At 42.0% G+C, this 288,358-nt stretch overlaps 4 protein-coding genes and 1 long non-coding RNA gene across 14 annotated transcripts; 3 read left to right on the top strand and 2 right to left on the bottom strand.

The window, feature by feature from the left end:
* Positions 1-19,551: 19,551 nt before the first annotated feature.
* Positions 19,552-38,780, top strand: NRBF2 (nuclear receptor binding factor 2). Of its 3 annotated transcripts, none has more exons than XM_084753344.1 (4): positions 19,552-19,850; positions 30,159-30,243; positions 35,128-35,168; positions 37,302-38,780. In XM_084753344.1, the coding sequence occupies exons 1-4, from the start codon at positions 19,722-19,724 to the stop codon at positions 38,007-38,009; spliced, it is 963 nt and encodes a 320-aa protein (XP_084609470.1). In that variant the 5' UTR covers positions 19,552-19,721; the 3' UTR covers positions 38,010-38,780. The 3 variants fall into 3 exon arrangements, with proteins under 3 accessions (XP_084609470.1, XP_084609471.1, XP_084609472.1); XM_084753345.1 differs by having other exon boundaries at positions 19,553-19,803; XM_084753346.1 differs by lacking the exon at positions 19,552-19,850 and adding an exon at positions 20,892-21,181.
* Positions 38,781-45,618: 6,838 nt separating this feature from the next.
* Positions 45,619-205,998, bottom strand: JMJD1C (jumonji domain containing 1C; the record flags this gene model as incomplete). Of its 8 annotated transcripts, none has more annotated exons than XM_084753330.1 (26): positions 45,619-46,503; positions 47,086-47,217; positions 53,106-53,282; positions 54,811-54,950; positions 58,223-58,345; positions 58,690-58,820; positions 59,452-59,542; positions 60,414-60,582; positions 64,049-64,321; positions 64,856-65,070; positions 65,509-65,719; positions 66,036-66,163; positions 66,807-66,896; positions 69,669-69,821; positions 70,776-70,990; positions 72,827-73,028; positions 77,650-79,799; positions 80,170-80,342; positions 83,576-85,254; positions 85,487-85,679; positions 85,773-85,916; positions 86,532-86,656; positions 88,351-88,456; positions 112,977-113,090; positions 142,854-143,018; positions 205,732-205,998. In XM_084753330.1, 23 exons carry the CDS (start codon positions 88,355-88,357, stop codon positions 46,414-46,416), a joined length of 7,011 nt encoding a protein of 2,336 aa, XP_084609456.1. In that variant the 3' UTR covers positions 45,619-46,413. The 8 variants fall into 8 exon arrangements, with proteins under 8 accessions (XP_084609456.1, XP_084609457.1, XP_084609453.1 ...); XM_084753331.1 differs by lacking the exon at positions 205,732-205,998 and adding an exon at positions 205,332-205,445; XM_084753327.1 differs by lacking the exon at positions 205,732-205,998 and adding an exon at positions 167,861-168,025.
* LOC311581243 (uncharacterized protein) lies at positions 168,024-183,809 on the top strand (the record flags this gene model as incomplete). The annotated part of the gene is made up of 2 exons (XM_084753349.1): positions 168,024-168,929; positions 180,655-183,809. One exon carries the CDS (start codon positions 168,024-168,026, stop codon positions 168,600-168,602), a length of 579 nt encoding a protein of 192 aa, XP_084609475.1. The 3' UTR covers positions 168,603-168,929; positions 180,655-183,809.
* Positions 205,483-284,692, top strand: REEP3 (receptor accessory protein 3). The gene is made up of 8 exons (XM_084753347.1): positions 205,483-205,645; positions 239,308-239,380; positions 260,653-260,729; positions 263,649-263,769; positions 264,446-264,559; positions 275,078-275,222; positions 281,553-281,698; positions 282,818-284,692. The coding sequence occupies exons 1-8, from the start codon at positions 205,614-205,616 to the stop codon at positions 282,872-282,874; spliced, it is 765 nt and encodes a 254-aa protein (XP_084609473.1). The 5' UTR covers positions 205,483-205,613; the 3' UTR covers positions 282,875-284,692.
* A 791-nt stretch (positions 284,693-285,483) lies between these two features.
* Positions 285,484-287,701, bottom strand: LOC311581244. Its single transcript, XR_014773706.1, has 2 exons — positions 285,947-287,701; positions 285,484-285,761 (listed from the first exon to the last, which is right to left on the bottom strand). It is a non-coding gene; the product is annotated as an uncharacterized lncRNA (long non-coding RNA).
* Positions 287,702-288,358: the final 657 nt, after the last annotated feature.

The raw sequence follows: 288,358 nt of genomic DNA, 5'->3' as shown, positions 1-288,358 counted from the left end.
ATCCTGTAATCCCAACTACCTGGGAGACCAAGACAAAAAGATCACAAGTTCACAGGCCTGCCTGGGTAAACATAGGGCTATAGACCAGCCTAGGTAATTTAATGAGATGCTTTTTCAAAATAAACGGGGCGGGGGGGGGGGGGAAGGCTAGGATGCAGCTCAGTGGTAGAGTATGTGCCTACCATTCACAAAGCCCTGGGCCCAATCCCTAGTCCAAAAGAAAGAAGAGTTGTTTAGCAAAGGAAAGGAAAGCTCATCATTTTAACTATGGTAGTTATATAGCTGTGAAAAGCAAATGGTGAGAGGCAATGGAGTCAGGTACTTGGGGGTGAGGGGCAGGGGGGGTGGGGAAGAGCATGGTCCCTGAAGGAGGAAAAAAAGTGATGTCTTAATTTCATTTCTGTTGCCGTAATGGAATACCCACCCCGACAAAAAGCAACTTAAGGGAGAAGGGTCTATTTTATCTAAAAATTCCAGATTATATTCTATCACAGCATAGAAGTCACAGTGGTGGAAGCTTGAGAGAACTGGTCACAGCACATCTATAAACAAGAGTAGAGAGAAGCTAATACACTGATGCACACTTGACTGCTTGCAGTCCACTTGATTTCTCCACTCTAGTATGGTTCAGGACCTCCTGCATAGGGAATGGTGTTGCCCATGGTAGGCTGGGTCTTCTCACATTGATCAGCTTAATTAAGACAATCCCTCACAGACCCAAAATAGACAATCTATCACCAAGACTCTTCCCAGGAGATTCTAGGTTGTGTTGGAGTTGACAAAATTGACATTGCATGTAGCTCCAAGAATAAATTGGGGAGAAGGGATGGCAGGGTCAGTAATGGTCTGGAATGAGTGTGGGACAGGACGTCAACAAAGAAGAGAATGATAATGGACTTAGATTTGCTTTTATTGAAAAGGAATAGAAATTTCTTTTTCACAGTTCTGGGGGTTGGGTAGGCCAAGGTCAAGGTGCCAGCACACTCAGTGTCTAGTGACAGGCCATCATCATCTGTTTTGACATTAACACTTGTGCAATTGTTGGTACTAGTTCCTATATTACTAAATGGGGACATTTGTGTTTTCTTTGATGCTTGCTTGCTTGCTTCAGTGAGTATCAAGACCCTTGTTTAGAATTTACTCCACTTGAGATATCTTTCAAGTATCCGTGTAACTTTGGATAAGCTACTGGAGCCAGGCAGGTGATGCAGGCCTGTAGTTTCAGGAGAATTACCAGTCAGTTCAAGGTTAGCCTGATCAGCATAGTGAAACCTGTCTCAAAAAAAAAAATTAAAAATAAATAAAAAAGCAGACTTTCTCTCTCTCTTCCCATCTCTCTCTCTCTCTCTCTCTCTCTCTCTCCACACACACACACACACACACACACACACACACACACACACACACACGTATATAACATTGTTTTAAGATTTATTTATCTTTATGTGTATGAGTATGTGCACCATGTGTGTGCAAGGCCTATCGAGGCTGGAAGAAGACATCTGATTTCCGCTGGTTCTGGTTCTGAGAACCAAACTTAGGTCTTCTAGAAGAAAAGCAAGAGCTCTTGACTGCTGAGCAAACTCTCCACCCCCTGAGTTTGTTTCGAAGTTCTAGAAAGTAGTTCTAGAAAGACCGGGAGCTAGCGAGGCAGACCGGGTGATGGGAAAGTGTTCAGTGGTGTCCTCTCTCTTAAGGTGGCCTTTGCACTGTCAGCAGATGAGAGGAAAGGAGGGGGTCATCGTGGGAGTCATGTCCTTGAAGTGAAGCAGAAAACAAACCCCGCTGGCCTGAGTAAGTGGTCACCACTGGTGAGACAAGGCTGAGCTTATTTCTCCCTGTGGCAAGGCGTGCCCTATCTTTACAATCAGAATCTCTGTGCGGGGAGTACAAAGTCACAGATTTTAGAGTCTGGTTTCAGGCAGCTCTTCCAACGAGGGGGCAGAATGGGGACTGGATTAGAAATACACAAAGACTATGAGAGAACAGCTGGGATCTGAGCACGGCACGGATGCCCGAGAGGGAGGAGGAGACAGCTGTGGGCATGCTGGCACAGCTGGTCAAAAAAGAAAAGGCAATTCCCAAGTGATTGGAGCAGTTTTCCTGTATTTTCATGGTTACAAGCAAGGCCACCAAGAGTGATCAAGGCTGCGTGGTGTACAGGATGTGTATGCACTACCATTCTGACAAGCAAACACGAGACTAAGAGAACACGCAAAGAAAGTGCAATAGGAATGCTGGTGTCCTTCAACTCACCAGCTAAGTGAAAGTCAAAGGCAGCTCATCTGCCAGAGAGGAAGTGTTGTAAACCTGCAAGAGAACAGAGTTTCTCAAAGTAAATCTCTGTGTCAACAGGGCCATTAGGCTCCCACTGGAGGCAAGCCATTGAAAACACTGAGATTAGAGACAACAGAGTACATTTGGGTCCCTGTGACTTTGAAAATGGAGAGTCACTCAAAACTTTTAAGCTGTGTTTCTTTCTCTCTCTCTCTCTCTCTCTCTCTCTCTCTCTCTCTCTCTCTCTCTCTCTCTCTCTCTCTCTCTCTCTCTCTCTCTCTCTTTCTCCCCAAGACCGGCCTCCAAACTTCATGTCTTATTTTTGGCTTTTAAAAAATGTTTTTCAATGTATTTTATATGTATGAGTATTTTGACTGCATGTATGTATGTGCATCATGTGTCCACAGAGATCTGAAGGAAGCATTGTAAGGGTCTGAAAATCGCTGAAGGAAGACCCCAGACTCAAACAGTATGTAAAAACAAAGAGCGTCTATTTTCCTGTGCGTGCTTGCGTCGGCCAACCATAGAAAATGGTGGCCACCCCATCAAAGGCTACCAGGTCTTTGTATAAGGAACTTCTAAAAGGGTGTGCTATCTTCTAATTTGATTGGGCGGACTAAGGAGCAATCACAGGGGGGCATAAGCTGATAGGCTGGGGCTGAATAGCCAGCCGGCACCACGCCCTATATGGTCCCTTAGAGGCTGATTGGCTCAGAGCCCCACCCTGTCCCACCCCCACGCAGTCTTTCCTGGACCAGGAACATCCTGTTCCAGGACTCTACTTAGAATTGGCTGGTGCTGGCCGGTGCCTGAGGGCTAAGTGACTTCCTCTACTGTGCCATGGGTCCCAGGCTACATGACTCTAGCCATGGGCCTTGTAGCAATGTCTAACCCTCTCAGTAAAGACTTGGATTAGGCGTCTTTGTTTCTCCCCCCTCTCCATCGGATTTGGTCTTGCTGGGAGCTCACCACTGAGCTTTCTCTAGCGCTAAGCTCCATAGTCGCCTGGGTGGGATTTAATGACCTTCCAGGTCACTGAACACATAAGGGTGTTCGGGCAGCAGCTCTGTGACCTCCCACACACCTTGGCCTCGTGTATTGCTCCCCCCCCCCCCCCGGTTCAGTCAGCAGCGTTTTATAACGCAACAACGAGCATGTTTACCTGAATCCTGTGTGCCTAACAAATAAGCAAACCAGAGTCCATTTCCAGTCAGTCCACAACATGGACCGCAGCCTGGTTTGTGTACCTGCTGTCTCCAGTGTAGCAGGCTTAGAGGACTAAGCGCTTTACCTGAGCGGTCTCACGGTTGTCACAACTGAACTAAGTTATAGAGCAACCAGTTGGTATCGGCTGGAGAATTACTCAGAAAACCCTCCCGTATCCGCTCACAGAAGTACTCTATCCCCGAGTATAAATTGAGTGTGGCGATCTATCTTCGTTGTCATTGACCGAGTGTGACTCACCTAGGAAATAGACCGCTGGGTGCATTTGTAAGGACCTTTCTGGAGAGGTTTAGCTGGAGGGGAAGATACAATCTGAATGCAGATGGCAGCACCCAATCAATGGTCTGAAGACCTGGACTGATTTTTAAGAAAGAGAAAAGGAGAAAGCAAGCAAGCAAGCAAGCAAGCAGAGCAGGGGAATTCACCTGCCCTGCTTTGCCGACTGGGTACAATGTGGTCATCCGGTATGCCCCCTGCCTCCTGTCATGATAGGCAGTGCCGAAAACTGTGAGGTCAGATAAACCCTTTCCTCCTCAATGGTGTTTGCCAAGCATTCTGTTGCAGGATAAGAAAAATAGCTAATACAGAGAGGGGGGAAAAAACCAATTGTGGATTTTCTGTGTAAGGTACTAGCTACCATGCTTGGTAGAGAATGAGGAAGACAAGTCCTTGCTTTTGGACAACTGCTGGTCTAAAATTAGACAGCGGGGAAAACAGGCACAAGAGTTCCCCTTACCCACAGCTACATTTCCCAAAGTTCCAGGGGTCTTTGCCAATGGTTAACCACAGTCTGAAAATACCGAGTGGAGAATTCCAGAAATAAGTAATTGATATGTTGTATTTTACTTGCCTTTCTGAGAAACATGATGAAATCTCGAGCCGTCCCAGTACACCCCTTGTCCAAGTACCCCCTTATGCAAGATTTTCACTCTCAGTTTCCAACCCACCAATGAGCAATCTGCTCAGATCTGCTGCCAGAGTGTTATGTCCCAGTGGAGCTTCTGTAGTAGCCTAATGCCACGTCACAGTGGCCATAGCGTTCCTTTCCTTCATCTTGCATTGGCGTTACACTATCTAGCATCATCACAAAAGGAAGGTGAGTGCGATACCATTCAAAGGAAGAGAAATCATACATAACTTTCTATCACAATATCTTCTTACAATTATGCTATTTCATTTTTTTAAAGATTTTTTTGGCATATACATTTATGTTATTACAAGTAAGTAGAAAAATTACATACAGCAAGAAGAACCACAAAACAACCAGAGATCATATGAATGTTACATTCAAGGTGTCTAGGCTCATTGCATTTGGCCACCTTGTAGAAAACATCTTTCCTATCTTGGTGAGTCTAAAATTCTGAATGAGAATCAGTATCTATCATATCTCATCTCTGTCAACTCAAAACCTCTGTCTAGACCTAAAAACATCTTAACCCCTAACCAGCTTAGGTTAAATTGTAAGACTAAACTATCTGGTCTTCAACCCCATCAGAGACTTGAGAAGGAATGAAATCTTAATTACTTGAGTGAACGGGAAGTGCAGGTTAGCAGCTTCTAAAATGAGAAGGGGGAAAAAAAAAGACAGAGACAATTTGCTCCCTGAAGAGTCACACAAAATTCTCTATAACATTGGAGCATCATCTTCAGCCTTCTGGCCCAATATAGCTGACAGACATATTTGTGAGGCAGGAACTACAGAGGACTTGCTTACCCTGTCTTGGCAATTATGCTATTTTCTTATACATTATTCTTGCCAATCTCTTACTGTGCTTTTTATAAACTTTATCATAGACACATGTGTATATAACATAAATGGAGATCAACACTAAGCATGGTTTTGGGCACATATAGTAGGAGTGTTAGATAACAGAGACTTACCGTAACTACAAAACCATGTGGTGCTGGGTCTAGTGGAGGTCCAGCCTTCTGTGAGAGCACAGACATGACTGTGCTGTGTGATCTGCACATAAGGCCGCAGCAGGAATGAAGGGAATATGAGTATGCTCTGTGTTGCCCTGCCTAGTGGTCCTTTATGGGTCCTAGTGGTGGGAATGGAGGTACGCTTTATTGCGACTGGCCATTGTTAGCACATTCTCAGCTGAACCAATGAGAAAGATGATCCTATGCTGTTCATCCAATCAGGGGACTAGTCACATGGTACATGACTATCTTAATGATCAAACATGGACCACGCCCTTACTTTCTGTAGGGAGTTAACTCCCATCTCAGGGCAAATGCCCAGAACTACAAAGAGAGAGGATGGGCAGAGAGACAGACAGAGTGAGATCCTGAATGTACAAGTGAGGGCAAGAGAAGGAGTGCACACTTTAGGTTGATAGAACGCCTAATGGCCCGGGAATAAATTGAGGCCGCTGCTTAGGCTTCTGAATCCAGCATATATGCATGGGTTGGAAGTTGGTGCCATGCCCTGAGTGTACATGCATACATGGAGGCAAAACACTCATATAAATAAGGTAAAAAAAATCAATCTAAAAAGATATTTTAAAGAAGAAGATGAAGAAAAGTTAAAAGAGGGCTGGGAGTATGATGGAGTGACTGCCTAGCAGGTATGAGTCCTTAGTAACACCAAAAAAAGAAAGAAAGTATCAAAAAGGAGATGACATGGATCATATCTATTCTCTCTCTCTCTCTCTCTCTCTCTCTCTCTCTCTCTCTCTCTCTCTCACACACACACACACACACACACACACACACACCACACCCAGAGATAGTGAAGCTACCCTCTGTACTTCAAAAGGTGGGGCGGGCTAGAGGGACTTCTCAGCACTTAAGAACATGTGCTAATCTTGCAGAAGATCCAGATTTGGGTCCCAGCACCCACAAAGCCACTCACGGCTTCCTGTATCTCAAGTCCCAGGTGATTTGATGCTCTTCTCTGGCTTCCAGGGATACCAGGCCCTCGTGTGGCACATATGTATCAATCAGGCAAGCAAAATACTCATACACAACTTTTTAAAAGTCGAGTTCCCCCAGTTTTCCTCAAAACTTGGTTAAATGTAGCACAGCCATTCCTAGAGTTTTCTTCAGCCAGTACTGAAGAAAGGCCTGGGTCACTATGCAAATGCTCTACCACTGAGCTGGAGCCCCAGGCCCTTCTGGATTCTAAAAAGCTAATGTGGTACCTGAGTTAGCAGCATATAACCCCAGCTTTCAGCCAGCAGCCACCCAAGTTACTCTCAGAAGTCTGTACTTGGGTAAAGCCGGGATTCTTGGTCTCAGAAAAGAACTTCAGGAAAAGCCAGTAGGAAGCAGAGTTGGGATTTATTTTATTTTTATTTTTTGGTTTTTGTTTCTTCTCATTTTTTTTCAAGACAGGGTTTCTCTGTGTAGCCTTGGCTGTCCTGGACTTGCTTTGTAGACAAAGCTGGCCTGGAACTCACAGAGATCCGCCTGCTTCTGCCTCCCTGAGTGCTGGGATTACAGCTGTGCACCACTTTGCCCTGCAGAGTTGGAATCTACTAGGAAGACAATTATTTAAACATAGGGGTTAATAGAACATTTTATATGGAAAAAGGTTCTCGGAGAAAGAAGACACAGCCAATGGGCTTCTCTAAGGACAGCCATGTTATAGTGTCTTTACATCCCAAAGGGTATCTAAGGAGCCTTTGGAGAAATTTGGTCATTGGGTGTTTGCTGATGTACTTAAAATGTATCTATACCTATAAAATTAAAAGCCAGGTCTCTAGAGCTGCAAGGGAGGTTAACTTTTTTTTTTCTGTAAGTTTATACAGTTGTTTATGAGGTTTCTAGGGAGTGTATTTGGAAAAGAATAAAGCTACTGCTAGGTCCAATGCAAGCCTCCAAAATGGCTGGTGACATTGTCCTAAACAGAAAACCAGATAAACACAGAGATTGTTACTGGGTAAACAGAAACCTAAATTCATCGTTCCTCGGGAATCATGTAAGATGAGGAAATCAGGAAAATTAATACTTCTCCATCTGTCCCAAAAGCCAGCTACCCCAGGCAAGGGCAGCAAGTTCACGGTTAACCTGAAGAGCCCGTATCAGCTCAAAGACCCTCACCTTGCTGCCTCTCATATAAAATCTGCTTGTGCTCCCGGCATGTTGCTGTTCTCTCTGCCCACAAGAGACAGGCTACCCTATTCCATCCACCTGATAAAACTTTTCTTTCTGCCCACAAAGCAGTCTAGTCTGTAGTTTCACTGAGCTCGTTTGCACCTCAGTTTTCCCTGTCTTTCTGTTCTGGTAGCATTGAAAACCCATTTATGTAAAGTTGTTTCCTTCTGGTCAAGAGAATAAAAGAGTATCTGGCCTGGTCAGAGACTGAGCTGGCTGGTTTTTGTTTTTTTGTTTTCTCAACTTGATAACAAGTGAGTGTCAAATGGAAACAGGGAAATAGGGGGTAGGGGTGGGGGTTGGTGGACTTAACTGTCTTGATTGCTGTGGGAGAGTTCAGCTCACTGTGGGTGGTACCACTCCTGGGCAGGTAGTCAGGAATCCACTGGGAGCAAGCCAGGAAACATTCCCACTGCCAGGTCTTCTTCAGTTCCTGCCTACAGGTTCTTGCTTTGAGTTCCTGGCCTAACATCCGGCGCTAATGGGTTATGATGGGGATGTGAAACCCTCCTCCGCCCCAAGTTGCTTTTGGTCATGGTGTTTATTGGACAACAGAAAACTTACTAAACTGAAACCTACCATTCTGCTGGGCTAATCACCCGACTGAGGTACCACTTGCAAGGAAAGCGGGACTGCCCATCAGGGAGGCGAGTCCATTTTAATCTATGCTAAAAAAGATAGGAGGAATAATTACCCCTTTTAATGAGATAGTGTTCTTTTCCATCCCAGAATCCCTGCTGTCCGCTGTTTGCTTAGCTGATAGCTGCAGCCACGCAGCGGCTTCCCTGCTTTTCTGAATTACAAAAGGAGACCTTCTTTCTTTCTGTTCTAAGTATGCCTTCCCTCTTTCTCTGAAGCTCTCTGTGGTTGCTTGTCCACCATGGTGCTGCAACACCACCACCCCCCCCCCCATGCCAGCTTAACTCAGACCACACGTCCTTTTCTCTTCTCTCCATCTTCCTCCTTTGGGCAGCTGCAGAGACCTAGCCTTTGCTTCCTGGGATTTTTCTTTAAACTGTAATACAATTTCCCTTGAGCTCCCTTTTGAATCTTTTCTTAATTCACTTTGTCAGTGAGACTAAGACCCCCAAGAAAGTCCTGGCTTCCCCACCACCACCACCACCAACATGGGGTGACTCTGGGAGGACTCCCAAGAATCTCTAGTAACATCTCTGACCTCCCTCACTTGTACTCTGTGGTACAGAGCAGAATGTCATAATCAAACACATTGATAAATTCTCCAGGGAATCCTTTGAGCACGTACACCGGGGCAAGAGGAGTTTATGAATGAACTAACTGTTTCATGACAGTTCAGGACAGGATTTGCCACTAAGTAAGTTAGAGAAAAAGTCAGCTTTTAGGATATATTGATTGTTATATGATAAAGGTCATGCTGCAACATATATGCTATAGGGAAGTTTATTTGGGGGAGGGGGAGGGGAGAGAGAAATTAGGGCCTGGAGAAGGAGTAGAGGAAAATTGAACGTGTGGACAGGCAGGCAGACAAGGACAGAGCCATGAGGGCAGAGGAAGGAGGAGACAGTGAGAGATTGGGGTGGGGCAGGATGGTGGTGGTGGTGGTGGTGGGTGGCTGGTGGGTCCTTTTTATCCAACATGTACCTGGCCTTGGCAGCGGCAGGTGATGACATCAGAGGTTATTAGGTCCCTAGAGGCAAGCTAGCGGAGCTACCTGTATGCTACCATTGAGTTTGGGAATTGTGAATAAAGGCCTACCTTCTGAAAGAATACAACACTAAGGGATTGATCAAAATTACAATTAATTAAAGGTAGTGATTTGCTTTGCTGTCTATGTTATAGAGTACGTATTCTAGTGACCCAAGCAGAGAAGGTTTTATAGGCAGAGAAAATCTAAAGATAATGAAAGCAAAGGCCAGATATCTGACTGGTCATTGCAAAGTTCAAGTCGTCTGAAGCCAGGACAGAGACAGAGCAATAAAGAAACGAGTCTTGGTTAACATCTTACCTCAGGTTATCTTTAATGATTAAGGAAGAAGAAATTTCACTGTCTGACCAACTGAAAGGAACCTACTTAGACTCTGAAAAACGAATATCTCTCTGATAAAATATCCATCCAGATTCGAATGTGTGACTATCTACCTATCTATCTATCTATCTGTCATTGATCTGTCTGTCTATTATCTATCTATCCTAAAAGTGTTTATTCGTCTGATACAGTTGTCATCTCAGAGGATTCCTGCCTCTGTCTGCTAACCTAGGCCCAGTCCTGGAAGCTTCTAGCCTCCACACAACCTAATCTATCCCTACAATGTTTTCAGCCTCTAAGACTTACTACTGAAAAAACTCACTCTTTCTAGTTCTTTCTGAACTCTGGCTAACTGGTTCAACTCAGCTGTTCTGGCTCAAACTCTCCCAAGCTGGCTGACTCAATCTGGCTTCTCTCAGCTTCTGACTGAATTGCTCAGCTTGGCCTCATACTAGCTTTGGCAAAATAGTCTAATCTTCTGGCTCCTTCTCATTCTCTGGCTTGATCTGTCATCACCTGTGTCTCTTCAACTTTCTCTGTTAACCTGCCTCTTCTCTTCCTCATTATCTGCGCTGCTCCCTTAAGTAACTTCCCTTTCCTTTCTCTTCTCCTGAGAGTTGGGCATATCCTACCCTGTCAAATCTTTCTTTGACTTGACACTGTCACTTTGTCTACCACTCAATGAGATTTCCCTTTCAAACATGGGTGCTTCCCTTCTACAAACTAGCTTTACCCTCATTTGCTCTATACCAGGCTGGCCTTGAACTCGGGGATCTGTTTGCCTCTGTCTCATGGGATTAAAGGTGTGTGCCACCGCCAGCCGGTCTCTGGATGTGATCTCTCCCAGAGCAGCGTGTTCTAAATTATAATTCCTCTACAATCAATCTGACTGCCTGCTTGCTTGTCTGTCTGTCTACGTGACATGCAGAAGACATGATATGAATGCAGGAGCAGATATTTGAAGGGAGGAAGGGGACCATCATGGGGACAAAGAAATAGGAGAATGAATACGAACAAAATATATGATATACACAAAAAAGGGGGTGTATCGGAAACCCACTATTTTGTACACTAATTTTGAAAATGGAAAGAAAGAACTTATCTATTTGGAAAATATGAGTGCTATTTCTTCTGACTCCCAGGAGGGAGAGACAACCATTCTGGTTCGGTGACACAGTATGCAAAGGAGTGCAACTCTCTCCATACCCAACTCTTAATCCGGTTTATTGGAGTTCAGTGCACAGCCCAGTCCAAAGCAAAAGGGACTCCTGGACTTTTAATTTGGTAAGGGAGTACAATTTCAAGAAGGAAAGATATGGGGCGAGGGTGCAGCTCAGTGGCTTAGAGCACTTGTTGTTCTTTGTTTTTTGTTTTTTTATGGTTTTTTTTTTTGTTTTTTGTTTTTGTTTTTGTTTTTTCGAGACAGGGTTTCTCTGTGTAGCCTTGACTGTCCTGGACTCACTTTGTAGACCAGGCTGGCCTCGAACTCACAGCGATCCACCTGCCTCTGCCTCCCTGAGTACTGGGATTAAAGGTGTGCGCCACCACGCCCGGCCTGCACTTGTTCTTACAGAGAACCTAGGTTCAATTCCTAGCACCCACATGGTGGCCCCCATATCTTCAGTTTCAGGTGGTCCAATGCTCTCATCCACCAGTCATTTATGTAGTGCCCATAAATACATGCAGGCAAAACATTCATACACACAAAATAAATATTTTTAATTTTTTTTTAAAGGAGCAAGATGCTCTGGTATTACTGAGAGATGAATAACCAGAATTGAGCTGGGTGCAGTGGTGCACGCCTGTAATCCCAGCACCCAGGGAGGCAGGCGGATCTCTGTGAGTTCGAGGCCAGCCTGGTCTACAAAAGTGAGTCCAGGACAGACAGCCGGGGCTACACAGAGAAACTCAGTCTCGGGGTCAGGGTGGGGGGAAGAAAACAAGAATTGAAGTAATTCAAGCCAGGCTAGGTAGCTCAGGAGTGAGGGGTGTCTACCTTAGCTTTCCTTTGGTGCTGTGGAAGCCAAGGCTTTTGCAGCTTTGGGAGGCATCCCCTTGTGTATCTTTTACCATCCTCACTAATAGCCAACACTCTCCTTTTAAAAATGAAACTCGTTGCACAGATCTGAATGAATGACTACTTTTCTCTTAGGCCCCCCCTTTCCCTCCCTCTGCCCCTCTCCCCCCCCTCCACAAAAAGCTAAAATCAGGATGAAAACCAGGCACCAGGTACCTCTGCCTTGATTTTCGCTCTGCCTTCTGCTTGACTCTACACTGGCTATGTTAATGCCCCCTCTCCCTTAAAGGCTGAAGGCAAGAGAGATAAGAGATTGTCCTAACGGTGCCTGCGTGTCCCTTGGAATCCAGGAACAGCACAGCCTAGCAGGACAGGCTGCCCCCTCGATGGAGAGGCTGGGCCCTGGGTCAGAAGTGATCCTGGCCTGGGATCTCTTATGGAGGGGTCACAGCTTGTTCCTTCAAGCAGTAAATATTTCTTTAGGCCACCGAGCAGAGGAAAGCAGAGTCGACCATCAGGGAGATAACGTGTTGGCTTAGACTAGATAATTACGCAGGCCTCTTGCCCTTTACCTCAATTCGTCCTTTGTTTAAACCTAATGCTCATGTCAATCCCTAAAGATGGACTTGGGGTCCCTGGACCCTGTTAACTATTCTCCATGTGGTCACCTTAATGAAATCTCCTTCCCTTGCCTTTTCATCATATGCATCTCCTTAATTGGTTATCGGGTCAGGAGATGAGGCCAGTTCCTTCTAGAGCTGGGGCTTCTGTCCTAAAATGCCAATTATGAATGGTTCATAAGCATTCATTATGTTGTAAATAAAATTAATTAAAAAATAAATGCAATGTGCCAGTCGTGGGTTGTGATAGGAGCCTGCCAGAGAATCAAGGATTGTTTTGTGGCTTGTTTACATTTGTGCACTGATATCATTAGGAAGGGCACATACATAACTTGGTAATGAATGCCGGGCGTGGTGGTGCACGCCTTTAATTCCAGCACTCAGGAGGCAGAGGCAGGTGGATCGCTGTGAATTCCAGGCCAGCCTGGTCTACAAAGTGAGTCTAGGAGAGCCAAGGCTACACAGAGAAGCCCTGTCTCGAAAAACAAAAAAAGAAAAAACAAAAAACAAATAACTTGGTAATAAGCATGGTAAGAGTTGTCAAAATACTCCTAATTATTTATACATTTACAAAATTCTTTTCCTATAAAATTAATCCAGTAATTACAATATCACTGAATCGAATATTTGCTCTGAGATCATGAGAAACTCAAAAGAGTTCTGCGGGAAAAAATCACATTAATATTGTGATTTTTAAAACTGCAGTGAGCCTCTCACTCCAATTACTTTACTTTCTTTCCCACACTGTGGATTGGAAGAGAAAAAGAGAGATCCCAGTAGACTGAGGAAGAGGTGAGAGAGAACTGAGCATGGAAAAACTCATGGCTCCCAGAGCCAGTTCTGGCCAGGCTCCATGTATGTCTGAACATCCTTGGCTACAACCCTGATGTCCTAATGCCTGAGGTTGCATCATACTTCCCACTGATGCCCCTGGAACAAACGTCAGCAGCAGATGACAGAAGCTCAGCATGGTAGAGGCCACAATGCCAGTCACCCCTCTCCCTGCCCCACCCTGCTGCCCTCTATGTTGTGTTTTTTGAACCACATGTCAACCCAATTCTGGACTCATGGGCCTGAAGACAAGTCCTTGAAGGATTTTTTTTCATTCCCTGGAGAGTTGAGGGAATATTTTATTTGACCATCTCAGAAGTGAGGCATGTAAGCCAGAGGTGGTGATGCCGGCCCATGATGCCTAAGAGATGGAGGTAGGGGGATCAGGAGTTCAAAAACATCCTCTGTTATACAATGAATGTGCAGTTAGCCTGGGTTACAAAAGAAGAGGGAGAGGAGAGTTTAGTGAATGTGAAAGTGCAAGGTAAAAACTGTCAGGTCAGATGAAGTCTGACATGTTCAATTGCAGAACAATTGTGGTACTTCTGTCTTTATGACCACCACCACCACTTCCTGGCCATTCTGTTTCTAAGTATTTTCTCATCTGTCTTTTAAAAACAAATTTATTTATTATGTACACAATGTTCAGCCTGCATGTACACCTGCATGCTAGAAGAGGGCACCAGATCTCATTATAGATGGTTATGAGCCACCATGTGGTTGATGGGAATTGAACTCAGGACCTCTAGATGAACAGTCAGTGCTCTTAACCTCTGAGCCATCTCTCCAGCCCATTTTCTCATCTCTTAAGGGTTATCATCTTACAATATCTTGTGGTTCTCTTCATGCTCACCCGGTATGTGACCAGTCGGCTTGAGATAGTCCCGATCCATCAACATTTACTCAAAGACCAGAGCAAGAGGTAGAGCTGGGAGGTTGGACTGTAATTGAGGGTGGTCCTCATAAAGGCTGACATGTCCTCTAATCCCAGTACTCAGGGGGCTAAAGGACTATGATGGTCCTAAAGTTAGGGACATCAGGGCTACTTGGTAAGACTTGGTATCAAGAAAACAAATGAACAAACATATGATGGCTACAGAGAGGGGTGTGTGTGTGAGTGTGTTTGTGCATGTGTGCTATGTATGTGTTCACATGGGTGCATGTGTAAGTGCATGCCTGAGCTAACGGTGGCTATCAGGTGTCTTCCTCAACGGCTTTCAACTTTATTTTTTGTTCTTGAGAGATGGAGAGTGAGCTCTGGGGAACTACCGTACTGTGACCCTCCTCCACCCCAGCACTGGGGTTGCAAATGCAGGCCACTGCATCCCGGTTTTGTGTGGAAGCTGGGGATCTGAACTCAGGCCCTCAGTCTTTTGTGGTGGGCACTTTCCACACTGAGCCATCTCCCCACTGTGAGTTCGAGGGCAGCCTGGTCTACAAAGCAAGTCCAGGACAGCCAAGGCTACACAGAGAAACCCTGTCTTGAAGAAAAAAAAAAAGAAAGAAAAGAGGTGTTACTGAAAGGACTCCCCATGTGCATGATCCAATGTCAAATCAACAGGTGAATTATTTACAGATGGGAACCGGTAAGCCCTCTGGTCCTCCACTAGCTAGGAGGTCCAAAGACACTATGATTTCTTAGTGACTGTTTCCACTTCTCTGTTTGAGAAACATTAAGCTAAGTCCAAACTGATGGACTCAGACTTAGCTACCTTTATTCGCCCGACTTTCCCGGGTTTCAGCTTACTGGATACAAGTATGAAATTCTACTTTCAGTGGCTTCCCCTCTGTTGAACTTTGTGGAACACAATGCCTGGCTGCTGTTTAACTTGGCTTTGTCCATCCTGGCTCTTGCTGGAACAACTGGACCACTTGGCTCAGAGTCCAAGGAGCTGCAGCCTGCTGGCTTCCCCACTGACCCCTGCCCCCGCCCCCCTGCATGCTGGGTCCTGCCCAGTCTAGTTTGTAAATAGTTCCTGGCGTATACCCTGGGGGAGAGAACACAGTGACTAACAATAGCAACTCTCATAGCACTTGCAAAAGCCAAAAATAACCTAAGTAACTGCACTGGGTTATCCTAACAGTCTATTTTCACTAGTGCCAGCATCATATGCTATTTCCAGCCAATGCCACTGGAAAGAGAACCAACCCTACAGCTATAGCTAGCCAGACCTAAAGTTAAGACCTAGCTAGGCGATTGAATTTTATGACATCAGGCCAGTCACTAAGCTAAGCGTACTGGGATTGAACGAGTGGGCATATAAGCAAGTGTTTAGGAACCTTACAAGGCACACTACATGGTGAAGCCATTCATGGCAGGAAATGAAGACAGTAGGAAAGGTTCGGGAAGTTACTTTAAGTCTCCGAGAAGCACTTGAATCAGTCTGAAGGGAGACGACGGCGGAGGCTATTCTCTGGTCTGCACATCAACGCGTGTAGTTTCAGAAAACCAGCTAGAACTATATAGCCTATTTCAGTCTAAAGACTGCATTTTCTTTCGTCTGTGGTGAATGTAGCAGTAATGACTGAGCAGAGCTTTTGCATCAGGGAGTAGCAGGATAGGTGAACTAGCCCTCCTAGCCATTAAGTAGCCATTGCTCATTTAGTGCATCAGTTAGATTAGCTTTTTATTTTTATTTTTTATGAAGGTAAGTTGTTTTTGCCACTTAGAGTTTTAATTTTATTTAGTGTGGCCTAGCTTGTTCTCTCTCTCTCTCCCCCTCCCTCCCTCCCTCCTCTCTCTCTCTCCCCCCTCCATCCCTCCTCTCTCTCTCCCCCTCCCTCCCTCCATCCCTCCCTCCCTCCATCCCTCCTCTCTCCCTCTCTCCCTCCCTCCCTCTCTCCCTCCCTCTCCCTCTCCCTCTCTTAGGATCTTGTATACCCAGGCTGATGGCCTCTAACTTGCTATGTAGCCAAAGAAGATCCTCTTGCCTCCACCTCCTTACTGGTAGGATTTCCAAGAGTGTGCCATCACACCTGGGTCAGAGGTGCCCTACCTGCTCCTACGTCATGGTGCTGCTTCTCTCTAGGCCCTGGCACCATCTGCTGTCTCTGTGATAGCCATAGTCTCTCACATGGTCCTAGTCACAATGTTAATCCACCCCCCCCCCCAATCTCTTTTAATCTAATAGGCCCTTACATTTGGTAGCAAGAATGAGTCTGGAGCCACTTCACAAAGAGCCCGATGTGTTGTGTCTTGCTTGCAGAAAGTAAACTAGTTGTAGGGCAGCTTTTCAGCTTCACTGTGACACATCCTAAGAACCTTTAAGATGAGACTGTGACTGAGGACTTTGTCAACAGAGGCATTGAGTCTATTGCCTTCCGAGCTACACCAGCCTCTTTTCTTTCTTTCTTTCTTTCTTTCTTTCTTTCTTTCTTTCTTTCTTTCTTTCTTTCCTTGTTTCTTTCTTCTCTCATTTGTAATGATCTTGTGGCTGACTAATGACTGGCAGGAAGGTTATTTTCATGCTGCCATATTCATTTGTCTCACTGCCACCCTCCCTTAGGCACGGTGGAGTAGGCTCTAATTTAGAGTTCTGTGCTGTGTGCTTTTCCCTTCCTTCCTATCTTTCCATGTGGGTTTTGGCACCACCCTGGGAAACTTTCTAAATATGTTCCATTTGCTCTGCCATCTCTCCAGCCCCAGGTTCACTGCTCTTGACTATTATTTATTTTTAAAAGTTCTGCTTTTCAGTTTTATAATCTTGAAAGGAGCTGAAACGCTACACCACCGCTCTCATTTCCTCTCTGTGGCTGTGATTAAAAAAAAAAAACGAAAAAACATATATATATATGCCGACAAAAGCAATATTGGGGAGAGAGATTTATTTGGTTTGCAATTCCAGGTTGCAGTCCATCACTGAGGAGGAAAAGACTCCGAACTCAGGCCAGGAACTTAGAGACAGGACGGGTTGCTGTTCCATGCAGCGATATCTCTGACCAAGGAACTCATTTCATAGCTGAAGATGCACAGTGGGGAACCACGGAGGAAGCTGTTTACTACTTGGCTCCCAAGCCTGAGTATAGTAATAAACTCATGTAGCTTTTTTATATCCACAGTGGGCTGTGGCCTCCTACACTGATTAACAAAACAACCCCCACGGACACGCAAGCAGGCCAGTCCCATCTCGGAATTTCCTTCACTGAGGATCTCCACGTAGGTGACTCCAGGCAGTGCCAAGTTGACAGTTAAAAGCTAATCTGGACAGCATAACAAATTACCAGAAGTAAAAGGAATTTTATTTGCCTGTTTTAATTGTTGTCTGGGAGGCTTACTGCCTCTGTCTGTTAACCTAGGCCTAGTTCTGGAAGCTTCTAGCCTCCATACAATCTAACCTAGACCTAAAATGTTTTCAGCCTCTAAGACTTACTGCTAAATAAGTTCACCCTTTCTTGTTCTTTCTGGGCTCTGGGCTGGCTGGTTCAACTCAGCTGTTCTGGTTTAAACTCTTCTGCCAGGTGAATGATTTAATCTGGCTTCTCTCTCGACCTCTGAGTTGCTCTGCTTGGCCTCATACTAACCCCAGCAATCTGCTCTAATCTCCTGGCTCCATCTCATTTCTCTGGCTCATTCTGCCTTCACCTGTGTTTAGATGGTTCTTTGTAAAACTCTCCTGGTATAAAACTGCCTCCTCTCTTTCTGCATTGCCCCTTAAGTAGCTTCCCTGTTCTCTCTCTTCTCAGTGAGAGTTGGGAAAATCCTACTCTGTCGAATCTTCTCTGATTTTCTGCCACTCAATTAGACCTCACTTGGGTGCTTCCTTTAACAAACGGTCTTTATCTTTATTGCTTGGGATTAAAGGAGTATACCACCACACCTGGACCTAAGCTTTTCTTTACCTGATACTTGCTCTATACCAGGCTGACCTTGAACTCAGATTTGCTTGCCTCTGCCTCCTGGATTAAAGGTGTGTTTGTATTCCAGCCGGATTACACAGTCCTGGAAGGTCTTTGGATGTGATCTTTTGCCAGAGCAGCCATGTTCTGAATTAACATTCCTCTACAACCAGACACAGTGGCTTGAACAACACACACACACACACACACACACACACACACACACACACACACACGTGCCATAGGTCAGGGGTTTGGCCATGGTTTGAATGGTTCCCCATCTGGATCTTCCAAGCTACAATCAAGATCATAGGTTGGGGGCTTGTGTATTACCTGAAACTTGGGGGCCCATTTCACAGCTTTCATGGCTTTTAAGATCATTTAAGTTTATACAGCTCACAGTGGGTCATTTCTTCCTCCCCATCCTTTTAGAGACAGGGTCTCACATACTTCAGGCTGGCTTCAAACGCGATATGTGGCTGAGGATGACCCTGAACGTCTGATCCTCTTGCCTCCATCTTCTGAGAACCAACCATTATCCCTTTTATGAGATACTGGGAATTAAATCCAGGGATTCCTTGTACCTGGGAAAGTTCATGGATTACTTCTTCAAGGCTCCCTTCCAAGCCATCACAAAGTTCTTTCAATTCACTATCCTGAAGTAAATGTCACACACACACACAAACACACAGTGCAGTATAGGGAAGAAACAAGATATTTTGAAGGATATATGCCTGAACCCTACCTGCTAAACCATTCCAGTCTAAGATGCTACTGTCAGTGAGTGAAGAAGTGTATCTTGGCCCTTCTGTCTGAATTTCTCTACAATCTGTCCTCCACACTGAATAAAAAGCATGCCTTAAGAGCTTTCCTTTAACACCCAATTATGCCCCCCTCCTCCAGTGTGACAAATTCTTAGAGGTACGTTCATGCAGTTCTTTGAATTTTCTCTTTACTGAATTTCAGGTAAGCCCGGTTTCCTTCATCCAGCTGTATTTCGCTTATTTTCTTTCTCAGCTCCTCTTCACTCCCTTTCCCCATAAACCGTATCTATTTGTGAGTGGATTCTGGAACAGAAAGAACCTGGCACAGTGATTTAGTACATAGTTGTTGAGGAAGTTATTGGCAGCTTGGAATCCTTCTCGGTACAGTATTTGTGAGCAACTTTAAATCTGAGCCTGGGGTCAGTTAGCTGTCCATCTCCCTTGCTTGTACTCACAGCCGCTGGGAGGCTGAGGTACGAGAGCTGCCACATGGTCAAGCGGACTCTTTCTCAAAAAAGTAAAAATGTGGAAACCTCCTAAAAGGCAACCTAGAGCAGAACATTAACTTGGCCGAAGTTTGCTTCTTGAAAAAGCAGAAGTTAGAGAGAGAACAGAAATGGAAAAAGAGGCGTGGAGGTGAGAAGAGAGGACCTGAGAAAGCCTACGGGGAAGGAAGAAAGGAGAAGTGTTCGAGGAGACCAAATTAAACTACTAATCCCCAGACCGGACTCCTGAAGCAGACGCAGAGGTCAAAGTACTCTAAGCTTTGCCTCTTGGGAGGAGAGGGGGCTGGTGTCAATTAGCTGGCGCCCCGCCCCTGGACCCGCCCACCTCTTGTCTTCACTCCCACCCGGAGCCGCGCCCCCACTTCCCCGCCGGCGCGTGACGTCACGACGCAGTGCGCGGCGACGCAGGCACGGCCCCGCGGCGCGACGTCGGAGGCGGAAGTGGCGCGGCCGTCGCTCTTGGGCTCTCACTGCCGGCTCCGGGTTCTGTGAAGAGCCTCCCCGCCAGCCGCCGCGTCTCTTTTCCCTCGCTGCCCCTCCATGTGCCCAGGCGCCGCCGCTCCGCCTCGGGCCGCCGCTCACCCCGGGGTCTATGGAAGTGATGGAAGGACCCCTCAACCTTGTGAGTGGTCGCGGGTTGAGGGGGAACGCGCGGCTATGGAGGGACGGGTACGCTGAAGGGGAACGCGGGCTGAGGGGCAACCCGGACTGAAGGGGGAACCGCGAGCTGAGGGGGGACCTCGATCCCGGGGCCCAGGCCTCTCCCTCTGGGCTCGTCGCATCACATCTGTCCCGCTGGGACCGCGTCCCAACGCCACGTAGCCGCCTGCAGGCCGCGGGCAGAGTCGGGGTGTCCGGGTCGCGCCTCTCAACCCCGCACACCACCCCGAGGCTGCCCTCACAGCTGCGCCAACAGAGGCCCCTTCGAAACAGCTGCATAAGAACCACAATCCCCGCCCCGCAGCCCGGTCCCATAGCTTTAGACCTCTTGAAAGTACCAGTCATGTTTGCCTTTCTAAAAAAAAAACCCCAAAACAAAAAAACGGGGTGGGGGGGGCACCGGGAAGCCTTCCACAAAAAGTCCCACCAAACCCCAAACCTCCCGCAGAGTTCTTTTCCAGAGTGGTCACAGGGCATCTTTGGGTCCCCCGATGGAATTTAGAAGCGGACGTTCTGATGTCTTAGCAGCAGCGTTGCAGACTAGAACTCCGAAGTCCCGAGTTTGTCGGTGGTTTGTGATGTGGTGGGGTTGGGAGCGGGACCGCGGAGGATTGATTCCTCCCTTTGGAACTCAGCCCTGCTGCCTTGGAAGAGCCCGGTGTGTGCTCTGCGGAGAAGCCAGAGCCTGTGGTTTTGAGAGTATGGCTTTCTGGACAGAGCCAGACTTCTGGATTTGAACTCTGCCTTAGTCACCTAATAGCTTCGGGACCTTGAGCAAAAATTTTCACCTTTTTATTTTTTTAAAGTTTGTTGTGAGGATTCAAGGAGTAAACATGAAAAGGTCACAAAGAACTGCGCTTTACAGATAGAACGCTGGAGGAGTTAGCTGCTCTTATAATGAGACCATAAGGCCTCATGTCACTCAGTGAGATTTGGGCTTGAGCTTGACCGCCTGAAAGTGATCACCCACAGCTGCTGTGCCCTCCTTGAAGCCAGGTTCAGGGCTCCCAGGAGCCTATGCCAGAGTTACCTAGTTAGGCCTGGGTCCATTTCTGAGTGAGTGCTTGAAAAGCCAGGGAAGCGCGGGTAGCTCAGTAGGGAAACTCCACAGGCATATTATTAGTCGTGGCTGGCTGTTTACAAAGTGCTTCAAAGTTCAAGTGTCCTTGCAGAACGGTCACTGATTCAGTTCCAGTTAGCTTCACTTTTTTTGGCAGTAGGGTGTAGTATAACCGTAGCTAACTGCTCCAGTAGTGTGTTGTGTTGTGGCTCATGAAAACACTGAAGCCAGATTTCAGTGGTACTTGGAGCACCAAATCTTCTGTCTTGGAAAAAATTAGGTAAGCGGTGGGTAACAGTACTCTTTTTTTTTCCCTTTCTTTTTAATATTTTATTTTATTTTAACTTTATGTGCATTGGTGTGAGGGTGTCAAATCTTGGAGTTACCAACAGTTGTGAGCTGCCATGTGGGCGCTGGGAATTGAACCCTGGTCCTTTGGAAGAACAGGAGTGCTCTTAATTACTGAGCCAACTCTCCAGCCTGAGTAACAGTGCTCATAATCATCTGCCGTTTGTTTGAGCCATGCTAGCTTCAGGCTCACTGTGTTGCCTAGGCTGGTCTTGAGCTGGAGCATCAGCCTGCTTCAGATTTCTAAATGCTGGGCTTCCAGGTGTGGGCCTCCATGCCCTGGTGAGTTGGGTTTCCCCCCCCCCCCTTCTTCTTAAGTAGGTAAATTAGGAGGCTAGCACAGTTCCAGTATCCAGTCTTCAAATGTTTGATTTTGCTTGTTTGAAGACAGGGTTTCTCTTTGTAGCTTTGGCTGTCCTGGACTCGATTTGTAGACCAGGCTGGTCTCGAACTCACATCTATTGGCCTGACTGTGCCTACCTGAGTGCTGGGATTAAAGGCGTTTAACACCATGCCTGGCTTGACAGTTTGAATTTTTAAGCCATTTGAGATTTTGAAGAGTTCCGACTTCTAGCCGAGGTGTTTATTGAAGATAGCAATGTGATGTTTACTTGAGTGATTTAAGTGTGTTGCAAAGTAGCAGTGTCGAGCCTCTGTTAGAAAGCTGTAGAAGCCTGGCGTCTGTGTGTACATTTGTGTGTGTCTGGGTGTGTGTGACGTGTGGAAGTCAAGACAACTTTGGAGTGTCTGTTCTCTCCACCATGCGGGGTTGGAGATTGAACTCATGTAACTAGGTTGGTGGCAAGTGTCTTTAGCTCCTAAGCCCTACAGTAATGTTTTTTGAAGATGCTCTCATTTTTTTTTTTTTTTGAATGCAGTGAATACACCAGAGTATCTTTACTCAGTATAAAAGGTCACTCTTAAAGCCGGGTGTGGTGGTGCACGCCTTTAATTCCAGCACTCGGGAGGCAGAGGTGGGTGGACCGCTGTGAGTTCGAGGCCAGCCTGGTCTACAAAGTGAGTCCAGGACAGCCAAGGCTACACAGAGAAACCCTGTCTCGAAAAACCAAAAAAAAAAAAAAAAAGGGGGGGGGGTCACTCTAGATTCTATGACTTAATGAGTATCTTTAAAACTTATAGTAAAATATGGAAGTTTGCCACTAAAGTGTACTCCAAATCATGATATAAGGGCTTAAGTACAGTACATGGTTTTAGAATCCTGTGTCCTCAAAGCGTCTGCAGACTTCAGTGAGAACTGTTTGTGAGATTTGCTGGTGAACAAGCTCAAGCTGAGGGAATTAAATAATTACTTAGGTCAGTGACTTAATGCGTTCCAACTCATTACCACCTGCTTCTAACAATGTTCCATATTAACGCACTTGTCATTTTTCATTTCAGTGTGGTTTATATATTGGACTGTATGTCACTGCTGCCTCTGCTGTGAAGTCTTATGGTTTGTTAGGGTTCTAGCAAGCCTAATTCCCTCACAGTGAGTTCTCAGGATATGGGAGAGACTAGTTTGAATTATTACTGTATTTTAATATGTAGCTAGTACAGCTTGCTAGCGCTCAGATTTCCAGAGTTGGTCAAGAGAAATTATACTTCCTCTGGAGGAAAAATAGACTTTCAATTCTGAATGAATTTGTTCTGTCAAGTCTTTTTCCTTTGTGTTTGCTTATTTGAGGCAGGGTCATAAGACCAGGCCTTGCCGGGCATGGTGGTGCACGCCTTTAATCCCAGCACTTGAGAGGCAGAGGCAGGTAGATCTCTGAGTTTGAGGCCAGCCTGGTCTACTGAGTGAGTCTAGGACAGCCAAGTCTACACAGAGAAACCCTGTCTCGAAAAAAAAGACCAGGCCTTGGTGTGTAGTTCAGCCTTCAAACTTGTGATCCTCCTGCCTCAGCTTACTGAGTGTTTTGATGACAAGCCTACACCACCACACCCAACTTGTTAATTTTTAATATGGAAAAAGTATAACTTATAAAAATCACATAGTGTGTATTAGGTATTTCTTTCCATGCATTAAAATTTTGGCATTCAGTTGGTAGCAAGTCAATGTCAAAACTTCTGTAAGATAATTTCTAGTGCTGCCAACTTGGGTAGTGATGTCAGATCTTATTGTACATGACTGTTGTTTATGCTTTGTTTGGCGAGGCTGCTGCAGGCAATGCTCGTGACTGCACAGTCACACTTGTTTTTTATGTGTTCGTCCTTCGGTCACACCTGTTTTTGCTCTGTTTGGCCTTAAGACTGCTGAGACTGTTGAATAACTGAGCTTCTCTCTGGAGCATTTAGTTCTTATTTTGCCTGAAGTGATTAATGCTTTTGAGCTTCTCATCCAAGAAAAAAAGATTCATATCATGGGCCAAGGAACGGTCTTTTATGTAGCTGAAGTCTTTGTCACCACCTCATGCTAGTCCTATTGGAATTAAAATCTTTAAAGAAAAAAGGCATTATTTCAGATCCCTTTTTGTTGCCCTGAAAATAACCTACGGAAAATAAATCCTGTTCCATAGGCAGGGCTGGACTTGGAATTGTTCTAGGGGCTTGGAGAATGGGGGGAGTAACGGAGTGCTAATTTATACCAACAATTGGTAAGTGGTAGGGCTTTATTTTTGTTTTTAGTTTGTTTTTGGTTTTTCAAGGCAGGGTTTATCTGTGTAATAGCCCTGGCGCTGTCCTAGACTCACTTTGTAGATCAGGCTGGCCTTGGAACTCACAACAGTCCGTCTGCCTCTGCCCTCCAAGTGCTGGGATTAAAGGCATGTGCCACCACTCCCTGGCTGGCTTTGTTATTCATTTAACTATCTTGCCTTAATAGCTAGATGAGCTAGCTATTCTACCAGTTTTATAGATTATGACATTGAAATGCAGAGTAAGTTGATATAGTGGGGTTTGAAAGTGGGGATCCAAAATAAATCATTGAGCTTTGTATTAGGGCATTATTTACCAATCTGCCTTACCTGTGACCTGCTCTGAGAAATCCTTACAGACTGATAAATGGGTTTTGTGAGTAGTACTGCCAAGCTGCTACATTAGAAAGATGCTTCTTGGGCTTCTGCAGAGACACAGGGCCTCTCACATTACACCTAAAATAAAGCCAAATATAACTTTCTGTTCTATATAAGGTGCTGTGATACTTACTGTTGGATAGTTTTATATATGTTTGACATTTTTGCCTCCATGTATGTTTGTGCACCGCATATGTGCCTAATGCGCTTGGGGTGGAAGAGGTCATTGGGTCCCCTGGGAGTGGGACCTTACTGAGCCCACCATCTGAGTGCTGGGAATCAAACTCAGGTCCTCTGGAAGAGTTGCTACTGCTTAGCCATCTCTCCAGCCTCTGGATTTAAAAAATCCTATCAGAATTCACCAAATTGAGTTCATAATTTGTTAATGGGTTACATCCTGTAATTTGAAAGGTCCTATACTAGATTCTCACTGCCTAAGAGCAGATGATGACAGTTTTCAAAAAACACACAAGCCAAGCTAGAAGCTGATGGAAGGGAAAAGATTATAGACGAACAGCACAAGGGGAAACTTGGTCTTCAGAGTAGAGATGAGGTCCTCAGGTCCACTCCTTCAATAGTGTCTTAAATTTAATTGCTCTGTTGATTAGACAGTTGACTCAGTGCATGTATTTGGAGATATTGCTTGATACTTGTTTGTGGGAGACTCTGGTGAACTTACTGGGACAGGGGCATAGGATTAACATTTTTCCTTTGGTTGCAACTGAAGGCCATACCAGTCACGAGTATAAGGTGCCCTCTGCCTTCTTCCTAATATGTAGGATGGTGTTTTCTTATCCTCGATACAGCACTTCCTTCAGGTCATAGAAATTAATAGATTGAAAGATATAGGAGGGGATGGTATTTGGGTGTTTTGTTTTGTTTTTTTTGTTTTTGAGGCAAGATTTCTCTGTTCTGGAACTTGCTATGTAGACCAGGCCGGCTCCAGCTCACAGAGGTCTGCCTGTCTCTGCCTTCTGGATGCTGGTATTAAAGGCAAGTACCACTGTGCTAAGGAAGGTAGCCTTGGACTTTATTTTTTAAAGCAGCTCAGAGAAGCAAAAAGCCCTTTACAGTAAATCCATTCACTTAGCACCCTAATTGTAGTTGCTAGGACTTTTGTTGGCTTTAGATGATGGAAACCCATTTAATTAGTTTAAGCTCAAAGAGATATCGGGACTCCAAAGAAAGGGGCAGAAAGAGCAGTGGTGCAGTGTTGAGGGCATGTGGGATCTGGACCTCGGGAGTAGAATTCCTTTGATAGGCTTTGAGCTGATTCACTTTCTTCAGGCCTGTGTTTCTGCCTGGCTGCCCTCAGAATGTCTTGTATTTACAACCACTTGAAGTTTTATTTCTGTACTTGTTTTCTGATCCCAGGTTTGAAATCTGGGGTTTAATGTTCTTCTTAGGTGTCCAGAAAGCCAGGCGGTATAAGAATGTGGTACCTACCATGGAAATCATGGTTGCCAAGGAAAAGCAGTGTACAGAAAGAGGTAGATTGTTTTCATTATCGAGTTTTTACTTTGAATTTCTAAAGGAACACTTTTGTGACTTATTTTAATGGCTGTAATTGTACCACGAACAGTGTCTAAACAGAGTAGTTTAAAATGGAAATCCTCTAAAGATTCTTTAGAAAATAACAGTAACTGTCAAAATAGGTTTTTATAGTATCGTTGACCTTTTTAGAGACAGGGTCTCATGTAGCTCAGGCTAGTCTTAAACTCATGATGTTGCAAAGGATGGCTTTGAACTCCTTGTCCTCGTTCACCGTCTCCCAAGTACTAGGATTTTAAGTGTGTGCCGCCATGCCTGGAAAACATGAAGCTGAGAGTTACAGGCTGGCCTCAAACTTGGGATCCTGCTTCAGCCTCCGTAGGGTTGGGATTCAAGGTGTGAGCCGTCATCATCTGTTAAATCAGAAATTGCACTTTGTCCTAGCTCTTTCCCCCCCCCCCCTTTTGTTTTTGTTTGCTTTGCTTTGTGGAGACAGGGTTTCTCTGTAGCCCTGCTATCCTCAAACTTGTAGACCAGGCAGGACTTGAACTCTGAAATCCACCTGCCTCTGCCTCCCAAGCAATATGATTAAAGGCTGTGCTGTCACACCTGGCTTGTTCTTGATTCTTTTTTTTTTTTTATGTGCATTGGCGTTCTGCCTGCATGCCTGCATGTATGTGTGAGGGTGGCAGAGATTCTGAAACTGGAATTACAGACAGTTGTGAGCTGCCGTGTGGGTGCTGGGAATTGAACTCAGGTCTTTTGGAAGAGTAGATGATGATCTTAATAGCTAAGCCATCTCTCCAGCCTCTTGATTCTTTCTTAAGATGTTAGTTGCAGCCACAGCTTCACTTGAGTAGATTTGTGCTACTGCAAAACCAGCTTGAAATTCTGCATTTTAAACAGATGCCCAAGTGGTTTGAACTTTCTTTACCTAAACAATGATCGGGTTCAAACTCCAAATTGTACCACAAAGTGAGGAAATAGCTCCTGCAGATTGGAACAATTTAGCTGGTTTAGTGTGAGAGTCAGAACTTGATCCTAGAGCCCCTTGGCCCTTGGCTCTTGGCAGGATTGGGTCTGTGCTGTCTTATCCTTGTTATGAGGTGTTGTGGGGTTTCAAAGTTTTCTTTAAGCTTAAGAAAGGTGAAGGCACCCGCATATGAAACCTTCATTTTCCTGTTTCTGATCTCTGCCTAAGACCTTGTTCATTGCAGATCTGTGCCAGCTTACATTGTTTATACTGTTTTCTCAAAAGCTCTGCTTCTTGATCTGAGAGTGGTGGTATAATTTATACTTCTAGCGTGTAGGAGGTGGTAGAAGTAAGAGAATCAGGATTTCAAGGCCAGACGTGGGGTTCTATCTCAAAAGTCTGACACCTCCCCCCACCATGTTTAATTGTGTTACTAGAAAGTACTTAGCTATTCAGTCTAAGCCTCCATGGTTAAAATTAACCTGTTATTTTAAGCTATTATTTATAACAGATTTAGGGAAAAGTTTGTATAATTGCTATTTGAAGAATATAAGCTCTTTGAAACAATGGAAAGGGATGGTGGGAGAAATACAAGCAAAAGTGCTGTTTTCTTCTCCTGCCTATCTTTACATTTGCTTTGTATTGAGGATAACTCAATAAACACAATGCATCTATAATTTCGGTTCCAAGAGTGCTTTTTATGAAGCACTTATGGTACATTTCTTGAAAAGCCTTCACAGATTGGTGTTTTCACTTAAAAAAAAAATCAAAACCAAGCTGAAAACCATAAAGTTTGTCATCATAACCATTTCTATGGGCATAGTTCAGTAGGGTTGATATACTCATGTTGTTGTGAAATTGCCTTTTAAGACTGGGTAGATTCCATGGAGCAAACACGCTGTACTTGATTTGTCTATTCTTCTGTTATGAACGTTTGCATTGGTCCCACTTTGGTTATTGTAAATAATGCTGTTTTGAACAAGGGTTACTAGTACTGTTCACTTTTTTTTTTTAATAAGTTGTCTGTACCTCAGAACTTCTGATTTTTTTCCCCCTTCCACCTCCTAAGGGCTGGGACTAAGGCTGTGAGCCACTCTTGGTTTCACCGTGATGAGCAATGTGCTTTGAATGAGAATGGTCCCCATAGACTTGTATATTTGCTTACTTAGTCCACAGTTGATGACCTGCTTGGGAAGGATTAGGAAGTGTGACCTTCTGGAGTAGGTGTGGCCTTGGTAGAGGAGGTGTTGGAGTGGGGGTGGGCTTTGATATTTCAGAAGCCCAAGCCCCGCCCAGTCTCTCTGCCTGCTGCCTGTGGATCAGGATGTAAATAAAGTTCTCAGCCACTGCTCCAACACTATGCCTGCCTGCTTCCCACCATGATGGTCATGGACTAACTGTAAGCAAGCCCTTAGATGTTTTCTTTTTATAAGAGTTACCGTGGTCATAGTGTCTCTTCACAGCAGTAGAGCCGTGACTAAGACAATGCCCAAAAGCAATGTAGGGAAGAAAGGGCTTATTAGACTTTCCAGCTTGTAGTTCATTGTCTGGGGAAGGCAGGGCAGGAACTGAAGCGGAGGCCATGGAAGAATGCTCCTTATGTGGTTGGCTCCCTGTGCCTTGCTCAGCCTTACTTTCTTAACCCAAGACCACCTGCCTAGAGGCCCTGCCTATTGTGTGCTGGGCCCTCCAACATCAGTTAATCAATACAGGTTTGCCTACAGGCCAAGCTGATGAGGGCATGTTTTCAGCTGAGGTTTCCTCTTGCCAGATAACACAAGCTTGTGATAAGTTGATTTAAAAACAAACCAAAAAGCCCTCACTATCACAACCAACATGCATGTGCTTACTTGTTGCCTGACTTTTTGTTTGAGAAAAGGTCCCACTATGGCATTGAACTCAATTCTCTTCCCAGACTCCTGAGTGCTGTAATCACAGGTGTGTACCACCTTGCTCAACACCCCCTCTCCCCTTTTCTCTCTTTCAAGAAGCTTTGCTAAATCATCTGTGAGCTTGTTAAGAGAGGAAAGCACCATGCTGGTCAAAAGACGTTGGCCAACAGTGTGTGCCTGGCAGCTGTCTTCTTCCCCTTCTATTGCTTTTTCTTTTTCCTTCCTATCTGATGTTGCAATCTTTTTGTTGTTGTTTATTTTGTTTTTGAGACAGGGTTTCTCTGTGTAGCTTTGGCTGTCCTGGAACCCACTCTGTAGACCAGGTTAGCCTCAAACTCAACAAAGATCCACCTGCCTCTGCCTCTGCCTCCTGAGTGCTGGGATTAAAGGCATGCACCACTACTGCCCGGCTTAATGTTGTAGTTTTAACATAAGTTACTGGCCTTGTTATGTAAGAGAAGGAAACAGGTTGCCAAAGCTGTAAGTGAAATAATGTGTATTCAAGCTCTTTTTTTGTTGTTGCTGCTGTTTGTTGTAGTTGGTGATCTAACAGCCTCATAAGTACTAGGCAGGAGCTCTGTCCTGAGCTATGTGTATGTCTAGCCTGTGTGTGAGGGGGGCGGGTACACAGACAGACAGACAGACAGACAGACAGACAGACACACACACACACACACACACACACACACACACACACACACACCAGCCTCATAACATAAGTACTAGACAAGAGCTCTGCCTTGAGCTGTGTGTATGTCTAGCTTGAATGTGAGGGAGTACCCAGACACGCACGCACGCACGCACGCACGCACGCACTACTAAGCTACACCTTCTCGCTGTGTTTGTTAGTCACACTAACTGAACTAGGAGATGACTTTGCTCTTCCTGCTTCCCCTTTTGGAGTGCCAGCAGTACAGAGACGTGGCTCCATGGCTGGCTTCTTTGGGAAATTTAAGTATCCATGTAAGAAGGTCATCACTTTTTAATCTATGTACCTTTATATAAGGGATTTCTAAGCCATTTGATTTTTACAACCCCTAAGTTTGCCTTTCTTTTTTTTTGATGAATTGTACATGAAAAGTATTAATATTAGATATCAGTATCAGAGTCCCTCAACTGTATATACTGTGTATTTTTAAAAATTTTACTGTAAGTAGTACTTTTAGTGTTTAAAGGGAAAAATGGACAGCTATAAGTGAAGTTTGAATTTTTTATGATACATTTCTTGACCAAATTCTTTAGATTATAGAGACTCTTGAAAATACCTTCAAAATGTCTCTTTGAAATAACTACTTAAATATTTAAAAATGCGTGTTTTGAGTAATAACCTCTGGTAACTCTTTGGGTTACTCTGAGCAGGGGAAGAAAAGGGGCCGTTTAGCAGTTTAAACTGGAGTGGGTTTATGAGCCACAAGGGGTTGCCAGTTCCTGTCAGATGCTGTGGTTCTAGGTTTTGTAGCATAGTGACATCATTTATCTTGGTTGACTTTCAGAAGTCTGATTTTATAATTTGGAGTAATTCAGAATGTGTGTGTCTTCTAGGCTCACCAACAGAGCCGACGAGCAGATCGTTTGTTAGCTGCTGGGAAATACGAAGAGGCGATTTCTTGTCACAAAAAGGCAACAGGTAAGTATTTTTTTCTTAAGAAATACTGAATAGAGCTGTTGGCAGACTGAGCCGGAGGATTGCCATGAGTTGTAGGCCAGCCTGGCTTGCCAAGTGAGATCCTGTCACAGAACAAAATGAGCAAGAGTATTTCATTACTGTCACTGTCATGTAGGTATAAAGCTGTTGGCGTTCAGGGCTACAGATGGAACTTTACGTACACACATAGCATGCATTGGTTTCCTACCAAAAAGTTTCTGAGTTAACATCATAAATAGGTCTGGGGGCCCTGATTTACAAAGCCCTGTCTCTGGTAGCCAAGTAACAAACCCAGAAGCCTGTCAAGGAGGGCTCATGTTTCATCTAGAGTGGGTGTCACCTCTGTTCTAGAACATTCTGCTAGAAAGTACTTTTCCCTTCTGACTAGAGCAGGACTCTTTCCTGTAGAAAAAGAATGTTATTTCACTGTTGAAATACAAGCTTATAATGGGCATCACTTTGGATAAATCTGTGTGCATTTTGCCTATAAGTAATTATCAAGGGAAAACATTTTTTTTTAAAGTTTAGGATCTTGCTAATATAGCCCTTGATAGCCCAGCACTCATGAGGAGCCTAGACTTACTCCCCAAGCTTGAGCACACCTCCTGCTCAGCTTCCTGAAGTGCTTGGATTGCAGGCTTGTACCAGTCACACACAGTTGAGAAATGTAAATTAGTTGTAGGTAGTGAGAGGGTCACACCTACAAGCCTCACACTTGGTGGGGTGAAAGACAGGAGCATCACAAGATTTGACACCAGCAAGGGACATGTGGCCAAGCATTTTTATAACATTTGGTGGATTTCTACAACACGAACCAGTATTTAAATGTCTCCTCGACCTGATTGTTGATTTGTACTAACTCCCCCGAGATTCACAGTTCACCATGGTTAAGAAAATCGTGATGTGGATGAGTGCTGTGTACTTGAACCACGGACCGTAAGGTTTTGTGTGTGTGTGTCATAGGCTGAGGTGGAGTCATCAGCATATGGTGTAGGATAGTCTGAAGAACATGAGGGAGGAGGGGGAAATCATCGCTAAGCTCATCTTAACAGCTATGGGAGATAGGGAATGTCTGGTCTCCCATAGTGGTGGAGAACTTGCAAACACAGAGTTTCCAGGGCTGAGGTTTCTCATTGTTTACATTATATCTACTGTAAATATTAGCCTTGTGTTGTAGTTAGAAGAAGTAATTGCCAGTGTTAAGATTTTTCTGAACATAGCAGACCAATTGATGTATGAACCCAGAGACTGACAGTGCACATAAAACCTGTACGATTCAAACAAGATAATCGCAGCACAGAGAAGGGAAGTGTGCACGTCCCGCCCTAACCAGGACGCTATTGGCAATTGGCACCTGCTGTGGAGGGAAAGCCCATTTTCTTCAGTGGAGCGTCACTTGACATAACAGCCACAGGTCAGGGTCCTTGCCTAGGAGTAGCTGGCCAGCATGGAACAGATCCCATGGTTCACATTCGTGTGTGTGTGTGTGCGTGCATGCACATATTTTTCTTTGTTTTGGTATTATTTTGCCTTTTTGGTTCTTAATTTTTTTCTTTGAGAGAGAGAAAACATGAAGTTGGATGGGTAGGGAGCTGGGAAGGATCTAGAAGGAGATGCAAAGGGAAAGGATATGATCAAAATAAATTGTATGAAAAACTTTTTAAGTTAATAAAACCATTTTTGTGTGATAGTCTCATAAATTTCAGTATTAGGAGATTATAAAATGTGATGTTGTAAAGGAAACCATGACCATGCACTGAATTTTTCTTTTCTTTTTAAATTTTAAAATAACATTTATTTTGTAATTATGTATACATGCACGCCTGCCTAAGTTTATGTGCACCATACTGGTGCAGGTGCCCATGACAGCAAGAGGACATTGAATCCCTGGAACTGGAGTAGCAAGCCTACATGGTTGCTGGGACCCAACTTTAGCTTCTTTTAAAGAGAAGCAGTGCTCTTAGTGACTGAGCCATGGCTCCAGCCCCTCTTGCTTTTTTATTTCTTTTTCATGCAGTAATCTCTAACGTGGTAGTGTGGTCCTTGCTGAATTCTTTACACTTATTCCGTTATCTGTAGGTGGGTATCCTATCATGTTATATTCAGCTTCAGGGCTCTGCCAATGTTAGCATTTCTAGTTGGTTTAAACTTAGTTTTGTGAAAGTTAATTTAATTGTGGAGACTGGTAGTTGAAAGCAAACTGGTTCAGAGGAGGAGACAAGTGTATGTAGACATTATGAGGGATGTCACAAGAAAACCTCACAGTATGTCTAAGCAACAGCAGAGCATTGCGTAGAATGTCACAAAAGGGTGCAAACAGATTAACAAAAGAGAAAGAAACAGAACACAGGGTAAGGGCCGGGAAAAGTTGAGGGAAGTGTATACATGTGGCAGGTATGCCTGGAGCAAAGATGATAGTTCTTTTTTTTTCTGCAGAAGGAATTTCTGATTTGAATCTCAAGCTTGGTAGAACCTAAATGACAGAAAATTCTAAATTGTGAAACTTAAAAAAAAAAAATCACTTAAGTATTTGGATTAAGACCAAACAGTAATGTCGTAATAACTGCAAAAGGAAGTGTGAAGATCAGATGTTCCCGGAAGTCCATAAGAGCAAGAGCTCAATCCATTATTAGTGATACTAGTTATTTGATTCTGATTATTCCAGAAAGACTGTTAAGGTGCCTTACAGTGGAACATACAGCAGAACGCAGAAGGTATAAACAGGTAGAAGAGGGAAACCACGAAAAGCTACAGTGAGAAAGGGCTGTAGGTGTAGCTAATTCATCAGGTGCACTGCAGGTTCTGGAGTAGTGTAGGGCTTGCTCTTGGTTCTGTATAGTCAGGGATTCATTGTTATGACAGTGTGTTTTTGTCTGAAGCCTTGAGCTTGGCCTTTATTCTCTGTGTTCTGGGCAGCACTTTGATCTAGTCAACAAAATTGCCTGCTAAGCTCCACATGCAGCCTGTTAAGCTGCCTTCTCAAGCCTCCCTTCTCTACTCTTCCAAACTTTTGTAGACCAGTACCAAGACCTTCTGAATAATACAGTCAGCTAGAATCACAGTGACCCTACTTCTGGGTTCTAGTTTTCTGGGTTAAGTTTCCATCACTGTGGCAGAGAATACCTGAGGAAAGCCAGCTATGTTGTTTATTTGTAGGTGTGTGTAGGGTGGGGGGATGTGCACGTGTGTTACCTCATGTGTGTGAAGGTTAGATGATGACTTTTGGGAGTGGGCTCTAAGGATCCAACTTGTCTTGCAAGTGCCTTCAGCTGCTGTACCCTCTGGCAGCTCTAGAAAGTCAACTTTGACAAAGGAAAGACAGGAAGAACAAGTAAGATGCTTGTCACCAAGCTGGTGACTTGTGTTTAGTCCTTGGAACCCACATGGTGGAAGGAGAGAATTCATTCCCATGAGTTGTCCTCTGACCTCCACACATGTGCTGTGGCGTGGAAGCGAAGTCTTTTATCACTGAGCTTTCGAGGACATTCAAGATATATCAAGTTCATCTATTACAGACCGGTGGGTCCCAGCACTCAGGGAGCTCCTGAGTCAGGAAGGCAGCCTGGGCTACATTGTGAGATTTCTTTTTAAGTTTTTATTCATTTTATGGATGTTTTGCTGGCAAGTATGTATCTGTGCACAGTGTTTGTCCTTGGTGCCCAAGGAGGCCAAACAGGGCATTGAATCCCCTGAGATTGCAATTAGAGTTGGGAGCTACCATGTGGGTGCTGTGAATTGAATTGGAGTCCTTGGGATGAACAGCCTGTGCACTTAACCTCTGAGCCATCTCTCCATCTCTCCATCCCCCTGAGACACCGTACATTAAACAAAGATACATCCAAATTATGTCACCTCTCTCTTAGCCCAAAAAGAAAAGGATTTTCAGCATTACCTATTTAAATTGAACAGATGAAGTCACCTAAAATTTGAATAAGATTAAAGAGAAGTTTGACGGTCTTAAATGGTATTTATACTGTCCTCAATAACTTGTACAGTATATATTATCATATTCTGAGGGCTTTTTGTTGTTGTTGTTGTTTTGACAGTCTGTGGCATCTTTTCTTTTCTTTCCTTTTTTTTTTTTTTTTTTTTGGGTGGTGGTGGTGGTTGGGGGTTCAAGACAGGGTTTCTCTTTGCAGGCTTGACTGTCCTAGACTCACTTTGTAGACCAGGCTGGCCTCCAATTCAGTGATCTGTCTGCCTCTGCCTCCCAAGTGCTGGGATTAAAGGTACAGTCTGTGGCTTCTTATGCTGGTTGTGAACTTGAGATCCTCCTATGTTAGCCTTCCAAATGCTGGCATTCCATGTGTGCAACAGTGTCTGTCTTAGGGCTCTTAAGCACCTAATTAATGGTAGGGTGTTGGTATAGCACAGAAACATAGTTCTCCTAGGAGACCACAGTGAAGTGGTGCAGATATTCAAATGGACAAAGAGTCATGAAGATCTTCTGATATTTTTGCTGAGCACAGGCCTCAGTGAATTCTTACTTAATTTGGTTCTCTATAAACAGCTTTTCTAGTTAAATCCGTAGTTCACTTGTCATAAAATCTATAAATCTATTTGTTGTGTGTTGTTGGGCCCAGGCTCATGCTAGGTAGGCTCTTTGCCATGCTAGGTCCACAGCCTCCCCACCTTTAAAGATTTTTAAAGCCCCCAGTTTTTAAGATCGGTTAGGAAATATTTGTTTACCAATGACATTCTTTTGGGAGAAGTTAAAACTGTTTTCAGATTTGTATTTTTAGTACAATTGCTTAGACCAGTTCCCTGTATTATGAGGACTAAACACTTCCTTTTTAACCTATAAATTACAAAATTCTGATACTCATATTAATTTGATGCTTTGTTTTGTTTTGTTTTTTAAACCAGCATATCTCTCTGAAGCCATGAAGCTGACACAGTCTGAGCAGGTGAGACATGCTCATAGCATTTGCAGAAATGTTTTGTGGGGCCTAAGAGATGGCTCAGCAGTTGAACCCACGCACCTTCAGCGCAGGGGATCTGTTGCCCTCTGCTCACCTCCATAGGCACTGCACTCACATGTACCCTCTGTCCCCATTATTTTAAAAAAGTATATAATCTTTTGAATTTTTTCTTCTCTTTTTCTTTCTTTCTCTCTCTTGTTGTTGTTTTTTTGTTTGTTTGTTTTGTTTTGTTTTGTTTTGAGATCATAACCTCACTATATAGTTCTTGATGACCTAGAGCACACTGTGTAGAGCAGGCTAGCCTTAAACTTCAGAGATCCTCCCTAGTATTGGGATTAAAGGTATATGCTACCATGCCTAGCTGAAAAATAAAAACTTTAGGGAAAAAAAGGTTTTCTTGTAGAGATTTGAATTATATAAAAAAACTGAAGTTTCTGTTTTTTCAAGACAGGGTTTCTCTGGGTAGTCTTGGCTGTCCTGGAACTCATTCTGTAGACTGGCCTTGAACTCAGAGAAAACTGCCTGCCTCTGCCTCCTTAGTGCTGAGATTAAAGGCGTGTGCTACCACTGCCTGACAAAACTAAAATTTTGTAACTTTCACAGAACACTGAAAAACATACAGATGTATTGTAGGAAGGAAATTAAAACTCTGAGGCACCATTGGCGTTTGAGACATGCCTTCCTGTATCGCGTTGTTGCTCACAGGTGTTGTTTTAGAGCCCATAAGTAGCTTTCCTAGTGCTCCACTGGCTTTGACACTGGCCCACAGTGAGGAAACAGGAGTGACCCTGGAGAACCAGATGACAATTTGCTTGTCAAGGCAATTTAAATCTGAATAGTCTCCTATTTATCTGGTGAATACTTTGAAGACTCTTGGGTTTTGAACTCTGTTTCAGGATTACTTTATCGTAATCTTTGGGGACGGCCTGTGCCCAAGTCTTAAAAATACTTTCTCCTGGGGTTGGAGCGGTGGCTGAGCCTTTAAAAGTAGTGGCGGCTCTTCTAGAGGACAAGAGATTGGTTCCCAGCACCCGCATGGCAGTTTATACTTAGCAAAGGAAGTTCGGAGTGAGTGGATTATATTATTTACTTAGACACAGCCATGACAAAGACCAAGGCTTCAGACCCATGGGAAGTTGGCAAAACCTTTTCCCATATGGGTCAGGCTCAGAATTGGCAAAGCCTTCTTCCTCTGGTTCAAGTGTGAGTGTGTGCAAAAACAGCTACTGCTGCTTGTTCTCCTGGTGGCTTACAGCTTGAGGCTGCTCTTCTCCAGAGACTAGCCAGCCCTCCCCTCATGTAAGCACGCTGAGACTCCAGGTGGCAGTGGTGGTAGGTGTGGCTCCATCAGTTTCTCTGGACATGTGTCTGTCCTTTTCTTCATTCTCCTGCCACCCCGGGTCAGGGTTCTAGACTCAAGTCCTGTGGGCCACGGCAGGGGCTCACAACAGTCTATGTCTTCAGCTCCAAGAGATTACGGCCTCTTCTAACCTCCGTGTACGTACTCTCATGTACACACATAAAATTAATCATTTAAAAAAAAAAATCTTTATCCAAAATTTAGAGTTTTATTTTTTCAGTAGCCTGGGGTCAAGCCTGGGTCTTTGTACATACTAGTAAACACTATTCCACCGATCTGCATCCCTAGCTGTGAAGGTGATTGTCTCATTATATAATGGTAGGCACTTGAGAGAGGCTTGGTAACTGAGCTAAGGACATAATTCCTACAAGATGTAGCATGGCAGAGTAAAAACACTTCACTCAGACCGAGCCAAGGGAGCATTGAAGCTATAAAGGATAGTGCCGTTCATACAGGTGCACATCAAGTTTTCCAGATACCCTGTGAACCGGAGGGTCACAGAGATAATCTGGGGTACAGTCCATTATGGTAGGGAAAGCCTCACACTTGGAGCTCAGTCCACAGTGACAGTGTGGAGCATGGCTTGTCTATCTCTGTCAAGGAAGCAGAGAACCTTGAGGCTATGGACCTCAAGGCCCACCATAGGCAAGCCACTCCTGTAGGGAACACCTAAAGACACAAACAAGTGTCCAGATGCATGAGCCTGTGAGCTTTTTGATGTGAAGTTCTGTACACTGACCTTTTCTTCTGTGTCACAGGCTCACTTATCACTGGAACTGCAAAGGGACAGCCACATGAAACAGCTTCTCCTCATCCAGGAGAGGTGGAAGCGAGCAAAGCGTGAGGAGCGGTTGAAAGCACAGCAGAGCACAGACAGGGATGGAACCCCCCACCTACAGGCATCTCACAGACCCTCTGAGGACATGGAGGGCCAGAGCCCTCTTCTTTCTCAGACGCACATCCCTTCCACAGAGAAGCGCCTCCCTGAGGTGCAGGGGGTCTTTGACAGGGATCCAGATACACTGCTATTTTTACTTCAGCAAAAGAATGAGCCAAGAGAGCCATGTATTGGAAGCAAAGCCCCGAAAGATGATAAAACAATTATAGAGGAGCAGGCAACCAAAATTGCAGATTTGAAGAGGCATGTGGAATTTCTTGTGGCTGAGAATGAAAGGTTAAGGAAAGAAAATAAACAGCTGAAGGCTGAAAAGGCCAGACTTCTGAAAGGTCCACCTGAGAGGGAGCTGGACGTAGATGCTGACTTTGTAGAGAAGTCGGAGCTGTGGAGCTTGCCTCCACACTCGGAAGCTGCCACAGCCTCTTCAACCTGGCAGAAGTTTGCAGCGAATACTGGGAAGGCCAAGGACATTCCGATCCCCAGTCTTCCCCCTCTGGATTGCCCGTCTCCGGAGCTTCCTCTTATGGAGCTCTCTGAGGACATTCTGAAAGGCTTCATGAATGAGTAGGGGGCAAGCCACTGGAGAGGCCTGTGATATGGCCAGTCCTGAGAACACAAAGGGAAAGCTACGTCCCCAGGGACCCCGGAGACGCCCTTCATCTGTAGACTGGGAGAAGAGGCCGTGCCAGGCCCCGGGAAAGTCACTGTGAAACATCACCTATCTTCTTCACAACGGAAGCTCATGATTCCGACTTGGCAGACACTGAACTCTCGGAAGGTTGCTTTCCTATGATACAAACCAAATGGCTACCTGGAATAATTTTTCAGTTATTTTTCTTATCTTCAGGGTTAAATGTATAAAAGTATGTCATGTGTAATTAATCTATAATGCCATAAATGATAATGCAAAAGCTAAATATGGGGTGGCCTGAGAGGCTCACTTGTATTTGGAACATGCTTTCTATCATGCGTTGACTGTATGCATTTTATGCACATTTTGTTTGTTGAGAAACAGTGTGTAGATACACACTTCCAGATGGAACTGTATGTGCCACAGTTTGCACTACTCGTAACATAATGGTAACCTCAAGACTATCAGGAGAAATATTTAAATTTCCATTTTATGAAGAAAGGAACCAAATTATTAGTTACGCTTTTTAAAAAATTACCAGTTTACATAATTAATCAGGGTGCATTTTAAGTTCTAACTTTGTGTTATATGATGCATCATTTGAAAATACTTAGGAACTCTCCTTTGTTCTAAATGATGCATGTGTGAAAGTAATGCTAGTTAGCAGTATTTGATTGTAAGAACTCAATAAAGTAATTGTGTTTCATACCTTTGTTGAATACGGCTGGTGGTTGACAAACAAGGCACTCACGGCTTCTCCCTGTGCTCTGCCCTTCCACCCCACAGTCCACACTGGCCTGAGACTTGTTACAGTGAACTTTGTTGGCTGGGGTGTAGTGCAGAGTGCTTGCCAAGCCCTGGGGAAGAAGGGAGAGCTTTGTTCTGTACGAGCTGAGTCCTTTCCACATCTGCTGCTCCCTTCTGCTCTTCATTCTCACCACTTTTAGTGATTTCTTATTTGCTTAGACCCTTTTCTGTTGAAGCTCTTGCATCCGCTGTTGAGTGCTGTTGTGGAGCCTGCCCTGTGCTCCAAGTCTTTGCTGTGTCACCATGCTCAACTCAGTGGGTCAGAGAGGTGTGCCACTGTTGCATCCCGCAGTACCTCCTGAGTTTCCTTTTTATAGAACAGGTTTTGTCCACCTGACTTACTCTAACCAAGTCATCGAAGCTGTTCGGAAGCACTGACCTCCAGCTGGCAAGCAGAAGTCAAACCTGGGCCGTGCGCTATGGCCCACGGTGGATGTGCACCCGTGGGATCCAGTACCACATGCAAGTGAGTTTCAGTACGGAATGAAATGGAAGGACATCTGACTGACCAATCTCTACCAGAAAATGAGGTGAGTGGAGAACCCACACACATTTGGTGTCAAAAGTCAGGTGCTGAATGAAGAGGAGCACATCGGCCTTCACTGGTGAAAGAGACGGTTCTTAATAGAATATGCGTGCCCCATGCAAGCAGAATCCAAAATCAGGTGTCTTCCTCAGCTTCCCACCACCTGTCCCTTGAGGCCAGGCCTTTGGCTTGAGCTGGAGCTCAGCAGATGAGCTCACCTGCCCGCCTGAGCTCCAGGCCCTTGTAGCTGGCTTCCCTCAGCCCTGAGTTTACAGGCTCTGCTGTCATGTCTGGCTTGACACTCAAGTGTTCGTGCTTTTTGGTAGGGCGAGACAGTGCGAGCCATCTTAACCTTCAGGAGTAGAGGTCATGGGGTCATTCTAGGATCAGTGGTTCTCAGCCTTCCTAACGTTGTGACCTTTAATACACTTCCTCATGTTGTGGTGACTCCCAACCATAGAATTATTTTGGTGTTACTTATTAACTAACTTTGCTACTGTTATGAACCATAATGTAAATATGTGATATGCAGGATATTTGATATGTGACCCTGACACCCCAAAAGGGTTGAAAACTGCTATTCCAGCTGCTTAGAGGTCTTAAGTGGGAAGTAATAGCACTAGTATGTGTGTGTTAATTTACTTTACATCATAGTCATAGCCCCCTTCCTCATCTCCTCCCATCCTTCCTCCCCCCACCCCCAAATCCCCTACTCCTCAGAAAAGGACTGAGCTAATCCTCTTCCCCTGTGCCTGGCAAGGCAGTCCCATCAGGGGGAAGTGATTGAGAAGCAGGCAGCATAGTCCATGTCGGAGATAGCCCCACTTCCTTACTAGAGGACCCACCCACATGAAGCCTGAGCTGCCTATCAGCTACATCTGTGTAGAGGACCTAGGTCCAGTTCATGTATGGTCCTTGGTACTTCAGTCTCCACAAGCCACTCTGGGCCCTGCTTAGTTGGCTTTGTTGATCTTTTGTGGAGCTCTTGTCACCTCTTCCCCCCACTTTTGCACCATGCTTCACCCAATGTTTGGCTGTGAGTCTCCCCATCTGTTTTGATCTGCTTCTGGGTGGAGCCTCTCAGAGGACAACTCTTCTAGGCTCCTGTCTTTGAGCATAGCAGAGTATTGTTAGTGTCGTGTTGGCTCTCTTCCCTGGGGTGAGTCTTGTGTTGGCACAAGCATTGGTTGGATATTCCCTCAATCTCTGCTGTATCTTTATCCCTGTACATCTTGTAGGTAGGGAAAGTCTTGGATTGAAGTTTCTGTGGGTGAGTTGGTGTTCTTTCCCCTCCACTAGGAGTCTTGTCTAGTCAGAGGGTGTCCTTTTCAGTCTCCATGGCCCCTGCTACTAAGAGTCTCAGCTCAAGTCCCCTGCATATCGTCCCAGAGGCCTGTTCTGACATAGGGCTCCAGCTTGTCAGAGATGCCCCCACCCAGTTTCTCTTTTCTCTGCAGGCCTTCTGTCTTCCTGCCACAGCTCTCCCCAGGTCTGATCTCCACCCTTATTTCTCTCTGTGCCCCCTCTCCTACCTTGTTCTTTTTCTTCAACGACTACCTCTGTCTATCCTATTTTAAGCCTCCTCCTCTCTTGGATCCTCCTTGTTACTTACCTGACTTGGCTCTGTGCATTGTACTATGCTTATCCTGTACTATATAGCTAAAATCCATTTATAATTGAGTACATACCATGTGTGTCTCTGGGTCTGGGTTATCTACCTCACTTAGGATGATCATTTCTAGTTCCATCTATTTGCCTGCAAATTTCAATTTTTCCTTGTTTCTAATAACTGAGTAGTATTCCATTTTGTAAATATACCACACATTTCCTTATCCATTCTTTGGTTGAGGGCCGTCTAGGTTGTTTCCAGATTCTGTCTATTATGAATAAAGGTGCTATGAAGACAGTTGAGCAAATGTCTTTGTATGGTGGGACATCTTTCGGGTATATGTCCAGAAGTGGAATAGCTGGGTCTTGCGGCACTTTTCTAAGAAAGTGCCAGGCTGATTTCCAAAGTGGTTGTACAAGTTTGCACTCTGACCAGCAATACAGGAGTGTTCCCCTTTCCCCGCATGCTCACCAGCATATGCTGTCACTCATTGAGGTTTTGATCTTAACTATTCTGATGGGTGTAAGATGGAATCTCAGTCGTTTTGATTTGCATTTCCCTGATGACTAAGGACATTGAGGTTCCTCTGTTGAGAATTCCCTGCTTAGTTCTGCACCCCGTTTTTAATTGGGTTATTCTGTTTCTTAGTTGGTGGGAAATATATAATAGCACTAGTGTTTGTTCGCTTTTTTGTTTTTTAAAGAAAAGGAGTTGCTTTGTGTTTCAGTTTTCCCCTTTAGAAACCACTGCTGACTAATAGTGCCATCTGCTGGACAATGACAGAAACTAGTTTTGTGTCTTCAGTATGGAAGGATCTAATGGATTGAGGCCTTGTTCCCAATCTGCGGGTGGGACTCAGGGCTAGGCAAGCACTCTGCCACTGACTGTACTCCAGATCCTTTTGCCTAGTGTAGAATAGATAGAAAAACTCAATTTTAAAAGTTTAAGAAAGAAAGCTGGGCGTGGTGGTGCAAACCTTTAATTTCAGCACTCAGGAGGCAGAGGTAGGCGGATCTCTGTGAGTTTTGAGGCCAGCCTGGTCTACAATGTGAGTCCAGGACAGCCAGGGTGACACAGAGAACAACAAAACGCTTAAGAAATGGGGGGCTGGGGGGGGAGTGAGATGGTTCAGTGGGTATAGGCACAAATCCCAAGACTAATAAACGTTGTTCCCCAGGACCCACATGGTAGAGAGACCCAATTGATGCACATTGTTCTCTGACCACACCCACCCACCCACGCCCACACAAATAAGTGAGATACATGGAGTAGTCACAGGAGTGAACTACTGTGCAGGTGCTGGGAATTGAACCTCAGGTCTTCTGGAAGAGCAGCCAGTGCTATTAACCAGAGTCATCTCCCTGGCCACTAGCCTGGACTTTTCTTTAAAAAGTCTTGGTTGCCTTAGTTGAATCTCAGGGTTCCTGGGGGGGGGGGGATCAGAAGTGTGTGTGTGTGTGTGTGTGTGTGTGTGTGTGTGTGTGTGTGTGTGTGTGTGTGACCTTTCACTTAAATATAAGGTCCAGGGGCAACATGATGGTCCAGTGAATAAGGTGAGCACGCCACACCTGATGATCCTAGTTTGATCCCTGGAACTCATGGTGGAAGGGGAGAGCCCACTCCTACAGCGTGTTCTCTGATGTCCACACATGTGCCACAGGAAATGAAGGCCAAGGAAAGTGGTGTTGGACCTAAGATGCAGCTTCAACCTTCCCACACACAGAAAAGCAAACCTCTAGTCTCATCTGCATCCAGGGATGATCTGTAAATGACTGGTTAGTTTTCTGTGGTGCTGGAGTCAAATCAAGGTCTTGTGCATGCTAGTTCCCTACCACCAAATCATACCACACTACTCACTGAGGTCCCAGCTGAGGTCAGCTGTGAAAACCTCCCTAGCTAAGACTGGAAATTCAATTGTTTACACACTATTGACTCGGGGACAGCTAACATTTTCATATTGTTTAAGTCAGCTAAGGGCTTGGGACCTGTGTTGGTAGGGTGCATGCTCAGTAGGGGACCCGGCATACCTTGGGCTCTAGCACTAGGGCTCTAGCACACTACCACTATAACACTCTGGTGGTGCAAGCCTGCAACCCCAGCACTCACAAGTTCAGGGTCGGCCTAGTCAGAACAGCGAGTTAAGAACACATCTCAATATAGACTGCTTATTTTGGGAACCTAAGTACTTTGCATACTCTTCACTCGGGTGGCGTCAAGGGACACTGCTATCTAATTATGTCATCATCAATGTCCTAACTTTTGCAACCAGTCAACATCTGGATCTTACACAAGGTGAGCAACACGTGGCTTTGTACCCCAATGCACAGTGAAGAATGGATTGAATAACCATAGAGCATTAGCTAACTTGTATTACTTTGCCTCCTTCCTAGCTGGCCCGGCGTCCAGATGCATCAATCCCTGCATATCCTATATACTTGTCCAAGTATTTAAGAGAGCTTTTCCTCCAGGCACTGATCTTATCTAGATACACTTAAGCCTGTATTTCATGAGCCAACAGACAGCATATGGCTTGAAAGGGCCACCTCAGAATACAGGGCCGCGAAGAAATAGACACATCAGTACTCACTAGTTGAGAAGACCCATCTGGAGGTCAAAAGGTAAGGACTACCACATGTACTAAGTGACTTTATAAAAAGCCTGACCCTGACCTTTCTCAAACTATCCTACACATTCAGGTAATTCATTTTCTCTCTTGCAGGTATCTGTGTGGTGACGGCACATACTGGGTGCCCACCTCATTGCTCATGTTCCTTTGAGGCAGGGTTCCTACCTGAATATGGAGCATGTTTTTATTTTTAAGATTCACTTTCTTTTTGTGTGTGTGAGTACGGGCATACACAGAATCCAAGATCCCTGGAGCTAGAGGTACAAGTGGTTGTCACCCACCTATGTGGAACCTGGGAACTGACTTTGGATCCTTGGAGGAGCGCTATGTGCTCTTAATCTCAGAGCCCCTGGGAGCCAGCAAGCTCAAGTTACCTTGTCTTCACTCCCTAGGAAGCATTCCTTTGTAGGGAGAGCCCACTCCTTACATGGTGCTGGGGTCATCTGAACCCATTTTCATGGCAGAGCAGGCAGTTTAAGCTGAGCCACATCTCCAGCTTTCAGATCACTTTAATGTTGTAGGCCCCTAGGGAGTGACATTAGGAGGTGTGTCCTGGGGGTGGGCAAAAAGGTCTCACTTTTTGCTGCCTGCAGATCCAGATGTTGAACTCCCAGCTCCTGCTCCAGCACCGTGTCTGCATGAAAGCTGCCATGCCTCCCGCCATGATGGGAATGGACAACTAAACCTCCGAAACTGTAAGCCAACCCCAGTGAAATGTTTTCCTTTCTATGAGCTGCTGTGGTCAGGTCTTTTCATGGCAATAGAACACTAAGACACAATGACAATGGATACAGTAAGACATTTTCATAGGAGGAACAACAGAGTCAACCACAAGGATAGAGCTGAAATGTGGTAACTACTGCTGCAGGGGCTGGGGAGACAGCTCTGTTGGTCAGGTCGCTGGGTGAATATGAGGACCTGAGGAGATGGAAATAGGGAGATCCTTGAGGCTTACTGGTCAGCCAGCCAGCTTGGCCTAAAAAGCCAGACCCAAGTCTCAGTAAGAACATGTCTTTTAAAAAAAATCTTGTCCAGTAGCCAGGTGACCCTACTGCTGAATGCCCAGCCTTCTTCCCAAGTCTGCAGGTGTTTTTGATGATGGAAATGCTGTGTTCTCTCTGGCGAGGTTTAGGAAGCATTAGGTTGCTGCCTTGGAATAGGACCGCTTAGTGAGTTCTGGTTAGAATCAGGTATTTTTGCTCAGAAAGCCACTGTAACCTAGCTTAATGTACCCGCTTCCAGTATGAAGTCTTTGTAGACAGTTAACAGGGGGAGCCTCAAGGAATAGCCAGAAGTAAAGGCTTTTTGAAAGAAAATAGCACAAATATTATACTCCTGCAAGACCTTAGGGAACCAGTGGGTAGAAATATTCAGAACTAATACTTTGGCTTTAAATTAATTTCCTATCAAATGTATTCAGGCAGCATATGATGGCACACTCTTTGACTAGCTCTCAGGAGGCTAAGGCAGCTGCGTCCGAGTTTGAGACAAACCTGACTATACAACACGCTCCAAGGCAGCCAAGACTCTGCTGAGGCACATTTGACAACATACGACATACAAAGCTCACATGTAAAATGGTCTTCGGCACATTTTCCTCCTGGCAAGTGGTTAGCACTTATCATCTCACTACTTGTTGTGTCAGGCCTAGGTTACTAATGTGGAGTGAGTTGATCAGACTCCCGGTGGAACCTTGCCTGGGGGAAAATGTGTGGCATAACAGCCCACAGGAAGCTGAACGATGATAGACAAAAATCAACCGGCAAGGCAGCCAACCTGGGCAGGTGAGCGTGAAGAACTACACGGTCTAGCGTTGAAGGCTAGCCTCAGGCACCAGCCAGGGCAGTGATCAGCTAAACAGACAAACTTGCCAGGACCACACAGTGAGGAGCAAAGCTCCTAGCCAGACTATATGGCTGCAAGCTCCGCTTTATCCTAGCAGTGTCACACCAGACAGGGAGAAGTGTTAACACCCAGCTTCTTGATAAAGTCTTTTAATGGAAAATGTAAAACCCCTTTCAACTGTAATGTACAAAGCCATATGTAACACTTGCACTTTAACAAAAGCAAGCCAATGTTTTAAAAAAATACATCCTTAAATGTATATATGTATATATTTACATAGCATATTAAGTTTAATATTTAGCTTTAAAAGTTCACATAAATTTTACCAAAATGAGACAATTTTAAATAAATTACACCTTTTGAAAATGTTTAATTGTACAGTCAATAGCTTCAACAAAATATTGAAGTGTCTGAGTTTAGTATCTACTTTATATACTTTGTATTTTACACATTTTACAATTATTTGGCAGTAATTTTCTGATTATGACATGACTGCTGTGCAATCCAGCAATTTTCCAAACGCAGGCAACAGCTGGTGTTTGTGTCCTAGTCTCACAGTAACTGTCTCAATGTAGTGAAAAATATCAGTTATTTATTAAACTGTACAAGAGCACATTTACACTTGATCAACAATATAGCATAGATTTTTTTTGTTTTGTTTTTTACCAAAAATAAATACATCATTTTAAATCTGGCATCTTCACAAACATCATATACACTATGATACAGGAGCAGCTATATAGTGCTGCTTTTAAATGTAGCTTGTTTTATAGGTAGCATTGAATCACAGGGGCTGTGACATAATGCTATACTGGTATGGTGTCAGTAGCAAGTAATTACTACAAAGAGAATTTCTTGGCACTGATGGTTTAATGGAGCTCAAGTCAAACCTATTGTCACTCAACAGGCATCCCAGTTCCAACCACACTTAAGTGTCCTGTATGTCCTCTACTTCATCCTCATGCATCTTCAAAGCTCTCACCATTTCTTTGACTGCATGATACAAGATATTCTTCACCTGAAAGAGATGCAATTTGCATCACTGAGTTGGGGAGAAATTCAGAAAGGATGGCTGCTTGGTTAAAAACTGACACACACACACACACACTTCAATGTAGCCCAAATGAGCTTTAAACTCAACAGTAATCCTCTTGCCACAGCCTCCCACGTGCTGGGACTGTAGGGCATGCACTAAGAAATAAAGTGATAGAGCTAGGCGGTGGTGGTGCACACCTGTAATCCCAGCACTCAGGGAGGTAGAGGTGTAGATCTCTGAGTTCCAGGCCAGCATGGTCTACAAAGCGAGTCTTGGATAGCCAAGACTACACAAGAGAAACTCTGTCTCAAAAAACTAAAACAACAACAAGAAAACGGAAAGTGATAGCTTTAATGAGAAGGATTTCTGCACCAGTCAGTGGATTCAGTAAAACCATGCTGTGTTGACTGTGGTTTCCCTAGTGTGCCAAGTTGGCAGCCACTGCCTAAGCTGGAATCTGTACATCCTATTTTCTGAATATAAAAAGCAAGCAAGCAAACAACCACCACCACTACCACCAACACAAAACACCAAAACTCCCTGATGTCCTGGGAGCACTCTTACCTGTAATTTATCATCATAATTGATTTCCTCCTTCAAAAGCCTCAGCTCCTGTGTTAAGTGAAATGACTGTACGAGGTGTTCTGGGGAGACAAAGTCTTCGGTCACCTGAATACAGCTGTGAAAATTTTGTACCTATTCACAAAGAAATGTGAAATGCAAATCTCAGAACAGACAGTTACAGTGGAAGGGGGGGAAAAAAGCCAATCTGTCTAAAATGAATAAATACAAAGGACAATTCCACCAGAGAATTTTCCCAAAACATCAAATGGATTTCAGAGCTGAAGACCACACTTTAATGAGAGTTATGTCACCAAAAAGCTTCATGTGAAGTGACTTTATAAATGAAGTATTTTTAAATGGTAAAAACAAATGACTTTTCCAGGAATCCTTTGGAGAGGCTAATACGATCCTAAATTGTCAATATTGCCTAGACGGGCTTTTAAAAATGTATTATTTTAAAACACTGCTAAGGAGAGAGGCTGTAAGGATCACTTGATCTGTGCTGTTGCTATTCCTTTGTTGGTCTTGTATCAGAGAATGAAGGAAAGGAAATGCAACTCGGTTCATACGCTAGGCACTGGGTGGGAACTTTAGTTCCACATAGTCTACTGAGCTTGCATGAGTTTCAGAATTGTTCCATATTTTTTATTTGTGCCTTTCTTTCAAATTAGCCAATTAAAGAGACCATCCAATCTCATGTGACTTTACTCTAAGTTTTAAAAGACAGTTTCTCTTTGTTAACTAACAGTTTTTCTTTGGGAGCCAGTCAGCATTATGCAATGTGGTTAGCAGTTACACCTTTTATATGTACATCCTTATTCCTAACAACTGCTTTCTCTCAATGCTCTGTATAGCAGAGGAAGGCCCAAGTGGATCTAATGAGATTTTTTTTTTCTTTTATTGTCTTTAGGTTGTCTTCAAATGATGTTTTAGAATGCCATAAAAATTCCTGGGAAAGAAGGAACAACTGAAAAACTAAGCACTTACATTTATTCTAATTTTTAAGTTTGCAAAAACAAATTTAATTGGGAAGAGTGAGATGAAGCAGATAGTACGTGGGAAATGGAGACTGTGGCAAAGAATCTATTGATGACAGGGTGATGGGATTCCAGAGGGGCTAGAGTTCCTCCTCTGGGCATATGACCACCTGGACAGCTGCTGAAGTCGGCAGAGTTGTTTAACTCAAGCACTGTGCCTCTATTGACAAGTTGGTAGCACCATAAAGCAAGCGCTCTGTTTCTGTGTTCTTTAGGCTGCTGGTTCCTCTGGAGAGTAACAGTGGGAGCCTCACATGTGCAGCATTTCTGTACAGTCTCACTGGGTCCTCCTTATTGTCTGTGGAACAGATGCTCTATTCAGAACAGTAGACTATGGATGAGATGCTCAGCTCCTGTCCCAAGACAAATCAGCCAATAAATGGCAAGTCAACAGGAGCCCAACTCCTGTGGTGTCTTGTCTAACAGACGCTTTACACTGCTACATTAACTCTCTCATACCAGCTAATAGTCTCCAATGCCCTGTGTCTCCCATGTCTTATCTGGGCATGCTGTGGGGAGAGTGAGTCCTTCAGGAGTCTTAGCATATTACCTTTTCGTGTGTTTAGCTCTAGCATGACCTAAAATCACTTGTAGCTCCAAAATTCTCACTTAGATCCTTTGGTCAATGTCTTGCTCTTTTTATTCTCTTCATCCATCTCCTTGTGGTTTCCTGTAGAGTTTTTACCCATGAGTTTCCTTGAGCTATTTGTGTGGTCCAGTAAGTGCAAGGTCTGGGCTTCCTTAGGAACAATTCTGTCAGTGCCTTCTCTTCTCAACAACCATCCTTTTCTGTTTCTGTGCACGTGTACACCACTCTGGTCATCTCAACATCATGATGTGAGCTTTGGTAATGTCTTCTTGATTCAGAGTTTGGCATCACGGGTTGCTGAGGGCTGCAGTCCTTCAGTTACTCTGCAGAGAGTTGCTGTGTTTCAAAGAGACCTTCTTCTGAAAAGGCCTCCTGGCTCTTCTGGGCTTTGTGTCATCTCCTAGAACTTGGAGAGGTTGTATCAGCACTGCCGATTTATGGCTGCTTTAAGGTTTTTTGTTTTTTGTTTTTTTCTTTTTTTCCAGACTGCCAACTTGTATTAACGCTCACAGGATGGTATATGTTTCTAACAAACCCTATCTGATATATTTTGCTAAAAGCTTGAGAGTTGAAGAAAGGATTCAGTTTTAAAGCAGAACACCGATAAGCTTTCCACTTCATCTATGCCTTTCCTTTTGCCATCTATGTCATTAACCACACTGGCTGTAGTCAGGAGAGGGGATGGCAGGAAACAGCTTTTCATGTTTATAGTCTGAATGTCATATTTTTTTTTTTAACGGTTCACTATTATACTGATACTGTATTTGGTTGTTTGTGAAAATGTTATATAAGAAGGTTTGGCCACACATTTCTTCTGGTCATTCAAATGTAGCCAATTTGCAACTCTTAAAAAAAAATCCAGTCACTCATTATATATGCTAAACAGTCTAGAGACTTAGGGCAAACTTCTTAGTAAAGACTTTCTGTTTCTTTCCCTGCTGTGGTATGGTGGTGGGGTGGGGTGTTGAGCCTCATAGTCTAGGCCCCTGTTCTTATCTCAGTTTTACAGAGCATTCAAACCCTACAGCACAGAGAAAGCGAGTCACGGTCCAGCTGCTTTGTTTAGGGATGGATGTAACTTCCCATACTTTGTCAGGTTTACAAACACAATGTTAGAATCTAACGGACCCGTGGCTATCACACTTCCAACTGATACAATAAATATTTAAACTGCGCCAAACAGTGTAAATGCCACTGTCTTCCTAGTGTCTGTTCTACTCGCGACTACGCGGCCAGAGCAGCATGTTGCTGCTTTCACAGCGGTGGCCCCATGCTTCCGTAGTTTAAGCGTCTATCAAAGTGTAGTCCCCAGACAGTAACATCAGACTTATTAGAAGTGTGAAAGTTCATTTTCTTCCCAAACCTGACTTCTAAAGATCAGAAATACTTGGGGTGGGGTGTGGTACCATGTGTGTGACTAAGACCTCCAGTAGGAAAGCACTCTGGGAACGGGTCAGGAGATCACTGCACATCTGAAGCCAGCCCAATCTAAACAAAAAACGCCATCTCAACCCTGTCTTTTCCTTCACAGCCCACGTCCACATTCTAAAAAACAAATCTGAAAGTAGCAAGGGCTAGAGAGGAAGTGGAGAAAATAAAATAGACATAACATTGGTGTGGGGGAAAGATACAGCCAGTAAGGAGAACAGTGGGAGTTTCTTGTTATTGTTTTTATTTTTCCAAGACAGGGTTTCTTTCTCTGTGTAACCCTGGCTGTTCTAGAACTAACTCTGTAGACTAGGCTGGCCTCGAACTCAGAGATCTGCCTGCCTCCCAAGTGCTGGGATTAAAGGTGTGCACCACCACCTCACTGTCAGTGGGAGTTTCTTAAAATTTGTCATACACATCATTTGAGCAGGCAAATCCCACTAACCAATATTTATCTAATGAACATGAAAGGCCATATCAGTATAGAAGCCTATATACATAATTATTTACATTTACTTATTGCCCAAACTAGAAAAAACTCAAAACATATTCCAGTTGGAGAGACGAAAAGACTAAAAACTATTCCTGTGCTGACAGAGCTGACTACTAACAAAACGAACCACTTGTTCCACACACTATGGATGACTTTGAAATTCACTGTCCAGAAATTCCAGACTTCATGAACATTTATGGCTGGTTAAGAACATGCACTGCTCTTACAGAGGATGTGAGTCCAGTTCCCAATACCCATGTCACGTGGCAGGCTTACTGTAATCTGCAACCTCAGTTCCAAGAGGATCTGCTGCCTCTGGCTTTGGGGGCACCTGTACTCTTACAGGCACAAATTAAAACAAAACAAAAATGTTTTAAATAACACATTGTATGATTCTATTACTAGTATTTATGTATTTACTGAAAGAGGGTCTGACTATAGTTCAGGCAGGCTGGAAAGTTGACAAAATCCTCCTTTCACTTCCAGAGCACTGGCGTTACAGTCGTGAGTATCACAGCTGGTCTGAGTGCAATGAAATGGCATTCTCATGAAAGCACAAGGGGGAGACCAAAGGAACACAAGTACTACGTCACTCTTAGTGATGCAATAGAGTAAGTTCCAGGTTAGCCTAGGTGGCATGAAACCATGCCCCCTCCCCCCAAAAAAAGGAGGCCAGGGGTGGGGAGGGTGTGGGAGTGGGGCTGTAAAGAAGGCTCAGCAGGTAAGAGCACTTGCTGTTCTTCCAGGGAGTTCAATTTAGGTTCCCAGCACCTCTAGCATTAGCTCACTACAACCACCTATATAACTCAAGCTTCTGCCTCCACAGGCACCTGTTCTCACTTGGTAATACCATACACAGGAATACATACACATATATAATTTAAAAAGTTGGGACATAACTGAGCCTGCAATGTCCACTTTAAGAGGACTTAACACTGAAGTGAGGTGTGGTGACACACAACTGGAAGCCCAGCACTTAGGAGCCTGAGGCTGCAGCACCACTGTGTGCCAGGAAAAGCCTGGTCTGCAAAGCAAGACTCTGCTATATTTCAAACACCCCAGTATTTGGATGGCTGCCAGGGGCCAGCTTGCCTCAGATGCCTCCAACAATAATAACTACCACACTGATAACAAGCTAGACATGTAAACAAGGACCTGCAAGTAAATCTATTCTCTATTATCAAGTAGGCTTATATTTTTCTTCTACCGCAGACGGTTTTCTTAAAAGTCATTTACATTTGTGTACAAGTTAGCTACTTTCTGATAAGGCTAGCACAAATAAGCAGCATATAGGGCACCGAATCCCAACTCAACATAAATGACAGTGACTAACATCTCTAAGTTATCATGAGCCCACGAAAAACAGTCAACCAAAATACTTTCTAGAAGTTACTGTGGAGAATAAAGCGTATCATGTTGACATTTTAGTCGCATAAATGATATTTATGATTTATAAATAATAAATCTGATTACTTAAACAAACACACACCCAATATCAAAAATAAAAATTAGTTGTCACTACTATAAATGCAACAGGCAGTGACAATAATAATAAAATGAAAAACTGTCCTTAATAAACAAATCCTAGCTGGGTGCAGTGGTGCACGCCTTTAATCCCAGAACTTGGGGATGCAGGTGGATAGCTCGCTGTGAGTTCGAGCCCAGCCTGATCTACAAATAGAGTCCAGGACAGCCAAGCCTACACAGAGAAACCCTGTCTTAAAAAACAAAAAAGTAAAAGAATCCTTATCTGATACCTTTCAATTGTTGATGGTGGGTAGAAAATATAGAAACACAAGGAGAAACTCTATTTTTCTTTTCAGGTTTTCCTTACATACTTTATTACCAACTACTTATTCTAGGCCACTCTTTCCGGTACTACTTGTCTACCTATAGACTTCTGTGCTTATTCTGAAAGTCACGCTGTGTAGCCCAGGTGGGCCTTGAACTTGCGATTCTCTTACTTTGGCAGCCCTACTACTACTGAGCTACAGGTGTCCACCACTCCTGTGCTAGGTGCTCATCTAGATTCTAAGTGCTGTGGGTAGATAGCTCTCTATATAAGTTGTACAGTATCTTTCATTAAATACGCTAGACTTATGTTGGCATGTAGTAGAGAAGCAAGATGTTCACTTAAAGGTGAATTCAAACCCTAGCCGCTCTCCACGCTGCTTAACGACTTGGTGAGTATGAGTAGCAGCAGCTTTCTTCTTCCCTGAGAGGTCTTAAAAAAACACTGCAATTTCCTAAACATGGAAAATATGTAAAAGGGCAAATCTAGCTGAGGTTAACAGTTTAAGACCTCAAAGTATTTCATTGCTTTAGGTTTTGAATACTATAAATACCACTTTAACAGAAATACAATGGTGTATTTTCCTACTTTACATTTTTGGTTTTTACCTATACACAGAGTAATTTCTTCCCCAACCAGTTCTTTTCCATACAGGGGTGTCAGAATTATGTAAGTATGTACCTGATGAAGTGTTCCTGCTGGCAGAACAATGGCATCGCCAAGGAACTGAATCAGAGTGCAGGCTCTCACTCCATACTCCTCGTGCAGCCGCTGGCGGAGCCTTCTATTCACATACCAGCTTTGGTCCCGTATTGGATCATGCTCTGGCAGAACTTCCAGGCCTTGTTCTTTTGAAATCTGATACAGGTCAAAATAAAATATGTACACCAACTTAAGGGAATTGAAAAATCTTATTTACTTGTGTTGGACTTTTGCTTCATGCTCTCATAAAACAATGACTGGAGTTAAGAGCACTGGCTGCTTTTGCAGAGAACAGGGGTTTGATTTTCAGCACAAATGTGGCAGCTCACACTCATCTGTAATGCAGTTTCGGGTGTGCCAATGCTCTCGTGTTATCCTTAGGCACTGTATGCACATGGTACAGACATACAAGCAGGCAAAACATCTATACACATAAAAATAAATCTCAAAACAAAAAAGTCAATGACTATTCTTTCCTCCTCCTTCTCTCGTCATCATTACTATTATTTTCATTTTTGAGACAAGGTTTGTCTGTATATCCTTGGCTGTCCTGGACTCACTTTGTTGACCAGGCTGGCCTCAAACTTACAGAGATTCGCTTGCCTCTGCCTCCTTGAGCACTGGGATTACAGGCGTGTGCCACCACGCGGTGCCTATTCTTAATTCTAAGAAAATAAAGCTAGGCTGTGGTAGAGCACATCTTTTATCCCAGGACTCTAGAGGCAGCGGGATCTTTCTGAATTAGAGGCCTACTTGTTCTACCTAGTGGGTTCCAGGCCAGTCAGAGCTACGAAGTGAAAATCTGTCTCAAAACAACAGCAACAGGAATAACATAATATTCTGCAATTATTTTAAAAAGCCAAAGGATAATAAAACACTACCAGTGTTAACAGTGTTCACTGTCCATTTTCACCACCTCTTTGTACTGTGAAACTGTCATTCATTTGGTTTTCTTCCTTATGTTTATTTCCTCATCACACAGATGAGAACAAACTGCCTGCTTTTTTCTCCAAAGCCAAACTTCATGGACTTCATGCCTCATAAAGGTACATACAAAGATAAAGCACTTGTTTTAAACTTAGTGACCTGACATTCCAAGAAACTATTTATAGTTAATAAAAAGCTGGCTTTTAAAAGTACAGTTATTATGTTTTAGGCTAAAACACTTTTAGGTATCCTGGTATAAGGTGATGATTTGCAAGGATCTTCCACATAGATCACAGGAGCATTATTTAAAAACCTTTCAAGATGAACAAAATAAAATGTGCTTTAAAACCAAGAAACAGCAACTCTAAAAATTGTTTATTTACTTATTTTTATAATTTATGTTTTTGGGTGTTTTGCCTACATATGCGTGTGTGTGCGCGCGCCACATATGTGTCTGGTGCTCTTAGAGGACAGAAGAGTATTATCAGGTCCTTTGGAACTGGAGTTACAGACAGTTGGGAGCTGCCACATGGGTGCTGGGAATGATCCTGGGTCCTCTGCAAGAGCAGCAAGTGATCTTAACTACTGAGCTATCTCTCTAGCCCCATATAAAGACCTTTTGAAATTCAATAAAGCACTAAAAAGAATGAAACAATGTTTAAATTAGCTTATATTATAGGATACCTAAAAAAGGTAAATTAAATGATTAGTCCATGCTCAAAAGTAGAAGTAGGATTCTTTGAAATTTTAATTATACCTTTTGAAGAAATTCCCTTATCTTGTCAAGATCTTTTCCAGCATAAATATGCCATAGAGCACCAGGTATTTCACTCGAATCCTTTAATCTTTTCCTTAAAATATCATCCAATTCTTCTTCTTCAAATTTCTTAAGTATTCCTGAAACACAGGAAATTATTTTCAATTGGTCAGTAAAGGCTACCAGAAAGCTGAACCTTCTACGACTGATTATCAGATCAGGAGACCTTTTTGTTTTTTGTTTTGTTTTCTTAGGCATGGTTTCAATTTATAGCCCAGGCTAATCTGGAACTTGCTGTGCAACAAAGTGGATTCTAACTCACTATTTTCTTGTCTTAGCTTCTAGACAAAGACACTCTCAAGGTTAAACCCAGTTATACACTCAAGACTGTTAGAGGAAGCAGGGACCTTATTTTGAAACTCATAGTCCACAGGAAGAGAAACAGTGATTTCCCTTCTGAGACAGAGCATCTAACTGTCAAACTAGAAATTTAGTTTCAAAATAAGCAAGTTTCTGTCTCAGGGATTGTCTAAACAAGGTCATAAACTCAAGGCATTTATTTCTTTTTTTAAAAGGTTTATTTATTATTTATACAGTATTCTGTACCACATGTGTGCCTGCAGGCCAGAAGAAGATACCAAATCTCATTATAGATGGTTGTGAACCACCATGTGGTTGTCGGGAATTGAACTCAGGACCTTTGGAAGAACAGACAGTGCTCTTAACCTCTGAGCCATCTCTCCAGCCCTCAAGGCATTTCTTAACCTACAAAGTTATTTTATTTTAACATTTATTATTTGAGTCGTGTAACTACCAAGTAGGGCCAACAAGAACCATTGCCTTAATTTTATTTTTGAGGGAAAAGGTTTAGTGAAGTGAATAAATAGGCTTAGTTACGTGCCTGGGCTTGTTTAGTACTGGCTACTAATAAGAAGTATTCTGGTTCATTTCAACAGCACCTCAGTCCTTATTATGGAAAATCTGTCATCACATGCAAACTATTTTCTTCATAAAGCTATGTGTGACTTTAAGGAAGTCATACATATTGTCACACTGGCCATCTCCAGATCTATATAAGGAAATTTGAAGAACACAAATAACTTTAGGCATTTCAAGTGCGAAGAGTATAGCAAAATTTTCCATATTGTTTTAAAATGTGTTGATTTAATGTGTATAAGCACGTGTTTGCATGTATGTGTTCCATGTGTGTGCCTGTAGCCTTGGAAATACACAAGGGATCCAGTGTCCTGGATTTGGAGTTACAGGCAATTATGAGCTGCCACGTGGCTGCTGGGAACTGAACTCGGGTTCTCTGGAAGAGCAATGAGTGGCCCTGCCCATCGAGCCATTTCTGTATTTTAAATATAGTGTGTTTTCTATATTTTAAATACTGTCTAATCCAAAGGATGTATCAGATGTTTTCTAACTCAAATCTGGCTGCAATGGTTTCTTATGTAAAGTACTTATTAGATGTTTAGTGGACAAACAATAGGAGGTTTTTTTCTTGGGTGTGTGTGTGAGAGGGTTGTTTTTAAAAGTCAGGACTTCATGGAGTTCCAGAAGGTCTTAATAAACTTACATAAATTAAACACATTTAATAAATGCTGTTGTATGAATATGAAAGCAGTAAGAGACTAGTTTGTCTTTAAATGTTAGCTATGAAAAAGTTTCCTCCTAATTAATGAAAAAAATAACAAAATGAACAATTTTACAAGTTTATTATAAAATTCTATACTTCTTTAGGTTACTTTAAAACTGCATTTTAAGAGGATATATATATTTTAAATGTGTTTGCAATGACAGGTTTGGCCACGTGCTGGTGCATTCCTATAATCCTAGCAGAGGCAGAAGGGCTGACGTGGACTGAATGAGGGCCAGCCTGGGCTATATATATAGCAAGTGCAAAGCTGGAGACCCATGTAAGCCAAACATTACCTCAAAACAAACAAATGACAACAACAGAAAAAAAAATACCCACAATACATTAAATAAAGGTACATTTCTCACTCATGGATTGGTAGTTCCAACTTTCCCAAGTAAATCTATAAAATCAAGAATGAGGGATGGATCACCAGTAAGATGAGCATGGCTGACTAGAGTAGGGTAATGTTCCACTGGTAAACGAAGAGCTGTTACGGGATGAGATAACCATCTAAACTACACTTGAAGAAACAGGAAAGCTACTACAGGAGGAGGCATGAGCTTTACATATGTCAGTATGTTCAAGTACACTCATATTTCTTGAATGTTTAATTATGAACATAATCCACACACATTCCTTTGTGAACATCTATAAAATAATGATTAAAAGCCATGGACTTTTAAAATACAGTTTTCTCAAAAGAGCAAATATGCTAGCAACAGGAAGATGGGAATAAGGGTGAGTCAGAGAGACCCAGTGCCTTAGCACATGAGTAAATAATACCACAAGCAGCAGGTTTTAAGCTCCTCACAGTGAAAAAGGTGCTAAAGGAGACATTTAAGTACAGTAGAGGGGAACCAAAGAAATGGTTCCACAGCTAGAGCTTGCTGCTCTGCAGAGGACCTAGGCTTGCTTAGCTTCCCGGCACTCACAAGGCCATTTTCTAACTCCAGTTCCAGTCGGTCCTATGCTCTCTTCTGGCCTCTATGAGTACTGTATGCATATGTACACTTGTATAAATAAAACAGCACAGTGACATATAGTGCAGCATCACAGATTGAGAAAAGATATGTAATCTGAACTGAAAGTTACTCAGGCTGGAACTACAACTGAAGTGCCATTCTCCAGTTCTTCTGGGCAGGACAGGGTTGGGAGTGTTTCATTATAGTCAGAAATGAAAAGTTAAGGAGCCAAGTAATCAAAGCCTTACTTACAGCAAGGGGAAAGATGAGATCACAGGTTACTGTCAAATGCACACAAAAATACAGGGCAGGTGGCAACAACTCCCTTGTCTCTAACAGCCTAGTCACTCAACTGCAGATCTACTCTAAGCTAGACAAAACTGACAACTGACCTAGACAAAGGCTGGCCATGAAGTATCAGAATTAGGTGGCATTACACCAAAATGTGAAGAGACAGCAGCACTACCACCACCACAGTGGGAGGTGGGTGAAGGATGGTCAGAGAGAGCGAGGGAAACAACCAAGCATCAAGACAAGACTGAGTGAGATGGTGTGACAGGATCAAATCAAAGTATATTTTTTTGTTTTTCAAGACAGGGCTGTCCTGAACTCAGAGATCCAACTGCCTCTGCCTCCAAGTGCTGGGATTAAAGGCATGTGCCACCAGGGCCAGCAAAGTATTTACTTTTAAAATTACTATTTCTTGGACATGAGAAACAGGAAAAGTAATTTCAGGAGCAAAGGATAGAATCCCTCCCATGTACTGTGCCAGCACCTATGGCATGGCTGGCTCTTTAGCTTTCCGTACCTGCTTTTGAGAGAACACCATTTCCTCTTGCTATGCCGACGTAGACAAGAATATTCACAACGTCAGAAGCTTCAACATGAAGGTTTGTGGTTCCTATATCGTGATCCTTAGCAGCAGCAACACCTGGGTAGGAAATCAGAACTTTTATTGCAGAGTATACTAGCCAACTAAAAACATACAGATATTATGCACACAGAACAATTTATCATAATTTAATTAGAATTTTGGTTTATTTGCCTTAAAAATACTTGCTCCTAAAAACTAGCCTCTAAAACTACCAATAGAAATGCCACAAGGAATTAAGAAGTATTACTCAAGCATACAGTTATTTCTTATAATATTACTTGATATTAAAAGAACAGGTTTACTAATGAGTAAAAATCACTGGACAATTTGATTTTGGACATTATAGTCTGTTAAACTCCCATAGAATGCCAACTTAAAGAGAAATATGAACGTAAACTTACCATATGCACTGCACAACCTGGGTCCTAGATCAGGGCGTACAAAGAACCCAGGCAAATGAGAGGCCAAATTGAACTTCCCTTCTGGGTTGCAATATTCTGGCAATGGCAGACTTCTTAAAAAGTCTTCATATCTGAAGATAACAGTACAACTTTCTTTTGAATACAGATTTGCATTTAAAATATTTTGCACAATTTTTTTTTTGGGGGGGGTTGGGGAGTTTGTTTTGAGACAGGGTTTCTCTGTGTAGCCTTGGCTGTCCTTGAACTCACTCTGTAGACCAAGCTGGCTTCGAACTCAGAGATCTGCCTGCCTCTGCCTCCCCAGTACTAGGATGAAAGGCGTGCGCCACCACTGGCAGGAAGTACAAAATTCTTAAGTTTTGAAGAACACTATAATATCCTGTCCTTAAACTAGGCAACACTATTTTAAAATCCCTTCAGTCTAAACTGGATGCAGTATGCAAGGGAGAAATAAAGCATCCACGATACTAACGTTTCAATAGTGCTTCCCTAAACGTAACAAAATAGGCAAAAGGCCCAGAAAGAGGGAGGCCTTCAATAGGACACCACAATGCCCCAAACACAAGTGTTTCTCAGTACAAAGTCTTCCCCTTGATGAGGCTACAGAGTCCTAGTTTTGTTTTTTAGTTAATTATTTTTATTGAGAAAAACAAAACAAATAAACAAAAGCAAAGACCCTTAACGTTTATATTAGTAGTTACTTATGCTGGGAATAAGCAAGCTCAACTTCCCACGATATACCTTGCTGGCATCATGGTTTTGAAGTCTTCTCCAGATGGACAGTCTTTCAACTTTAACACTACTGTTTCTCCACTTTTGTTTTTCTGACGTTCTATAAAGACAGGAGTTAGTTATTTAAAATATAACTTGGCCCTTTTTATTAGTGTTTGAGAAAGAAATGGGAATGATTACATTGTACTACACAGATGATTCACAGGCACTAGTTGATCTTCTTCATGTAGTCAATCATGCGGCATTAACGACATTTTAGATTTAGTCCGTGCCCCCGTGTGCATGCGTTTGTGTATGTGTGCCTGCGCTCGCACGCAGACATTCAAGGAAGTTTGAAGAGAGCGCTACATCTCTTGGAGCTAAAGGTACTTAAAGGGAGCTTGGAGCTACCAAAAGCGGATCCTGAACTCAGCAAGGGTTGCTGAGTTCTCTAGCCCCAAGAGTTTAATCTAGGATACGTGCATTAACTATGTATACTATAAAAAAGAAATTACTCTTCAGAACTTATATTTGTTAATATTAGTCTTAATTTATACATTTTAATTTTCAAAGTATTTAATATAAACTATATAATTTAACTTCAACAATTTTGAGGAGTTACCAAAATTCCAAATTAGAAAATACAGCTTAAATTATGTCAAAGCTAAAGGAAAATCGGACTAGAATTTGGATTATGAACCACTATTTTGCTTCTAAATTATTTTTTTGCCTTTTATAGACAGGGTCTTATTTAGCTCAGCTGGCCTGAAATTCACTAAGTAGCCAAGAGTGACCTAGTACTCTACCACTTCTTGTCTTTGTTTAAGAAAGTGCTGAGGACACAGTTAAGTGTCACTACCTTCAGGTGTGCATGTGTGTCTGTATCTATCTTTCTCTCTTTAGTGAATAACAATGTTAATATGAATGCTTTACAAATAAAGAATTTAAATTGTGTTAGCAATAAGTTAGACAACAGTGAAAACATAACATACTTGAAACTTCTTCAAAACCATCCCAGAACTCCTTAACGTTGGCATTTGAAACAATGCTGTCTTTGCAGTTCAGGAGATCAGCTTGGTGGTCTCCAAAGTCCAGACTAATTGACTCTGCCTTCCACAAGCTAATGTTCATTTTCTTATGCACGCCGGAAACCACTGCAGGCTTACAAATAAAGACAATATATAACAGATAACAGTTAAAAGGTGCCTAGACACTTCAAAGCTTAAGCATACACGCAAATGGACGGCACTGTTACGTGACAGTTGTAAACATACAGGGGGCTACTTAAACAGTTCTGGGCTTGGGAAGATGCTGCCATGTGAATGACAACAATGAGAGAGTGCCGTGGCGACAATGGTGCCATTTATTTATTTGGCCTCTTTTTTATTCTGTTCCGGGGCTTTTGCCACATGGTGTAAGCTCTCCTCCAGCTTCAGGCCCCTCAATACGGAGTACTCTACACCCAACAAAATCACGTTTTTGTACAAAAGTTTCAACAGAGAGAAATTTTCAGAAAAGAAGTCTGAAGATTGCACTTATGGGTGTCAGAAATATTTTGGAGTCTCATATCTATAGGTAAATTTCCTATAGATGCTATATAAACTATTTGTAAATATGCAATATATGCAGTACCAGGAAAAAAAGAAAAGATCAGAACACTGTGGACACTGAATTTACAGCACTAAAAACACACTGTCTTTGCTTCTGCAGGCATGACACCCACTTTAAGCTTAATGTGTGACTGTAAATGAATCCTGCTTCTTAGAGATCATGAAATCAAACTGTGTAGCAATGTTTGACTGAAAACCAAGTAATTAAAGATTTACTACATCTAAAAATTGTAATTATATAAAAATTCCTGTTACCTTTTCAGCTGATAAATTATTCAATTTTTATTCCCAATAATAAAGTTCAGCAATATAAAGAATTTACAAAACTGTGACATATAATAATCTCTAAAAGACATTAATTTTCTAAGACATTTAAAACTTCATCATAAAAGAAAAGCCTCAGGATAAAATTTTTAATTACAAAATAAATTTTTGAAGACCCAACTCGAGCTGGATCACTGTGAACCTGGTCCACACAATGGGTTCCAGGCCAGCTGGGGCTCTATAGTGAGAAGTCTCAAAACAAAACAAAGAGCTGCAGAGATAGCTCAGCAGTTAAGAGCTGGGTGCTCCTGCCAAGGATCTGGGCTTGATTCCCAGGACCTCCTTAGTGGTTCACAACACCTGTAACTCTAGTTTCAAGGGATCCGATGCCCGCTTCTGGCCTTCACAGCACCAGCCATGCGAACGGTGCACAGAAATATGTGCAAGCAAAACACCCACACACGTAAATAAGATGTAAATCAAAACAAAACCCACTGAGAAGTCTAGTTGAGTGGTCCACTAAACACTGTTTCAATCAGTTAATAATATGTAATTATTGCGGGCAATTCATACCCTACAGTTCCTATATAAAAGTCCTTCCATCAAGTCATTTACCAATCTTTAAAAAGACAGTTAATTAGTATATTGAAATAATTCCAAGTAGAATTCTAAAGCTACTGTCGTCATCTTAGTGAAACAGCTCAAGACTTCCTACTCAGACCTCTCACCTCTGGTATTACCCTCCTGTAATTATCTACTGCTCTGTCATTTATTTAAAATTGCCAATTGTAGCTATCACCTTCAATGTAGGTTAAAAATTCCTTGATATATAGAAACTTTCACTGTGAATACCTTAATCTGTGTATATCCTTTCTCTTTTTTTTTTCACAGTACAACAAAAGGTTTAATGCAGCTTTTGAATCTTATAGCAGATATTCAAACTCAACTTCTTTGCTGGTCCAGAAGGTAATACTGATTGGACCAAAGAGAGCCAGAGACAACTGAAATGTGTTCTTAAAGAATCTGGATTTTTGTCTGATACAATTCCTCCTCTTTCTCATTAATTAGTTTACTTACTACTTTACAACCTGTTTGGGACTTCCCGTCTCTCCTCCCCTTCCCCATTACTCCTATACTTTTCACCTCAGAGAAGGGGAGACCATGGATGTCACCCCCCTTGGGATATCAAGTTGTAATAGACTGGGTGCACCTTCTATTGAAGCTAGACAGTGATTTCTTTACCATCCTCTTCCAGGTTCATAAAAAGACAACCGACTCTAGAGTTTTGCAATAACTAGTCTATGTTAACTGCTCCCTTGTTCAACTAGTAAATTTAACTCAAAGCCTAAGAAGTTCATCCTGACTTGTTTGACTTGGTACCTGGCTTAGCCATTCTTGGCTCTTCTTCATAACATTCTTAAAACCTTTAACACGTTCATAAAAATATTCATCTGAGTGTTTCCTATCAAAAGGTCCCAACATAAAATGAAGTGTTCAAAATTTCAATTCAACAGTGGTGGCAGATTCAAGTAGTCTCAAAAGAAAAAAAAGACACATGACATCAGTCCTGTGTATATGCAAAACCTAGCTGGTGTTCAGTGTTGCTGTTTTCGATTGAATGACCATTTTTACCAATGGGATGGGTGACTAAAAGACTAAGAATGGCTGTAGTAAAATGTTCTTAGTCACTTTCACAAATCCTACTAAGTTTTAGGTCCTTAACTAAGTACTCAGTATCTAATAACTGCATACTATGGATGGGAAAGTGGTTCAGCTGGTCAAAGCGCTTATAGCCAAGGCTGATGCTCTGAGCTTAGTCCCTAGAATGCACCAGGAAAGAACTGACTCCCGAAAGGGGTCCACTGACATTCGCATGCACTGGTATGCAGCACACATGAATACAAACATAGAAATAACACACAAAGGTTAAAAAAAAATATATATATATATATAGTAATGTATTTCAAAGAGAAAAAAAACTAACTAAGCAATATAATACCATGAGGCAAGTAATTAAGACTGTTCATAATTTCTGTATTAATGTAGGTACTTTGATATTGGAAGTGCATAGAAAGCATTAAGTCAGACTTTGATCATATGGAAAACCAATTTTATCTGGGCAAAAGGAAATAATAAATCTCGGTATTTAAGATTTGATGAAATGGGGCTTGGTGTGGTGGCACATGTCTTTTATCCCAGCACTTGCGAGGCACAGGTAGGTGGATTTCTGTGGGTTCAAGGCCAGCCTTGTCTACATGGTGAGTACCAGGACAGCCAAAACTACACCGAAGGACCCTGTCTCAAAATTCCAAAACCAGAAAAAAGATCTGACGCAGTTGGGGCATTGCACAGACTGTAGGAAAACCTAAGCCTATTACAGGTTTAAAAAAAAAAAGAAACAAAATATTTTTTAAATGTTTCATTAGCACTAAAATGAAAAGCACCTACATTTTCACCATGACAATTACTATTAATATTAACGTACCAATAAAAGACTTAAAACACAAATCAGAACAAGAGTGAGCTAATTTTGTAGACATATTACTACTGCATGTCTACTCATTAAAACTATCTGATGAATAATTTACTTCCTTGTAAAATTATGTAATCTGGACAAAAACAAAAATCCAGACATAATAATTTTGTTAATCTGATATTTTGGAGGGTCCTTCTTTACCCCATAGGAAAAAAAGTTTTCTATCTACTTCTTTTCAGGTCTGTGGAGAGCGTGTGAGTCAGCGTGACATGGTTACCTGTCCTCGTCGCCAGCACTCTTTGAAAAGCTTCCAGTTATTGCTGTTCTTGTAATCCTTAAGCCATAAAATATGCTGGTCACATATCCAAGAATGTGGAATATCACTGTGTAACTTATTGCTTTCATTCACAGCAGAGTTCCGGCTTTCTTTAGGTTCTTCATTAGGCTCTGATTTTATTTTGGATGTTTTATTTGGTGGAATTTTGTTTTCAACAACTGAAGCAATGATGTCATCAAGAATGTTAGGCATACTCCGTCCACTTTTGCCACTCTGTTAAGAAAACCGAACAACTTCTGAAAACCATGAGGGCCCTGAGATTGGTGACACAGGAAACTCCCAGCTCTGAGGCATTCAGGAGCACAGGGGTGTGCGCCTCAGGCAGAGTGAGGGGATAGGAACCCTCCATATACATTAAAAGTTAACTATAGCATGTTATCTCCTTGGACGCTTATTCTGTTTCCTGTTTTGCAAGCACTCTACAGACATTTCCGTGTAATTTACACACATAACGTTTTTTGCTGTGGAGTTATTTTATCATTCTCCTGCACTCAAGGTGCCTTCTCCAACATCCCATCCTGAAAAACTAAGGAAAACTCCAGGTTTTAAGTTAGAGTTGGACAACAGGCCTAGCAATTTAGCACATTTCACCGTTTTGTTAGAACCATAGTTAACTATCAAATCTCTATACAAATTTAAGGCCCAAATCTCAAAGCAGAGGCTAGACGTATAGCTAGCTAAAAGGTGGGGTACTTGCACAGCATGTGCAAAACCCAAACTAATAAACAGAAGCTGCCCATCACTCACTGAGGCTCCCATTGAATACACTGGCGCAAAGGCGATGCCAGCGTCTGTGGAGCCCACACGAAGCTTGCCAGCTGTTGTGGTCAGCAGATCGCGGAGGGTGGAGCCCTGCTCACTGTTCTGGGATGCTGGAGGTGATGTGCTGCCATTTGGAGAACCAGAGGCATCTTCTTCTCCATCTTCTTTAATTTCTTTTTCAAGAGCAAATTCTTTGTTTTCTAAAATAAAATTTAACACAAATTTAGCACACATTTAATACTAATGTATAATGAATAAAAACCTGCTGTAGCACTGACTCATCTGCCTGATCACAAACTAGACAGGGTCAATCCCTTCAAGCAAACTAACTCAGGCTCATGGCTGAGTGCTTACTTGTTAGTAAAATTAGTTAAACACTAGCAGAAAGTATAGTTAATTTACAAATGCAGTGCTCTGGTGCTTTTGCAAGCTCCATTCATAAATGAGTATCTAACTACCTTTGATCTCAATCTTAGGGAGAGCTGCCTCCTAATAAAAGAAGAGAAATACTTCCTTAATCCTAAGCTGTAACTGAAATAAAGCACCACAGAAAATTATTTCCTCGTCCTGAGCAGTAAGTATGTACACTGGTGTTCACACTACAGCCCTTTAACGTAAGCGTGAGTAGTTAGAGTTACCTTGTTTTTCCTCTCTGGCTTTTTGCTCAGCAAGGTCGGCTAGCCAGTGCAACGGGGACTGGGACTCCGGGGGTGTCAATCTGCTGTCTGTGCTCACACTTCCAGGGCTGCTACTGCCGTTACTCTGAGACTTCTGGGGGGTGTTCTGCTGCTGAGACTCAGGCACCGACAGGGGAGTTTTACTACTGTGATTAAGGACATTCTGAAGAACCTACAAGGGTAAAAAGACAGTTCAATGTTTAACACTATTTCCTCAGTTATTCAGACTTAAAGGCAGTCATTGTAAGAAATTTACATAAGTAATATAGAAACACAAACCTAGAGTACAGCTTTGTTTTCTTTTGAGATAGTCCCACAGTATATCCCAGACTAATCTAGAACCTGAATTCACAGCAATCTGGCTCCAGCTTCCTAGATGCTGTAATTAAAAACATACCTACAATGCCTGGCTATTAACTGAGTTTCAAACACCCTAAGCTGTGTCATGTAACTGTGTGTTGGATGTGAACAGGGAATTTTCTACTTACTTGAGACACACCATTCATGGTGGGAAAATTTCCAACTTGTAAATTCTGTTTGTTAGTACAGTGGCAATGGGATTTAATACCATATTTTTCCCTAAGAATGTGCATGGCATCAAGAAGATCTGTCAACACTGTAAAAAGAACCAGCAGTTAGTAGAGATCACACTGGTTGTTAAAAAGCATACTTTTAGTGTGTTTAAGAACTTGTAGCAGCAGAGTGCATGTGACCTTTTGATTTCTCACCAGTTATGACTCAGTACTTTCACAGATACCTAGATATTACAGAACTACCACCAACCAAATTTATATTCACTTCCTTACTGTCTAATTATTAAGATATCACAGTATGCTCAGAACTTGTAGAAAGTCTCAGTACAACCTAAACTTTGTCATTATTCAGTCCCCCTCCTTTCATAGTTTTTTTTTTGTAGTTTTCTTCATTGATTCTGGAAAGACTTTTCCCCCTAACTTTATTAAACTTAAGTGTTCCTATAATTTTGAACAAGGTATTATAATTTAAACCATACTTTCCCACTCTATTACATACTTGTTATGTTGGTTGTTTTGTTTTGTTTTTAATTTTGGGGGGAGAGGGGAGATGATAACCTAATACCTGCTATGTATGTTACCAAGATTGTCCTCAAACACACAGAGCAACCCCAGCCTCTCAAACGCCGACGTTACAGGCGCACATCATTACCCTCAGGAAACAAAGCTGCAGGTGCTCGTCCTGTCTAGTATAACACACAGGAAAGCAGGCAGACGCAGACTTACCAGAACCAGGTATAATCTGAGTTGGCATTAAATGTTTATGATCATGAGGCTGTCCTTTCACACACTTCATCCAAGCATACAACTCTTTATCTGTAAGACAATATACCTTGTTTTAAGTTAATTTTTTAAAGTATAAAAGTGATGGTTATATTGCAATGGCAGTCTTCTATTTTATTTTGTTCTATTTTTAAAAAGTCATAAAATACAATCTACCAACCAGTGAATCTTGATAGAGGCACTGGTTGCGGGGTAGGGGAGGAGAGGGATATGAAAACACTTTCTAAAAGGACTCTTCTTTTCTACAGGGTCACTTCTATTTTCTGTCTGATTCTAAACTGTAGTTAATCTTCTCTTAGCTCTTAGTTATTTTCTACGTAGAAGAGCCTGCACATTATGTTAGACTACTTATCCTGATGCAAGTTTAAGGCACTGCTACCTTGTTTTGCTGCTGTCCAATGAACACGGATAGGAGGCCTGTGGTCAGCACTTACAACACATATATAAGGTCATTGGTAAAATAACTGCCAACATGCAAGCAAAATGCAGAAAAGTTTCAAGACACGGAAGGCAACAGAGCTATTGCTGATGTCAAACTGGGCTCCCTACATGGAACTGTAATGTGAGGCGTAGGCATGGGACACTCCATGTGCCTCAGACAACTTTACGCACTTACTGACACTTATGATGTGGCTCTAAGAGCCTCACAACAAAAAACGCCATGAAGCTCAAGTAATTCAACATAAACTCTAGAACTGCTTCACAAAAATCCTAACTGAAAAACAGAAATTAATCTCCAGTAAGTAAACTGCAAATGCTACCTTCAGAAGCTTTCTGTCAGAAAGCCTGTGAAGGAGCCTGGAAATGTTTACAGTCACTTAGCCTGATTAGCACTAAGTAACATATATATTGGACCTACCCTCTGTAAGTTTTATAAAAGCACTTAATGAAAGTCAAAGGATGTACAAGAAGGCACAAGTACTCAAGGCACAGTACTTGAAAGACTGATATGGTCTTTAACAATATATATAGTTTACAAACAGACAGTACTATGGAACATAACAGAAACACTATTATAAACATTCTACAGTGCTTAAAAGGAGGGAAGAGAAGCCATCATGAAGGAAGGAAAAGGGGGAGAGCACATGCTTAGCAAAATAAATTTTTAAAAATTTGACAAAGGGAAAACAAAAGCCCTATGAAACTAGGAGAGAAAAGAAAGAAAGAAAGAAAGAAAGAAAGAAAGAAAGAAAGAAAGAAAAGAAATGCCCATATATAATTTTGTTACAATGCAACTACTTTTCTCAAAAATATCACAATGTAGCTGGGCACTGTGGCACATGCCTGTAATCCCAGCACTTGGGAGGCAGAGGCAGAGGCAGAGGCACATGGATCTCTGTGAGTTAAAGGCCAGCCTGATCTAAAAAGTGAGTCGAGGACAGCCAAGGATACACGGAGAAACCCTGTCTTATAAAACAAAACAAAAAAAATCAGAATGCAATTTTATGGTATTAAAAAGATTCTATGCATCAAACAAGGCCTCAAATGTGCCACACCTCTAAGTGACACCCCTTGAGACCCAAGAAGTTATTTAAATGGTAAGATGAATTTCGTAACATGGTTACATCATTTTAATCTCATTTACTTCATATCCCAGGAAAACATAGGTGTACATCTTCTGAAATGCTTTTACATAACCAGGTCTTCTTGATAGTAAACAACGTATAAGAAAAGGGATAAGAAAGTGCATTAATTCTACCAATGAAAAAGCCATCAGCATCAGCAAGCCTAGGACCCTGGAATGACAAAGAACACAATCTACCCATGCTGTTCTAATCCCTCGATGCTATCCTAACTTTAACTCATAACTAACATCACTATTGAATAGCTACTTCCTAAACAGATTTGTGTAAACTTTTTTGAAATGGACACTTGCTATAGACCCCTGGCTGAAACTGGACCTGAGGCAACCTTCTTAACTCAGTTTCCAGACATGTACCATAGTGGCTGTACAACTGTATTCTTTTTTTTCCCCCAGTGGAGGGGACCGAACCTATGCAGGTGTTCTATTGCTAAGCATACATAGTAAGTTTGTGAACAGCTTTCAGTACTGTTGTGGCATTTAGTAACTTCCTTTTAAAACTCTATCTTCAGCTATATTAACAAGTGAAATACTAATACCATTCTATGTCAAAAATTATACACAACAGTTTCAAAGTCTGCAATAGAAAGATGTCTTCTTCATTCTTTAAGAACTATGGTGAGCTGGGTATGGTGGCACATGCCTTTAATCCTAGTCCTGGAAGGCAGAGAGACAAGAGGATCCCGAGTTCGAGGACACCCTGGTTTACAGAATGAGTTCCAGGACAGCCAAGGCTACAGAGAAACCTGGTCTCAAAAACAGAAAAACAAACAAACGAACAACAGAACAACAATGAGGAGATCTATGTGATAAACGGTACTAATGGCAGTGTATTCTTAAAAATTTGTTTAAACATTAGAGACTGACTGTGACTTAACATGAATGACTATTGAACAGATTCTAGAGGATACAAGAAACCTGTGAACTGGAGTGTGAACGCAAGCAGGCATCAGCTAAATTTGAATTTGATGACTGAAAAAATTCTACTTCAGAGTGGATCCACTGGTGGGGGGGGGCGGGGAGGGAGAGAGGTAGAGGGCAGGACAAGGGTGGTCAGGAAGATGGAACTTAAGTCTAAGTGCAGACTCTAACATAAAGTGAGGTGGGTGACTCTTTGTTAGTTACCCTAACGTTGTCAATGGCCTCAATGTAATATACCCACAAGAAAGGGAGGGCATATGCAATACAGTATCTTCACTTAATCTCATTAGCCATGTGCCAACCTCTGGAGCTCTTTCTCTCCTTGGCCTTGTAACAATCCAAACAAGCCACAAATCCACACTTGCGGCAAACCCAGTGGACGTTGAAAAGTGTTGCTTCACATGCGTCACACATCTCCCGGACACCTCGTACTGCCCTTTTCCAGGCAATTTTGGCTGAAATGAGGAGAAAGCAGCAATTTAAAGGCAAGCATGCTGTTTTGGTACACTTCAAATGACAATCAATCAAGACTGTCTACAGCTATCTCAACATAAAAACAGGAACAGACTCTTGTTTCTCTAGGACTTAGCGTCTCAATATGCAGCTGGCACGTTCTCAGGCTGGCCACAAGCTAGCTGTCCTCCTTGATCTCAGGGACCTCACAGCAGACTTCTTAATAATGAGCACAGCTCTTTAGAAGGCTCACAAAGAATCTTAAGATGGCTGGCTTGAATTCAAAACAGGGGTTCCACCATGTATGTGGTACAGCATGTTTAGATGGATCTGTGGCCTCTCCCATTAGCTAGTAAGCAGTCACAGCCATTTCCTCTTCAGTTACAAGTACAAAACAGTAATATTTTTAACTACTGCCATATACACTTTGGCCAAACAACTGTAGGGAAGAAGAGATTGAGAAAGAAGCTAACATTGACAGCATATGCCACACCAGTTCTTACTGATGGAGTGCTTTACATTCAATGAAATTACTCTGTAAACAAATGATCAAGTAGTTAACTTTTCTGTTTGATAGGCCTGATATTAATAGCTATTAAGTGTAACAAGTCACATAGTTAAACAAGAAGTCTAGATTCAAATATAAAAAGCTGTGATGGATTATGTCTATCTATGTGTGTATGGATATATAAAGTATCATATTGTAGAATTTTCATGCAAAGACATTTTATGATACTAATTTATGTTACTGAATTATGAAAATATTGCAATTTTATAAATAATCCATTCAATTTCAAAAGGGAACACCTGTACCACCAAGTCTGTTAAGAGGTGGCATTATCACAGCTAAAATATCAATAAAATGAGGTAAGGTGAGGGACTTGCAAGTTAAACATAATACAGAGAGAATTCTTTTAATGACATTTACAGAGTGCATGTTACATTAACTTCCTTACCATCTTTTTTCACCCAGGACAAAGCTGTTTTTTCAGATGTTACTAATTGACAGAACTTATCACCTATTATATCCAAGATATATTTAGAGGTTTCAACGTCTATTTCATCATCTTCATAATTTTCATGTGTCCATAAGCTCATGGCTTCATCATCATATTGGTCAGGAGAAGAGAAACCATCTATCCTGACCACTCCATTCTTACTAAAGGACAATCTGAAACATTAAAACATAAATTCATTAGCTACTAAGATTAGAACTTTTATGCCCCTGCATTATAAACATGCTATAATTTACAGCTGTGGAATAGAATAGTTTCTCACACAGAGTTAAGTGACTGATCAGCTGACATGCTTCAGGCATCACTCTGACAACGATAAGCAGCACCGACTTTAGATTATTTCAAGAACAAAAGGTTAGGGATCTAAAGCTCCCTGGTACAATTACCCAGCATGCACAAGGTCCTGACTTCTAACCTTTAATAGCACAAAACCAACTATCTATTTTAAGTAACTACAACCAGTATTAACCACTGGGAACACTAAGTATAAGATGAGTAGGAGAATCAATAAGTCTGTTCAATGTTATCAAGGCAATATTGTTATTTATTGCTTCTCCTTACCCCAGCCACCTGAAGCTACACACTGGAACCTAGCTGAGCCTTGAACTGGCACCAATCCTCCTGTGTAGCCTTCCTGAGTTCTGGAATTAGAACCGTGTACCACCAAGCTTGCCAGACTATGATTTTATAACTAGCCTTCTTTATTCTAAAATTGATATTTAAAAATGTATTTAATCACCTATGGTTTCTAGTTTCACAATAGTAACCATATTTTTATCGTAATAAGGTGTTCAGTTTGAGACAGGGTCTCACAGCGTAGGTTAGCTTTAAACTTGCTATACAGCTGACAATGACCTTCAACTTCTAATACTCCTGTCCCCTTCTCTTTTAAAATGGAAGTATTCCTCTGGTAAGCAACACTGATTTTAGGTTATTTCAATCACCTTCAGCCAGTTTTGTTGTCTTCATCAGAACACTTCTGTTCCCCAAACCTGAGGTTTTCTCATCCTCTCAATACTACTGATGCCCTTGATTCCTTTGATGTTTCTTCCACCCTTGCATGAGCACCACTTTTGGCAGCTCTAACTACTTCCTACGGTGGCCTGCCTTGCCTTTGAGGGACTGGTGGCCACAGACTCTGAAGTATACACAAAATATGTAGCTTTTCTTTTCTTTCTCCCCCCCCTTTTTTTTTTGGAGATAGGGTCTCTCTCTACATAGGCCAGGCTGGCTTCAAGCTCAGAGATCAGCCTCCTCTGATACAGGTGTTGAACTACATACAGTAAGGACTGCGCACTCTTTAGCCTTCATTAAATACCCATACATTTTCCAATGTAACAGCGTAGCTTTTGACAGGTCAAAGACTGTATTTCAAGAACAAGAATAACAGATTCTAGACTTGGAAACTTTAACTACTCTTCACTGGTGGGGCACCTGGCCTTCTAATTTTGATGTTTGTTTGTTTGTTTTTTTACAAGCCTATTTGTGGGTACTTAGGGATATTTATGTTAAATTAATAGATTAATAGCTATAGATGAATATTATAATTTACTATAAACTTGTGAACTGTGACATGATACATTAGCTACAATGTTTAAGTATGACCATTCCTAGTTTCATAGCTAAGGCTGTTTACCTAGATTCATAGACAACACTTAAGTAATATGGTAAACTGTTTCGTAAAAAGCATATACATTTTGAAGATATTTTACAATCGAGCAGATTTTTAAAAAAAAATTTTTTTTAGGGAACAACGCACATTTTCAGATTGAGGAAGAATGAATCTTTCAGAAAGAAGATGCAGGAACATGAGTAATAATGTGAAAAGGCTGTTTGTCTTTTATGGCTCTTTTACTAAAGAGTTAGGGTTATTTAGACCCTGTCAGAACAAAGAAATACTCCCAGGCCGGGGAGGGGGCCTGTCAAACGGCTGGCACAAGCTCCTACTCAGTCAGCCTGCCTACCGCGCCACTTGCTGTAGTTTGACTTACCTTCTAAAGTAGTAAAACCTGCAGAACACTGGTGAGTGAGCTGATTCTTCTCCTTTTTTACTACGAATAAGTCTACATTCTCGGCACTTTTGTAAGTTGGGCCCTATCTCACAGCAAGAGTCATCCTGCAAAAAGGATTCTCCAGTTTGCTTCAGCTTTTTGACTTTCCGCCAGTCTTTCAACACTGAACGAGGAATGCCAGCTGTAAAATTAGAAGGAAAGTATTAGCAGGATTATGAACTTCTAGTTGATGAGACAAAATTCCAAGTGCATGATAGACAGCTGCTAAGTGTACAGCATCCTTTGTCTACCTGCTCACTCATTCTAATCAGACAGGAAAGGAAAACAGTAAATCCTCTGGTGAAATGAAATCATAAACATTCATATGAATATAACACAAACATGAGATCATTCACCCTATGTACACATTAAGCTTAAAAGAAACTTGTAGTCAGGTGTGGAGTCATATGCCTTTAATTCTAGCATCTGGGAAGCAGGAGTAGAAGGATGAACACATGCTCAAGGCCAGCCTGGGTACCCAGTGAGACCGACTTGAAACTACTGCCATCACCAAGAACAATCGCCACCTTTTCCTTATGACAAGAATATTGTATACAGCATCAATATATTGATGGGGATAGTATAAATAAAAGAGTTCTGGGGGGAGGAAAGGAGAAAAGTCCTACAATATTAATTGGGATGTTTTCATTGAAAGAAATAAGGCCAGGTGGGAGGCAATCTTCACTCTTTGCAAAAACAGTGAAATCCCTTCTTAAACATGTAAGCAGGAAAAACAAAATCTCTCAACTGGGTTATAGTCTAGCCATCTATAGGCAAAAAGTTAAATTTATTTACCGTACATGCTATCACTGTTCCTGTTTACAACATAAACTAACAAGTGAATGACCATTAACGAAACTAATCAGTCATTTGTATAACAGGATCAGCCTGTAGACCAGGTATTCAAATGACTGATTCCACCTACAAATACCTGAAAGGCATTATCTAAGGAAAAGCTTTGTTGCTGACAGCTGTATTTCTTTGCCATGTACTTACTATCCTATCTACACAGACATTTGCTATATAGCACCACTGTTTTATGACTGAAGAATAAATACTTCATACCCTTGTTTCCAACCCATTCCAACTGTATTAAAGACACACATAACTAATCTTTTGAAACCAAATATTTCTTGCAAAAACTTAGGGCACAATTCCCATCCAGAATTCCCACTATTACCTACTTATTGATAGTGTAAAAGGTACAATTATAAAATTCTTTCAAAGATTGCTGCCTGCTTCTTTATAATTATGTCTCCCCATTTTAGTCTTTATCATGAGGGTTGAAGCCATCTGATTTAACTCAATACACACATGTGCTCATGTACAAAGCACATGCCAGCTATGGCATAAAGACTGGTATAAACATGTTTCCAGGGCTGCAGAGAGGGCTCTCCAGTCAAGAGCACTGGCTGTTCTTCCAGAGGACCAAGATTCAAACCTCTGTGCCCACAACTTCAATTCCAGTTCCAGGGGATCTGGCCTCCATGGCACCAGACGCACACATAGTACACAATTACTCAAGAAGGAAAACACCCATACACATGAAATAAAGATAAACTAGAAAGGTATTTCTCCTCCAATGTTTAACAGAAATTTGTCCTATGGGATTTATTAAAGGGTGTCAGAATGAACAAGAGACATATCACGCACACTTTCCTCAATCATTGACTTCTAAATGGATTACATTAAACTAAATGCAACCTGTTTATTCTTTTTTTTTTTAAACTGGGAATTAACCTTAACAAATATACTTTGAACTCTAGATGATGTGAACAGTTTACAATGCGAAGCTCCCTAACATGGATTGTAAAAATTTAAACAGTATTATGAATTAAAGAGAAAAAAGACACTTGAAAGTAATTCTTAATTATGTGACACTAGAATAGGCACTCCTGAAGTTGGCTATTTTTTAATAAAGTAAATGAATTACAAAGGTAATTATTGAATGAAGGGCTTTTGATACTCTACTTCTTCTTTACTAATGATAACAAACTTCTTTTAGGAATTTAACAATAGTATTTGATTTAAGTAAGGCATCATCCTTTAAGTCTAAATGTCCAATTTATTGACAATTTACCTAAAATGTGTAAGTCTGAGATTAAACACTGTTAAAAAAATTGTCTAACATTGCTTTCTTAATACAGATAGAAGCCTTAAGATCTAGGTTTTTGTTAACAAATTCACACACTGCTGCCTTAGTAAAGAAAATGTGGGAGGGAGAAAATAGGAGACACATAAATACATACTATCCAACAAAACCAAACGAAACCACACTGAGCTTTGATTTTTCAGATGACAAAATTATAAATGTACTTTGGGATACAGAAATAAATTAGATTGTAGGTAAGTCACTCATAAATTAATTGGGAGCTGGGCACGGTGGCTCACACCATTAATCCCAGCACTTAGGGAGGCAGAGGCAGGCAGATGCTGTGAGTTCAAGGCCAGCCTGGTCTACAATGCTAGTCTAGGACAGCTAAGGCTACACAGAGAAACCCTGTCTCGAAAAACAAAAACAAAAACAAAAAACAAACAAACGGAAAACAAAAACAAAAACAAACAAAAATTTGGGAAAGGCAGCCAATTTCTAATTAAAACAAAAGGCAGAAGATATGAAGATGTGCCAAACCACTAAATAAAGCAAAATCTATTTTAGCTTCATGCAGAATGTACTAGAAACATTCTGAATATATATACACAATATTTTAATTATAATTAAGTTAATTATAACTAATCATAACTAAAAGTATACATGTATGATACTATATGAAATGAATGTATGATACTATATGAACTGTTCTAACATGAAAACCCAACTCATTCATTAAGCTGACCACGACTAATGATAACTCTATTAAAGAGCGGAGAGAAAAACATCACATTTCATCCAAGAAATAGATATTCAGATTCTAAAATTCTTTAACTTGTAAAAGCATTCTATGTTAATTTTTCTGGATGAGACAGAAGCAAATCAATGCTACCCTTAACTAATAAACTATGTTAACAGCTAATATAATTTTCAAACACCTGGTGTGATACTAAGCATGTTACCAAGTACGGAGATTTTTACTGAGCACCGGAACCTGTGGTGTGCACACTCACTCCGGCCACTGTCTCAGAACCTCACTTGGAAACATGAATGTTCTGTAATTGATATGAAAACAGAATACACATGCCACTTAAAAATAATTTTATGAATTTAACTTCAAAAGTATTTTCTTATTGATGATATATATTTTCTGGAAGTTAAACTAAAAAAATTTTTGAATATCAAACCTCAAAAGAAATATATGGATTAAAACAATTACTGACCACTAAGCTGCCTATGAATTTGTTTAGGCGGATTACAGAGAAAACATGGGGGGGCGGAGGGGAGAGAGCATTATCACTTAAGTCCGATGTTCCTCCTTGTACTTGTTCAGTCTCTCTCCAGTCTCCTGGGGAAGCCTGTGACCCACAAAATGCCTATGCAAGTGACTCTCTTTTCCTGCTTGGGACCTATTAAGATCCAGGTCACCTGCTCTCTGCACTGCAGTCTGTCAGTGCTACCTCAGGCTAAGTGTGTCCTTCTCTATAGCTCCGTTCTCTTGTTTTTCTCTACCTGCCTTTGTCCCGCACAGGTGTGGGAAAGTCTCTTTGAGAAGACATAGAGAAGAGGCTTCAAGCAGCCAAGCCCTGTGGTGGTACTGCTTGAGCATCCAGTCACAAATGTTTTATACACGTCAGTGATGACACAGACACAGGAAAACTATTCAGGACTTTCTGCATTGTGCAATAAACCTACAAGGAAATAAGCAAACTGGGAAAAATTACTTCAAAAGACAACTACTGGTGAGAATCCCTTACTTTGTCTAGCTGCAGCCAAACCAAAACAAAAACTGGCTGATGTTTTTTGTTGCTTTGTTTTGTTTTTCGAGACAGGATTTTTCTGTGTAGCCTTAGCTGTCCTGGACTCACTCTATAGACCAGGCTGACCTTGAACTCACAGTGATCTGTCTGCGTCTGTCTCCCAGGTGCTGGGATTAAATGCGTGCATCATCACTGCCCAGCAAAAAAATGGCAAGTTTTGAGGTGTTTGTGAAAGTGCTTACTAAAATAAAGACAGACATCACTTTTCTATCTTTTATCCACTGCTACCAATGGGAATTTCCATAAGCCGACAACTCTGTTCCATGGTAAAGAGGAGATCAGACCACATTCACACTGCTACTAAGCACTGTGCCTACAGGTTAGTAGAAGTGATTTTCTAACTAAATCAAATCACAGCTAAATACTTTAATATTAGGAGTACATTTTTTGTGGTGTAATAATCAAACCCATACATTTAAATTTGTAAGATAACATGAAACATTATGAGCAATCCCTAAATTACACATTCGTTTGCACATCTTGCCTATCACAAATGCCAGGGAAAACATCTCTTAAAATGGAGGTCTAACGCTTCTTTCTCTTCCTCTTGGAGGGTACAAGGGAAATGCAGAAATGAAGTTTAAATAAGTCCTAAGAAATCACATCATTGCTGCTAGGACACTGGGTCCATTTTATTTGTGATGAACAAATGCATTTACGGGCTGGAGAGTTGGCTCAGTGGTTAAGAGCCAACTTAGTGGAAGAGTCTGCTCTTTCAAAGGTCCCGGGTTCAATTCCCAGCACCCACATGGCAGCGCACAACTGTCTGTAACTCCAAGATCTGACACCCTCACACCAATGTACATAAGTTAAAATTAAATAAAAATATTTTTAAAAATGCATTTACTCACCACTATTACTGTTCTGCAACTTCAGTTTGCTTTTTTCTTTGGCACTCCTGCTGAGAACTCCATTGGGTTTTGTGTCTTCTTCAGTCTCACCTTTCCTTTTCTGCAAATCGTTCTGCTTCTTTTTGTAAGTTGGCTTAGGCTGCCTTTTAGTCCTTTGCTCTGACTTGCTTTCACTTTCATCTGAGTCTCCACTTTCAGAGCCAGATTCATAAGTTCTTTTGGCTTTCCTCCTACTGACTTTTTCATCTCTTCCGTACTTATCTACGCTATTTTGTATATCATTAGATGTGGAGGCTATTAAGTTGACAGAACATGGCTTAATAATTTCTGACACAGAAGTCCCTGAATTTTCTGTTTTGTTGGTATTTTTATCTTCTTCTGAATGTCTGGTGAGCCAGGCCTTCTTCAATTTAGTGTGGTAGTTGGGCTGACTGGGCTGGGCTGCTGGCCCATTTCCTACAGAGATTGCTTTGTTACTTGCACCACAGATCATGGTGCTATCCAGGGGAAGAGAGGCTGCCGCTGTCTGATTTCTCACAGTATTAAGTTCAGCCTCACTGACATTACTATTTTTATACTGAGCTGCAGCCAATGCTGCCTTGTGCTTTTTCAAATGAATAAAATCAGTTGTGCCTGAAAAGCCAGGGCCAGGCTGAACACCACTTCCTGTCTTACTACAAGCCAGAGTGACTGGAACTGTGGTGCTGACTTTGCATTCCCTTGCTGGCACCACTGACTGACTCCCACTTTTTGAAGAAGTACATTCTAAGGATGAAGAGGCCAAAATGGTACTTGATAAGGAATAAACTGCTTCTGAACCACCCAAGCTGGAAACACTGGTGGTAGTGGCAGCAGATGTGAACACATCTGTTTTGGTATTACAGACTACATTTACAGCAGACATGACTGAAATGGGAACACTGCCCTGGGAGACAGCTTCAAAATTTTTTTCAGATTTCACATGAGCACTTTCTAAATTCACATTTGGTAGAATGATTCGTCCAGTCTCTCCAGCTTCTGGTTTGAGGTAATCTGTTTTACTTGCGCCAGATGAAGATCTTTCACAAACTCGATCTTTAGAAGCTAACGGTACAGGCGGCACACCATCAACTTTTGTACTTGAAGGTGGACGGACAATGACAGATGCCACAGCAGCCTGTGACTTTCCACTACCTTTTTCCATGGGCCATTCAGCTTTTTCCTTGTTGAGGTTGTTATTAGATCTCCACATTTCTGTTAGACTCTGGTCAGAAGAACTCTTAAAGTTTGCCTGAGAGTCTTTTGGCTCAGGAATTAGAGTTGGAGGCTTCTGAGATTCTTGAAGTTTGCCACCAGCATTTACTGGCATCACTGGGGTGAGGGTTGGAGGGGAGAGACTACTGTAGCTGCTTTCCTTTCTTTCCAAACTGTGATGGATTGGCGGGTGGAACACTGGCGCCCTATGCAAAGCAGGCATACTTCGGAGTGCATTTGTAGAGGACACAGTCAAATGAGTAGGACTCCTACAATCATTTCTGAAAGTTGTTACTGAGTGAGATGCAATCTGAGGGGGAAGATGCTCTGGTATCTTGCCTACTAAACTTTCACTCTCTGGTTGGTGTTTAATTAAAGGTGGAGGCTTTGAAAGAGATGACATAAATGAAAGAGTTTGAGGACTGGCTGCTGCAGAAAGATTATTATTCTGTTTTTCAGTGTAAATGTTTGAAGCTTCTTTGGATGGGTAGGCTCTTGGTGGCTCATTGACCACACTGTTAGATAGTGTAGTGAAATAGTTACTCTGGGGCACTGAGTGCTTCATCTTGTAAAGCTCTGACACTGAGCGGTCTACATCTTTATCCTGCTTGACAGCGTGAGTCTTAGGACTCGAAGACGACGGAGCTGCGCGGGAGTAATTCTCTCTTTCAGCCTCAGGCCCCTTGATTTTGCTCGTAAATGGAGCAACATCAATACTTTCCTGAAGAATCCGACGATGTTCCTCCTTGTACTTGTTCAGTCTCTCTCCAGTCTCCTGGGGAAGCCTCTGACCCACAAAATGCCTATGCAAGTGACAATCTTTTCCTGCTTGGGACCTATTAAGATCCAGGTCACTTTTTACTGATGTGGATGCATTAGACCGTAATGGTTCCATGAAAGCCTTCCTCTCCAATTCCCTACAAAGAAAATACACAAAGATTCCTGTAATCACCTTTCATACAAAATACAAAATGTTTCTATGAAATGTTACTCTATTGTGAAAGCAAGTAGCTTTGTATAGTCTCTAAAACTGGAAGATATACCAAGATGGAAAGAACAGAGCCGCATGTAGTAGTGTACACCTATAATTTCACTACATGGAAGGCTGAGGTGGGAGGATTGCAAAGAGTTTCATAGCAGACTGACTCAACAAGCCAAAACACAATGAAAGGAATCTCTTGAAAGTCTAGTTTTGACACCAATTTTAAATAACTACTTTAAAAGTGAATTAAGAAAAATCATGAAAGGCAAGGAAATTTGTTAAGTTTTAAACACTGATAAACATACTCTTTATGGTGATCGGCTAAAGTCTTTGTCAGTGGTGGACTGGAATGCACTGTAATCTTATGAGGTCGATGAGGCTCTGCACTGGAAGGTCTGACAGGAATGTGACTAAGTAATCCAATACCATCCGCTGAGGTCACAGGAGTGGGTTGATGTAACCAAGGACTGGGAGAATTCTATTAAAAACAAAAACACCTACAGTTTAGTTACAAACAAATAAACAAAAAAACAAGCTAAGTTGTTGAGCTGGGCATAGTGCCATGGATTTAACCCCAGTACGCAAGTCACAGCAAGACTTCTGACCATAGTGTATTTATAAACTCTGAAATTTAAAAAAAAAAAAAAAAAAATCTAGTGAGATACTCAATTCATTAAGTCTGTAATAGAAGAGTTTATGCACAGCTCCCAGATCATTACATTTAAGGCCTAAATGTGTTCGACTGTGCTTTATAAGCCAGACACTGTCAGGCCACTATAGCTGGAAGTGTAGAAGCATTACCAGTTATGATTTCTGTGACCGTGACACATGTTAAAGCCCATACCTCTAATTATGTGTTTAAAAACGCTTTGCTATACTGTGATTCAATATAATTCAAGAGTGTGCTTTGTAAATGAGTCATCGGGATGAGTCATATACCAGGAGAATTCAAGCCCCCTTTGGTTTGACTAAAAGGAATACATCTTCTAACTCACAGCAACAACATAAGGGCAGTTAGTATGTATCACAAAGACAGCTTAAGTTAAAACTCTAAACCTCACAAAAGAATAACACACAACGATGTACAAAAAGAACATTTAAATATAAAGTGTCACAGAAAGCCATAATTATATAAGACTCAGAAGTCTTGAGTTACAGATTAGGACAATGATGAAAGTTTTTGTCTTATGAAGTATCATTTCTAATTATTTCCTAAACTGGTGGCTTCTGCTTACATTGTCTGATGACCCTAACCACAAACATGAGGTTAAGAGATCTTTCTTTTGCTTAAAATATTACTTTAGCTTACATCTATGCATTATAATTTTATAGAAATAAATAAAAATCTGACTAGCATAAGGCATTTTATGGTCTTACAACCAGTCTGTTGAGACCTTAGATCTGTTTTACAGAGTTTGTAACTTAGGGAAGAAGTTTCAGATCTGTTTGCCAACTGTTGGATTCTGTGCTCCTCTAGCCTATCTTTGTGCAGTTCTAACTATGTTTATGATAAAGTAGAGTGAAGTCTTGAGTGCGTCACCAGGCCTGCTTTAAATTCTGGTGAAGTGAAGAATGTGATTAGCAATCTTACTTCATTTAGATTATGTAACTTCCACATTCTAGTATAATTTAACCAATCACATGATCAATAACACATGATCGAAGATGCAAACAGAATCAGGAACCTATCTCTTAATGTCAAGAGGGATAGACTTGTGATGGTGGAAGCACAATCCTAGAACTGACATATGACCAATACTAAATCTGCCAGTATTGGTACAGAGTAACTTGTAGCGATCACTGCTAACTTTATTAAAGAAATCCAAAGCCCATAAAGAGGCAAACTATAGGAGAGCAACTGAGAATAAACCATAGGAAATGTCCTTCAAAATTATTAGGCTGCCAACTGCACAGTAGGTGTCCCTGACTATCAGCATTAGCCATTGTAACCTGGATTAATGGCTATGATGACTTCATTACCGCCACCTAAAATTACAACAGCTCCTATGACAAACTTTTGGCACCATGACAACCATACTTGTGTCTACTGTTATTTCCAATGTAATGCTAAATATAAACACTATTATTCCTGAACTAATGAGAAATTTAGTGGCATTTGCTTTCAAATTACCACTCTCAGCATATTATGGAACACGGCATGAAAAGGGTTAAGTGTGTCCCATCTTCATGGAAGCTAAGTAGTGAATGAAAATAACTCAAATCTCTGACAAAAAAATTGCTAAACAAAATGTCAAGTTAGGTGGTAGAGTCCTTGATTAGCACAGCTAACAGCCCAGTACTAACAAATGAACGTGTGCCTACCTACACATACATGAAATAAAGTAGGCTTTTACGATGGCCGTCTAGCTGCCTCGTGTCAATACGGACAAACCTAAAGGACATACTTAACAAAGGCAGATAATTAAAAAATATTAAGTGGATCTACTCATATCAAGTGTCTAAGAATAGTAAAAACCACAGAAACAAAGTAAATATGTAGTTACCAAAGGCTAGAAGGAAGGGAATTAAGTGTCTAGTGACTATAGCTTCATTTTACAAGATAAAAAAGTTGACAGGTTCTATCCTGCTCAAGGATACTTGACCCTAGGAAACCTGCCTTCATGTCTGGCTACCCGAGTTACATCCCCAGAAGCCACATGGCAAAAAGGAAGCCAAATCTCACAATGAGTTACCCTGTGAACTCCACTTGAGCATGGCGGCACACCATCTCAACATATACACAATAGAAATGATAGGTAAAAGTAAGTTAAAAAAAAAAAAGATAACTGAATGAATATAAAAGATGGAAAACTTGACACTATTTACTGAATCAATTAAAAGTGCTACATTTTATGCTGCTTTTACCATGAGCAAGGTGGCATTCCAAACAGTTCAGGGGGGATACACAGAGAGTATGGTTGGCAGCACAAAGGCAAAGTTGCTTCATGGTAAGAGTTTAGCAGTAATATTTATTCCTGTACTTTTTTTATTGTCTGTGTGGTATTGCTATTAGTGCACATACCATGAAAGATTTTGAGTCCTATCCTACCACCTTCTTCAATAATGTTATTGCAGAATTTTACAAGATAAAAAAGTTTTAGAAGGGTGTGGTGGCGCAAGCCTTTAATCCCAGCACTTGGAAGACAGAGGCAGGCAGATGGATTGGAGTTTGAGGCCAGCCAGGTATACAAAGCATGTCTAGGACAGCCAAGGCAAGACAGAGAAACCCTGTCTTGGAAAACAAAAAATAAACAAAAAGATAAAAAGTTTAAGGGTTCTATACTGCTCAAAGATACTTGACCCTAGGCTGCTCAGATACATGACCCTGCAATAATGTTAAAACTAGAAGTCTCTAACTTTGAATGGCCTTAAGCACAAAAAAGGACTGAAAAAAAAAAAATCATACTTAAGGCACTTAAAAAGTTATACTTTGAAACATTCCATGAACATAATATATCCAGCTATCAAAGGCTAATATAATATCAATCAAATAAAAATTTACTAAAAGGTGTTTTTAGAAACATAACTAGAACACATAAATTTAATAACCCTGTACTTCTACTACCAGACATATGCCATAAATCAAAGGCTAACTTAAACTATGGTCTGTAATATTAAGTCTGGTGAGGTCATTAGCCTTCTAGAAAAATAACCAACTAAAAAGCTGTAATTAACAAATACACGTTGCTCTGGAGCAACATTGTCACTTACCCTCCTTAATGAAGCTTCAGCATTAACTGCATTTTCTGGGTGAACCCACTTAGAAGAAGGCAGACCAAGTCCTGAGTATGTATGTGTTCCATTTGGATATTGCCAAATAATTGGATAAAGTCCAAGCTGATTATATGAAGCAGAAGGATGGGCTTGTCCGAGAAGATGAGGTGACTGGTGTTGTAACAACTGTTGCTGCTGCTGGTGTGCTAGTGCTAAATGGCTCAAGCTACTGGCATGAGCACTCTCCAGGCGTGGGTGGCCACCAAGTAAAGAGGCAGTAGGCACTCCAGGTAACACAGTGGGAAGTAAATGTGGGTGATGGACAGAATGGTGTGGACCACTAGTGAGGGGGTGAGTGTTGATGGTGGGTAATGGAGCTTGACTAGACGCCCCGGCTAGTAAGTGGGGTCCTGGCGTTAAGGCAGGGTGATGGGTACCTGGGTTTAAACAGGTTCTATGGGATGAGGAATGAAGAGGGAAGGGGTGCTGGCTCAAGTATGGTGAAATGTGATTAGTTCCCGTTTCTGTTCCAATAAGAGCAGGATCCCTATACACTGTGAAATGCTCATTTTTATCAATGATTAGAGGGCTCTTCGTGGTTTCCAAAGCACTACCTCGAGCAGGAACTGGGTGGAAACTACATCTGGATATCTCATGTTCTACTTTAGTTGCCAGCCTTCTCTCACTAATAGCTTGATTGTTCCCGTAAGCAGCCTTAGACTTTACACAATCGGGAGACTGGGTCATCTTGGCTTTAACAACTTCAGGCGAAGAACTGGATTTTCTCTTCTGAGTGTCTCCTGAAGTAGTTAGCTTAGACTTTATAGTTTCTGGGGGTGGACTTCGCTTATGCAGCGGATCTTCTGTGACAGAAACTGAGCGTAATGAAGACATGTATGAAACATAGTGATTTCTCTCTTTATCCACATCTCGGTGATCATTTCCTGAAGAAGCATTTATAACACTTGATTGAGTTAAATCCACTTTCACCAAATCATTGACCCAGCTCTGGTCAGAATCTTGCCTTGCTGTTTCTAGGTATTTAGCATTTGAATGTTTGGAATCACTGACATTTGGATCCATGTTCTCATGTGTCTGGAGGCCAAAAGTATTTAAATTTTCCTGAGCCACCCTGTCTGAATGAATGTCATTTTTGATATCCACAACACATTTGGGTGTCGGTGTTCTAGATGCTAACTTCTCCTTTGGTAATAATTCTACCGTGTGTTTATTTTCCATATTGCATTCTTGAAGACCTGAATTATTAGAATCATGGTCAGCAGCTATGGCCTGTTCTGATGAACGGAGAGCCATGTTTTCTTGAAGGTGGCCGTCCATGGACTTCAGCTTTTCCCCTTCTTCATGGGTTTTCTCTTCCTGTGTCTGATCCCAGTGAGGTGGATTATCCGTTAGGGGCGCTTCTCCTGCCATCTCAGCAACCTGGGGCTTTCCTTCTTCTCCGTTTACCTTTGAAGTGATTTCATTTTTCAGCTCAAACTCTGGTGTTTGTCCAGAGGAATTATCAGTTATTTTCTTACTTGAATTTTCTGAGTCACTGCTCTCGGAGGCATCTGAAACATTGTCAGTCCGAAACCTTTTTGTGTTAAGTTTTTTTTCATCCTCCTCAGGTTTCTTTCTTTTACTCATCACATGTTTGTTTTTACCTTTAGGATTTTCTGTAAGATTAAAAAAAAAAGTTATTTTTCATGATCAGTAAGTATATTTTTATGCATTTTTGTTCATGAACACCTCCTTAAAAAATAAAGTGGGTCCAGCCAGGCACGATGCATGCCTTTAATACCAGCACCCAGCAGCAGATCTCTCTGAACCTGAGACCAGCACAGTCAATTGCGTTCTAGGACAGCAAGGGATGTACAGTGAGACCCTGTGCATCTCTCTCTCTCCTACCTCCTCGTGATATATAATCATATTTTTCTTCCTTCATCTTCTCTTCGTCAGGCATACTGCTGTCCGAGCCCTTCCTCTTACTTGGACGAGCATTTCTTTGTTGCTGTTGCTGGTGTGTGTTCGGTTTTGGTACAGCAGCTTGAGAGTTCATTGCTGGTCTGGGACTATTTGCTTGAGCACGTGTATAATGACCCTAAAAATAAACAATGATTATATTACTATTTGATTTTGAACAGCCTAAGGAAAAGTATTTTATAAAATAATACATTACTAGTAACATACATACGTGAACAGTGTTGGTATTTTGACTGGCACGAGATCTGCGTCGTGATGTAATGCCAATATTTTCACCTTTTAACAAAGAGTGAACGACGTCATCTAGAAAGGTCATTTGAACCATAGAAGGATCGACATGCTGTGGCTCTAGTACCTAATCCATGACACAAAACAAACACTGAATCTAACAAACTGACCGGCATAACATACGTACAATTTCTTTATTTAGTTGAATGATTGACAAATCAGTTTGGGAATTCAAATTTGTATAATACCACCTGCTTGCATAAGCAAGTTTAATTACAAAAGACAAAATTACCTTTTCCCTTTTGCATTCACTGTAATTCTGAAAAGAGAATCTGAACAATAAAATGTGATATGAGAACTGTGTGTTTTGAAAATGTTCAGTAGTGGAAAAAATGCTATTTGGGAAATATTTATTATTGGAGATAAGTAAAAAACTCAAATTTTAAAAAAGGTAAGTTTTAATTTGGTGGTGGTGGTGGTGAAGACTAATCAGTTAGGGACTGGCTTTTGTCAGTACTGAAATGAACACGACATCACCATCACTTCCTGAGTGACCTCTCTGTAACCAAAGATACAGTTAAACTTATTAGGGTTACAGATTAGAAACCCTGGAAAACTACCCTTTTCAAAGATTTACTTGAGTGGCTGGGTTGGGAGTAACATGCACTCAGCACATGTAAGGTGTGCTTAATCTGTGCAATGCCCTGGGTTTGATCCCCAGCACCAAAACTGAACTATTTACCTGATCATTCATAACGATCATGGTGCGGGTGAAGAGATCATGATGAGTAATTATGCCAGTAAACCACTGGGTGGCAGAATCTTGTCTATATACTCTCACTCTGTATCCATTTAAGGAATAAGGACCTTAAAAAAAAACAACAAAAAACAAAAAACAAAACACAAGGGATATCTTAAATAAAGACGTTTCCCATTTAGGAATTACCTTGTAAAAACAATACTACTTGATGATAGATGAGTGATACATTTATGATCAGTAAATGTCTTAGAAGACAGTTATCTTAGCTCAGAATGCAAATTATACTATAGACACTGCTATACACAGGATACTTTTGCAATCATAAATTAGGTAGAGAGCAGGAACCAACGTAAAGCTATAGTGGCCTACAATGTGGTACAGAAGCAAAACTAGCCAACAAAGTTTAAGAAATGAGTTCATGTCTGAAATGGGAAAGGAATTTATAACTGACTTATAGGACAGCTAGGAGAAGCGAAGTCAGAAAGCACAGCAGCCTTAAACTGACACTGAACACAATCTCAAGTCAGCCTCACATATTTTTGTCAAAGATAGAAACGGATTATTAAGGCTTTACTCTTTTCTTCCCTAAGGATATAAGTAAACAAAAACTTATTTTTAAAAAAATAGAATGACTGTATCACTAAACTACAAAGTATAGAGGGAAAGTAAAAACAAACACATCACATCATCTAACCACAATCAAGAGTTGCTGAATCTCTGGATTTTAAAAAATATTTCTTAATCTCTTTAAATGGCATTATTAAACGCATGTAACTTGGAACCACCCTTTTTGTATTTGATATTAAAAAATTGTTTCCCAACTCACCCCAGGATAACATCAGTGTAGTAGCTTTACTCAAAAATAAAAATTTACAGAATAAGATGATAACTGCGAGACAGGACAAGAGTTCTGAGTTTGAGAGTTGTTGGGTAGGAGACATACACACGAAGTCCAGTTTACTTGTCTATTTATGATGTGTAAAACTGTCCATGAGCAGAGCTTAAAGAGCACTCACAGTGAGACTTGGTTAGTACTGGACGGTCTGCTGTTGTACATAATGAACAACAGTTATATACTCAAGGTTACTGCTTACTAATACTTCATGACATGAATGGTTTTGTTTCAGTTTTCGTTTTTGAGGCAGAGTATCACTATGTATGTATGTACTGGCTATCCTGGAACTCACTATGTAGATCAGGCTAGCCTCAAGCTCACTCCAAAGTGATAGAATTAAAAAATGGCAGAGTTTCAAAGACTGAGATACATATAGGAACGTAACAAAACTGTTATCAACAGTTCAAGTCATATGTCTTAATTTCAATCCAACTTCACAAAAACCTTGTATTTGACAAGTTAGTAGGAATTATGAAGCAGCTCTGATTTGAAAATCACATGCTATATAGGCAATCCTCAGGAAACAAAAGTGAAGCTAGTATTGTGGTAAGTGCTGGTCAGGGACGCTTATCAGATGTCAGCAGCGTTCTTCAAAGGAGATCAATTATGACTTTGGGCAGCTCTCCACTGCAAGCAATGCTTCTTTATCCAAGGAGAATACACCTTGAACATTCCACATTATGGAAATTTCCCTATCAATAAAGCAACTGTGAGAAGCTCTCTCTCCATGTGCAATGAGCCAGTGAAATTATAAACTTTATAAAATGTTTACTTATAGTTTGCCAATTATTTTCAGGCAGACTATATACAATTAAAGCTATTAGATTTCACAAAACTGAGCAATCAAAAAAAAAAAAGTAAATTGGTTTAGTTTCAGAAAAGGATGTGTAACTTCAACGTAGATACCTTGCATAAAAATCTCCTGAACCTTCTGCTCCTTCACCCAGACCTTCACTTCCGCATGCAGCTGTGGGTTGTCCCTGAGTATGGGCTTCTGGCTGTCTATGTCGTCCTGAAATTATAAATGAAGAAGACCCCATCACACTTTGCTATAACTTACTGTCTTCTGTGTTCTAAGCACATTTGCAAACTCCTTAATAAAAAACATAATTAGTTTCTTTAGCAACTATAACAATAAGGCATAAGAAATTATTCTGCAGTGAGATTTGGTCCCTGACAATTACTACCATACTCAAAAGTGACACCAAACAACAAAATCTGGTGCTGTGAAATTCAAATTTCTGTTATCAATTTCCTTATGTGTAAGGCACTTAGTAATATCTACCATTTAGCTTAGTAGAATTTTACAAGGCTTTATAAAGTAATGATACTATTATTTCCTAAAGCATTTTTGCAGTAATGGTGGTGTGAGCATGCAATTCCAACACTCAAGAGGAGGCCAAAGGTTAAAAAGTTTAAAGCCAGCCAGAGCTTTCTAAAGAGAGATCCAGTCTCAGAAGCAAGCAAAGTTCTAGGCACAATTAATTCACACCTCTAATTCTAGCCTTAGAAGGCTGAGGCAGGAGGATAGCTTCAATGTCCAGGCCAATAAGGTCTGCACAGTGAGCACGAGGCAAGCAAAGGAAAAGAACAGCTGGAGCTCTGGCTCAGCAATTAAGAGCACTTGTGGCTCTTGTAGAAGACCATGTCTGATTTCTAGTACCAACATAGTGGCTTGCAACCACCTGCAACTCCAGTCCCAGGGAATTCAAAGTTCTTCTCTGACCTTATAGAGCATAAGGCATGACAGGCAGGCAGGCAGGCAGGCAGGCAGGGAGACAATATATAATAAAATAGTTTTCATACCTTTTAAAGACATGAACTATAATTACCTATAGAAAAGACTTTTATTTTTGCCAATGTAATATATATATATATATATATATATTTTTTTTTTTTTTTTTAAATTTTCCAAAACCAAGTCACTCAGGTACTGACGGAATAGCCCTGAGTGACCACCCTTTCTATAAGCTATATCCTGTTTAATGTCAGTTATAACCCCTAGCAAATGACAAGTTCAATTTGGCAATATTTCCCTTACTAGAAACTCTAGAAGTTACTGCTGTCACCTTGATACACATAATTTACCTGACAAGGAGCCTAGGGCCAATTTATCTTGATAGTATTAATAGGGGAGGGAAAGTCTTCCCTGCGGGTGGCACCATGCAACTGTCTGGACCTTGGACTGTTGTAAATGGAGAAAGTGAACTGAGGAGTAACATGGGTCATTATTCTCTAACCCTGATTATGACTGTATTGTGAGCAGCTTTGGCTTTGGCCTCCCTGCCATGAAATGTGAGCAAGAACAGCCCCTTTTCTCTTAAGTTAGTCTTACAAGGGCATTATATCACAGCACCAAGAAAGGGAACAAAGACAGAAACAGAAAATATGGAAGTGATAATTCATCTATGCAAACCGAGAAATGGAGACAGAAGACACTGCATCAAGTTCTAACATTAAAATTGCTTACAGTGAACTCCAGGTGAGCCAGGGACAAAGCGAGAGCCTGACAAAAGCCAGCATCATCTACACAGGGTATTTAATCTAGTGGCTTAAGTATCACTAAATCCTAGCACCTGAGAGACAGGGACAAGTGGATATCTCTGATACCGTGGTTTACACACTGAGTAAATGTTTCCTAACTTAGTAATAGCTTTGAGATTATAATTAACACCTACATCATATAATGTAAACTGAAATACTGTGAAAGATATGCTTCCCATTGTGTGTATACATGTATATGTGTGAGAGTACCACAGGAGTCTGATGTCTGCACACACGTGAAGAGAGCACTAGGTCTGTTGGGACTAGAAATACAGACAGTTGTCAACTGCCATGTGAGTGCTGTGGAATTAAATCCAAGTCCTCTGAAAAACAGCTAGTGTTCCTAACTGCTGAGCCAACTCTGCGACCCCTGCTTCCTATACTTATTAGATTTTTACATACATACAACATACTTAACTCTTGAAGAAATTTTAAGTGTTTATTTTGTATTTTTTCCTTTTTTGTATTTACTTTTCGAATTTTGCTATTATTCAAATATTTGACAAACTAATTTTCTAACTCTTGTTACTATAAATTTCATTCAAAGTGAAAAGTGATCAAACTACAGTAGTCTTTGTTTCAGTGACTATTTTGAGTTATTCTCTTAGCCAACATTGATATTGTGGCTTAGAAAACGATTTTGACCTAAAAACCATCTCCAAAGTATCAGCAGAATAATCATAGTGTATGGTCAATGGAAGTGAGTCATGCTGAACGCTTTAAAGCCAGTAATCTGTGTGGACTCTTAAACTCTACTTGTATACTAAGAACATTTACACTCTCAAACATTATGATACTGATGCTGGGGTTAAGAAAAAAAATAACTAAATAACACAAAACCAAAATTTACCTCAATGGAAAATGGAAAAGACAAATTCCATATCATAATGAAATGAAAATGTAACACTGAACAAAAAGACAATGATAAAAATGCAAACATACTAATATAATTTACCACAGGCCAGAATTTTACAGTAGAAAGCAAAATATTCCTCCAAAGGAAAGCTCCTTTAGCAATGACTTTTAAAATATTTATCTAGCCAGGCCTGGTCATCCAGCAGTTAGTTCTAGGACTTGAGAGATGGAGACAGGTGGATCTCTCTGAATTTGGGACCATTTGGTCTGCAGAGAGTTCCGGATCAGCCAGACCAATGCCCTATCTCAAAAAGCAAGCAAACAAACTACGACAATGAAAGCAGCAACAAGCCACTGCATCTTGGCTGAAAAGATCACAAAAACATTCTTTTACTTCATTATTTTTCCAACTAGAAAAATTAATGCAACACTTTAAAGAATTACTTACTAACTCAAAGTCTTATCTGCATAGTTCACTTGATCACACAACTTTTATACAACAATGTGCTAAACCTTTTGCATTAACTATGGCAATTTTCTTCAACATACCATTACAGTACCGAGTAATGTCTCCTTTTTTATAGATGACAAAACGAGGGTGAGGAGACTCACAAGTGGTTATGAGCTGAGGTCACCTGTCTTTATGTATAATAAATTATATACATATGTGCGTGCAGACACACACACTTACACTGGTGTGTGTGTGTGTGTGTGTGTGTGTGTGTGTGTGTGTGTGTATGTGTGTCCGTCCGTGTAGGTGCAGATGACAGCCTGTGGGAGTGAATTATCTCTATCATGTGGATGTGTAAAGGGAATCAAACTCATGTTACCAAGCATGGTAGCAAACCCCTTTACCTCTGAGTAACCTTGTAGGCCCAAAGATAAACTTAACCTTGCTATGCTTTTACTTATTTTTAGGAAAGTTTTATTTTTAATATAGATTTAATATTTTAACATTTATTTACTTCTGAGTATGATGTATTTTGCTTGAATGTACATTATTGCACCATGTGACTATATCGTGCAGGGGACAGACAAAAGCATCAGATCTGTGGAACACGGGTTACAGATGGTTGTGAGTCACATGTGGGTGCTGGCAGTTGGACCCAAGTGCTCTGGGAAGCAGGCAGTGTCTTAGCCACTGCACCATCTCTTCACCTGCATCTTATCTATTTTTGTAATGACCATGTGATGCTTTTCTAAGAAGAAAAAAATGCCAAATTTTGACGCCCAAAACAGACTTGTTCAAGTTTATTTTATTGTAAACTACCATAAGAAAAAAACTTTACAACATAGCTTTTTAAAAAATTAATCTTTAAAAACTATATATACATATATAATATATAACATTTTATATATATATAAACAGAACAATGACTTGGTTTAGAAATTTTGTTGATGAAATCCTTAAAAAAAACCCTTGTGTGTTATTAAATCTTCCCTTATAATAAAAGCTACTTATTTAAAAGAAATCACTAAACCCAGAGTTTTAAGGCCTTGCTTAGGAAGCATGGGTTCAAACTCCAAAACCAACAAAATAAACATCAAAAAGATCCACAAGGAGCTGGAGAATGTGTACATAAAATAATAAATAAAATAAATTATATATACACTCACAGTACACAACCAAATTAAAAAAAAAGTCATCACATGGTTAAGAGCTATAACAATGATAGGAGGTAATATTGAAAAAGTCCTATACAACCACACTGCCAGCTACAAAAATAAATTTAATTCTGTAACATCTTAAAAGTAAGTATTAAGTGATAAAATTTAAAACTAAGCTAGAATACTGATTACTGATCAACAGGTTTTTTTTTCTTTTTTAAAAGATGTATTTATTTATTTTATGTACGAGTGCTCTGTTTTCACGCACACCAGAAGAGGGACTCAGATTCCACTACAGAAATTCAGGACCTCTGAAAGAGCAACCAATGCTTTCAACATCTGAGCCATCTCCCTAGCCCGATCAACAGATTTTGTATGTGAATCATTTTCATGTAATGAAAACTTTTGGTGGGGGCATGGGAGAGATAGCTAAGCCCAGAGGCTCACAACACGTCAAGCATGGGTCTACTGCTAAAACAACGTCATCAATATTTCAAAAATAAAGTTACCTGGAACAAGAAAATATAGGCACATTTTAAACTTGTAAATCATTAGGCAGAATTTCATAGTTGATATGGTATGTCAAATAAGGTATTAGAGGGGTACGTGCCAATATTACAACTTAACAACAGCACCAATACAGGTGGGGGGAGTATGTACTAACAGTGAGAGGCCCTGGCTTCCTCTCTCCTCCCCCTCCCACCTCCCCAAAACTATATTTAAAAAAATTAGTCAGTCTCCAGTTATTAACAGAAAACGTACTTGAAATATCTCGGTCGGGTAACTCTTCATTTTCATAAAGCTTACATCTATGTTGCTTTCCTGAGAAAGGGCCCTAAAATGCTTGGTTGGGCCTTGTAATGACTTAATTGTAACTCACAGCAAAGCCTGAGCTTAGTACTATGGACTGCTAGCATCATCACACTAAATTTATCCTAGATGAATACTTTTATCTCAACACAATGTAAAAGTAACCTCTTAAATTTTGAGTGACCGATGGTACAAGAATATCTTTTAAAAATGTTCTAGGAATCAAAATAAATACTACAGAGACAAATTCGTGGGTAAAGGTGTTTGCCATTAAGCCTGAAAAACTGAACCCACATTGCAGAATAAGAAGCACCTCTCCTAAATTGTCCTCTGACCTCCACAAGCTGCTCTGGCCTGGGAGTGTGTGTTCTTTGCCATAACCCAAAATAATCTGGGGAGAGGGGGGGTATCTGCTAGGAGTAACGTCTACCAGGGATTATATAGAGCCTCATATAGCGAAGTGTGTTCTAAGATTGAACACCACTCTACACAGTTAATCTCAGTTAATCCTAGCAATAACCATGACAAGTATTTGTTCTAGTAAAGAGAAAAATGCATAATCACAAACTAAGTAATTTTCCCCAAACTGGACAGCTGGAAAGCAAATAAGCAAGAGTCTGTGTCGAGGCACTTTCTATACCTTTCCTTCAATGATTCATGTTAGTAGTAGAATCAAAATTTTGAAAGCTCCCTGCTGGCTTTTCAGTAATTTATCAGTAACAATGAGCTCATAAAATGAGAGGAATTCTCAGTTACTTAATTAATTTATCAATAAAATTATAATTTATCAAATATAATTTACCATAACCCTCAACAACTTTGGTAAAACAATAGCCTTATTTCCTTGTTCAACGATATCTTCTTTCAAAGATAGCAGCACTGCAGAGTGGTGTGGCACAAGCCTTTATTTCTAATACTTAAGAGGCAGAGCCCAGCCTACACAGAGAATTCTTAGACTAGCTAGGGCTACACAGCAAGACCCTGTTTTGAAAATAAAGGACAGAAGGCAAGCAGACAAGAAGTGAGAATAATTCATAGGGTTTCTGGTTGTTGTTTTAGCCAATCTTCAAAATGAGATCCCTTGATAAGAAAAAAATGTTTGTATTTTATTCGACAGGGTTTTTCTCTTTGTAGCCTTGGCTGTCCTGGGCTTGCTTTGTAGACCAGGCTGGCCTTGAACTCATATAGATCCACTTGCGTCTGCACTACTCCCCACCCGCAGTGCTGAGATTAAAGGTGTGGGTGACCTGCCCCAGGCTTCGGTAAGAAAAATTTAAAGAACTGTAATATTTTGGCATTTTGACAATCTGCCAAGTATCCTTAGTAATAAGAACTTCCCATCTTAGGTTAGCAGAGTAAAACAAAAAACAAAGCCAAACCAGGAGTTGTGGCACATGCCTTTAATCCTAGCTCTGGGAGGCGGAAGCAGGTGGATCTCTATAAATTTAATGTAACCCTGGTCTACAAAGAAAAACAGCCATTAAATTTCTTCCCCTAAGCTGAGCAGTGGTGGCGCATGCCTTTAATTCTAGCACTTGGGAGGCAGAGGCAGGTGGATCGCTGTGAGTTCAAGGCCATCTTGGTCTACAAGGTGAGTCCAGGACAGTCTGGGTTACAGAGAAACCCTGCCCTGAAAATCCTAAATAAAAAGATAGGAAAGATGTCTTCTTCAAAGCTGTGAAATACAAATAGCCAAAACACTAAGAATGGCTCAGCGGTTATGAACATGGCTTGTTCTAGCATAGAACCTGACAACCTAAGTTCAGTTCCCAGTGTCCCCTATGGCTCCTGACAAGGCTCTCTAAGCCTGGATTTAGTGCATGCAATCGCTCAGAAATACAGGGGAGAAAAGTACCAACAGACAGAAAAGGAACAACAACAACAAGAATGTAACATTTATGTAATTCCTGATTGTATCACAGTTCTTCTTGCCATAGGTAATCTATTGTATGTATGTGTAATAATATAAATATATACGTACAAAAAATAATGGAGAAAAAAGAAAAAGCCCCCCCCCAAAAAATCCTTCTAAAGCCACACAATTCTTTGATATCTTAAGTAATACGTGTGAACTTTATAAAAAGGTCTAGAAGGCAATTTTCTTTCAAGCCATTTACTGACATGGAGTGTCCACAGCTGAGTCACCTGCTTACAACATCTGCTGAGCAAAATCTAGTATCTGCAGCTTCCTCAAGTCATAGCTGAAAACACTCGCCGAGAACACCTTGGGTTTAAAGGAAAAATAATCCACCACAGCGAAGTTCAACCTACGTAAGATCACAAATCTACATAAAGCAGTTTATTAAAAACTCCTAGGTATAAACTAACAGTGAGTGATAGTGTGCTGGCTAGTTTATGTCAACTTGAAACAAGCTAGAGTCATCTGAAAGGAGGGAAACTCAGCTGAGGACATGGCTCCCTACGATCCTGCTGCAGGCAGCACCCCTCCATGGCCCCTGCATCAGCTCCTGCCTCCAAGATCACAGCTGTAGTCCCAAGGGATACAATGTCCTCTTCTGGTGTGCAAACATATAGGCAGACAAAACACTCATACATAAACAGAATAAAGTAAAATTAGTAGAAAGAAAAGGCTTTATCACATCACTCTTCTGCTCCAAATGCTCTGGGGGCTTGCTTCCAATCCAAACTCATCAAAACGAAATCAAGTCTTCATCGTAGCCTGTTAAGTCCCACTGAATAGCTTTATAACTGTCAACATGTCTTAATTTCTATAGTCTTCTATATGAATGCTTACTTTATGGCTTTTCCATTTTCCACTCCAGTTGGTGATTTCTAGTTCCTTTTGGCCTTTATTTATTTACACAGACTTGTTTTTAAAATTCTGTATTTCCGTGTATGCCTGCATGTAGATGACTGGGAGCCAGTTCTTCCTCTTGCCTTCCCCTGCTGTGCATCTCACCAGAGCTCTTCTAATCTACAAATCTCAACCCAACCTACCTGCACACTCCTCCTTGTACTCAACCAGAGAATATTTGTAAAACTGAAGAAACACCAAGTGCACTTATCTTTGAGACTAGAAAAAAAAAAAAGAGGCAAATAAAAGGTACAAAAATAGGCCTAAGAACAGGAAGTTAAGGGGGTTCCTGCTTGTAACCTCAGTTTCCTCTGTGCAGTAGGAGAAAGGTCAGCTACTAGTAGAAAAGAAGGAAGTTTAGTACAGTAATGATAATTTGGAATAGCTGTGTAAGGAAATACAAGTTCACAGAAGCATATAAAATGATGCCAAAATAAATTAAGGGTCCATCTGAGAGTGGGGACAATACAGTGACACTGAAATGTTAGGTATGATTGATGTTTTCCTTCAGTGTTCAGCATTCTGCAATGTAAATGCAACATGCCTGCATTTCCTTATATGTGACACTGGAAATTTAGGACATTTCAGTAAAAAGAAAAAAGCAAAAGCTTTAGAACAACCGTACCCCTTAGTTGTAATTCCACCCTAGAATTATTCTAACATTGGAAATTAAAAGTAAATATGACATAAAATACAAAAAGTGTACGGAGCTCAGTTGTTAGTTGGTACAAATGGTTGTGAAAAGCTAGACAGAAGGCTCAGCAGTCTGGGGGACTTGTTCTTACTGCAGGTCAAGGTTCAATTCTAAGCACTCACATGGTGACTGCATGCAAAAGATCCATACACATAAACAAACAAACAAGAATGGTTGATATTACATACAGGACAGAAGAATCTTGGCTGGAACACACACACACACACACACACACACACACACACACACACACACAACACCACGGAAAATAAAAAATATAGAATTTAATAATTATGTGACCCATTATTTTTGAGGAGGAATAAAATGTTTCACTAGTTATGTATGAAAATATGGTGGTTTTTTGTTTTTTTAGCATTTCTCAAACTTCTGAGGGCTTCTTGAAAATACATACATCATGGGCTGACATTTATACACAAAGGCAATTCCCATCCCTCTTTCTATCCTCCAGGGATTTAAATCTAGGGCATCACACATGCTAGATAAGCACTGTACTTATTTATTTGCTGAACCCACACTCCTACAGTCTGATATCAATACCATATACAAAAATTTCAGAACACGATATGCTTCTGCATATATCAGCACATAGAAAAATCACCAATGTAATGAATGGGGTATTGTGTACTACTATGTAAATTAAAATACAATATAAATTAACTTGTTGGGCTGACGGTGTATGTACATCAGTTGGGAGAGCAAGAGCTCAGCATGAAAGGAACCCTGGGCTTGACACTGCACCCCAAAGTGACAGCAGCTGTAACGATAGTAGTCCTGTGCGAGTCACATGACTGTGTACCTTGCCCGGCATTCTGACAGCGAGATCTCTGCTGCACTCTCAACTCCTAGCTTTCTAATAATTAACATGTCTATCCCAAAGGGGCAAAATTCCCAAAGAAGGCAGATTTTATAGTTGGATAAATATCTAGATATACATGTTTAAATAAAATCTCAATGAAGTCTAGCAATTTATTGTACTCTACAACCACACAATTGTACTACTGACTTTAGTTCCTCTATTTTAAAGTTGTAAATTAGATCTACTTTAACAGTATCATTTATAAAATCAGATACAATAAATCTTATAGGAGATGGAGAATGTGAGAGGAGATTCTTAAGAGTCAGGGAGGAAGAAATGGAGCTAAGCAATCAATAGTTGTGTTTCTACTTAAGTTCATTAAAAAGTTAATTTCAAATGTGTGAATTTAAGCTTATCTATGGAGCAAGGAAAAATGAGAAAAGCTTTGGAAGTGAGGTAATCAGCAGTTTAACACTCTCCTATTGGGGCTGGGGATCACTGCATAATCGCACTCTCCCACAGCAGGAGCATGTCAGGCCCATGCCACCAATAATACAAGTCTGCTCATACAGACGCCGTAGACATTAAGAGCGTTCTCTTCTACTACCAGCCTTAGGGAGCAGTGAAACGTACAGATCTCAACTGCAAAGTCCCCACAGACACATTCTTCAGCACCGTGTGTAGTTTTGGAGTCCCAGTCTGTACACAAGAAAAGGAATTCACTGGGCTATGAGGACTCCCACTTAAGAACAAATGTGACAGAAGCATATTGCTCAGTTAAAATTCAGTCTTTACCAAACAGGTAAGAACTACTAGGCAGCCAGGAGAAACAAACAGCTAAGAACCAAGATCCAGAAAAGGACCATCCAAAAGCCCAAAGTATTAGGAGCTGGGGCTGCGCTCAGCAGCACTGCTTGCCTAGCTTAAGTACAAGGCCCCAAGTGTGACCTCTGCAGGAAGAGGGCAATTCCACACTTAGGATTCTGGAAACACCTAAGAGGCCATATGCTGATAATTTCAAGATTAACCAGTGCTTTGACGGCTCCTACTTTCCCAGCTATCTCAGAAGGGCAGTCAATGGTGCTGTGGACAGGAGAGCACTGCAAAGGGGGAAGAGGGTTTGGCAACTAAAGAAGAGGAAGTGATGAGGGCATTTCTTACGGAGCCATAGAAACCTGCCCTCCAAAAACTCAAGACAGGAAAATCAAGTATCAGTAGCACCAGTGACAATTCTGTGTGAACTGAATTATGCTATGGTGCCCAGGTATTTGGTCAAGTGTCAGTTCTCACGTTTCTACAAGGGGCCTTTGGGTTTAATTATCTCTAAGTAAGCAGAATCTGAGTAACAGATAAGCCTCCACAATTAGCTCAAAGCTTATGACAGACTAAGGTCTTCTAAGGAAAGTTGGTCCTTATGATTCCAGACTGCCTTTGGACTCAAGGTTGGCCTATTCAGTAGATTCTAGACTTCAGTATTTAAGTCAATTTCCCCTTCCCTCTCTCTCTCTTTGGTCTGTTCCTGGGAAAACCCTCAAATACTGTACTGTATCAGGAAACATTCTTGTCTTTCCCATGTTTTGATTGTTTTTATCATTGTGAAAATCAAACGAAGACCTTGAGCAAGTACTGTACCACCAAACCACATGTCTAGTTCCTCATCTAACTTCCAGTAAAATTCTATTTCTAAGAAGACACACATATCTGGTAGTCTACAAACACTATACATAAACGACTATTTTACAACTTGCAGCATGGTTCTGTAATAAGATGTGTACACCTTCCCCTACATTGAAAGAGAATTCAGTATTCTGTCAATCTTTAAACTCACAATTACAGCAAATGGCCAGCATACAAGTGATAGCTAGATGTCATAGCTCAGCAACCACAATATTGCCCTTTTGCTCAAACTTCAAGCACCTGTTTTCTGCAAAGGTTAATCTATTGCCTAGTAATTCATATAGGAGTTATAAAACCAAGATTTATCTGGAATATTCACAAAATTTTAATGACAGAACAGAGTGATAGTTATGTTAGTTATTTTGGACTGGCAATCATTTTAACATATTATGTGGCTATATAGAAAAGAGGTGGCATCCTAAATAATTAAATCCTAACTAATTAGAACTGTATGAAAACTGGCATAAAGACAGGTGGATCAAGGGTGTAGAATAGAAAGTGCAGAAATAAATTACAGTACAATAATCAGCTGAGTTTCACTGTAACTAATAATCACTGTAACAGATAATCTTTCCAACAAGTGATGCTGAAGAATAAACTATTTGGCCCTTAGCTGACACTATTTCTTAAATTTAAATAAAAATGGACAAAACATTTAAAATAAGAGTCTCTGAAGAATACATTTAGAAAAATCTTGACATTCAATTTGCCGATGATTTCTTGGCTGTGACACCAAAAGTGCATCCAACAAAGAACAGACCACTTAGAACTTCATTCATTAAAAACATTTCTACATCACAGCATGTTACGAGAAAAGAAAACCAACAGAATGTGGTAGGGGTGGGAAGGTTGCAAACTATATACTTAAATAAAGACTCATATCCTGAATATCTAATGTTCCTGATTTGAAAGGTTTATTTGCTTTTTAGTTAGCAGAGTATATTAAAGAATGGTTCTCATTCAGATGGTGAGAATCATCTGTCAGTAACATAGGGAAATGTTGATTAAAATCATGTTAAGGTATATGAACCCAGCATGGAAAAGAGCTGCTATTTCTCAAACACGTTTGTTTATAGATGTGTGTGTGTGTGTGTGTGTGTGTGTGCGTACATGCACTTCTCCTTTTGAAGGAATGAGGAACACTTAGGGACAGTTTCACTCTGCAGTAGCTCAGGATAGCCTAGAACTGAATGTACAGCCCCAGGTGATCTCAAACTTGCTTCAGTCTCCTGAGTTCTGGAATTATAGCTAAGTATTGGGTAGGATCACATGTGTGAATAACCATAGTTGGCTCCAAGAAGTTTAAAAGATAAAATTTCTGTATGTTTCAACACACACACACACACACACAAGAAATATCTAACTGTAGCATTATTCACAGTAGCATTATATACCTAGACAAAAGAAAAAAGGCCAAATATCCTTCAAAATGAGAAAGAAAATGTGGTATAAACCAATTAAATATTCAGACAGAAAATGAAATTAACTTCCAGTATATGCTTTAACATGGGTGAAACCTGAAGATATCATACTAAGTGAAGCAAGCCATTGAAATGGATACTGTGTAATTTTTCTTATGTGCAATACCTATTATAAACAGAATCACAAAGAAAGTAGAAGATAGGTTACTGAGAGCTGAAGTAGGTGAAATTAGAAAACAAGGAATTATTCCTCAATTAATATAGGTTCTGTTGGGGATGATGAAAAAGTTGTGAAACTAGGCAGTGGTGATGTCTTATACAAAACTGTTAAGGTACTTTAGTACCACTGAATTTTAAATAATATAGTTGGGCTTTAGTAAAACTGCATTAGGGAAAAAGAATAAATATTACTATGCTATTCTGACCGGCAAACAAAAGCAGAAAATCTTTCCCAAACAGTAAGTAACAAGTGATGGTGTAGAATCCTTGAAACCCAATCCCTATAAGGATAATTTCACAGACTTCACACTCTTAATAACACAAATAAGTAAGGGATAACATTGCAGCCATACAATACTTAAGACAAGCAGAGAACTGTTGCAGTGACTTATGTTGTTCATATAAATACTGCAGAACGGCTCATATATTCAGACAAATTTTTGTCAAAGTAACCTGTCCCTGGCCTCCATGGGATGCATGTTTAAACACACATTTTGCAATCGTCACCAATAAGCTTTTTAATGGCAGCACATATGCACTAGAATTGTTCGTTTTGAGATAAACTGAGTCTTGGGTTTAATGTCTCTTCTTTTAAAATAACTATAACAATCATCCTATAACTTGATATTGACTTATGAGATCTTAATAAGCATGTTTCATAATTACTATTGAAATCAAGACTTTATAAAATTAAGTAGGTGGGGAATATAAAATAATAGAACACACCAAAATTTGTATTAAAATACAACATACCAATTCTTAAAAAAAAACAAAACCCTCCCTCTCTTTCTCTCTCAATAAGAAAGCACAATGATACTATTTTAGTAGGTGGTTCTCTTGGTTTTGTGGTCATTTTTTTTATTATCAAGGCTTCAGCTTGGCTCTAATATTGCAAACGTCACTTTTGAGTAGAAATGGGATAAAGCCAAGAACTACACAAGAGCAGCTTCCTGCTTTGGCTTCATCTAGACCACCCTGAGGCCATGCCTATCCAAAGATGCTAATTTTACCAAGCTAATAGTAGTCAGTTCACAGCTATTGCTATGATCTTGTACTTTTTACAATCTTGGAACAATGTATATGCTGTATAACCTATATAGCAAAAGTGCTTAATTCCTGCCAAAATATAATTTAGAAACAGACACAGAAAAGAAGGTAAAAAGCTCTCAGTAAGTGTTGTTGAATCCAAGTAAATCTTGTTGTGTGTGTGTGTGTGTTTTAAGTTTGATAGAATTTTTCACTTATATTTAGTACTTCATAACTCAAAAGTTTCTCCTTGAGACAGACTCAGTTTTAGACTGAACCAATTGTGGTTTTTAACTTCACTGGGTTACTACTGGTCAGAAATGATTGCCTTTCTTCGCCCTAAGCAAGCTCACACAAGAGCTAGAAAGAAACTTCAAGGTTCATTTAGTACAACTATTTCATCCAGTGTTTAAAGGATTTCTCCGGACCAAAATATTATCTTCTCAAACACTCCCCACATACTGAACCAAGAGGGACTTCACTGTCTAACCACATGCATCATCAGTGCTGTTCTGAGGTAGGGCACTGTTTACTGTGTGTGTGTGTGTGTGTGTGTGTGTGTGTGTGTGTGTGTGTGTGAGAGAGAGAGAGAGAGAGAGAGAGAGAGAGAGAGAGAGAGAGGGAGACAGACACTGTGTGTGTGTGTGTGTGTGCACATGTGTGTAGAGTCATAATGAAATCTTACCTAAATAACCTCCGAAAAGGGGGAGGAGGAGAAAAAAGAAATATGTTCACTAATCAGGCACTGATAACAGGGTTGTACAAGCAGCTGGAAAAAATATGTTGGGTAAAGAAACAATGGTTCTAAAGAGACAAATGAAGCATTAAATATGAGTAGACAAAGGTGAGGAATATGCAACAAGTATGTGGATGGCAAGAGTTACAAGCAACTATAACAAGTGAGATTAATCTGAATAAGTTAATAAATGTTTTTAAAAGTTACAAGCAACCAACTCAAAAGGCTTAAGAATACCAAACTAGGTGAAAAGAGAAAAATAGCTACCTTATTCAGCAGGTGAGAAGCTGTTTAACAGATTTCATTTTAACCTTTCTAACACTTCTGATGTATATGATTTGCCTGTATTTTATATATGTGAACACTTCGTGTAGAAATTTCTAATCCTTTCCCCAGTCAAGATTTTAAATCATGATTGACAGGAATGACAGAAATCATCGCTATTAACCACTATGCCTACATTCAATCTCTATGGCAAAATGTCACCCAGTCAACTAATTCCTTTTGATGTTGTAACAATCGGCATACCACTGTTAATACATTACTTTTTATATTTGCTGGTTAAGTGTACTTAAAAATCCTTTCCCTCTTTTATCTGATCCTAGCCTACAGATCTAGTACTATGTCTACTATTAAAATCACCTTTATTCTAACTGGGTTATCCTGATGTTTCCTAATCTACCCCCTTATCATTGATGATACTGTCATCTTGACAGTATTAATTTTTTACTTTCATCCTTAGTGTGTTATATCCTTCCTCAGACTTTTTAAACTTTTTAAACCATTTTCATCTCTATTAGTCTTACATTCTTGAAGCCTTCACTAAGCATTTTTGACTTTTTTAAATTTTTGAATATGACAGTGCCAATCATGGTGAGACACACTTTTAATTTGTTTGTATTGTTGTGAGAGTGTTAGATCCTCTGGACTTGGAATTACAGGCAGTTGTGAGCTGCCTTGTGGGTGCTGAGAATTAAACCTTTGTCCTCTGGAAGAGCAGACAGTGCTCTTAAGTTCTGAGCGGTCTCTCTAGGCCTCACTTTTGTCTTTTTAAATCTACTTCAAGGAATTTCTTTTTAATTGGGAAGACAGGGTCTTTCTTATTTCACAGGTGGGCCTCAACTTTATAGCTGTGTCAGAACTCTGAAGCTAAGATGGGAGAATCCCAAGTTGAAAGGTAGCCTAAGTTATATAACAAGGGTCTACCAAAAAAAAAGGGGAGGGGTTGTTTTGTTTTGTTTTTCGAGACAGGGTCTCTCTGTGTAGCCTTGGCTGTACTGGACTTGCTCTCTAGACCAGGCTGGCCTCCACCTCACAGCGATCCACCTGCCTCTGCCCAGCTTTAAAAATACATTTTTAAATATCAACTCCCAACTCTAATTATCATTATCTTAAAATAAATTTAGTCTCCTGCCCTCCCTCCCTCCTGGTAAAATCTCTGTTTCCCATTGGAATGTTTATAGCCAGGCGTGGTGGCACACGCTTTAATCCCAGCACGCAGGAGGCAGAGGCAAGTGGATCTCTATGAGTTCGAGGCCAGCCTGGTCTACAAAGCAAGTCCAGGACAGCCACAGAGAAACCCTTTCTCCAAAAACAAAACCCACCAAACTAAACCAAAAGAATTGACCCTTTCATGGAGTTGCCCAAGACCATCTGCAGAGCAGATATTTATATTATAATTCATAACAGGGACAAAATTACAGTTATGGTAGAACAACAAAAATAATTTTACAGTTGGGGTCACCACAACATATAGAACTGTATTAAAGGGTCACAGCACTAGGAAGATTGAGAACCACTGGTCTAAAGTGCCTGTCTGTACTCAGGAGGCCAAAGTGGATCTCTGAGTTTGAAGCCAACTTGGTCTACAGAGCAGGTTCCAGGACAGCCCTAGCTCTACACACACACACACACACACACACACACACACACACACACACACACACACACTGTTCTTGAAAAACAAAACAAATAAACAAAAATAAGTTTGAAAAAGCAGATCATCTTCTTAGCCTTCTAAGGTAATAATAACAGTTTATTTATTTTTGTAAAGTACTAACAATATCATTACAATATGTTGAGGAATAAATCTGCTTATAAACAAACTATTAGGAGTTTCATTGTCAGTGTTCCATTTATATTAATTACTTAATTTAAGAAAGCATAGCATGTGCTTAGTTTTAACCAGACCACCAGCTAATGTTTCCCCTTGGCTATTCAGAGGCTGTATCTTCCCTGACTTGAATTACCCCCTCCTGGTTATGAAGCAACTCCAAATTCCACAGGATCATGGCAGAAATTTGTGAGAAACAACTGAGTGCCTCTGCTATTCTCCACCTTTTAACTACTGCTAACTTATCCTGGCCAATTGGTGGAGCTATTTTTAAGTAAACCAGTTGTGCTAGGTAACAATTACTTAAAATCTCAGACAATATATTTATGTAATCAATGGTAGGAAAATTATAGGTTGAAATGGGTTGGGGTATGGCTCACTGGTAGAGTGCTTGTCTAGCATACGCAAGGATCTGAGGTAATAATTTTAATCATTGAAAGAATACAGAATTACACAAACACAGATCAAGCACAATCCAAAGGCTATAAAGCCTGGTGCTGGCTCAGCAGGTAGAAACACTGACTGCTCTGCAGAAGACCAAAGTCTGACTCCCAGTACACACATGGTGGACTACAATCCTCTGAAACCTCAATCCTGGGGGATCTAACTCTTTCCTCTGGCCTCCACATGCACCAGGAACACATGTGGTAAGGACATACACACACACACAAAAGATTATAAGATAATAAAGACTTATCAGGCCAACAAGATGGTTCACTGGGTAAAAGACATGCCACCAAGCCTGCCAATCTTAAGTATAATTCCAGGAACTCCTCTGGCTTCCACATGAGAGACATAGATAGCTCAAGTGCATCCACACACATCACAATAAATAAATAAATAAATAAATAAATAAATAAATAAATAAATATTCTCCTCTAGGTCTGAAGCACTCTCTAGTTCAGGAACTAAAGAAGGGCCCTTGTGACCCCAACAGCCACCCCACCACCCACAGCAGGAGAAAAATGCTGCTACTATGAATTTTATTTCTAAATTCAAGGTTCACTATGATTCAGAACTTCAAATACAAACATAATAACTAAATTCTACGATGACTATACCTTATGTTAGAAGAAACATGAGTATTATATATTCATACAACAGATCGAAGTGTGGTATAAATTTGTGGAAGCAAATTCAAGGAAGGGACTTTTGCTTGCTTTTGTTTTCCAAGACAGGGTTTCTCTGTGTAGCTCTGCCTGTCCTGAAACTCGCTCTGTAGACCAGCCTGGCCTGGAACTCTGTCTCTCTGGTGCTGGGATTAAAAGTATGCACCACCACCCTGCTCAGCTATCTGGAGGTTTTAACTAGTGTACTTTGCCTAGTTTTTTTTTTTTTTTAAATTACAATTAAAACCAGCGATTGTCCTGAAGAGTAAAAGAACCATTGGAGGTATCAACATCCCCATGTAAATTTGCACTACAGAACAACAAAACCAGTATGGTACAGACATGTTGGTCAATGGAATAAAATTCAAGAGCCAGGCGTAAACCCATAGATTTAGAGACACTTAAAAAAAAAAAAAAGAAGCTAGAAATACACACAGGAAAAAAGAGTATCTTCTACAACTGGTGCTGGCCAAACAGCATGTAGAAGATTGCATATAAATCAATACTTATCACCCTGCACAAAACTCAACTTTAAATGGTTATCTTAGACTTCAACATAAACCAAATACACTGAACCTGATAGAAGAGAAAGTTGGGAAAAGCCTTGAACTCCTAGCACAGGAACTAAGATCAATAATTAGTAAAACCTTATGAAGCTGAAAAGCTTTTGTATGGCAAGGGACACAATCTTTCAAGCAAAGTGACAGCCTAAAGAACAGGAGATTCCTATAAACTACATATCCAATAGAAGGCTAGTATCCAAGCTATCTAAAGAACTCAAAGCTAGATACCAAGAAAACAAAGAGCAAAGTGGTGGTGGTGCACACCTTTATCCCAGTACTCTAGAGGCAGAGGCAGGAGCTTATCTATGAGTTCTGGGCTAGTCTGGTCTACAGAGCAAATTCTAAGACAGCCAGGACTACACACACACACACACACACACACACACACACACACACACACACACACCACCACCACCACCACCACCACCACCACCAACAACAACAACAACAAAAATCCTGCCTTAAAAAACAAAGAAAAATTAATAACCCAATAAAAAATGTGGTACAGATCTAAACAGAATTCTCAAAGGAGGAAATTCAAATGGCTGAGAAACTTTTAAAAATGTTCAGCAGTGTTAGTCATCAGGGAAATGTAAATCAAGACTACTTTGAGATTCCATCTTACACATGTCAGAATATCTAAGATCAATAACACAAGTGACAGCTTATGCTGGCAAGGATGTGGAGTAAGGGGAACACTAATCCACTGTTACTGGAACTGGAAACTTGTACAGCCACTATGGAAATCAGTGTGGAGGTTCCTCAGGAAGACTGGAATCAACCTACCTCAAGACCCTATACCACTCTTGGGCATGTATGCAAAGGATGCTTTATCCTACCACAGAGACATTTTTCAACCATGTTCACTGCTCTATTCATAATAGCCAGGAATTGGAAACAAACTAGTATAGTCTCTCAACAGAAGAATGGACAATGAAAACGCAGTATATTTACATAATGGAGTATTACTCTGCTGCTAAAACAATTAAATATGGAAACAAATGGGTGGAACTAAGAAAAACAAATTAACAACAACAACAACAACAACACCAGACTGAGAAACAAAACCCAGACCCAGAAAGACCAATGTGGTATATATTTGCTTATATGCAGATAAAAGCTATTAAGTCAATGTTAACCAAGCTACAATCGTAGAACCACACAGGTTAAGTGTAGAGTAAGATACAAGAGGGACAAATAAACCTCCCTAAGAAAGGGAAATAGAATAGACAGTTAAAGATGGATGGGGAAGGTGTGACCTATAATGGTAAGATCAAGTTGGGAAGATGAGGAAAAGGGTGATGATGGAGGAGTATGGGGGAAGAAAGCTAAAATGAAGGGCCATTTGAGGGATCATATGGAAAGCTAGTAGCAGTAGTAGCTTCGTGTGTGTGTGTGTGTGTGTGTGTGTCCCATGGGAATCCCCAAACAAGACAGGCTGTTTGCAAGGCTATATATAGGTTGCACTCCACAAAGTGAGCAAGACCTCATTGCTGAAGACAACACCTACACAACTCATTGAACATGGAGAAGTCACGCTGGTGCCTCCATAGAGCCTTCACTCCTACATTCTACATTGGCATAGGAAGGTACTCTGCATGCTACCAAATCAAACATCAAACCAATCCAGCCACTTGCTGGGTGGTGGCACACGCCTTTCTCTAATCTTAGCACTCAGGAGGCAGAGGAAGGCAAATTTCTGAGTATGGGAGCAGCCTGGCCTATAGAGAGAAAAGTTCCAGGACAGACAGGGCTACACAGAGAAACTCTGCTTTGAAAAACAAAAACAAAACCCACCCAAGCCACAAACCCTTTGATCTACAATGATGTCCTGCTTGCATGATATGCTAAAGCAATGGTAGCACAAAACTTCTGGGAGGATCCAACCAATATATGATTTGCCTTAAGGTCCACTCTATGAAATGGAGCCCATATTGTGTGACCAAAATCTGAGACTAGACAGTGCCAAGAGACCTAGGGTCAAACCAAAGAGTATTGTCCCCCACAAAAAATAATAAAATGATTCGAAATGATTTTCTGCTATACTAATTGATCAAAAGCCCTGTTCAGCCATCAGAGGTGTTTCCTCCTGAAGCAACAAATGGCAACAAATACGGAGATCCAACGCCAGACATTATGTAAGGAGTGAGAGACCTTGGAACACTCGGGAACATTAAATGGAACGTCTCCGTAAAATCCCTCCCCTCAGGGCTCAGGAAACAACACACTGTGGAAGATGAGGCAAAATAAAACTGCTGTATTTCATTATTACGGCTTAGAAGCCTGTCTACTGAGAGACAGGGGTGGATCCAGGTAGGAGGGGAAAGACTGGGACGAGGAGAGGAAGAAGAAACTGTAATTGGGTATATATTGTGTGAGAAAAAATTCTATTAAAGAAAAACAAACAAACAAACAACAGAAGGTTGGGACCCCTAGAAAAGACTGAACTATCAAAGCAGATCGAGCCATATTTAATTGATGAGTTATTGATTTAATTGATCAATTGATTTAATTGATAAGTCATATACAATTTTCAGGCAAGAACTAATCTCTCCTATATCAGGTATGAAGCAACCAACCTGAAAACTCCAGGTGTGTTCATGGCTAGAAGCCAAATTCATGACAAGTCGATTTCAAAATCATGCTAAAAGCTGAATGTTCTGTCTTTACCATTTAAACTCTGATAAAAAGTACAATCAAACTCAATCGGAAAAAAGTCAACCTTTGTAATCACACGCTGAAGCACAGCAAAATGAATAACCAAAAAGCTTCAAATAAAAAAGCGATGGCCGCCCCCTTCCCACCCCAGCAAGGAAGCTGTAGGAGCAGCAGAGCCCCTATTTCTTTCCCTGCCCCCTCCCTGCCCCACCTCTGCTTTGAAGAATTTTAACTGCAACTATTACGCAATATCAGAAAAACTAAGTGGAGGAAGCAACTCCTTTGTGTGCACAGGAAAAGAAAAACAAAATAAAATTAACAATGCCAAAGATGTTTGCTGCTAAAGTGATGTAATGAAAGTGAATTTAATTGTACTATCAGTGAAGTACTGGTTCAACTGGTCAACAACATTCTTTTCAAAATACTGAACATTTAATTTCATGATCAGAGCAAATAACTTAATATGTGCAATCTGATGTTAGATAGAATGCAAGCAAACCAATAACCTAAAGTGTTGAGCCATCTACTTCGTAAACATTTCTTTACACTACATATATGCACTCACAGTTTTGTTTGTGTTTTGGATGGTTTCAGGGGTTGGAAAGATGGCTTAGTGGTTAATAATACTGTCTGCTCTTACAAAGGACAGGGGCTCCACTGCCAGCACTCACATAAAACCTTATAACCCTCTGTAACTCCAGGGAATCTAGTCATTTTCTGACCTCCACTGGAGCATAGCAAAACCCACCATACCTGTTAAAAATACAAATAAAGGGGCCTATACAACTATAAAGCAAACTAAAGTGAGCATACTGCTACAGAACAGAATGTTAAGAACTCAGGAACTTAGGTGAGGGGTATCATTTCTGGGATTTTTTACAAAATGAAAATTACGCCACAGTACTATAGGCTAAAAATTATATGGAAAAAAAAGCCCCATATCACATTTCTAAAGAGTATAAGAGCCCTTCTCCATACCTAAGTCATTATTAAAGGATAATTATCAACTTGATTTAAAAACAAACAAACAAACAAACAAACCCACTGCTTCATGAAATTTGAAGGGAGAGGGGAAATGTGACAATAAATTGCAAGGCTAGCTTACGTATCCACAGTCCTTTGACTTATGTATGATTGCCTTCTACAGCTGAGAGAGGCCAAGGAAGTAAAATACACAATATATAAGATTACAAGGAACTTAAGGTACTACTTAGACGATGGATTACAAAAAGGAATTCTGGAAATGGGGTGAACTCGGGAGGGAGGGAGGAATGGGAGGCTGCACGGGATGAGATAGCAACTGAGATGTAATATGAATGATTTTATTTTTCCAATAAAAAAAATTTTAAAAACAAACAAACAAAAAAAACAAAAAAGAATTCTGGAATAAAGTCTCTATGACATAAAAATAAACAAAGCAAAACAACAAGAAGGCATTTTTTTTTCTTCTCTCCAAATGTGTATTCCACACATTAATTTGAATAATTACAGAAAGGCAGGTTAACCATGTTAGACTTCTGTCACATATGTCTGTTCATCATGCTAAAACATGTATAAGCATCAACAATAAACTACATGAAGAACTTCTGTAATCAGGTGAGGCTGCTCATCACCTGCAGCACAGCATGGGGAGAAGCAGGAGGGTCATGTCGTAGGATAGTCTGGATTACAATTAATCCTGTCTCAAAAAAATAAATCAAAGCAAAACACTTCTCTGCAAATAATCATGTTCTTATAAAAACTAAGAAGTTCTAAAATTCAAGTGCTCTTAGGCTAACAACTGGGGTTTTTTTTTTTTGGAGGGGGGAACATTAATTATTAAATTAATAAATAATGTCAAAGAATCTCCTCACTTCTTGGAGTTAGAGAATTTATCTAAGCCAGTTATCAGTTTATATATGTCTATTAGGAAAACAGTCTAGATACTTTTGAACAAAAACGATTAAACAATTCAACAAACCATATCAAATTTTTGCTCCTATGCTTTCTTTTCATTGAAAAGAAAACAAAAATGACCAGAATCTGAAAGAAGTTTTAAATGTGGGGTGTGTGAAGGAACACAACCACCAGCAGCACATTCTTCCTAACAAGCATGCTGCAGTTAGGCCACCAACTCTTTATTTTTAGAAGTAGCATGTATGTAACTATTATACCTCAGATCCAAGCTCAATTTCCCTTTAGCTCACCTGGAAGTACATTTAAATGACTTTTAGAAATTTAAAAAAAAAAAATGGTAATAAGGACTATAGTAAGTAGACAGCACTCACCAAAGCAAAATAAAACCTGGGGGAATTCCCAACACCTCTATTACTAAACTGGAATTTGCTGTGAATTTTAACCATAAATGTAAGTGAAAAATAAAAGTTAACTGTACAGGAGGAGGGGGGGGGGAGGAGGAGGAGGAGACACAACAACAACAACAAAACAAAACTACACCCTGTAAAGAAAAAAAAAGAAACAACAGTAAAAGACAAACGTAAATCTATATAGGCTTCTAATTAGGAAAGAATACTTCCAGGAAAGGAACTGCTAAGCTGGCAAACTTAACCACTCCAGCTCTCTTGGTGTTACAACTTCAGCAGAATCCATTGCTCAGTAACTTAAGTCCCTTGCTTTTCCCATAGAAAAAACATTTATTTTCTGAATAAAAGTAACTAGTCTGCAATTATACAGCAACTAACTTTCCACTCTTTGAGGGAAGACACTAACATAGATCTCTCACTTTCTGTTTAATGCAGTTATATACTACTTAAAACATGTAATAAGACAAGTATCTGCAAGAAATTTGTTTGTATATACTTAAAACACTGAAGCTAACGTTCAAATATGAAAATAATGTAGACATTTTTAAATTAAATAAGCCAGATTAAAATAATAGACAAAGGACTTAATTTTTACTTATCTTTGTATGTGCTTGTCTCTGTGTGTATGTATATTCCACATGCCTGAATCAGCAAAGACATCAGATCCCTAGAGCTGAGGTTACATGTAGTTGTGACTTGCCTGTTGTCAGCAGTGGGAGCTCCACCCTCTTTAAGAGCCCCAAGTGTTCCTAACCACAGACACATCTCTCAAGCACCAAGGCCACCTGCGGCCCCATCCCCGCCCCCAACACACACACTTTTCTGCTTTCTGAGACTGTTTTCCTATGTTGCTCAGGCTTTCCCTGAAAGAGCTCCTCCTATTTCAGCCTCCTATGTGCTAGGATTATAGGCAGGAATCACCACAAATAGTTAATAGTTGTGATGAGTTTCTTCACATAATTTAAATCTCATTTTCTACTGGGAAACACATTTCCCCCTAAAATGCATTTACTTACACTATTAAATTATTCAGAACAACTTAAAAGTTCCTCTTTTAAAGTGAGACCTGGTGATACAGTTCAATGGGATCGCGAATGACTATCCTGCTCATAGCCCTGGGTTTGATTCCAAGGAATTCAAACCAAACAATCCTTTAAATAAATGCATGCATATGTGCGCACTTGAGCACACACACAGAAACGCATACACACATCAGGCAAAACAAAATAAAACCAATATCTCAAATGCATTTATAGATAGATCCAGCCTTCTACGTTTAGAGAACTAGTGATGCTGGTGTCTAGCCAGTTTGTTTCTAACATTCAGAATGTCAAAGAGCACTACTGTGTTCACTCCCGGAATCCTAGCAACAGCCAAAACGTTCCTGATTCTCAGGAATGTCTCAGCACATATTAATTGATAAATAATGTTATAATCAAAATTTGTTGAATGCACTTGCTTCCTTGTATAACTAAGATGTTAAATAAAACAATGTTTAAGAATACCTGAATATGAATGAAGCTTAATGAATAAGTAACTCCAAAAGTAGTTTACAGTTTCTTACCTGGTATGGCTGAAAGGCACTATCTTCTGTTAAAAAATCCAGTTGCTTATCTATAAGGAATTCTACTGCAATGATGGAACTAGGTATACTATTTTCAACCAATGGTTTGAAGGTCTGTCAAAAAAAGAAATGAGAAACAAGAAAAAAAGAAAATTTCTAATGGTTATTTTCTGGTTGTATCCTCAAAGTAGTACAAAGGGGTATACACCAACACAATGTTTAAATATCATTGTCACACTAGTATAATCTAATCTGTTTATTCAAAACATAGAACACTTTGTAGTCATTAAAAAGGAACTAAACACAATCATAATGAATAAGGTAAAAATTATACTGTATTAAGCCACAGTGTACTTTTGAGAAGGGTCTACCAAGCAGACATGTGTATGTTTCTGTACAACACTAAAAGTGAAAAGAAGTCAAACACATTCACCCACACACACAAACTAGAGAGAAGTTATAGTCTAATTTCAATACTTAGATTTAACTGAACAGGAAGCAACTGACCTAACTCCACCCCTGCTTTGCTCCAAGAACAAATACAGATGCAGTTACTTCAGTGAGAGCAGAGGGCAGCAGGAAGAGGTCAGTGAGAAAAGACCACAGTCTACCCAGCAGCACTCTCCTGTCTCTGGCACTATTGAAAAGCGAGTCTGAGACACTGCAGACAGGGAGGTGGGAAAGTTAGAGGAAGGAAATAAAAGCACCATGTTTTTCTTAAATGACTATTGCCACATTCTCATTCTTAGTAGAGTCAGCTTCAATAAAAATTAAATGTATTCATGTATCTATTACTGTTTGTTCTAAAATCTTCAAAATGAAAACAAATTTCTACCATCTTAAAACTGAACCACAATCTGAAAAATACAATTAAACACCAGGCTTCTAAACTGCATATGGTGTGTGTGTGTGTGTGTGTGTGTGTGTGTGTGTGTGTGTGTGAGAGAGAGAGAGAGAGAGAGAGAGAGAGAGAGAGAGAGAGAGAGAGAGAGAGAGAGTGTGTGTGTGTGTGTGTCAGCCAGTCAGTCAGTCAGCCAGTCAGTCACAGAAGCCATACATATATGTATACCAGAAGAAACTTCCTCCTTACAAGGCAAACTGAATACAATCTGGACACAAAGCAAAGCTTTTGACAGACAGCAAATATCTCTAGGACTCCTAAATCAACGAGTGCTTGTGCTTTCCCTTTCTTGTTATTATGTCTTAAAGAAATACAAAATGCTCTGGGAAAAGTCAAGAGTTTTAGTTTGAAGGAGCTTTCAAAGAGTTAATTTCTACATTTAGGAAATTCTTAACAAGACTCAGTAGATTCACTGTGCTCTATAAACTTTTTGATCAGTACATGAGAATAAAGAAAAAAATTAAACATGCCTAATTTCTACTCTAAATTACAATGAATTTGTGAGCAAATAACATTTTCTTTAATTGAAATAATCTAATTACAACAACTTTTTATGTTCCAGCCTAGCCTTTTAAGTACTACATATTCAAAGTATTTTGTGCTGGAAATTACATTTTCAAAATATAAAATTCCTACATTAATTGGATATCTATCGCTGCCTGTTACCAATTTTTTCTATTTTTGGAGGGACCTAGATTCCTAAATCTACTATTTCATAAAATCCTATCATTATTTATAAGATAATTTACTCACTTTTTAAAGACTCATGTTATCTGATTATATGAAATATGTTAACATAAAGAGCTATGAAATTAACTTATTTCTACAATGAAAAAAATTCATGTTATACTTCTATTAGTTTAGCTTTGGTAAATGAGAGAACACTGGCTCCTTCTCAAGAGGACTTTCAATCTTTGGACATTATCTGTTTCTCTTCCAAACACTTCAGGCCAAACCATAATGGTTAACAAAAAACGATACATAAAAGATTATTATCCAAGTGGCTAAAGACACAATTTAGTAGGACTTAACACAAGGTAACCTAGCCGTCTTCCTTATGCAAGTAATACAGGTGTTTGCATTTCCTGAGACCCAGTCATTTTAAAATATCAAAAACATTCCTGTTCTCAAGAGCTCTCCTGTGCAAGGTGGGCCTGAGCTTTAGAGGTAAAATTCAGCAAATTAACATAATTTAAATTACTTCCAGTTAACTTAGCAAGGGGTCTAATTTCTAGATAAAATAATTCCTCAAATTTTAAGGTAATTAACTGAAAGCCTTTGGCAAAATTTTGCTAGCAAATATGTGTGACAAAGACTGATTTACAAATGATACCATGTTCAATGACATTTTAACTACAGATAATACTCTCACCAAGTAGAAACACTTTACAGTGCTTGTTAAAGAAACATTAAAATATATTAAATTACCAACTGGGCCACTGTAAAGCTTACTTTATAAAATACAAATGTGAAAGAGTTAAAATATACTATGATTTTTTTAAGGTGGCAAATCAGCTATGTAACAATGTTAATTTTTGTTTCTAACACACATCAAAAATTAAGCATGTTCGTATTAAAATGGAAACAGATAGATTTTGTAGCTTTACTAATATGCCCATAGTAAATGTTTCTCTGCTGTAGGCGCACTGGAATGTACAGAGAGTAGAACTCATGCATAACTAATTCAAGACACTGAAGACTCCTATGAGGAACGTCCTCTGCCTAAGGGGAGGCAGCCCAGTAGAACATGGCCCTAATCACAAAAGGCTTGAAGCTCTGAAACCCAAGCGGAAGACACTAACTTAAAACTGAACATTCAGTTGAAACAAAACATTTTTTCCATTTTGTTAGGGGATTCAAAGTTCATGTAAGGTCATTAGCTAGTGTTAACCAAACTTTAAAAATAGTCTAAAGCCAAAATAAACCCTGCTGAAAGCCTATATTTCTAGAAAGGCCTACCATGCTATAGGAAGAATGTTCGAACAACTGTATCCTGTTTGGGGCTCCATGCTGCACCACATTCCATTCACATGAGGAAGAGGAGAACAGATGAGCCCTCCCCGAAAAACATTTTTAAATAAATCGTCTACAGTTCTCAAATATAGCTCAGCTGCCCAGACAAAACACGTTAAAGATCACCGTTTAGTACTGCACAGGAAATTCAGCCTGAGTTTCTAACAATCTCTGGTTAACATTTAACACGCTCTTTTTCATGTTAAAAAAAAAAAAAATCAAGCTCATTAACTACAAAAATACAAGTCCAGATCTCAACAAAGGAAAATACTGAAACTAAAAACTATCTAGGCCACATTTTGTAAGTCAAGGTTTAGCCTACAAAATAGAAAAAAGGCTGAAGCTACTTGAAAGAACAAAGTCCAAATTCCCACCCCAGCAGGTCTATTGAAAACATGATACTGTTAGAAAACAAGTTGGGGTGGGGGAGGGGATCTATACCACCACCAAGAAAGGAAAACACAAACCCCTCACAGAACAAATACTTAAACACTGTCGCTAATCTGAGGCATGTCTGCCAAAACACTCAAAACAATTAAACTCTGGTTTTTAAATTAAGTTTTTAGTGTTACTAAGTTATCGCCAACACAGTAAACATCTTTCCAACAGTTTAAAAAATACTAAAACTAAGAACATTGAGCCTAGAACTATAAAAGGCAGTGACCTCAATTCCTAAGGCTAAGAAGCAAAACCAAATGTAATAAAGACAAAAGAAAAGGGAAGCAGAAAAATACAAACCGTACTTAGTTCTTGACAATTTTAAAGTATCTTTAAACCTCAGCAATCCAAGCCAAGGCTTTAAAGGTCTAAATACAGCTGACATTTCATTTTGTTCTTGAGCAGTATGTTTTTAATCGAGTATAAATACTTCTTTAGTCTTCAAAAAACAATCACAAGCAAATGGCTTTCAAACCAAGCGTTTCTGAGCTAACTTGAAGCGCCGTCATTGTATAGGAAGAAAAGCCAAGACCACAAAACGAAGCGGAGGCTGTAACCGAACAAGCCCTCGGAACAGCAAATGACGATTTTCTGTCTGCCCGGCTCAGCCAGGCAGTGATGAGGATTACAACTTGCTCTTTGTCATCAGCACTGTGGTGTTAACGACGAAGAAATCCTGCAGCTGAAGCACTACTGCATCCTCCGATCTGGGTCAGGATAATTTCTCCCGAGGTCGCTTACATAACCAGTAAGATACTCCAAATAAAGAGAACAGCCATCCATTAGCTAGAGGAAGCTTTCCCACTGTACTGTCTGCATGGAAACACACTGCCGTTGCTTCCAACAGCGCAGACACCCAAATGAGAACGAGGACTTGGCTTAGGGCACACTGAGAGAAGGGAAGAGGCGGTGCTCTGTAAACTGTAACTAATCCCCCGTCACAGGTGCTGATGGAGTCACTTCCAGCACGAGTCACATTACTGGTGATTACTCATTTGGCTGCGGCCATAGAGACTGGCTCATAATTTTAACAACAGACAAAGACAGACTAGTGGCGAGACGAAGAGCTCAAGTTTACTGTCTCCTTATTAAAGCAAACAAAGTTTTTGCTTTCCAGAATTACCAAGGTGAGAAAGCAAAAAGCTAAATAAATATGTAAATATCAAGTTGGAAAAATAAAGAGTATCATTAAATTACTTTTTAAAACTGTGGTTTAGACTTTTCAAAATTATTTTTTATTTAAAATTATTTTTGCTATGTAACATCATACAGACTGAGCAGATTATACTTAGGAACACACACACACACGTTCATGCAGTAACAATCAATGAAAAAAGAGGCCATGAACTTGATTGAAATAGATCAAGAAGGTTTGTACAACGGATGAAATATGAGAGGAAGAGAGAAGTGCTGTAATTATAGTATCAAAAAACACTTTTGTCCTAAAATGTAAAAAAAACAACCAAACAACAAAAACCACTCTGAGAAAAATCAGTTTAAAAATTGTGACTGTGTCAATGGCACACGCCTGATCCGACTGCGTACTTGGGAAGTAGAAATACAGTGACAAGAATTCCAGGCTATCTTCACCACCTAGAGACTTGAAGGAGACCCTGTCTCTCCAAAAAAGACAACCAACCAACTAACCAAAACCAAAACAAAACAAACAAACAAACAAAAAACCCCAAGCATTTGATGTGGTGGTGATGACTTGTGATAAACACACATGGGGGGGGGGGGGGAGGGGTTGGGGCCGATGCTGTGAGTTCAAGGCCAGCCTGGGCTAGCAGAATGCTGTCACAAGAAAACAAAACAAAGCCAAAAGAAAACAAAAAACAACAACCTTTAACCCCAGCACTGTGGAGGCAGAGGCAGGCAGATCTCTGTGAGTTAAAGGCCAGCCTGGTCTACCAAGTGAGCCCAGGACAGCCAGAGCGCCATACATAAAGTAACCCTGTCTTGAAAAACCAACCAACCAACCAACCAACCAACCAACCAAAAGTGTAGTGAAGTAAAATAAAACGACAATCTACCTTCTCAAAAGCGCCAAAGTCAGAAAAAAATAAGCAAACTGGTTCATAACTCTATGGTTATGCTGTACAATATTAACTAAAATGAGTGACTACACACGTGTACAATGGCCCATCTAAAATGTATTTCATCTGAAGTGAGATGTGTGCTCTCTGTACCAAATAAAAGAATTGCATGCTAAGATATACCTTGAATCCACACCTTGGTTATATTGGTTAATGTTGTAATACCTTGTGTGTTGCTTCTTTATTTTTCTTTCTTATTTATTTTATTGAGACAGGATTTCTCTGTGTAGCCTTGGCTGTCTTACACTTGCTTGCTCTGTAGACTGGGCTGGCCTCGAACTCATAATGATCTGCCTGCCTCTGCCTCCTGAGTACTGGGATTACAGGCGTGCACCACCATGTCTGGCATTTTAATTTTTAATAAAGGTGCTAAAAGATTTATAATTACATGTGTTACTCATTTATTTCTTCTGGACCAAAACAGTGTCTTCTTATTTTATAAATAGAAGCTTATGTGAGTCTATACCTAACTTCAGCCTCTCAACAACCCAAAGACAAGAAATAAAAATATGATTTGTGGCTCCATGTTAAATAGTAGGTCATATCCATTCATTTGTCAGTATAATCAAACGATAAATCTTTGTAACAAAATAAAATCTTAGCTCCTGACACAGAGGCTTCAGTGTTAAGATTTACCTGAAATGTTTTCAGTCCCACTTAAAGAATCACACACAATAAAAATGAGCAAATAAAGCTTTACTGGATGTGGTGACTCATAACTGTGAGGTTGAGACAGAAGGACTGACATAAACTTAGGGCCAGCCTGGGCTAGACTAAAACCTTATCTCTAAAACCAACAATGGGCATGGAGGGAAGATGAAGCAATAGGCAATGATTATTCTAAGTATGGGAGTAAATACAGTTTTATTTTATAGAGCATGGGTGGTGCTAAAATAAAATGCTTTATTTTATAGTTGATGGATGATACTAAAATGTTACTTTAGCATAAAGTATTTTAAATAACGCTGTTAAGTAAAGATTAAATCACAATACACAATTCTAATAACTCATTTTTATGACACAGAAAACACATGGGAAGGAAAAAAGAGGTCATGTATGTTACAGAGGATAACCACTGGACACATACAGCAATCTCTAAGTCCCAAACAACAGAGCCAAATGCTTTATAAAGAAGTACATTTTATACTCTATTTCTACAATTTACAGTACATAATGGTGTAAGGCTATATAATGAGCTATGTATTCAGGTTTGATTATATATGCACCACACTTTAAAAAATGCTGCACAAGTACTATCAGACCCCAACAGAAGCAACAGCACAAAGAACCACAGGATCAAAACAACTGCCAGTCATCCATTCCTGTTCCTTAAGATAAAATCAAAATAACCGACATCATCATTGAGGAACCAAATATTCATCTTAAATATATTCCAAACTCTATCAAGGCTGAAATAAAGTAAAAGGACATCTCTAGAGAACTTAGCTAAACAACTCTTAATGCACAACAAAAACGCAAAGAGATACATACAAGCAACTGGTGACAGGCAACAGGATACCTTTAAATGTTGAACTGGGATTTGACATACATTAAAAGACAAGCATAGTAGCACATGCCTGTAATCCCACTCTGGGAGGCAGAGGAAGGTTGATCTCTGTGAGTTCAAAGACAGCCTGGTCTACAAAGTGAGTCCAGGCCAGCCAGGGCTACACTGAGAAACCTTGTCTTGGAAAACAAAACAAGAAAGGATGGATGGACGGACAGAAGGAAATACATTGATGTTTGTTCTTGTAATCTGACAATTTTCTAACACAAAAACAGGGAAGTGATGACATAGAAAGTTTCTAGGTTTTACCAAGTCTCCTTGAATATTTTATAAGATTTATTTTAATTATTATGTATATAGTACTCTGTCTACATGTACACCTGCATGCCAGAAAAGGATATTAGATCATATTATAGATAGTTGTGAGGTATCACGTGTGCGAGGAATTAAATTCAGGACCTCTGGAAGAGCAGTCAGTGCTCTTAACCACTGAGCCATCTCTCTTGCTCCAGTCTCCTTGATCCTTAAACCTTACTGGAATAGAAAACTCCAATCAGACACAGAAAAGCAAAGAGCTAATCAATCCCCACCCTGCCCTCTGATGGAGGGGAAGACTGAGGCCTTTTCAAGCTGCTGAACCAGGCTAGAGGAAGAGGAAGCTACTCCAGTTGGCCCAGAATACACATCTGACTTCCTTCCTTTTTAGTTAGTTTCCAGGTTACAAGCTGAATAAACCAACAGAGTTAGTTGAGAACGTAAACAGCAGCTAAAAGGAAGGCAACGCTGCCTGGCTTTTCAAAGAAAATCTGTCCTTTCCAAATAATGTAAGAAGGCTACAAATGAAATTAAGGGTTAAATGGACATTTTACTTACATTTTAGCTTGGCCTGTAAAAGTGAATTCTACACCTTTCTACATATGGAAGAATGAAATCGAGGTGATTCCGCCAACAGTAAAGATCAGAAAATACCCCAAGAACAAAATACAAAAACTTCTGTCAGGTCCGATAATCAAAGGGAGAATACTAAGGAATGAACTTCTTCTGTGTTCAATGTCCTAGCAGTATAGACTTTTTAAGAAAGCATTAGCAGGAGGCAGAGGCAAGTGATCTCTGAGTTAAAGGCCAGCCAAGCTGTGTAATGTGACTTTTTCTCAATAAATAAATGGATGAATAAATGAATGAATATTTTTAAAAAGGAAACACCAAAAAAAGACATATTGTTAGAAAAAAATAGATGAACAATCACACCTAAATGAACTTCAACTAGATATGACCTTATATGGCTAACTAGATTCTGACAAATATGTCAATGTGGCATATATTTTTCTATATATCCACAAAAATATATAAGCACAATATTCCTGTATCATGATAAATACCCACGAGAATATTTCATTACTGAATAATACAGATCCTGCACAGACTACAGAGCACAGCATTATGGTTTAGTTATACATGTATTTCTAAAGGCTACAGATTCATCAAATTACTTCCTCCCTCTAGCTGGGGAGTTAGCTTGGCTATTAAAAAGTACTTCCATACATAGTGAGTGAGTTCTAAGACAACCAGGGATGTACACAGACCTTCTCTCATATAAATAAAGGACTTCAAGGAAGAGATACAGCATTCAGATTTCTATAACTCATGTAAAGGGCAGGTGACCATGGCAGTTCACAGTAATTCTAGCTCTGGTGTTGGAGATGGAGCTTCAGAACATAGTAGCAAGCTTTGGGTTTGACTAACATCTTGATTAAAAGAAAAAAAAGGGCAGAAAAACAATCAAGGAAGACTACCAACATCAGCCCTAGACCTCTACAAACAAATGAAAACACACACACACACACACACACACACACACACACACACACACACACACACACACACCACCTCACTCTTGCCAATAAGTAGTAGCACACTCAATCAAGCAATCCATGTGAGGTCTTCTATATGCTTGGCTCTAATGATAAAAAGAAAATTAGGGGGCTGGAGAGATGGCTCAGTGGTTAAAAGCACTGGTTGCTCTTCCAGAGGTCCTCAGCTCAAATCCCATCAACCATTTGGTGACTCAGAATCATCTATAATGAGATATGATGCCCTCTTCAGTCGTACAGATTTACAGGGAGATGGTGTTCATTCATACAAATAGATAAGTGATAGATAGATAGATAGATAGATAGATAGATAGATATAGATAGATACAGACAGACTATAGATGGATGGATAGAAAGATAGATATAGATAGATACAGACAGACTATACATAGATAAATAAACCTTTTCCACAATAAGATAAAGAAAAGCTCTTTTCCTATTACAATTTATGGTATTTTCAGAAGACACAGACATTAGTGATTAAAACAAAGGATTTTAACTGTTGGAAATTAACATGAAGAATTAGTATCTCTTCCCCCATTCTCACTATATCCTTGATAACAGCCAGAGTCTAGTATCAATGCTCATTTTGTAATTTTGTAGACATCCTGTTAAAGGTTTGCACTAATGATGTTTTGAAATTCTATGTTACAGCTGAATTTATAATTTTTAAAAATCCTTCCTTTTAAGATGCTGGAAAAATCAAACCTAGTACCTCATATACTAACTTTATCACAGAACTCTATCTCCAGCCCATCTAGGCTTTCTGAACACTAGGAAGACACATACTGAAACTCTAGAATTGTTTAGTTGTTTCTCACCTCAGGCTTCTCCTTCAGAATTACCCTGATAAGTCCTCCTGCCTCCTAATACTGAAGCATTACTTAATTTCCTTTTTCTATAACTTTGCAGGCTGTGGCAGTAAGAACGCCATTAACCCCAGAATTCTGGAGATGGAGTAATTTTTTACAATGTTACACAGTATGAAATAACTATATTGTTTTCATGATTGCTGGCATGGGATGTCAGAGAGCAAAGTATTCTGTCATATGCTCTATTAAACTTTAACCTCTGAGCTTTAAATAGAGGATTATGAGACAAAGATAGTAGAGGCCTGACTAACAAATTTGTTATCAACACATCCTGCAAAAGGCAAGTCAATGCAATGTGGGCTGGATGATATTCTTCAGATACTGACTACCAGCAGTGTTAATCGGGGATGTGTTCCCTTCACTCATCTTATGACCATCTTCATGCTTACAAATGGTAAGAGCTGGGTATGGGAGCAGTTGCCTCTGAACACCCTAGTACCTGGGAGGCTGAGACAGGAGGGTATATGAACACTGAGTTCATACATACTGATTTCCAGGCCAGACTGGGTTACAGTGATAACCTGCATCAAAAAACTGAACCAGAATAAATGGAACAAGGACTAACCCCAACCTGAATAAAGAAAAGCTGGAAGACAAGCTGGCACACACCTTTAACCCCAGCACATGGGCAGCAGAGGCAAGTGGATCTCTGAGAGTTAGATGCCAACACTCCTGTCTCCAAAAAAGAAAAAGAAAGAAAGAAAGAAAGCTTGTATCTTACATTTATATTTTATAAATCTAGCTACCTGAGTATAGCATAAGAGAATCAGATTTCCAGAAACTCATGTGGAAGAATTTTATAGGGTCTGAAAACAGGAAGATAATGCATGTATGTGAAGGAGACAGAAGGAAGCAAATAAAAATGTTAAATCATTAATAAGTATACAAAGGCAGAGTGTAGTGGCTCACACCTTTAATTCCAGTACTAGGAGGCAGAGGCAGATGTACCTTTTAAGTTTGAGGCCAGGCTAGTCTACATAAGTGAATTCTAAGCCAGCCAGGGCTATGCTAAAAAACCTCATCTCAAAAGCCAAAAAGAAAAAAAAAAAGGGATCTAGATTTTAAAACGTATCAAAGTTATCATTGAATGAAAAATCCTACTTTTCTTGCATATGGGGGGTCAGTTATAAATGTTTTTTAAAAGATTTATTTATAGCCAGGCAGTGGTGGTACACACCTTTAATCCCAGCACTCGGGAGGCAGAGGCGGGTGGATCTCAGTGAGTTCGAGGCCAGCCTGGTCCACAAAGTTGAGTCCAGGACAGCCAAAACTACACAGAGAAACCCTGTCTAAAAAAAAAAAGAAAGAAAGAAAGAAAAGAAAAGAAAAAGAAAAAGACATGTATTTATTTGACACCTAGATGCCAGAAGAGAACACCAGATTTCATTATAGATGGTTGTGAGCCATCATATGGTTGCTATTTCATGGAATATATATATATATATATGTATGTATGTATGTATGTATGTATGTATGTATGTATGGGTGCACACACACATATATTTATATTTCATGGATTATAATAAAGACTTACTACTCTATAATCCTAATTTTCTTCAAAGTTTCAGATGCCCTATCAAACACTGGACAACATAACATCAGGGTTCCTGTGGATTAAGAGCACTTTATGACTTTTTAACCATTTCCAAGTATTAATACTTGACTGCCCATTTTCTGAGATTTCCTATTTCAGAGATTCTCTATATTATCTTTTACTAGGTCAAAAGTCAGCTCTATACACTAAGTTTATTTTTGTTAGGGAAATGTGAACATTACTTTAAGCTTACAATTTCGAGTGTAGAAACCAAAAACATCATCTGAGTGTCCACTGAGCATTTTACAGAGAGGGAGGGAGGGAGGGAGGGGGAGAGGGGGAGAAGGAGAGAGGGAGAGAGGAAGAGCGGGAGGGAGGGAGAGAGGGAGAGAGAGGGAGGGAGGGACGGAGGTGAGCACGCGTGCACGCACAGGTTAAAGAGTTACTTGCTGTATTGCTTACATTGATCTCAAAAGAATAAATGTTACTACCATCTCGGTCTCTCTTTCACTGAATGCTAAAGTTGGGGTCCAACTCATAGCCTCAAGCTTACAGGGCAAGAAATAAACACTTTTCTATAGTAAAGCAAACACTGCTTAGAAGCAATTCTTCATGACACTTCCATATGTTAGTGAACTGTAAAAACTCCCTGCAGGCTTTTGCTCTGCTACTTTCTTTGCCAACACTGTTTTCTTTACCTTCTTGCAGTGACAATCAGACTGAGTTTGCTGTGTCTCATTCTATCTATCACTGTTAATAATTGATAAGAATTCTGAAAGATCTACTATGCTGCCAGAACTTGATCCTGAAAGTACACTGCTAGGCAAAGCCTAGAACAGCAGCAAAACACAGCGCTCTTGTCTAGTAGCAGCGACCATACCAAAGAATTATTTATAGTTAAAAAAAAATGCAAACCCCTGGGCATGCAACAGACTTACAGACACAGCACCTGTGAGAGTGAGGCACAGCCACCTATACTTTAACAAGGTCTAATATATATATATATATATATATATATGTATATATATATATACACACATACATATATACATATATATATATATATATATATTTTTTTTTTTTGGTTTTTCAAGATAGGGTCTCTCTGTGTAGCCTTGGCCATCCTGGACTCACTTTGTGGACCAGGCTGGCCTCAAACTCACAGCAATCCGCCTACCTCTGCCTCCCGAGTGCTGGGATTAAAGGCGTGCGCCACCACACCCAGCTTAGTTCTAACATATTTGACAACTCCAATCCTTTGAGAAGTTGATAAACACTATGGCTTTCCCAGAATTATACAACAGTTAATATTCTGAGCCACAATTTTAGGCAGTTCCAGGATTACCTGGAGAACCTTCAAATAATGAGCATTTCTAAGCCTTTCCCCAACTTGTAGCAAGTATGTGGAGCCCAGAAATCCTTATCTTTAAGCAGTTGTGTCTGTGCCTCACCTAAGGCTGTTAGCTGTGGAAAGCACTATTTCAGAAGCTCGACAGGACACAAGCTCTTTATTGCTGACAGTATGACCAACCCCACACCTCTTTAATAAACAGGGTATCAATTTATTAATTAAAAAAAAAAACTAAATTTTGTAACTTTTACTAGTTACGGACACTTGGCCCTTGTACTCGGCAGTGGTGGTGCATGCCTTTGATCCCTGCACTCAGGAGGCAGAGGCAGGCAGATGGATCTCTGTGGATTTGAAGGCAGCCTGCTATACAGAGTGAGTTCTATCTAGAACAGCCAAGTATACACAAAGAAACCCTGTCTTGAAAAACAAAAGCAAACAAAACAACAACAACAACAACACTTGGCCCAGAGTGAGTGCATCTCAGGCCAGACCAGCAGTACAGCCCAGGATTTAAGACATTCTCTTGGCAGATGTTACTTTATTTGCCTAATTACTTTAGTAGTAACCACAAAAAAACTTTAAATACTTTACCAATAAGCATACATTGGAAAGCAAGCCACTGTTCAGTGTGGAGCTGTGGCTCATAAAGAGAAATGCTATGGCAAGAGGAGAAACTCTGTTATCAGGCAGAAAGAGTCCCTCTCTGAGATGTCTTAAGAAGCAGAATAGGTCGGCTGCAGGAAATGCAACCCTTCTTTCTCCAAATTTCATGGCAAGAGAAAACCTAAAACCATCTAGTAAACACTATGAACACAAAGGTAGTTCCTCTTGAAGCTTAAAACAGATGAAAATTTAATCATCACTGATCCCTATTCTCTTATGTATCTGAAGTGGAACAAAGAGGAAGTTCTTCAAGAAAACACTTGAAGAGCCAAACGTGTAGTTAATCATTTAAGAAAAGACTTCAAGGTTGATTTAAACTGCCTGTGAAGCTAAAAAAAAAAAAAAACCACCTCAGGTCACATGAACTATGAACCCAGAACGAGCTGGCTCAAGACTGTGGCTAAAGGAGACGCAGTCCTCAAACTACAATGTACTATCAACTGCAGCACATTTTATCTTTTCGTCTCTACTAAAATATAATTGATGATAACTTTACAAATTAAAGGTATATAATATGTTGACTTTGCATACTGTACAGTGAGGGCCACAATCAGGCTGTTAACACATCTGCCACCTTATCAAGTTACTTTTACATATGATGAGAAAAGTTTAGATCTACTTCTTTTAGCAAATTTCAAATACACACGATAGACGATATTATCATTAACTATGGTCATTGGGCTGTACACTAGATCCTCATAACTTACTCAAATTGACTGAAAGTATAAACCTTTTGACTAGGATTTGTCTACTTCCTTGACAATCACCATTCTAAACTGTTTCTGCTGTTGAATTTCTGCATATGTGGGTTGAGGTGGGGTGAATGGCACATGTTTGCAGGTGCACAGAGAGACCAGAAGAGGGCATCAGATCCCCTTGAGTTGGAATCATTGAGGGTAGTGAGGTAATCAAGGTGGGTGAGTGCTGATAATTAAACACAGGTCCTTTGCAAGGACAGGAAGAGTTAATAACTGGAGACCCATTACTCTAAGCCCTTATGCTTGCTTGTTTGCTTTCTTCCTTCCTTTCTTTTTCTTTCTTTCTCTTTCTTTTTTAGGATTTATTTATTATGTATACCATGTTCTGCATGCATGTGTGCCTGCCCACCAGAAGAGGGCATCTCATTATAGATGGTTATGAGACACCATGTGGTTGCTGGGAATTCAACTCAGGACCTCTGGCTGGATGAGCAGCCAGTGCTCTTAACCTCTAAGCCATCTCTCCAGATCCCCTTATGCTCTGTTTCTATGAGTTCAACATTTTAAAATTCAATATAAGTGAAGTAATAAAGTATTTCTCTTTCTTGGTAAGATTTACTTCATTTCCCATATGGTATCAATACATTATTTTTTGCTGTGCTAAGGATCAAATGATGTCTTCCAGTCCACTAAGCAGTCAACTCTAGCACTAAGCAAAATGTTTAGTCCTCTTTGCGGGGGATGGAGTGGGGGTGTGTGTGACAAATCCCTTTGCATACCAAGTTATCCTCAGACTTGCTATGTACCCAAAGGTCCGTTGCTATTGTTGTTTTCATTATTTAGGGAATACTTTATTAGATAAGACCTGACATATTTAATATAGTATATTACTACTGTATAAATTAAAGTTAATGTTTTTAGATCAATACCTGGTTTTTGTACATTGCCAAGTAAACATAAAAACCTAAGATACATTTTTATGAAGGTGACAGCACAACAAGTTTCTGAAAATACATATACATCTTTTTGTCTCTGTGTGTATAAACAAAATAAAAAAGCAAACAATAGCAATGTATAATAAATCAAGAGTAGTATCAGTTTTCTAGATTCCTCGATCATCTCAACAAAATTTTAGACAGACATCACTTTAAGACTAAACTATCCTGATTTTGATGTATACAAAATACATTTGACATTATAATTTGAGTTAAGTTAATTTTATATAATTTGTATTTATGTATTAATTTACTAATTTTCATAAATTTGATAATACTCTCAGCAGCAACAAAGCCATTTTCACCAATACTGCTCACTGTTGTTTGGTGTTATGTGCCTAAAAATAAAATTTATTGCTATTTTGTTTTGTATGGGATTTATCTAAATCACAACTTATGTGTGGTATTGAAGGTACACTCTAAAGCTACTTTTCATTCTCTTTTTGAGACAAGATCTCACAGTATAGCTTGGCTGCCTTGAGATCAGGCTGGCTTAAATTCAGATGGATCTGCCAGCCTTTAAAGCTGGGATTAAGGAATGAGCCACTATACTCAAATGTTTGGTGTTTCATAAATGTATTAAAAAATATGTATATAGACTAAAGTTGGATAAAATTATCTCCACACAAACTCTGTTTTAAACCTATAGTAATGTATGTCACCCACTGGATTCCTTGGCTGACATAGAACTACTATTTGTTTCTATTGCCTAGGATCCTAACAGTCCCCTTTAATATATATTCCTATCCTCTAAAAAAAAAAAGACAAAAACTCAAAATATTCAAAGTACAGTTTTTACAGAATTCATATTGCTTTCAATATACTGGTGAGTTGGCTCAGAGGTTATGAGGACCTGGCTGCTCTTTCAGAATTCCCAGCACCTAGATGGCAGCTCATCTCTGTCTACAAACCCAGTTCTGTGGGATCCAGTACCCTAATACAGACATAAATGCAAGGAAAACACAAATGCACATAAAATAAACGTTTTTTAAAAAGAAGAAGAAAAAGTACAAAAAGAACAACTCATCTTAAGCAGGGCACTATCTGAAACTGCGCTTGTATAACGAAGTTTAACATTAGTGACCCTCAAATGTCCCGTTTAAGTCCCAAAAGACTACAGTTTAAGAATGGGGCAATACACACTCATAGCCACCCCCACAGGCTCACATTCGTACAAGAGGTGGTCAAACCAGTTAGGCAGCTTCATATGCCCCCCCCCCAAAAAAAAGGAAAGAAAGAAAGAGAAAAAGGATTAGGAAGTTTAATTCACGCAACAAATATTAACTGAAACATCTATAGCTTGTCAAGCACTAGCAAAAAGATTAAAACCTGATGCAGCTAATAACCAGAAATTCTGTAAAAGGTATACACGTCCACCCATAACAGGCTTTGCTGATAATACAGAAGTATTTCATGTTACTGACAGCCCGTGTTTTAAAAGCTCTCATTCTTAGCACTCTCAGTGCTTAGCTGTTGAAGCACAATGGCTGTAAATACTAGCTATATTCAAGTCCCTTTTCCCCTTACATCACTGTACCAACAGGCCCCTCCCCCCTCTGGTTTTTTGAGACAAGGTTTCTCTATGTAGTCCTGGCACTCACTCTGTAAGACCAGGCTAGTGGCCTCAAACTCAGGCTGCCTCTGCCACCTGAGTGCTGGGATTAAAGGTGTTTGCCACCATGCCCAGCTCTATACTCTTTGATCTTCTTTCTTTTCTTTTCCTTTTTTTTGGGGGGGGTGGGGGCTGACCGTGAACTTCTTACCTTCCTGACACTAAGGCAGTTGTCATTATACACAGTTTTTGTAGTACTAGAGTTCAAATCCAGACTTCATAAACGGGTCCAAGCATCTACCCATCCAGATTCCTTTTTGTTTTTAATTTATCTCCTGGCATTTACTCCTACCCTTCCGACGGATACTAATACATAAATCTAAACCACTCGCTCCAGTGTTCGACACTTTAGTGTTACACATGGACCTGGAACATGTCCATCCAGCCCTCCACCCCCGTCTAGTCCATATGATTATACACATTACATCATTAAGTAGTATCTATTCCTTCACAGTGTATAAAGATGTTTCCCTACATCTATTAAGTTTCAATTAACTTTTTTTTCCAAGGCTTGTGACAAACAACCTTTTCTTTGGATTTTCTGAATCCTACACGAAATTGTTTTCTGTTTCATGCAGCCATTGTAACTTTATACTTTTAATGCACCACAATAAAATAAATGTATTTATATATGTGCTTTGATAAAAAAGACGTCTCTCTTAATATTCATCTGTATATTTGCCATAATGTCTAAGAAATACTATCTTTAAATGTTTGTAAAATAGTTCTAAAGTTGAAGGTTCTCAACAGAAAATAGCCGCTATAAGCTCCTAGGAAAGAAATAACGTATTATTAAAACTTAGAATGAAAGGGCTAAATTAAACAATACCAGAGCAACACACCAAATGACAAACAGTCGGGCAACAGAAACTGAAAAGGCATTTCTTTAAGACAGAGAAATAATAACAATTACATGAAAAACATACACTCTGGTTGGGTATGGTGGCTTAGCCCTGTGATCGCAGCAGTGAGAGGAAGACCAGACCTTCCCAGCCATGCTGGGCTATAGTGTTGCTGCTTTGAAACAGGTCTCACTAGGTAACTATCGCTGTCTATGTAGACCAGGCTGGGCTAGAACTCACCAGCTCACCTTGGCTCCAGGTCTGCCTGGCTACATAAATTTTTGAGGCTGGCCTAGATTTCTTGTTACACTGTCTCAAAAAGGAAGTGTGTTTAACACCACCACCACCACCAGGTGGGGTGGCTACACCTCTGTAATCCCAGCACTCAGGGAGACAGAGGCAGACGGAATCTGTATGTTTCAGGCCAGCCTAATATACAAAGTGGGTCCAGAACAGCCAGGACTACACAGAGAAAACAAAATAAACAAACAAAACCACCAATAGGAAAGAAAGAATGCTAGGCTTATGGAACCACCTTTCTGTGTATCTGCTTACTTCCTCAAGGCTAGGTCTTTAACATAAGCACCTACATATAGCAGGCACGTACTCTCCCACTGAGCTACATCCTTCAGCTTCCTGAACTCAAGTCTGACAATACTAGGCAGCAGAGTTATTGTCAATATTGAATTTGAGACATAACAGAAGATCAGCTGAGAGAGATCCATCTACAGAAACCCTTGAAAGGTAACAGAGCATCTGCAATAGCTACGAACACGTTTTACTCATACGCACAGGGAGCACAACTCAAAACTACGAAGAGAAATACTAGTTACCTCAAAACTCTGGAAGATTCCCTAGGAGACACGGGGAAAGTGTCTTTAAATTATAATGGCTTTACTTTTTCCCCAGAAAAAGTACATACCAAATTGATGTATACTTATTAATCAATGTAGGTCTGGTATAATAGAAATAGTTAAAAAAAATTCAGCCTTTATTTTTCATTTAAAGAAACTAAGCCCTGACGCCATCCCCTATACAGAATTAAGACCCAGGCCTTTGTGAACACACCAGGTTACAACCTTTAACACAAATCCATATACTATGACAAATAATTCCATTCTCCAGCAGTGCCCACAGTGCCCCATCTCTGTAACTGCTGGCTGCACTGTTCCCACTGTACCTACATTATCTACTATTGGTGTTTCCACCCACAGCAGCTCCATTTCTGTAACAGCTGGTGGCACCATTCCCTCTGTACCACACATTATCTAATAGTATTATTTCCAGTGCTTCTTATGTCAATTGCTCAAGATGTCATCTCCAACAAACACATATACAGCACATAATAAATTTCAACAGAAAAATGCTTGAGTTAATGAGTAGCCACAATTAGAAATTTTCCCCAAAACTTCATTTTTAGCAGTGAACCAGACTTTAGACTGGGCACTTTCATTTTTAATGTTCAGAACACAGTTTTCAATGTGTTTAAAATTTTGGACTTTTGACATGCAGTGGTAACACACACCTTTAATCCCAGCATTGTCTTGAGCCCCAACCATGTTTTTTTAAAAAGGGGGAAAAAGGGGGGGGGGGCTTTATGTATCTGATATTTGAAAATAATAATCTATTATAGCTTTACTTTTCATGAGTTATCCTGGAACTTGCTATGTAGACTAAAAACATTCTGAACTTGCACTCCTCCTGCCTCAGCATTCACAGTTCTAGAACTAAAGGCGGGCAAAACCCAAATAAAATGCTTTCTTATGACACCAAAATGACTTCCCCAAAAAAGATAACACAAATTTCCAGGGGTGCTTTTCCCCCCAGACAGGGTTTCTGTGTGTAGCCTTGGCTATCTTGGACTTACTTAGACCAGGCTGGCCTTGAGCTCTCCCTGCCAGCCTCTGCCTCCAGAGTACTGGGATTGAAGGTGTGCACCAACACCCCAGCTCAAATTTCCAGTTTCTGAAAGCTAATTAAAATGTGAATTGTTAGCTACTGCCTTTGCCATTGTCAAAAATTCAAACAAAATAATTCATACTGGCTATCAAGAGGCACTGGTAACAGAAGATTGGGCATAAGGCTGTCTCTGGTTTTCAGACAGACATTCTCAGACTGCTGGCTACAGCTGAGAGAATGAGGATTTAGGATTCACAGCCAGTTTTTTTTTTTTTAAGGAAAAGAAGAAAGAACCCAGCTGCCTAATTTCAAAATAGAAATGTTCTCAAGAAGAAATAAAAATAGCATATGTTAACTAAATATTCATATTACTAAACCAATTTTTCCTAGGTTATCAGGAATACTAAATCTTTTGTCTAAGATGCAAACTCAATTTATTATTGGTATCATTTACTACAACAAGAATACCAACTATATGAGTCTATAGAGTAAGACCAGTGACAGCTTGGAAGGGGGGGGGGGGGGAACAGATCATAGATAGCAACTCCATAGTCACTTTAATCTGTCGAACAATAAAACCAAAACCCACCTGAATGATGAGAACATAGTTTACTGCCAAACTTTAAAATATATAAATGTATTTCATTAAGTACATATGTTACAGCATATAAAGGTGCTTATCAAGATTCCTTTAAAGGGGTGGGGATTTAGCTTAGTGGTAGAGTGCTTGCCTAGCAAGCACAAGGCCCTGGAGTCAGTTCGCAGCTATGAGGGAGAAAAGATTCCTTTAAAAGATCTACCTAAAAGCAGTATTTCCAAGGAATAGCCCTGAAAAATCATGTTTATAACAATGTGGGAAAGTAAGTTCACATTGGCAATAATTAGGTACAAGTATAATTTAATAATTATTGTACATTTCAGGCACATATATTCATACTGTATCCTTGAATTTTATTGTTGTGTGTGTGTTGATATGTATATCACTGAACATGTATGCAGGTCAGAGGACAACTCTATGGCTCTCTCACCCAACTGGTTTTTTTGAGATGGGACTTCTCTGTGCGGCTCCAGCTGTTCTCCAACACACTGTACACAAGGCTGAGCTCACATTCAGAGAGCCTCTTGAGGCTGGCTCCTAAATGCTGAGATTAACAGTGTGTGCCCTCATGCCCACTCCTTCCATTTTACATGGGTGATGGGGTTAGACTTCAGGTTGTTAGGCTTGGGAGGCAAGTCCATTTACCTGCTGAGCCACCTTGCTTACACACATACACATATATACATACACACACACACACACACACACACACACACACACACACACACACACACACACACACACACACACACACACACATTCTCCCTCTCCGACCCCCTCACCCTGTGTAGACCTTAGCTGTCCTAAAACCCAGAGATCCACCTACTCTGCTTCCTGAGTGCTGGGATTAAAGACATGGAGCCGCCTTTATCACCACCAGAACCTAGCCACAACTTCTTAAATAGTTGGTTATACCTCTATTATGGGGCAGGGAGTGTCACCTAACACTGTGAGTTCCTGAAAATTGTGGTACAAAAGGTTTATGAATATGCAACAAATGAAAATTACTAAAAATAAAAAATATAAAAGATCTGAGGTGTTTCTGGCAGCATACACCCAGGCTGCATTGTGCAATTCTTCCCCATTTTTATTCTAAACAAAGAACAAGCTCACACACACTTCTGCACATCACACCCAGATATCACACAACACAAGAAGTTATCTGGAATGTCCCACCTCAGATTTGACAGTAGTGTGTATTTTGGGCTGAAGTGTTTTTATTGAACACAGGAAGTTTTCTGATGTCACTTAAACTTAACAGCGATGGCAGAGCTTTATTTTCCTACTATCCTTCAACATATATCGAATTAGAAAATCTTTGGATTGTATTGCGCTATGATTGATTTTCAAAACTGCTATTTGAGTTTCTGAATAGTGTTATGTAACTATTTGGGCTTGGGGTTTGGGCCAGAATTTCAGTAATTTTTGAAATAGCACTAAACATATTTCTTCTACTTGGTATGTTCTGCGTATCTGTTCAAAAGTGGCATTCTCAATCCTGACAGTCACATCTGTAGAATACCAATCACAATTCTAAGAAATGTTGAGGATGTCCTATGCCTTGCAGTAATAGATATTCAGATAATATTTTAATGGTTATGTAACCATTAACATTTATTATTAACATGTAAATTTACCCTCCTCTTTAATAAAATGTTAAAATTGTAAATAAACAAAAAGGTTTATTTTTGAAAAAGGTTGTTTCAATGAACTTTTCTTTCCTTCTTTCTTTCGGGTTTTTGAGACAGGGTTTTTCTGTGTAACCACCCTGACTGTCCCGGAACTCACTTTGTAGACCAAGGCCTCAAACTCACAAAGATCTGCCTGCTTCTGACTCCCAAGTGCTGGGATTTAAAGCGTGTGCCACTATCACCTGGCTGAATGAAAATTTCTTTATGCCTTATTATCACTAGATGTTTTATTTATAAACCTAAGTGCCTTAGAGTCGGGTAAAAATTCCTCATCATTCGATGTACAGCAATTTCAGAAGTAGCTGTATCAAAATTATATACACAAAGATTGGTGAAACTGGATAAACCATATAAACATATGAACAATGAATGAACAGATGATTATTAGAGAATTGTGTCATCTGTGTCATATCTCAGGATGGTTCACTATACTGTCAATATAATTCACACTACACAATTCTCAACCTCTATTAAGCAGAACATTCAGGCAGAGGATTATACTATAGAAGGGGGAAAGACAAATAAAACTTTGCTTCTTTTGTCTGTAATATTTTTAACATAAACTGAGGCTATTATAACAGTATTAAATCTTTCATACCCATTAGTGACGCAGTTTCAGGTATTGAATATTGCATACGGATTGTTTAACTAGATAATATACAGGAGAATTGCAGGAAAATAGTTGAAATTTTGCCTGGTAGGCCCAGGCATTGGTTTGGTCTCCAGGAGAGTAAGAAATAGAGAACAACATCATTACAAAGTATATGCAAAAATCATTAGGTGTTTGAACAGTAAGTGGTGAGGTATGCAGCAGTGCTGTCCACATTCGTGGTGAGTCTTCCCTCTCTGTCACACTTTCCTGAAAACTCCTTCACTGACAGGCTCAGGCTATGTCTCCCAGGTGATCCTAACTCCAGTCAAACTGATAATGGTGATCATTCATCCCACCTACGACTGTCATTAGGATGAGGGTGCAGTGTGTTCAATTGTTCTATCTCCTTTTTCAAAGCTTAAACATCACCTAGATGTGTTAACATTTATTGAATTAGAGGCCCTCTCAGTAAGATGTTGCTGTGTTTGAAATCAAACTTTATAGCCCTCCCACCAAAGGTGGTTTTTTTTTTTTTTTTTTTACTGACATCACTTATTAGCAACATTCTGAAAAGACACGGTATTTCTTTAGAGAACTCCGCAGACTCATCTAAAATCATCAAATGGCAGTTTTGGGCTTTTGTTGGCGGTGGTTTGGTTTTGTGTTTTTGGTTTTGGTGGTGGTAGTTTATTAATCTAGTTCCTGTTCTAAAAGAGAAACGTGAATGCTGAGACTTACAAAGGGAGTTAGACAACTACTGACACCTAGGCATTGCCCATTTCAGCAGTTTTGGGTTTGGGGGTTAATAACTGGTTTGTATATATACATCTTATTTCAGACCTCCAAGAACATGATTGAAAAACATCAGAATTCTTTGGGTTTGGATGAAAAAAATATAACATACACAGCACACATGTGAAAGACAAAGGACAATTTGTCAGTTGGTTCACTCCTTCAAGTATATGATTAACAAGGGTCAAACTCAGGTAATCAGGTGTCCTAGTTAAGGTTCCTATTGTTATGATAAAATGACTAAAAAACAACTTGGAGAGGCCACAGGCATCAGGCAGGGAGTGCAGCAGGTAAAGCAGCAGCTGGAGGCAGAAGCCAAAGCACACCGTGCTTTCCAAGACACCTAGGACCACCTGCCTAGGGAAGGCCCTGAATACAGTGTGCTGCTCCCTTTCATGTAACCATTAACTTAAACATGCTTCATAAGCCTGCCTACAGTCCAACTTTATGGGAACATTTTCTCAACTGTGGTTCTCTCTTCTTAGATATGGTGTTTTAATTTGGTGTGCTGTATGAGTATTATATTGTCTGTGTGTGCTAAGCCACAAACAAGGTTGAGAAAGCATTCAGGGATAATGATTTGTTTTTAGTGCAGGATATTAAATATAGAACATAATGTGTGCTAACCATGTGCCCTACCAAGTTAACACCCCCAACCACTATATATATTTTAAATAATTTACTTATTTTAATTTTATATACATTGGTGTTGAGTGCATGTATGTCTGTGTGAGGGTGTCAGATCCCATGGCACAGGAGTTACAGATAGTTGCAAACTGTCATGGAAGCACTGGGATTGAATGTGGGTCCTCCAGAAGGGCATTCAATGCTTTTAACCTGCTGAGCCCTCTCTCCAGTCCCACCTGTGTACTTTTTAATTTAGAAAATTCCTTTAAAGCATCAATAACATGACTGTCATTGTTGACACTGTCACTGAATGACAATAACTGTACCCAACACTTATTTGTGTTTTACTCAATGCTATGACCATTTCAAAAAAATTTAAAAGATCATTTACATTAAAATTCACTGCACAAAAATTGTATTTTCTGTGTTTGAAATGATTTAATAAGACTAAACTATAAGAGCAATAAATAAGCAATATCAATAAATTACAGATTAATAATCAAGATTTGCAAACTGCATGCAAGAAAAACTGAACCTTTATCTAAAGGTGTAACATTAAGGACGTAAATAAATGAAGAAAAATAATATCGTGATTGTGGTGGGATGGGTGGATTACAGTACAGTAAATATGTGTTTTCTCCAAACGTGAAAATCAGTACCATTCTAGAAATGATCCCTTACCATTTATTTAATCTATGGATTAAGTAACATTTGTGTACAACCTGCGGCCACAGTGGCATGCTGCCAAAAAAAAAAAAAAAAAAAAAAAAAAGACAGCATTAAATATAACCAAACATAAAACTGTAAATTTGATAAAAATGTAAGCTTTGTGTGAGAGCTCATTTTGTCTGGTTTTGTTTTTTGTAAGAAGACTACCCAGTGTCCTAGAGCATGAGTGAGTGTGTAGATGACACTGTCCTGTTGCAATGCCAGAAGACTTATGGGCATGTTTACACTGGACACACTGACAAAAAACTTCTCGTTTCTTCTTCTATTTGCTTCTGGTCCCCAGGGCCTCTAGCATGAGAACCCGGTACTTGATTACTGAGCTATACCCGAGCCCTGAGGCTAATTTTAATGTCCTTTAAGTCTCATTGCATGTTTTAACATAGCTTAATTAAAATGCCTGTGATGGTGGATTTAAACTTTTAAAATTACATTTATTTACTACTAAGGAGAGAGAGAGGCACACCTGTGAACACTATCACTTACAAGGAAAATCAAGAGGGCAATTTGAAGACACCATTTCTTTCCTTTCACCATTTGATTATGGTGACAGAATTCAAGTTACCAGGCTTTTTGGTCAGTGCCTTAACCACTGAGCCCTCTGGCACAACTGTTCTCTGGTTTAAGGCAGGGTGTCACACAGCCTGGCCTCAGACTTTCTACGCAACTAAGAACTACTCTGATTTCGCCCTGATCCTGTTGCTTCCACCTGCAGAGTGCTGAGAGCAGAGGCGCATAACACATATAACTTAGAATGTCATCTTTAAAATTAATCTACAAGTCAAACAGTGCATTTTAAGACTTAAATATTCCACAATAGCTTTCCACTAATTGTCCCCACAAGTAACATGATTAATAAACTTCCATTAGAATTTTGTGTACAATAAAAGAAATGAAAATAATTTATACAGAGAACTATCCAATCTCATGAGCTTTCCCTCTTTTGTAGTGGAGTTTTGGTTTCTTTTAAAATTCAGTTATATTTGACATGGACTCTGGTGCCCCATATTTGACCACCTCCCCTTGGTGGGAAGGCCTGGCGGCACTCAAAGAAAGAATAAGCAGGCTACCAAGATGAGACTTGTAGCCTATGACCATATAGTAGGGAGGAGGTCCCCCTCGGTCTTAGACCTAGGGGAGGGGAATAGGGTGAAAGCAGGAGGGAGGGAGGAACAGGAGGATACAAGTGATGGGATAACAACTGAGTTGTAATCTGAATAAATGAATTAAAAATCAGTTATATAATATAAACATTTTTTGTTGTTGTGTTTTAATCATGTGGGCTATGGGGCTGCTTCAGACTGTCCACAGCAGCAGACTGTTTGCCTCGTGTGGGCTCTGAGAGGGGCATGACCTCTGCTGGCAGCACACAGTTTAGTTCTAAGGACTTTAGAGAGGATATATATCAGAGCCAGAGAGGAACTGCGGTGCCCTCAGGAAGAAGGTGGCTGCTGCTCCTGATTGCTGTTGCTTTCAGTTTGATGAGAAGAAAAAGCGGAGCTATCTTGACTAGAAAGACTGGACTCATTAAGACAACAGGAAGCAGCCTGAGAACTGCATTCCCTTGCCACACTAAACATTTGTCTCTCCTCTGGTGTTGAGCGTTGGAAGGGATTGTGGTAAAGGGGGGTAGAGGCATAAGGAACTGAAATAATGTACACCTACACCCTTTGATTTTTTGAGAGAGACGTTCTATCCTGGAACTCACAGAGATGCCCCTGCCTCTGCTGGGATTAAAGGCGTGCATCACTGCTGCCCATTTCTCCAAAGGTGCATAAAAATGGAAATGACATAAAAAGATACTCAATATCATTCATACTCATTAGGTGAAATAAAAACGAGATACCATTTCATAGCTATCAAGAGTACTAATGAAACACAAACGCACACAAATGAGAAGAGTAAGAGGCGGGAGAACACTGTTGAGGACGTAAGCAAACTGGGAGCCCTTGTAAACTGCAGGGGGAAAATGGAAATTGGTGTAGCTGTGACAGAACACAGTATGTCATAAAAAAACAGAATCCAGCCTGGTAGTGGTGGTGCACGCCTTTGAGCCCAGAATTTGGGAAGCAGAGGCAGGCAGATCTCTGTGAGTTCTAGGCCAGCCTGGTCTACAGACCAGGACAGCCAGGACTACGCCTGTCTCAAAACACAAAATACAGAGCGCGTGCGCGCGCGCGCGCACACACACACACACACACACACACACATGGAAAAGGAAAACCGAAGGAGATTTATTATGTACTCATGTTCACTGCAAGAAGAAAAGGCTGGTGGGCCTTTAAAATGTTACCCAAGGTAAAATGACCCACTTATAAAAGAAGCCTACCACACACTTGTATTTATAGCAAGTATCTGGAATAAACCCATAGGAACACAGAACATAATAGCCAATGCCAAGAAAAGGGGGTTCAAGAATTACAACATAGTAATGAGATTTGAGTTTTGTATAGCAAAAAGATATTCGGTAGATAATGGGTGCACTGTGTTAACGAAATTACAGTAATGGAACTATACAATTAAAAATGGTTCATGTCAAATGTTAATTATATTTTACCATCCTTTTTATTTAACTCCACGGCAGAAAAAGCAATGAGGGAAACCATACTGTGTTGAAGAATTAAGCTAGTTATCTATTTATTATTAAGACCATAACTAAGACTTCTTACTCGACATGAACTTAGTACATGCTATATTTTTCATTATATGCATGATATTTTGCAGAGAAACTAAGGTGGATTGGAAGTTTTACTAGAGCTGGGTGTGGTGGCGCATGCCTTTAATGCAAGCATTCAGGTGGCAGAGGCAGGTGGATCGCTGTGAGTTTGGGGTCTACAAAGCAAGTCCAGGACAGCAAAGGCTACACAGAGAAACTCTGTCTTGAAAAAAAAAATTGTTTTGCTGGTAATTTTGTAAGTGGCATTAATTTTGAGGTTTTTTTTTAAAGGCTGGAGAGATGGCTCAGTAGATAAGAGCACTGTCTGTTCTTCCAGAGGTCCTGAGTTCAATTCCCAGCAACCACATGCTGGCTCACAACCATCTATACTGGGATCTTATGCTCTCTTCTGTCATGCAGGTGTACATGCAGTAGAGCATGCATGCATGCATACATACATAAAATAAATAAAATCTTTTCTAAAAAAATAAATATTTTTTTTTTAATTTTAAGGCCTTTATTTTATATGTGTGAGTACTTTGCATGTATTTGTGTAGTAAATGCATGTATATACACCTCATGTACGCCTTTTGCCCAATAAGGTTTGAAGGCATCAGGTACCAGGGAACTGGAGGCTCTCTGGAACAATGGAGGTCCAAATGAACATTGGAAACTGAACCTAGGTCTTTTGGTAGAAAGGCACATGCTCTTATCGATGTGCCAGCTCTCCTGCTTAACGTTAAAAGATTTTCAACAGAATGTCATTTTAAACTAATGACAAAAACAGTGTTCACTAGGTCCTTAGAAATGTTTAACAAGTTGGAAATGTATTACCAGAATTTCAACTTGAGTTAATTCATTGTAAAAGAGAGTATTTGCCTTAAGTGTTTTACTTTTCAACTATGATATTTGGATAATACAGTTTTGTTACTTATGATATTATTTCTTCCTACTTTTGAAACTTTTTATACAAAAATACAACTATATTCATAGGTTTTAACTGACTTTCAAGTTAAGGTATAGAAACTCAAGAATCATGTTTGTAGTAGCTTAGTTTTTTGTTGCTGTTGCTAAACATGATATATGTATGCTTCATTTAACTTGGAATATGAAATTTAGTTTGCTTATTGAGTCAGTGTCTTACTATGAAGCCTTGGCTGGCAAGAAACTCACTATATAGACCAGGCTGGCCTGAAACTCACTGAGCTTCACACACTGGTATGAAAGGCATGCCAACACACACTTTTTTCTTTCTATCTATCTATCTATCTATCTATCTATCTATTTATCTAATACTAGGAGCTGGAACATATTCATTTAATAAACTTGTTTAAGCCTATAGATGAAATGAGTATCTTTGTTTCTTGAAAAAAATTTTAATCCAAACTGTAGCTCATGGAAATCATTTTCCATGTTTCATCTTCGTTTGAAATGCTATTAATTCGGTTTAGCTCATTCCCTCCTTTGTCTTATCTTGTCCCATTTATTTATCTATTCATATTGAATCCAGGAACATGTGACTGTTTCGAAAGTACTCTACTACTGAGTTATATCCCTAAGCCTCTATTTTTAAGATCATGTATGTATTCAAACTGTTTAAAAGGAGTGATCAAAATAGACAAAGTAAATAAGTACATTTCTATTTTACATTTAGAGAAGAATTATGGAGTTAGCTAGCAAAAATAAAAAATAAAAAATAAAATAAAAATAAAAACAATATATGTAAGCAAATTACACTTTAAAAATTTACAAAGCAGGAGACAGGCTCACTAGTGTGCCTATGACACAGGTTTTAGTCCCAATATTAGAAATTGGGGGTTGAAGAGTATGTAACCTGGCTTATTCATCAGTTATATTAAACACTGAAATACTGTTTAAAATCCTTTTTTTTTTAAATGTGTATTTGTATGCTTCTAGGAGTGCATGCCATGTGTGTGCAGATACCCAAAGAGGTCAGAGGAGATCTGTGAATCTCCTGAAGCTGGAGCTACAGACAGTTGTTGAGCTGCTCAAAAGGTCAAAAGGGGTCTTGAGAAATAAATAGAGGTCCTGGAGAAGAGAGGTGCTCACTCACTGAGCTATCTGTGCAACTCTAATAATTTTTAAAGGTTTTCTATCATGTTACTATGAGATTAATTTAAAGGAATCACTGCTTACTTATTATTTGCTAAACATTTTGCTAGAAAGTAGTAACAGCTGTTAAATGTGGTTATTTTCCTAATAAAATTTTCTTTTTCTTAGAGAAAGGATATCAGGCTAGCCTAGAACTCTCTAGGTAGATGTCGCTGATCTTGAACTCCTGATCCAATCCACCTGCTGTAACCTCTTAAACTGCTGATATTACATGCACATAAACCATAGCCAGCCTGCTGAACAGAATTTAGTGATTGTGTTTAGTTAGAATGTTTCTTTTATAAAACTCTTCAAACTAATGAGAATTTTATTGAAATATTTTCTTAAACCGTTTCTTGATATAAACTGATTTGCGTACCACCTGGTCCTGTCTGCCCTCCAGTGAGGTCTGACTAACAACACAAGAACAAACACGCTGCTGAATGGTTCGGAAATTCAAGTGTCTCTCCTTCACTTAAAAATGTCAGTCAGCATAGCAATTCCACACTATACATAAAACATATCAATGACTATTTCTTGACTAGTCTATAGCCAAATTCAAATTTTCACCTACATGGGTTGAGCAAACTATTATGAACTAAATATTCTGAAAAATATTAATCAAGCCAATACATACAACTCCTAAGTACAACAATGCTTTGGAACTTCTGCTAGATCACAATTTTTCAAAAACATTAAACTGTAATTGGCCAGACACTTGCTCAACTTACGTTCAATGCTTACTCATTTAAATAACTGAAAAGTCTTAACAAGACATCAACAGATCTTACCAGTGCAGGCCACTGAATCTGTCTGCTCTTTGATCCCTGAGTCTGGCTAGGGTCGTTCCTTTTGGCCCAGATTAAGTGGTATTCCACCAAGAAAGTTGAAAAGTCTTCATAAACTTTAACCCACTCCCGTTTATCCCACTCAAGGTCATCAAATTCCACGTAGACCTATAAAAAAAAAAGGGAAACACACAATTTTACAAGTGATACACAACAATGATATTAACCCAAGAAATAAAAATAGAAAACACATTTTTAAGCATTATTTTTCAGTTTTTTGGCACAAAGTCTTGGTATAATTAAAATGTAGCCCAGAATGATATCAATTTTGTGATCGTCCTGTTTTTCCCTCCCAAGTCCTAGAGCTTTACAGTGCTCTCTTAGAACAAGACGCCTGATTGTTATTTCTTTAACAAGAAAATGAATATAAATGAATACATGGTAAGAAAAGCAATTCAGAGAATGCTGACCAGCACATACAACTCAGCATATCTGAAATACAAACTAAAAATATTGGGAAATATTTTCCAAAGTAAACAGGCAGCTAGAGAAGTATAGAGTATATGCTTAAATCCAAAAGGCCCTGAATATATATCATTAAAAAGAAAAAAGTAAATAGAAAATATTAAGCTTTACAAGTTACTCATTCTGATTTTATCTATGAGGTACGAACACAAGCACCAAGAACATATAAGCTGAATCTGGCATAAAACATTAGTCACAGAAAGTAGCAGAAAAAGGTTCACAATGTACTAGTCAATCAACATAACAAATCACATTAATAGAGTAAGAAATTATTTTTAATGATACAGAAAATATATCTGGTAAAATGTAATAGTCTTTCATGGGAAAACAGCAGTAGCCCTCCACAGAGCCAGCCATTGTGGCACACACCTATGACCTCTGCATTCTGTAGTCTGAGGCAGGGCAGTTGCAAACTGGAGATCTACTGGGCCACTCTGTTTACTTGCTGGATTTCATTTGTTTGCTGCTATTGCTGGTTTTGTTTCAATAACTATGTAAGACCCTCTGAGGAAAGAATTTGTGTATTTTCTGTTTGTTTGTTTGACTTTGTAAGGCCTAGATTACTATGGCTGCAAACTAAAGCAGCAACTAAACTTTCTGTGTAAATATATCACAAAGGCACAAATGACTAATTTTGATGGAAAGATAAGTATGTCTGCTTGCATATAGCTGCTCTGTTTGTTGATTAATCAGTGTTTGTAATTATCTAAGAAAGGAAAAAGACGATTCCATTCTACACAAACATTTGCATCTGCATGTAAGAACTAGTCATTATGATGCTAAGAATTCAGGAAAATTGGGTTTGGGGCAGGGGGTGCTTGCACAATCATGCCTGTTAATATGATTACTACAAGATTACATCCTAACGGAGATATGACAACAATACATTCTGAGAACTGGTCCCCTGGTAAATAAGATGACTATATAGCTCTTTCTTTAATAATCTTTTTGTTGTTTTTGGAGACAAGGTCTCATAATTTAATCCACACTGGCCTTGTAATTCATGGCAATCCCCCACCTTGGCCTCCCAGATTCTGGAATTACAGGCATAAGCTACTACATCGTGCTGAATTTAGTGATTCTAACTTATTTTAAGTAACTGCAAGTTGATCATAGTACCTATTTAGTATAATACAGGTCTAATTTTGTTGTATTAACATTAAAATGAAAATGAACTGCATGACTTTAAGAAATTTATCTTGTGGTTTATTCAAAACCAAACAACAACCTCAACCTAATGCTGCTTAACCACAAAGAATATTTCACATTAAAAATTAAGGTGATTGTTGTCTTGACTTAAACCTTTGCACTGGGAGGCAAAAGCAGGCAGATCTTTGTGAGTGAAGGGTTAGCTTGGTCTACATAGTTCCAGCCCAGCCAGGGCTACTTAGTGAGACCCTCAAAACATAATAAATAGACAGTGATAAATAAATGTTAGACTACATTAATTAACATTCCTCTATGAAGTCTGTAGCATATATGTATCATATTCATGTTTTTATTTATAAAATAGGTATGGGGGTGGGGCAGCACGCAAGTCAGTCATGCAATGTTCAGTAACAAGCATCCAACTTTAAATCATTGGACTACATACATCACCATCACCACCATCGTGTTTATCCATGAAGCTTTTCCTGACTTGCTACTGGACTATCTAGAAAAATACTATACAAAGAAATAATATAGGGAACAATACTGTTACTACAAGATTCATCTATGCATTGATTTATATGACTAATTTAACCAAAAAAATCAGTATCAAAATCTGCTATGATTGGGCCCTTGTACTGCCTGGTTTTATGTAGAACAAATTAAGAGTCATCAGAGAGGAAGAAGCCTCAGTTGAGAAAATGCCTCTATAAGACCCATCTGTAAAGCATTTTCTCAATTAGTGATCAATGGAGAAGAGCCTAGCCCATTGTGGGTGGAGCCATGCCTGGGCTGGTGGCCCTGAGTTAAGAAAGCAGGCCTAGCAAACCTTGGGACACCAGCCAGTAAGCAGCACCCCTCCCTGGCCCTTACATCAGCTCCTTCCTCCAAGGTCTAGTCCTGCTTGCCAGTTCCTGTCTTGTTTCTTCCTCTAAGGATGGACTATGAGCTGAAGCCTCAAGTTGGAATAGCATACTTAACTAGGTATATTCCATGCCCTGTTTCAAATACTAAGCTGTCTTATAATGACTAATAATACTTACTGCCAACTTGACAGGCTAGGGGGCAACTGTCCTGACTACAGACTGAGTTAACTGAGGTAGGAAGACCAACACTAAATGTAGAAATCACCATTCCTGTCTCTGCTTCCTGACTGAAGATACAATGTGACATCCCCCCTCACTAAGATTAAAGCCTAAAACAAAACTGTCATAGCCAAGGGATAGAAGACCAAAAAAAAAAAAAAAAAAAAAAAAAAAAAAAAAAAAAAAAAAAATCAATAAAAGAACGCCACAAAATAAAACCGTAAAAAAATGAGAATTGGTCTTTGAGAAATGTGAAATGTCATTTCAAAGGAGAATGCATAGGTCCTCAACAAATAGTAAAGATAACCAGACACCCATATAAAAAAATTCAACAATGCAAAAATATCTAATTTTAGTCCATACTTCACATTCTATACAAAATGTGGTTCAGACTTAAGGATATTAAGTAAAACATTTTTCTAAAGGCAAAATTTTATGACCTCTGGGTAGCAATATGATTCATAGAAATAATATTAAGGTCATAATCTATTTTTAAAAATGAAATGAGGGAGCTGGACAGACGCCCAATGGTTAGAGCACTAGCAGCGCTTCCATGGGACCTGGGTTCAATTCCCAGCACCCACATGGCAGCTCACAACTGTCTGTACCTCCAAGATCTGACACTCTCACATAGATATACATGCAGGCAGAACACCAATGCACATAAAATAGAAATAAATTACATGAAATATCAAAATTTAAATTTTGCTGTGACAAATCAGTGCTAACAAAATGAAAAAACAAGCTACAAACTAGAGAAACATTTACAAGTAATGTCTTTGACAAAATACTTGTTATCTTGAAACAGAAAAACTTAGAAATCTCTCAAAAGAAAAGGAAGCACAAAAATACAGGCGAAAATTTTTGAACAGCTGCTATTAATTAGGAAGAACCACAGTCCTCAAGCCTGTAGAACCTCACACACTGACATGAAACATGTACCACCTACACAAGCATGCACGGATGCACAGTGAGAAATGAAATATAACTTGGAATACTGTAAAGTACATGAAAAGAAAATTAAATGACAATAAATCTTGTGTTCCGGGACTTTCAGATACAGAACCTACTTTTTTCAAGTTCAAAATTGTTCTGTTTATATGAAATCCTAGACAACAGGCCAGTTCCTTAGAGAAAAGAACAACACTTGCTCCTACCAACCCACCCCTGCACCCTCGGCCCCCGAGGTAAAAATCTTGTATTTATCCACGACTGCCTTGTTTGTGCCTAGAATGTGTCTCAGTCAGGACACAAATTTCCCAAAAAGGCTCCTGACTCAGGTGCCACAGTACTAGGCTTACAGACACTTCCACAAAAGAAACAGGGGGCACAGGCACACGGTTTTATCTTTCTTGCACTATACTTAAGGTAAGGGTAGGGAGGGACAGTAACAGGTGTATATACTATTGTTAACATTCATAGATATATTTGTCCAGGTTCTGAAGAATTTTACAGGAAAATAGAATTCAGGGACACGTTTTTATCCTAACGAAAATAAGCCTTGTGAACAGGAATATTGACCTTTCATTCTTACTTAGCCAATTGTAATGTTTCAATTTTTAAAATAACCACAAAGTTTGCAAACAAGGATTATTATTCTTTATTAACCATCGTTTAGTCTATGGTTTTTCACCAGGAGAAAATTATAAATTTGTCCTTCACTTAAAAAACAAAAACCAGCTCTCTCTCTTCCCTCCTGTGTCTGCAGACTGTCTCTGTAACCCGACGACGACGACGACGACACCACCACCACCACCACCACCACCAAAACCTTTCACGTGGATCTGCTGGGTGGCGTGATTTCTATTATGCAATGCAGCTCCACCGCTTACATGCCAAAAGGAGGCACCAGATCTCACTATAGATGGTTATGAGCCACCATATCGTTGCTGGGAATTGAACACAGGACCTTTGGAAGAACAACCAGTGCTTTTAACCTCTGAGCCACCTCTCCAGCCCAGATTTCAAGTTCTTAAAGACTATTACAGCCTCCTGAAAGACCTGTCAGAGGTCAAACCCCAGCTCTAGGACCCCTGCTCCCTTAAGCTCCAGAGGACTTTGAGACCAAGCACCCCGCCTCCTACTCCAGAAAAATGAGCCTTCACTCCAGCAGCCATGTTCGTGTTCCTGTTTGACTGACTCCACTGGACTGGATACATATCTTCCCTCCTCCCCTTCTTGTCTATTCCTGTCCTGGGAAACCCTTATATTTGGAGATTCGAGGTTCAAGAAACCTTTGTTCATAATAAACAGTCTCTCCAAACAGGGTGTCAGAAGCCAATTGAAATCGCCACCACACCCACATCCATCCCTCCCCTTATTTGACAGAATTTTTGTTTGCTTCCTCTTTGACCAAACAGAAAGTCATTGCAGGGAAGGACCAGACACTTATGGGGGCTGCCGCTACTCGTCATGCCACATTCACACGCCAACACAGAAGAAGATCTTTCACCCTTACAGAAAGACTCTCTTCTTCTACAATCAAATATAGTGAGGCCATATCCTGAGAGAGACTACATCCTTGATCAGCAGGAAGTAGCCTAATCAACAAATTTCAGCCATATTTCTTCTCCTCACCATCATCCCCTTTCTGGACATTTATTTATTTATTTATTTATTTATTTATTTGTAATAGCCAAAAGTGATAATGTTAGTAATCAGGCAGCAACGCAGCCACCCCAAAGGCCCTGGGACCATGGGAAAGCAGGCAACTTCAAAGCCACCCCGGAAATATGTCATCACCAGCCAGCAGGATTTAAGTCCCCTAAGCAACATGTGCACTTTCTGTGCTTGTGTTGGGTCATCTTATTAAAGGGAATTCCTCCCATCTTCATCTCCCCCTGCCTAAGTATAAATCCTCTCACGTGGAAAAAAATAAGAAAAACCAAAACCATTAAAAAAAAAAAAGGGAAGAAGAAAAAAACAAAAACAAAATAACCTAACAATAACGTTGTCCTTGTCTGGTATACTAAAGAATATACAAAATACTTTCAAAATTTGAATCTTTTAATACAGAAACAGTAACATAATGTTCTCATCACCTCTAACAATTTCATTTACTTATTTGTTCATTCATTCATTTATTTTCTTTCATTCATTCATTCATTCAGTTTTCAGGGTTTCTCTGTGTAGATCTGGCTGTCCTAGAAATCACTATAGGCCAGGCTTGACTTTGAATTCAGATATCTGCCTGCTTCTGCTTCTGCCTCCCAGTCCTGGGATTAAAGGTGTGGGCCACCATGCCCTGCTGTTTCAACAATTTCAAATTCACGACCAGGTAATTCTCTTAAATCTATCTACAATGAATCAGCATTTATTTTTCCCAGGATAGACATTGTATGTGCTTTCTTTATAATTCTCTGAAGGCCCACACATTCTGACTACTTGACATGCCTCTCAAAACCACCTCTATTGAAAGGTTCCCACCTAATGTTTTCACGCTGTGGTTATTTTATTAAAGAAATCACATCTCTGGGCACCTGTAATCCTAGCACTCAAGGAGGCAGAGGCAGGTGGGTTCTCTGTGAGTTCAAGGGCAGCCTGGTCTACAAAGTACATTCAGGGCTACAAAGAGAAACGCTGTGCTAGAAAGGAAAGAAGGGAGGGAGGGAGGGAAATCAAGTCCTTAGTTTCATATAGTCTTCACTTATTTGTATTTTGCTGATTATTCAATGTGCTTTGTTTAGTCATGTGCCTGTCATTCCTGTACTTCCTGTAATTGTTGAATGTAGTCTTACCCAAATCCAGGATTATTAAAGAAAACTACCAAATAAGTAGCATGGTAACTTTGTCAATACACATACTTATGTGAGTTTGTCACAGTGGCACACACTTGTAGTTCCATCAGCAATAGCACATGGGAGGCTGAGGCAGGTGGATGACAAATTCCTATACAGCAAGCTTTTCTATTAACACACGTCTCAACAAAAGACATGAATTATCTGAATACATATGATGTACTGAACCAATGAAAATTACTATCTAAACTCAACACCTCTCTCAATCTACAAAATGGAAGTATTCTAAAGGAATCACTCCCCCATCACCTACTATTTGGAAAATGTCTACTAAGTGAAAATCCTCCTTATCAAATGTTTGGTTTCTATACGGCTGTAAAAGAAAGATAATCCTTGATTTTCATGAGTTTCTGAAATAGACTTAATATGCTAATTTCCTAGAAGACAGAATAAATAAGAAGCGAGTTTCTGTTTGTTTGTTGAGACAATTTCTCAGTGTGTATCCCTGGATGACCTAGAACTTTTATGAATACCACTAGCTGCTCTGGAATTCAGAGTTTTGCCTGCCTCTTCCCTAAACACTGAGATTTAAAGGCATGCTTCCACTCCATATTTTGTCCTTAGGGGAAGGATAACTATGAACTTCAGGTACGTTATTAAATCACAAATCCTCTTAAATATCAAAGTCTACAGCACAAGCACACACTCAAATCTATTTACACTAACAGAGTGTGCCTTACCAATTTTTGACTGAACAATGTATTAACTATTGTAGCATAAGAAGTATTCTTTATTTACATTTATACCTTTGTAATATACCATTTGGTACATATGCCACATTAATAATTTTTTTAAAGAGAGAGAGAGGTAAGACAAGGTCTTGCTCTGTGGCAGTGGCTGCCGGGACTTGCTGTGTTGACAGGCTGGCCTCAGTCTCACAGGATCTGCCTGCCTCTGTCTGAGAGCTAGGACTAAAGACTAAGGTCCAGAAAGATTAGTGACCAGTAGTACTACATTGTTAATATATGGCAGAGCCAGAACTCAAGCTGGATTGAACTTTTACAATTCCGTATATTAAAGTTCAAAAGAAACACCAGTCATTAGTATGTTCAAGAAACCACAATGAAAAAAAAAAAGTATAGTGTTTTTTTAGTGTCAGACTTTAAAAGTACATATACTAAACAGACCCATTTACTGAATAAAAGATGATGAATTAAGGAGAACCTATTGCCATGAAGGAAGATGATTGTAGAACTAACAGATGCAGAGAGAATAAGTAACTACTCATAAGGTAGAAGAAGCATAGTTAAAAAGTAAATGAATTCAAAATGAGAAAAGACGGTAAGAGAATACCTAGCCCCTTTTTAAGTCAGTGTTTATCTACAGAGCCAAAGTAATCATAGCCTGAATTAGGCACATGCTTCCAATTATGTTTCAAATGAAATTCTAATATGATGTGGTTTTAAAAAACAAAGAAAAATGTGTTCTAGAAAATGTGGTTGGGGAGGTTGGTGGTGGAAGGAGAGGGAGAGGTTAAGAGGTTAAAAGTGGGGCTAGAGAGATGACTCAGCAGTTAAGAGCAATGTCTGCTCTTCCAGAAGTCCTGAGTTCAATTCTACATGATGGCTCACAACCATCTACTGGGGTTTGGTGCCTGAAGGGGAGATAAACGTGTTTCTGTTTTGATCCCAAGAGTGAAATGGAGAAGAGGACAGGAGGTTTATCACTTAGATATGAGAAAGCAGGCTGTTTTTCTACTTAGCAGTCCAACTACTTCATGGGGGAGCTTGGTCAAAAATATCCTTGAACAGACTGAGAGAATATATATATATGAGCCCAAAACAGGAGAGGAGGCTCTTTGCTGGGACTTGGTTTTTGGCTGTTCATCCTTGCACTTCAAGAGGCTCCTACAGAGAACTGCTCCAGGGAAAGCTTCAAGGCTTTGGACTCCAGCTGCTGCTTCCAGTTCCAGCAGCAACTTTGGTGGAATTGCTGGCCTGCTGAAGTCATGCTGACTACACCAGGAGGATCATTCCTCGGAGCTCATATCCTTAAGGTTTCATTATAGTGTTCTTTATTATCCTTTTCCGAGTGTTTGGGTTATTCGGGTTGTTAGGGAGTTAAGCTCATTTAATAAGTTCATAATAAAATGTAATTGATAAGAAAATTGGGCCTACAGATACCTTTTTCTGGCATGCAGATGTACATGCAGACAGAACACTCATATATGTAAAGTAAACAAATCTTAAGAAAAGAAAGAAGTTAAGAGCATTTACCCTCTTAGGATACAGGTTTGATTCCCAGCACCCATATTGTGGCTCCCAACTGCCTGGAACTCCAATTGCAAGGGATCTTGGCCTGGCCCCTGCAGGCACTGAAAATACATGGTAAACATATATAGTTCAGGCAAAACACTTATCACATAAAAAATTTTCCCGGGCAGCTTGAAATCATTTTTTAAAAGGGTTTGCACTGGTGTTTAAGAGTGCTCTTGCAGGTCCTTCAGTTCTGAGGACCCACTGGAGGCAGCTCACAGCTCCTGGCGATCTAATACCATCTTCTAGCATCTACAAGGGTCTTTTAGAGAAGGTTCTCAAACTGTAGGTCGCAACCCTATTTTTGGTGGGTGGGGTTCCACATCAGATATCCTGCATATCAAACATTTACATTATGATTTGTAACAGGTGCAACAAAATAATTTTATGGTGGGTGGGGGTCACCACAACGTAAGAAACTATATTAAAGGATTGCAGTATTAGGAAGGTTGAGAAAAACTCAATCTAGAATCTAGACTGACACACAAAGAAATGCACTGCACACATGTGCATACATACACACAATTCTTTTTGAAAAGGTTTATATTGAGGTAATTTTCTCTTACTACAATTAATGTTAAATTTTCATTATCAATTAAAATCCTTTGTTTTAGGCAGATTAAGGTAATTAATGTCTACATTTTTAAAGACAAAATATTATAAAAAGACTAAAAATATATTTAGGAGCAAACTGTCAAGGTGTATGCATAGTAATGATACAGTATATAACTGGATAAGCCTCTGTAGTTTAGGTCTTACCCAAAACTAATGCAAAGCACAAAGCCTTCACTGAGTTCTATTCTTAAACTTCAGCGAAGACATTTAGATACAAAGCAAACTGTGAAAGAAGTAAATATAACATGATGAATGTTAAGGATTCCACAACAACGGAGGAGGGGAATAAAAGAACAGAATTGACTAATAGTAGAATCATGCCAATGGCAGTGGTACTTTAGTGAAATAAAGGAAGTTATGCTAAGCCTACAGCTGGGGAATTCCATTAAATAATCAGTTTTAGCACAGAGAAAGCCCCCAAAGTTATAAAACTCTTTGGGAGTTAAATATAGCCAATATTAAAAACTGACTACAGTCTATTTAAGCAGCAGTGTCTTTCCTATGCTAGAACTAATAATCTTACTAAGCTAAAAGAGATGTATTCTCTAGAGATGTTTATCAGTAGGTCTCTAATAGGAATAATATTCAGTCAAGTTGGGGGAAATGATTACTGAAAAGGATTAGATACACTTCAATAATGAAATTTATCCAGGGCTAATTTCTGGCTTTTTGACTCAGGTCCTCACACTCGCATCACAAGCACTTCACCAACAGTGCCATCTCTCTAGCCCATCCCTTTGGGTTTTCATAACACAGGATTCTGCCGATTTCCTTCCTGCTATTTTAGAACCTTGTTTTTCTCTTTTGTTTAGGCAAGTCAAGGTCTTCATTTTCCCCTCACTCTTTGTCTACAGTCAGTCAAGTCCTTCAGAGAAATCTCATTCTCATAATTCTTAATTTTTATTCTGTTAATTCAAAAATCTTAAATAAAGATTCTCAAAATATAGGTAAAAGATGCTGTCTCCAGACATATAATTCCCAACCAAGCCTGAGCTGTTTATTCACAATGAGCATGAAGTGTTAATTTACTTCAAACAATGTAAAAACAAAACCAAAAAACACATCATTGTTTACCTAATGAACACCTTCCTCATATTCCTTCAGTAATTACAAAGACTATTTCAGCTGGGTGAGGTGGAACACACCTGTTGTCCCTTACAGTTCAGGGTCAATGTGGGAAACATATTAGGTTCTGGGCTAGTGGCATAGCTCATTGTGTAAAGGTGCTTACTGTCCAGACTGAGGTGGTTCCTATATACCCACATGGTGGAAGGAAAGAACCTGTTAAACTGTCCTCTGGCCTTCACACTCACAAGTATTATATGCATACATGTGAACACATGCAGACAGAATAAGTGTAAGAAAGCATTAAAGAGTTATTTCTAGTATGCCTAGTACAATCTTATTTCCCTTGTTCACTTCCCCTTCCCCTTACGATAGGAAATCTAGACTCAGGTCACATCTTGTTTGCATTTTTCTGTATTCTCCTAACTTTTAATACCACATAAATGTAATGCTAGATGCCTTATTAGGAAATAGGATAAAAGCCAGAAAGAGTCCTCTACTATAAGCCTTCAGGAAGCATATGGTATCATTTCCTGCCAGATTTGGGAATTTCAACCTCTAAAATTCCAGACTAAGTAAACATTTTTATATGTAATTACACTGCTATGCTTTCATCACAGTGATTTTTAGAGAAGCCATGGTGTCGTTTGAATATAAAATGTTCCCTTTAGGCTGATGTGCTCCAGCACTTGGTCCTCAGTTGGTGGTGCTGTCTGGGAAAGTGACAGAACCTTAGGAGAAAAGCACATCTTTTCAGGTGTCACAACCTGCCCCGTTTCTCTCTGCTTCCTGGGGGGGGGGGGGGGGTGGGGGGGTGTGAAATGCTATCAGTGTTTCTTCACTCCCAGGTCAGCCTCACACTCCTGCTGTCTATCATGCCTTCCTTCCCTGCCAGGACCACTGCATTATCACCTCTGGAACTTCCTTGAGGTGAGGGTATCTTAGCACAGCAAATCAAAGTAAGTAATACGACTTAGGAAACTAATTATCACTAGTGTACATAACCACAGGTATTAAGTTGAATCTATAAATTTAATATATATCATGCTATTATGGCTGTTTCAAATTACAATGACAAAAACAGTAAAAATGTAAAGCAATACCAAGAACAAAAAAAGCATTTGCTGCAACATCAGAAATAGTTATAACAAAAAGGTAAAACAATCAAGCAATTCAAAATGCCGACTATTGCAAACAAAATTTATTTTTCTTTAGAAAGTAACTTCCTATCAACAAAAATGCAAAAACCAAAACAACCTCTAGTAAATAATAAAAACTTTGAAAAAAATTAGGCTATCTGGGCTGGTCACTGGTGGCCCACACCTTTAGTCCCACCACTCAGGAGGCAGAGGCAGGCCAGGTCTACAGAGTAAGTTTCTAGGAAGGACAGCCAGGACTATACAAAGAAACTCTCTCTCAAAAAAAAACAAACCAAACAAAACCTAGCATTTCTGTTAAACAAATTCTACTTAAAAGCAACTATTTGACATGTAAGTTCTGGTATCATTATCTCCCCAACTGTTGGGCTGGGGATTAAACTTACTCGTTTTTTAAGCCAAGAGTTTCCTAAATTTCATTACTCTCTTTACCTAATAAAATGTTATATGTAATGCTCATAAACACTAATATGAAAAAATCAATAATGGGATAATTACTAACACAGTAATTTATGTAAGAACATCTAGAACTCATTTTCAGTGGGAAACAATATGTAATCAGCCTTTATTTGGTCCATGTGTATTAGCAAAACTGTATTGTTCAATCTTCTCAATTTTAGTTAGCATATTCTTGTAATCCCTGATGTTGAATAGATCTTTAAGTTTTTACTGTTGTAAGGTGGTATGCATATTATGTATACCAAACTTTAATTTTATTTCTTTGGAAGAATTACTTCAGTATATAAATAAGCCAGAAGACAAAACGTAGCCACAAACCCATACATCAAATAATACAAGACTGTATTCCTCAGGTGCTATTTAAAATACAGTCTTTCTTGACATATCATCTAACACAATGAACAGCAACTGCAACGGCCTCTGGAAAACCAACACCTGCAGGAAAAGATGCAGCCTGGCAGGTGCAGGGCCTGCCCATTCATCACTTAGCTCTCAAACACGAAGGCACTCCTCCTCTCCCTTCCTGTACACTCAGTGGACAATTATGAAACAGAGCTTACAGTGTTCTAGCTGAACTCACACAACTCCACAGCTGAACCTATTAGTTGGCCTAAAAAACGCTGTCTTTCAGGGAACAAGTTTTACTGTGGATTCACGTTCTAGACAGAATATCTGCTCTGAAGTAAATCAATCCTTGTCAAAAATTTACTATTTTTAAAAGGCTCAACTAATAAAGGTGCCTAAAACTAACTAAAATATGAGAAACCTGAAATAATGTCTACATTCTGCAAGGTGAAAATGCAACACACATATGTTGCAACACACATATTGTAACCTCAACAATTTAACAGTACAAAACAACAATTCAATATTATTCACCCAACGATATTTTGAAAAGATTTTTTTAACAATGATTTCTCAAGTTAGAGGATTTAATCCATGATTAGGAGGCTATTTTATCAGTATCTTACAGCATTTTGCTAATAATTTACAAAGCTTTAGACACTTGACAAAGAGTTTGGCATGTTTCTAAACCATAAAAGGCCTGTCAGAAAACAAGGAGGAACTGTCTAGCTGGTTGATCATGCTGTGCTGGCAATTTCTCAAACATCTGCTAAAGGTCAGATTTCCATCGCATGGAACCAATCAATGGAACTACACAATTCTCCTTGCACTCTAAGAAGCTAAACAAAGACCACTATTTTACATAAGTAACAGAACATAACTTGGCTTTGTCATAAATTACAGCAAAGTCTCCAGCTTTCTTATCTGAGAAATCACACATTTAAATAACACTTCTGAACTTTTATTTGTACTTTAACTTACGTTTACAGTGTTTACAAAGTATGAATATTATAAAACTCTACCTTTCCACTTGGTAAAAACAGAATTTTTTACCTTTATATTACAGAAAGTACAATATGTCCTAATACAGTTGGCTTTTACAAATCTGGAAATGCATTGATAGGTTGCTTAACTCAATGAAATCTATTCTGCAGCTCACTCACATTCACTGAATTTCTAGTAAGCAGTATTGGTAAAACTAAATTTGTTATAGGAACATTCAGATGCTTTCTGCAATCAAAGAAACTAAGCCAGGGCTGGTGAGAGAGCTCAGCAGTTAAGAGTGCTACTCCCTACAGAGGATGGATGGATGTGCCTTCTAACACTCATAGCCAGTGGCTCACAACCACCTATAACTCAAGTTTCCAGGGTAACTGATACCCTTCTCTGGCCTCTGTGGACTCATGCAAGCACAGGGTACACATGAGCCCACATACACATAAATACTAATTTTTAATGTGATTGCCACCAAATAAATATATATATACATATGTATATACATACATGTGTGTGTCTGTGTGTGTGCATGTGCTCTCAAATCACAGTCCATACTTTATAACTCAGGGAATCTGACTAGTTATTTAAACAATATTTAAACACAAGTTACTAAAGTATTAAGAAAATATCATAAGTATGTTCAACCTATGTGACGGCTCAGGGAGGGGCATCTGTATACATGTTGAGACATGAATGATATCACTATATAGGCCAGAATGAGTTGAGGCTGAACTCCCCATCCTCCTGCCTCAACTTCCTGAGTGCTAGAATTATAAGTATTTATCTTTTTTTTTTTTTTTTTTTTTTTTTTAAAGACAGGGTTTCACTATGTAGCCTTGGCTGGCCTCCAACTCTCCAACTCTCAAAGAACCACCTTCCTGACTTACTGAGTGCTGAGATTGAAGGCAAATATCGCTTTGCCTGTTGTTTTATTTAGGGGTAAGGTCTCTATTGTGGACCTCTAACTGTCCTAGAAACTTCTATGTAGACCAGACTGGCCTCCAAGACAGCAACCCACCAGACTCTGCCTCCTGAATGCTGGGATCAAAGAAAGATGTAATCTACCATGCCTGGCTTCTTTTGGTTTTTCAAGATAGGGTTTCTCTGTGTAACAGCTCACTTTGTAGACCAGGCTGACCTCGAACTCACAGAGATCCACCTGCCTCTGCCTCCAGAGTGTTGGGATTAAAGGCAAGTGCCACCACCACCATCCCCTGGCTTCCAGCTCTTTCTTAAAAGATGTTACATTAAATCCAAAATTTAAAGTTGACATACTTTTCAAATTATTTACCACATATAGCTAAATATACTGCTGACAAAGTTTTATAAGCATATTATGAAAATAAATTATGAAGATTTAAAATGCCTTTTTATATAAAAATTCAAATTAAAAGTGAAAATTGAAAATTCCTAGATGAATCACTCTGCCAGGGAACCAGGAAGGTAAAAGTCATTGCTTGAACACATACTTATCATGTAGGAGGTACTAAATTTAATTTTCACATTTTTATTTATTTTAGTCTGTGTATGTATGTATACAAACACTGAGTGAGTGAGAGTGTGGGGGGGGAGGGGGGGAGAAACATACCCCGAGCAAGTGGGGGGTGGGGAAGAACACATACCAGAGCAAGTGCAGAGAGACAACTTTATGAAGGTGGTTCTCTCCTTCCACCATTATGGTTACAAGGACCAAACTCAGGTCTTCAGGCTCTTACCCACCTACTTGAGCCATCTCCTCTGGCTTCAATATTTTTAAAAAGAAAATGGAATGATGGCCCTACGACAAATAACTCTCAAGCAACTGGTAAGCAATTTAAATAAACAACTGGCTACTTGCTACTTCCAATAAACAAGAAAATAAATAAATAGGTAAAAGTTTGGCTAGAAAGATGGCTCAGAAGAGCACTTGCTGGGCATGATGGCTCACACCTTTAATGCCAACACTTAGGAAGCAGAGGCAGGTGGGGGGTTGGGGGGGGGAGAGTTAAGATCACTTGGTAGTAAAATTGTTACAGAGTTGTGAACTGCCAATAGATGAAGAGAATTAAACTTGAGAGTTTTAACTTAACACACACGTACATCTTTGGTTTCAGATGTGTTACAGATATGAAAAAACATGAGTCCAACCAAGGGTATCAGAAAAGACTTAAAAATTAAAAGCACGGTGGGTTCCAGAGTGTGAACTCCAAGCTGTAAATCCTACCTATACCCACCTGTTCCCACTCTTCATACCAAAGCACTGTTTTCGTTAGTAGCAGAATGGGCCAATTATACAGTTTCAAAAGAGAGGAGACATCATGGCGTTCTTCTGGAGATGAACTGGGGGAGCCTCTTAAAGTACTCCTTAGCTAACAATAAAGTTAAGATAGTAGGAAGGTTTTGTCCTTTTCTGATTCATCTCCCTTCTGAGCAGCCAAACAAGCTATACTGTCACTGACTATGAAGAACAGACCAAGAGAACAGTCCTGTCATAACCAACTCTTTGAGTCACCTACTTCTGGACTTCATACAAGAAGAAAAATTTTCTCTTGTTTAATTACCACTACCTAGAATTTTGATTAAATACATCCAAAGTCAATCTGTAGCCAAAAAAAGCTCCAAGCTCTTCCAGGATATTAAGGAAATGCTAATACATCACAAACATACAACCTAACTAGTATTAAAGAAAAACTAAGCTAAAAAGGTGTAGGTTCTTATATTCACTCTACAGCTTTAGATTAATCCCCAAATAAAAATTCACAGGCACAGAATATCTAAATGTTTCCCCAAAAATGCCATGAACATCTGTTAAACTTCATAATTATTAGGACAAACCAAATGCTTTCCTCACTAAAGAAAAGGTGATGTGGGGCTGGAGAGATGGCTCAGTATGTACAAGCATTTATTGCTCCTGCAGAGGACCAAAGGTTCCTAGCACCTACATGCTGGCTTACAACCATCTGTAACTCCAGTCCCAGGGGTTCCAACACTTTCTTCTGGTCTCAATGAGTGCACATATATACATGAAGGCATAACACACACTAAAAGTAAGTATTTTTAAAAGGTGATATCCTTTCATTAACATATGAATACACTAAACTGCCAACCTATCAAAGATTATGAGCACAGTTAGAATATTATTTTTCCACCTATACAGCTCTCGTGCAAGGACTTAACTTTTCCAAGTATACAAAATATGAAAAACAGTGGTGATGGTTTGACTGCAACAGAAGATATAATTAATTTAACTATCATTTAAAAACACAATGGTAATTTTCCCATTTTCATACTAATCATAAAAAATTAAAATATCTCAAATTCTATTCAGGCAAGCTATATAACACAAAAGTTTGCCTTTGTTTAATTTCTCATAATACAATTGTTTATGTTCTTGTTCTAAAAAAAATTATTAAAGTTAGAGTGTATTGTTGCAAGATATTTGATCCCATTGTGAACTGAGATTGTTAACGCAAAAAAAAAAAAAACAACAAACCTGTTTATTGTTTAATATGGTTCAGCCCCAGCACACACCTGTAATCCAAGAGCTTTCTATACACAGGATTTAATGAAGGTAACCCTAGGTCAAGAGGCAGAGCAAGAAACCGGCTGACAGGAATTAAGTAGATAGGCGGGACTTTGAGAGCAGGGTATTTAAGACAGTGTGGAGAAGAAGGAGCTCTCTAGCTCTTTGGGCTGTCTGGTAAGCTAGCAAGCTTTTTGGCTTTTTCCTTGAGGGGTGTTGGCTGAGTAGGAAGGTCAGTTGGTGTTTCTCTGTCTCTCTGAACTACCAGGATTTCACCCCAGGATCTGAGTCTTCATTGGTAAAATCGAGAATTTGGGATTTACCTTTTTTTTTTTTTTTTTAATAACAGTGTTACAGCTGGTCATCTAACAGTCCATAAAGTCACCTCTAGAATCCTAGCAGTCAACTGAAGCTCAGAAGTAACAAACCACCAGATCCTTGCTAGATCTTTTAATTACATACACTTTCCTTGAAGGCCGGGCCATTAAGTTACTGATCATTGTAACCACCTACTAAAGCACCCACTCGCCCAAGTACTCACAATCAAGTTTAGTAAAGAAAATATAAGACACTGTGGTAGACACAACATATTTCCTTGAATTCTTGTAACATTCTTTTAGGGAAAATATTCTCTAGCTGATAAACCAGGAAAAAGTCTCTGGTTAAATATTTTAAAGACACATAGGGAATAGCTAAGAATATCTGTTCCAAGTCACTAATTCAACCAAGTATGTGGGAAAGTGTATGATGCTGAGGAAAACTCAGCAGCAATCAACCAAGCAGAAAATAGAAGAGACAAAGGAGTTTCAGGAAGAGGGAAGAGCACAAACAGCAGTAAAAGGATGCAGGTGACCTCCATTCCTCTTTACATATGGTTTAGACTGAACTATGAGAGCAACTTCATTCTGTAACGCCAAAGAATTCCTTACTTTCTACTACTGGGAGACAGAATAACAAAAAGAAGCATGGATACAGATGAGACAGCTGAAAGTCCATGCCTGATGTCTCAGCTATTAATGTTTAGAAAGTGTAAGAGAGGACCACCCCTCATGCCCAAGACCTAAAGACCAGCGTGGGCAATACCAAGACAGCATCTTTAGAGACAAAAACCAAAGAAAAGAAAAGGAAAGAAAGATAGAAAGAAAGAAAGAAAGAAAGAAAGAAAGAAGAAAGAAAAAAGAAAGTCAGTCATTATAGAGTAAAAACAAAACAAAACAAAACAAACAAAAAAAAAACCAAACAAACAAAAAAGCCAAGGGTTCATCTTTAAAGGTACTTGGGTGGTGATTTATTGAATTAGAACTGCCCTTATCAGCTACAATGTAGTCTCTGGACATGTGTGCTGACACTAGCAGTGGCAGGAAAAAAAAAAAAGAATCTCCAAGTGAAATGACCAACCAGTTCACATGCCTTCACAAACAGGAAAAACAGTTTGTTTTTCTAAGACATGGTATCATCTCAGATGAGAATCCAATTGTAACTGACTGAGTCTGAATCCTTCTGAGACCATTATATAGATAGGAGCTAAGGTGGTTTTAAGGAGATGCCATCTATATAGTCTCATACGCGTGAAGGCTTTAATGAGATGTGGCCTTGTTGGAGGAAGAGTGGCTTTGTTCCCTTTGTCTCCTTCTTGCTTGTGGTTCAGAATGTGGGCTCTCAATTTTGCACTCCCAGCTGCCATGCCTCTGCTCTGCTATGGCAGACTCTTAACCTTCTGGAACCATACACTCCAACGCTTTCGTATACAAGTTGCCTTGTTCGTAGTATTTTATCACAATATAAAAATAGCTAGGAATAGAGGTCAACTTTACAGATGCCTGAAGTCGTGCACATTTTGCAGGTAGGCTACCTCCAGTAAATGTTATTGATATTCCACCTACTGATAAATATGCCATTTTAATGTGATGATTTTAATTTCATACACAAAATGTAAAAAAAATACAACTTGGATTAAAACAAAAGTAGTGCATACAATGCTGGCCATGGTGGTTCATACCTTTTCAAACCAAGCACTGGAGAGGCACAAAGGCAGACATATTTCTGAAAGTTCAAAGCCAACCTGGTCTGGAATATACTTGAGACTCTTCCTTTAAAAATAAGCAAAAGGCCAGAACAAGAAATAGTAGTTAAAGACAGATTTGCAACTATTACAATGAACACTGGAGAGAAGGATGGTTTGGATGCAACAAGGTGTGGCCTTGTTGGAGTAGGTGTGGCCTTGGAGGTGGTGTGTCACTGTGGAGGCAGGCTTTGAGGCCTCCAATGCTCAAGTTCTACCCAGAGTGGAATTCTGGTCTGCTCCTGCCTGCCTGCCTGTGGATCAAGATAAAGAACTGAAGGATCCTCCAGCACCATGTCTGCCTGCATGCCACCACGCATCCCGCCACGATAACGGACTAACCCTGTGAGTCAGCCCCAATCAAATGTTTTACTTTATAAGAGCTGCCTTGGCCATGGTGTCTCTTCACAGCAATACAACCCAAACCAAGATACTCTCTAAAGACAAGTGGTGTCATCATGCCACAATAATAAATTAAATTCTACACAACATGTATTCGATCCAAAGGCAGGATAGAGGTAAACACTGGGACTGAAGAATAATGCCTAAATGGCTTATCTATACCCACATAAAGAAGAACGAGGTAGATTAACAAAACAAATTTCATGGACTGCAGAGATGGTTCAGAGGTTAAGAGCACTGGCTGCTCTTCCAAAGGTCCTGAGTTCAATTCCCAACAACTACATAGTGGCTCACAACCATCTATAATGAAATCTGGTGCCCTCTTCTAGTGTGCAGGTGTACATGCAGGCAAAACACTGTATACATGTATAATAAATAAATAAATAAATATTTTTAAGATAGCAAATTTTACAGCAAAACTAAATAGGCAAGGGACTAACCTCACATACCAAAAGACAACTGAACAATAGTTAATGAAAAATAGCAGACCAAAAGATCTTGAATTGTCGTGTTACAGAACGTAGGAACAAAGGTTAAAAAAGAAATGTAGAAAGTTGAGCACTACGGCTCACAGCTGGAATCCAAGCACCATGAACTCAAGGCCAGCCTGGGCTACAGAGTAAGAACCTGTTTCAGGGCTGGCTACGTGGCTTGGTGTTAGGAGCATTTGCTTCTCTTGCAGAAGTCAGGTTCCATTCTCAACATCAATGTGTTGGCTCACAAGCCTTTAGTAAAGCCAGCACCTCTTCTGAATTCTGTAGCACCAGGCACATACCTACATATATGCAACATAAGCACACAAATAAAATAAATCTAAAAAGAAAAGTCCTTGTATCTCAATGTAACAACCACGCCCCCACACACAACCCAAATTTTTAATAATTTGCTTTGTTTTGATTTTGAAGGTTTGGAAACCAAAAGCCATTTGAAAAAGCAATATGGAACAGTATCAACAGACAGGACATCTGGAATCAGAAACCTGTATTCATATTCCTGCCCTTTTAAGTACTGGTAATTTGATTTCAAAACTCTCAAAGTTCCTTCATTTTTGATAAGTAAAGAAAACAGACACCATGCCAGGCAAGGAGGCACACAGCCCTAAATCCCAGCAAGTACTTACCCAGGTGCATCTCTGTGAATTTGTTTACATGGTGTGCTCCAGGCTACAGCTATAGTGTAGCCATGTCTCAAAACACAAAAAACAAACAAGACATCTTAAAATACCAACCACTTTCACAGCATTACCACCTAACCATATGACTTTAATAGACTAATAAATGATTATCTGTGAGGCTCAACACACATTACAAGAACCCATAACTAAATGTTCTGTCCAGTTCATTCAGTGAGAGCTGTGACTGCAAACTCAACACTAAGCTTCACTGACAGCAGGTTTACAAGACTACAAGTACACAACGTACACACTTAGAAATTTTCTAGTGAGCAGTTAAGACCGTATGCTCAGACTTTTCCCCATAAAGTAGTTTTTCTGCACATATGGGAAGATTAATCCACTCTACCGTTTACACTGAGCCATAAGAAATCACATTCTTTAAAGCACAGGAGATGAAGCAGTCCTCATGAGGAGTAATTCTTAAGCTTTCCTACCCACTCCAATAGCTGAGAGTATGGCCCTGAGCCATGTGACAGAGGTGCCTACTCTGAAACACTAATCCTAAGTTCTAAAATACTTCATCTGTGCTGGGGACTGAGCCCAGGGCCTCAACCATGTGAAGCACAATCTCTACCGCTGAGCTACAGGCAAGCCACTAAGATATTCCTAACAGAACTCTGAATCTATAATGTAAAAATTGGTGCCTGAATCATTAATAACATATTAGATGATAAACCTAAAAAATTATCAGATTCATCATTGTTTAAGTATTAGGTTATAGACAAAATTTAAGATTATTATAGATTAGAAAAGATTTGAGTTCTCATAGAAACCAACATGAATATTTCAGTCATGTGTGCTTATATACTAGTCCCAAAAAGCAACACCAGAGACAAAATTCCCCCAAAAGGGCACATTTGCAACAAACCAAAACCAAGGACACACACTAACCTCATACTTGCTGTGGTGGCTCATCCTCGTAACCTGAGAGAATGGAAGCAGGAGAATTGCGTCGAGTTCTAAAAAAGACTGGTTTACAGTGAGCTCCAGGCAAGCCTGAGATTGAGACCCTGCCAAACTCCAACAATATCTACATAGAGTATTTAATGTAGTGGCATAAGAATTACTAAGTAAATCTGAAAACTAGTGAGGCAGACAGTCTTTGGATCTCTTTGAGTCCAAAGACAGCCTAGTCTACACAAAGCATTCCAGAACAGCCAGGACTATATAATGAGATGACAACACACACACACACACACACACACACACACACACACACACACACACACACCCCATAGAAGAAATGAACATGCAAATTAAAAGCAAATCCAGTCCTAAAAACTCATTAATACACTTGTTTCACCTCGCTGAAGCTCAGTAGGTTTGAGTTTGTGTCCAGATCACATAGACACATTGTGAATGGAGGCCAGAGGACAACTCCAGTAGTATTGTTCCTCAAATGTAAGCCACTTTTGTTTTTAAAAGTCTTTACTTCTTAAAAATATTTGCTTATTATACACAGGAGCATTCATATGGAGGTCTTCTCCTGTCATGGGCTGCGAAGACCAAACTCAAGTTGTCAGACTGGCACAACAAGTGCTTTTACATCCACCAGCCCAGTGAAATCTCTTTGGTCAATTTTTATCCTTTTTTCTTTTGAGACAGGATCGCTCACTGAACTGGAACTTGTAGAGCCAGCTAGGCTGCATGCCAGCCTGACTGCCCGCCTGCCAATGAACCCCAGAGAGTGTGCCTGCCTCTGCCTTCTCAGAGCTGGAATTTCAACTGTGCCTTACCACACCTGGCTTTACTTAAGTAGGATCTGGGGAACCAAAGCTAAGTTTTCACATCTACTTGCTGTTTGCATTTTAAATACTTTATTATCACCCTGAGATAATAATACAGTTTTTAATGGACTACACATCCATGAAAGCACATTTCTATTCCTTTTCAAATGTCATCTGCTAAAATAGAGATATTACCTACTATAATTGTATTCTTTTCTTAATTTCAGATTAACAGATTAAAAACTTAAAACATTATGATCATCTATTTAATTGATTTAATCTAAGTCATTTGAACCACATGCTACTTTCACAGAAAAAATTTAAATAGGTGACTAAAACCTCAAATGCATAAAGAACTATATACAAGGAGCTAGAGAGATGGCTCAGTGGTTAAGAGCACTGACTGCACCCGGGCGTGGTGGCGCATGCAAGTAATTCCAGCACTCAAGAGGCAGAGGCAGACGGACTGCTGTGAGTTCGAGGCCAGCCTGGTCTACAAAGTGAGTCCAGAACAGCCACCGCTACACAGAGAGACCCTGTCTTAAAAAAAAAAAAAAAAAAATTTAAAAAGCAAGCACTGATTGCTCTTCCAGAGGTCCCGAGTTCCCAGAGCTCCCAGCAACCACATGGGGGCTCACAACCATCTATAATGCAATCTGACGCCCTCTGCAGGCATCATAATATACAGGCAGAATATTGTATACATAATAAATAAATCTTTGAGAAAAAAATAACTATATACAACATAATTCAAAGACCTAATATCATAGCCTATACCTCAAAAATCTAAGAGCGATACAGTGAAACGTGCTGAAGCATGAAGCACTTTTAAATCCAGAAGATCAAGACTAGCCAGCAGAACAATGCAAAATTTAACCTTGAAAAGAAAGGATCTAAGTTCTGCCTTCCCTGAAAAATACTACATAGATGTCAGAGTGTCTGTAGACAACAATCCTGCTCCCTTACCAACACACAATGGGCACACCATAATGAAGGCTGACTGAGCATTTTTTAAAAGGTAGCTGAAAGTAAAATTATGCACTTGTGTTAAATCGGTCTATATTTCCTAGTTTCAAATACTATGTAAGGAGTGCCAGGAAAAATATAAAAACTATAGGTTCTAGAATGAAAATGTTAAACTATACAGTAACAAATCACTTGACAAATGGTTGAAGGAAAGCAAAGAATAACACAGTTTTAATTCATGGTGAAGTTTTGTGCATTAAGTAAAAATTATAAAATGAAATGTAGACAGAGTGTGTGACCCACTAATCAAGAGATAGAGCTTAATGTACGCAACTACTTAGTCAGGAGACAGAAAATAATCTATCACCTCCTGGAACTCCGCAACCCATGGGCACCTTAATTTTTACTACATGTATAGGAGAAAGTGGGTCTTGACTGTAGCCACAGATGTGGCCTTGAACTTGACATCCACCTGTGAGACACTCCCAAGTACCTGGATTACACGTATTCAAACACTGACTAGCTGACAATTTTTACTTTTAAGTAACCAACTTAGTACCTTGCTATTTGGGAAAGAAGAAAAGCCATATGCTTACACCCCTGACTCACTCTATTCCCAGCAGACCTTTCAATGATTCAGAACTTGACTGTCTCTGATACTATCTGATCTAAAACCATTTCCTAATTGTCACACACACAGGAACATAGCACAGCACAAAATTCTGCTCCGTGTCTGCTTTATTATTTAAGCCATTATCCAAATGTTGTCCACGTAAAATCCTCAATTTTCCTATCAGGGCAGAAACAAAAATGAGTCCATAAACACAAGTATTGATAAACTATCACAGATAAGCATTAGGATGAGTGAAGTTTAAGGTTTCTTTTTCTCCTTTTGCACGAATAACTATGCAGAGTTTTGTGGGTTGTCTCTCTTCCTAATTCCTTTTATAAGTAACTATTACCGGTTACAGTAAATAATGCATGCCATGCGTAACTATGGCACTGACTGCAGGTAGGGATGGTTTGCAAGAATATATTCGAAACTTCCAACAACTATATGAAAATGGTAAGTACTTTTGCATTTTACAGTGGATTTGAAACTAAATCTAAATACAATGGGGAACATTTTTTTTAACTTGCAGGAGAAAATAAATCACTCAAGTAGCTATGAATTTCACACATTATGTATTTACTGACTGAAGCAGGGCAGCTTAGTCAATTCCCTGATGCTACTCTTCCCCATCACTTTAATCCCATTTCCTAATGAGAAAGCACTTGTAACCAACAGAGTGTATCCTGGCACAAAATCATAATAGACACTTACATTCCTGAAAGATAACACCGACAATGTCCTATGTAACTGACAAACGCTGAAAGCCCTTCACAGCCTTAATTTACATCATATCTCACCTTTGAGAAGGCATAAAAACTCAGGAATGGGAACCCTAAAGCACTGCCCATTTCTAACAACAACAACAAAAAGGTACAAAATGATGAAAGGAAGTAATAATTCCAATTACCCCTCATACAAAAATTATTCCCATCGTCTCCGGTTAAAAAGTCAAAATCAGGGTGGGTCCACCTCAAGCAAAGTCCTCGGAGTTGGGGCCCCAGGACCCTGCGACTTGGCCTGCCTGCCCCGCCTGCCACGCACCCGCCCGCCCCAGGCTGCGCTCCCTGGCGGCCCGCAGAGGGGCGCGCCCCCGCCCGCTAGCTCGCTCGCTCTTACCGCCAGGTCCCGGTGGCCACTGTCGCGATGGGACACGGCTCGGATGACCCCCGCCCGCCAGCCGCGCCCGCAGCCGCTCTGCCCGCGCTCAGGACGCGCGTCCTCACCGGCCGCCACGCACAGGAACCGCTTCCCCACCAGCTCGGGCCGCGTCTCCACCGCCATGACCGCAGCTACCCTGGGAACTGGCGCGGCCCGCTCCTACCGGCCGCCCATGCTGGGGAGCCGACCGCAGGCGAGGCGGCCCACGAGCGAGAGCGCCCCGGCACGCTCGGCGACCCGGAGCCGCGCCGTCCCCGTCCTCACGCGCGCCGCACAAACTGACAGGAATGTGCGCGCGGGTAGCGCAAGCGCCGCGCCGTGGCCAGTACCCCTCCGCCCGCGCCACGGCACGTGTCCTTCCGCGGGCGGGGGAGCGGGGGGTCGGCGGGCAACGCCAAGTAGTGCCGCCCCGCGGGCTGCGCTACGGCGGGGGGGGGGGGGGGCTGCTGAGCGACGGCTGCCCGAGACCCAGCAGCTTCCGCCGCTCACTCCGCGCCTCCTCCGCGGGGTGATGCGCGAGAAGGGCTCGGCTCCCACGCGCGGTCGCAAAGCCAACTCCGGGTGGCACGCATGTCAAGAGCGACGTCCTTGCAAACACATCGCGCCGCCGACTCCCCGCGCGCGCGCGGCCGCCCACCCCACCGTGCCCTCTCTACGGCCGGCGGCTATAAAGCAGCATTCCTCCGGGCAGCGATTCTAATTCCGCGTCGGAGCTGTTCGGAGATTTACACCTCGCGCCGCTTTTTTACAGGAACGCCAGACACTCCACCCCGGACTGTTACCGACGTCCTTAAATTTCACGAACTGTCTCAGCGCCAACCCGAGTACTCAGTGTACTAGAACACAGGTAATAAAACGGCAAGCTCCAGAGTCAGTTACTGGAAAAGACCACGGAAAGAAAGAATCTTAGCCAATCACACTTGAAGAAAATAAATGATGTTTACTTCTCGTCCAATCACAACAGGACTTTATAGCCCAGACAAAGACAGCTAGGAATTCCTCTTCTGGTCGCGCCTCAGTTCTCACAGTAAGTCTCCCTATCAAGGTACCAGTGAAGAATGACGATGGGCATGCTTTACAGACTTGTATTTTAAAATAGATTTGGGAAATTCTGAATCTAAATCCAATCTGTCATTTTCCAGTGATTATCAGCTTCAAAAATTCATCTAACCATATAAAAATCTCTTCCTAAGCCCCCATGCTTTCTGAAAACCCTTAGAATAGCACTATGAGTGCTTATAATAGACACAAAAGACTTCTGTCTGTACAACACTGGAGCTAAGCTGTTAAAGCTGCAAACAGCCAGTGGCGAAGTAAGAGATGGAAACTACAAGGCTCGGTTAAATTGAGCAGTCTCCTTTTACTTTTCTAAGGAAGAACAAAATTGTAACCCATAAAGGAAAACTATGCACAAAGCTGCATGCTGGAAGGTCAGAATTTAATTCCCACGTTAGGATAGTAAGCCCAATAAAATAAGACACTGAAAAAGAATGCAGCACATATAAAGCTTTTTAAAAGGAGCCTCACAGTCATACCCATCAGTGATCTCTATCTGCTTTGTAACCTGAGGAACAAGGAAATCAGGGCTGGAGGGCAGAAGGTGCTGCTGGGTAGCAAAAGCCTTGGCTAGGTCCCCAGTGTGAGTGAAGTTCGTTCGTTCGTTCTTTCTTTCCTTTCCTTCCTTCCAAACAACTAACTCTCAGTGACACTGTAATACAAGGAAAGCAGTCCAATAAAAATCATGTAAATACAACAAAACAACATGTTGGGTAGAAACAAAGCTTTCACAGGTCATTATATCCCCGATGGCTGTTTTTCTTACTAAGTTATCTGGGCTGAAACTGAACTAATTCTTTTGCTTTTATGAAGTGCTGGGGTTACAATTGTGTGCCACCACATGCAGCTTTAGCTGTGGCTATTTTACCTTGAGGAACTTATTTCATTCAAGTTTTTGTATTGCTTTGTGTGCTTTTTTTTCCCTAGTTCATTTGTTGGCATTTAATTATGTTAAGGAGTATCTGTATTTTTAAAAGTTTTAACATCAGATTTGAAGCCTTGGTGTAATGGTTAATATTGACTGTGAATTTATCAGGATCAAGGATCACAAGACTACTTACCAGAAAAGCCTCTAGGCATGCCTGTGAGGGATTATCTAGATGAGACTGAGGTAATTAGACTCAGCTTAACTGTAGGACACAGGAGCTACAGGCTGGTGATTTTAGCTCTAGCCAAAGGACGAAAGTGAGGTGGATAGTATTCATCAGCCTCTAACCTGACGGTGGGTGCCTGATGTTCCTGCCATTCTTGCCCCCATGCCTTCCCCCACCATGCCTTCCCCCACCATGCTTTCCCTACATCATGGACTGTGTCCATGGGCTGTGCATCCAGTAACAACTGCAAGCCAAAACAAAAACAAAAACACATAACCTTTTCTCCATTACTCTGCGTCGTCCAGGTATTTTGCACAGTGACACAACAAACAACTAAACACTCTTAAAATATTATGTGTTTCATATATGCATTTCTTTATACTATTTTATAAAGATGCTCAGGTCAGGCAAGGTGGTGCATGCCTTTAATCCCAGTACCTGGTAGGCAAGGTGGGCTTATGTTGAGTTCAAGGCCAGCACGGTCTACAGAGTAAGTTCCAGGACAACCAGGGCCAGACAGAGAACCTATTTCAAAATACATATATAAATAAAAGATCAAATACCACTATTAATCATGTAAAAAAAAAGGTACCATAATTTTTTACTATGCCAGTAAAGAAAGAATCAGAATTGTACCTATGTAATTCTTTCTTTCTTTGTTTTTGATTTTGTTTTGATCTGTTTTCCAAGACAGGGTTTCTCTGTGTAGCCCTGGTTGTACTGGACTCACTCTGTAGATCAGGCTGGCCTTAAACTCAGAGATCCACCTGCTTCTGCCTCTTGAGTGCTGGGATTAAAGGCATGCAACACCACCACCCAGTTCCTATGTAATTCTTACAAATGCAATGTTAAATTCTAGTCTTTTTGAAGCTGCTATCACCAACTCTTTAAGATAATTAGGAAATGCATATTAGCAGTCAGACTACCAAATTCATGGTCCTGTTAGATACTAGTTTAATGAATTACAAAAATGTTTTCTCGAGTGACAAAAAAATAGCTAGAAACAAGCAATTCAGAAAATGGTCTTCAAAAACCTCAGAGATCCATAAAACATGGCATTTAAATTTTTTATTACTTAAGGCTTTTTTTGACAATGAAACAGGTTTGCTCCTGGCAGCATCCCATTCCAATTCAAAGAGCATCAAAGGCTTCATATATGGCAAGGCAGCCACTAGGTGAGAAAATGTCCTTGCCTCAATTATAGACAAAATACTGTCCAAAACTAGACAAACTGGACTCGGGAAAGTCAACTGAACTCTGCAAGGACAAGGTAGGCAAGTCCTGCGTCACGGAAAAGTCTGTCAGATATTCTTGAGCCAGAAGGCTGAAGATGATGCTTCAATGTTAGGAAAAAATTGGGGGGACTGTCGTTCTATACTTTTGGAAGCTGCCTGTCTGTACTTCCTACATATTTAAGTAATATTTACTCCTTCTCAAGTCTCTGATGTGAAGACTAGATAGTCATAGTCGATAGAAATTGATAAGATAATAGAATGCTTTATCCAAGGGTGCCAAAAATACAAAAGTAAATCTTACCTAATAAATTTCTTAATTGTTATTATTACATGTAGTTTGTTACTATAAGAGAAAGAGCTATTTATTAGACTAAGAAGGGATATTTAGGCATAACATTATTGTGATTCAAATATTGATTTCTGTATCCCCTATGTCTGGTTGTAAGCCTTGTTCTGAGAACCTCCTGTCTCCATGTTGTATACACTCTGTCTCTTTGTATGCCAATAAAGCAGCTTACAGACAATCGCTGAGCAGGGGAAAGAATAGGGCTGGACTTCCTGCCAGCCAGGGGAGGAGGAGTTAGAAGAGGAAGTAGGGGATTCAACCATAGGCAGAGGTTCAGGAGCAATGTCTAAGATTCAGCTGGAGTAAAGAAAGAACTAAAAAGCAAGTAACTTGGGGCTTTTGGCAACAACAACAACAAAAAATCATAATAACATAGAGAGTTAAAAACAAACTTAAACTGTTCAAGATTGTGCATTATAAACAAATATGAGAGTCTCATTATTTGGGCGACAGCTGAGTTATGAGAGAAACTAAGAGAAGCAAACACAGTTATATAAAATAACCTACAACACAGAATTATTTCAAAATAACACTTAAAAGAAATTGAAAATGAGAACCACCCTCAGACCTTCTACACTCTCGCCTTTTATGGAGATGTGTCCCTTAAATATGTCTGTCCATGTACATCAATTCAAGAAGCCTCACACGTCCAACACAAATGTTAATGTACGTAAAGACACATTAGGAGATTATATCTGTTTTTAAATATTGACAAAAATTTACTCAGAAAAACCATCTGGTGCTCGCCATGGTGGCTCAGTTCTGTCATCCCGGAAATTAGGTGAAAGCAGCAGGTTCAGGGAGTCAAGGTCATCTTTATATACTTAGCAGATTTGAAACCAACTTGGGCTTAAACAGAACACTATTTGGTTTATTTTTAAAAACTAAAATGCATGAAGGAAAATGAACTACTGCAATGATAGTCATAATTTTCCACTCAATTATCACTGATTGGTAGGTCATGATGTTTCTTCCTTCTTTTTTTTTTTTTTAAATACATATTCTTCCTGCAGGCCAGAAGAAGGCACCAGATCTCATTGTAGATGGTTGTGAGCCACCATGTGGTTGCTGGGACTTGAACTCAGGACCTTTGGAAGAACAGCCAGTGCTCTTAACCTCTGAGCCACCTACCCAGCCCCCCTGATGTTTCTTATAAGCAAATACTTTTTCACTTTTTGATCTGGTATAATCAGGATCAATTATCTGCTTTCATATATATTAGTATTCTTTACCACTATAAAGGTCTACCACATTTGGGAGGAGGTAGCTAGGCAGGCAAGTATTCTACCATTAGACATACCTGGGGGTGGGGGTCTACTAACATCAAAGAAAAACATGTTTGCATTTGTCTCCTGTAGGTTTATGGAACACTTACTGTTTTAGGCAGCAGGCTAAGTAAGCACTTTACATATGTAATATTATTTTAAGGATCAGAAATTTGTGGTTTAAAGAAGCTTCATGACTTGCCTAAGAGACACATTAAAGAAGTAATTTTTAAAAAAGTTTTTTTGAGACAGGGTTTCTCTGTGTGTACCCCTGGCTGTCCTGGAATCACTCTGTAGATCAGGCTTGCCTTGAACTCACAGAGATCTGCCTGGCTCTGCCTCCCGAGTGCTGGGATTAAAGGCATGCGCCACCATGGCCTGGCAAGGAAGTAATTTTTAAAACCAGGTTTGTGATACGGAAGGGACTGATGCAAAGGTCAGGTGCCAAAGCTGATGACTCTTTACTGTGTGGACCAGATGACATCTCTTCAATGTTTACTACGCACCTCAGCTTGAAAGCTTCTGCAGATAGAGCACTTTGTCTTTGAGAAGCTCAAAGCCTATCTGAAGACTGAGACAGAAATGCTTCCGTGTGTTGAGTTAAGGATTTATCAACAGGGGTGGAGAGAGACAGCGGGCTCTGGGGTTCAGAGCATGACTGTTCACGCAGAGGATACAGTGCTCAATTCTCAGCACTCACACAGGCAACTTACAACTGTCTGTAATTCCAGGTCCAGGGGACCCAATATCCTCCTCTGGCTTCCATGACCAAGATGTATATGATACACAAGTCGTGACATACATACATGCAGGAATAACACCATACATATGATATAATTTTTAAGGAAAAAACCCACATACAATATATATGATCTTTCACATCTGTCATAACTTGGGACATATAAAGTCTTAGGAGTAACTCAAGCACAAGTAGAAAATACGGAAGCCAATTTGAAAGAAAACAATTTTAACTAAACTATCCAAGTGGAAAACCAAGAATAAGACACAAGATAATCTGACAGTGTCATGCTCAACACAAAACCTTAAATGGATTATATTTAGCTAACTTCCTAAGCACATACTTAAAATGATTTAGTCATATTTATGATAGTTATAAACTCAAATGTTTCTTCTTCAAATAAAATCCATCTCCTACTCCAGACTGGGACAAACTGCACAACTAAATTGCCAAGATAACATCCTATGAAGCCGGGCGTGGTGGCGCACGCCTTTAATCCCAGCACTCGGGAGGCAGAGGCAGGCGGACCGCTGTGAGTTCGAGGCCAGCCTGGTCTACAAAGTGAGTCCAGGATGGCCAAGGCTACACAGAGAAACCCTGTCTCGAAAAAAAACCAAAAAAGATAACATCCTATGTATGCTACTACGTACGACTGTCCCTGAGCACCCATGTGACTGATCCTTTCCTATCTGTGTCATCGAGACATACAAGCTCCAAAGGCCAGGACAGTGGGACAGTCTGTCTTCGTCATACTCATTTAACTTTACTCCCAGCGTCTTTAAACCCTTGCTGTGAGGTCATATTATGAAATGTAAAGATTAACGGATGAATACAGTAGAATGTCTTTTCTCCTCCCCCCCCCCCCTTTTTTCTTCTTCTTCTTTGGAGACAAGGTCTCCTCCTGCTTTGGCCTCCTAAGCACTGGGTTTGGGGTAATACACCATCACACACATCTTTTCTTACTCCAACCAAAAAGAAGAGAACTCGGAATTCCTAAATCAAGAACGGTGAATCAGAGTTCCTGTTCTGCCTACAGGCTCGTGTGCTGCCTTCATAATAATGCCATGCGATATTATCCCGTTTCGCAGTGGCACTTAACAGTGATAAGCACCTTCAGACATGCGCTACGGCAGAAAAGCAAGAAGGCTCCAAGAGAATTTCAAAAGAAAGGATATAAAGATTTACAATTCCCATGCACCAACCACCAACCTGATAGGAGCTCCGAATTGATCCTGAAGGCCCCTACAGCGCACCCGCCTACAGTTAGTCTTCAGGGGCAGTCTTAGCTCTGATGGAGCGGCATACAAGCCTGATTTTGGTCTTATTGATGCCAAGGGAAGGTGCAAAAGGGAGGGAGGAAGCAATAACCAATGAGCAATCTCTACTGAAGCTTCTAGGTGTGCCTTCTGTACTCATGGTCACTACTCTATTTATAGTTTGGCTAGCTTCCGCCTCCTCCTCCTCGTTTAGATTTGACTTTTAACAACAGAGCACTAGTAAATTAGAATTTATATACAACTAACAAGACAAAATTCCTACTCTGAGCTGCACGGTCTGGGGCTTTCTATCTGACTGTTATTATCTTGTTCCCTGAGATCTGGCTGCCGCCCTTGCGAGCACATTCTCAGGAACACCTGTCTTTGTTGTGTAAACTTTGCTCTACCTAATTTACTTAAAGTTGATTGGATAATTTTAAAAAGGTCTATACCAAGGCAGGGCAGAAATTGTGGGGTGGGGTGGAGTGAAGGTTCCGGATGTTGGAGAGAGAAGGATCTTGGGTAGGAGAGAAGTAAGAGGAGAAACAAGAAACAGAATCAGTGTGGGAGAGGGAAGTGGCCCAGATGAACAGCATAAGCAAGGCTTTTGAAACTATGGATGGGAAATAGCCCAGACAGAAGTGACTAAAGCAGATGGCCTGGGATGGGGGCTGCTAAGTACTTTAGGGGTTAATATCTGCCAAGCCCTGGGTAATGTAAGGCTTATTCTAAAATACAACAGGTGTCTGTATCTTTTACTGATTATGACAGTGGGCTAGATAATACTGCTGTAATAACCATAGGCTTTAATAGTACACATTATTAGTCCAACATTTATATTTCTACAACATTGCTCAATGAGGAACCCCAAGAAACAAAGGAATGGAAGGTGGCTCCCCAGTCCACACTAAGCATATCTCTCTCTCCAGCAAGATCTCTGCCCTCACAGAAATGCTCCAACTACTAACTGCCATCAAAACAAGATACATGCAAATTCCCACTCGGCAAATAGGCCAGGTTCCTCCAGGGCCATGTTCCCACTGAACCCACAAGCTCCAGCTGTCCTGAGTTAGTCAGAGTTAAAAGTCCTGAGCCTAGTTCTGTTGTCTATACTACCGAAATTCATTGCATTGAGAACTTATGGCAATGAAAAGAGCCCAGGTTCAATTCCCAGCACACACACAGGCACAGGCACAGGCACACGCAGACACTGTGGCTCACAACCATGTATAACTCCATTTCAGGGGATTCAATGCCCTCCAAGGACACCAGACATGCACATGGTGCACATAAGACATGCACGTAGGCAAAATACTCATACACAAAATAAGTAAAACAAAACAAAACACAACACAACATAACTCAAAAATGTCAACGTATTAACTCTACTCCATTGGCGATCTTCTCCCGATAAAATGGGGCTTTACATCATGAAGGTCTTTTGTGATCACAGCTCCCTGAGGTACACTGCTCACACTAACGCAACTGGTTTGAAGAAACAAAAAAACAAAACAAAATCCAACCTAGCAGTGAAATACAGTCATCTTCAGTCCTTGCTGCCTTTGGTTCACTCTCAAAAAGCCACATGATTATTTATGAGATTTATAAACTACAGCAAAAACTAATATGTAAAAAAGCAAATTACTCCATATGAAAAGCACTGCTTCTGCATATACACCCACTGCAGACAACTTACTTATTCAATTAAAAGGGATGGATGAGAAGGCACTGCAATTCCAGAGCGTGTATTTATAGAAGCCAGAACCTACAAGTCCCGAGTTTCACTTTAGACTCAGCTGGCACTAGTGAGCATTGAACCAACCCCAAAACATGTATTTTTAACTACAGACTTAAAATTCAATCAACATATTTGTTAACACTCAGTTACTAGGGAGCACATTATGATGTTACTTAATATTAATAACCAGTATCATTTTTAAAAAGATATGTCTCCAATTAGCCAAAACTGGATGCTTCATTACAAAGTCACTTACAGAAACACTGAAGATGTAGCTGGGCATGGTGGCACAGGCCTTTGAGCCCAGCACTTGGGAGGCAGAAGCAGGCGGATCACTGTTCTTAGTGGCCACCCTAGCCTACATATAGGGCAGCGGGACTATGTAAAAAGACTCTGCCTCAAAAACGAAAGAATAAGCAAATAAACACAAATTAAGGTGCATATCTCTAGTACAGCAAACTAGAAATAAAAGTAGCATAATGTGGAGGCTGGAGAGATGGCTCAGCAGTTAAGACATAGGTTCAGTTCCCAACACCCACATGGCAACTCTGTAACTCCAGGAGCCGACACCCTCACACAGTCATGCATGCAAGCAAAACACCAATGCACATAAATAAAAATAAATAATCTGGGGGCCAGGTGTGGTGGTGCATGTGTTTAATCCCAGGACTCAGGAGGCAGAGGCAGGCGGATCTCTGTGAGTTTGAGGCCAGCGTGGTCTACAAAGAGAGTCTAGGACAGCCAAAGCTACACAGAGAAACCTGTCTCGAAAAACCAAAAATAAATGAATAAATAATTGTTTAAAAGAGAATAACAACGTGGTACGATGAAAGAGTGAAAATCAAGGAAATCTGGATCACATCTGCCCCAACTATTAAAAACTTGCTCTTTGAGGCTGAAGAAATCTGTACCGTTCCTTAAAGTTTACTTTAGGCTTCTGGGTCATTCAGCAATTAGCCAAGCATACTCCTGTCTCGTACTGAACCCAAGAATGCTCAATGGCTGACAAAAGTAACCCTGGCCATCTGTCAGTGCCCACTGTGAGCCGCTAACACATGCCCAGCATGCCCAGCTCATTTTCAAGTGGCTCTGAAGAAGATGCAGGGCACTTAGAAAACGCTCACTAATAACACAGACCCATACTGCACAACCGAGCAGGCTCTTTTTAGAGACTTTTTAAAAATGCATTTATTATGCATTGGGAGTGGCATGTGCCAACCCTTAAGCAGGTCTTTTGTTAACAATACCTATTATTATTAACTGTACAACTTTGTGGGAGCCACTGTGGCATTCTTACATCATTGTATGTTGGTCGTGGTCCACTTCCTACTTTCTTTTTTTCTTCCCAGTTTTTTTTTATTTGTTTGATTTTTGTTTTTTGTTTCTTTGCTTGTTTGGTTTTGGGTTTTGGTTTTTTTGAGACAGGGTTTCTCTGTGTAGCTTTGGCTGTCCGGGACTCACTCTGTCCCGGACCAGGATGGCCTTGAACTCACAAAGATCCACCTGCCTCTGCCTCCCTGAGTGCTGGGGTTACAGGCCCAGCTCCCACTTCCTTCTTTCAGGTCACCATTTTTTGTTTTTAGTTTCCACAGAGGAGAGAATCAGTCAATTTGTCTGATCCTGACTTAGTTCACTGGGTCCTACAAACAACTTGGCTTCCTTATTCTTTATGGACAGCTGCTAGCACTGGTGTGTACATCACATCTCATTTTCTTTGTCCATTCTTGTTACTGGGAACGTTACACAGGACAGCTGTGACTAGAGAAAATAAACCTGTGGACATGTGGGTATCTCGTCTGTGTGCCTACTTCATTTTGCCTGGATACATACCCGGTCATGGGAGAGCTGCCTCGCATGACGGCTCTATTTTTAACTTTCTGAAGGACCTCCATTCTGTTCCTTGCGTGGCTGTACCCATCTACATTGCTGCCTTTGTCGCGTTTGTCGCATTTCGTGTTGTTTTGATAAATGGCCATTCTGACTGAGATGAGGTACTAAATGACATCATAACTATGATTTGCATGTCCCTAAACAGCTGACGGCACCGAATATTTTTAATGCGTATTTACTGTCTGCAGTGCCGATTCAGACCGTGTTCCCATGATGTCATCATATTATCTGCTATTTTGTTTTACGGTTTTGAGTTCTTACATTTTCTAGGTGTCACCTGTCAGAGAACTCCAGCGAACACTGCAGACTCTTTTGATGACTGTTTTCCTTTGCTGGGCAGAAGCTTTTCAGTCTGACTGAACTCATTTAAACAATGGATTTTATATAAACAGTGCTGGAAAACTTTTTGCTCTAAGTTTGGTGGTAAAATTATTCCATTAAAGCAAGCAAACACAATCAGAACATAAAATGAAAGATCTCTCACAGGTATAAAGGTACATGTAGAGCCCTAATTTAGCATAATTTGGCATCCTTTGCATACAGTAGCTTAAAAATCCTATTTTTTAAAAGGATTTATTTATTTATTTATTATGTATACAGTGCTCTGCCTGCATGTACCCCTGCAGGCCAGAAGAGGGCATGAGATCACATTATAGATGGTTATGAGCCACCATGTGGTTGCTGGGAACTGAACTCAGGACCTCTGTAAGAGCAGTCAGTGCTCTTAACCTCTGAGCCTTCTCTCCAGCCCTGTTACAACTATTCTTACTGCAAAAATATATACTAAAACAGATAGTTTCATTTGTTTGTACACATAAATGAACACAGTTTAATGTTTGGTCATATTTGCATTTAAAACATCATATAGTCAACTATCTTTATTTTGCAGTCTTAAGTCACACCTAGAAAATACTATAGGCATATTGTTTGTTTATTCTAATCATTATACTTTCAAACTCTATGCTTAAAAGTCAAAGCTTGTTAACGTAACCCCTTTTTATGAAAGAAACATAAAACCAATCTAGTACCTTCCATAAATGAACACACACTGGGGGGTGGGAACAGTAGGGGGAGGGGCACACCACCCCAGGCAGATGAGAGCACTCCCCACTCACACCTTTGTTTTATGTGGAGAATTGGGGGTTTTTTGTTTGTTTGTTTCTTACTCTGCGTGAGAGTAGTAAAGCGGCCATTCTTCGTTTTCTTTACTGAAAACTGCATCAGGAGTTAAGTGGTATCCGAGAGCTCATGGAAGTTCTGAACTCTGCTTGAAAATGTCCATGCAGCTGTGGTCACAGGATATAAAACATCTCATTAAATCCCTTCAAAATTATTAATACCTACTGCTGAGGGGACCTACTATCCTGGGAGAGAAGACTGGAGGTCTCCTGTGCCTAAAGGAGAGGAGACTACCTAAGACAGAGAAGCATGGTCGCATAAACCAGCACTGGCCTAGGACAAGGAGAAGACTCAAGTCCCACCGCGGCAAACCCAGACATCTCCCCATCTTCTACCACAGACCAAGTGCAAGCAAGTTCAGGTCTTTACGAAGGAGGCAGTCTGAGCTTTCTGGCATGTCAACACCCACTGGTGAAGAGGCACTGAAGGCAACCAGGCCCACAAAACAACACACACATAAACCCTCAAACTCCAGGTAAGACTGCCAGCCTGAGCAAGTCTCAGCCACACCCATTACTCAGAATAAATACCATTTTCTTTCATTCTCACAAACGTGGCTGGAATCCAAACAAACATATTCAAGACAATCATTGTCAGGAGGAAACACGATCCACAGACAGACTCAGAGGCAAGTCAAGTGTTGGCAGTATCGGTCAAGGACTTTAAAATAATTATGAAGGGTAATAGGCACAGGTAATCATATGCACAATAAAATAAAAACGGTGCGATAAAACTAAGGAAGCCAAGCACTGACAATAAAAGCAAGGGGAATGAAAACACCAAAAATAAAGTTCTAACATGCTGTTTGCTTACCTGGAAATGAGTATTCACAGGAAAAAGCAGGATAACATTTTTATCCTTTCTTGTTTAAGTTGTCAGAATAATAAACAGGTGCTCTACTATCTTCCAAAGCTGAGGCCTACTTCCTAACCTCAATTCCTTTTTCTTTCTCAGTAATTCTAAGTCGTGTGATCTTGCTGACGTCTATGGATATAAACACGGTGACGCTACATTCAGAATTTTTGAGCATATTCCTGGATACTGAGAACTTTTGAAACCTAAAGGACAACAGTGTGGAATGCTGTCCTCTCATAGCACAGCTGCTGCTCTTGAACTCTCATGAGATGAGAGACCTGCCGAAGTCCACCATTAACTTCCCACGATAGAGAAGGAACTGAGGCCCCTCCCCCACCAAAGGGTTTACAAACAGTTAACTATTGGTTAGTAGGTGGGGTTCATGAGGCCTTGCCCATAACCAAGGATTTGTAGACAGTTAACAGTTGCTGGTAGGGAGAGGCTCACAAGCCTCTCCAGGATTTACAGGCAGTTAACACTAGCTGGGGGAGGGGCCCATCAGGCTCCGCCCCATGCATGAGGCCCCTCCCCTCCCTAGGGAGTTATAGACAATTAAGGATGCTGGGGGAGGAGCTGGTTGACAGTTGCTGGGCCAGAGAGGTTCACAAGGTCCCCCAGGATTTACAAGCAGTTACTTAGAGATTTTTTTTTTCTGATTCAGCACCCATACCCACACCCTTTTGTGAGTAACTCCAATTTCAGTCACTAGCTCCCAGCCCTTTCCTATACGGAGTGAGTACACATATGGCCAGTCTCCTTAAAAGAAGTGCACGCAACACGTAATAATTTTAACAAAAACTCAGGCTCATTTTGCACAGAGAACAAGGAAGGTCGCACTAAGTAACAGGAACTAAGGCGGAGAGGTCTGGAACCCCTCCCACCACCACATACAAACCCTCCTCGTCCCTAGAGCCAGATGATCCAAATCTCTTGGATTCCTTTGGCATAGAGACCAGTACACGTATATGGAAGGGGGGAGGGGGGGAACCAATGAAACAACCATATGCATTATTTTAGGAGCAAAATAATAAAATAACTGATAGCATCCCAGGTGGAAAAACATGCTCTCCAGAATTACCTGCTGACCAAGCCAGCCTGCTTTTGAGGTTTTCCAAAAGCTCCTGTGGAGTATCTATCAGTAGTGAAGGCTGTCTGGGGGGCTGGGGAGGCAGCTCAGGGACTAAGAGCAGCTGTTCTCTTGCAGAGGGTCTCCCTTTGGTTCCCAGCATTCAACAGGCAAACCACAACTGCCTGTAACTCCAGCTATAAAGGATTTGACTTCTTCTGGACTCTAAGGACACTTGCTTATTACGTGGTACACACACACACACACACACACACACACACACACACACGAGAGAGAGAGTCTATTTTAACTTAAAAAAACAAACAAACAAATACTTGGCCTGGAACTGGCTGTATCAATCAGGCTGACCTTCAGCTCAGAAATATGCCTGCTGCTGTCCCCAAAATGCTGGGATTAAATAAAGGCATGAGCCACCATGCCCAACCAAATTACAGTCTTAAAAAAACAAAAACATCATTTTAAAAACTGTTGTTGTTGTCATTCTTCATATAAAGACCATTAAGACACAATCCTGGCAACCTGAATTTGATCCCCAGAACCAGGTAAAACTGGAAAGAGAACTGGCTTCCGGTAGTTGCCCTATGACCTCCATACAGGCATGGCATGATACAGACTGCCATCTGGGACTTAGCAGTAAAAAGGCTGAAATGAAGGTGTAAAAGGCGCAGATGTCAGCACACAGAAGAGGCCACTAGCCCGCATGGTTGGAGGAGTGAGCAGGGGAGTTGTGGTCTTGCCAAGGCCTGCAAATGAGGCAAATGCAAGAAGCAGAAAGTCTCACTGTTCTGTTCTGAAAAAACGTATTGATGGTGTCTGTCAGAACATGTGCCTACGGGGAGGGCGGGTGCACATCTGTGCATGGGCAGAGGCCAGGAGGCACTGGCTCCCCAGGAGGAACTATTTACATGACATTCACTAGTTAACACAGAAAGCAGCCTCTCTAGCTCCCGGGAAGTGCCATGTTGAAGAAGTGAAACTGAAGCAGTAAGACTGAAGCTGGAGCAGTTAGTAGGACAAGAGGGGAGGAGCAGACCTGAGGACACAGAAGGGCAGAGGGGAGAGTGGGGGAGGGGAAGGTTTAACAGCTGGTGCTGATGCAGAATAATAACTAAGTAAGGGCCAGGCGCGGTGGCGCACGCCTTTAATCCCAGCACTCGGGAGGCAGAGGCAGGTGGATCACTGTGAGTTCGAGGCCAGCCTGGTCTACAAAGGGAGTCCAGCCCAGCCAAGGCTACACAGAGAAACCCTGTCTGGAAAAACCAAAAGAAAGAAAGAAAGAAGAAAAAGAATGACCAAGTAAGACCTCTTACAAGGTATGGCTTCTAGACTAAGGGCAAGCAGAACTTGAACGTGACTTTAAGCCAACTAAGCAATGGAATGAGATTTGCACTTAGAACAATAAATCTGCCTGCAGCATGAAAAATGGATGAGAGAAGGATAATGAAGAGGCTGCTGAAATTGATAACGCTCACTTAAATTGATACAATCACTTGAAATTGATACGCTCACATAAAACTTTAACACCACCCACAAGCGTTGCTCACCATGGGCAATTAAAAACGTGTGCGACTCTGTGTGTGGTGGTGCACACCTCTAACCCCAGCTCTCAAGAGGACAGAGGACAGCCAGGGCCACACAGTGAAGGGCCACACATCTCTCCTCCTACAAGGATCCAGCCCATCCACTCCCTTTCACGGCAAGTCCCCGCCCACACCGCTCCCTGTCTCCTAGTGGATGCTATGATCGCATTACTTGAAACTCATTACCGGATAACTCACGAGACTCGCCCCTCATTTTCTCCAGACCCCTAACTCAGCATTGCCCTAGCACGTGGTGACTCACCTTACACAATGCAATCCTCTTGTGGGTTGTGGCAGTCGCTAGGTCCATCACTGGCTGACCCCATGGGCAAGAAACTGCACTAAACACAAGACGCCTTTTCTGCTATGATAACCGTGACAGAGACAAAATGGGGCTACAGGCTGAACTTACTAAAGGCCACAAAATTTCTTAAACGCTAACCCAGGATTCAGATGCACGGCTGGAATGACAAAGTTTAGTGAGCACAGAAATAATAGCCTCTATTTTACCTCTGATATCAAGGGCATCTGCTACAAATATGTAATAAAGTAAGATGGAAATTTTGAGGAGAATAAAAAGTCCGAAATAACCCCATGAAAAATAGAAGCATTAATCAATAAAATATTAAAGGACTGCCAGGCCTAATTAGAGACCTACTGAAACAGAAAGAAATCAGTATGTTCTTAACATCTCTGACCCAACTGTGAACTTTCCTTGGTGCAGATGAGAAAGGCAAACGTGGTGCAGGGACTGATGGCTGGGAACAGTGGACGGGGAAGACAATTTTGTCCTGATGTACAACACTGGGCACTATGTGAACCATTTTGGTGTCAAATCCTTCAGGAAAAGGGTTGCCTAGAGGCATTGGTATGTACAGGACAGGATGCTGGTGAGCATCATGCACTGTGTCAAGGACAGTCTCCTCAGAACATCATCTCCTTCAGTCAGTCGTGCTAAGGAGAAGCCTGGCTGGGCGTGGTGGCGCACACCTTTAGTCTTAGCCCTCAGGATTGAAGAGGCAGGCGGATCTCTGTGAGTTCCAGGACAGCCAAGGCTACAGAGAGAAACCGCATCTAGAAGAAAAGAAAGAAGAGGGTAGAGGGAGGGACACGGAGAGGCCTGCTGTGACTGAGCATGTCAAGGGGGAGGAGAGATCCAAAGATACTCATCAGACCGTGATGGTAAGAGACCATGACATTAGAAAATACAAAAACTCACAATGTGAGGGACCCAAATACCAGCATGGACCAAGTGGACCCTGTGCCGTTGCTGCTCAAGGGTTGACGTTTCACTAGAGAACAGCACTGCTGCTGAGCGTACAGGCTGGAAAATCAAAGTGGCGACCTGGGGTACACAGTGATGGGCCAACCTCCAGAGTCTTCCTATGCCAGGCCAGGCTGTCTGTCTTACATGCCAAGAAAAGCTGCCGCGGAGGAAACACGTCCAAAAGGACGAGCGAGCTGCTGAGGTGAATTCGGGCAGAAGCAGAAGGCAGAGAGGCCTTGGCAGGTTCCTCCCGCTGCCCTGGGGCAATGCTGCCAGCTTCCAGCCAGCACCACAGCGCGAAGAGTGAAGCAGGATCTAGCCTATTTCACACTTACTGTCTCGCTTATTCCATGCTTGACATTTACAAGAAAGGTTTACTGCTTTAATATGTAGAACACAGAGAGACTGAGAGGCAGAGGTAAGAGGACGAAGGGTGTGTGTGTGTAGTCACACCGTGGGCAGCAGAGCTGGGGTGCGCTCGAGAATTATCTCACCCCAAATCCGTGCTTTTATGAACTGACACATAAATGACCATGAGTTTGAGAAAGAGAGAGAGAGAGAGAGAGAGAGAGAGAGAGAGAGAGAGAGGGAGGAATGCAACCGGTTATGTGGTCTCAGCCACCGCCCAGAATAAGATAGAGGAACATTTGCCTTGGCTGAAACAAGCTTCCACACAGCACAGTGGCAACCTACCAGACCAGCAGAGCGTGTCGCCATGGGCCTCCAGCTGGCGTGGCGGCTTTCTCCCCATCACGGCTTTCCCTTCAGCTCTCCAAGGCTATTTTAACTGTTTCCTCCCTTCCCACTTATCTGACTGACAGTAATTTCAGGGTAGAAGTATTTTAATAGTCTACGTGATACTTTAATGCAGGGCAAAGAGTACTGAGATGCTGAACAAAACCTCCTGGGCCCTCGAAGGCCTCCGGTACTCGCTGTAAGCACTGGTCTTCTACCTCTCTTTCTTCGAGTACAGTCACTTGGACCACTCACTTGATAGTGAACGGCTTAGAAGAAACAGAATAGGACGAGAGGAAAAGCTCCCAGGCTTCTTGGTCCTCCTTCCTCTGTCGCCTATAGAGGTGGAGGATAAATGCTGTGCAAGGGAGGGGAAAAGGCTGAGTTACTTTAGTGTAGCCCAGGATGGTCTCAACGTCACTTTCCTCCTTCTTTCGCCTTACAGGCTGCACCAGGCCTGGCACTTGTACCCTTTGCTGCAGCAGATGCAGTCAAAGTCTACGTACACACTGCCCTATTTCAGTCTCCCAGGAGCCTTTCAGATTATTTCCCAGATCAACTCCGGTTACCACTGGCCTCAGGGGAGAAGTCCATCAGGGCTGCAGACTCCGCAGACACATACGGGGACTCTGAGAAAAGCTCAAGGCGAGAATCACCAGTCTCCAGAGCACTTGTGTGAGAGTCGCAAGAGGAAGCTTCACTGCCAAGGTCAGAAAGAGCTATTTGTCACGAGGGAGAATCCATTCTGAACAGGGGTCAGGGGAGCCCAGCCTAGCAGCAACCCCTTGTCCTTACATACATAGCCGCATATAACAATGATGACGTTTCCTTTGAGAGAAAAGCTGAGTCCAAATAGAGATTCCTTCTGATGCAAACCAAGGACGATCAAATTGGCCCCGGTCAAGAAAATGCTAACATACAATGAACACTTAAGAATGTAATAAGGGCTGGGCGTGGTAGCACACACCTGTAATCCCACGACTCAGGAAGCAGAGGTAGGAGGATCTTCGTGAGTTCGAGGCCAGCCAGGTCTACAAAGCAAACCCAGGCCAACCGTGGCTGCACAGAGAAACCCCCGTCTCAAAAAAACAAACAAAAAAAGAATGTAATGAGGTAAATTAAGAATTAATCCTTTTAAGTGGGCAGAGGTGGCACATGCCTTTAATGCCTGCACTCAGGAGGCAGAGGTAGGTGGGTCTCTTGAGTTCAAGGCCAGCCTAGGCTAAAGAGTGAGTTCCAGGACAGCCAGGGCTGTGCAGAGAAACTCTGACTCATAAAAAAAAAAAAAAAAAAAACCAAAGAATCCAAGAAAAGAAAACAGAAGGAATCCTTTTAAAAATGTAACAAAGGGGGGCTGGAGAGATGGCTCACTGACTGAGAGCACAGGCTGCTGCTCTTCCAGAGGACGTGGGCTCAGTTCCCAGCACCCACATGGCTGCTCCACGTGACCCAGCTCCTGCGGATCTGACAGCCTCTTCTGGTCTCCACGGGCAGATATGCGTGCAGGCAAAACACCCATACACATACAATAAAATTTTTTTAATAAAAGGAAAAGTAAAAACCTGTTATATTACAAATTCCAGGTGCTACACATTCAAAATGAGGAAGATGAATGCAAGTAAAGCAACCCAGAAAGCTCACCAGAGTTTGTGTGAAGACTCAACAGTCACAAGGTCTACACTGTCAGGCTAATGGTCACATTTTCAGATGTAGATAAAAGTGCTAGCTTTCTATTTAGGGGGAAAAAAATGGAAGGCAACTCTCTCAGCTTCTCTTTTTTAACTTCACTCTTCCTCATCTTTTTCTTATGGGCTGAAGACATGGAATAATACATTTATTTTGTGGCTGTTGGTTTGCTGGCAACGTGGTGTCTCAGGCTGGCTCGGTACTCACAGTGCAGGGCAGACTGGCCTTCAGGTCGTGGCAGTTCTCCTGAGGTTATTCTCATGAGCCATAAAACACCAGCCTCTTAATATTGTATTTACAGCAGAGCACCTTAAGTGCATAGTTAGAATCTAGGTCAAACTAGAGGCTATTTTTAGGTGGGGGGGGGGGGAAGTACATACTATTAAAATAATACTCAACAGCACCTAAAAGAGAGAAGTGTTCTACTTTCACATATAAATTAATTTCTGACTCAGCCATTTTTATAGCGCAGGCCAGGGGTCGCTATAAGTGGAAGTGATGAAATCACACAAAGACAATAGAAAGGAGATGATAAGACTAGAAATGTCCCCCACATAAGGTGAAGAGTATTTTCTGGGCCAGTGAGATGGCTCAGCACGTGAAGAAGGCACTCACTGCCCAGCCTGCCAACCTGGGTTGTATTCCACATGGCAGAAGAAAACAGACTCTGTGGCAGGCTGTCCTCTGACCTCCACACATATGCTGTGGCACATTAGCCCTGACACTTGTTCCTTAAAATGTAATTTAGAAATGAAGAAAGACAGAGTATTTTTCTTCCAATGGGCATGGGGGGGGGGGTCGTGCAAAGGGAGGGAGACAATGATGGAGGGTAAGGTCAGGACATACCATGGACACACGGACACACACACACACACACACACACACACACACACACACACTTCCTGAGGCCATTCACTAAAAAAATTAAGCATGAAGGACTGTTCCATGTGACCCAACTGTGCTGCCTGAATACCACGTCCACTCAAGGGAACAATGACTTTCATGAAAACCGTTAACTGATTTCAAGTCAAGATATTTACAAGTGTGCTTTCTCACGCCAAACTCAAGCAAGCTCTCAAAGACCAACAGAACAAACCGGAACAGTATAGAGAACGGACTGGCCCACAGAACATCAACCGAAACAGTGGGCTGCAAGTTGATATTTTAAATGCATCATTAGCTAAAAATAAACTCCCAGATCACTTCTTAAATCAATTAGCTAAAAATAACTCCCAGATCAATTTTTTTTGAGAAGTGCTAAACCCCAGTACTCGAAAGACAGAGACAGGAGGATCTCCGTAAGTTCAAGGCCAGACTGGTCTACAGTGTAAGATCCAGGACAGCCAGGTTCGCCCAGAGAAACCCTGTCTTGAAAAGCAAAAACAAACCGGAAATAGAGTAAATGTAATTATCAGACATTTCTTCTTCCCTTCCTATCTACACACAGCATTCCTTGGCAGCGGAAGGTGACACACGTCTGTAATCTCAGCAGGACAGATGGAACCAGGACAGCCAGGAATTCAACATTATCCTCTAGACCACCCTGGGCTACAGGTAATTGTCTCAAAAGAAAAAGAAAATGACTTTGTGTCCTTACCGGCGTGCCTGTCCTGCCTGTCTTCCCCATGACAACAGTCAGAACCCCAGCCGGAGCCTTGGAGGACTTCAGTTAAAGAGCATGAGGACTTCTGAGGTGGATGAACACTTTGCGCATCACAAGCTGACACAGACTGAGGTGTTCTGTCTGCCCCTTGCCATTGCCATGGCCTCTCTGGCTAAAGGTTAATACACACAAGCCTCTGTTCTAGATTTAGTTAACAAGGCCTCATAACAAGGTAAGTATTTTTCTGGGGCAAAAACAATTTAAAAATGACCATGAACCCATTAGATTGAGTACAGCAGCCTCTCACCCCAACCCCCCCCTCCCACTGGCCAATGGTCATAACACACAATTTATCAGATTGTCACTAACCCAGCATGTGAATTGATACCTGTTTAGGTATCAATTCGATAATCAAGAGATTTCTATTCTAGTTATGTTAGTACAATATGCTGGGTGTGTGTGTATACACAACATGGAGGTTCCTCAAAAATAAACTTAATAAAATATCTGCATGCCCATGTTACTGCACTATTCACAAGAGCTAAGCTGTTGATGCCCATCAATGAACAAATGAAGAAAAATGTAAGAGATTATTTCAATAAAGCATTTATTCATAAAGGATCAAATCTTCTCATTTACAGCAAAGCAGATGAAACTGAAGCATATTATTTTAAATGAAATAAGCGATACACAAAAAGAAAAGGATGTGTTCTCTCATAGGCAAAAGCTTTTTTTATTTTTTATTTTTTTGAGACAGGGTTTCTCTGTGTAGCCCTGGCTGTCTTGGACTCGCTTTGTAGACCAGGCTGGCCTCAAACTCACAGCAATCTGCCTGCCTCTGCCTCCCGAGTGCTCTTAAGATACTAATTTATTTTTCTTTTTTATTGTGGTAAGATCTTTTTTTATTGTGGTTAGAACCCTGGAAATGATCTACCTTCTCAAATAAATAAATAAATAAGAAATAAAGAAAAAGAAAAGCTTCTATTTTAATCAGTTCCTCTATAATTTACTTGTAATTAGAAAATTAAAGCACTATCCCTTTTATTTGCAAGTTTCTGAAAGCCAAGAAATTTATTCTACATTCTAACTAACCTACTCAAAATTCTGTTTATATTCTTACAAGTTACTACTGCGTGTGTGGTGGTTTCAATAAGCTCGGCCCCTACAGACTCGTGTGTTTGAAAGCTTGGTCTGTAGGGAGTGGCATATTGAAGTAGGTGTGGTCTTTTCGGAGGAAGTGTGTCACTGTGGGGGGTGGGCTCTGAGGTCTCACGTGCTCAGGTCTCCACCTGCTGCCTCTGGATCAAGATGTAGAACTCTCACCTCCTTCTCCATACCATGTTATGTCTGCCCATATGCCATCATATTTCCTGCCATGATGACAACGGACTGAACCTCTGAGACCGTAAACCAGACCCAACGAAACGTCTTCCTTTATAAGTGTTGCCCTGGTCAGGGTGTCTCTTCACAGCAACAGACCCAAACTAAGTAAGACGCTGCGTATGGTCTCAGGCATGAAGCCTGCAAGGTACAGAGGAACATGTGAGACCCACTGGTGCTCCTTTGGCTCAAATCGAAGCATGAGGGTAGAATTACACCAAGTTTACATTCAAATTGCACATTCCGGACTGCCCTTAGCTTAGCGGTTACTTCGGCAAAAAGACACTCCTTACAGATCACTAGGTGGCAAGTCTGAAAGATATCCCCAATACCAAAAAGTAAGAAGAAGAAGAAGAAGAAGAAGAAAAAAAAAACGTATCACAGAACTCACACCATACATAAATTACTCAGGATAACAGCTGTAGAGTAGAATTCTGTGGTGTAAACAGGCAAGAACAGGCTACGGGGCAGGCCCAGCTGGCTCTGTCGCCATCACGCCCTGTCCTAGCAGACTCAGAGGGTTCCCATGTGAGGCAGCTACCCACAGAGGCTTCAGGGCCATCAGAACGGCAGGCCTCTTGCTTCATTCTGATCTCCCTGAGATAACCACCTCCTTTCAAGCCAGAAATACCTTCTGTTTGGCTATCTCGGTTTTGCCTGCCATTCTCCCTGGGCTGATAATAACGTCTGCGGTCTCTCTGCCTGGCTGGAAAGGCACTCTAGTCTCCAGAGAGAAACGTTCGCTTCTGCCCAGGGCCCAGGAAAACCTCCTGGCCGAGGGGAAGGAGCTCACCACTAAGGCTGAGCGTCAAGGTGAAGGTCTCTGGGTGCCTGGCTGTGAGCCACTGTGAGCCCTAAATTCCAACGAGCTGCATGAAGTAATCCAAGCTCCTACTCACCAAATGTGTAGGCGTGCAATGTCACGCTAGCCCTACTGCTAGCACCTGATGTACACACAGATCTTAAGTATTAATCATCTTACATAGCTAAAACTGCATTTCCTCTTTCCCTGGCCTGTGGCAAATCAGCTCCAGCACCAACCCTAAATGTTTATTTATAACTCAAAAGTATAAATAAAAGTTACTGAAGACCAAGAAAACCGAGGTCTTAACTGATGAAAACCACAGCCTTCAAATCATACAAAAACCACATCTTACTAGCCCCAACAACAAAAGTATAATGGGAAAATAACCGTTTAAAAAAATAACACTGAAGGAGCCAGGAGTGGGTGGCACACATCTTTAATCCCAGCACTCGGGAAGCAGAGGCGGGCGAGTCTCTTGAGTTCCAGGCCAGCCTGGTCTACAGAATGAGTTCCACGTTAGACAAGGCTACACAGAGAAACCCTGTCACAAACAAACAGATAAAAACAAAACAAAACAAAAACACTGAGGGAAATCTTTTAGGCACAATGAAAGGCATACCATGTATCCAAATACTGGTGAAAATACTGAGATAGATAAATAAATAAATAAATAAATAAATAAATAAATGCCAGAGTAGGATCTCAGGATTCTTGCCTTGGTCACCAGGCATCGATGCATTTGGACTTCTAGACTACTACTGTATGAAAATATTTAAGGAGCAAATTTAGAATGTATAACAAAGAGGAAATGCTAAAATACATGTTTTGGGGAAGCTCTGTACTTATAAAATGAGTCCCATGCTACCATCCCCAAGAACTCAAATACTGCACTGTACTCGGCACCTAGGCTTTTCAACTGGCATTATTATAGTTTGATAGCTGTAGATGTGCTTCGTTTATAAGTGTTTTTCCCGAATATATTCGGGAGCACCACCTGCACGCATGGTGCCTGAGTTAGAGGAGGGCATTGGGTGCCCTGGGACTGTTGTTACAGATGGCTGTGAGCCACCATGTGTGCGCTGGGATTCAAACCGGGGTCCTCTGCAAGTGCAGCCAGAGCTCTTAACCACTAAGCCATCTCTCCAACCCTGAACCCTTAACCAAGGTACTTTTTAAATATTCATATTCGGTAGATTGGCTTGTAGTCCAATTTTAAGGCTTCACTGAGGGTGAATGTAAATAATCTACTGAGAGAGGCCAACCATCTAATTTGTGTATTATTGGGAATTGTCAAAACAAAGAAAACTATAATTGCAAGAGGCAGCTTGCTTTTTAAAAACACAAGCACAGTTATGAGAATGCATCTCAAACGCGTTCCCTCTGAACAACATGTTAGAGTGAAAACACATGTAGGCTATTACTCGCATGCAGACAGGACTCTTTGGTTCTCACTTAATGGGTGCACCTACTCAATTTACTAAACGCACTCTATTGCCACATGTGTCCCCTCAGGGCTGGGTGAGGCTGGGTCTCACTCTGTAAGCCAGACTGGCCTGGAACCCTCATCCTGCCGCAGGCTGCACTGTGAGGATTACACACAGTGGTCCTCATGCCTCAGCTTTGGAGGGTACTGTAATTACAGGCAGGTGCATCAGGCCCAGAAGTTGTGCCACATTTTCCTTTCTGCCTCCCCCACCCCCACCCCCCGCACCCATATTTCCTTCTTTTTCTTTTCTTCTTAAAATTCCATTTTCTAATCGGGGGAGGGCCTGCCCACAGAGGCCAGAAGAAAGGTGTAGGGTTTCCGGAAGCTGGAGTTACAGATGCTTGTGGGCTACCACGTAGCTGGGACATCATCCTGGCTCCTGTGCAAGAGCAGCAAGTGCTCTTAATCATTAAATCCTCTCTCCAGCCCCACTATTTCCTTCTAAATGGCACTATAGCTAAGGGCGCGGTCAAGCTTAAGTCATTTTCCTACATATAATACCACTTTTCCATCAAATTCCACCCACCAACAAAATCTCCTGGTAACAAACTTACAGTTGTATCAAGCAGGAGGGAAGGAAAGGAGAGAAAGAAGCAAACGGGGGTTCAAACAGCAGTCCAACTCCATGCTGCAACTATACTCTGCATACTGTGAATACCTGGGTGTGGCAGCATGCATGTGCAGTCAGAGGACGCTTTTTGGCTGATCCTCTTTTTCACCGTGGGTTGGTTCCCAGATTCACGCACAGGTCACTTACACATCGAACACCCTACCACTGGCGCCATCTCACCAGGCCAAGCTTACTGTCTTTCTAAAATTAAACAGGAAGCCAACAGGCTGGCTTAGAGGGTTAAAAAAAAAAAAAAAAAGGCGTTTAGCACCAAACCTGATAACCTGAGTTTGATCCTGGGGCCCGAATGGTAGGAAGAGAGAAGGGCTTAGGGCTAGGCATGTATGCACACAAAAGTAAACAGAAGGAGATGAAATAGAGTTAGCAAATTGTGTTGACCTATACCTTCCGGGGGAAACGTCTTACTTCCTGTGTTGGTATCACACGCCGATGGCTACCACGGGGGCACACTTCACTCATTTATGTACTCTCGCCTTGATATGGGTATGAACTGCGAAATGTGTGGTAACCAGGTGGACCGCATGAAGACACTTAAGGTCGTCAGAACCACGGTTAGGAATTTACCATGGTACAAATTTCATCCCGCTGACCTCCTCACACCCACGTAAGGTGCCCCCTGGAGCACTGCCGATTTAAAACATTCTTTGCCAAACTACTCTCTCTCTTCTTGAGTTCAACAAAAGACAATCAAAATTTGGAACATCAAAATCTGAGCCGGATGTTTAGCTCAATGGTAGGGGGGCAGTGGCTGGAAGAGAAACTCCGCAAGAGCGCTGACTACCGCTGTCTACCATGGACAGTGGCCTAAGGGCTCGTTTTCAAAGACTTCTATTCAGGTGAAAATAAGATTCTTGACTTCACCACAGAAAAGAATTTCAGGATCCAACTGAGTGAAGCAGATGTTTCTCTGAAAGAAAATTTAATGCTGATTTAAGTATAAAGGTTAATAGAAAGGAACTCGGAGAGAAACTAAGTCATAGTCAAGGGTAGACATGACTCCAAGACCCAAGCAAGAGTCTCATTTAAATGCCTTCACAGGAGACATCTATAGGATTTGGTGGCTCTCAAGTTACACCCTAAAGTGCTGTTAAGAAACATTTCACAGCCGGGCATGGTGGCACACGCCTTTAATCCCAGCACTCGGGAGGCAGAGGCAGGCGGATCGCTGTGAGTTCGAGGCCAGCCTGGACTACAAAGCGAGTCTAGGACAGCCAAGACTACATAGAGAAACCCTGTCTTGAAAAACCAAAAAAAAGAAACATTTCACAGCCAGGCAGAGGTGGTGCACGCCTTTAATCCAGGCACTCAGGAGGCAGGGGCAGGTGGATCGCTGTGAGTTCCAGGACAGTCTGGTCTACAGAGTTCCAGGACAGTCAAGGCTACACAGAGAAACCCTATCCTGAAAAACCAAAAAGGGGAGGAAGGAAAGAAAGAAGGAAGGAAGGAAAGAAGGAAGGAAGGAAAAAAAGAAAAGAAACATTTTGCTCTTTTTTGGCCAGTGAGGTCATAAGATGGTGCTGTGGATAAGAATGGAGTCTGATGGGGAAAAACCAGGTGCTGCACAAGATGCCTTTACTGTAAATGAAGTTCTTAATTCCTAGAAGGCTCTGCAGACCAGGCTAACCTCGAACTCACAGAGATCCATCTACCTCTGCCTCCTGCTGAGATTACAGCGTGCGCCACCTGGCCCAGCTTTGCTTAATCTTGGCTTTGCCTAGTTTTTCTGCCTAGTTTTTCTATCATATCTCAGTTGAGCTCTTGACTAGTATATGCAAGGCCCTAGATTTATTTGATCCTATGCACTGCAATAAATAAAAGAAATTATTATTATTAATGAATTTGTTTATTTATTTAGGTTTTATGAGACAGGGTTTCTCTGTGTAGCCTTGGCTATCCTGGACTTGCCTCGTACGTAGACCGGGCTGACCTGGAGCTCACAGAGATCCGCCTGCCTCTGCCTCCTGAATGCTAGAATTACAGGCATGCCAGGTGTAAAATAAAAATTTAAGATCAAGGTCCAAGCCCAAGTTCTATAAGATAATCCAAGAGAACTATTACTACACACAGACTGTGTACTGGGCAATACGCCAAGAGCTAAAAGGAGTTATTATCTAGCGAGAGCTCAGAATCCCTCAGTAAGGTGGTGCCACCACATGCATTTTGCAAATGGGACTGGGTCTGAAGAGCTAAGCGCATAAGCCCAGCTCCTAGATGGTGGCTGTCTAAGGAGAGAGGGCCTGAGAAATGAATGTGGGCTGCAGGGCCATGCTCCAACAGCCCGCACCCACCTCTAAACCCTTCAGGGATCTACGTGAGGTAACAGCCACTGAGCTGTCTGGAGACCACAGCTAGACTGAGGTTCCATGCACGCTTGGGGTTTTTAGTTCAACTTAGGTCAATTCAGCATAGACAGAGGACTGTACTCTAATTTCGATCTTTGGTTTTAAAAAGGGAAACCATTAATAATTAAAGGTCTTTTGACAATAAGGCATGTTTGTAATGAAGGGCTGAGAGAGGGGAAGACAATTAGGAGACCTCCGCTGTGAAATCCGGAAGACAAAATGGGCCAATGACCTCAGCGATCTGCACCGATCTGTCAGGAGAGGACTGCAGAGCACTGCTCCAACAAAAATGTCTTCGCTGATCCTAAAGCCCCTGTCCAATCCATCCCTCTGCTGACCTCTCCGCACCCCACGCTCCAATGCCCCGGCCGCTTTCCATTGTCACGGAGGGCCTAAGCAACTTAACTCTCAGCGACTCCCCCACGGAGCAGAAGCTGAACAAAAGCAGTGCAAGGTGACCCGTGTTTATTCTTTGTTGCAAACCCCCCAAGCAGCTCTTTTGGCCATTTGTTCAGCCCCTCCCATCCTTACTTTAATTCTCTGGCTATCTGTTAACTAATCCGCCCTCTGACAAGCAAGCAGCTGAGCGTCACTCGCTCATCCAGCCTTCTCAACTTCTACTTGGTGTCCCGCAGAGCCTCCTCTGAAATCTAGATCATTCTGAAGTTGATTAAAGTGGTGTCCGTGAGCTGCATCCTGTTTCCCTAGCACGCCTCCTTGAACTGCCACAAGCCACTCTTCTGAGATAACATGGTCACTCCAAGCCGGCTGATTTCTTTGTTTCTCTTCAAGGCTTTTTTTTTTTTTTGGTTGATTTGATAAATTGCACGGCCTGAGGGTGATAAAACAACCTGTTTCTGTGCCTTCTCAGGTATAAACAGCCACTCAAAAATCCTAAGGCCTCCTGGACATTGGGAGACCAAAACAATGAAACAGGCCAGGCAACATTCCTGCACTAACAACTTACAGCATAATTGGAGGAAGAGCAGACAGGCAGGAAGAACAGAAGCTGATGGTAACTGCTACCGACACCGACGGGGACGGGGAAGAGTCCACGTGAGGCTAGGGAGGTTGGGTAATAGATGGAGGACAGAGGTGCCTTGGAATCTGGACCACACTAAGAAGGCAGTCTGAGGAGCAGCGTTTTAGTCAGAGTCTCCAGCCGGACTTGCCAGGTGCTCCTCCTGAAACAAGGACCGTGAAAGGCCCCAGGGAAGTTAGTAGGACGCCATGTTTACAGGAGCAGGCAAAGGGCAGGGACATAGTTAACACAACATCAATTTGGGAAACATGAGAAGATCAGTGCACATGAGGCCCTGTGGGCCAAGATAGAGTCTAACCAAAGTACAGGGAAGCCGCCGGTATGGGAACAGGAGAAGCCGCACCGTCTTCACACATAAGTACCAGAAATCCCACGCTGGCAGCTGGGAGGAGGTGGATGAGAAGGCACACTGATTCAGAAAGGTAGAAATTAATGCCAGCCAACACGGGAAAGTGAGGTCACATCATGAGACATAATTCTGTTTTTTCCATGCATGGCTTCTGGCCCCAAGGCAGGGCATAGAACCTTTAGTACTTCCCTTCCCCTTCCTGCCTTTTAGCGGCTCATAAAATCCTCTCACCTGCCCCTGCGAGTGGGCTGTAACTCCTTCCTCTCTAGGGAGGCCCCACCCATCCCCTCTAAGAAGAAATGGTGCACAGATAGCACAGTCTACAGCACAGTCCTCACCCAGACTACCTTATAGCCAGGGAACTGACCCTGTCTGAGCACATCTTGGCATGGCCGTCGACACCTCAAACACACAAAGAAGTCTCCAAAAGGGACACACCTCAGGTGGCACCCCAGAAGGGCCTTGAAGCTGGCGCCCCTTCCCGTACCTTACCCTACGACTGACTCTCTTTTTCCATGCTTACAAGGTACAGATAAACAGAAGAACACCTACTGAGATTCTGAGGTGCTGGAGGACCTAAGGAGCACTGTAAAAAAAACGTGGTGGGCTCAGTGATGCACATGCCACCCTGACAGGCACAAGGCCACGGATGCAATCGCCAACACGAGGCAGGCGGAGGCAGAGAGGGAGTAAAATAAGAAAGGGAAAAAAAGTAGGGGCACACGCCACAGAAGCCGAGGCGTGCAACTGGCACGTGAAGAGGTGGTGGGAAAGTCTAAACACGGAGTCTGTGACCTCTGCAGACTGGACTAGCAGACTTCAGGCTTGTGTCTGCTGCAGAGCCCACAACAGCTAGCCTTTCTGTGCTAGCCTTTTTACTGCTATTTACCTGTGGGAGATCCTGCCGATCGGATCACCTTTTTGAGGCAGCTTATTCCTTCAAAAAAGAACAATTTCTCCCTTCCTTTTTAATGTCTTCAAATCAGTGTATGTGGTACATTATCCTGGCAGCTGTCGTCGCCTGAACATATGTTCTTTTTTTCTAGAGTGAAAAGTATGCATCTCCCAAATTCCATGGTCTCATCGCAAAAGCTGTCTGGAATATGTGCGATGAATTGTTACTAATCTCAAAACATCTCATCTCCATGAGGGTGTGCCCACGTACAAGATTTCTCGCATTTCCGTGCTCAATTCCCTTAGTAACTTATAAATAATACCCTAAAGGCGAACAGTCTGGGGTACCACGCCTTTAATGTCTGCTGATGATACCATTAGACCTGGAATCGCCAGCCCAGCCTTCCAGGCTAACCCAGGCCGTAGCCTTCCTTCCTCAGGAAGCCTTTCAGCAGGCCGCTCATCTGGCGGGGACATCAGCTGGGAGTCCACATTTATAACAGAACACATGACTCCTTCATGTCCCAAAGCGTAACTGATTTTCCCCACGTCCACTGGACTTGCTGACTTTATTAGTCTCTTCCTGTAGACCCCTGAGTAAGCTTCTCCTGAACAGCAGGTGAACGGTACACAACTGGTCTTTACGCCAATCTACAGAAAGAAACCTAGCAACTGTTGGGGTGTGCAAGGCGCATCATGCTGTCAAGCAGTTAACATCTGCCAGAATGAACGGTGCCATGTGTGGGTCCGGAATGTTCTCGCAAGGCTCACTTGTTGGAGCTTCCAGCTGTTGGTACTAGTGGGAGGAAGTAAAAACTTGGGGAGCAAGGGGGCATGGCTTTGAAGGGTACCATGGCCCTGGCCTACCTCTCCCCCTCCTCCTGAGAAGTGGAGCGGGAAAGAGCTCTGGGGAGTTCTGCCTCAGGAAGACACAGGGAAAAAAAAACCCTAGCCAAGTGACCCTGGATGAGACCTCTGAACGTCCCTTTGAGGTGACTTTTCAAGTATTTTGTCACAGTGACAGCTGGCGGAACACAGATGGCAACCATTCAGTGTCGACAGTTTATTTTTATTCTTTTATGTTTTGGGGGCACTTAGACATGCTCACTGCGGACTCTACTATTAGGCTATCCCCCTATAATAATATTTTTTTTAGAATACGATGGACTACTTGTCACATACCATAAACATTTGCATATGTAGAGGAGGCAAAAACAACAACAACAACAAAATGCTCCAAACAAGAATGACAAATATACTGACATACACTCAAGCACTGACAATATTACACAGCAGAGGAAATCCAGGACCCTGTCTTCTAAGGATATGAAGAACGGAAATTCAAGGACCGACGGGACTGACGTTCTAACCTTTCCAAGGTCTCGGCTATGTGAGTCTGAGAGCTTATTAACAGGAGTTCACAAACTTAAGAGTCTGTAGTAACCACGATGATCCTTTAATATAACTAATTACACTCTAATTATAATTTGCTTTAAAAGCTTCTGAACCCCAACTAGAGATGATGAGATGGTTGACCTGGAGCGAGCACAAAATGGATTCAGGCAGCACCATGAGGGATTTAAACAGAAGCCCTTTACACATAAGTGTGAGATACGACAAATACAGTCGGCTTTTAAGATGCAAAGGAGTTAAGAGCTGGGAGATACACAGTCTGAAACAACAGGCCTGGATCAGGCCTCGGGACAGAAATGCACAATCAAAAAGGCCTGGTGTCCATGGCAATGTAAGAATGGGAGCAAGCTGTCCTCTGAGATATTTAAATTCATCTTTGCATTCTCCACAGACGACTTGCGGGCACTGGCACATTCTCGGCGATACAGTCATTTGGTGGGCAGACTGGCAGCTGAGGAACTCTATATCCGGTTTCCTTAATAATCATGACACTGGGGCCGGGCACAACGGTGCAGTCTTTAATCCCAGCACTCAGGGGACAGAAGTCAGGCCCATCTCTGGAAGATCTACATAGGGAGACGCTGTCTTTGACTTATTAGATGTGAACACATGCAGTGCCCTTCACTCAACTTCCCTTCGTTTACCACCCTTACTGGCTGGTGCCCGCACACCGTGTGTATAGGTTCATGCCACGGCATGCTTATGAGCATCAGAGGACTGCTTGGAGGAGTCAGTTCTCCCCTCCCATGTGCCTGCTGACAAGCCTAACAGTGGTGCCTCAGTGCCATCCAGGGACACACACACACACACACACACACACACCATTTCTAATTGACAATCCACAGCTAACACCAAGGCCCTTTTTGATCTTGTACATCCTACAGATTCCAGCACATGTCATTACTCCTATGAACCACTGCAGGACAAGAACAGAAAAGTTTTATTATATTTCAAATCTGCTCTCTGTCTGTTCATTCCTCACACCCCCCCCCCACACACACACACACATACAACTATGAGAGAAGCTTATCTTATTGCTGGGCATGGTTCTGCCTATTCAGGTCATGTGATTGAAGCCCTACAGCACACAGACTTTTCAGGAAGTGTTTCTTTCATAAGAATGTGGGGTGAGGTTTCCTGGACTGTACGGTTTCCTTTCCTCTACAACTGTCTACACTTACTATAATTTATATAGACCACCCACTAGCAGACATCTTGGCCCCATGTTAGTTTCAGCAATTGTGAATAATAAACCATACACAGGTTCCCCTGGAGGGTCTCACCATCACTGGAGGGTATCACAATCCTTGGGCAAACCAGGTTAAGAGCGCATTTGGTTTGGGAGAAACTGTCTTCCAATGTGGCCGTGCCATCTCTGTGCACACGTCAGCAGTGTGCTGCACTCGGGACAGCACCTGGGGCCCCAGCACTGGGGCCACCTTCACAGGTGTGGGATACACCCCCACCTTGTCAGCCTGGGACGGATGAGGGTGTGGCACTTTTCACATCTTATTTGTCACAGGTATTTATTTCCTCCTTGGAAAGGTGTCCCAATACATTTGACCTATTTTGCAATCGTTGCTGGAAAGCAACGTGGATGGGGGTATCTGCGTCTCGCTCTTTCCCCAGCTTCAAGAAAGCAAGCACCCAGCTCTTCCCCCATGAACTATGAGCAGCTACAGTTCTGCTGACATTCTTCACCAACAAGCGAAGGCCCTCTCTCTATCTCTGGTGAACACTTTCAGAAAGAACTGGCCTTGGACTTAAGTACTTCTCCTTCCTGTTTTGTTATATGTATTGTTTCTCTTTTTTAGCCTGCTGATGTATTGACTTGAGTGATTTTCTAGTATCAGCTCAGCTTGGCATACCTGGGATGCCCCACTTTTTTACAGTCTACAACTTTTCATACACTGTTGGGCTCCACGTCTGGCAGTATCTTGTTAAAGATTTTTAGATCTCTGTTCATGAAATGGTGGGGCTCTTGTTTTCCTTATGTATTTCTGACAAGTAGCTGTCCACTAAAATCACTTTATACCTCAAAATGCTCAAGCTATTACCAAGAAGGAGGTGGGGGGGAGGATTTCAGAACATTACGAAATCTGTTGGGTTTTTGTTTGTTGGCTGTTTGTTTTTTTTTTAAAGGCAGATGTAACCAAAGCCTCTCCATATGTATCTTCTCAAAGAGAAGGCACTTGGGTAATGTGTTCCTTAAGTATTTGGTAGAACTTAAATATAGCTGGATTTTCTGAAGGGAACTGGATGACTGAAATGGAACAAAGGGACTTGATTTTTACCATTTCCCTTTTCAATTTTACTTTCTTTGGGATTACAATGCAACAACATCAGTAGACATTTTTAAATTTTTCTGTTTGAATGGTAAGCAGTCAAAGGATAGAATCAAGTATTTCAGCTTTCGGAAAAGCAGAGCACAAACTCCACCGTTTTCTTGATCTGGCAAATCTTATCTTTTAAAATAAGGAACTACGGATCAATCTGTTCTGTTTGAATGAGTGTTGAAGCGCCTCAAATGTGCAACACGTGTTGTCTCTTGCCACTTAACACAGTATCATTTTTTAACCAGGAAGAAGGGAACGGCTCTCTGGGCTTAATCCAGGTTTCAGGTGAGGCTACTTTCTAAATGTAAAGGCCTGAAACAATGCCAGCTCCAGGGTGAGCTTCCAAGAGCTGGCCTTTAAAGATGCTTTCCTTTCCTTTCCCCAGTGTGAGCCTGTAAGCACCTCTCATCCAAACCCGGACTGACTTAACTCCCAACCTAATCTGTCTATTCTAATGCAATCTTATCGTACATTCAGCATCATCTCTTTATGACTCAGTCTCCAAGCAGGATGCCAAACTCTACCTTGGCTGCAACCATTAACACCCAAAAGAGACAGGCTGGGAGGAAAAAAAAGGCAGGTTCCTCTGAGGCAGATAGAAAAAGATCAAGTTTCTTCTTCCAAGTCAGTCTCCTCTCCCCCACACCCACACCCATGTTCTCTAAGTTACTATTAAGGTAATTTGGTAATTTTAGCCTTTTTACAAATGAAAGTATTTTCAATTATTTAAAAATACTTTCCCATTAGAAATGGGAAGGTGACCTGGTATTCAGTCTCATTAGCATATTCATAAATAATTACATGACTAGATACTATCTCTGTACCCTGTAATTCCGCTCTAACATTGGAAGGTCTCTTGGTGTCTGTCTGTCTGTCTGTCTGTCTCTCTCTCTCTCTCTCTCTCTCTCTCTCTCTCTCTCTCTCTCTCTCTCTCTCCCCCTCTCTCTCTGCCTCCCTTACTTTCCTACTCTCTGTTGATTTGCTAATAAGTGGGCTCCTTTAACATGCAAAAGATGTACATTCCACTATCTCCAAGAACAGCTAAGTGGAGATGTGGTAGTGAAAGCGCCTCTTTTAAATGAGCCTTAAAGCCCCTTTACATCTGATCACTGATCACTACTCATTAACATATTCTTTCCAAACAAAACACACTGTGACTCACCGTTCTTCTCATTCCTGGTAAGAGAAATAGGTCTCCTGAGGAAACGTCCTCTGTCCTACATACCCTGCCTCCCACCAAGACTGAACTCAGCATCCACAGAATAAAGTGTCCTTGCATAACACAAGGATGGAAGCACTCCCCACACAGCACACAAACAGAGCTGAAATGTAGAAACAAAGCGACAGCTTTAAATGTTTTCCTAGCTTCTATACAGGAACGGCAGCAAGCAGGCCGAGGAAGCCCACATTATAAAAGCTACTGCTCAGAGCTGGAGGGAACTGCTCCACCGTGACGACCACAGCTCCGATCCCAGCACCCCCACCCCACCCCTACTCAGGTTCTTGTAACCTCCCCCAGCGGGGTGAGGGGCAGAGACAGGAGGATGAGTGGGGCTCGCAGGGTGCCAGCCTAGCTGAAAACATGAGCTCTCCAAGTTCACAGTAACCTGCCTCAAAAGACTTAAGACACAAAACAGAGGGTGTCTGACCCCCTCTGGCCTGAGCCAGCCGGGGCAAGCCCCTACACACACACACACATACACACACACACACACACACACACACACACACACACACACACACACCCATTTCCTTTTCTCATAGCACCAAAGCCTCCTCTTACAAGGGGAAGCAGGTATCTAATGGCCATCAATTAGCAGACTTCAAATGAAAGTATCTGGTCCAATACAAAAGTCTCAGGTGCAATAACAGAAACAACAAGCAGCCACCTTGAAAAGCTGGGCGCTTTCCACCAGAGGCTCCTCCCAGGATAAACTGACTCTTATTTAGGCCAGCAGTGCTCAGCTTTCCTGTGGCCCTTTTGGAAAACACTTTCCAATGTCTAACCGCTCTAAAATGAACCGAGTAACTAACTTTGTACGGAATTCCAAACAAATCCACCTATCCTAAACAAAACAGTAAGTGCAAGAGAAAAAGGAAAGTTAAGTGATATTTTTAAAATAAAGCATGTCAACAGATGCATGCTGGGACAAAATGGGCTGGTAACTGGACGTGACTGCACTGCAAACCTGTTTGTGATGCACTGATCCAGAACTACAAGCAATTTCTAATCACCTTGTGAACAGAACAAACCTTCCTTTAATGTACACAAGAGGAGTGTGCGGAAACAGACCCAAGGAACTTCAGTCTTGGATTAAAATATATATATATGACTGAAGTGGAAATTTCAGGCTCAGATAATTACAGACATTACAAGGACGTCAAGCATGATACCCCTAAGCCATGGAGGATACAGGAACATTTCTTTGTTCAGGATGTCCCACACATAGCAGAAAGTATAGCTGCCCCACCCCCCTCCCCTCACAGGCTAGTGGCTAATCCTAATTACGACCACTACGAAAAATAAAAAAAAATAAAAGCTTGCTAATTTCCCCCTAGAGAGCAAATCCCCTGGGCCAACTAGCTCCCACCCAAATCCAGGTATGAATCACAGTATTGGGAGTTCAGCTCTGTTACCTATAAACTATGTGAAGTTCAGTTCTCTAAACCTCCCCGTTTCCATGGTACCAAAGGGCTGTCTGGAGTGTCAGGATGACTCAACAGCACTGTAGCAAGCACACAGGGTTCGCGGTTTACAACCCATGGCTTTTCTGAAATAGGAACAAGGGGGCTGTGTCCTGCGCACAATAACGGAAGGGCACCAGTGCAGATGCGGCAGAAGAAACCAAATGCCTAAGAGTGAGGAGTCCAGAAATTTAAGGGATAATGTACACAACTGGCAAGGAAAAAAAAAAAGCACATCAAGAGGTCAGAAAGGTAGAAAATGGGGAAGGAATAAAGCGTTCAAATGAAGGCATCTGTAAAGACATTACAGGCCCTCTTGTCCATGGAAGGATCTGAGGGACACGGAGTGTGCCAGAGAGCAGTGCTTAGACGGCAAACGTGCATCCCCAGTAACGCTGAATAATGGCCAAACTATAAATAAGTACATAAGTAAATAAATAAATCAGAACAAACACACATTATCATTGCAGCCCCTGAAACAATGACACGTTTCCTTAATATGAATAAGCAAAAAGGACTGAAGACCAGAAAGCAGCTTGACCACTTTTCTTCCTGGTTCTGTGCATGGAAATCAGGCAGGCCCCGGCCTCCAGAGTGCTGGGGTCACAAGGCCTTCACCATCAGACCTCGCCTGCTCCAAATTTCTTCATTTATAGGCCTCATGAACTAAAAGGAACTCGTGATAACCCATCCCTGTGCCTTGATATCATTCCAGGCAAATCCAAGCCCTTCCTAAACACATTCATTAGCAATACCTTACATCATCCTTGAAAAGCAGAGGAGGTAAGCTAGATTATTATTAGCCTCTTTTTATTATGGGGAAACTGGGGAACAAAAAAGATTAAATTACAGTATGTCACAAAATGAGCCATCATATTTTCTAGTACTTTAATTAAAGGCTCCAAGCCCACATTACAGACATTATTCTTCCTAGCTTAGAACTTTTACTACTTAGCTTCCACCGGGAGAAACTATGAGAAAACAGCACCTACAGTAACTTAAAGGTCATTTTTCTCATTTCGGTACTTGTCGCCCAAAAATTAGGAGTTTAAAATTCTGGACACTGTAGGAGGTAATCTACCCTTCCCCCTTCTCACCCTCCCCCCGGGGTGGGGGGAATAAGGACACTTAGTAAACAGCACCCAGAGTCCGGAATCCTGGGTCCATGTTTTACTCTGGCTGTGTGGCAGGCAATACAGGAGTTGGCTGATGCTGACGGAAAAGGTGCCCCAGGGGGCCGAACACAGCCTCGCCATCACCGCATGCCCATCACTCCAAACATGACCCCCTCGCTCTCCCTTGGCCCCTGCATTGCACCACGAGCCTCGCGGTACCAACCCCGGCCCGTGCTAGGCCCTGGCAGCCGGGCTTCCGTGAGCACCGGAGCCGCACCTAGCCAGACACTTCCCAATCCCCGCTCCCCCGCACCCGGTCCCCGCTCCCACGCGCTCTCACCGCCCGCCCGGCGTCCCCCGGCCCGGGGAAGCGAGGTGGCCACGCAGGTCGGTAGAGCAAAGCGTCCGCCGGGGTCCCGTGGCCGCCGCCTATCAGCGGAGCGCAGGGGCGGGGCCGGCGGGGCCGCGGGGCCGCGGGCGGGGGCGGGCGGGGGACCGGGCGCCGGGCGGCTCCGGGCGCCGCGCGCACACACCGGGCCGGCTCCCGAGGGCGCCAGCGCGGCCCCGGGGAGCGCGAGCGGGGAGCGCGCGGCCTGCGGTCAGCGGCCCGGCGGCCGGAAAGATGGTGTCCTGGATGATCTCCCGAGCCGTGGTGTAAGTACGGGCGGGGGGCGGGGGGGAGGAAAGGCGCTCGGGGCCCAGTAACCGGGGCCGAGCTCGACGGGCCGCGGCCTGCTCACCGGTGTCCGAGTCGCTGCGGGAGCTCCGGGGCGGCGACGCTGGGAGCAGGGCGCGGGCGGGCGGGCGACGGGCTCTGCTCCGTGGAGCTGCTCCCCGGCGCGCGGAGAGCTCCGCTCGGCTTCCCCTCGGCCTCTCCTCCGCTCCTCGGCTGCGCAGCGGTGCGCGCGGCAGGCGCTGCTCGGCTCCTCTCCTCCGCTGCCCGGCGGTGCGCGCGGCGGTGCTCTGCTCGGCTCCGCGGCGCGCTCCCGGCTGCGGCTCCCGCTCCCGAGACCCGCGCTGCGCGCGGCACCGCCCTGCGCAAGCTCCGCCGACGCTGAGCGCGGGAGGCCGGCGGGGCTCCGGATGCGCCCGAGCCTTTGTCACCAGGTCTACCGCGTTGCGGTGTCTGTCCCCGGGCGGCAGTGCGCCGCTTGGTCACGTGTAGGAGGAGGAGAGAGCGGTGTTAGAGCCCGGACTGCAGAGTCCTGCTCAGGGGTCCCAGGAAGGAGACTGTTCTGGAAAGGTCGGCCAAACCTTGTCTTGGGCCCTGTTTGGGAAGAAATATTGGCTTCGGGGAAGGCACAGGCAGGTGCCTGCCCCCTTTGTTCAGATCATCGGCTTATTTTATTGTGATACAAAGAGAGCTGAGGATGGGAAAGGGGGGGGTGAGTTGTGTTGTTTAATCGGTAAAGGTATTTGAATACAAGTTAAACCGGTTCTCTTCCCATCTTCCACCTTAGCCCTCTTCCACTAACACAGAGTCCCCAAATTAAACTACAGTAATTTAGGTAGAGCCTAGGGACGGGGCTTCATTATTCATGGAGGAGTAATGTCATCTGAGTACCTTAATGAAATGTGTATATGAGGTAACAGGCCTCGCTGATCAGCTTATGATTTGAAGGGAGAAAATGACATTACTTCGGCTTTTTATTAGTATTTGTTTTTACTATGGGGAAAGAGCTAAATTTTATAACTTGGTTTTATTTAATTTAGAAGCAAACAAGGTAACCTAATTTGCAATGGGTTCAAAATTTGTCATCTCAGAAAAACGCCTCCAGCTTTAAAGTCTCCAAACTTCTTGTGTTCATCTTAAAATCCAAAATAAATAAAGTTATTACCATGGATGCCTTCAAATTGTGTTTAACCTCTTCCAGGGCAATCTTTGGGTTTCCACATAACCCAGCTTTCTTAGCTTTCCAGAAATCTCTCAACTATTTTTGCCCAGCCCCTCAAATTAAGTGCCCCTTTAAAAAGCTGGTTTTGGTTTTTGATCTCTTATTTTTTTTTTTTTATTATTGGAAGTCTAGTGCTACTTCCAATACAAAGGTCAGTACTACGTTGTCGGTCTCACTGAAACGGACATTTCATGTACACAGATATGGCCAGCACAGGTCAGAATGTCACGTCTTAGGAGGAGTTATATCCAGTGTAATACCTGGTGTTACACAAGGGAGAGATTATACGTGGTTGGAGAGTCATCAAAGAAGGCAAAAAAAGATTACATTCAAAATAGACCTTAAAGAATGGCAGGCAAAGAGGAAGAAGGAAAAGACTTCTCATTGGGTGGATCGGTGTAAACCACAGCCCAGGTAGTAGACTGCAGAGTGAGAACGCAGGACAGCAGGGAGGAAACGCCACCATTGCTTTACGAAAGAGTTTGTAATCCCAAGCAGAGGCGGTGGAGGAGGGTGCCACACTGGAGAAAGCGTGCACTCCTGCAGTGCTAGCCTGTGGAGTGTAAGGTCTGGGGTGACGGGAAAGCAGCACAAGGTGACTTAAGAAAAAGGTCGTTAAAAGACGCATCAGTCAAGAGTGAAGAAATGTATTTCCCTGGGTCCAGCACAGTGGAAGCACACTTGTCAGGGAGCACTCAAGTTATTCTGTGTGTTCCCCGTGTGCTCTTGAGTTTGTAGGCATGAGAGCAGTCCTCACATCTGCACAGACCCAGGCACGCGTTCTGCACCGTCACGTAGAATTTACTTATGGATGTTGTTCATAGCCTACTGAAACAGCCAGTTGGTTATAAACAAGATCAGACAGTTTTCTCAGCCTGAGCCTCTGGTGGCACCGGTCAGGGACAGAGGACACTCCATAACCAGAGCTCCCAGCATGCGCAAACAATTCTGCACAGACCAAGGAAAGAATAATGGCTTTAGACTCAGACCTAGGTGGCATGTAATAGCTGTGTGACCCCTCTAAGCATCCCAAGCCTACTTGAGCTTAGGTTGTCCAGTTATTTTATTTTGTATCATGTTGGGGTGTCAGGGGACAACAGCAGGAGTCCGTTCTTTTCCTTCCACCATGTGCGTCTCAGAGATTGAATTTAGGGACTTAGACTTGGCAAGCAGATAGAGAGTCTCCTCATCTTAAAACAATTCTCAAAAAATCAACTTACTTAAAACGTCACAAGACCAACAAATTAACAGGTTTTAAAGTAGTGTGTGTGTGTGTGTGTGTGTGTGTGTGCGCGCGCATGTGTTTTGCCTGCCTGTATACATATATGTGTACATCTCTGCAAGGCCCCAAAGAGGTCTTCATGCACTGTCAGATCCCTTGAAATGGTAGTCACAGGCATTCATGAGCTGCCATGTGAGTGCTGGAACTGAGCCTGTGTCCTCTGTAGAAGTAAGTGCTCTTAAACCACTGAGCCAGCTCGCCCATGAGCAATTTTTAAGGGCCGGCAATGTGAGCCTACAACATAATACTAAATTCATATACACTGCCCATACCTCAAATCCTGAAAGGGTTGACTCAGAAACTGAGGGAAATCCCTGGTTTTCCCTAAATTCTCTTAGCTTATGTTATATAGCACTGTACACAAAATCAAAACTCACACCAGCTTGTCTGAATTCAAATATTAGTTCTGTCACCTACTGACAGTGACTCAACCTTATAAGATAAGGTGTGTTCTTATATATAATGCCCATATGCAGCGTCTGATGAGTAGTAATTATTCTGTAAGTACCAGTAGCTGCTTTCAGAAAAAGGAAGATGTACCCCCCAAATACCTATTAAATTTTAGACTATGTTAAGTTTGCCCCTCACTAAGCCTGTGTTTAGATAACAAAGTTCTACATACAAAAGTTTTATGCTATAACACTTAATTGGGAGTGTTCTAATGCAGGTATGATTCTACAGTGAACACCCTCCACATACATGCCTAGGGTAAGTACATGAGGAGTTCTGAGTCAAGCTTTATGTTTTCATGATCATTGATCTAAAACAGCAAATTGTTTTCCTAAAAGATGTTATTGTCTTCTGTTGCCTCAGCAAGCACAAGAACTTTCTCAAGATGCAGCCAGGAAGCATGGTGCTAGTAGCACACGCCTTTAATCCCAGCACTCGGGAGGCAGAAGCAGGCGGATCTCTGTGAGTCTGAGGCCAACCTGGTCTACAAAGGGAGTCTAGGACAGCCAAGGCTACACAGAGAAACTCTGTCTCGAAAAAACAAAAAGAAAAAGCCTGGCATATTGGTGTTTTGTTCCTTAATATGTACGATAGGTCTTTTTTCTTTTGTACTTTGTGTCTTACTACCAAGGTCAAATAATTGCCCTAAGATTTATTTACTATCTTATATAAACAGTCTGTGTGTACTTGATCCTTTGCCTCTGTGTACTTCTTGTCTGTCTTCTCGGAGTGCCTTACTGGGTAAGGAGACTCAGAGCATTTCATGTTGGATAGAAATATGTTTTAATCTAATTTTACTTCTCTTTTAGATGTTATTTATAGTTATATAGTCCATACTTTTAATGCTGTGTGTGTGTGTGTGTGTGTGTGTGTGTGTGTGTGTGTGTGTTGGATACATAATGTGTGCACACGTGTGGGCAGGTTCATGTCAACATCCGGTGACTTCCTCTCTTGCTCTCCACTTCCTCATTTGGGACTGGGGAGCTCACCAGTTGTCTAGTCTGGCTGGCCAGCAAACCTTTGGGACGCATCCTCCTGGCTCTACTCCCAAGCACTGGAGCCACAGGTGCATTTGCCATGCCCAGGTTTTTTACGTGGGTGTGGGAGAGCTGAGCACAGGCCCTCATGCTTGCACAGCAGGCCTTTTTGCCCACTGAGCCATCTCCCCCACCCTTTAACAATATTTCCATTTGCTTTTGTTTGTTCTTGCTTATTTGGCCAGCATTCAGATCAAACCTAGGACCTTGTACAAATGTCCTACCACTGGACTCCGTCCCCAGCTCTCAATAAACATGTTGGTTTTCTTTAACTTTATGTAAACCCAGATGTTTGATAACTATACTTTTCTCATATACAGTTGACCCATGGAGAGCTCTCTGTTTCCTTCTCACATAAATAACACATTGTTGTTTTTGTTTTACCATAATTATATCATCTGGCAGCAGTAGTAAAAGCTGCCTCCTCCTTTCTTAACTGTGTTTTCTGGTTTCGTTTTTGTTGCTGGGACAAATACCCCAACAGAAAAGCAACTAAGGAAAGGAAGAGTTTATTCTCATTCATGGTTCCAGGTGAAGTCTGTGAGTGCGTTACGTCACATCCGCAGCTGCAGTTGCTTCCCTTTAGGTCTCTTCTCTTGTGTACTGTTCCGGGCCTAAGAAATGGTGCTACCCACAGTGGTCTAGAGCGCCTTACATCAGTTAACACTCATGACTATTCCCCCACAGACATGCCCACAGGCCAACCTGAGCTTATCTTTGGAGAGTAAGTTGTATACCTAAAAAGTGTCCTCGCCTCTCTCCAGCATGTGGTTTGACCCAGCTGCCAGATATTCCTTGTGAGCATCCCTCTGTCTTATCACCTCCCACACCTTTAAAAACACTCCTTTATCTTGCTATACTTCTCTTCTTATCTCTTCAGTCCCCTCCCTCTCTTTCACATAAGAATACCTCAAAAGAGGGGCTGGTGAGATAGATGCCTCAAGATGTTAAGAGCACTTGTTGCTCTTACAGAGGCCCTGGCTTTAGTTCCCAGCACCCAAGGTCTGTAACTCCTCTCCCAGAAGATCTGACATCTCTCCTGACTCAGCCACCAAGCATGCATATGGTATATGTGCACACGGAAAGTCAGCACATCATACACATAAACAATTTTTTTTTAAGATTTACGTATTTATTACTAAAAAAAAAAGATTTATTTATTTATTATTAAGCATACAGTGTTCTGCCTCCATGTACACCTGCAGGTCAGAAGAGGGCATCAGATCACATTACAGATGATTGTGAGCCACCATGGGATTGCTGAGAATTGAACTCAGGACCTCTGGAAGAACAGCGAGTGCTCTTAACCTCTGAGCCATCTCTCCAGCCGCAACATTTTTTTTTTTTTAAAGAATACCTCAAGAGAATTAAGTAGTCTGTGTCCTGCCTCCTCTACTTTGTCTCCTGTGGGGACACTCTAGACTGCATCCCTCAGGCTCTCCATCACCTCCCACTGAAGCTGTTTTCTCCCTCAGTGGAGAGTGCTGGTTGCTTGTGTGCTGTGTGTGTGAGTGCCTGGCACCCTCAGAGGGCGGATGTTGTACTCTGTCCACACAGGAAACCCAACCTGAGCCATGTGCAAGGGCAGCAAGTGCTCTTACCAGCTGAGCCATCCCTTTAGCCCTACACCAGGCTTTCTTACCTTTGAGACAATTAAGGTTTTAGATTAAATAATTCTGTCTTTTGAGAGTGCTGTGCATTGCGGGGTATTAAGCAAAACTCCTGGTCTCTGTTTTATCACATCCCCTTTCTCTGGTTCTTTTGTTTGGTTTTGTTTTTTGGGACAGGGTTTCTCTAGGCTGTCCCGGACTCACTTTGTAGACTAGGCTGGCCTCGATCTCACAGAGATCTGCCTGCCTCTGCCTTCCAAGTGCTGGGATTAAAGGCGTGCGCCACCACACCCGGCTTTCCCTGGTTCTAAGAGCCCCAACCATCTCTAGATGGTACCCTATGTATGCCACTGGCTGAGAGCCCCGAGGCTAGGTAAATGGGGAGGAAAACTATGGGATGGATAAACTTGAAAGCTGTGATGGCCAGTATGGTCACCTGTGGGTTAATTAAGTAAATGTGAGTTAACTAAGTAAATTCCAAAATTCAAATCCTCTGTATGCATAGCCACATTTCAAGTACTCTGTGGTCACCTTACTGGGTGGTACAAACATAAAGTTTTTCCTTATTACAAAAAGTCATACAGGGCCTGGAGAGATGGCTTAGTGGTTAAAAGCACTGGCTGCTCTTCCAAAGGACCTGGGTTCAATTCCCAGCACCTACATGGCAGCTTACAACTGCCTGTAACTCCAGTTCCAATGCGCTCATACGGACATATATACAGGCAAAACATCAATGCACATGAAATTTAAATAATTTTTTTAAAGTCATAAAGAAATAATATAGAAAATATAGCCACCCGCCTAGTGCATCCATCCGAAACAGGCTGCCTTGTTTCCCGTTTGCTCTTCTGTGTGTCCTCATGGGAGACATTGGAGTTCATGTAGTGATGTTGGGGAATTCGTGAGGATAGATTCTTCCTCTGAGTACTCGGGAAAACAATTGACTGGGGTTTTTTTTGGTTTTTTGGTTTGTTTTGTTTTTCCTTTATACTATTTCAAAAATCATTTCCAATGTAGTCATTTAGAGACTTCCAAGAACAATAAAACCACTGAATTCTCCAAAAATCGTTTTTATAATATCCCAAGTGTCGCCCCGTCTTTTCTGAGTTTCTAAACGACACAGCAGGGCTTTGAAGTTAAAATAGGTAAGGCTGGGAGGATCGCTCGAAACAGAGCTTTCTGCTTTGTTGGGTTCTGTATGTTGTTTGGCTTTAGAGACTGTGCTGTTCCTTTAAGACAGTAGTTCACTCTAGCTTTGAGTTCATAATCTTGGTGTCTTAGCCTCCTGAATGCTGGGATAAAAGCTGTGAGCCACCACAACCGGAAGCAATCACGCGTTTGCCTGACAGGTCCAGGCTCCGGGTCTGATCCCCAGCACCATACACACAGAAAAAGAAAATGGGATTGCGTATTAGTTACTTTTCTGTGGCCGTGATAAGGCATGACCAAGGGAATCATAAAGGAAAGCATTTCATCAGATTTATGGTTCCAGAAGGCTAGAGTCCACGGTGGCTGAGCAAAGTCATGGGGTGAGGCAGGAGCAACCGAGAGCCGCCACCTCTAACCTTAAGCTGGAGGCAGAGGGTGCATGGGGGGGGGGGATGGCAGGAAGCTTGTAAGGCACCCCAAGCATAGCCCCTACTCCAATAAGGCAACACCTCCTAATCCTTCCTAAGCAGTTCCCCCAACTGGGTACCAAGTATTCAAGCATATGATCCTAAGGAGGATCCGATTAGAAATGTGAAGCCAGACTTTACCTTTAGGTTACCAGTGTCAGCAACATGACAGAGACAGAGCTAGCAAAGAAAATCATAAAGTGAAAGTCATAGGAAGAGTGTTGGCGTAGGTTTGTACTGACCGGTTAAGTAACTCAGAAAGTAATTTCAGGAAGTGTTCAGGCATCCTCATGCAGGGTTCCTGCGCCAACCTTAGGAAGTAATTATTTTCGCACGTAAGTAAAATCAATCATTTCTGCTGTTGACAGCTTCATTAACCTTTCTTCGTGTCACGTTTCTCAGAAGTGTGGCCTGCTGGCACCGATACGGCAGAGCACCACGAACTAGGTCACTTCAGAAGTCTGAGATCAAGGCGACAACAGGTCGGCTCCTGAAGGGCTGTGTGTGGAATCCCTGTGGAGCCTGTTTGCCTTCCGGTGGCTTGCTGGCCGTTTCTGGTGTTGTCATCATCTCATCCCTCCATTCGTCTCCACATAGACCGGTGTAATGGTGTGATGGTGTGATGATGGTGTGATGGTGTGATGGTGTGATGGTGTGATGGTCCAAACTCACACTGGATCATCATAGCCTGCTCCGTTGACTTCCTTTTTAACCTGATTATTCCATAAAGACCCCATCTCCAAACAAGGTCACCTTGTAAAGAAGTGCTTTGGTCTGCAGCATACCCAACAGTGCACAGCAGTCTTTCAGGCATGCAGAGAGATGCAGGCAGAGGCTCAAGAACAGTCTTAGGGACTGGATTAAAGGGACAGTTAACAAAATAGCTATCTTAATGTGATTTTAGTCTGGGGGAGGGTAGGGTGGTGATTTTTCTGCTCCTGTGAATGTCAAAACTAGACCTGACAGTGCCTGCAGGGAAGCTGTAAAGGACAAGCGTGTGTGCCCTCACCTTTCGCCTTGTTGACTCAGGCCATCTCAGTTGCTGGCGCTCTGTACTTCGAACTCCAGGCTGGCTGGTCCAGGAACATCCAGGTCATTCTGTTTCCGTCTCCTATCACGCTGTAGGGGTGCTAGAACATTGGATGCTCACTACCACATCCAGCTTGCTTGTTTGTTTGTTTGTTTGTTTTTAATGTATATGCGTGTTTTGCTTGCGTGTACGTCTGTTTGCCGTGTGCATGCCTAGGGCCCATGCAGGCCAAAAGACGACATCAGATCCCTTGGAACTAGAATGACAGCTGGCCGTCAGCCACCATGACACATCTTGCTTTTCATGTGGGTACCAGGGATCAGACGCAGGTCATCAGGATGCTTGCACAGGTAGCACTTTGACCCACTGAACCAACCTGACAGCCCACAAAGGACAATTTTATAACCTCTAAAATTGCTCGCCATTAACTGGCAGCCTCGTGAAAGCAGTGTGTGGTCCTCCACCGAGACCAGAAGGCAAAGTAGAACCTCCAGAGAACCATAGGTAAATCACTTGGGGAAACACACACACATATATATATATTCTTAATGTTTTGTAGGGTTTTTGTTGGTTTTGTTTTAATTTTTGTTTTGAGATGTGGTTTCTCTGTATCCACTTTGGCTGTCCTAGAACTCACTTTATAGACCAAGCTGGCCTGGCATTAAAGGCATAAACCACCATATCTGGCTATATATTATTTTCAACTACAGAAATATTTAAATAAGTGAATATATTAAGCTTTACTGCATGAATAACATCATGTAATTTGGGGGTGGGGGGCGGGGGCAGACAGGGTCCCTGTACATAGCCCTAGGAATTTGCTATATAGACCCAGGCTCTAAAATGAGTGAACTGGCTCTTGTCCTTAGAAAGGCCCACAGCAACTTAAACAATAGGCCCAAAGATCCACAACCTGCTATACAGACTAGGGGCTGGGCCTCTGGGAAACACTCACAATTCAAAACTATACCAAAACCTGGTAGACTGTATCAGGTTTAGAGTGAAAGCCCAGGGACCCGTAAGGCCACTGGAGGACAGGAAGACTCACCTGCCATTCTTAAAGTGACTGGCATTGGACTTAAGGGAACTGAGAACAGAAACTGTCATAGGCACGTGTGGGGATCTAGTGGGACAGGGGCAGAGTGGGTGGGAGTCTTGTCTGGGAGGCCACTCGCGGGAACAGTACAGGAAAAGCTAGTATGCCATATGAAATCAGTGGAAAAACTCAGCCAGCCAGAGTGGTGTGTGCTTGCCAGTCCAAGCTTCTTGAGAGGCTGAAGGAAGAAGATCCAATGAGCCAGGAAATTAAGGTCAGCAATTCCCAGTCTCAAAAAAAAAAAAAAAAAAAAGAAAAGAAAAGAAAAGAAAGAAAGAAAGAAAAAGAAAATAGAAAAGAAAAGAAAAAGAGAAAAACTAGGCTACATGAGACTTGGTCTCATTCACCATTCCTGACAAAAATGTTCATCTCTGCCAATCTGTGTGGGAGAAGTCTGATCATTTTAATAGCCTTTTAAGTATACAAACTCCCCCACCCCCCACCCCCCCAGATAGGGTTTCTCTGTGTCGTCTTGGCTGTCCTGGACTTGCTTTGTAGACCAGAGTGGCCTCGAACTCACAGCGATCCACCTGCCTCTGCCTTCCTGAGTGCTGGGATTACAGACATGCACCACCACACCCAGTTTACAGACTTTTTTTTTTTTTTTAACTAATTGGGAGCATAGTTTTCTCAATCCCTGACTAATTTAGGGAAAGGTAGGAAGTTGAATTGCAAAAGCTGACACTACACTGACTCACGGTATTGTGATGTAAATACACACCGAGTGGTGGTCTTACATCCGTAAGGAACTCTTTAGAGTCATCCCAATATTGGACAGATGAGCAAACATCTCAGAGAGGGAAGCAGCACACACAGGGGTACAAAAAGGGAAATGTGAGTGGAGCCCATGTTGAAATTCTGCTTAACACCTACTGGATTGCAAAACTTAAGAACTCTGAAAGTGCCAAGTGTTGTTGGCAAGGAGCAGCCATGTCTTCCTCGGGATGCCAGTGTGAGCCTAAGATGTTGGAACTGGTGTAAGAAGATTCTGGCCCTGACTTAACAGTATTGATCATTCACATCCTCTGTAAACCAGCAACCCCATAGTGAGTTCCCCATCCCTGAAAGAAATTAAACATACACACGAAGAGACATCAAAAGGGTGCTTGGGGGGAAATGCCTGTAAAGCCAAAGTTCACCAAAGATACCATTTTTTGTAGACAGGAAGAATGAGTAAATACTGATATGTCCTGGCTTCGCTCGTTCGACCATTGGCCAAGAGGTGCTGACCCCACACACGCCTTTAATCCCAGCAGCACTCAGGAGGCAGAGGCAGGTAAGGTCCCTGCGGCCTGGTCTACAGAGCGAGTTCCAGGACAGCCAAAGCTACCCAGAGAAACCCCGTTGTGCTGAGAGAGCATGGCTGTGGAGGAGTATTCAGAGAACTGCAGTGTTGTGTATGAAACGACCCAGACACAACTACGTATCACGTGACACAGCCTTTAAATGCCTCCGCCTATTGCAAGACTAGTAGTTAAATTGCATTTATGTGGCAAGTCTGTTTTCGAGAAAAGCGAATTAGGATGGGGGGTTAGTTAGCACTGAAGGTAGGAAGGGGTCTAGAGGTTGGTGCTAACAATGTTCTGTTCCTAAGCTTTGACAATCTTGCGGAATTCACCGTATTACGCTATGCACTTTGAAGTGTGTGTCACATATCCTTTCCTCTGTATCAGCCTTTACACTGGAGACATGTTTAGCACTTGGAATGAATTAGGAGCTACCCGCCTAAAGGGACAAGCTCAGGCAAGCAGGGAGCAGATACCGTGGGAAGGAGTGGCTGGTCCTGCCCCAGCCCCAGCCCATATGCTCTTCCCTGGTCTAGGGGCTGGTTCTGTTGCCGTGCCAGGCCACAGATGGAGGCAGGAAAGGGGCCGCACCTGCACCTGTCATGACGAGTCGAGCCTTGGAACAGAAGGCCAGAAGAACCTTTGAGAAAACGCCAAGCAGGCTGTCTCTTGTCCTTTTTCTCAAAGCTGGTGGGAGTCCAGTGAAGAACGTCCAACTTCATGTTTATCCAAAGGGTTTCTGAGGTTCTACAAGGAGGTGCACGGCTAGCTAGTTAAATGCTCTCTCCTTTTTATTTATTGTCAGGTGAGAGTTGTTTGTTTGTTTGTTTGTTTACCTTTTTAAGTATTAGCGTGGGGGGGTATGTGTGTGTCACAGCACTGGCGTGGAAGGAAGACAGAGGACATCCGTGGATTTTGGTTCCTGCCTTCCACCTTGTTTGAGACAGGGTCACCTGCGGTTCTTTCTGGGTACACCAGCCTGACAAGTCTCAGGGTTTCCTGTCTCCCCTCCCACTGTACCTGTGTTGGGATTCCAGGCCTGGGCTGCTGCACCTAGCTTTCACTTGGACTTTGGAGATCTAAACCCAAGTCCTCACCTTTGCATGCAAGCACTTTGCCCACCGCACCATTTCCGAGCCCCGGTAGTTGCTTTCTTGTCTATTTCTCTGTACAGACTAACTAACTCAGTGTCTAAGAGTATGCTGTTGCTTGTCTGTCTGTCTCTCAGTTTTTGTTTGTCTGTTTGTTTTGGTTTTTCTGAGACAGGGTTCCTCTGTGTAGCCCTGGCTGTCCTGGACTCAGGTTGTAGACCAGTCTGGCCTCGAACTAACAGCGATCCACCTGCCTCTCTGCCTTCTAGATTGTTGGAATTAAAGATGTGTGCCACGCCTCCTGGCGTGCTTGTCTGTTTTGATGGATGACTAGTCAGAAATCTTACAGTGCTCAAGGCTACCCAATGCTTCTATTAAAGTGATTTAACTTGAGTTGGAGCTGTGGCCAGGGTTAGAGCTCTTACCGTCATGCCTGGGTTCTGTCCCCATCTGTGCAAGCAGAGAGGGGGAAAGAGAGACAGAGACATGGGGAGGAGTGGGGGAGGGAAAGGGCTCACATGGCACATCTATTTTAGAGCAATTCCGCAGGATTAGAAGGGGTAGCGTTAGCCCTGGGTTCTTTCCCTGAACTACCGGGGAAGAAGGCATATGAAACTAACAGGAATCCTGACAGGCAGTTATTCCTTGACCACCCCGAGCTCCGTTTATAGGAAAAGAGGAAAAATGATATGGAGAGCTGTGTGCTGTCCCCGGGGTCACTATTGTAGGAGCAATCTGGCAGCGACATCTGTCACTGTCTCTCTAGTGGCCAGGATTTATTTGGCTTGTTAGCCTGGCCGCTTGCTCTCATTCATTCCCAGTGCTCTGCTTACTTGGTCAGTGAATGACACGCACACGGAGGAGCTTCAGAGGATCCAGGGCCGGATATGAGACATCAGCTTGTAAAGTTGCAGCTCTGTGTGAAAAGAGTTGTAATTTGAGAACGCTGGATTGGAATCTTAACAGTCGCCTCTACGACCCCGCCCCACTGCCCTGCCCCCACCCCAGTAAGGCAGCAGTTACTCAGAAGTAAAAATACATTGCAAATGTAGCTTTTTCAGCTTGGGGAGTATTTACCTCCATATGGGCTCTGAATGACCTAGATTCCCTCTTAATACTGGTCGGATTTTTGCTTTGCTCTGGTTTATCAGTCTTTATGTTTTGCTAACATTTTAGTCCAGGAAACCAAGTCTAGAACTTTCTGGTAAACAGACAAGATTTTCCAACCTTGAACTGGAGCATGGTCACACATACCTGTAATCCTAATACTTTTGAGTTGGAGGCTGGAGAGTCAGGAGTTCCAGGCCTGCCTGACCTGTATGCAGCCCTGTCTCAAAAGACATCTTAGCCTCCCTCACCCTCTAAAAATAAATTCCGTAAAATGAGATGACTTAAAATTACAGATTGGGGCCAGAAAAGCAGTTCTAACATTACTTAATTTGGGAAATGCCAAAGAGGCTTTGACCTCTTAAAACACCTTTCTTTTCAGTGTTGCGGTTCTCCTAAAGGAGAGTGACCATTTTCATTTTGTTGCTGCTGTTCCTGTTGTTTGTTTTTGAGACAGGGTCTTTCGTGTCATCTTGGCTGGCTTTGAGTTTACTGTGTGGACTAGGCTGGCCTCAAACACACAGATCCCCTGCCTCTGCCTCCTCATGCTGGCTTTCAGACAGATGCAGCATGCCTCATTAGAACAGAACCGGGCAACCTCAGGGGACCCTGTCAGGAAGAAGAGGGTGGGAGGCCCAGCTCACGGGTGCTATAGCTTATTTGGAAGCTTGTGAAAATAAACAAAACAAAACAAAACAAAACAAAACAAAGAACCTTTTCCCAAGGGCTCCTCCGTGCATGGAACATGCCATCACAATTTTAAACCCTTAGGCTGGATTTCTTTGACAGTAAGTAATAGTGTCAGAAACTGACAGGGGATTGAACTGCCAGATACCACCGCTTTAAAACAAGGAAGTAAAAATGGTGAGATGCTGTTTGTTTGGTTATTTAGTGATATTAAAATAAGCTATATGAGCCCTTTAAATATGTATGTATGTATGTATGTATGTATGTATGTATGTATGTATGTGTATCTGAAGCTAACCAAGAAGCAGTCAGTGGTCTGTAAAGACGCAAACTCTCCCCCCCTCCCCCACCCACAGGGCCATCGAGATGACTCAGCAAGTGGGGGTGCTTGCCACCAAGCCTGACTGAGTTCAGTTGAACCAGAGTTCAGTCCCCATCTCTGAGACCTACATGGTAGAAGGAAAGAACCGATACCTTTGACTCACACACATATATTTGTGTATGCACGTGCGCACGTACACACACACAAATGTAATTCATCAAAAGATTAATTTCTGCCAGTTAAAGTATCCACAATAGGACTGGGAGAGATGGTTCAGTGGTTAAGATTACTCACTCCTCTTCCAAAGGTTCTGAGTTCAATTCCCAGCAGCCACTTGGGGGCTCACAACTTTCTGGTGCTGTCTGCTGGTGTGCAGATGTACATGTACAAAGTACCCTATAGGTAAGATATATATATATATGTATATATATATATATACACATATATATATTTTTTTAAAGGATTCACAATATAAAACTAAGTGTTGCCAGACGTGGCGCACGCCTTTAGTCCCAGCACTCAGGAGGCAGAGGCAGGCAGATTTCTGTGAGTCTTAGGCCAGCCTGGTTTATAAAGCATCTGCCTCTGCCTCCCAAGTATAGGGTTAAAGGCAGTGTTTGCTGCCATGCCCAGGTGGTTCGAGTACTTGGTACAGGAGAATATATTCACAAGCCATAAGTGTTCCGAGTGACAAAGAGGAGCACACATAGTGTGTCATAATGCTAGTTTCAGCAGCTCATATTTGGGAGTGGGTGCTCATTTTCCGAGTCCTATTTCTGTGTTGCTGGTATGTGCGTGTGCAATCCTAAAAGAAGCTGCTGGAATGTGTCCAAGTTCTCTCACAAGTTCTTTCCCTAAAGCCTAAGAAAAGCTATATGGCATTTAAAATGTGGTTCAATGTGTTGTTATGGAAACTAGTAAAAGAAAAAAGCAGGGAGGGGCGCCGTGACAAACGCCTGTAATCTCAGCACTTGGGAGGCAGAGGCAGGCGGATCGCTGTGAGTTCGAGGCCAGCCTGGTCTACATAAGTGAGTCCAGGACAGCCAAGGCTACACGGAGAAACCCTGTCTCCAAAAATCAAAATTAAAAATTTGAAAAGAAAAATCAGAAAAAGGTAAGTCTTTGGCTAGAAACCAGTGAGGAAGACATTTTGTGCAAAGGATCATGTTAGTGGAGCAAAGACACTTTAAAGAAGTCCAGTGTAGATTCTCTGCACAAACAAATGAAGAATCAAGAGATGGAAACATGACCCTCAATCCAGAAACCGTGAGGATGGGAAACATGACCACTTAGGTGGGGATGTGGTGACTGCAGATACAACAGGCACAGGAACCATCCTGCCTTTTTTCAGCTTTGTGGACTAGTTAATTATGGTTTAAACTGAGAAAGTCCTAGAACAACGCAGCTTAATGTTCAGTTTCTTCTTTACCTTTTCATGTTTAGATCCCAGCCTAGGACGTGTTCGCATAATGGGTTGTCTGTGTTATTTATGTTTAAAAGAGTCGATGGTGTTTTCCATCTACAGTAAAGTGGGTTCCCCCCCCCTCCACTGCAAATATTTAGCGAGCACCTACCATGTAGCAGAGAAATGCACCGCTAAGCACAGCCAGTTCTGTCCTAAAAGAATTCCCTACACACAGACCACGGGTGGGTGACAAACATGTGCCACCACAATTACAAACAGTTCTTACCAGACGTGTCCCCTGCCCCTCTTGCCTGGTGTGTTACTACCACGGGGCTTTACAGAAAGGGGACCTACAGGGAAACATCACTGGACGTAGGAAGTCTTAGCTGCTGCCCACGTAGAACAAGATGTTACGATGGCGTGGGGGAAAGGGTCTCTCACCTAGAAATGGCAAGAGAAGCTTCCCAAAGCGAAAAGTCTTTGAACTTTGTCCTTAAAAGTCATCTTCCTGAAGCTGGCAGTGGTGGCACACACCTTTAATCCCAGCACTGGAGGCAGAGGCAGGTAGATCGCTGTGAGTTCTAGGCCAGCCTCGTCTACAAAGTAAGTCCAGGACAGCCAAGGAAACACAGAGAAACCCTTTCTTTGGGGAAAAAAGAAGAAGAAGAAGAAGAAGAAGAAGAAGAAGAAGAAGAAGAAGAAGAAGAAGAAGAAGAAGAAGAAGAAGAAGAAGAAGAAGAAGAAGAAGAAGTAGTAGTAGTAGTAGTAGTAGTAGTAGTAGTAGTAGTAGTAGTTAATTTGCAAAGGCCACTGGACTTACATAGTTCTTCTCCATGTGTTTTTTAAAACCAAAACAACAACAACAAAAAGAAAACCCAAGTCTTTGGTCAGCAGAGGACTTTCATCAGTCATCCTATAGTATTTAGCATGACTGTCTCATTTTTGCCAATAGAAGGAAATAAATCAACTATCTGAAACAAATGGACGTCTGTACTGAAATTGTAGTTGCTATGGGTACTTGTCGTTGTGTTTCTGTCAGAAGATAAAACACTGTTCGGATGGTGTTTTCCTTTAGTCCAACGGTGGAACGGCTTAGTCCAGAAAGAGTAGCTAAGGAAGTGAGAAGTTGACTTTGAACAGAGCCTTGCATGCGGTGGAGAGCCAGGCCTAGCTGGAAGGCGTCTCAGTAGAGCTGCCTGCCAAGGGCAAGCCCCAAGGCTGGCTGTGACAGCTGCAGGACTCCATGTGGCTAGAGCAGAGTAGTGGTGTCGCCAGTGATGTAGGCCGTTGTTGAAAGCTTGCGGATCTGTGTGCGCATGTGGCGAGCTAAGTTTTGAGAAGAGAGGGGCAAGTCACATGGGTCAGATCTAGTGTTTTAAAAGATCTCTGTGTTATGGAGAACAGACTAGGGACAAAGGTGGAAGCTGGGGGTTGGTTAATAGGCTTTAGTAAACTACTAAAGAGGAATGGCGGCTTGGACCCACGTGGCAACAAGGGTTAGATTCGGGATTGATTGGTTGACTGGCTGGTTGGTTGGGTTTTTGGTTTTTCAATTCAGAGTTTCTCTGTGTAATAGCTCTGGCTGTCCTGGAAGTCTTTGTAGACCAGGCTGGCCTCGAATTCCCAAGTGCTGGGATTACAGGCCTGCGCCGCCACCACTCCCGGCTTTCCAGATTTATTTTTTAAAATAGAAACTGGGAGGACAGTTTGGCGGTTTGCTGATGGATAGTCACAGTGAATAAACTAGTTTGTAACATAGGAAATTAATCAACTTCGAGAAAAACGTGCTAAGTTTTACCTAAGCATGAAAAATGTGCAAGGCAAAGGCTGCCCAGACAGTCCCACAGCAGAAAAGCAGGTAGCAATAGTTGGACGATGATACATTTGGTCAGATTCTACCATTGGGAGAAATGGCTCAGTCCACCATGAGAATTGCTGTAAATCTGTAGGAATTAATATAGTGTGGCATCAGGGCAGGAACAGACAAGCCGACAGCAACAGTGTGGAATAGGGAGCTGTTTATAAAGACACCTTGTATTAATTACATATCCTTGTCTCTGACCACAGCCTCCACCCCAGACCACACACAGTCAGTCAGTTCCAGTGTGGTCACAGAAAAAAAAAAAAAAACAAAAGTTTCTAGAATATCGAAAAGTATATTTTACAACTTTGAGATTGGGAAAAGAAATCTTTCTTTGATTTGGTTTGGTTTAGTTTGATTTTGGTTTTGGTTTTTCAAGACAGGGTTTCTTTCTCTGCGTAGTCTTGGCTGTCCTGGACTCACTTTATAGACCAGACTGGCCTTGAACTCTGCCTCCTGAGTGCTGAGATTAAAGGCTGCACCATGCCCGTAGGGAAAAGCAATCTTAAACAGGACCGACAGCCTGCATTCTAAGGGAAAGGCAGATAATGATAGTTTGAGGTAGACTAAAATTACATATTTCTCTGTCAGTGATAAAGAGAGTGAGGGTGGGACGGAAACCATCATGGGACAAAATATTAGTAGTATATAAAGGCAAAATCCAGGGATGACGAAACAGCTCAGTAGATGGTACTTTCCACCAAGTCTGGCCACCTAAGATCAGGCCTTAGTTACCCACACAGTGGAAGGAGAGAACCAGCCCCTTCCGTTTCCCTCCGACCTCCACCGTGGCACACACGTTCATACTGCATACAAGGTAAGATGTAATAAAAGCTACTACTTTTTTTTGTAAAAAGAAAGGTATCTCTCATATTCAGAAGATATAAAGACAAAGGGGCAGGGTACTTTACATTTGTAAAAAATGGTGCGCATGAAAATAGCCAAGGAAAAGCCAGTGGTGGTAGCACACACCTTTAATCCCAGCACTCGAGAGGCAGAGGCAGGAAATTCGAAGCCAGCCTGGTCTACAGAGCCAGTCCGAGGCAACCAGGCTACACAGAGAAACCCTGTGTCAAAAAAGAAAAACCACAAATAAGGGGGAGGGGGGAAGAGAATGCGAATGAATGAATGACCTTTCTAAAGTGGTGGCCGTGCTGAATAAAGCTGAGTGAGCCCCTATTCAGTGTGTCTTTGCAAAGGGAGCTAGCGGGCCCTGGGTCTTTAATTACTGCTGCAACTTTGGGATTAAATAGGAACTGTGGTCCGTCGGATCTACCTGCAACCTGAAAGGCTGTGTGACTGAGGAGAGGAGAAGTCTAGACTTGAATTTGAGATTACTATTTTAAGAAAAGAATCTAAGGCTGGACATGATGGTGCTCACTCACACCTTTACTCCTGGCTCTCAAGGACAGATCAACAGGCTTAAGGGGCTGGGGGTGGGGGTGGGGCTACCTAGTGAGGCCTTGTCTCCAAAAAATAAAGGAAAAGGAAAAGCTTCCAACATTTAAACACCTCCACGCGTAACTTTGTAAGCATCGTGCTTCGATGTGCTGTGATGGATAGAATCAGAAAAGTATCACCAAGAGAAGGAACCCTTCTCATTTAAAAAGAAACACCAGTGGGCCAGCTAGTGCGCTCAGCCCCGGGGGTGGGGGTGGGGCCGGGGTTGCTGATCCCGCAACCCTGGCAACCTGAACAGACAAGTGGGAGTGAAAGGAAGTCACCGACTACAAAGTTGCCATCATGGACCCACTCGCCCATACCGTATACACCTCAGTGTACAAATTCAAAATAAATGTACCCCTGAGGGAAAACAGGGGTGCTGTATAAAAGGCGCGTATTTCCTTAAAATGTCTCACAACTTAATCTGGCGTTTTGTAAGCAAGAGGTAGACATAACCGCCCTGAGTATCAATTACTGAGGACTGTTTTCATGAAGTGGCCCAGAACCCAGGGCACCCAGCCTGTGTTCAGCGGGACTAGCCAGGATAAGCCCAGGAAAGCATCTGTGTGGAGAGTGCTCCAGTGAGCAATCTGCTCTCCTGGGATGACCCCCTGCTGTTGCTAGGCACTGGGTTCTGTTTCAGAAGGAGGTGGCAACATTATGTAACGCCGAACGATATTTCAGCCCTCTTTATGTATTTGGAGAAAGAATTAAAGCTTAAGTTAAACTGTTAAATCTTTACAATCAAATAGAAATCAAAATTCTTCAGAGTTGTCCCTGGGAAGTAACTGGTTGTGCATTTGGATTGGGGGGGGGAAAATTCTTGAGCATGAAAATACTGGGTTTGGGTTTTGTTTTTATTCTTTTACCAGAGCTATTAGGCACTCTCTGGATGCATAAGCAACGGTCTATGGGATGCATTTGCATCAGATGTGGGAAGTTCTGAACTGCACTCTAACTGCCTCCAGCCCTACCAGTGCCTGTGGGACTTACACATGTAGACACAGAGATCAGCTCAAAGGCCCATCTCTAACAGCCCAGAAAACAGCAGAAATGTGACTGTGATGGAAGTCACCAAAAACAAGCAAAACTACCCAATTTTGCTGGGGGTTTTTGAGTCAGGGTCTACTGTATCCCAGGCTAGCTCCAGGCTCACTATGTAGCCCTTGATGACTTGACACTCATGAGCTTCCTGCTTCTACTTTCCTCTTGCTGAGTGCTGGGGATAGAAGCCAGGCTTTGGGAATGCCAGACAAGTGCTCTACCACTGAGCTATAGCCCAGCCCTGGTTTTAAAAAATTGTATTTAATGACATACTTAACAGCACTTGGGAGGCAGAGGCAGGCGGATCATTGTGAGTTTGAGGCTAGCCTGGTCTACAAAGCAAGTCTAGGCTAGCCAAGGCTACACAGAGAAACCCTGCCTCAAAAAACCAAAACAAAAAAACAAATATATATATATATGCACATATGTATATATATTTGCATGTAGGCATGAGTGAGCTTGCATGCACATGTGGACCCCCTGAGCAGGATTTCTAGAATCTTCCTTTATGGGTTTCTGCTTCATTGCTTTGAGATAGGGTCTCTCCCTGAACTGGAAGTTTGCCAGGGCCAGGGGGGGTGTCTGCCTGTTTGTTTTGGTCTGCTACTACTGGGGCGACAGGCGCACACACACACACACACACACACACACACACACACACACATACACACACACAGACACACACCCTGGTTGTGCCCAGCTTCTTTTTTGTTTGTTTGTTTGTTTGTTTTTTGTTTTTCCAGACAGGGTTTCCCCCGCCATGCCCAGCTTTTTATGTGGGTGCTACAAACTCAAACTTGGGTCCTCGTGCCTGCTGCTCAAGCACTTTGATGGTTTGAGTCAGCCATCACCACAGCCAGGTGTTTCATTTTAACTGCCATCTACATACAGAGAGATTCAAGTTCTTGTCAGCATCTCAGATACTTGTGGACTTCTTGGATGGTTTGTGTGCGAGGGCCAGGCAGGAGGTATGCAATCAAATTACAAAATCCTGAACTCTGTCCCACGAAAGCCTTCACTTACCAGGAAACTGAGACAGAGGAGAGGACATTCTAGTGGGACTCTAGATGAGAGAATCATGGGAGAAAGGCAAAGTAGAAGGACCCAGAGGGTCCTAGAAGCCTACAAGTAGAACATTATGATAGGCAGATTTGGGCCCAGGGGTCCCGCTCAAACTAAGGCACCAGCCAAGGACAATACAGGCGGTAAACCTTAAGCCCCTACCCAGATCTAGCCAATGGACAGAATACTCCCCACAGTAGAGTGGAGAGTGGGATATGACTTTCTCACATACTCTGGTGCCTCACCTTTGACCATGTCCCCTGGACGCGGAGACCTGGTGGCAATCAGAGGAAGGACAGCAAGTTACCAAGAAGAGACTTGATACCCTATGATCATATAGAGGGGGAGGTAATCCCCCTCAGGAACAGTCATAGGGGAGGGGAATAAGGGGAAAATGGGAGGGAGGGAAGAATGGGAGGATACAAGGGATGGGATAACCATTGAGATGTAACAAGAACAAATTAATAAAGGAGGAAAAAAAAAACAAAAACAAAAAAAACAAAATCCTGAACTCAGTGGTTCAGCCGAAAGTCCCAAAGGTTTTATTTTATTTTTTAAATTATATGATGTGTGTGTGTGCATGTTGTGGTGTGTGCCTTCGTATGTATGCACATGTGAGGGAGGGATGTATGCACACTGGGTGTATGTGTGTGTGTGTGTGTGTGTGCACTCATGTATGTACATGTGAGGGGATATATTCACACGTGTATGTGTGTGTATACTTATTTATTTAACTGATTTTTAAATAATATAATTAGATATAATTACATTATCCATCCCCATGTCCTCCCCTCTCCCTTTCAAATTCACGGCCTCCTAGTCTTTAATTTTTTCTTTTTACTGCTTTATCCGTTAATTATTAATTGTTGTTTGATATGTGTGTGCTGTGTGAAGCTATAGTTCTTACAGAGGAACTGGATTTGGTTCCCAATGCCCACATTGGCTGACTCACAACTGCCTGGAACTCTAGCTACAGGGCATCTGACACCCATAGCTATATGGGCACCTATATATACATGGCATGCCTCCCCAGTGCTGGGATTAAAGGTGTGTGCCACCATCCCTGTCACTATGATAGTTGTTATTGCTTAGAGTAGTTAGTATACTAATTTTTTCTCTTTGTTTAGGTTTGTTTTTGTCTTTTGGTTTTTCGAGACAGGGTTTCTCTCTGTAGCCCTGACTGTCCTGGAACTCACTCTGTAGACAAGGCTGGCCTCGAACTCACAGAATTCCGCCTGCTTCTGGCTCCTGAGTGCTGAGAGTAAAGGCAACTGCCACCACTGCCTAGAAACATCTTTTTCTTTTTTCTTTTCTTTTTTAAAGTTAAGTAAAATTAATATCTAAACCTTGCACTTGGGAGGCTGATGTAGAGCAGCCCCTCATAAGGAAGAATTTTGGCATATGTTTCTTTCAGGAAATGAGGGTAGCCAACCAAGGCAGCATTGGAGGAGACTCAGCCTTTCTTCAGAGGGGCAGTGGTGTGGTGTCATCCAAAATGTCCCTTCCTGACACGTGAACAACACTTCCCCAGAGGAGAGGACTTGGTGCCAGCCAGCCAGCACACTGATCTCTGTAATGACCGAACCCAGGATTAAATTAGGTCACACTGAAGTTGTTGTGGCCTGCTTGTCTGTTCTGTTGTCCAAGATAGAAAAATAACGTGCTTGCCCCTTTGGTTTTCCTTGGCTAAAGGAGATGTTTAGACATCTCTCTATCAAATGGTTGTCTCAAACAAAACAAAACAAAATGGAAAATAGCAAGTGCATTTAAAAATGCCTTTACGGTGTCTGACCCCTGTGTTCTGGGGTCTTTATTTTGGTAACGTCATTTGTGATATTGTCTGTCCTACAAAAATGAGCCTACCGAGCCTTTCGATCCCATTAGTAAAAGACAGTTTGAGAGGAGGAGGGTTCTCCACTTGAAGAAGGAGATTGTTCTTGCCATAGGGAGTGGCATGGGAAAAATTACGGCATCGGAGCTATTTAGGCACTGGAATGATCCAAGAAAATGAAATGACGGAAGTGGTTTAAGAAACACAAAAATACAGTGCTTCCATTCCCAGATCCTGTAAATGGTTGCACGCTGGCAGTCCTAGGCATTTGAAAGGCTGAATCTTGAGGATCGTGACCTTTGAGCTAGCCTAGACTACATAGCAATACACCATCTCCAGAAAAATAAATAAATAAATAAAAAGCAAGGCTAGGAATCCTAGCCCAGTAGTGGAGAACTCTGGGTTGGATCTCCAGCACATAATGCAAAGGTGGTGGGTGCACAGGAGCAAGCAGTCATAGACTCAGAAGCAGCAGAGACTGGCCCACAACTTGGCATTGATGGATCTTTTTTTGTCTAAAGGAAAATTAAAAGATGCTTTCTTTGCCCAGGCACACACAATTAATCCCAGCATTTGGGAGGCAGGGGCCTCTCTTAGTGATCTCTTAGTGAGTTCCAGGACAGCCAGGACTGCACAGAGAAACCTTGTGCTCTAGAGATGATGATGATGATGATGATGATGATGATGGGGATGAGGATGATGATGATGGTGGTGGTGGTGATGAGAATGATGATAATAATAATAAAAGATCTTAGCCAGGCATGGTAGCACACACTTTTAATCCCAGCACTCGGGAATTCGAGGGCAGCCTGGTCTACAACGTGAGTCCAGGACAGCCAAGGCTACATAGAGAAACCCTGTCTCTTAAAACAAACAAACAAACAAACAAACAAATCCTTTGAAAAAACAAACTGCTAAGTTCACTTCAGCATGTTGAACTCCTAGCAGAGATTTCTGGGGTGACTGAAGGGAGCCGCAGCTGAGGTGGCGTTGTGGGAATAAGTGCTTTGGCAGAAGTTTTAGGCCTGACTTCTGGGAAGCTGGAGATGCCGAGTGGCAGACCACGAATCCCTGCATATGGCTTGCCTTCCGAGGCTCCTTTTTATTTGCATAGTCGGGTATATTTTGGGAAAGGAAATTTTCTCAACATTTTCAGTACTGATTTGTATGTGATTTTTTTTTTTCCTTCACCAGAAGCTCTGTGTGTGTGTGTGTGTGTGTGTGTGTTTAAACCTTAGATTACAACTCAGCTCTTAAGTTCTCTTGAAGTCAGGGAGGCTAATGTTAAGTGTGGTTTTACAGATCCTGTGGTTTAGAACTAAATAAAGCCTGTAGTTCCTGAGTGAACTTACTCGGGAGTCAGGAGCTGGTCAGATGAGGAGGAATCGTGACCGCCCTCCATCTAGCTGCCTAAGGAGTTTGATGGGAACCCTGGTGAAGAGTGGTTAGGGTTAAGGATGGCCCTTTCAGCACAGTGGGTATACCGCTTTAAAAATGGGCTTCATGCTGGACGCGGTGCCTCACATCTTTAATCCCAAAACAGACAGGCAGATCTCTGTGCGTTTGAGCCAGCCTGGTCTACAGAGTGAGTTCCAGGCTACACAGAGAAATCTTGTCTTGGAAAACGGGTGGTTGGGGGGGGCGGGGTTGGGGCCTTCAGGTCTCTTTAGGACAATGTTAGCATATCACAATTGTGATGGTTTAGATCTTCCTTCCAAATATTGATTTTTGTCTGCTACTATAGAAGATGTGATCTGTGCAATGTATGATACAAACTTCCCTCTGGATTTTGTTTTGGGTAAAGAACAAAGGTCTTGAAGTGAAAAGTCCTGTGTTTAGATGTTTCAGGGTCGACTTTTTATTTTTATTTTTTTTCCTGAGACAGGGTTTCTCTGTAGCCGTGGCTGTCCTGGACTCGCTTTGTAGACCAGGCGGGCCTCAAACTCAGAGATCTGCCTGCCCTGCCTCCCAGAGTGCTGGGGTTAAAGGTGTGCGCCCACCCAACAATCTGAACTGTTTTAGTCTTTGTTTTCCCTGAGCCTTGCTTGCTTCTGTGGTTTATGAAGTAACACAATAATATTTACATCACCTATATTTTTTCCCCCACTTCAGACAAGGTCTCATGTGGGTAGCCCAGGCTGGCCTAGAACTTAATAAATGTTTAAGAATGACATTGAATTTCTGACCTTCCTGCCTCCCAGTGCTGAGTTGGTGGGAATGTATGTCTATCCCACCCCACTGTACCCCCACCCCCGTGTAAATTGTCCTGGAGATTAAACACAGGGCTTCATGCATGCTAGACAGAGCTCTACCCATTAAGCTGTATCTCACCCTGAAACACTCAGCATTCTTATAAGCATTTTCCATGGGCTTGGGTTTACCACATGGTAGGCCCTTGCCCTGGGAGGGAGGGCATGGCCAGAGAAGGAAGACAGCAGGGAAGAAGGTGGAGCCTCATGTGCTGTGGTCTCTTCTTTTCCCCTCTAGCTTTCTCTTTCCTTTTAGAGTAGAAATTTGAAGCTCTGCGTAAAATTAGAATTTAGCTCTGACAACATGAAAATTCCAAGCTTTATAGCTCTTGGTAATGTGTACAGAGTCTCCCCTGAGAAGTGGTGCTTTCTCTCTGTCCTTGACAGCTTTAAACACCAACCTTCCTTTCTAGAACTCAGGACTTAGGGGAGTGTCTTCTGTGTGGTCTGGACTTCTTCTGCCCTTCAATGTCTTTCTTTTATTAGGCTATGGCCTCTTCACAGTAACTGAGTAGAAGCCACACCAGTGCAGACTTGGTGGCAACCAATCTCTGTAAGGACAGGAGTCGCACACTGCTTTGACAGTGCGGGTCATGCATTTACTGGCCACTTAAACAATGGCACAGTGACTTGGGGTGGGGGGGAAGGGAGGGGGAGTTCGTCACCACTCAACTGTAACAAGCATATTGTGTGTCACTTGACCTTGAACTGGCTGTTAATTGTAGTTCTTAGGAAAGCATAAATTGGTTGTTTTCAAAGATTTATAAGTTGTGAGCTGAGAATGCAGGCCAGTTGATAGAGTTTTTGCCTCGTATGCACAAAACCCTGGTCCAGTCTCGATGCCATATAAAATTGGGCATGGTGGCAAATCCCTGTAATTCTAGCACTTGGAAGATAGAGACGCAGCACTCGTGAAGACCATAGGCTCAGGGTCGTCCGCAACTCCAGCGTGAGCGTGAGGGTTGCCGAGACCCTGCCTAAGGGTTCTCGAACTGTCATTTTAGTTTATGCATGAAACCCACTTCATCACAGTCATGTAAGTTCATATGCTTAAGCCAAGAATCAAAGTTCTGCAAAAGCCAAGGCAACATACTACCTTAAAGATCTGGTCAGACTATGGCAGCTCACAAGCATTCCCGGGGGACCCAGTGCTCTCTTCTAGTCTCCAAGGGCACTGTGTGTACATGGTGAATAAGCATGCATTCGGGCAAAATACCCACATTTTTTTTTTCAATCTTAAAAGAAAGTTTTACATCTGGTTACAGTCAGGGGTGCTATCACACACTTGTAACCCCAGCACTAGGGATGCTGAGGCAAGAAGGCCATGAGAAAGAGGCAGTTTTGGTTATGGTAAATAACACTATCTCAAACCACCACCACCACCACCATCATCATCATCATCGTCATCATCATCCAGTTAGGACTGAACTCATCTTGCCTGGCTGACAACCTGTTGTTTCTCCTAATCACTTTTACTCCAAAATGAGAAAGAGTACATTGTTGTACTACAGCTGTTGAAGATACAAAGTGTAACAGTTGAGGTGCTTAGGCCCTGCTTCTCAGCCTCTCGTGCCCTGGTCACTGGTAGGTCTCCCGGAGCTGGGAGGATGGGAGGAATTGGGATTTGGGGAGGGGCTCTACAAAAAGACTTTCCCTGGATGAATGAATGTCTTAGTGATGGTTTCCATTGCTGGGAAGAGACACCATAACCACGGCAACTCTTATAAAGGAAAGCGTTTTAATTAGGGCTGGCTCACAGTCTCAGAGGTTTTAGTCCATTGTCGGCATGTCAGGAAGCATGGAGATGAAGCTGAGAGTGCTACATCTTGATCTGCAGACAGTCAGGAGGGGGCTGTGTACCACATTGGCCGTAGCTTGAGTATATGTTCTATTAAGTATACCTCCTTGAAGTATGTATCCTATATTATGCCTCAGCTTGGCTGGGAGATCTTAAAGTCCCACCTCCACACACTTCCTCCAATGTGATGAGCACCTGAGCGGTTCTGTGCTTGACCCACTGACTGCCACCTCGCAGCTGTTTTCTCTGCTGTGCTCTTCGGGATGATTTGAGAAACCTTTTTACCAAATGGGAATGTTGCAGGAAAAAATACGAAGATCGAGAACAAAATAGCAAGCCAAAGAAAAATTTGTAAATAACAGAATAAATATGCCAATACAATGAGCCACCGTAGTTGATGTAACTGAACAACAGATTTGATTCTTGGCATAATGTAGCCTTTATCAAATAGAAATAAGAACCTTTTTTTTTTTTTTTTTGAGTGCTAAGCATTGTATTGCGGCACTGAATTCTGAAGAAAACCTCGCACATGAAATTTCACATGCAAGGGTACAAGCCTCGTACACGCTGCCCCTGACACTGCCCCTCTGGTGCTTATGGGCTTTCTTTGGCAGTTTCTACGTTTCAAGAAAAATTAAAAATAGGATGCAGCTTTTTCTCCCAAGAGTGCTGAGTAACCTAGGGATGTAGCCAGGTGATCAGACTTGATCCGATGTTAGGATGACCCTTCCTGAAGGAGTAAAGATTTAGAACAAAGGGGCAACGGTCACAGGCAGCTCTGCGCGGCTTCAGGCCCTTGTTGGTGTGAGGCCGGTGAGCTGACACCGCAGAATTGAATGTGGTGAGTGCCAAGTGGCCTGCCTTTACCACAGGAATGGGGTTGGAGGAAGGACTGCTGTAGGTTGGTCATGCCTGCACCAGCCCGTCTGTTAGAGGAGGAGCCTCTGTAGTTTGTCAGCGCTGCCCCTACCGTACCCTGTCCGTCTGTGTTTACACCGCGCAGCATCTGAGCTATGGGCTGAATGCTCTGACGGCAGTGCAGAACACCGCGTCTCCTGCTGCCTTCTGGGGGCGCTACTGTGGTAACTTGTCCACACAGGCCTGGTTGGTGCTTCTGCCTTCCATCCTTCCATTGTCTGAGCCTCTAGGTCATTTTGTTTATTTGATACTACTACTGTTTCAGTTCATCCCCTGTCTCATCGAGGGCTTGGTTTTTGTTAGTTTAGTTTTGTCCTTTAATATAGGAAGAGCCATGTGTTTGTTTGATTCTAAAAGGGGAGAAAGTCTGGTGTGGTGGCGCACACCTTTAATCCCAGCGCTTGGGAGGCAGAGGCAGGCAGATAGTTGTGAGTTCGAGACCAGCCTGGTCTACAAAGCAAGTCCAGGACAGCTAATGCTACACAGAGAGACCCTGTCTCGAAAAAACAAAACAAAACAAAACAAAAAACAGAAAAGGGGGGGGAGTGAAAGAAGAATTTGCTAAGCAGCATTATACATTGAAATATGTAGGCCTAACCCAGCATGGTGGTGCATGCTTTTAATCCCAGCAGTCAGGAGGCAGAGGCAGGGGGGATCTGAGTTCAAGGCCAGCCTCGTCTACAAAACAAGTCTAGGACAGACAAGGTTTCTCTGTGTAGTCTTGGCTGTCCTGGACTCTCTTTGTAGACCAGGCTGGCCTCAATGCCTCTGCCTTCCTGAGTAGTGGGATTACAGTCGTGCACCACCGCATCTGGCTGTTAGTCAAGACTTTTAATCCATATGTTTATCCTACTTTTATGATTATTTTAGATTTATTTTAGGTGTATGAATATTTTACCTGCCTAGATGCATGTATGCAACATGTATGCCTGGTGCCCACAGTGGTCAGAAAAGGGTATTAGATCCCCTGGTACTAGAGCCGTGTGGGTGCTGGGGACTAAACCTGGGTCCTCTTACAAGAACAGCCAGTGCTCTCAACCGCATCTCCAGTCCCTGTTAATCCTGTTATGAAAACTGCTTCTTTGGGGTCTAGAAAATTGGCTTGGTAGTTAAGAGCACTTGTTGCTCTTGCAGAGGATCTGGGTTCAATTCCCAGCACCCACACAGCAGCTCACAACCAGCTCTTAACTACAACCCACAGAATCTGATGTCGTCTTCTGACCTCTAAGCATCCCAGGCATTCACATGGTACATATGTATGTATGTGTGTGTATGTGTGTGTGTGTATGTATGTATGTATGTATGTATGTATGTGTGTGTATATATATATACAGGCAAAATACTGGTAGCATACAAGTAATCTAAAAAAATATTTTAATGCTGGTTTGGTTATTTTTTGGTGTTTTTTGTTTGTTTGTTTGTTTGTTTGAGACTGATAGCCCAAGCTGGCCTGAAACTTACAATAATCCTCCTGTCTCAGCCTCCCAAATGCTAGGATTACAAATGTGTACCACTATGGATAGCTAAGAATAATAGAATAATAGTCCTTTCAGTTCAATATGTAGTTTCCTCCTCCTCCTCCTCCTCTTCCTCCTCCTCCTCCTTCTTTTCTCTCTCTCTTTTCTTAAGACAGGGTTTCTCTGTGTAGCCTTGGCTGTCCTGGACTCCCTTTGTAGATCAGGCTGGCCTCGAACTCAAAGAGATCCACCTGCTTCTGCCTCCCTGAGTGCTGGGACTACAGGCATGCACCACCACACCTGGCTCAATGTATATTTTCATATATTCCTGGTAGATTAAATATATTGGCATTCTTAAACAGTAAGATGTGTGTGATGAAAAGGAAATGAGTAACTATTCCTTTCTGCCTGTATAACTTTAAAATGAAAATTTTAATTTCTAGGTGAATTTATCTGGAGTAAATATTCTCTTTGTAGAGGCTGTGTTGGTCTTCTAAAATACAGTTTCATTTTGTAACTGAGCATGCCTTGGCTCCATGCCCGACCTCCCAGGTTACCAGCATTAGCAGGAGACTCCGCTCATTAGGGAAATAATACCTCCCTCAGAAGCAACCCTTAGAACACATCGCTAATGTTCCTGATAAGTCACCCAGCCTTGGGCAGTAGTAACTGGTGAGGTTAACACAGACTCAGTCTTAACACCCGCCTCAGTATGTATAAAGTCATCTACCCAAGTTGCAAATGAAAAACAGTGTTGTTTTCTGTTATTTCAAAGAAAAGGTGTTAGGGATAGTCTACTTGTTTCTTTGATTTATCCTGTTCAGTGTAAGGTTAAAAAATAAGAGCATATTGGGCACCTTTAATCCCAGCACTCCAGAGGCAGATGCAAAGGAGTATCTGAGTTCAAGGCCAGCCTGATCTATATTATGAGACCCCATCTCAAACAAACAACAACAAAATTAAGGGCAAACAAAACACCTGTATGCAGAGTATCAATTAACACCAACTTTTACTATATTTGAGAGAAGTGTCTGTTTGGAAGCCAGTTGTGTACTAAATAATGCATGAAGCCATCCATAGTTACTGTATACCAAACACAGAATGACTTAGCTTGACAAGGATTTTCGTAAAATTCAGGATGGCCACAATTCAGATGTTCTGTATAAGAAGATGAGAGCTTGGGGGCAATTGTGTGACTTATCTGAACAGGAATAAAACAGAAAGAAAAGGAAGACTCTGGGAAGAAAAGGCTAGGGAGGTATGAATTCCAGGCAGAAAGCCATGCTCAGGATCAGAGTAGGAACACAAGAGCCATAGTGGGGGTCAGTGCTGGAACAGATGCTTTGTAGGAGGCAGGGATTTTCAAATTACATTTTGAGGAGTTCCCACAGAGGCTGGTCTGCCAGGGACATCCTTGAGCACAGTGGTGGGGTGAATCCATTAGAAAGTCACCTGCCAGCACACAGAGCATGCTGGGACTGGCCAGAATGTCAGATGGCGTGAGCGGAATATTACTGGCCATGAGATTTTTTTTGTGGTTGTTGTTGTTGTAGTTGTTTGTGTTTGTTTTGTTTTGTATTGTATAGGGGGTAGAGTCACAGCATGGAGGTCAGAGGACAACTTGTTGAAGTCACTTCTGTCCTTCTACCATGTATGTTCTGGGGATTGCATTCAGGTCATCAGACTTGGTGACAAGTGCCCTTCCTTGTTAAGCTATCTTTCTGGCCTGAGTATGAGATTGAAAATAAGACAGGAAAACAGTTTGCGTCTACTCTCACCAGGAAAAGGCAACAGGCCTGGGTACAGATTGTGTGGTCTAGGGGCAGAAGGTGACAGACCCGTGCAGTGAGAGAAACCAAGACTGCCGCATCGAGTTCCAGTCTATACCGGATTATGTGACCGGTGTGAAAGATAATGCCTTGATGGTGTGTAGGGTCTAGGGAGAGGTACTGAGTGGGTTGACTGTGTATGTGTGGCTATGTAAAATATAGCTGTGGTGGGTGGCTTACAGCGTTGTTCCTCATATGCGCAGGGAAGCACCAGGAATTGAGTTCTGCTTACACTTGGACAGTTGTATCAACTCTGTAAGAGGTTTGATGTTAAGCTAAAAAGCCCTCAGTTCTGTGGCACAGCAGAAAAATCCCAGACCCGGAGACTGACTGGGAGTCAGTTCTGGTAGGTGGCAATCACAGGGTTTGGTTGCTAGGTGAGGCAAAGATTCTGGGTGTAGCTTCCAGTTGCTGAAGATAAAATTCCCAGCAGGAGAGAACTTGCCCTTTTTCTCTTCTGACCTGGGGACATAAAGCCACAAACCAAGGCCCAAGGAAACCACCAGGAAAACACCATCTCAAAATAAATACATATAAAATCAAAGCTCTGAGCAAACTAAAAATAGAGATGTAAATATTTACTCAGTGAAAGAAAGATTCATCAACCGTGACTAAAGCTCAGCAGTGGAGCACTGCAGAAGGCCTCAGGTTCAACCCACGCTACCACAAGAGAAAGAAAGGAAAGGAAAGGAAAGGAAAGAAAGAAAGAAAGAAAGAAAAGAAAGAAAGAAAGGCAGGCAGGCGGGCTGGAGAGCTGGCTCAGTAGTTAGCGCACTGCTCTTGCAGAGGACTTGGATTTGGTTCCCAGCACTTGAGACAGGTGGCCCACTACCTCCTGTAACTCCTGCTCCAGAGGTCCCGGTGCCTTTTTCTGACTTGAGTGGACACCTTCACTCACGCACACCTACACACATACCCACACACTTAAAAAGAAAGAAAATAGACCTATCTCGGCCAGGCAGAATAGCACGTGTCCTTCTAATACCCGCACTTGCCGGTGAGAGGCGGACGCATAAGATTGCAAGCTCAAGGCCAGTCTGGGCTACCTAGCAAGATCTTCATCTTAGGAAACAAAGCAAAGTTTTACAGTGGCAGAATCTAACAACAGCAAGTTGATGGAGGTTAACACACTCTGATTTCCGTAGATAATATGTGTCCTGGATATACTGTGACAACAATGGTACCTGGCCCCTGAGTTCTCCACAAAACCCCATACCTCCAGCTAAGCGTGGGAGGAGCATCAGATTTGAATAGAGAAACAGCCACTTGACGGGTACTCAAAACTACAGTAGTGACCTAACCATCAAGGAAAGTGTGAAATACACAGGCCAGAGAGCTGTGAGTGCAGTGTGCGGTACTAGGCGGGAGCCTGGAGCAGAAGACACATGCTAGGTGAGAATGAAGGAATCCTGGGCCAACATGACAGTATATGTTCCCAATGTGAGACAGTGGGGGACTAGCCATGGGATATATAGACATTATTTGTATACTTTTCTGAGTTCGAGGCCAGCCAGGGCTATACAGAGAAACTGTGTCTGGACGGAGGGGAATACTTGAAAACAATCAGATTTAGTGCCAGCGTAAAATTCCTTTCTAGCCAGGTGGTGGTGGTACACATCCCTGCACTCAGGAGGCAGAGGCAGGCAGAGCTCTGAGTTCAAGACTAGCCTGGTCTATAGAGTTCCAGGACAGCCAGAGTTACACAGAGAAACCCTGTCTCAAAAAACAAACGAATTTAAAAAAAAAAATCAGATTTACTAGTACTCAGGATATTGTTATTTCATTATTATTATTTTCTTATTTACCTGGCATAATTTTTAAAAATTATTTATTTTATTTGCATTGGTATTTTGCTTGCGTGTGTGTCTGTGAGAGGGTATCGGATCCTCTGGAACTGGAGTTACAGACAGTTCTGAGCTGCCATGTGGGTGCTGGGAATTGAACTCAGGACCTCTGGAAGAGCAGACAGTGTTCTTGACTGCTGAGCCATCACTTCAGCTCCCATACCTAGCATAATTTTTAATCAAATATGATTTGAGTATGTAAGAAAATAAAATGAAACAGTCTCTCTGAAGGTGTTTTGAATTAGGTGAAAGCTACTTTGGGAAGTGTAATTTCAGAGAACTGTTTGCTGCAGCGTCGTGTGCATACCAAATGCTCGGACGGTAACCAAAGTATGTAAACATTGTGAGAATCATCAACATTGAGAGTGACGCTGTTGAGTGACATCTGAGAACGTGTACTGTTAAGGCCTGCTCTGTCATGATGTGTGTGTGTATTTCCTCATGTCTTTACTAATCTTAGTAAATACATTTGAGTCCAGTTGGTGACTTAAAGTAATTTTATAAATGCTTAGAGTTATATGTGATAGGTATTTGGGAATTTCATACATCCGTACAGTGTACTTTGATACTATTGGTCTCCCACTTCTTCCCCTTGGTTCTTCCCAGATCCACTTCCCATGCTTCATTATCTTAATGAATACCAAAATTAATACTGAGTATTGAGTACTATTTCACAGGTAAAGCCAGTGCTGCTCAATCTGGTGGTTAGAAATGTTAAATTTTTTTCAAACCATGATTGTGTGTGTGTGTGTGTGTTGCATGTTCCATCTATAGACTAAAAAATAGGATCTCTGCATAATAACAAAAACAAAACATTTTTTGGTAATGAGAAAAAGATACTTTAAGTTTTGTTTTGTTTTGTTTTTTTCCAAAATGCTAAGCCTTCATTTCCAGGCCTCTGCTACCTAAAGCATCAGAAGTGTCGTTTTGTTTAAAATGTGTTTTTACTTTGCTTCTCGGGATAGACATGTGACTTTCACGTCATCACATGTGTCCTGAGCTCACTCTTGAGTTGTTAGACGCAGCCCTGTGTGGAATTAATGGGCTTTTTTTTTTTTTTAATCAGGCTGGTGTTCGGCATGCTCTATCCGGCCTACTACTCATACAAAGCGGTGAAGACGAAAAATGTCAAGGAATACGTAAGTCGTTTCCGTGATTCTCGTTTAATGTGTCAACAGTACGCGGACCTTGGGGAAACGATGCTGTTTTAGAGAATTAGACTGATGCTTTTGCTCAAAAGGTAATATGAGTGCTGTCATAGGAATAACCTTTTTTTTTTTTTAACGTGTTTTGGAAACAACTGATTATAAAGTTTCAAATAGCCTTCACTGGCCTGTGGCCTCTGAAGGCGTGTAGAGTTCTCAACAGCAGTGATGGAATGCTGCTATTGGCCTGGTCACAGTGGACTAAGGTCTGAGTGCCTGCTGTGTGTTTGCCTAGCTTCTGAGGGAAGGCTGTAGTTTTCCAGCCTTGTTGTTTTACCGATGCTCTGAGCATGCGCCTCACTGCACGGAGCCTTTGCTTTCCCGGCTCTTTCTTACTTTTGACTGAACATACTCCTCCTGCCCTATCCATACCCACTATTGCAGGCCTGAAGCAGACTTTTTTCCTAATGATTTTTGTTTTATATTATTTTTGCTCCGTGTATGTCTTCGCATGCTTAGGGGCACACCTTTGTACACATGTGTGTGGAGGCCAGAGGCAGTGTTCAGTGTCTTCTTTCTCAGAACTCATAGCTAACTGGTGCAGTTAGGCTAGGGAGCCAGGGAGCCTAGCAGTTCCATCCCACTCTCCCTAGTTCAGGGGTGTGCCACTTTCCCTAGCATTTTATGCTCTCTGGGGTCTCTGAACTCAGGACCTCACATTTGCTGCCTAGTCTTCATCCACTGAGTATAAGATACACTTCCTTGCCTGTGCATCCTGGTGTGCCTCTCTGTTTTGATGCAGTATCTTTTGATAGAATAACAAGTGTACCTTGAACCGTTAATCAAAAGAAATAAACAGCCAGTACTGCAAAAACTATGGCTCTTTTTTTTTTTCCCCTTGAGTGACACTCAGGAGCCAGACTATCCATTTCAAAATGAGCAATCTGGTTACACTTAGTCCTTTCACGCTGCTGCACAGACAACAGACACCATCTCCTTCCAGCCCTCCTCAGTCTAAAATGAAACCCAGACCCATTAGGCGTTTACTCCTCCCCCACCCCTTCCTCCCTGGAGACGGTCCCCTAAATGGAATCTTGTAGTAAGTGACCTTTTGTGTTTGGCTCCTTTTGCCTGCCGTAATGATGCCGATGCGCGTTCTAGGCTCATCCCCCTTGATGGAGGGGAACAGTGCTCCATTGTATCGGTAAGACAAACAATGGGCTGTTTATCTGCTCATCTACTGGCAGACGTTTGAATTGTTCTGCTTCTGTCTTTTGGCTGTTATGAATAATGCTGGCACAAACGTGCCCGTGCAAGCTCTTAGAGATGCATGACTCTGGTTCTTTGTCAGGTACCTTGGGTGACAGGCTTGTCATGCAACCCTTCAAGTGACTGCAAAGATCCTAGAAATCCAGTCTTGATTCTTGAGAGTCTTTTTTTTGGGGGGGGGGGGAGAGAGGGGTATTTGCGGTTGCATAGAGCTACTGGCTGAAACTTTTGTAATTAGCCTATTGAACTTTTATAGTTACTTTTCTCTTTCATATAAGGCCAATTGTTGTACTGAAGCGTATGTACACATAGATCTACACACCTCAGTATGTAGTGGTGAAATACATTTATGAGAGGTGAAGACGTTAGTTGGGTGCGCTGTGGAATTTATGAATCCTTGATGATACAGATCTCTTGGATCTAGGATTGGGAAAATAGTCTTAAGACATGGAAGCATATTAAGTCATACTAACTCAAATTCATTTTATAAGTAGCTTGAAGGGACGTATTTCAATATATACTGTAATAAATATTTCAAGTACCGTGTTAGAGTATATTGGTGCTTTCCATTTATCGCATTTCTCAAGCTGCCTGTGGTGGAAGACCTGTTTGGTTAAGTTTGTTTTCTGTTTTGTGGTCCTAGGGAAGCAATTTCTGTTTTGTTTCTCCTAGAAGTCATTTGCCATTACTTAGAAAAAAATTAAATTAAAATGAGCCACTAGTAAAACAAAGATGCAGCGCTCTGCCCCCAGACATAGGAAGTACACCACCAGTTATTCATTTCTGTAGACATGAAACACTGTCAACAGTGCATTTCGTAAAATGCTGTCAATTTAGTGCTTTCAGCCACACTGTAACTGCCACCGCCTTGCACAGTTCCCTAGACAACACTACTCCACTGTGAAATTCTTTACTTGGAATTCTCTTCCCAAGGCTAAAAAATATGACTAGCCCATCATCTCCAAAATGCCATGAAAATATGAGCCATGGAATCTACTACTGGGCAGGGCTTGATAAATCTGAAAGTTAGTTAGCTATACAGTTGAAGAACCGGGTGGTATGTCTTTCAGCTGTGGACTCCTGTCACCAGGCAATCCAGGGCCAGGTGTAGAAGTGCATGCCTGCGGTCCTAGAGCATCACTGAGGACTTGATGTTAGTGAGCCTGGACCACAGAATGAAGCGATCCTGTTCCAAGTAGAAAATAGATAGGTAGGTAGACGGGGCAGACAGATAGATGCCCTGTCCCAGATAGACTGACAACCAGAAAAATAGGTAGATAGATAGACAGACACCTTGTCTCAGATAGATAGATAGATAAATGGGAGCGTAGGTAGGCAGGCTGATAAGCAAGCTAACTGGACAGCAATAAGAATATAAAAGTAGAGCTGGATGTGGTGGAGCACGCCTTTAATCCCAGCACTCGGGAGGCAGAGGCAGGCGGAAGATCTCTGTGAGTTTGAGGATAGCCTGGTCTACAAAGGGAGTCCAGGACAGCTGGGACTAGAAGAGAAACCCTGTCTCAAAAAACAAACAAAAAGTACATAAAAGTATTAAGTACATAAATTACCTATATGTGTAAATGAATGCTAACAAAAAATGGTTACTTAGAGGTTGGTCTAATTATAAAACAATTATTAGTCCACTCTCATGATGCATCAGAGGTTTTGTTGTTGTTACTGTGGTTGTCACATTTTTCTTCTCTTTTAGATACAGGGTTTCAGTAGCCTGAACTGGCCTCTACTCCCTATGTAGCTAGCTGAGGGTGACCTTGAACACCTGATCCCCTTGCCTCTATATTCCAAGTGCTGAGATCAAAGGCATGTGCCACCACATCCAGTTCCACTTGAAGATTAGGTTTATGTGTTTTACTCCCTTAATAACACACTCAGCTTTTTATTATTATTAGATTGTTTGAAAATGTAAAACAATTCAACAGAACATGCTTCTGAGATTTGAATTCTCCCTCATGTATTAAGAATAACTTAACCTGCATACAAGAATCCATTAACAACATTCTTATTCAAGTTGAAGAAACTAAAACTTAGTACATGTCTTGATATCTACACACACATGGACCTATTAGTGTGTTTAAGTAAATGTAACATGTTGTTTTACTGTTTTTTTTGTTTTGTTTTGTTTTTTTTAGCAGATTGATACTCTTCTTTTACAATTCTGAGAATTGAATCCAAGGCCTTGCTAAATCTAGGCAAGTGACCTACATGCCTAATTCTTTCACAGTTGTTTTTAAGGGATAATTCTTTTATTAATAATTTTTTCATTATTTGCTTGGGTTTAGTTTGGTTGGTTGGGGATTTTTTGTTTGTTTTTGTTTTTTTGTGGAGGCTTTTTGTTTTGGTTTGGGCTTTCTTTTTCGAGATAGAGTTTCTCTGTGTAGTCCTGGCTATTCTGGAACTTACTCTGTAAACCAGGCTAGCCTCAAGCTCAGAGATACCATCTTTTGGGAAGACCCCAGTGAAGAATAATTGAAGAGAAACTAGGGAAACAGAAAGGCGGTGGCTGGAGCTCACTTGATTATTGCTTCGTAATCAACTCTGCTTTGAAGATAAAGCGAGTCTAACATCAGAACCAGAAAAGCACTGAACCAAGGAGGGACATGATACAGCAGCGAAGACCAGCCGCCTGCTTGTCTCACAGCCGGACTCTGAAAAGCCAAGTTTGAGGTGTTGTGTGTGTTCCCTGGAAACAACACATGTGTATTTAATTATTCCCCCACGAATTTCAGAATACCTTTGCATATTACCGTGTCTAGTTGCTCTCGTCCCAGTCCCCACACTGCTCTAGAAAGAAAGCCACAAGATATTTAATCTCAAACATCCTTAGAGTTCAGAAATGTAAAATGGGTCCACATGGCTGTCTTCCTTCTGGAAGCCCTAGTCTGATGGAAGGTCTGCATCAGAGTTGGAAAGTGCACACATTCCTTGGCTCCAAGCTCAATCCCTGTGTCTTTACAGCCAACAGCTCGGGGCTGAGATCTTTGGATGCTGCCAGCACTGGGCTTTTAGCCTTCAGCCTTCCCTCTTCCTCCAGCCCAGCCCTCAAGGTTGTCTGATTCCTGACCTTAATTCCATTTGCCTCCTTATTTTCTCGTTATCATATAACCTAGGATACTTACCGTCTAGGAATTAAAACATGGGTCTATTCCAGGGAAAGGAGGCAGGATTCTGCTAACCCCAGTAGTGTCCCCGACTAATCCTTACTGTCGGTAACCCATGAGGACCCTTGCAAAGACAGCATCGGTCCACGCCAGAGTGCTTTGGTTTCTCGCGTTCTGTCCATTCTGTTCTGCAATGCTCCCATCCCTAACTGTGCTTCCAGGAGATCTGATTCTTCTGAACTCCAAGAGCACCAAGCATGCATATGTGCATATGTACACATACATACAGATAGAACATTCATACACATAAAATAATTTAAAAAATTTTTTTCAACATAAGTGACATTCTAGCTTCATAGAAACATCAAGGCAGCTTTCACTGCCAGCCAGTGAACAACATTACACTTCGCTGGCCAAGATGATTTGGCTATTTTATAACAAGGGCAGTGAGGCAGGATCCCTAAATTCCCAAACTGAACTGAGAGGTGAAAAAATCAGATGGGGCTGGATGGTGGTGGTGCACAGCTTTAATCCCAGCATTCCAGAGGCAAAGGCAGACAGCTCTTTTAAGTTCGAGGCCAGCTTGATTTACAGAGCCAGTACCAGGACAGCCATGGTCACACAGAGAAACCTTGTCTTGGAAAAACCAAGGGGGGAAAAAAAATAAGAAGGAAGCTTTTGAAAGTTCTATAAAATTAGAAAGGGGGGTGGGGGGAAGTCTTAACAGTCCTTTAGGTATTTTCTTAGTAGTGATGGCCCTCTTTATATGTCTCTCTTACAATCTCAGTATCTCTTTATGCTTGCCTGGTAGTGTTAATGTAAGCAGGCAGAGTAAGCACCACAGGAATGGGTTTGTTACTTTAATTGTTCTATCCTGTGCCTAGAACAGTAGATGGTATACTGTAATTAATCAGAACTTCTGAGATAATGAACTTGTAAGGCAGAAGAGCTGGCTTCACAGTGTTGCTCCTAGGTGGACCGGATCTGGTTCCCAGCTCGGATCTGCCGGGTTAGGGCGTGTACAACCCCTTTCTCAACACCTATCTCCAAACCCATTGTCTTGGTGATATTTATTCCTGACCTAAATTCTGCTGATATCTACTTCAAAAGCGGTTTCTGAAAGCAAACATTTGGGGCTAATTTACTTCTTCCACCCTAACTCCTGCCATTCCCGCAAAGCCTGCAAATGGCAGGTTGCACCTGATAAAACAGATGCCGTGTGCAAATCAAAACAAATGGAGAGCGCTGTGTGTTTTGGCAGCGTTCCTTTCTTCCTTTGCCTATTTTTAAAGCAGAGCTTTCCTGGGATATAATTTCCTGTATGGCGTGGCTGATATGGCCTACTTAGACACTCGCAGTTCTTGCAGTAATTGAAATGCAAGCTTACCGGAGATTTAATATGGTTTTTGTAAAGTTCTCCAGGCTCATACATCTTAAGACTCCAAAATAAGAGTGTTTACTTCCAGATCGTGTGTAATTTGCTGCAGCTTTTCTAGGAAACCAGTGTTCTTACTCTAAGAATGTTGGAGAGAGCAGCGATGAAAAGACTGGCTAAACAACACTTGAAAGTGAAAATCAGACATTTGGGCCTGAGACGTAGTGAACAGGAACAAAGGAAGGACACTCCTTTGGGAGAGGACTTGTTTTAGCCCAGAAATGACTATAAAAGTTCTGCTGAGTGTTTGAAAGTGACCTCATTTTTAGCCGACTATGTGGATGATAGAAATGAACATAAAGACGAAGGGTCAGCTTTTTAGGGTTCTTGTGGCTCAGAGACTGATGACGCTGTCTGGTAACCTTCGGGTGGAGATTAAAGAGGGAAATGTCCTATAGAGAGCTCTTCGTTCATCTTGTTCCCAGCACCCTCTGCCTGGCAAAGGAGGCACGGAACAGTTCCACTGGTCTGCAGAGTGAGTTCCAGGACAGGCGGCACTGTTACACAGACAAACCCTGTCTCAAAAAACCAAACAAACAAACAAAAAAATAAATAAATAAAACATTTACTCTGTAGTGGTGTGTGAGTGTGTGTGTGTGTGTGTGTGTGTGTGTGTGTGTGTGTGTGTGTCCCTTGTGTGTCTACACATGCCACAGTGTGCATGTGGTAGGCAGAGGAATGGTGCTTTCCTTCTGAGTTCCAGAAAAAGAACTCAGGCTGTCAGGCATGGCACCGAGCTTCTCGTTGCAACCAACTGTCTAAAAGCAAGAACTAAAACGAGCCCAGGACATGCCTGTTGCTCGTGCTAACTCAGGAGGGTGAGGCAGGGGGATCAGAGTTAGAGGTCAGCCTCCAAGACAGTCTAGGAGACTCTGCCTCTCTTCCCAGGCAAAAGCGGACAATAAGAATGTAAACAAACTGATAAGCATGCGCTCATAAAGCGAATTTTCTTTTCTTTTCTTTTCTTTTTTTTAAAGCCCACTTTAATCAGTAGGCTAATCTTTAAACTTTCAATATTGAAATCTTTGAATCAAATGATATAACTGATGTTGTTATTATTATGAGGGTTAGCCCAGAGATTTGTCTATAATAGGGAAATGTTCTACCATGGCACTGTATCCTTTCCCTCAAATGAACATTTGAATTCTCATCACAGGTACCCAGAACAGCCTGAGTTCTTTTGCTGGGACTCAGAAGGAAAGCACCACCTCCTCTGCCTACCTATTAGTAGGAAATAGGTCAAAAGTAAACCATACTACTTTTTTCAGCCCTTGAATTTTATTTTAAAGTTATATTATTTTAAAAGATAGTGTTAGCTGCTAGAATGAATATCTTTAGCTGTAAGTCTTGGTTGGGGGGAAGGAGACGAGAAGGGTTGAGACAGGGTCTCTCTGTATAGCACTAGCTGTCCTAGACTCACTTTGTAGACCGGGCTGGCCTCGAACTCACAGAGATCCTCCAGCCTCCGCCTCAGGAGCACTGGGATTGAAGGCGTGCGCCACCACGCCTGGCTTGTCTTGCTTTTGTTTTTTGATACAGAGTCTCGGTGTGGAGTCCTGCTTGTCGTAGAACTCACTATGTAGACCAGGCTGGCCTGGAACTCACAGAGGCGTGCCTGTCTCTGCCTCCCTAATGCTAGGACTAAAGGTGTGCGTAACCACAACCGGTGTGCAGTGTTTGGTTTGCTTACCCATTTGTGATATGTTGTAGTGCCAGAGCTCTAATCTATGGTTTGACACACACACACACACACATACACACACACACACAGCGCCACTGAGCCACACCCCAGTCCATGAACTACGCTGTTGTTGTTGTTGTTGTTGTTGTTGTTGTTGTTGTTGTTTTGAGACAGGGTTTCTCTGTGTAACCCTGGCTGTCCTGGAATTCACTCTGCAGGTGAGGCTACCATCAGTCTTAGAAATCTACCTGCCTCTGCCTCCCTAGTGCTAGGATTAAAGAAGTGCGCCACTACCTCCTTACTTTATCAACTTAGATTTCATAATAAATCAGTGGTTGTAAGCTTGGGACAGCCCTGTATCTATCCTTCAGTGAATTAGATCTGATATGTGACAGTTATTTGCACACCTCAGGTTTACTTATGCGTAGCACATATTGTTTTGTGTAAATGAATATACAGATATATATTTTGTTGTTGATGTCGCTGATAATGTCATAATCAAGTGTCTCATCCTCAGGTTTGGCCGCTGTAAGGTCATTACAACAGTTACAACCCAAGCAAGCATTTATGTGTGAAGAACATTTCGTAACTGGAGCTGGAGACTCTCCTCCAAGGTTGAGAACACTAACTGCTCTTGCACAGGACCGAGATAGTTTCTCCTACAGTTTTAGAATGTCAATTACTGAAACCCCTGGCCTTGGTGAAGTAAGCTGAGCTTTCCCACGCTCCTTGAGCTGCATGCAGCCTTGTCCTAGCTTCCAGGGAAAATGCTCAGCAAGTCCCTGCAGCCACACTACACCTAGAGGCTGGCAGGCTTCCACTCACAGCACGGCAGGACATTAGCAAGGGTAGTGTCAGTGGAAATGGGCTTGAAAGCGGAGGCAGAACCAGCCCTTTCCATTAAAGGAAATGTTGCTAAGAAGTTGGAGAGAGGCCTAGCCACCTCCACCCTAATCCCTTGTGATGGAATAGTTTAAAAATCACAAAAGCTCCAGCAACCAAGAAGCCGCTGCCTCCGCCCGCACTTCAGCCAGCGTTCAGCCTTCCTGTCTCTGTTCAGAACCTTAGTCTCCCAGCAGAAGAAAGCAGATCAGAGAGAGAGAGACAGAGACAGAGACAGAGACAGAGCGCCCGAGTGATAGCGCACAAGTGTGTAGTGGCCCGATAAAGACTCTGAAATGGTAACAAACATCACAGTTTATATTTTTCAGTAAATAACTTTGAAACACCTTATTAAAGGAAGAAAAACAAATGAAATATCGACTGAGTAAATATAAATATTTATCAAAATGTTTATGTATATCGAAATATATTTACGTGGTACACACCTGTAATTGCAGCACTCAGGAGGCCAGAACAGGAGGAGCGGGAATGTGAGGAAAGCCTAGACTATAAAGCGAGCTTCTATCTATACATACATACACACATACATACATACACACACACACATACATACATACATACATGCACAAACAAAAAGGCTCTGTAAGGAAAGTAGGATAAGTTAAACAGTATGAAGCCAAAAGAATAAAGTTCATGAAATTAATACTTCTAAGAACTGTTAACTTGCATAAGCTTAGTAAAACCAAGAGCAGACCCTGCATGTAATGGTGCGTGCCTGGGTCTCAGCATTGGGAGGCAGAGGCAGCAGAATCAAGAGTTCAAGACCAGTTTGGGGTACATAGTTAGACCCTACCTCAGAAGAAGAGCAACAGCAAAAAGGAACTTACAAGAGGATAGGTGGGGAGAAGATTAGCACAAGGATTGACAAACAAGAAAAGAAATTTAAGCAAGATGTGCTGAATTTAAATGTCAAGAAAATACTACGTAAATTTTTTATTTTTTATTTTTTTACTTTTATTTAATTTTAATTTATGTGCATTGGTATGAGGGTGTCAGATCTTGGATCTACAGACAGTTGTGAGCTGCCATATGGGTGCCAGGAATTGAGCCTGGGTCCTTTGGAAGAGCAAGCAGTGCTCTTAACACCGAGAAACCTGATATTTGGGGAATGAGAGCTGCTCAGTGTTAAGAGCACTTGCTGCTCTTACAGAAGAAGACCCAGGTTTGGTTCCCAGCAACGATGTGTCAGCTCACAGCCACCTGTAACTCAAGTTGCAGGGGATCAGAGGACTTCTTCTGACCTCTGTGGGCACTGCATGCATGGGGTCCACAGACACGCTGGGAAAGCACACGTACCCATAAAATGAAAATAATTTTTTAAAGGAGGTAGTTCCTTATTATATCACACGTACCTGACTTTGTGCCTTTCGTGCTAAAGGACACATTATTTATGAGGTGAAATTTTTCTGCAAAGATGCCAGAACCCATCTTTTGAAGGCTAAGACCTTGGCTCTCTTTGTAGTTTCAGACACACCAAGCCTATAGCTACGGCTGCAGTGATTAGATTGTCAGCCAGATGGACATGGCCTTGCCAGAGGTTCTTTAAAAACACAAATCAAGAGGAGCTGTTTCTCAAGGTTCCCACTAAAAGCAATCGAGTCTTTCCCTGAAGGACGCACCTCACGCAATGTCCAGAGGGAAAGGCCTTTGGACTAGCCGTTCAGAAATCTCAAACATAACTGAGATACCTCTACACTTAAATTGTGTCCTTTCAGTGATCAGAATAGTTACATAAAACAAAAGAAATGGCTTTCAATACAAACAACTAAACGAACCCACATATTCTGACTCTGTAGATTTCAGTAGGAAAAGCTACGCCGAGGCCACAGATGAGGACAGAGTTGAATAATCTGTGTTTCACAGGATCATAGTGGCTTCCAAAGGTCCGGCAGGGTTCTTTCCAGTGAAGGGCTGACTTCAGCAGATTTGATTTACCTAGAGACCATGACTCGTACAGCCAGGCTCGTCTGAAACTCAGCCAAGGACGACCTTGAGCATACCCTGTACCTCCTAAATGCTGAGTTCACAGGCGGGAGCCAGCACACCTGGGTCATGCAGTCCTAGCTACTGAAACCCAGGGCCTCCTGCATGCTAGGCAAACGCTGAACCAACTGAGTGCTGTACACACCCCAGACTTCCTCCTTGGGAAGGGACCTTCATAGACTATCCACATCCAAGTTAGTTGGAAAAACAACAGAACATTCCTTTTGTTTGTTTGGTTTGGGTTTTTGGTTTTTAGAGACAGGGTTTCTCTGTGTAGTCTTGGCTGTCCTGGACTCGTTTTTGTAGACCAGGCTGGCCTCGAACTCAGAGATAGACTCCTGCCGTAGTGGCGCACGCCTTTAATCCCAGCACTCGGGAGGCAGAGGCAGGCAGATCGTTGTGAGTTCGAGGCCAGGCTGGTCTACTACAAAGCCAAGGCTCCACAGAGAAACCTTGTCAAGAAAAACCGAAAATAAATAAAGAAATAAGTAAATGGTGCTTGGAAAGTACGATTGCATCGGAAATGTCTACACTGGTTATCTCACAGAAGGGTGTTCCTCTTTTCTCCAAACTTAAAGCCCTTCTTCCAGTGTCATAGCTGGTTGCCCTTTGTTCTGGTTGGTACTGCGAGAACTGCATGGAGCAGCCTCCCTGGGTAGAGCAGTGACTGACTCCGTGCATCCCCCTGGGATCTTATTAAAATACAGATGCTAGTGTAGTTAGTTGGTCTGGCCTAGGAAATGCTGCATTTCCAGCCTGCTCCCAAGTAAAGCCAGGGCTCTGGGTGTGGCCTGAACTCTGACCCCCACACCCAAATCATGTGTGGATTGTGCTTTTAAATGCCTGGCTATCCTCTGTCTCTGCACATTGTGCTGAGGGGTCTAGAAGTCTGTGTGGCTGTTTTAAATCTGTGTGTGTGTGTGTGTGTGTGTGTGTGTGTGTGTGTGTGTGTGTGTATGTGTACATATATGTATGTATGTATGTATATATACATACATATATGAAAGCATCATAGTACATTCCATTATCTCAATGAAAAATACTTTTAAAAAGGGTGTTGCTGGCCTGGCGTGATACCACACACCTTTAATCCCAGCAGTCAGGAGGCTGAGACAGATGGATCTCTGAGTTTAAGGCCACCCTGCTCTACAAAGCGAGTTCTAGGACAGCCAGGGCTGTTACACAGAGAAAACTTTTTTGGCGGGTAGAGGGGTTTTGTGTTGCTGTAGGCAGCCTTCCACCATACACCGTACACCAAATTGTGGTGGTGATGCTGCTACTGCTGCTGCTTTCTCCTTCTTCTCCTTCTTCTCCTCCTTCTCCTTCCTCCTCTTCCACCTTCTCCTTCCTCCTCTTCTTCCTCCTCCTCCTCCTTCCTTCTCCTCCTCCTCCTCCTTTTTCTTCTTTGAGACAGGGTTTCTCTGTGTAGCCATGGCTGTCCCAGAACTATCAGAGATTCGCCGGCCTCTGCCCCCCAAATGCTGGGATGGAAGTCGTGTGTCACCACTGCCCAGCTCCAAATCACACTTCTTAAAGTTACAACAAATTCATACTAACTCATTAATTTGTTTCAGAAACATGTAAATTGATTAACAACTTGGAATATAATACACATTTTAGCACAGTTAACCATACAGTACAGTCTGAGTCGGGCTTCCTCCTGGTTTCCGTGTTTGGAGGTTGGCCTGATGCCTGTGGCTGAGGCTTCCCCGTGAGTACCCGCCCTTCGTTCTGTACTGTAGTTTCCTCTAGCACAGCGGTTCCCAACCTCCAGCCGTGACCCTGTGAGCCGTGGCATGCCTCTTTCTCCAAAAATACTTACCTCACGACTCATAACAGTAGCAAAACTACAGTTATGAGGTAGCAACAAAGATAATTCTACGCTTGAGAGTCACCTCGGCATGAGGAACTGAGTAAAAGGGTTGGCTGCAGCGACAGGAAGGTTGAGAACCACTTTCTTACCCTGACTCCAGGTAGTCCCTTGTCCCCACCCCGGTGTGGACTTTAGTTCTCTCTCTGGGAGAGAGATGCCTAGAGCGTCATACCACTCGTTGGGATGACTTAAATAAGAAAAACAGTGGTCCAAGATGTTGGAATGCCAAGGAAGGGAGGAACGGGATCCAGACAGGAGCCAGGTCTGTCGACAGAATGGCCGGATGGCCCTCTCTACTCCTCTCTGTGGGACTGTCTGGTCCCCATTTAAAACCCTGAGAGTGGTAAACAGAATGGTGTGTCTCCCCCCCGCCCCCACCTTTGGTCTTTTAAGATAGGGTTTCTCTGTGTAGGCGTGGCTGTCCTGGACTCACTTTGTAGACCAGGCTGGCCTTGAATTCACAGTGATCTGCCTGCCTCTGGCTCAGAACAGGGTGTCTTATATGTACATTTTCTACATAATAAATCAAGAGGACTTTAAACAAAGGGAGATGGGGGGAAAAAACCTGAAGGATAAATTGCCAGCCAGTGTGGATGGAAAGAGTTATCTCCGGGCTGAGAATCCATCCTCTCCTGCGCATGTGCTCTTGGGAGCAGTTTCCTGAAGCCATTCAACACTTCTTAAGTTCATTGTCATCTAGTTTAAAAACATTTCTGCACTTTTTCTTCTCTCAAGTTTCTCAGACTCAGAGGCAATCAGGAATGCAATATGCAGGGCTCCTGTAATTCACTGGTCCTGCAGAGACAAGTGCAGTCAGACGACAGAGATGCCCTGTGTTTTCGTTCACTTGGCTACCCGATGCATCTATATTACATGCAACTCCATCCTTCGAAACAACAGGGTCTTCCGTGAGGCCTGGAGCAGCGATACCCAGAAACTGCAGGTTACTCATGCTGTTGTGAATTCAGTGTGGGACTGTGGAATTCCCCCACCAGGAGTCATGTTGAGTGACAGCGATGAAGGCACTCACAGCAGACCAAGCGGGCAGAGATCCACCTCCAAACAGAGGAAGCCCGGATCACCCCTAACCTATTTAAATGCGCATTCTGTCTGTGGTCAAAAAAATGATGTTCAGGGCTGAAGATGGCTCAACAGGTAAATGCCCTTGCAGGTGACCTAAGTCCCATCCAGGAAGCCCATGTCAAGGAGTGACGGAAGAACAGACAGACCCCAGGTGTTCAGATGCTGGCTCAACCCACATCAAACCTAACTGCGCTAGCTCATTTTCTACCATGTCTCTAACTTGGCACACTCTGGAAAAATCCCATAGCAGAGCCATCTGGGTTGAATAAAAGAGGGAGGGGTTTTTTTTTTCTGTTTGATTTCTCACATTTTGTTCCTCTTTGTTTTAAAGGGGGAGAAAATTGTTGTGAAATAACCAAATTATTGCATAATTGTTCGTGAAACAGAAGAAACCTCTTTCAGCTCTATGCTGTTTCCGAGGGATCCTCATGTGAGAATTTCTCCGTCCCCTCTGAAATGTGTTATACATAAATGCTCTGAGAGACTCGACTCAACCGAGTCACTAGTCATGGGCTGTCTTTGGGTGGTCTGAAATTCATCAGTGTTTATTTCCTTTCGGAGTGTACATAGTTTTTCTTCTTCTTTTCCCATTGGAACTTATTATAGTATTTATGCTCTAGGCTTACTTAGTGGTTATAATTGAAATCATTAGGCATAAGTGAGGGGTGTGTTATTTATTTATTTATTTATTTATTTATTTATTTATTTATGAGCAGCATTAGTAGCTTTATGATTCAATGAATCTGTAGTTAGGAAACATTAAAAAGTTTGTTTGTTTGTTTTTAAGTTTTTCGAGACAAGGTTTCTCTGTGTGTTGCCCTGGCTGTCGTAGAGTCACTCTGTAGGCCAGGCTGGCCTCAAACGCAAAGAGATCTGCCTGCCTCTGCCTCCCGAGTGCTGGGATTACAGGTGTGCGCCATTGTGCCTGCTGGTTGGGACGTTTCTCAATGCCTTGGTAACTGACAAAAGAATTACTTCTTGTATGCTATAAACTGACACTTTCTGCCCATAGTTACATGCTTGAGCCTTCTCAACTAAGACCTTCCTTTCTTTGTAGTTTCACTTATTATTACCGTGTGTGCGTGCGTGCGAGATGTGTGTTTGTGTGCACGCATCCGTGCCTCGGCAAGCATGTGGCAGTCAGAGGGCAGCTCTGTAGAGTCCATCCTCTCCACCCACCTCTATGTGGGTTCCAAGGTTGGAACTCAAGTCATTGCACTCCCTTGCCCCTACCAGGCGAGAACTTCCCCCCCACTGGGCCTTTCCTTCTGACTGGACCCCAGGCCTGGTGGCTCTGGTAATCCCAGTGCTCAGGGGGGCTACTGTTACCCCTTGGCCACATAGTTGAGTTCTGTGCCAGCCTGGCCTGCAGACCTGGCCCCCGAAAACAGAAGTTGTTCACTAGGGATGTCTGTGTCTGTGCAGAGGGCACCGGGAACACGGGTGATGAACAGGACAGGGTGTGACCCTTCCTCTCCTCTCAGTGAGATGCCTGAGGCAGGTGTTACGTAAGCCAACTGCGATGCCCAGATTTCTATATGACCTTTGCAGGGCCTGGAGAGTGTCAGTAACTAGGAGAGCCTTTTACCTTAAGAACTAAGTGTCATTCAGGCAAGACAGTAAAGACTACATAGTACATAAAGATTTTTAGTAGTTATATGTGGATTCAATTGCCTATTCTAATTATAAACCTTCTTAGAGTCATACCCTACCATGAAAGCTCCTCAAGAGCAAGAAAGCCTTGCCATAATAGTTTGGGACTCTTTGGTGTCGAAGGCTTTGCGCATAATGGGTCCTAAGTAGTATTTGTCAAATTAACTTATCACCTCGGTTTTTCTAATCACACACTGTAAGTTAGTACGATTGGATCATTTAACACATTATCATCATTGCTACTATAATATCACTAGTAATAAAATAACAAGCTATATACAGAAACAATTTAAGAAAATAACATTATCTATCCGTGGCTCTTACAACTCCTAACATGTGCTTGTAAACCAGAAAGTGATCTCACCCCCGACCCCCACCTTCCTCCATTGCTTGTGGTCTGTGAGTCCTGGTATACCTGCTATCAGTTTCTGCAATGCTTCCCGTGCTGTGTTTGTTTATCCTGGGATCCTCATTTAAAAAAAAAAAAAAATTTTTTTTCCTAGGGATGTAGAGCATAAAAACTTCTTTTGTTGAAAAATGTTTAAAAGACCCGTGGAATGAAGCCACTTTTCTCTTAATATCAGGGCAGTGTAAATGAGTTCCCAGCCAGTGGAGCACGGTCTTCTGACAGTACATTTCGCTCTGTGTATGTTCATTTTACAGTACTGCTCAGGCTTTAAATGTCCCTCTAATTCCTCTGGGAGAGTGAAGCTAAGAACTCCATCACATGACTGTCTGGATTTTTGAAATGCTAAGGCTTATCAAAACCTTATGGATTTGGAGCAATAATAAAACACGTTCTGGCTAGCTGACAAGGATCGGCCGCCCGTGCACTGTGTAAGCGGAATGTCACTCTGCGCACTGTGGTTTCCTATCTCAGATGACTCTCTAATCTTTCAAAGGGCTTGCCTAATTAGGGGGCTTATTTCCTTGGCAAATTGCTTTCTTTTGATGTCTGAATGATTCTGAGGTTCTGCTTGGGCTGAGGATGTAGCTCAGGGATAGGATGCTTGCCTTCCTCAGTCACTTTCTACCTTTTTGTTTTTCGAGACAGAGTCTCTCTGTGTAGCCCTGGCTGTCCTGGACTCACTTTGTAGACCAGGCTGGCCTCGAACTCACAGAGATCCCCACCTGCCTGTGCCTCCCAGAGTGCTGGGATTAGAGGTGTGCGCCACCGCACCCATCTATTTTCTACCTTTTAAAAAAATATTTGAGACAGGAGCTCTCTCTGAACCCACAGCACACTGGTTGTCTCCTCAGTTGCAGGCTCACATCCCTACACTTGGCTTTTCTGTTTGTTTTTATGTGTATTAGTATTTTGTGTGCGTGTATGTTTGTGCATCACATTCGTGCAACGCCAGGAGGCCAGAAGACAGTGTTGGGTCTCCTAGGAGGACTGGAGTTACAGACAGCTGTAAGCCACCATGTGGGTGCTGGGAATTGAACCAGGGTCCTCTGAAAAAGCCACCAGTACTCCTTTAACTATTGAACTGTCTCTCTAGCGCCCAACTTGGCTTTTTTTTTTTTAATGTGGGTGCCTGTAATCCAAACTCAAGCCCCCATCCATGCTTAGTGAGCACTTTTACCAGCAGAGCTGTCTCTCACAGCCTCTTCATAAAAACTTCAAGAGTCTGGTTTTGTCACAAGCATGTAGGCGCACTCCTGAGAAGAAGGCAAAGCATGAAGAGTCAAGCATAAGTCAGCATCTTCTGCCTCCTCTGGCTGTTAATATGCCCTTTAACCTTGGGGCGCCTCTCTGGCCTTCCTCTCTGAATAGACTTACTTCCAACTTTATGCATGGCTCTAAGATTTATCTGATTTGTCCCCCTAGTAAAGATGATGCTGGGGGGGAGGGGGGAGGCAAGGAGGTGGGGGGTGTGGCGGGAAACGATGCTGCTAAAATCACATACACTGACAAACTCAGTCAGAAGCCACACCTCCCACGAGGGATCACAGTCGTAATTTAGAGTCACTTTCCTCTGGCTCTGTCACAGTCTGCTGTATGAGAATGTCACTTTTCCTGCCCTCGAGTTGCTTCCCAGATACTTGTTAGGCTCCCCAAGGAGGTCTCATCTAGAGCCTTTTCAGGCCTGCCTGTCTCTGTAACAGCAGGCATTGTACCAGCCACCACTAACCAAGCATTAGGTGTACCCCACTGAGACAATAATAGCACCCTGGTGGGTGGACAGCTAATTCTACAACCATTGCTGTAGTAGCCCCCGGCTCTCAGTCCCCACAGATGAGAGTGGAGCCTCACCTATGGGCTAAGATGCTTTGCTTTCTGACACGTAGCAAAGAACGCGGTGCCAGGAGGGGTGCGGGGATTCACTGGGTCCTGTGTCAGCCCATCATGAAGCAAGGCCTTCGTTTTAGAGTGGAGTCTTCCTCCCACAGCTCTCTACGAACTTGAGTTCTGCTCACCTTCAGCACACAGCTCCCATGGCTGCTCTGCTCCCTGCTAGCTACACACTCCGTTCCTCCCTCCTCTGGCTCACACTTTGTGGTGAGAACTGCATAGTCGGCCCCACACGGCTGCAAAGGGAGCTGAGGAGCCAGGCACTCCGCCACCACTGCCCCAGATGTCTCACTGCACCCTTGTTCCTGGTAGGTGAAGGAAGGCTTCTTTGGTAAGAGTCAGGGCCGGCCCTTCCCTGGGCAGCAGCACCTCTTCCTGTCCATAAAAGCGACGTTTTTGAGGGTGGTGGTGGCGCACACCTTTAATTCCAGAACTCAGAGGCAGAGTCAAACAGATTCTCTGTGAATTCAAGGCCAGCCTGGTCTACAGAGCGAGTTTCCAGGACAGCCAGGACTACACAATGAAACCCTGTCTCAAAAAAAATAAAAAAATAAAAAAATAAAAAACACTTTTCTAGAGCTTTCTAGTTCTTTCAAGCCTCACACAGACACTCTTAACAAACAAGCCGCCCTCCTACAGACCAGAGACTGACTTCTCATTCCTTCAGCCCTCTTCCCTGTTTCCCTACTTCAAGACCTCTTCCCCACAGAGAAGGTTTTTTTTTTCTGCTTCCTTTCCCCTTTGTCCTAGCAGAGAATGCATGTTTGCTTGTTCCTCGGAGGCTTTCTTCTTTTTACCTACATTCCTTAGATTATTCATGTCCGTCTCATTGATGCTGACATTCTCATAATTTCAGTATCATTATCATCTCATTAAAATACTAAAAACCTGTGGGCTGAAGCTGCTGGCCATGTCTCTTGTTTTCTTTTCTTTTTTTTTTTTAATTGCATATGTCTGTTTGTGGATATGTGTGTGTTTGTTCCTGTTTGTTCTACAGAGCACATGTGGAGGTCAGAGGTCAACTTCCAGGAAGGAATCGCTTCTTTCCCTCCTATCATGGAGGTGCTGGAGAAGGGACTCAGGTCATCAGACTTGACAACGAGCTCCTTTATCTCCTGAGCCATTTTGCCAGTCCATGCTTATGTCTCTTCCTGTGACAAGTAGGCAGTAAGGCTGGATACAGTTGTATCAGTTCATGTCACTGCTAATGATTGCACGTCAGTCCTTGAGAATTAACTACACGCTTGGTGAGGTGGTGCACACCTTTAATCCCAGCACTTGGGAGGCAGAAGCAGGTGGATCACTGTGAGTTCGAAGCCAGCCTGGTCTAAAAGGGAGTCCAGGACGGCCAAGCCTACACAGAGGAGAACCCTGTCTTGAAAAACCAGGACAAAAAGAATTAACTGAATAATGTTTTATATGAAAGATAAATCAAAAGTGTGTGTGTGTGTGCACACACACACTTGTGTTCAACTTAGTGCTTATGGGTGTTGGAGAATTTATTTCTTAGGAATCAAAGATACACTGTTAATTCTGTGGTCATTAAGCGGCAACACTAAAGTGATTATAGAGCCGGGCGTGGTAACACACCTATAATGCCAGCACTTGGTAGGCTACAGCAGAGAGATGAACAGTTCAAGACCCTGCAGAGAAGGGGAAGGAGGAAGCACTTGCATGTTATTAGCTAATATGAGTAATCAGAGATGATTTAACGTCTACAAAAGGATGCGTACTACTATTTGTCAATACTAGGCCGTTTTATAGGTGAGACTTGAATGACAGCAGGCCCTGCGTCTGAAGGGCTTGAGAAACAATCCCCATAGACGCAGAAGGGTCTGTATACATACATAGGACAGTCAAGGCGATGGCTTGGCCATAAATTATTAATGCTAATACTAATGCTGTATTTTATTATTCATATTTTTGTCTGACATAAAAACTATTTAGGCCTTTGCCTTCAGATGTCCTCCTTAGTTACAATTTTATGAGCTGCCCCCCCCCCTTTTTTTTTAAGCCTTGACATGCAGCATTTCCTCTGGGGAAAACCTTAAACATAGCCTGGCTGGCCTTGAGGCACAGTTCTTAGCAAGCTCTGCTGAGTACTATTTCCGTGTGAAATCCCAACCATGTCCATTATTGTGAAAATAAGGCAGCGCACCTTCAAGGTTGATTTTCTCTGCAGTTGCTGCAGTGAACAGCACACGCTCACTGGGTGACATTGATTGACTCATTGCCTAAGCTCAGTCACATTGAGGGTCCATATTCCTGATAAGAATAAAATCAAGAGAGCAGACTGTCAAGGAATTTATTCACAAAAGACAAATTCATACCATAGGCTTCTGTTTATATAAGAGTATAGCCAGCGCCAGGCATGATGACTCGTGCTTGTAATCTCAGAAAGCTGAGGCAGGAGGATTGTCCCATGTTTGAAGCCAATCTGGGGTACAAAGTAATACCTATATAAGAAAAAGAAAATACTGGTAAATACCACTGGGGGAATGTCTACAATATACTGTTGATGACATAGTTTAGTGATGAAATACCTTCTTTTCTTCCTCTTTAAAAAAGAAAATATTGACATTGGAGCTGGAGAGTCGGCCCAGGGGGTAAGAGCACTTGCTGCTCTTGGAAAGAACCTGGGTTCAGTTCCTAATACCCTCATGGCAGCTAACAACTATGTGTATGTCCAGTTCCAGGGGTGCTGATGGTGTTTGTACTGCTGAGGGGTAACCGGGCGTCCTAGGCAAGTCCTCCACCACTCACTACATCCCCAGCCTTGAGGTACAGTTTGGTGCTGTCTGTGAGATAGCCAAGCAACTGAGTAGTTAATAAGGACGTACTTGTAACAGGGCCTCACGCCCATGAACACGCCACCTCGCAACCCGTTACTGTGTGTGCTGCCTCTAAAGATATTCTTTACATGGCACAGTATTCCAGCTGCTTCTCAGAGCACTGAAGTGGATGAGAAGGAGGGATGCAGTGGGTCTACCTGGGCTCCTGCAGTTTTCCCTCTGTGTATGCTACAGCTGGCTCGCCCATTCCTGAATCAGCCCGCCCGGCTCCGCACCCTAGCAAAGTGACCTAGAGGAAGATCTTTTACCTCACTGCCACTATTCCTTCACCCGTGGCAGAAACAGTGGCATTTCCCAACTCCTAGTGTTGTTACAGGGCTTAAAGGCACTAATCTGGAGAGCAGGAGAGATGGCTCAGTGATTAAGAGCACTGGCTGTTCTTCCAGAGGTCCTGATTTCAATTCCCAGCACCCACATGGTAGCTCACAAGCATCTGTAATGGGGTCTGATGCCCTCTACTAACTTTCATGTGTATGTGCCGTCAGGGCAGTCATATAAATAAATAAATCTTTTTTAAAAATAGTAATAACCTTTCTGGCATCTGCCCCTAAAAGGATGTAGTGCCAAGAGACAGTTAGAGTGAAAAAGACCCTAGCCTTAGGTTTTCAAACTGAGTGACTGGTTTTATAGATTTGTCATTAACGCAACTAACAGTCCTACAGTAGCTCTCTGGCCTGTGAATGATTTCTATACACGGAAAGATAAAGCTTGTACTATTTTGCTTATGCATGCATTAACTGGCTCTCAGATTCTGGCTCCTGAGTTGCAGTGTATCGGGCCTCAGAGATTCATAGTTGACTTTTGTATTCCATGGACTCACATAAGACCTGTTGAAAACTGAACCACTGTCCTCTGCATTGGCTCCCAGTGTATTATATATCCAGAGATGTGTGTATATTTATATAAAATTATTCAGAGTAAATAATTTCTTTTCTAAGAATGTGGTCTCACTCGCTAAGCCAGGCCAATATGCAATTCATTGTGTAGCACAGGCTAGCCTTATACTTGTACGATAATCCTCCTGCCTGGGCATCGCAGATGCTGGGTTTTGAGTGTGAGGCACCCACCAGGTCCTGCGGTCACCTCAGCTAGTTGTCTCATGCATGCTTTTATGACTTCCAGGTCCGCTGGATGATGTATTGGATAGTGTTCGCCCTCTATACTGTCATTGAAACGGTGGCGGATCAGACGCTGGCATGGTAAGTTCCACAGCTCTGAGGGACTCAAGAGCCCCTGAGTTCTTATCTCACCGTGAGAAACAGATCAAGCAACCTAACTACCCAGCATCCTCTTTTTTTGTCTTCCCCGAGACGACAGTGCTGCCTGTGGAGCCCGCCTTCATGAAGGCAGCTCACTGCGCTAATCCCTGCCCACCTCCCACTCCCACCAGCATCTTAAAATAGAGAACCTGGCTGTCATCATCCGCTTTCCACACTCATGACTTCAGACTGTTTTTCCCCCATGGCTTCCGAAATGACTCTTCTCCAATCCGCAGCATCTGGTCGTAGCCTTCCCTCCCTACCCAGCCCTAAAGCTCTGAAGCACGAACAGCGAAACTACACGTCAGGAGCCACGCGGACACCCGCCCACTCGGCAGCAGCTCCCTGGCGGCTCTGTCTAAGCTGCACGAGGCATAATTATAACATGTTCGTCCCATGGGCTCACAGTTTATAGAGGACCCATACTTAAGGACTCGGAGCTCCTCCTGTGTTCTGGAGTATCTTTCCAACCGTGCCATTAGAGAAGCCTCCTTTCTAAAAACAGAAACCCGAGATCTTGCCAATGTTTCCACTTCCCATGCGTCATAATAGGCTGGGGCTGAAATTAACCAAGTTATCTTTTCGTAACCTGGGCTACTAAATGCAGCCAGATAGGTAGATAGGTAGGGATCAGACCATGGTACCTATAGGTAATGACGTGAACTCAGTGGTCCCATTCTGTTGCTTCCTGTGCCTGCTTTCCACCATTCCCTGCCTCATAGTCTCAGAACATTGTTTCATGTTGCCACATAGATGTATAGGAAAAGTATACATCATCGGACATATATACATATATACATAAACACACACACACACATATATGTGTATGTATGGTTTTTTGGTTTTGGTTTTGTTTTTTCCTGAGACAAGGTCTCACTATGCAGCTTTAGCTGGCCTGGGATTTGCTTGTGGGCCAGGGCAGCCTGGAACTCAGACAGGTCTGCCTGCCTCTGACTCCCAAGTGTTGGGATTAAATGTGTGTGTGGCTCACCATACCAGATCAAACTTAGACTTAAACATTGTTAACCAGTCCTGATTTATGAGTTAGTCCAAGTTAATCTCTCTCTCTCTCTCTCTCTCTCTCTCTCTCTCTCTCTCTCTCTCTCCCCTTCCTCTCTTCGCCCCCCACCTCCCCCAGGACTTTATACATGCTCGGCATACACTCAGAGCCAGACCCCGCCCTCCTCCATCTTTCTTTTCTCACCTGACATGTTTTCCTTGAGGCTAGAGCGATGGCTCACTGCCTGTAACTTCAGTTCTAGGGCACCTGGTGGCCTTTTCTGATCTCCACAGGTGGGCACACCCATGCACACAACATGCACACACGTAAAGTGTTTCCTTCCCCTTAGCCCTGTTCCTTTCCCTGTTGATTTTGGAGTAGACATTTGAGAATTTTCTTAGTTCTTAGCTGACAGATAAAGATTCTCAACCATTCTAGGGACCCTGAGGTTCAAAGTCCTTTCCTTCCCTTCCTTCCTTACTCATCTAGACAAGATCTCATGTAGCTAAGGCTGACCTTGAACTGCGATCCCCCTGCGCCTACCTTCTATGTGCTAGGATTACAGGCATGTACCACCACGTGTGTTATTTTTTAGTGCCGTGCTAGGCATGAGTAGGCAAGCCTCTTTACCAACTGGGCTACCCCACAGCCTCCACAGTTCTTTCTTCTTAAGACTTTCTTCCTTTCTTCCCAGTTTCAAATAGAGCTTATATTGCCGTTATTGAAAAATATAGAAAGTGTTGAATGTTGAAAGTTGGGCTGGCCAAGTGATTTATTCTAAAATGGTACTTGGCCCCGTAAGCCTTACAACCTGAGTGCAGTCTGGATCCCATAGAGGATGGAGACCTGACTCCTGAAAGTGGTCCTCTGACCTCCACACACGTGCCATGGTGTTCACGCTTACCCGTACATCATCTGCACGTGCATGCACGCACACGCACACAGTTGTTTATTTGTTTTTCAATAACAAGAGTCCATGCACTGTAGAAGAGAATATTTGCAGACTACACAGTAGTCCCAGCTGTCCCCCTGCCTCTCTGCCTTACCGCAAGAACTCCTGGTGCCCCACGGGTTCTCTCACACTGCGTGCTTCAGCTTTTAGTGTGGCAGCAGGCAGCTCTTCACAGCACAGTGGGTTAGAACAGCAGGCCTCTATGCCTTACGCGCCCTCGAGGCAGGTATCTGGCTGCAGCCGCGCTGCAATCAGCTCCATCCGTGTCTCCATTTCAGAACCAAGGCTGAGGAAGGAAGTGTTTCCGCGGCAGAAGCCGAAAGCAAAAGGTTGTGGGAACTGGAGGGTATCACAGAGCAGTTAAGACTTGTGTCATCCGTCATATTCATATGTGTCAAATCACATGGTCACGGTTTGGGAAGGAACTCCACAGAGAGGAAAGCCACCACGTGGACATAGGCACTTAACTAGTTTACAGTCTCCCTCAGTCCTTCACCTGCAGTTGGAATTTGAAGAGGAAGTGACGTGGGAGTTGTAAGGAAGACGATGAGGGAATGTGCTCCGGGGACAGGTGAAGTGGTCCCCTGGTGTACGCAGGTGCCTCGAGTACTTCCGGGGCAGTCCCCAGCTGCTGTGTCTAGATGATAATTCTGTCCTTTCTGAGCCACTGCAGTCAGTTCAGGTGCTATCTTGTGCAAGGTGTCTGCAGGGACCTTTGCAGTCTTTGGTCACCTCATCCATGATTGAATGAGATGGCCTCATCAGTGAACCCCCGTCGTTGTGACTGTTCCTCTCAGCAGCAGCAGCTCTGACGTGTGGAAACAGGCGCAGTGACTGCAAGTTCCGTGTTACTTGGTGTTTTGCTTCTGACCAAGATCACTCTCTGGTTGTCTCTTTGTCTTCTTAGGTTCCCCCTATACTTTGAGCTGAAGATTGCCTTTGTCATTTGGCTGCTGTCGCCCTATACCAGAGGGGCAAGTTTAATTTATAGGAAGTTCCTTCATCCTCTACTTTCTTCAAAGGAAAAGGTAAGGTATATACGTTATTTCCTCACCCGGTCTTTTTCAGTAGTGTGTGTCAGCATGTGTTGTGACAAGAGGCTTTTTTTTTTTTTTTTTGCTTTTTAAGACAGAATTTCTCTGTGTAGCCTTGGCTGTCCTGGACTCACTTTTAGTCCTGGCTGGCCTCGAACTCACATCGATCCACCTGCCTCTGCCTCCCAAATGCCAAATGCTGGGATTAAAGGTGTGTGTCACTTCACAGGGCTAATTTGTGTAATTCACAAGATAATTCTTTTTTTTTTTTCATAGCTGGTGGGGGTAGGGGTGCACCCAGGGTTTCGAGACGGGGTTTCTCTGTTTAGCCTTGGCTATCCTGGACTTGCTATGTAGCCCAGGCTTGTCTCAAACTCATAGCAATCCCCCTGCCTCTGCCTCCCGAGTGCTGAGATTATAGGTGTGTGCCACCACACCTGGTGACAAGAGGATTCTTAACATTATTCTAAATAAAACTAGCAGCCGGGCGTGGTGGCTCTGGCCTTTAATCCAGCTAAACAGTTTACTCACATAGCCCAGGCTGCCTTTGAGTTTACAGTGTAACTGAAGATAACCTTGAACTCCTGCTCTCAGTGCTCCCTAACTCGGCGCCTGGGATGGCAGTGGTGTGCTGCCACACCTGATTTTACTGTTAACTTTTTGCCCCCAGGAAATTGATGATTACATTGTTCAAGCAAAGGAAAGAGGCTATGAGACAATGGTGAACTTTGGACGCCAGGGTTTGAATTTAGCAGCTGCAGCCGCAGTCACAGCAGCAGTGAAGGTGAGTTTTCCTTTATCCTTTCTAGCTAGCATCTTCCTGTCAGCAAATTATAGAAAGGAAGCTAGTTTTATCTTAGATCATTATAAAACTGACAGAATTTTGTTTCGTATTTACTCTAACACTGGAATAAACAGTAGATAGTTTTTAATGATATTTTAACACTCCATTTTCTATGCTACTTGAGAGTCCAGTGCTCTTTAATTGATTATGAAATTAGAGGTAGCTAATAAAATATACCTGCAAATGTCAATTGGGGGTACAGATTTCCCCCTTTTAACCTTGAAATAATTTTGATAAGTCATTTTTAAGTAGAGATGACCATTCTTTTCTCTGTGTCTTTGGTGTGTTTCCCTTCTCTGGCTCTCTTTCTCTCTTGGTGACACTGCCATGCTAGGATTTCTGGCTTACTTCTGCACCTCTACTTCAACCAACTTGAGGTAACTGATTTCTCTAAATAAAGCATGTACAAAGCCTGTTCTTAGAACCTGGAATCTTACTTAACGCGTCACTAATGCCGTAGCTGTTCTCTCCAGCCGAGTTACTGATTGAACACCTTCTCTGGAGACAGTTGTTTTGGCTTTCCGGCTTCTTTGCATGAAGTAATTGGAGTGGCTTATTTTCAACAGCACAGCATAGCTGATTTTAGTGTACGGTATATGGGAAGAAGAATTTAAAAAGTGCTGTCTGTGACCTTTGAAGTCACCATGAGCAGTTGGCTAATTTGTGTGTATCTTGGTTGCTCTGTGTATAAAAAGAGGGTACGAGAGTGACATGTCTCTGAGCATACGTGACGGCACAGCTCTTGCTCATAGTGGGAACCAGGGAACCTTAATGTCATGTGAAGGGTTTACTAATATGAAGTAGAATGGGGTAATTACTATTCTGCTTTCCAGTCAAGCTCTTTCGTGTGTGTGTGTGTGTGTGTGTGTGTGTGTGTGTGTGTGTGTGTGTAGGGGTGTGCATGTGAGTGCAGGTGCCCATAAAGACCAGAAGCATAGTGTCCCCTGGGGCTAGAGTTACAAGACAGTTGTGAGCCTCCTAATGTGGAAGCTAGCAACTGAACCTGGGTCGTCTACAAGAGCAGCTGCAAGTGCTCTTAACCTGCTGAGCCATCCACACAGCTCAAGCCAGGCTCTTTTTAATTCAGCTGTGCTATGGAAAGGTATAGTTTAGCTGAGCAGGGATTTTTTTACAGAATTGCAGTGGTGAAAGAGTGTTGTTAGCTGAAGGCACTTGCGGTGTGCAGAGACCTGTGGCTCACCAGTCAAAGTTAACATAATCAAAAAGTGATGGGTTCAGATGCTGTTCCCAGCAGTGTTGAGTGAGAGCTAAGTGGAAAGGCAGGATGTATGTAGATAACAATATATTGATAGTGGGGTTTTTTTTGTTTTTGTTGTTGTTGTTGTTGTTGTTGTTGTTTTGGTTTTTCAAAACAGAGTTTGTCTGTGTAGCCTTGGCTGTCCTGGACCAGGTTGACCTCCAACTCACAGTGGTCTACCTGCCTCTGCCTCCTCAGTGCTGGGATATTGAAAGTGTGCGCCACCATGCCCAATCTGATAGTGGTTATTGATTACTACAGTGCTTACTACTATATAGTTTTCCTCTTACTGGGCTTGTAAAGGGTTTTTCTCTCATTAAAATAGATTACTAAATGCTTAAACGGCAACATTTTGAGCTAATTGGAGTTTGTTTTCTTGTTTCTTGCTTAATGAAAATGCATGCTGATTACACAACCACCAAAAAGACCACCCAGGAAATCATCCTTCCCCAGTAGACCTTGTGAAGGGAGAGGGGACTAAGGCGAGCATCAAAGAAAAGGAAGCCATGCAGTAGTTGAGGACAATGAGCCTCCAGATCAAAGGGCCCATATAGCACCCAGCACCACAGGGGAAAGAATGACCGCCTGCCAGCAGGGCCATCGAGTTACTCCCGTCCCACCCCTCCCCCAAGACCCCTCCCCCACCATCACCTTCCACCCCACCCCGACCCACCGCCAAACGCCAACAAGGACAGAATTCTTAAAGATTTCAGATAATAAAGGCACATCCCGTTCAAATGATGTAGCATCAGGAGAGCAGTACATTTTTATTAGTGAGAGTGGAAGCATCAAAGTAGTGTGACATCACCCATGATGCCTTCCGTAACCCGGGCCAAATTTCTGTAGTAGTCAAGCCTGTCTATCAAGTGTGAACTTAAAAGAATTGAAAAAGAATACTTTTTTTTTTTAAATCCTACATATGCAAACTCAGAAAATGTACCAACTGCACATCCTTTGGAGGGGCAGGTGTGTTCTGTCAAAGCTAAAGAGGAAAAAAAAAAAAGAAAGAAAGAAAGGAAAACCAGTGGGATCCAGGAAATAGATTATCCAGCACAGAAGGGAGACAGAATTCCCCAGAAGGACACTGTGCGTCAAGTCCGAGTGTAGACAGCCGGAAATGGATTCTGTGGGTCAAAAGTGCCAAGACATGCGTATGAAAGAAGTACAGAATTAAAGCATAGGGGATAAAACAGAACATGCTTGTCAGTGTGCCCAGGTGGTACTTATCCTAGCCATGTGTATGGTGTGACCTATCAAAGAGCTCACTGGATGTGGACAGTGTGTACCTGTGCAGCCATGCATCGGCCCTGAGCACTGTGAGAATGCACCGGTGACCATGCACAAAGTAGGACAGCTAAACAAATGAAAACCAAAAAGGCAATTATTAACTCTGGGGTGGGGTGGGGGGGACGACAAAGCATACTAGAAGCAAAGTACAATAATGAAACCTGGCCCAGCCCGCCAGGAAGAACACAGACAAAGAGTTTAACAACTGTGATCTTGCTGTGCTGAAATGTGTGAGGAGGAGAGAGAAAGGGGTAGAAGAGAGAGCGTAAAGTCTCACTCATACAACACAAGTCAGGGGGTTTGGAGTGAGTGCATTTTCAGGGATATGATGATAAGTGGCTTGCTGTTCCCATTTAAGCTTAGCATTGTTTGTCATTGCAGGCCAAATGATTATATTTATCTACACCTCAAAGACATTTCTAAACTTGTCTTTTTTTAAAGTTTCAACCTGTACAAAACTGTAAGTTCAATTTCAACTTTAAATATGCTTTGAAAACACATGAGGAGGTTACTTTATTAAATATAAAAAGAAATCCCGAGCTGGGCTGTGGTGAAGCACACTTTTAATCCCAGCACTTGGGAGGCAGAAGCAGGCAGATCACTGTGAGTTCAAAGCCAGCCTGGTCTACAAAGTGAGTCCAAGACAGCCAAGGCTACACAGAGAGACCCTGTCTCGAAAACAAACAAACAAACAAAAGAAATCCCAGTGGTTCTCAGTTTGACACTTAGAAATAGTTTCTAATATGTATGCTTGCTTGTGTGTATATGTGTGTGTGTGCACTGTGTGTATGCCTGCTTGTGTGTGTGTGTGCATCATGTGTATGCTTCCTGCCCAAGAGGCCAAAATCAGATGTTGGATTCCCCTAGAACAAGCATTAGAGATTGTTGTGAGCTACCATGTGGGCTCTGGGAACTGAACCCATGACTTTAAGAACTACAAATGTTGGAGCCATCTCTCCAACTCCTATATTAAAACTACTGTATGAGGTATTTGCTATATCGTGATGCATACTTACTAATCCTATTATTGTTTCATGGGAAGCCAGCAACCCTCATTTTATGTAATTTTATCCTTACTCTCTTTATTATTTTATCTCATATTTTGCTGTCATCAGTTTTTACCATCCTCCCATTCTGTATATTGCGCATTTAACATCTCTCTATTTAATGCCAATGCAGCAGGGAGTAGGATAGTGTGGTTCTGTGCCTTCACCGGCTACTTGCTACCTGGCTGTAGCCTGTGTCTGTATTGCTAACTGAAAATGTTATCCTGTCTGTTGGCTGCTAAGACCCTCTCTTATTAAATAATACCTCACAGAAAGACTTCTATAAAAATGCCACTAAAAGGGCTGGAGAGGTGGCTCAGTGGTTAACAGCACTGAGCGCTCTTCCAAAGGCCCTAAGTTCAATTCCCAGCAACCACATGGTGGCTCACAACCATCTACACTTGGATCTGATGCTCTTTCCTGGCATGTAGGTGTACATGCAGTAGAGCACTCATATACATAAAATAAATAAAATCTTTTCGGTTTTTAGAGACAGGGTTTCTACCTGTGTAGCCTTGGCTATCCTGGACTCACTTTGTAGACCAGGCTGGCCTCAAACTCACAGCAATCTGCCTGCCTCTGCCTCCCGAGTGCAGGGATTAATAAAATCTTTTAAAAAGAAAAAAAAATGCCACAAAAGATAATCCTGGTCAGATAAGGTGACACTGTCACACACCTTTAATCCCAGCACTCATATATATATATAATTTTTTAAAAACGAAACACTTACTGAAGCAGACATTTCATACTCAAGTAAATTGGAACCAAACTGAGAAATAGGTCAAGAATAAGGAGAAACTGAAAGACAAACGATGGCAAATTTGTGCATTTTTTAAAATAACATGTAGTATGTTAGAAACATCTTTCAAGCTTAAAAATCCTTGCACTCTTTGTACAGTATTTAGCGAGCAATAATTTCCTGCCCACGATCCCCAGGTTGAATCACCTGAGTATGTCAAAGAGGAAACCAGGCATCTAATCAGGACATTTATTACACCGTAAAGCAATTTTCTGAAAAATGTTACTCAGTTCTATGGCCTCATTACCAGGCATCTGTTCACAAGGTCGATGTACAAGTTTATTTTGGCTGAGCAAAGCACAAATACATGAAGGGCCTTCAAGGATTCTGCTGAGGATGCTCAGCATCCCTGCTTGCACGTGGGAGATGCAGGTGGCATTGATGGAGCTGAACGCCGTCCCCGTGATGAAGGGCAGGTGAAGAGCAGAGCGGTTGGCCCCTGTGGCCAGCTCAGGATTCACTCTGACAACCTCTTCTCATCATATCTCTCTAATAGACCCCATTTTTTTAAAAAGAAAGAAAGAAAGAAAGAAATTAGAGCTCTGTGTGTAAAATTGCTGGAATCGAATTGACTTTTTAAAAAATACCATTATTGGCTTCATATTCCTGACCTCTTGCTATCTGTTTTAATGACTTCCTGTTTGTGAAAGGATTTTGAGATTATTCAACTATGGAATCTCCTCCCCTTTTCTTAGGGGAAAAGAAAATTTAGCCTGTTTCCCTAAGGTCCACAGAGCAGATGAGTGTAATGCCACTGAATTCTAGGACACTCGATTGTTCTGGTTTTTTTGTTTTGTTTTGTTTTGTTTTTTCTTTTTAAGTTTGGATTCTGCCACTTTATTTACCATAAGATTGTAGGCAAATCATCTACAATGGGTTGACATCCAATATCTAAAGCTTGCTACATCCTCAGAATGCTAGCTGTGCCCCCACCAGCACCACCACAAGACATTTTAGGTCATCACAAATGACAAGGAGCCACCTCCTGAGCAGAGGCCAGGCATGCAGATTACTGTCCTACAGGACAGAAACCCTGCAGAGCCTTTCCAGCTCAGAAGAGCAGTGGCAATCAGGTTGAGAGCCCGTGTTTCAGAAGTGTAATGACTCCAGAAAAAAAAATAGATGAAAGCACACACGCATATAAGAATTTTGTCTCTATATTGTAACTATTCCTCAATAAATATATTTACTCACATCCTCAGAACACGTAAGATACACCATTCACCTAATGCAGCTACACCTAGGTCCATCCTGGACGTCATCGGTTTAACTACAGAGCGGAGATTTCCCTGATACTGAGAACTGAACTTAGCAGCCATTAAATGTGACACACATCACAGAAAACGAGAAGTAGAGCTGAACAGCCATAATAATTGAATGGAATCGTAAGAATTACAGCGGAAAAGCATAGCTGATCGAGCATGAGAGAATGGATTCTAACTCCCTATATGGCTGACCTAGAACTCGTGACACTCCACTTCCGCTTACTGAGTGCTGGGAAGACAGGTGTGAGCTTCCATGCCCTTCTAAGGTGCCAAAGGATGCAGTTACCTCCATGGTGGTCACGCCTTCTTCCCGATCTTCTGGCGAGCTGACGCCATACTAACTCCACCCAGAGTAGCTTCAGCTTTTTTATCCTTTTAACCTTGTACAAGCCAAATAGAAGAAAATGGATACAGTATTTAATTTAAGCAAAGCAGAAATACCTTTTAGCGATAAATGATTAGGATGTCTTAATTTCCCCTTAAAACAGAGACACTGGTCTAGAGAGATGGCTTGGCAGTTAAGAGCACATACTGCTGTTCTTGCAGAGGTCCAGAGTTGGGTTATCAGCACCACACTGGATGGCTCACACGGACCTTCACGGTCTGGCTTTCTGTAGGCACCAACACTCACACGCACACGCCAACCCCACCACACACTCCGGCACCTACCTGCACAATTTTAAATGAAAAAAATTTTAAAGACAGCAAGGAATGTATTTTCTTTTCTTTTCTTCTTTTATCTTTCTTTCATTTTTGAGGCACAGTCACACTATGTAACTCTGGCTGGCCTACCTGTGTCTCTCCAGGGCTGGGATTATGAACGCTGTCACTCACAGTGACTTATTTTTCTGTTGATTATAGGAGTGAGCCATTAGATACAAAAACCATAGTGACAAGTGGAGCAGACGTTGTCATTGTGTAGCATATTGCCATAATCGAACCTTCACTAAAGCGTGAGAAGGCTAGATAAGGACAAAGGTGTATGCTCTTTAAAGCTTTATTAAATAAACTGATTAACTAATGATGTTAAAGAAATAGTTGGAAGGAAAGAAAATCAGTCACACATCCCATCTGCCTGGACATTATACTGTCTTCTGTTTTGCATATTTTCCCACGCACTGCAGGCTTGCAAGCGCTTTGCGGGTTTGATTAGGATTCTGGGGCAGGGGAGGTATTTCCATTTCACATCGCATGGCAAGCATAATTCCTGTGCTAATGGGCCTTTGTGCTGAAGGTATGAAACTAGAGGGAACAAGTTGGCCTGTGGGTGTGATTATTTTCTAATTACACCTCTCCTTTGAAGCAGTTACATTGGATAATTACAATGAATTGATTTTTTTTTCCTTAGCTTCACAGTGCTACACTTATTCTCTGTTCTCATTTACATGTGTTTTAGTCTCATTTAAAAAAAAAAACAAAAAACAAGCTGGGGTGTGGTGGTGCATGCCTTTAATCCCCAGCACGAGAGGCAGAGGCATATGGATCACTGTAAGTTCGAGGCCAGCCTGGTCTACAAAGCAAGTCTAGGACAGCTAAGGTTACACAGAGAAACCCTGTCTTGAAAAACAAACAAGCAAAAACAAAAAACTATACACTGGAAAATACAATTTTCTTTTCTTTTTCTCTACTGACCTCTTTCTTTCCAAAGACTAGTCCCAGGTATCTCACACTGGCCTCGAAATCACTTTGTAGCTGACGATGACTTTAAACTTCTGAACCTCTGGCCTCATGTCCTGCTTGCTGGGATAGCAGGTGTGCCCCACCAGGTCCTGTTTAACCAGTGCTGGGAATAGAGCCCAGGGCTTTCGCATGCTCAAGCTAAGCTAGCCGTCTACCAACCGCGCTGCACCGTTAGCACTTTTAAAAAGAAAAAAGAAAAAAAGTAATTCTTAGAACCTGTACTCCAGGCAGATAGAAGGTGTTAATCAGCTTCCCGAAAAGAGGTTTTAGTCCTTTGCTGGTGGACACTCTTACATGAACCTGTGTCGGATCAACATATAGTAATAGAACAATCTGTTCACCTCGTGACTCCGGGAAGGTTGTGTCCCCAAGATTACCTTTAAGGGCACATCAAATGGGCTTCTTTCTTTGGACACCGCCTCTTGAAGGCCTGCCAATAGCTCTACAGGCTGGGTCCATAGACCTTGGAAGGAACATTTAAGACCCAAGTCATAATGTGGACTTATGCATACCATTTGTGTATGGGTATGGGATGGATAAAAGCCAAGAATTATTGAGAGGATTCACAGAAAGCGAAAGGCAAAGTAAAGGAAATGGCAGTGCACCGGCACTTCCTTGCCCTGTGTCTCTGAAGTGTCTCGCCCCCCATCTTTATTGTAAGTAGATGCTATCTGGTCAAGAGAAAAAAAAACAGGCTGTGCCAAATTCGTCAAGAATCTTTTTAAATTTGTTGTTGGGTATGTGCGTGTGTCGGAGGACAGCTTTGTGGGATGGATTCTCTCCTTCCAGCCTTACAAGGGTCCTGGGGATCAAACTCAAGTTGCCAGGCTTTCTTGGAATGAACCTTTGCCTGCTGACCAGTCTCGTCAGCCCCAATATAATCATGTACTTACTTATTTAAGATAGGATCTTATCGTGTAGTTCCTGGCTGGCCTAGAACTCTCTGTGTAGACCAGCCTGACCTCAAACAGAGATACACCTGCCTCTGCTGGGATTAAAGGCATATGACATCATACCTGGCTCCCAAAATAATTTTTTTTTTTCAAGATAGGGTTTCTCTGTGTAGCCTTGGCTGTCCTGGACTCACTTGATAGACCAGGCTGGCCTGGAACTCAAAATGATGCGCCTGCCTCTGTGTCCCTAGTCCTAGGATTAAAGGCATGCGCCACCAAAAAATAATTTTTTAAATGTGTGAAATCCACTTATTTTATTGGAGAAATGGACTTTTTTTATTATTTTATGTAAAATAAAATATGTATTTTTGTATTTTGTTTTTTATTTTATGTAAAAGTGGTTTTCCTTTATGAATATGTTCATGGTCCACATACATGCTTGGTTGGTACTCAAGGAGGTTGGGAGAGGGTGTCAGATTCCCTGGAATTGGATTTACAGATAATCTGTGGAGAAATGGACTTTTTTTTATTATTTTATGTAAAATAAAATATGTATTTGTGTATTTTGTTTTTATTTTATGTAAAAGTGGTTTTTCTTTATGAATATTTTTATGTTCCACATACATGCTTGGTTGGTACCCAAGGAGGTTGGGAGAGGGTGTCAGATTCCCTGGAATTGGATTTACAGATAATCTGTGGTGTGGGTGCTTGGACTTGAACCTGGGTCCTCTGCCAGAGCACAGAGTGCTCTTAGCCACTGAGCTTTCTTTCCAGCTGCAACTTCAAACATTCTTATCACAGTTCAAAACATATGGTAGAAATACAAAACTAACCTGGGGAGTGGAAAAAGCCTGTGGCGTGGCATAGTACATTATCAGTAACCCTGAGTACTGAATTACAACTTGCGAATCGAAGAGCTGTTTCTTCAGGGTGAAATCCCAGTGAGAAGAAACACCCAGATGCTTGTAACACCTTTAACTTTGCAGTTTAGAGATGAACCATTACGGATGGGTTTCCATGGCAATGTTATAAGTATAGAGGCAATCATAAATTCACACGTGTGAGAAGAAATAATCAGAGCAAAAGCCTTGAGACAAGTATTCTTAGTCTGGCTATAAATACAGCAATGAATCATCCGTATGCTATGCAAAGTTAAAGTGGGTAGATTTAGATTTTTTTTTTTTAAGCTTCATAGTTCAGGGAGGTATATCTTTAAAATTCAGATAAATGTCCCCATGAAAGCTGTGTGATGGCAGTGCCCTCTGCGCTGGCCGTGCTGTTTTTACTGCAGTCACAGGCACACGTTGACATCTCAGATGCAGGTAGTGCGAGTAAGAAACTGCCTTTTCATTTTAATGAATTTACATTTAAATATTTGCTTGTGTCTGTCATATTGTTAAGACAAAAATAGGAGCTGGAGAGCTGGCTCAGTGCTTAAGAGCAGTTACTGCTCTTGCAGAGGACCTGGTTCCCTTTCCAGACACCCCCCCATGGTGGCTCGCTGCCTGGACCTCCAGTTCCAAGGCATCAGATAGCTTCTTCCGGCTTCTGTGGACAGTGTGCCTACATAGTGCACAGACATACATGGAGGCACCTACTCATACACAGAAACTAAAGGCAAAATGAAATACACCATGGTGAAAGATGTCTTGCTAGCTTGGTCATCATTTGAAGATTGTTGCATCTCCAAAATGCTTTGGCTCCTAACCTTTCCCACCTGATCCTAGTCAGAGCTGTTACCAGCCCTGACCTAGCCTTCTTTTAAAGCAGTATATTTCCTTGAAGAGGCTTTTCTCCATCATAAATGTTAAGCCCCAACAGGCTAGTTTTACTAACCCAGAATACTGAACCACAACTCAGGATTATGAATGCTGCTTTCTCTGAAGTTAATCTCATTATACTCAAAATAAATAAATAAATAAAATAAAGTCTTAAGGTTTTATCATAATGCTAAAATGCTTGGGATAAAATGTATGGATGTCATGACATACTTTGAAATGCATGAAAAGTAGAACGGATTAGTGTTTATACCGATAGTAGTTGTGTCATAAAGCAAATATAAACAGTGTGCAGTGTTTACGGCAGAAGATGTGCAGAAATGCTATTTATACAACAAAATGTCACCGTGTTTCATAATACAGTGTTTTAACATGCTGTGAGGTAAATGTAAGCATATTAATTATTTGAAAGTCTATTTTTCCTCCGGTCTCATCACTTCTCCATTAAACAGAGCCAGGGAGCAATAACAGAGCGTTTGCGAAGCTTCAGCATGCACGATCTGACAGCCATCCAGGGTGACGAGCCGGTGGGACAAAGACCCTACCAGACTTTGCCAGAAACAAAGAGGAAAAGCAAACAGGCCAGTGAGTCAGCAGGTATGCTCATCCGCCGTCATACACGAGGGCTCTTCCGAAATGGGCCAGGGGTCAGGGTAGGTACTGAGTACCTCATGCTGGTGGAGACCACTTAGTTTGCACTGCTGTCGGGTTGTTTTTTGTTGTTGTTTTTTGTTTTGTTTTGTTTTAGTTTTTCGAGACAAGGTCTCTCTGTGTAGCCTTGGCTGTCCTGGACTCACTTTGTAGACCAGGGTGGCCTCGAACTCACAGCAATCCCGCCTGCCTCTGCCTCCCGAGTGCTGGGATTAAAGGCGTGCGCCACCACCGCCCGGCTTACTGCTGCCGTTTTTTGTTGAGACAGTCTCACGTAGCCTACACCAACCTCAAATTTGCTCTATAGGTGAGGCTGTCAACTTCTTAATCTTGCTGCCTCCGCCTCCCCAGTGCTGGGACTACAGGTATAAGCAACCACGACTAACGCAATTTACTTATTTTAAGTGTGTGTTTCTGGGTTTCTAGTTTGTATGTTGCCTGTGTGTTTTCCAGACACAGGGTATCATAGCCCAGGCTGGCCAAGGACGACCGTGAACTTGCTGGTCCCCTTGCTTCTTCCTCCCAAGTGTGAAGCTCAGGTGTACAGCAGCGCACCTGGCATAATGCAAGGCCAGGAACGGCATCCAGAGCTCTGTGCATGCTAGGCAGGCACGCTACCCTCTGAACTATATTCCCCAGCCCACACGTATATTTTTCAGCCTTAGTGTGTCCCTGTAGCCCCTCCTTTCCGGTTTTCTCTAAGTCAGACTACCACTTGCCTTTTACTGCCTATAGAAGTCACGCAGCTCTGGGCAGAGCGGTAGCCGCTCATGCTTGTGTGAGGTTTGCAGAGGTGTGGATCTGACCCCCAGCTCACCCCAGCTGTGGTTCTGACTGGTCACGAGCACTCTCTGTCGAGATCTCGGACTGAGATCTAAAGAGTTTCGCAGTTAAGGATGCTGTGAGTTCTGTGAGCAAGTAAGGATATTGACTCACAGCTGAGAAGCCTTAGGCAGATGACAGACGATGACTCAAACCCAGAAGGACATCGGTCCAGCAGGAAAGAGGTTGAGACCCACACACTCTTAATTCGAGAGCTGACTTGTAGAACATTCTGCAGAAAGGACGGGTGTGTCACAGTTGCCGTGTTCTGTCCCTTGGTGTAGTCCTGGAGGCATGTACATAAACAGGCAGAGTCCCTTCATTATTGTGCCATGTCTGCAGCAGTCTCCATCCATGTCCAGGCTGAAAACTAAGGTGCTGAGGACAGTCTGAAGTGTTCACCGTCCTTTCAGGAACTAAGTTCTCTTTAGATGCGAGACTGAAAGCCATCACTTATAACTCACACTAAAAAATAAATGGTCCCTCCTTTTTTTTTTTTTTTTAAGACCAAGTTTTATAATGTAGTTCAGACTGGCCTTGAGCTCTTGGCAATCCTCCTGTTTCAGCTTCCCAAATGTTAAGTTCCACAGCTAGCAATAACTCCTTTTCAACAAGTGAAGGTTGGGGCTAGAGAGAGACAGCTCATTGGTTAAGAGTACATGCTACTCTTGAAGAGAACCCACGTTCGGTTCCCAGCCTTTCTTCACAGTTGCCTTAACTCCAACTCCAGGGGGATCCAACACCTCTGGCCTCCGTGGGCACCTGAACTCTATGCACATACCCACACACAGATACACATACATACATGTAATTAAAAATAGTAAAATTCAACCTTCTGCTTTCTCCCAAGAATGAATAGTGCTTAAAATAGTGGCCACTGGCTGAAAGGTTATACTTAAACTAACCATTGGTAAAAATAATGCTTTAAGATGAAGACCTCTGGGGCTAGAGAGATGGCTCAGAGGTTAAGAGCACTGACTGCGCCTCAAGAGGTCCTAAGTTCAATTCCCATCAACCACATGGTGGCTCACAACCATCTATAATGTGATCTGATGCCCTCTTCTGGCATGTGGGCAGAGCAATGTGTACATAATAACAAATAAATCTTTAAGAAAAAAAAGAAAAAAAGATGAAGACCTCTGGCTCAGTTATAGAGTGTTCTGGCCCAGCGTACAGAAAGCCTGGGGTTCGATCCCAGCACTGCATCCCCAGCTTGGTGGTACACACCTATATGAGAACACTTAAAAGGTGGAAACAAGAAAAATTAGAAGTTCTTGGTCATCCTCAGCTACATAGCAGTTTGATGCCAGCCTGGGCTTCATAAGAAGCTCTGTCAAAACAGGAAAAAAGTATTACCATCCAGGGAGGAAACACATCCTGAAGAGTTCTTGTTATCTGGGCAAAGTGGTGCCCACCTTTATTCCCAGGACTTGGGAGGTAGAGGCAGGTGGATCTGAGTTTAAGGCCAGCTTGGTCTACATAGAGAGTTCCAGAACAGCCAGAGCTACATAGAGAGACCTTGTCAAAAAAGAGGAGGAGGAAGAAAGGTAGAAGGAAAACAAAAAAACAAGAAAGTGCCCCCCTTATAAATTGCAGAGGAGGAGTTAATATTTTCAACAGAATCTATTTGGGCAAGAAATGCATGGAAAAGGTTTATGGCTCCAACGAATTTCCAAATTAAAATAATATTAATAATAATTTTTGCCCTCCAAAATTTTTTCTTAATTAGCAGTGTTAATTGTTGCAGTGTAACAAAATACCCCCAACCAGTTGCATAAAACAATCACTGACCCTTCCCTTCGCTCATAATGTGGGGTAACTGGGCTGAGCAAAGTTATTCTGTTCAGGGTCCCATGCAGCTGTGCTCACACAGCAGCTGGGGCTGGATCCACACACCCAAACTAGAGCTCGCACATGTCAGGAGCTTGGAAAACCCAAGCAGCAGGTGTCTGAAGCAAGCAGGCCTCTCACACAAGTCTGTGTGTCCTCTTTGTATGGCTCTCAGTCTCTGAGGGGAGCTCTGAGTCACCTGGCAGCTGCGGTTCCCACAGCCTGCATCCCGCAAGATGCTGGCAGAAAGCCCACCCTGTGCCTTCTTTGCATTATTGGTGGTGATTTGTTGAGGCAGCTACAAAAGCCTGGGAAGTCAGAGGGGAGGGAGAGTCACAGGCCAGCCTGTTGGACTTTGTATGAGTTTAAAATGAACTAGTCATTTGGGGTGACAGTCTGCCAGACGAGCATTCAGAGCTCCGTATGTACAGTGTGGTCCCTCTCGTCCCTGATAACAAAAAGCCAAGTACCTGCAAGAACCATTAAACAAAATGGCAGTTTATTAGCCACGAGGACAAATAATGTCAGCTTCTGAGAGGGGGAAATCAGACAGTAGAGCAGTGTCTGTTTTGATGCTGTGTTGTAGAAGCAGTCATTGGTAAGTATTAAGATATGTGAGATTATTAGATATCTATGCGTACTAGAAAGCCCAAGGGGATTCTAAAATGTTAACGCTGTCTAGTTCTTCTTGTTGTTTGGTTGGGGTGGGGGTGGGGGAGTGTTGTTTGTTTAGCTTTAATCCATCCCTCAAAATCAGAAGTAACACCATAATCTTATTTCTCGAAAAATTAAATAATAAGATGGAAAACTCTAGAAATGGCGACCTCTCATATTTTTTTTGATCTATTTTTTTTTCATCATACAAGAATAATGTTTTAAACAAATGTTTGGCAGTTAAAAAAGAAAAAAATACAATTACACAAAGGCCCGCTTTCTGTGACACACAGTGCTCTAGGGACTGTCATCGAGGCTCAGCTGGGTGAGCAGAGCAGCTTGCCACTGAGTATGGTGACTCACTCACGTTTCCAGGGCTCACGTGGTGGAAGGAAAGAAGGACCCCCTACAGTCACACACCCGTGCGTGCGTGCGTGGCCGTGCACAGGCAATGAATACATGGGGCTTATTATGTTAGAAGACTAGAGAGATGGGTTCATGGTTAAGAGCAAACACTGGTCTTGCTGAGTTCCCATCACCCACGTGGCTCAGTTTGTGGCCCCTGTAACTCCTGCTCCAGGGGATCTGGTACTGTCCTATGGCTTCTGTCATGCACGTACCCACACAGAGACACACATATACAAAATGTAAATTAAAATAGTCTTTAAAAAATAAAACAAACCCCTTCAGTACATACCCTGACACCTCTTTAGAGAGAGAGAGAGAGAACATGGTTTTCCTTTTACCCTAAACATCTCCCTGGCTTCCTAGAACTTCCTCCCATCAGCCTCTGCTGCCCTCCATCTTCACACTTGCATGGGATGAGCTGCTTTTGACTGCTATGGGAAAACAAAGGATCCCAGCCAAAATAATGCCTGATCCTGCTTCCAAATCCTTCCTGATTTCTAGCCTAGATGTTTGGCAACCTCAAATTTTATTTGCCTAATATATAATTAAGGTCATTTGAGTCATTATGAGAGTAAAAAAGCATATTAGCAACTGTTCACATTTTTCATTATAAGTCTCAGATTTACTGTGACCTGGGAAAGCTGACTAATTGACTTTTATCCCATGTCATTTTCCTGACGGGAAAATCCATACCTGCTTCCTCCTAGGCCCTTATCGTGTGTCCCTTATCTTTATGAAAGAGGGATTTACAAACCTCTTGAGACACTGTTTTCACTGCCTCAGACCTGGCCCTGGTCTGGCTTTCTTCAGGAGTCTTGGGCTTCATTCCCCATGCTAGCCTGATGATCCCCCCTAGGGCTTGTCAAAGATGCTCATCTCAGCCCCGCCCCAGGCCTGCTGAATCACAAGCTTCTCGGGTGGAGCCCAGCAATATGTGCTGACAAATTAACCGATAAGGCAAGCTGGTTTCTGAGGACCTTCCCTTCACGGATGGGGTGCTCTTGGTCCTGACTCCAAGCCTGGAATACTCCTAGCCTGCTGACAGTAGCCATCTCTCCTGGATGTTTGCACGGCGGTCAGAAATAAGTGCTTATAGGTCCCCGTAACAGCCTGTTAGCTGGTCCTTTAGTGCTGGATGTCTCCTCTAAGATCTGTGCTATGGCCTGCAGTTTTCCCCACCTTTCCAACTATAGCCTTTTGCATCTTTCTTGGGTTCCCAGTCATTGCTGCTGTTGACCAAGAATGTGACCAGTGGAGGAGGGACTTTGGCCTTAATTAAAGACAAAGGCACAAATGACACAGCAGTTGGATTGTTTACAACTCTGCGTGTTCGGTGTATTAACCATGTTGTTTGGGAATTCTTAGGAGATTCAGTGGATTTTTTTTTTTTTTTTTTTTTTTTTGGTGTTGATTGGTTTTGTTCTTGGTGATTGTTGTTTGGGTTTGGCGTTTTTGTTTTGTTTTTAATATAGGACTTTACTGTGTAGCCCTGCCTGTCCTAGAACTCACTATGTAAACCAGGCTGGCCTCAGAGATCCACCTGCCTCTTGTCTCCCCAGTGCTGGGACCGAAAAGTGTACACCACCATCGCATTCATGTGCCTGTCATCTTGGCAGCTCCGTTTTTGTTGTTTTGACACAGGGTCTTACATTGCAGCCCAGGCTGGCCTTCAACACACGTCGCTCCTCCTCCTCTGCTTAGCTGCAGGTGTGCACCATGCCTGACTGTGTGCTGTGTGTTCCTCCATCACTATCCACCATATTCCTTTGAGGCAGGGCCTCCCCCTCAACCTGGAGCTCAGGTATTTTTGCTAGCTTGACACCTGAAAGCCCCCCAGAGACCCTCTTGTCTCTTTGTCTCTTTCTATGCATGCCTCCAACACGTTACACATAGCAGTGGAGTTTCGGGGACCCAGAGGACCACGTCCAGACTTCTACTTCGATGCCAGGACCTGAACTCAGCTCCTTAGGCTTGTACAACTGCTCCTGTCCACTCTCATCCCCAGCCCTCTGCCTGATCTTTCTTTTTTTTTTTTTAATTTATTTATTAGTTATACAGTGTTCTGCCCACACGTGTGCCTGCCCACCACAAGAAGGCACCAGATCTCATTACAGATGGTTGTGAGCCACCATGTGGTTGCTGGGAATTGAACTCAGGACCGTTGGAATAGCAGGCGGTGCTCTTAACCTCTGAGCCATCTCTCCAGCCCCCTGGCTTATCTTTTAAGTAAAAGTCTTCACAGTGAAGTTAATGGGCTGCAGGATGCGGTGCCGTTTATTGTGAATTCCAGCCCAGCCTGGGCTTCAAAACGAGACTCATCTCAAAAAACGAATTAAACAAATGAGTAAAGCGGCTCAGGGGGATGTCCATGGAGGAAATGAGTCTTCCGATCCTTATCAAGAACAGCACACAAAGCAAAAGTTCACAGGAAGGGCCAGGAATGCTTTCCAGATGAGCAGGCAGGCGGAGAGGCCACAGGTAGGACCCCTTCTGCCAGATAGATGAAGAGGTAGCCTCACCGATGCCCTCTCACTAAAACACTGGTCCTGACCATTTGTTCAGCCTATGGAATCCCATTGAAAGACGGAGGTGAGCAAACAGATGAAGAGGCAGAGGGGCCATTCTCAGATGACGAGATGGTGACTCACAAGGGGCTGCGGCGGTCCCAGAGCATGAAGTCTGTCAAGACCATCAAAGGCCGCAAAGAGGTCAGTGTGCGTCGGGTAATTGTTTTCCTAACGATCTGTGGGAGGGATTTCCTCCTGCTTTGTCATTATAGATATTAAATGACCAGTGAATGAAGGATTCGAATGAGAGGGCAGCATCGTAGTTAAAATTCTTTATTAAAAGCAGATGTGTTAGGAGTCTCTGGGGACATTTTTTTTTTTCTTCCCTGGAAATTTTAAAGTAGGAAAGTCCTTACCGTGTGCGCTACGGAGAAAGTGGCATTCCTGCGCATCAAACCCCACAGTTACTGTGAACATCTGTTGCTGCCCTACGCGTAAGCAAGGAAAGTCGCTGTCAGAACTAACTACGTAGTTTGGCTTCCAACATGCCCCACATGCTGATTAAATGGAAGCCGTTTACCTGTAATCACACACTGTCATGGGGCTAAGAAAACGACGGAGGGGCAGGGCTTACTCACAGGCACTGTACTCTGCAAAACCTAAGTAATAAACCGTCTGTGGTTGGTAATACTGTGTGCTGCCCACTCCCGTCAAGTCGCCAGCTACATTTCTGTGGGTGTTCTTAGTAAGGTTGTTGCTTGTGAGGGAGGTACTTTTATGATCGACTGACTGATTGATTTGGGTGCTGTACTAGCCATTGAACTGAGGACCCCATGCAGGTTATGTAAGCTCTCTACTTCTGAGCTATGTTCCCAGCACTTTCTTCTGAGACAGGATCTCGATCAATACGTTGCCCACACCGGCCCTGAGCTCATTCTGTGGCCCAGTGGATCTTCAACTCAGCATCCCCCTGCCTGGGCCTTCTAAGGCACTGGCAGGGAAGTTGATTCCTTTTGTCAAATGAGTAAAAGAATTACTATGACGATGAACTATTAAAACCTACCTAAAACCGAGTGTGGTGGCGCACGCCTTTAATCCCAGCACTTGGGAGGCAGAGGCAGGCGGACAGCCAAGGCTACACAGAGAAATCCTGTCTCAAAAAAAACAACAAAAAAAAGTACCTAATTTTAATCAGTCAGCTTGGTTTTGTTTTATTTTAGTTTTAGTTAGTATACAAGGTAACAAATCTTTGTATGGCGTTTTCATCCATAGTTGTTTCGGGTTCCCTATTGTTAATACTAACACTTTTTCTTTCTTCAGGTGCGGTATGGTTCGCTAAAATATAAAGTGAAGAAGAGACCACAGGTGTATTTTTAGTGTTCGCACGTCGCCTATCCCGAGACAGTCACAAAAAGTCAACTTCATTTTCTAACCCCATGTATTCAGGATTTATACTTTATATCAGATTGTGGTAGTGACAGGCTTGACTTAATGACTTTAAATAGCTTGTGTTTCTTTAACAGTTACTTTTAGATACTAACTAGTTATGTAAGGTTTAGTAATGTACATGTATATGACAAAAGTCACAGAGAATCATCGTTACCTGATGTCATCAATAACGTAGGGTGCCTGGGATCTAAGGATAAGACAGATCCAGGGTATACTTGAAATGTCTCTGCTTCAGGATGCACCTGCCACCGTTCTGGCATTGCCTCGTGTTCACGTCCGTCTGTGCCGCATCTATCACTTGAGAGTAGTGACATCCGCCGAGCAGCCAGTGTCATTACTGTAGGATGGTGATGTGTCCTTAATGTAAGCCTTAGAAGCTTTCCACCATGAGCTGGAAGTTTCTGAAACAGATTATTTGAAAACCAGGTGTCCACATGGCACTTTCCTGGCTAGTTTTGCACACTTGAAAATTGTTTACCGATTTTACAACTGTACATTTTCTTTAAATTTTATCGATGCTGCCTTTTTTTGTTGTCAGCCATATTCTGACATGTCAAAATTATGCCTTGAAACGCATCATCTCCTTTTCCTATGGGTTTGTTAAATTTATTTGACTAATAGTTAAAACGCATAGCTAACTGTTAAATTTTTACTTTTTTGTTTTGTTTCCTTTAGTTTTGTCTTTTGACATAGTATCTCTTGTAGCCCAGGTGTGTCCTTGAACTCTTGATCCTCTTCCGGCTTCCACCTCACAGTTGCTGGGATAACAGGTGTATATTCTCACACCTGGCTAATTTTAACTCTCTTTTTATTATATTCTTGACATCTGAGAAGTTATTTTAAACATTAATCCAAATTCCATAGTTGAATTTGATATGTTTTATTAGCAGCAATTACGTTATTTAGGTTTTAAAAAATAGCTGTGATGGAAGAGTCACAATGAGTGTCTTCTGATTCATGGAACTGCCCTGTCCCCACACTCTGGTCTCAAGGGTGGCAGAAGCAGATGCCGGCTAACAGTGACTAAGGTCATTTGGCTCTTTGTCTGGCCGAGCTTTTACTCACTGAAAGTGCGTGTCAAGGTAAAACACATGTATCGCTGATGCCACATAACACAGGCTACCCAAAAAAGTCCACCTTTGTAAGACATTTCGAGGGGCTCAACTCGAAGGCTGTGCATTGTGCACCCTAAATCAGTGTATTTGGGATGATTAATCAGAATTTTAATATCAATTAAAAATTGCTATTATTGGGGTGTCTGGGTATCATTCATCATTCATGCATGACCTCTTGATACTATAATATTTTCTTAACTGACTCACGTTAATATTTAACACCAAGTAAAAATTCAATTTTTTTTCCTCCCAAATTTAATCTTGTATCTCCATCTACTTTGCTTTGGCTAAAAAATAGCCTCTTTGTTTCTAGAAGGATTTTTTAATTTATACTAAACATCCCTAAAGTCACATAATAAATTATTGGAAAGAGTTACTGGTTTCGCCTGGGCCTGTCCTGTCCTGTCCAAATGCTGCATGCTTGGTTTTCCTGGCAGAGGCAGTGTTCCGTGATAAGGCGACTTGATGAGTAAAGTAAGTTACTTTGTCTCCGTGGAGACAGATTGGTACCATTTTATCTTTTTCAAGTCCGGTCTCAGCATTAAGCCTGCCCTTTGGAGCTATGATAGATAGATGCTGGCATACACAAGGCCTTGAGTTCAATACAATAACGACAACAACAACAACAACAGAAAGCCCAACAGTTGAAACAAACTTACCTATTTGTTAATGAACTTGTGCACTGTTTGTTTTCTCTTTTGATTTTTTTTGGGGGGGGGCGGGAGGTGAGGGGGGTCTGTTTTCTTTTGTGTCCCTGACTGTCCTGGAATTCTCTCTGTAGACCAGGCTGGTCTCAAACTCACAAAGATCCACCTGCCTCTGCCTCCCAGATGCTGGTATTAAAGGGATGCCTCCCCCTGTGTGCCCCCCCTACCCCCACCCCCTGCCATACCCAACTTGTTTTTGAGACAAAGTCTCCTTCTAGCCAGCCTGAAACACACTATGTAGCCCAGGCAGGCAAGCCTCAGATATACTCAAATATATGGACACTCTAAGTGCTTCGGCCTTCTAAGTGCTGAGATGTGGGTGTGTACCTCCACACCCTACTTCACAGGCTTTTTAAACCAGGAGAATTATTACTTTCTGGAATCAAAATACTCCTGCAAAGACACCACCTGACTCAGGACGAGTGCTAACTGCCCTGCTCGCCACTCTTCTCCCTCCCGGTCCCTGCTCGGACATGGCCCTGCTGTAGACAGGCTTATATGCACTTGATGCCGTCTGTCCTATTCTGATTTGGTTCTGTCCCCATAGCCCTTCTCTTTGAACTTTGCCTACTGACCTAAAGTACTTATTTGTTTTGTTTTGTTTCTCTTAAAGTGGAGCTGGTCGTGTTGTTTGTTTCTCTGCTTTTGAGTCTGATGGGTTGTTTTTTTTTTTTTTTAATAGTTTTGGTTTTGATTTTAGTTTTTCAAGATACAGTTTCCTATGTAGCCCTGGCCATTCTGGAACTCGCTATATAGACCCGGTTGGCTTCAAACTTACAGAATCTTCCTGCCTCTGCCTCCCAAGGGCTGAGGTTAAAGATGTGCACCACCACAGCCAGGTTAGTCTGCTGATTCTGTAAGAGATGTGAATTTATTCATAGACCACAGTGCCTTAACTTAACCCCACTGGCAACTTGGGCACCAGTATACAATGTACAAACCTATTTAGGGCACTGTTTCTCTGCATTTTGACATTTATCCAAAAATTATAGCCTGGGGCTGGAGAGATGGCTCAGTGGTTAAGGGCACTGACTGCTCTTCCAAAGGACCACGGTTCAATTCCCAGCACCCACATGGCAGCTCACAACTGTCTGTAACTCCAACATCTGACACCCTCACACCAATGCACATAAATTAAAATTAAATAAAATATTAAAAAAACAAACAAAAATTATAGCCTACTAGTACTTTATCTTACTAGCCAGTCATTCAATGTGAGCACTAATACTTAACTATTCCCCATGCGCAACTGTTGTTTTAAGTATATGAATCTATATAGTCTATATTATGTCTCTCTTTTCCTTTTTAAGAATGCACACTGTTCTTGCACAGGACCCAGTTCAGTTCTTAGCACCTAGGCCAGGTAGTTAGTTCACAGCTGCCTGCAGGGGATACGATGCCTTCTTCTGGTTTCCAAGAGCACCTGCATGCATGTGGACATAACCTTCTCATGGATACACGTACACCCATGATTTCACATTTTAAAAATCTGAGAAAAACCAAAAAGGAACCAGAAATAAACTGCTTGCTAGATACACCCCTCTCCCATCAGATCCCCTCCGCACGCATCACTGTGAGTGTTTTATATGGCTAGAAAAAAAGCATGAGATCCTACTACCATTGCTTGTGAGAAACACTTTACCACATGGATGGATAAGCACGCTATTCACGTGCTTTCAGGGATCTTATTTCATGTGTCACCACCAAAGACTTCGCAGTGTTAGAAAGCTTGTAAATACTCTAAAATCATGTCAGACATTGGTTAAGTGTGTCTTTCTTTTTTATACTTTTGGAGAAATGCCTGAACCTTTATGGTATTACTATAATATTGTCTTATTATATTAACTATAAATGGGTTTAGTTGTGGTTTTTTTTTAATTGAAATAGGCTAAATTTTCATTTAGTGTCTTTCATTGGAAAAACTACAAGATTTAAGTAGATCTAAATATAGAAATCTAAGCACAGATTACAAAGCTGCTTGCTCTGTCCTCTCCTTTTAAGGTTGATTTGTTTGCGAAACAGATAAACTTTGAGAAGGGTCATTGCTTTGTGGTTTGTAGTGTTTCTTAAGAAACATATCCTAAGATTAAAGTCTTCTTAAAAGAAAGTATCTTCTTCCCTAAGTACTTCTAAGATTAGTCCTTTAGGGGTAATTATGCAGATTAACTCTTTTAAAATATTGTATATTAACACTTTTTGAGCATTGACCTTGACTTACATTGTCTTCTAATATTTTTTAACTCCGTGTACTTTTAATACTTAAAGTGGAAATAATTTTATAAAATCTCTTTGTTAAAGCTGTCCTTGAGCCCCATATGTGGGTGACTCTGCAAGTGTGTTTTGGGAAATTTTTACAATAAAGTCAATTCATTATATTAGTGACAATTGGGTATTTTTTTTCTTTATGTGTCTGAATTCATTTGTTGAGCTTCATGAGTGTTGTTGTTGTTGTTGTTATTATTATTATTATTATCTGATCATATATGTGTATATGTGTGCATATACATATGTATATACATATATGTACGTACATGTGTGTGTGTGTGTCCTTCAGATTGCAGCTAGACAAATCATGTCTACTGTTACTTTTTGTAAAGCTTGACAGAGGCTAAGGAAGGAGTCCTGGCTTCTGGAGTCTGGATGCTAGCACAGAACTCCCTCACAATGAGTGACTGTCTGTGTCCAGCATAGAGTGCGTCAGAAAATTCAGATTTATGAATCCTGGAAGTGTTCTGGAGTTTGATCTGTCTGTGAGTCAGAGGTTTGTCAGCAACACGTTGAAACTTTAGAAATAAATCCTATTTTCAAAGCTCCCTTGTGTCAGACGATGATGTTGCATGCCTTTAATCCCAGCACTCAGGGAGGCAGAGGCAGGTGGATCTCTGTGAGTTTGAGGCCAGCCTGGTCTACAGAGTGAGTCCAGAATAGCCACGGCTACACAGAGATACTCTGTCTCGAAAAATGAAAAAAAAGAAAATGGAGTTACAAGTTAGAATTCTCAGCCTTCTTAGGAGGCATCTCCTTGCCATGACCTAACAGCTATAAATTTAGATAGAAATTCAAAAGAACACAGTGAACTTGGGAAGTACTTTTATGGTATTTGTCTTTTCCTTGGGGTTTTATTTTTCCTTGAAGTAGTAAACTGTTCTTGGATGTGTGGAAGAAAACACATTTAAAGCTGGATGTGCTGATCCCAGCACTAGGAAGCCGGAGGCAGGTAAATCACTGTGAGTTTGAGACCAGCCTGGTCTACAAAGCAAGTCCAGGACAGCCAAGGCTACCCAGAGAAACCCTGTCTCGAAAAATCAAAAAAGAAAAGAAAAACCAAAAAATGAAAACTAAAAAATGCCATTGGAGCTGGAGAGTTGACCCAGTGGGTAAGAGCAGTTAATGCTCTTGGAGAGGACCAGGGTTCAGTTCTTAAAACCCACTTTAGAGACATTTTGTTCCTAGAAAATATTCTGCTCTTTTACCTGCTGATCCAATATATGTTAGTCTTGAAGTCTCCTCTGACTAGCCTAGAGCAGGGAATGTTTTTTAATTCCTTTTTAAAATGTCATGGGCCTTGAATGCCATCACTGAAGGCAGAG

Source organism: Acomys minous (genome assembly GCF_964271855.1).
Source record: "Acomys minous genome assembly, chromosome: 13".
NCBI classification, from domain to species: Eukaryota; Metazoa; Chordata; class Mammalia; order Rodentia; family Muridae; genus Acomys; species Acomys minous.
The sequence above is the reverse complement of the archived record's forward strand: the minus strand, read 5'-3'. Positions and strand labels throughout refer to the sequence as shown.

Coding starts and splice junctions, on each gene's coding strand:
- NRBF2 (XM_084753344.1), top strand. CDS start 19,722: ATGTGCCCAGGCGCCGCCGCTCCGCCTCGGGCCGCCGCTCACCCCGGG. Junction 30,244..35,127: donor TTGTCACAAAAAGGCAACAG/GTAAGTATTTTT, acceptor TTTTTAAACCAG/CATATCTCTCTGAAGCCATG. Junction 35,169..37,301: donor AGCTGACACAGTCTGAGCAG/GTGAGACATGCT, acceptor TCTGTGTCACAG/GCTCACTTATCACTGGAACT.
- REEP3 (XM_084753347.1), top strand. CDS start 205,614: ATGGTGTCCTGGATGATCTCCCGAGCCGTGGT. Junction 239,381..260,652: donor CGAAAAATGTCAAGGAATAC/GTAAGTCGTTTC, acceptor TATGACTTCCAG/GTCCGCTGGATGATGTATTG. Junction 275,223..281,552: donor ACAGGCCAGTGAGTCAGCAG/GTATGCTCATCC, acceptor CCATTTGTTCAG/CCTATGGAATCCCATTGAAA.